General features: G+C 44.9%; 1 protein-coding gene across 3 annotated transcripts; it reads right to left on the reverse strand.

The window, feature by feature from the left end:
- Nucleotides 1-92,696: 92,696 nt before the first annotated feature.
- On the reverse strand, nt 92,697-228,929 carry WNT10B (Wnt family member 10B). Of its 3 annotated transcripts, none has more exons than XM_085600407.1 (5): nt 228,773-228,929; nt 215,507-215,695; nt 169,425-169,687; nt 114,790-115,166; nt 92,697-94,690 (listed from the first exon to the last, which is right to left on the reverse strand). In XM_085600407.1, exons 2-5 carry the CDS (start codon nt 215,572-215,574, stop codon nt 94,229-94,231), a joined length of 1,170 nt encoding a protein of 389 aa, XP_085456533.1. In that variant the 5' UTR covers nt 215,575-215,695; nt 228,773-228,929; the 3' UTR covers nt 92,697-94,228. The 3 variants fall into 3 exon arrangements, with proteins under 3 accessions (XP_085456533.1, XP_085456531.1, XP_085456532.1); XM_085600405.1 differs by having other exon boundaries at nt 227,982-228,811; XM_085600406.1 differs by lacking the exon at nt 228,773-228,929 and adding an exon at nt 227,838-228,668.
- Between the last annotated feature and the right edge of the window lie 59,429 nt (nt 228,930-288,358).

Genomic DNA, 288,358 nt, shown 5'->3' on the forward strand with positions numbered 1-288,358 from the left:
ACCACATTATACCTGCGCCAGGTATAATGTATGCAGGGTGGGCGTACCCCCGCAAGAAAGGGTCGTAGGAGTGGCGCAGCAAAATCTATGAGATTTCACTGTGCCACTACTAGGACACCAATGCGTCAAAACCTTACGCCTGCCTCATGGCAGGCGTAAGGGTGACGCAGGCCCTTTCACATGGGCAGGCCCCATGTGAAAGGAACATTGTTGGAGTTGGTTCAGGCTCCGACACAACTCCAGCAATGTGCCACTTTTTGCGCCGACAGATACGTCAGTTATACTGACATATCTGTCCTTCCTTGTGACATGATGCGTCATATTATAAATATGACGCATCATTGGTGTCGCAAGGAGGGCGCACTGAGAAGTGACGCATCGCTGCTTCCACGCAGCGATGCGTCTCTTCTCATAAATGAGGCCCCTGGACTGTAGGGGGTACAGAGTTTTGAAAACGAATTCCTGGAGTTCCGCAAACATAGACGTAGGACTACAATTATGCATCGATTAATTCACAGCGGTCACCAACGTAGAAATCAGACAACGAGACACTAAGGAGAATTAAAAACGATTACACACACAGGGTCGGACCGGGACAGAAAATAGGCCTGGACACTGTTATGCCCTGCTGGACACAGTCTAGTGTTTTCAGGGCCCACAACACCACATATGCCAAAATAAAAGTAGCCCACATTAGTGAATTAGATAGCCCAAAAAGTGGCCTAGGCTTGCAGATTGGTGCAGTTCTGAACTTGTAAAGAAACACTGTTTAAGTTTTTGCAAGGTGTGGAAGACTCCATGCATTTGAGCTTGCTGCAGGCAATGTTTGTTTTAATATCAGGAAAATCAACAGGAAAAAACGATCCAGCAGACCATAAAACAGGGCCACAAACAGCCAAAACACTGGCCCACACTGGGATGTCAGACCAACCCTTCGTGCACTGTGATTGCCCTGTAGGCCAATCAGATCCTGCACACAAAGTCATATGTTAACTAAATTGTTTTCCTTTCTGGGCTGCTAACTAATTCTACAGTGAACACATTAAACCCCCCTCCCCCCTCTGTCTTCTGATGATGATGTCTGAAAACCAGAGCAGGTGGTACTTTTACTGACACTTGCTAGGACAGATATTTAAAAACTGCAAATGTCACAGCAAATCTTGGACGCTCGCCCTACAGCAAGGGTCTTCAAACTGGGGGGCCCTAAGTGATGGGGGGGGGGAGGCTCTAGCCAAAAGAAGCATTATGCTGATAACAGTGCTTTGTTTCCAGCGGTAAAACATGAGCAGCAGTAAGCCCCTCTGTAATGGTCCATCCCTATCATCTTTTGTTATTATCCTGGCAGAGAGAAGGTGTCAAAAGGGAGGGGACTCAAATTATTATTCAAAACCCCCACCCGCATTTCTAATAATCTCGCTGTGGATACTTTTACATGTTAGTAAGGCCTGCCTGACCAGAATAGTATGTTTGGCAATCATGTATTTGATTGCATTTTTCAGAAGATAACATAACTTAACTGCAATTTTGAAATACGTCTAGACATATTTAAACATTGCCAGTTTAATAGAATAATTGTCAACATTTTTGAGATGGGTGCCCAATGGGTTTTTTTTTCACGGGAGGGGGTGCAGCAGTAAAAAGTTTGAAGTCCACTGGACTACAGTCATTTTCTGGCAGTTTGCATACATTTCTGTGGTCATTGTGAGGCACCTCTGTGGTCTGCAAGATGCCCCCTTTATCATATATTTTTCAACAGTCATTTGGACGTCCTTTTCTTGTTGTCAAAGTATATATTTCTAAAGCAATGATCCCCGCTTGCTGTCATTGTGTGTTTCTGATTATATAGTGCCGCGTTCTTTATGGATGAAATTGCTAAGCTCCCAGAGACATCTTTTTCATGATCACGCATGGTTACGAGCACCACCTGTGTTACAGGATGTCGCACTGACTCTGCACGGTACTGATTGTAGACTACATATTGTAGGCTACACATGATACCACTGGACCTATGTCCCTCACTTCCCCTTCCCATGTCAAAGGTGAATGGACTGTGGAAAGCCCAATGAGTCATACTCACTTGGAGTGTTTGTATTTACTGTGTGTAGCTCTGACAGTGAGGGAAAGGCCCAGGACTTTAAGTACCATGACCATACAAGAAAGTAGTGTCTACAACGTACCAAGTCCTCACATTCTGAGATACAGCACTCCTACCGCCTTGTGTTGCTTGTGGGAACCATGTATCTCATCACTGAAGTAATCCTAATGGTAGTAGGAAGAGAGTTCCACAGCTTGGGGACTAAATAACTGAATGATCAATAACCACAGATGAATGCATGGAATGAGCATGAGGCCGAGCATGAGGCCGGCAGCTGAAGATCAAGGAGCTGTGAGATGGTAAATCCTTTCTTACACGATCACAGAGTAACGCAGTTCCAGTATGTAGCATGGCTTTATGGCAAAACACAGAAGATGTTGACTATGACAAGCTTATGGACTGAAGCCAGAGAGGACTTTAGATGAGGGACTCTGAGCTTCACTGGCAAGACGTGCGGAGTTGCGCCGTGAAATTGTGGTGGTTTAGGACATAAATGAAGGTGTCTGAGATGGAGGCGTACTGGCCGAATTATTGACATCAGCAGGAGACATGAGGATATGTTATGAGTAAGGGATCAAACTTAAATTAGGTGATGAGTATACCTGACAGATGCACAACTTTCATTACCCTGACAAAGTTCACATGTGGTGAACAATACGCTTTGGCTGTTTGTTTCATATCACCAAAGAAAATTGAAAATAAAGACATATTGGACTATATGCTACAGTGATTGGACTTATATATGAATGGACTCTACTCTAGCGGTGCATCACCGTTTGTGTCTTTGGATCCTTCTAATGGAAGTAGGAAGAGAGTTCCACAACTTGGGGACCGAATAAGTAAATGATCTATCCGCACAGATGAATGCATGAAATGAGCATGAGGCTGGCAGCTGAGGAGATGTGACAAAGTAAATCATTTTTTACATGCAGTGGTGGCCAACACTAGAAAATACCGATAATGCGGGTTGAGGGGGTGCGGGAGGAGGGGAGCAGCGGGAAGCACGCGGGGGAGTGCGTGGCGGGGGGCTGATGCCATAAAAATAAATAAATAAACCACTTACCTGGTGCTCACGGCTACCTCACGCTCCTCTGCTGCAGTTCCCATCCCAGGAGTCCCTGGGAAAGCATCACGACTCCCATCCAATCACGGTGCTGCTCTAAAGCACCAGAGCAGCACAGGGATTGGCCTGAGCGGGCTGAAAAGACGCTCCGCTCAGACTAGGGAGTCTGTGGGATTTCTCCAGCCTGGCTGTATAATGCTGCGGGCTGGAGAACCCTAAATGCCCATGTGTGATTGGCCGGCCTGAGACAGTTGGCCAAACACACATGCCTACTTAGACAGTGCACATAGCACTCCTTCTCCTTCCCTCCCATGTCCCGCCCCCGCCCTGCACACGCTGGCTCAGAGCCAGCAGCTAAAAAATAAAACGGTGGTAAGATATTGTTTTCTTTTTTAGCTGGTGGCTATGAGCGCGAGGGGCGACGCTCCTCCGCCAATGCGGAGGAGCAGCCGCTGCTTACACGACACCAGAGTAATGCAGTTCCAGTATGTAACATGGCTTTATGGCAAAACACAAGGTGTTGAATATGACAGGCTTATAGACTGAAGCCTGTCAAGGAACTTTAGATGATGAGTGATAATCTCAGTGCGTGGCAGACACGCGGCCATGTTCTGGATGTGCTGTAGCTGAGCAATCAAATATCATAGAAGACCAGACTAGATTGCGCTACCATAGTCTATTCCTGATGAGATTAGAGCCAAAACCGCATAGAGCAGCATGTAATGGGAGGGCAATGAATGATCTTCCAAAGAGTTTGCAGAGGAAGAAAACATGAAAATGTACTTTTAGAGATGTTTTTCTGGAAGCACAGAAAATGACTTGCATATTACAGACATGGGAAGTAGGAGACAGATGTTAAAAGAGAATGGCTTCCGTTTTGTCGGCATTCATTTCTAGTTGAGAGTGGGCCACCCAACTTTGGATGCAAGATAAGTATCTTCTCTGGTTTTGACTGTCAGGGTGTAGCAAGGTAGAATGCTCAAGACTAACATAGAGGGTGATGTGGAGCAGAACGACAATGTCAGTCACCACATGTATCACCCACTACAATTGTATTGTCTTGGAAGTGTTATTGTTTCCAATAAAAGGGATAAGCTTTATGCAAGTCAAGTAAATGCTTAGATTTTTTCAAGGAACCCAAATAAATGTTCAGAGTAAATATTAGCTGACACCCGGTATCTTAATCTATGTACTCGAGGGTCCTGCTTGCGTTCATTTCATTGCCTTGTCAGTTCTGTTTAATTCTTACCCTGCCTGTAGTCTGTTGTCACAGTGCCTAGATGTCCCTATTTAGGTAACTGATGTGCTTTACAAAACCTCCATTCATTCATGAGTGGGATACAATTCCAACATTTAGGAGCTGACTCCAATGTCGGACGGACCTGAGTCCGTCCGACATCGGTCAGGAACCGTGACCGACCGACCTACTGTTGTCAGTTATGGCCCTGCAAGTACGATGCGACCGAACACTGTTCGGTCCCACTCATATGTTTCACAATGGGTGCATGCATTCCGAGCGGAATGCATGCCCGTATTGTGAAATGGAGGGGTGCAGTTCATTGCTGCACCCTGTGGCCGGCACCCCAAGGTGCCTGCCACCGGTTGCAGGGATCAACAGAGGGGCACCATAGGTTCCCCCAGGCAGCCATTTGGTGGCCTCACACTCATGGGGGCCCCCCAAAGACAGTTTCCGACTGCCTTTTCATGCCGGAAAGACCGGCATGAAAAGGCAGTGGAAAACTGCCATCATACTCCCCCAGTCGTAAAGAGGCGGCCGGGGGAGTACAAAGGGATTTCCGGATGGTAGACGGGCTCGTCCGGAAATCTGAGGCGGATTCCTTTCCGACCGAGCCCATCGGAATGGCTCGGTCGGAAAGGAATCCGAACGGCACCTTCCGATGTGAACGGAAGGGCTCCGTCCGTCGGTCGGAGCCCTTCTGTCGGAGATCGGAATCGGCCCCTAAGTGTTAACTTAATAGGTAAAGAGCAGTGTGTGGTCTAAGTGGCATATGCTTGCAGTTTGCATGTTACTCAGCTCTTGGAGGCAAGTGAGGCATAGACAGATCTTATGTTAAGTTGCACTGTGCCAGAACTGGCCTTGAAAGGCAACAATTTTGTTTTGCTCAGTGTCTTGTGAGCTCCGATTGCAGCACTAGCCAGAGCGGGTTACAGGCCTTCACAGTTTCAGTGTGGATATCAGCGAGAATCTGCTTGTGGGACCCCAGTGCCACCGTGGACTCTACCAGGCAACCAGGGTCTAGGCTCAGAGGCTCAAAGGACCTCCTGCAGTCAGCACCAGCAGAGTGTTGCAGCGGTGGAGGGAGGCACAGGGGCCTTTATGCACAAGTCAGTGGAGCTACTCATGGGGACATATGAAGCAGAGGAGGATGCGGCTCTCGCTTCGGGTCCTCACCCGCCTCTTGGTACCAACACAGGGGAAATAAAGATGTGGCAGCAGTCCTGAAGGCTAATGGAACACCACAAGCTTGTTGGGGCTTCCTTGAATATAGCCCTTAGTCAGACGGCGCCCTAGTCAGGCAGCGCCCTGGGGAAAAGGAGGCCACACACATTATGCACTTTAATGGCCATCTGCCATGACGGTATCTTCTCTCTGTCTTCTCCCCAAGGACCACTCCTGGTCCACTTGGTCAAGCTGGGCAGCGGACACAATCACCACACCTCCCCATGTGAATGCACTAGTTTCTTAGCCTCTGGTCTGAATTTATGCAGATTCTGTGCACTTTAAGCAGCCTATTTTCTGTTCATCTTTATGCTGCAGCAGCAAAAGCCAGTCTTGCAGTATACTCCACAGCCTTCTAGGGGACACAGTAGAAGTTTTGTGGCTCTGGTAGCTGACTTTCTCTGAACAGATCACAATGACACGGCCACACCAGCAGCAACCACACTGATCATACCACCTTCTTTTGCTCGCCGTGAAATAAATGAAAGGAAGTGGGTGTGGGGATTCTGCTAAGCAAAACAGTAATGGCCACACCTCATTCGAATACTATTCAACTCCTGTCATTGTCCCTTCCACAGCTAACATACTGACCGTCTTCCACACCCCGTGTACGATTTGCCATTTCTTTGATGGACTTGATGCTGTATTACACTCACTCACATCCACCACTCTAATCTTCCTGCTTAAAGATTTCAACTTGAGATCAACAAAAAACAGTGATGCAACTTCCTGTTAAAACTTCTCTCCAACCACTCATTAAATAGAACATTGGAATGCTGAGAGCTCAGTTGGAGATAATGGGGTGGCCCAGTGATGATATTGACTAGAATATTCCCTGTACTCCAAAATTCCAATGTTTCTCTTTCTGCTTCTCCCTTTGTAGTTATAATGTTCTAATAGCATTATTGCTCTGTTGCATACCTATGTTTTTCCCATGTCCATTTCTCGTGCTTTTCCTTGGGTAGCGCTGTTGTACACGCTCGAGACATGGCAAGGTAATGTATGGGTTTATAGTAGCACGTGCAGTGGCATGGAATTGTTTGTGTTTAAAGTTAGGTATGTAGTGTAAGAATGTGTTATGACTTGTAGTGGAATTGTTTGTTATTAAATTTGTGAGAGCTTCGCTGGGTGGCTGGCGCAATGGTTGAGTCCGTTGTCTCCGTCCCTCCGATGCGGTAGCTGTGCTTGCTGTGGGCTCCGTATTGAACTATACAAGAAATAAAGATTTTTCCTGGAATCATCCTTTGGCTTTATCTTTATTAAAGTGCAAATGCATTTTCTACATTTGGCGACAAAGATGGGATTTGGAGCCAAGCATTTTTCTCTTCTTCATTATAATCTGCTTATCACCAGATTCCCTTAGATGAGCAATCACAGGACCTAACTACATTTGTTACACAGTTTGGCGCCTATAAATTTGCAAGGCTTCCATTTGGATTGGCATCGGCAGCCAGCGTGTTTCAGAGGTTGATGGACACTATTCTTGATGATATTACGGGGGTTCAAGCATTTCAGGATGATGTCCTATTTTTTGCAGAAACTCAGGATGAGCATGATAGAGTGTTGCAATAAGTGTTTAGAAGATTTAAGAATTTTGGAATCACTCTCAGAGACAATAAGTGTAAATTAAATGTTACAAATTTTGATTATTTGGGTCATAACATCAGCCCAAAAGGTATTTCTCCTAAATTCTCTTTAATCAAGGCCATTCAGGAAGCTGAGCCCCCGCGTGATAAGGATAGCCTTATATCGTTCCTGGGTCTCATTGAGTATTACTCACGTTTTGTAAAAGGTTATTCTTATCCTGTTCAACCCATGAGGAATTTGTTAAAGAAAGGTTCGAAGTTTATTTGGACTGATGATGTGCAAATGGCCTTTCAGAATGTGAAAGATCTTATAATTTCGGCTCCAGCCCTTGAAGCGTTCATGCCTGGCCGCAGAACTGTGATCACGGTGGATTCCAGTCAAGTTGGATTGGGTGCTGTTGTGGCACAATTTGAGAAAGGACAAGAATATAGCATTGCTTTTGCGTCATGTACTCTCAGTTCTGCGGAGTCCAGCTATAGTACTATTGAACGTGAAGCGCTTACCTTATCTTGGGCTGTTGAGAGAATCAAAATTTGTATTTGGGGATCTCACTTTGATATGTGTTCAGATCATAAGCCCTTATTGCATCTTCTCAATGGTAATGGCACTGGAAGAGCATCTGCTCGTCTGGTTAGGTTGCTTCCCAAGTTGCAGGAGTATAATTTTTCTCTTAAATATAATCCTGGGGGGGGGGGGGGGCGGAGAATGTACAAGCAGATTGGCTGTCCAGAATTCCTGTTCAGGAGGATGTTGTGTCTGATGCTGGTGGACAAGAATGTGTTGTAGCACTTGTGGAGGACATTGTGGAAGGTAACAGGTGTTTTTCTCGCAAAGTATGAAGTGAAGCTGCACAACAGGATCCTGTTTTGGGCAAGTTTAACTCATTTTTGGTTAATGGTTGGCCAAAAGAAAGGTATGTGGAGGTGGCTTTGAGACCGTTTGTGCAAATTTCGGATGAGTTGAATGTTGTGGATGGTGTGGTGTTACGAGCCGATTGGTGTATGCCTCCTGTATCTTTAAGAGAGTTTTTAATTAAAGTGGCTCATCATGGTCATTTAGGTGTCAACAGTACGTGTAAAGAGTTGAAACAATTTTATTGGTGGGCTGGTATAGAGGCTCAGGTGTCTAAATGTGTTGAAGCTTATGCTGTTTGTTTGATGTCAGGTAAGCATTGGAAGTTACATGAAGCACTTCTTCAACCTGTGCCTCTTTTGGCTGAGGCGTGGCAGAAGGTTGCGTTCAATTTTGCTGGGCTTTTTCAATTACTCCTATCTGATCAGAGGTACTTGAGAGTTTTGGGAAACTATTTTTCGAAATGGGTTTACATGGAGTTCACAGCTCATCCTAACACTGATTCTGTTTTAACCTTTTTAAGACGCATTTTTTAGGTCTCGCCTGAACCAGCGCATGCGCTGGTCTGGCGAGACTTATTGAGAGGGCTCCAAAAAGTGCTACCAGGCCAGCCTAGAGCTACAGTGCATGTGCACCGGCGCGTGCGCCGCACTTTACCGCGATTACTTTCACTTTCGCGGTCGCTTTGATATTTGATTGCGATCACTTTCGCATAGCCAGTAGGTCTCGCTTTTGGGACCTTATAAGTATTTAGTTATGCAACTGTTGCATGGCTAAATACTTATAAGGTCCCAAAGGCGAGACCTAGTGGCTATGCCAATGCTTGTTTAAATTGAAGGGGCGCCCATGGAACTGGTGACAGACAATGGGACACATTTTGCATCACAGAAAATGAAGTCATTTATTTCAGAACATCAAATCTCTCATATTAAGGTTGCCTTATATTCTCCAACATCGGACTGTCTGGTGGAACGCATGAACAGATTCCTTAAAGAGGGTGTTCAAGCAGCATTAGCGATAGGTGTTAATATGAGATTGTTCCTGGAGAGGAAGATTTTGTCGTATTTAATAACACCACATTCCACCACAGATGTTTGTCATTTTGTGCTGTTGCAGAAGAGATTTCCAAGATGTAAGTTCTGTCAGAACTGGATTAGAAGCTTATGCAAGGACAAAGTGGATAATTTTGAGTCGGTGGCTTCCAGGGTTAGTTCTAAACAGGAAAAAATTAAAGCTTTGTTTGACAGGAACAACAGAGTGAAGGATGTGGAGATCAAAGTTGGTGACTGGGTGCTAGTGAGGGTGCCTACCAGAGTGAAGAAGGGTGAATCCAAGTGTTCTAGACCTGTACAGGTGCTTGAAGTTTCTAAAGGTTCAATGCGATTACAGAAAAAAGGGTGGTGGAAAAAAAGAGGTGTGATTAAAATTTCAAGAGAGCAAGCTATGAAGATTTTGAAGGTGAAAAATGTAAATGTGTGTCAATGGTATGATTCTGTGGGAAATTGTATTGAAGGTATTGGTGTTGGGTCAAGTCCGTTGACTTGGAGGATTGATGATGGTGCTGCACAAGGTGTTGTGGTGCATGAGAATGTGGAGAATGAGTCGGATCGTTTGGAAAGGAGTACAAATAATGCTCCTGATACCCAGCAGTGTCAATTAAATAGAAATGTGGGTATGCCTATCAAGTTCAGGAATTATAATGTATCTTAAGTGTTTTGTCGTTGTATTTATTTTTTGTCTTTAAAGGGGGGAAGGAGTTGCATATATATATGTTTTTCTATGTCCAGGTCTTGTGTTTTTCCTTGGGTAGCGGTGTTGTACACGCTCGAGACATGGCAAGGTATTGTATGGGTTTAAAGTAGCACGTGCAGTGGCATGGAATAGTTTGTGTTTAAAGTTACGCACGCAGTGTAAGAATGTGTTATGACTTGTAGTGGAATTGTTTGTTATTGAATTCGTGAGAGCTTTGCTCGAATGGCTGGCGCATCGGTTGAGTCAGTTGTCTCCGACTCTCCGATGCGGTGGCTGTGCTTGCTGTGGGCTCCGTATTGAACTTTACAAGAAATAAAGATTTTTCCTGGAATCATCCTTTGGCTTTATCTTCATTAAAGTGCATATGCACTTTCCACACCTCCTTGTAGGCCCTTGCCTGCATCTTAGGCCTACAATCCGTGTTCGGGGACTTTAACAACCACTATAGCCCTCAGAGGTGGGCTATTATGCTATATTCACACACAGCATACATCAGCCCATTGCCCAGAGAAAGCATAGACCTTATATTGATAACAAATATACTGTTCGCATGACAGTTAACAACCCCCCAACAGTTTCTCCTCAAAATAATAATCCTATCTCTAAGAGGAATAACTCCTCTGACTCCCTCCCTTCATTCATAAACCAAATACACACCACCCTTACCCCACTACAATATAAACCTTGTTTGAGCTACTCAGTACCACCCTAGAGCAAACCTTTAATTCACACCAATCAGTGTGCACTTTCCCCATGACTTGCCCAAAAGCTCAACCCTGGATACTACACAACATTCACAATCTGAAAAACAAAATAAGTTTACTTTTACACAACTGGAGCAAGACAGGACCACTCCAAACCACAAGGAGTGCAAACATGCATTGAACACACTATACCATGCCCTTAAAAATACAAAATACTCATTCTACCAAAATATCATCACTCCACTCCAGCTTCAACCTTCTCTCGCCACCAGTAACAGATACTTCCCTTTCAGCCTATGATTTGCCACATATTTTACATCAATAATCACAATTAAAAAGACCATAGCTACATTGCTTTCTGGCTCACCCTCCTGTAACCTCAAAACCTCACTCACATACAACTTATCTCTTTGTGACTTCTCATGAACCAAGTCCAACTATAAAAATCCACTTTGCACACCATATTCAGCCCTCACATTATCAAACTTCAAAACTCTTGCCGCCATGCCTCGTCCAGCTTCTCTTTCCAAGCCAGCAATGACCTAACTTTTAAAAAGCAGCTATTGTCCGAATCTCATAAAAAACACAGGCACAAACCATTCCGTCCCTCCAACGATCGGCCAGTGTCTCTACCCCCTTTTCTTCTTCAAAGGACTGGAAAATCTTGTAGTGAACCACCTAGCTATCTAACGTCCACCAGCTTACTCAGTCCACTGTAATCTAGCTTCCTCACATACTCTCCACTAAACCCGGGAAACAACCATTACAACGCAGTCATTACAACGCATACCTTTACAAGGCAGCGGTTACAACGCAACTGCCTTTATATCACATGCCATTACAACGCATGTCACTACAACACATGCCATTACAACGCATACCATTACAACACATGCCATTACAACGCATGCCATTACAATGCATTATAAGGTAAGTAATGGAGATTTTTTATTTTTAGGGTGGGTATGGATTTTGGTGTACATGGCAATAGTAATTTTAACCCTTACACTAGCCAACACTTTCCCTAATGTTGCACTCACTAGAGTAGTAACAGTAATTTTTACCCCTACACTATCCAACACTTACCCTACTGTTGTACTCACTGGAGTGGGGATAGTAATTTTTACTACTACACTATCCAACACTTACCTCACTGTTACCCTAAAAGTAGTATGCGTTGTAATGGTATGCATTGTAATGGCATGCGTTGTAATGGTAGTTTAAAAATGCGTTGTAATGGCATGCGTTGTAAAATCATGCGATGTAATGGTAGTTGCGATGTAAAAACTGTGTTGTAAAGGCATGCGTTGTAATTGTTTGCATTGTAACGTCATATATTCCTAAACCCAAGCTGCACTCAAGCCATATTTACGCATGTATGCAATTTCATCACCACTGGCCACCATAGTCACCCTTCCTTTATCCTCATACCTTTAGACCTATCTGCACCGTTACAATGTTGACCGTCATGCACTAATATTCTTTTTTTTTTAACTCTACAGGCATCTTAGACCTAATCCTTAAATGGCTTCCTTCAAATATGCCTAGGACTCCAAGACAGCCACACCCACCCCATTTTCACTGTATGTACCATAACTTTCTGCCGTAGGCTCTCTCCTTTTCGTGCTGTACACCACTGACCTCAGTAATATCTGATTTGGATTTTGGTTCCCTCTAAATGCGGATAACACTGAAAACTTGTTCTCCTTTTCTACTTTCCCATGCCAACTTCAGTCACTTATCTCAGACTGCTTCACTTTCATTCGTCATTGGTTGGTTTATACTCACTCATTCTCAACTCCTTGAAAACCGATATCTTATTCTTTGTCTCAACTGTACTCACCTCTCTAGCTGACCCCATCTGCTTCCCTCCTGGCTCAGTGAGAAGTCTGAAATGTAGCCTTGATAATAAACCTTGAGTTCTCTTCAGCCCTTCCCTGAGAACAGAATTTTACATAAACTACATGTCAACTGTTGCTCAATAACGGGGGCGTGGCTTGGCTGCCGAGCGGAATGGCTGCCTGAAACCGCAGCTCCGCCGATCGAGCACAGAAATCCTTCAATTATTAGCTGAACTGGGGTGCGAGCTCGGTCCTCCCCGCCCGAGACGGTAGTCCTGGGTGTCCGCCCTGTGCTCTGGCTTTTCTGACCCCGTCGGCGGCTTGTGGACGGAGAGCGGCCCGCGGGCGGCGCGGAGTCGTGGCGGCCTACACCATTCGCTAGAGCCGGGGCCTTGCGTGTGGAGTGCCCGAAACCTATCCGAGGGGTGAGGCAGAGGCTATTCGCTCGCCCAAAGAAAAGCGCACCCCGGCGAAGGTCTCACCCCCTACGGCTGTCGGAGTGAAGCTGAGGAGGCGGCGGCTGGTGTGGAAGACCGCCGAACGTCCGCCCCTGGATTGCACGACGGCGCACGGCGACGGGCCCGGGCGGCTGATCGCAGTGGCGGCCATTTTGCCTGAAGCAGAAGTCCCATGGTCGAAGGTTCCAGGGAGACGATCGGAGAGACGAGGCCGGCTGCCGTACATGCCCCGACAATACTGTGGTGAGGTTGGAGCGTTGACCTGTTATGTGGAAAGTGCACGGCTGTACTAGGGTTGTCCTGCTCCGGCGGCCTGCGCTGTGACTCTCCCCGCCTGCTCTGCTTAGGGTGCGCGCCCCGCTATTGGAGGCCCAGCCATTCAGCCTACCTACTGGGACTAACCGACCTGCTGCCCTCGGTGAGACGCTGAGGGTCGGCGACTGGCGGCGACTGGTAGCGGCCGCCGGGGCATACTCGCGGCGCCGGGTGGCGGCTGGTGAGTGGCCATGGGCAAACCGGACACGCGGCAGCCGAAAATCACTTTCGACAAGTCCAAGCAGAAGCCGCCGGACTCAGACCCAGACCTCCGTGAGGCCGAATCTACTCGAGCGGACCAGAGGGGTGCTCAGGAGGCGGACATTAAGGCCATGTTTCAGGAACTGAAAACAAGCTTACATGGCATCGATGGCAAAATGGATGCGCTGGCTGCCCGCATGGACGGTATCACGTCCCGCATGGACAAACAAGAGGGGAGAGTGGAATCGCTCGAAACACGTGTGGCCGACACGGAGGAAAATCAGACCGGCCTTGCCGGCCAACTTCGGGGCATGGAGAAGATTCTAACACTCATTCAGCAGAAAAATGAGGATTTGGAGGCGCGCTCGCGGCGCAACAACGTCCGCATCACGGGTGTGGCGGAAACGACGGACATAACCAGCATGGAGCTCTTTGTCGAACAAATGTGTAAGGATCTGTTTGGGTCGGGATTGTCTCCGATGTTCCTGGTCGAGAGGGCTCACAGATCACTGGGGCCCAGGCCTAAACCCGGTGCACCGCCCCGGCCTATTATTGCACGAATCTTGAATTATAGGGACCGGGACGTGATCTTACGAATGGCAAGGGACATATCGGACTTGCAATACAGGGGCAACCACATTGCACTATACCCGGACTATACGATGCAGGTTCAAGCCGCTCGAAGGGAATTTTTGCCGGCGAAGAAACTTTTTCAACAGGCGGGCACCAAATACTCCCTCATCTACCCTGCTAAACTCCGGGTCCAAGGTCCCGGTAAGCCATCCTTTTTTGTTGACGCTAAGGCGGCTATGAAATATGCCAAACAACTGTTAAAGGACCAAAAGGCTCAGACACCGGCAGTTGACCCGGACCAGCGGGGCAGGCTAAGTGACGTTGAATGACTACTCCTGTTTGCTTCTTGTTAAATCGCTGGGTGTCGCCTGGCTACGCTGTGCTGGGCCATATTGAGAATGTTTAATTCCCTGGAGTTCCAATTTCAGATGCTATGAGGGAGCTGAGCAGGGCTGCGGGATTGGGCGGGGATGGTCCTTGAGCTGGTACACTAGTCTCGCGCTCGATCGCCCTGTCACAAGTACAGGGCCTGTAGGTGGCCAACCTGCGTACCTCAAGGGATGATTCCCATTCACTGTTCACATTTAGAGACTGTAGTTTCAGTTGTTGTAGTTGGGAGGGGGTCCAGGGAGTTCATTGCACAACCTGATTGGGGGGTTGGAGCGGGAGGGTTAGGGGTTTGGCTGGGGCTGGGGGTTTTTGTTGTGTTTTATTTAAGTTTCAGAGCCGGGTCGGAGGTGGCGAAAACTGCTATTGAATTACACGTTGTGCGCAGCGCGCTGTCATGTCGACAGTCACCTAGCAAGAGGTGTACTGGCATTTACCGGGCAGACTGCCCAGCTGGCCGGGTGGGATATGTGTTGTCTGACAGGGACGGGCTGCAGGAATCGATGCAACGAGGAACGGGTCCGTGGCCTGCTCGAGTTCTATTTCCCTGCTTGGTGCCTGGTGGAGGTTCCCTGCCCTGTTGGCGGGCGTGCGGATTGCTGTGGCATTGCCGCCCTCATATATTGGGACCCGCTGGATTGGAAATGCGTGCTTCGAGAGTTGGTGTGACTTGGCCGGGTGACTGGGGGGTAGGTGTATGCTTGAGGCTTGCCCGAACTCTGTTAACACGTATGGTGCGGTGAATAGCATAAAGTGTATTACCTGGAATGTACGGGGCATGAATGATAGGCGGAAAGTGAGACTGATACAGGCCTTTCTGATTAGGAAGGGTGCGGACATTTGCCTTCTGCAGGAGACGCACCTGACGGACAATGCTGCGCAGCTGCTCAGACACAACCGATGGGGTGAGGTAGTTCACGCTCACTACTCTAACTACTCTAGAGGGGTGGCGATACTTATCAGAAAAGGGCTTCACTGGAGGACGCATGAGGAAATCAGGGACGTGGGGGGCAGGTTTGTTCTGTTGGTAGGTTCGCTGTGCGGCGCGAGAGTGATTCTGGTGAATGTTTATGGCCCGAATGACGATAATCCAGATTTCTACGAGGGATTGTGGCATAAGGTGCGGAACTGTGGACCTGCTGCGATACTGTGGGGAGGAGACTATAATGTGGTACTGTCAGATACTGCAGATAGGCAGGGCACCACTCGGGAACATCACCCTAGGGCGTCGGAGGCGCTTGGCCATATTATGCAAGAGGCAGGGCTGGTGGACTCCTGGAGGACACTGCACCCTGAGACCCGCGCCGGTACGTGTATCACAGCTCATCATGCGGCCTGGTCCAGATTGGATTTCTGGCTGCTGTCCAGAGATCTGCACTCATCGGTGTTAGAGGTGACTCACTTGTCGCGGTCACTTTCTGATCATGCCCCGGTTTGCTTAACGATATCCACCCCGCCGCAGTACATTCAGCCGTTTAGTTGGAGATTCCCGTCCCGGGCTCTGCGCGACCAGGTCTTCCAGCACTCTTTGCGGGAAAAACTGGAGGAATACTTCGCACTAAACGAGGGCTCAGTAGATTCACTCTGTAAAGCTGTGACAAGAGGCCACTGCATGGCGCTAAAAACTGGGGTTCTACGCTCCATTAGAGCTACTCTCGGCAGGTTGGAGTCTGAACTGGCTCGGCTTGAAGCTGCGATGGTGGCAACCCCGTCTGGTGGTGCGAGTGCAGACTTCAGGACGAAACTGACCGAGTATCAAGAGGAGGCTGAGAGGGAGGTCAGGTTCTTGTCCAAAGATTCTCAGGCCAGGCGTTACGGAGAGGGTGATAGAGCTGGCCGAACACTAGCAAATCTGCTGCGCCCGCCACGCGGGTCGGAGCATATTCTTGAGATACAGGAGTCGGGAGGTGCAGTAATTCGAGATCCTCCGGCTATACTGGCGGTGATGACAGACTACTATAAGGACTTGTACACCTCTAAGGTGTCCCCTGACGACACCATTATTAGTGATTACCTGGACACCATAGCTCTTGCGTGGTTCAGTAATAGTGCCCGACAATATATGGACCTCCCCTTCACGCAGGAGGACATTCGAGCGGTTATAGCCGCTATGCCGCTCAGCAAGGCACCAGGCCCAGACGGGCTGACGGCAGCCTTCTACAAGGAATACGCAGACCTACTGGTCCCTCGCTTGCATAATGTTTTTGAGGAAGCGATGGAGGTTGGCATCCTCCCTGCCTCGATGCGAGAGGCCCTCATCATTACGCTGCTTAAACCTGGCAAGAATCCTGTTACCCCGGACTCATATCGCCCACTCTCGCTAATTAATCTTGACGCCAAAATCTACGCGAAACTACTCGCTGACCGCCTGAAACTTATGCTGCCTCAGATAGCGTTGTCCGATCAGTCGGGCTTTGTGATGGGGCGGTCCACTTCCCACAATCTTAGAGTGCTGTTTGGGCTCCTGCATTATTTGGATCCCAAGGTACAAGCCGCGGCCGCATTGCTTGACGCCACTAAGGCGTTCGACTCACTAGAGTGGAAATTCCTACGGGCGTTATTCACTCGCATGGGTTTCAGCCCCTCCTTTGCCAGGCGTATTGGAATAATCTATAATCACCCGACGGCTAGGGTACGGGTTAATGGTCAGACGTCTTCCCCGATCCCCATAACAAGAGGCACTCGGCAGGGCTGCCCCTTGTCGCCACTGCTGTTCGCTATTGCGACGGAGCCGCTGGCGGCTCGTTTGCGCCAACACCACACTCATCGCAGTATCGGCTTCACGTCGCGTGGCCTGCTGGTCTCTATGTACGCCGACGACATAACCATATATTTGATGAATCCATCGGAAAACTTCGACCCACTGATGCGTGAGGTGACGAGGTACAGCGGCCTCACGGGCATCGATATCAACTGGTCAAAGTCGGCGATGTTCCCGCTGACGGACGGTACGAGTCAATGCCACACGGAATTCCCGATCGACTGGGTCACTGATGAGATTAAATACCTGGGCATACGGTTTAGCCGATCGATACAGGACATATGGCTGGCCAATTTTGGGGTGGCCGTGGAATGGCTGGAGTGCAAAGTGAAGCGCTGGAAAGCGCTGCCACTATCTCTGATGGGCCGCATAGCAATTGCTAAAATGGTGGCCGTTCCTAAGTTTCTTTACTTATTCGTAAACATCCCCGTGCCACTCACTAAGTCGTTCTTTCGCCGGCTCCGCTCCGCCTTGATTGAACTGGTCTGGGCGGGTAAGCAGCCCAGAGTGGCCTGGAACCTCCTCACACTTCCCTTCCGTCAGGGGGGACTCGCGGCCCCGGACATGGAACTATATGCGTACAGTGCTCAGGCCCAATATCTGCACTACTGGCAGCACCCGATCCCTTACCAGCCGCACGTGGCCATCGAGATGGATGTTGCGGCCCCCTGCCCCCTTCGTGCAGCGGCATATCAGAGATACAGACGCTCCAGGGACGACATTGACACTGTTGAGATGGTACGCTGGGCCTGGTCAAGCATTGCCAAACGTGCAGGCGTAGATGACTTATATGCGCCGAGTATGCCCCTCGCGGATAATCCACTATTGGGGCCATTGACGGACGCGGCAGTGGCGCGGCGGGCGCGGGCCTGCGGACTGAAGGTGGCGGGGGACTTGTACCCGGACGATACCTTCCTCACAGTGCGGGACATGGCGGCAGCGCCGGAACCGACGGCCTCGGAGCTCCTTCTCTACTATCAACTGCGGTCCGCCTGCAAGGGCAGGTACCCTATGTTTCCAGAGGCTCCGCCGACGATTGCGGCCTTGGAGGACGTACTCTCGAACTCCTCCGCGCGCAAACTGATCACACGGATCTATAGAGCTACTCAAAGCACGGCTCCGGTTGCGCACACTGACTCCAGATCCGCGTGGGAACTCGAAGCGGGTATATCTATTACCGAGAAGCAGTGGGAGTACTGTTGCTCCCAACTTGAAAACCTATCCCCTAATTATAGGCTGCGGTTGGTACACTTCAACTATCTGCACCGGACCTACCGGACGCCCATTCAATTGTGTAGGATGGGTCTGCGGTCTGATGCGTGCTGTTGGAGATGCGGTGCGCAGGATGCCGCGTTCTATCACCTTGTCTGGGTGTGTGGCCCCATACGCGACTTCTGGATAGCAGTCTTCAATGCCGTGGGGCAGATCGTGGGGATGGTGCTGGGGCCGGACCCACTTGTGGCCCTATTGGGATTCGTTAGAAATGTGCCCAAGACCTCACGTAGGCTTGTGGCCATTTTATTATTACTTGCTAAGCGTCAGGTAGCGCTACACTGGAAGAAAACAACGCCGCCAAGCGTGAAGGCCTGGATAAGATCGGCGGTGTACTGTAGGGAGCAGCTGACCTCATACTGGGACCAGCTGCCGCAGCGCTCGCGGCCTGTAGATATCTGGCAGCCACTGGTAGACTGGTTGGCTAGTACGACAGCGTTGGAAGATGACCAAGCGGGCTGATCGTGGCTTAAATGACGTGGAGAGGTTGGAGTTCGACTGTGGGGTGCTGTAAGTGGTGATCCGCCTGGCATAAGTGATCTGGGATATGGGGTTCGTTCTCTGAGAGGGGTTGTCTGTCGCTTGCTCTGTCTGGGCGGGCTGTGGGCGCAGCGTGAAGATGATTATGTCATATCGATCATTTACTGTTTGCTTTCCTTCGACTCGGGCTCTTTATTAGTTCTGTTTTGTTTGTTCCATTGTAGGATGCTGTATTGCCGTTTGAAAGTACGATCTCAAATGCTTGGGCGGAGTTCCGCCTCGTATACTAGCTGCCTGCCTCCGGGTTGTTGGCTGAATAGCGGTGTACTCTTCGATGGAACAATAAAGGTTTTTGGAAAAAAAAAAAAAAAAAAAAAAAAAAAAACTGTTGCTCAATAACAACTATTGAAATGTATGCAAGATCCACCCTCACATCCCTTTCAATATATTACAACTCTCAGTATTTCATCTGTTCCCAGCAAATTTGGCTTCTGCAACATTGTCTGGTTCCCAGACCAAAACAAGACTTTATACAAGCTACTAATGGCCTGATTTTGAGTTTGGCAGACGGAGGTATGTTTTTAGGGATGGCAGAGGACTTCTATACATTCACAGGAACTGACGCCATGGTGGGTCATGTCAATTTAGGAAAAGTTTGATGGCTTGCATTGTCAGACATGACGTCCGGCTGTCAAACATTTACTAAACGTATTATTTTTCAAAAGCAGTCTCCAGGAGCTGAGAAAGGAGTAGGAGCAGGGGGGAGTTTGTTCTTGAAAAATATAAAACTAATGGTGTCAACTCCTTGGAAGATTTCTCCCTTGATGTGGGGGGAATATTTTGTTTTTACTGTACCTTACTGCCAGGATATTCCTGGCAGTCATCGATAGTAGAAAAATGCCATCTGACTTCCCACTCTATGTAGGGCGAACAGCGGGAAGGCTTACCTTGGATGGCGCCTACTCCCTCGGGTCGTTGGAAGAAGGTTTATGCCAATAGAGAACATTTTACTCTGTCGGCGTCAACCTTGTGGTCTTCCCACCTCTAAATTGGGCGGGCGGCCCCAGGGTTTGGCTGTTTAAAACGGGACATGACACAAGTTAGGGAACTCGTGACACAGGTCTCCAGAACAAGAAAACCTACTGTCATTCGGAATGCTTGTATGGGTTGATGCTTATCCCCAAGAGCAACAAGGCAAAGAGCAAGTCCATTGATATGGCCCAATGAGCTATAGCTATGAGCTGGAGGGCAGCCTCTGCCCGCCTGGAAACTTGAACCCTGTCCTTGGGCAGGAGCCAGAGGTAATGTGATCAGAGGCAGTTCTTGAAATGGAAAATAGAAGTGCAGGTACTCTGTAGCAGAGTACCTGCTTGTTGCTGAGAAGGGCCGGTACTCTCCAATTAAAAGTATAGCATTTCTCTTGAGAAGTGCCTGTACTCTCTCTCTCTCAAAATAAAAGAGTGCTGGTACTCCGTACCGGACAGTACCAGCCCATTTAAAGCACTGATCAGAGGAGCACAACATAGGGCACACAAATCACAGGTTGGGGCACAATACTACTTGCCCTGGAACCGAGCTCAGATTTAGAGCACCCTAGTCTGGGATCGCCCCCTCACTCCCTTGCACTTCTAAATGGGGCCTCAAAACGGGTCTCTATCGGGCTCTGTTTTGTGCACTGGCACAGGCGGTTGTTTTTTCCGGACTGCAGTGACAGCAGGTACATCAATGTGCGCTGCTCACACTGCTCACTTCTCACTGGTGAAGTTAAGGCATGACGTCATGGCAGGTGAGCATTATAGGGGAAGGGAAATCCTTTAAAGAGTCATTTTCTCGCTGGATTCCCCTTCTCTTTTTGAAACTCAGGAGCAGCAACATTGTCGTGGTGTCACCAGGGCTTTAAGTGGAAGCTTTTTCAATATTATATGCAAGCCATAGTTGCTGCTTATTTATCTTATGCAACTAACAACCATTGACAAAGCCAATAGTCCTGACTTGTTGTAGGTGTGATGTTACTTGTTGTATCGTATATCTGGATGCAATGACAGAAACAGCAAAATGCCAGTCGGGCGGCACACTGTGCTAAACACAGATTTTTAGCTTAGGTATTTTCCAGCCACGCCCTCAATTACATTGGCCACGCCCCCCAGAGACCCCCCCCTAGTTTTTTCATCCCACTTAAAGCCCTGACCAACCCCACTGCAAACTTTGCTGCGCGACTGCCCCCATCCGGCTGGTGGGCTTCCCCCCCCTTTATGTTTCTGCACCCCCACCCCCCCCAGCCCCCCCCCCCCTCAGCATGTACATTGTGGTTTATAATGTGCCATTCAACCGCGCTCGCCCTGATTGCAATCTTGTTTGTCCTGATTGCTTTGCCAAAGGTTGATACTTTCATGCATTGCGGTTCGCCGTGGCCAGATTTGCGTGCGTTTGAGTATGGAGAGACTTTCAGTAAAAAGCAATTAAAGAAAACTAATGCCACACTTGGCAAATACTGCCATGCTGCTGTACTTATTGTGCCCAATAATGCCTGCTCACATACCGTGGGTCTCACACCTGCCCCTCGGTGGATCAATGTTGCTGATAGCTCCGAAAATACGTTAAAAGTTATTTGTAAACCAAGCATAGATGTTATTTACATTTATGCTATAAAACATCGACATACTGCAGCCTTCTCTTCTCACACTATCCTGCACCCCGTCAGGCATGTCATTAGCTTCAAGTTGCTAAATGAGTTCACTTTTTAGTTAGAGAAAGAAAAATGAAATACTATGTTCAAAGATTTGTCAGCAGGTGGGCAGAAGAACCGTCTGACGTTTGACAGTTTGTCTTTGAAAAAACACACCCAGTTCTGCAAGACAAACATGCAAAGCCCTCTTCATTCCTAAATTTTCGAAATGATCATCTTCGTGTTTACCTGGGGGTGCTGCAGCCCCCCCAACCCCCCCCCCCCCCCCCACCACCAACCACTGTTTCCAGTGCTACTGCTGAAAGATATGAATGTTCTGAAATCTATCTAGGGTGCTCATCCCAAATGGATTTATAACCATTAATTTATAATTCTTTTAGGACCCACCTTCCACAGATACTCCGGATAGTCTTTCAGAAGGTAATCACAGATGGGAAGGCAACTCCGACAATGTCAGAATCCAACATTTCAATCATGCGTAAGCCAGATAAACCTCCCATCAGTTGTGGCTCATACAGGTCTTTCTCAATACTGAAAATTGATTCCAACATTACTACCAAATCAACATCACTCTACTTACATTCTGTCAGAAGGGAGTTTGTGCATCTAGATCAAGCAGGTTGCATTGCTGGCAGATAAATGAGGAATAACACAAAAGGTCTGCACCTCATACACATTTGGGATAAAGGTGACAGTAGAGTGGTCCTGCTCTCCCTCAAAGCTGAAAAAGTGCTTTAGAGAGCAGACCCTTGTCTACTGTGAGATACTCTGTGTGGAATAGGGTTTGGAAGACATGTCTTTAGATGGGTAATGCCTGGATATCACTCACCTAAGGCAACAGTCAGTTGAACAACTCGCTATCTCGACAAATCTACATAAAGAGAGGAATGAGATACGGGTAATCACTTTCCCTCCGCCTGTTTGAGCTCCGCTTAGAACCATTAGTGCAAATGATCCGGGCCAACAAAAGGATTAAGGGGGCTCGATAGGTGAAATTCCTTAAAACTTACCATTTTCACAGGTTATTTCTTACTTTCCTTAACCGACCCCAAAAGCTCCCTGCCTCCTCAAAGAGTACCAGCGAGTGTCAGATGTGAGATCAATCTAAACAAGTTGGAGGGGTTGAGTGCTCAGTCTCAAAAGTGGCAATCCAGATGATGAGGGGACTGGCCTCCCTTTGGTGGACGGAAACATCAATCAAATACTTGGGTGTTGACCTCGTTGGAACATTGGCCAAGACTAAAGATATAACCTGTGAAAGATTCAGAGGGCAGTAAAACTAGAAAAATGAGAATTTCGCCTTCAAATTTGTGCATTTTCCAAACAGTAGCACTTTATATAAATATGGACTATATTGCAGATCTACAAAATAGTTGTGCAGGCTGTGAGAAGTTGGCCTGGCATATGCTGGTCACTAGCTATAGTGGCCACCTTGCACCAGTCCAATTCGACTCTTAAGGTGATAGGTTAAAGACAACCTTTAAAAAAAGCTATCCTAGTGGTAGCTGTGGAGAGCAGCCTTCAGGCTAAGTCTTGAAGGAGTGTTAAGCTTATTGTTTTACCATAGATAACCTCTTGAATAACCAAATGAAAGAGTAGTCCACACAGGTATATATATAACATATATGTATTTATTCTAGGAATAACTCCACTAGTCTCTTTATGAGGCTAGAGGTGAAGATACAATTCAAACAAGCATTGATACTTACAATAAATAGCACTGGAATCACAAGGCCCCAGGGGGGGACCAAACCATATATCAAAAAAGTGGTATAAGAACCCCGACAATTCTACAGACAATGCCTAGGGAATTTAGGGTCGCTGGCCCCTTGTGAAACCACCCAAGGTAGTGAGGAAGGGGACCCACGGGAGACACGTGCAGTGACTGAAGTTACTGTCGGGATCTCTATTATGGCCTATGGAGAATGTCGCGGTTTGATTTTACAAATTTAAAAACACTTCTAGCAGGAGTTCAAGTTCAACACTTTAGAGTTAAGCTTTTGAAGGGCCCACACTCACAAGAGTACCGAGGTACCACTGTTACCTGCCCCAGGGAAGCCGGGTGCATAGGTCGTTTTCGATGTCGGGTCGTGGGCTGATTTTCAATGGCAAAACATGAAGAACTGCTGCTGGCGTGAAGCGTCGTCGATGTCGTGAAGATTGAAGATGTAGATCTTGTAGAGAGGAACCTGAAAGCAGAGGGCACAGAGTCTGGGTCACGACACAGTGACCAGGGGGCTCAAGAGAAGGAGCCCTTCAATGTCGGGTGCTTCCAGGTTCAAGAGGTGTAGCTTGGATCATCAGCCACGGGGTCCAGGAGGATTCAAGGAAGGCCAGCTTCTGGAGGGCGACTGTCCCACAAAGGATGAGGGTCGCTGCGGTGTTAGTGTCCGGATTGGATCCACTAAGCCTTAGCAACCGCAACCCACGCAAGAAACACAAAGCAGCTACTGGTGCAGACCCATGAGATCTGAGCGAGGTCTCCAGCAAGGAGACTGAAGAGCAGGCCTGGAGCAACTAGGGGAACTCTTAGAATCGAAGATTGTCCCCCGCTAGGGCCCACAAGTCGAGAGACAAGGGAGTGCAGAAGGCAGCAATTTGGAGTGCGTAAAGGTGCGCCCATGGGTCGCCGGAGTGGGCTAGGGTGTCGATCTTTGGCACAGTTGCTTCAAAGAGGTTGGCTCACTAATGGACCAAAGCACAACTTCCCCACTTGTCGGGGTCGGGTGCTATGCATGAGGTGGCTGGTGTCCTGGGGTATTGGGGATCTCGGCACCCACGGGGTCCACAGTGCAGAGCTTTGCTGTGCACACTCACTGGCCTCTGGGATGCTTGGAAACCCACCTCAAGGTAGGAAAGGTTCGTCAATGTCCGAAAGAGCAGCGAGGTTCCAACCGGGTCACTTGCAGTGTTTCAGGTGCCTGCCAAGCAGGGGGGTAACTCCTTTACCCCAAGGGAGATTTCTTTAGGTAGCTGTGCGGCAGCAAGTCGAAGGTCAAGACTGTGAAGTTCAAGAATAATCTGAGGCTTTGGGGACCCAGTATTCACCTTTATCCAAAGATTAGGGGAGTGTCCAAATCAGGGTCCACCAATGAGAGGTCAGGCGGGAAAGGGTGGCTACACCCTCTCCCCTTTGTGTGTTTCCCACCAGGGCAGGGGACAGGATGCCCCTAAACCAGTTCCAGGCGGTGTATGCAGAATGTAGGCACTGGAGAAGCCTACGTGCAACTCTGAAAGGGATCCTATGGTGCACCCACCCAGTTCCAATCCACATAGTCTGTCTGGGGAGGTGGGAACACCTCCCTGCAACAGGATCCCCATTGTCCAGCTGCCGTGGCTGGAGTTCTGCCCAGCAACAGGCAGCCAGAGTCGTGAGGGTGGCGGGTAGCATCCATTTTGTACTTCGCGTGCACTTTTAAATTGGTGTCTAAATTCTGCCGCTTTTCCCATATCGCCCCTCTAGCAGGGGGGAATCATGCCCTCAGTCCCATGGCTAGATTGGGGGTATGATTCCTACATGTTTGACACCAAACACGATATGGTTCTGTGTAGCCATTCCCAAGTTATCACCCTATCGCGATATACTTATAATGCGGTTAAGAGTATATGGTATGGCTACACTACAAACAACCCAGTAATGATTTTACGAAGGTTGCAGAGGGGCCCTACTCAGGTAGGGGTCCCCCCTCACACATATCTCAGCACCCTGCCTTGTAGGATTAGCAAGGCCGGCTCTAGGGGTGACCTATGAGGATATATGTGTTGTATTAAGTGGGATACAGGATACCTATATCCCTGTAAGGGGTGCAAGCACCACCTTTCCCAGACTACAGGAGTGGTCTGGTGGTGTCATTCGGTATGGCTGTCCCAGGGGTGGCACAATAAGTGCTGCAGCCCCTGGTAGGCCTCTGAGGGACCCATGCCCTGGGTACCTAGGGTAGCATCTACAAGGGGCTGGTAGGGTGTCCTCAGTATCCAATTGGAATGTACCTAGGGTATTCACATCAGTTTTAGGGGGGAAGCAGATAGGCTGGGGTCCTGGATAGCAGGATCCCAGCCAGACTAGTCAAAAACCATCCAAATACCAGGCAAAAAGTTGGGGGCAACCATATAGTCAGATTCCACCTTCCTACACAGACTTTATATGGCAAGGGATTAAAGTAAGATTCAGTGATTGACAGTTAATTTTGGCGACTAAGCAGGGTGGTCTGGGAGTGCCCAACCTGCTTAATTTTGTCAGGGACAAAGAGAAAGACAGAGAATGGCTGATATATGATCAATGATACACTGAGTGCTGGGCCGCTGTGGTAGGCTTCCTTGGATTCCCAAAGCTCATAGGATCCTCAAACAATACATATCTTCAGTATGGTGGCACCCTGAGAATTTTGGATAGCATTGGGCTTCGAGCTGGCCTAACATCATATCCTTCCCTTTTCACAGTCACACCACTGTTGGGAAACAGAAATTTTACATCTGGCGTCAACAAACATATATTTACAGAATGGAGAGAGGGAGGCTGTAAAACCTTACGAGATGTGGTTAGCGAGGGGGTGAGTTAATTTCTGCACTCTGTCTACCCCATTTACCGATTACTAAATACTGAGAAACAGGGAAATAAATTGCCATTCCTGAGGCCATAGGAGCAACATTTTTACAAGAGCCGGCAACTTCATAAGACAAACTGGGGGACGGGTGGGAGGATCGGTTGTGAGGGTGTTAGAGAATTTTGTGCATTTTGGATGGCACCAAACTGGACCACTATTGCAACATGAGACAAGATGTAACATCTCTTTAATCTGATGTCAGGTGCAATTACATTGAGCTCACCTGAACATAGCAGCAAAACAAAAGGACTAATAGGGGTGTGAGGGACTCTTTTGTGAAGTCAAGTCATAAGTGGCATGCTGGGGGTACGGGGTAGTCGAAGGCGGGTTGGGGCAAAATGGGGGTACTGTAGGATGTTTGCCCTTAAGTTCAAAACTTTAATAAAAAAACATTTAAACTTAAAGTTACTCAGTAAAAGATTTCTCTCTTTGCATTATCTGGCAATCTCTTTTCACATCTTCCTGCAAGTACTGCTTTTTTTCCATACATCCCTTCCCTAACTGCACCCAATACCCTTTCCCAGACACACTCCCCACTGTCCCCTGCCTTCTGCAACCTCTTGCTGAATAGCAGAGGAACAGGGCCACCCACCTTCCTTCCTTCTTCAAACTTGAATGTGCTCTTCAGCATTCTTGGGAGATAAATTATAGCTGCCTCAAGCTACCAGATAGCTCAATATTACTTTAAAACATCTCTGCTGTAGTGAGCTCATGATTTGTGTGAAAGTTAAATTCATTAAAGCAGATTGATACATTTAACATGTGACTCTTTCACTAATTTATAATCATTGAAGGGGTGGCTGACATAAACTAAGTTTCCATAGTCATGCTTTCATCCACCTTCTTATTGTAGTAACTGCCATGTACTCAGTGTACGCCAAGATCCCTGTTTCTTTTGACTATTTCAGCTGTTGCAAGTGAGTTTGTGTTTAACTTAGCTCACTGCAGAGTTGAGACAACCGTATCACTATAAGTACTCCCTTGGTTAACTAGTCTGCCCTTAGGAGATTTAGGCTAACTAGAACAGCTTACAGATGGTGGATAGATGGTATGCCCTATTTGAAGTTATTAACACCACTTAAGCGTGGGGAAGGAAGCACATCCTTTTGTTATTTTATTCCCTCACACACCCTAGTGGTGTTATTCTTCATCATAGGGACACCCCGACGCCTAGAAGTCAGGGTGGGCTCAACCATTTTTTCAGGGAGAACTTACTGAGATAGTTTTTTGGCCAGGGGGATAAAGATTAAAAATCACTGTCAGACCCCAGTTTCCCTTTACTCTTGGATCTGACAATGATAATAAAAACAAAGAGTTAAGGGTTTCTAGGGATATTATGGTCCTAGGACCCTATTGCCAACATGTTTCTGTCCCTTGCTGCCCCATAAAGGGTGCTTGGACTTTCTTCAGGGCGTGGACCCCCTGGAAAATTAGGATAGTCAGAGAATATCCCTATACTACTTTGCGATAAGAGCAGATAGCTGCTCCTTATATGAACGAGACACTTGTCGTCACAAATCACTCCATCTGTTGGGGGAAAGAAGAAACAAGACAAAACAAAATACAACATTGTTGTATCCTGATGCATGATTGCGTGAAATGAATATGCATTTGTGCTCATACCACCGTGTTCCAAAAAGCATTGTAAGTGAAACCAAAGAGAATATGCACATGATTATAGCATATTCACACAAGCACACACCACATACTCTGTAGCGCATGAATTCAATGGTGGCGGTCGTATACCGCATCCTAATATCATACACTCATAGCCGTGCAGAAAGCCAGATTAGATCCAGGCAGTTTTGGGACCCATTCCTTTAGGATAGGGGCCGCCATCGAAGCGGTGGCCAGGGGATTTTCTGGGAATGAGGTGCAAAGGATTGGTAGATGGTCCTCAAATTGTTATAAACGCTATGTGCACCTACACATGCTCTAGAAGTGTCAAAAATAATGCGCTGACGGTTGGTTTTCTTTCATGGTTTGATTTGCAATTTCTACATCCTGTCACGCAGGGGGGAAGCCTGCATCGGTCCACGGTACACCAAAGGCTGCAACACCCTGTCAGGCAGGAGGACAACAGTCAACAATTCATCAACGCGCAGCGCACGTTACGGACCAGGTTCATGCCTGGGAACACGCGGAACAGGATGTGTGGATAATCGGCCACTCGTATGTGAGGAGGTTACAAAAGTTCTTTTTTACAGGTTCCTATGAGGTTAGGTCACGGCAGGCAGGTGCAAAAATCTCTTTTTACGGGCATGGTGGTCTGAGACTTAGTCAATTCAGGGACCTGGTGACACGCATGCTGGGAAAATGTCAGGAACCTCCTGCGGTTTGTATTTTGCATTTAGGGGGTAACGACCTGGTGCACCTGGGGCGGAGGGGCATAGTAGAGACCCTGCTTACTGAAGTAGGGTGGTTGGAAAAGAGATGCCCCTAGGCAATGATAGTGTGGTCACACATGATTCCTAGATTCGAGTGGAAAGGGGGTGAGTCTGTGTGGGTCTTCAATTATTCGGTTAAGTGGATTAACAACAAAATGGAAAAGTTATTCAGGACCCCGAAGCTTAGATCAATAGGTCATGGGTGCATCCGAGGGGAGCTGTTTTTCTGCAAGATGGTGTTCATCTCTCAAGTCGTGGTAATCAGGTATTCATGGAGAACATACTGGCATGGTTAGAGGGCGCAAGGCGCAGGGTATGACCTTCTAGTAGGCAGAGGGGGGAGGCCAGATAGTCGGTTAACTATACTGGCCTGTGGCGGTAAGGTCATGATTGGTGAGCATGGTTTTCGGTCCTTAGCGTGCATCACCATTGTCAAATGGGGACGCCCGAGGGGGAAACAGAGGGTCTCTCATGGAACTCCAGGGGTAGTTACAGCCGATAGGCTCGAGGGGTAACGGGGGGAAGGGAAGTCTCACTTCCAGTTTGCTGGTTGTCCAATTCCCGCACGCGCATGCGCTCAAGGGTGCAAGGATGCATAACTGCAGCGCTCCGTTATGGAGTTTAACGTTGAGGGCGCAGGGGGGGGCCCGGGGGAGGTATCCATCCGGTAAGCAAGGTTACTCCGGTAGGAGGTTGGGACCTAGCTTGATCGGGATCTGGGGCCGCCAGTCATTGACCTTGCCATAGGCTCTAACAGGGATACACAGAAAGTGAATATCTTCATCGCTTAGATTACAATAGGAATGGCTATGTACTAGAAGCATGTTAAGGTTAGCCAATTGACATCTTGTACCTATCAATGTATTGGACTTTCTGTGTATTGTACATAATGGGAATAATAAGAATGTTTTGATTATTTTATGTAATAAAACACGGCCGGGGTTACTACGACCCCTAATCCAAACAGTTGTGGTGTTTGCATTGTTTGCCTTGGGGGAAAGAGGGGAGGCGAGCTTCCACAGGAGCTGGGAGGGTCCCCATCTCCAAGGGTCCTTGGTTTATTAAGGGGAGGGGGTTTTAGGCAGTACCAGACCATATTGACAGAGTGTATGCACAGCATATACTGTCCCGCATGTGACACTGGAAGATCAATCCAATTGTACAAGAAATATGCATGATATTGTTGCAAAAAATATTTATGTCATGCCACGTCACACTACAACAAAGAGGAAGACACTGTGGAACCAAAACAAGAGGAGGCAAACATGGGAGACACCAGCATGCCAACATCCCAACCAAACTGGGCAGCCAACTATGGCCCTGTATTCAGCTGTGTAGCGCAGACCCAGAACCAGTCCACAGAAGCTGTATCCACCCTTTGTGCACAGACATGCCTGTATGCGTGTCTCTGTCATCAGAAACAATGTAGGAGTCCCTATTATGGTAAAGGCCCTAAGAGTAGAGGTGGATGAGGGAGGAGCCTCAACCACCAGGGCATTGCCAACTCTGAAGTCAACCTATGATGGTCCGGGGACAACAACGTAATCCCTTGTACCTGCAAGGTGAGCAGAGTGGACCTGATTAAAACACTCAAGGGTGAATTTAAGGCTGTAACTGTGGGTCATAAATCCTTGGTGACAGCATGGATGTCAATTCACCGAAATGCCAGGGGTAGAGGAAGTGACATCACACACCCTTTGACCTCCACTTTCAGTCACACACACATACACACAAATTCACACATCTACACTCTCTCACATATAATCACACTCTCACCAGCAAGCACACACTCAGCATACATTTAAAAGCATTCTTTACTTACCTCATCTGCCATGGAAGGGCATGTTACAGCTTATTGTACTCCATTTGTATTACATTATTGTTAGTGAATAATATATTTTATATATTCACTATTAGTGTAATAAAATATTGACAGAAAATAAAGAGAGTGGAGCTCCAGATGCCCCTGTGTTCCTGGCACTGAATTTGCCAACTCTGAGGCCAGGGGTCACAACACAAAGGCAGTGCTAGTGGTAGCAAAGGCCAAGCCAAGGGCCACAGCTGCGACCCCTGGTGACCCCTAAATGATCCATGAGTGACAGATGTAGAGGTGGTGGCAGAGCACTTTGTGAAGTGTTCATGAGGGATCCCTCCTCTAGATGTACAGTTAAGGTCACCTGCGATCAAGGATTGGGTATACAGTAAATTGACAGAAGGGCTAACAAGTGCGACAGTTCTGCTGCCCTGTCTTGCAGTTAGTCTTCAAGCAGAGATGGGGAACAACAGTGGTGCCATGTTTAAGGGTCTGGCACAGTTGACATTCCCAATGGAAGTGACGCAGACAGCTCATGTGGCTACTGGGCAGCAGGCGGCTGCTCCTGTAACTGAAGAGGTCACTGGACCTCTGCTGACGAGTGTTGACGTCCCACCAGGAGTCTCAGGAATGAGGGAGATGGAGATGGTGAAGGTATGAATGGTAGGAGGGCTGGAGTGGGCGGAAAAGCCAAAAATAAGATGTTTCGATTTTTGTTTCCTGCTTACACTTAAGCTCTCAATTGACAAATCACCAAAGTATGAGTCAGAATTGTCAGATGTTTGTGTTCCATTCACTATTAAATTGTTCATACATTTGGAAGATGGTTACAGGCACTTGTACCTTGTACATGGATATTCATGACAAATGCATTAAGTGCTGAACATTTGCTTTAGATATGGTTGTTGCTGACATCTCTCTGGCATGGATACCCTCACAAGTGATAAATAGCGCTCTGAAAATCTACTGATTGATTGATTGATTGATTGATTGGCATTGCATTTCTTCCGCTGCTCTAAGGCTCCCAAACCTACAGGGACATGGAGAGAGGGTGGAGGATTATGATCGTCAGTCCTGGGTCTAAATGGAGGCCTCTCTCTATTGTAGTGTTGTGTGGTACGACGTGACGTGCTATTCACTCACAGGAAGTTTCTGGTGAATAATTCAGCTCTCCCCCACTTTTGTGGATCAGATGAAATCTGCCTTTCAGTAGGCCAAAGTTATGCTCCACAAGTTTCAGATTTGAATAATTTTTAATTCTAGTTTTTCACAACAACCAAAGCAAACAGACATTTGGAAACCCAAAAGGTAAAGCTTGTTTTAGGTGCATGTTTTTACGTTATGTGTATTTGTAAAACGCACTATCACCCACGAGGCTATCTTGGCGGTGAGAAGTGGTGTTGGTGTCTAGCTCTGCCTATGGTAGGTAGGTTCATTGAAAAGCCAGGTCTGCAGCTTCTTGCAGAATTCAAGAAGAGAGGAGGAAATTCTTATGAGGAACGGTAGGCTGTTCCACACTTTAGGAGCGATGTAAGAGAATGTTGGTCCTCCTGGTCTGGTTCTGTGTAAGCATGGAAAGTGTGCGAGCAGGAGTCCTGCTGAGCAGGGGTGCCTAGGTGCTTGGTGGAAGGAGATGCAGCTATTCAGGTAGGTGGGACCTTAGTGGTGTAGTGCACTGAATGTGTGTGTGAGGAGTTTGAATTGAATGTGTTTGTGGATCGGGAGCCAGTGGAGCTCCTTGAGGTGTGGTGTGATGTGAGTTCTGCGTGGGAGGTTGAAAATGAGTCTGGATGCCAAGTTCTGGATGGTTATAGTCTTCTAGTGAATTGGTTGGTGATCCCAGAGTAGAGGGTGTTCCCATAGCCCAACTTGGTGGTGATTACAGCATGAGTGACAGTTTTCCTAGTGTTGCTTGGGAGCCATTTGAAGATATTCCTCAGCATCTTCAGGGTGTGGAAGCAGAATGATGTGACGGTTTTGACTTGTGCAGTCATGTCCAGTTTGCTGTCGATGATTATTACGAGGTACCTGGCATTGGTTCTGGGTGTATCTGTGGGCCAGAGTTTGGCTGCCCACCAGTTGCATTCCCATGGTGAGGTGTTCTTGCCGAAGATCTCTACTTCTCTCTTGTTGGTGTTGAATTTGTGATAGTTGGCTTTCATCCAGTTAGTGACTTCGGTCAAGCAGGCAGTGAACTTGTGTCTTGTGTTGGGCGGGGGTCTTGTCTGACAGGGAGAATATGAGTTGGGTGTCATCAGTGTAGGAGAGGATGTTGATGTACTCTGCGCGGATGATATTGGCCAGAGAGATCATGTATGCATTGAAGAGTTTGGGGCTGAGCGAAGAACCTTAAGGCACTCTGCAGATGAGTGTGCAGGCTTCAAGGGAGCAGCTTGTGTTCTTTCCGTTAAGAAGGTGCAGATATAGTGGAGAGTGGGTCCTTGGATTCCAATCTCGTTTAGGCGCCGGTTGAGGAAGTCCATTATTGTGTGATATGTCTCAAGGTGCTAACAGAAAGCTCACAGAGAGGCACTCAAATACTCACAAGGTGGCGTAATGTGTCAATCACAGGATTTTAGTTTACACGTTTTAAGCCAGGGCCTTAATAACAAAGCATACACTGCTTGAAAAGGATTCATAGTTATGCTTATTTTGCCACGCCCCTTTTAGAAATGCCCAACCTTTTTCATCCCGCTTAAAGCCCTGGGCAGCACTCTCCAGAATGTAATTAGTCAGAGATGAAGGCATGACCATCTGCTTTTCAATCCATGTAATCTCTTTAGAAATGGGTCTCAAAGTTCAGTGGAATTGATCGAAGCTGAGGCCAGCGGAGTGGTCTCACTAGATACGCGTGCCACATGTCATGTGCTCTTCTTCCTACCTCCTCTATACCAGTAAGCTATGCGACAGTGCTGGAAACCCGAAGAATGGTTTCTTGCACTTACTGATGGTGAAAATGTCACCCTTCGTCTTGGTAGGTTTTCCTTAACAGCTACTACCTGCACCAAGTTGAAGTGGCACTCAATTGCTAGAGAGGAATAGGCATCTGGCTGTGGACTGAAGTGGAAGGCACGCACAGAAGGAGGCTGTTTCTATACCTTGGTGCAACCTCCTGAGTCAAGGGTACAGAATGAGGTCTGGTCCAGAGAACCTGTCCAGGGAAAGAGAAGTGTTTTATCTCTCAATGTAGCTTATCTGTGTTCAATTGGAAAAGCAAGCTAAATCCCGGTCAATCACTACAATGCGACCCGAGCGTACAACACCAGCTTCAGGGCTACGGAAACGTTGACAACTGAAGAGACATCAGCTCCTGGCTGTTGAACGAACTCTCCCTGGACCTCCAGAACCATATGTGTGTAGAAAATGTCGCCAGCTTAAAGGGAAAATATGACTATCTAACTCTGTGCTGGCACCATCCTAGGGTTTATATTTGTCTGTTGAGGGGGATCTGAGCATCAGAGTCCTTAAGCCTCTATTTCTTACTGACTGAAGTGGAAACATGTACACTGCCCCATGACCAAGCTCCATGCGTACCTCTTGGCTTCTTGATATAACAACAAAATTGTTAATCTCTAGTGCTATGTGATCTCCCTTGCACTGCATGCATACTAAATGGGTCTTTAGAGACCATATCCTGTAGGCCTTACACAGAGCACATGCATGCATGAAATGGCCGTTCCCCAGCCAGGAAACACAGCACTTTGCATGTGTGTTAAAACCTAATGGGCATATTTACAAAAAAATGTCTGAGCGAGGTGCTACGCCAATTTTTGTAACGCCACGCTCTGACATTTTTAAAATGCAGTAATGGACTGTATTCACAAGAATACAGCGCATCCCTTTGTTTCCCCTAGCGCTGGCGCCAAAAAATCTGCCTAGCACCAGCACAGGCACCCTGCTGCCATGTTGCAAGGGTGCCTGCGCTGCAGAGGCAATTGTTTATGTGCAGGAAGGGACATCTTTGCTGGTTGCAACGTGCAACCAGCGTTGGTTGCACATTGAACGTTGTGTCACCTCCCAGCCATTCAGAAAAATACAAGGACATGACTGAGTATGGCCTGTAAATTTGGCCTGCCTAGTTCATGGTCTGAGTAAATTATCGTTCAATTTTTTCAAATGGGTAACAGAGGGGATCCAAGCTGCTATAGAGCCATCTCACTTATAGATTCGCCAGTGAAGGTGCTAGGAAGAGTGGTACTCAGTAAACTTACCGATTGGTTAAACAAAACCAACACACTCTCAAATTTGCAATATGGTTTTAGGAAAGAGAGGGGGACCACGGATTTGATTAAAGGGATTTTGTACCCAGGGAATACGCATTACAAATGGAGTAAGGCGGGGAGGCATTTTACCTTGTGCATCAACAGCCTGGACTCAGTCTTAGGGGAAGCCAGTAAAGACATTCCGCGTGTGGGGGAACGGCTGATCCCAGCTCTCCTCTATGCGGATGATGCCGCCTTATTAGCTAGAACTGCGGTTGGCTTACAGTGTCTTTTAACTTCCTTTGCTGTTTTTATGAGATCTTTGGATTTAAGAGTAATCTTTTCAAAATCCCATACAATGATAATCGCCCGTAAGCCTAGAAGGCCTAAAACACTGCATTGTGAAGGAAGCGTGATTACCAGGGTTACTACATTTACTTATTTAGGTGTCCTATTTGATGATAGAGGTTCATGGGCCCCGCAAATTAATGCAAAAAGAAATGTAAGGGCCAGATCCACATCAGCGGTCCTTGGCTTTGCACATAGGCAAGGGGCAAAACCAATACAAGCACTGTTAAATATATACAGAGCCAAATGCATTGCCATTTCGAATGATGGCTCTGATAGATGGGGATATAAAGAAGTTAAGGATATCCATATAGTTATAAATACATTTTTAAGAAATCTGCTATCGGTGCCACAATCTACACCATCATACATAGTTCATCAGGAGACTGGTGTAGGTTTTGTGGCAGACCTAATTGGAATGGCACCTCTACTTAAATGGATAACAATTTCGATAAATCCTGAACTTGAAATGAATCGCGAAATCATGTGCGACTGTTTAGCTCTAGACCGAGCAACTCCCCTGGTTGAGTTATGTGAAAAGCCTTGCAGTACAATTAGGACGGCCTGAATTATTTAACTCCCCAGATAATCTAATGAAGGGAGATCTGTTGTGGGTTAAGAAATCTTATCAATATATGGCACTCATAGAAAGAGAGGCCAGGGAGTGCCCATCAATTATTAAAAACCTCCTGTGCAATTGAACCCTATTTAAATGTAGTGACCAACCCGAATCATCGTTTCCTTCTAGTAAGATTTAGGCTGAATCTGTTTCATTTTTTACTTGCTGAACCTCAGGGATGAAGAAGGGAGGAGGACCTGGGTGTCTGTACATGTGACAATTTCTCCACCCAGGACACATTGCACTTTGTCTTGTTTTGCGAGCATTTTTTGCACAGTCGGAAACATTTTATTTTCCCAATTTTAAAGGGCAAAGGATTTTTACAGGCGAAACCAGCGCTCATATATTTACAGATGCTGACCAATGTCTGGGAAACTTTTAACATTGCGAGTTTTTTTACAGCTGTAGTTAGAATAAGGAAAAAAAAGAGAGAGCGACTCCCATGATATAGAATATAGTAATTGTTTTTTATATCAATTTTAAAATTGTACCGATAAATTGTTTGTTTACCTTGATTAGGAAATTTGTGTCATATTACTGTTTTTAATTTTTTTATTCTGTAGTATGCTTTTGTGGTTTTAATTAACCAAATAAAGTTACTTTGACTGACTGAGTATGAAAAAAAAGGTTTCCATCACCTGTATTAGGGGAAAAGGCTAAACTGGTATGGTGTGTACTCACGTGAGGGGAGAGGGTTGGCCGCACGTGCATCCTTAGGCATGCGTGGTACAAGCAGCACTAAGCTCTGAATTAATTAGTTTGAGAACATTTTTCAGAACTTCTACAGGTTGGGAATCTAACCAGAAGTTGAGAACAAGAAAGACTCGGGAGCTACAGGAACAGCATTCATCAACCAGTAGGTTTCTCCGAAAGGCAATCCAATGCTACTGAAATCATGGCTAGCCATGGCTTGCACTTGTGATATGACGTTTGTTTGATCTGTGTGCATCCTTGCGGCTGGCCTTCCTTGTTGCCTTAACATGTCCAAGAGGAGCATACGTTTGTGCTCACTCTTAGCAAAAAGGCAGCCGAGCAGAATCTAATGATGTCCTCAGAGCTCAACTGCATCACCGCACCGTCCATGAACACCAGTCCCCCATGATGTTCCAGGACATGTTGATCAGGACAAGGTACAAGATGACCAACACAATTTAATGACATTCCACGGTGAATGAGGTAGCCCAGCAGTACAATGCAGACACGGTCTCTGCTAAATGACTTAGTTCCACTCGAGTGGTACTGAACAGACACCAAACTTTCTTTCAGTTGACTTAAGTTTACAGCTTTGAAACCTAGGGATACTTTCCATAAAAGCCATTAATCACTGCTCACTTCTCTGCCTCATCGCCACAGTCCAAGAGATGGCATTTGAGATGGAAGACCAATGCTGTCACCTGGGCTTCAGCCGAGTAGATAAAATTCACATCAATTGCCAGAGACCCTGGCATCCTCAGCTCGCCCTCCTCAGAAGATGTATGGCCGTGTAGTGGGAGTGGGAGGACTGTGTTCCTCCACTACCTTCACTCAGATTATGCTGGACTCAAGCGTGCTCTTGGTGGTCTGCCATGGCTATGCCAGGCTAATGCCCAACCTCTGCCTGGCAGTTTGGACTGGATTGTTCCAATGAGGAACAGGGTCAAGACTGATTTGCATATGGCTGGGTCCAAACTGGGGTGGCATAGTGAGCAAAAGAACAATGAATTAAATCCAGATCTCTTGACTGGGGGCGAGTGGTTGAAAGGTTTCAGCGCTCTGTCCATCACCTTGCTGTGTCTGCCATGGCTGTGCCAGGCTAATGCCCAACCTCTGCCTTAGTTACCATCTCCAGAATGTTTGGTGGAGGTCTGGTTGCTCTTTGGCTTTGCATCCTTAGACCATGTCCCACCTCTTGAATGTGGGCTATGATACTACTCACACTTATTCTGAGTGAAAAGGAAAGAGTCTGTTTCCACATTGTTCTGATTCTGTACTGCCTGAATTAGTTCCTCGCCCTACATAAATTCAAGATGCTTACCCTGGCAGGAGTTCTGGCAGCCATTCCTTTGGTGCATCTTGTACTAACTATAGCTCTCAAGTCAGAGGGATGCTCCCAGCATGTTCACAAACGGCTGGCCCTGTGGCAGCCTTCTTGTGCTGTAGAGGCCCATTGCTGCCCTTACTTGGATGAGAGCTAGATGCATTCAGCGGGTCTTCCTAATTCCTTTCAATGGCAGAGCGTCTGTGGTCTTCCTGAAATCCTCTCTTGTGCAAAGAGGCACATCCCATTTATAGGCGCCGTCCTGGGCACAAACTACAGACCGCTCTCCTTGCTCCCAAGCCCTCTGAGAGAGTAGAACCTGGTGGCCTCTTCTTCCATCACAGCCTTGTCCTTCTATGTGGTTTTCGCACCCTGCGGGTGTCATGCATGGCGGAGGTGCCGCAGGCGCACTTGCATCTGTGCTCCACATAGCAGAGCACTGAATTAAGCTACTGAGCAGGCAGCCTAGGCTATCCTGGATTGTGCTCCTCTTGTGCCAACACTGAGGGGTTTGGCTCCTATTTACTACTTCCTAGGAGTATGCCCCTTCTGCCTGTCATGGATGACGTTCTCAGCCACAATAGGCTCATCCAAGTTTGAAAAGAGGACTCACTGCAAGGAGGTTTATGGGGCAGCTTGATTCATCCCACCAGATGAACACACCGGAAGACAGTCTTCCAGGCCTTAAAGACCTTCCTATCGTGGCCGCTTCATCTTCAAGGCCTGGACCACACACATACATCTCCCAACTGTACTGAAACCACAGGTGTGCCTTTTGGATGGGCAAGAGGGCCCCATCAGTGGCCTTTCTCCAGATTTCATTGGTTCTAGACATCCATCTTTTTGTTTTTCTCAGTGTGTTACCCTCATCCTGGCAGGCATGTCCAGAAGTATGCCTCAATGCTTGCTGTGCTATTGACTGAATTCTAGCATTTGCTTACTCATTAGGACCGAAAAAGCATGGGATCTGCCACATCAGTTCTGGGTGGATTGTTCTTTAAGGGAGGGAGTGGACTTGCACGAATGATATGGTTGGTCCTGCTAGTAGTAGCAAAGTGTGCCACAAACAATGAACTGATATATGGTCTAGAGCAGTTTCGCGTGGCAATTCCATCCATTGCTATTTTGTTTTTCAGGCTACCCTTTCAGGCCTATGTTCAGACATATTGTACCTCCTTTAGGAGATAGTTATTCCACTTCATCTGAGGCAAGATCTCCTGATGTAAGACACTTAAATGATCCCTACAATCGTTCAGCAACAGCACATGGTTCCTGAGAATCAATGTTAGTTCCTTTTCCAGTTAGGATCATGGTGGCCATATGAGCTTGAACAAGTAAGATTTGGGTTTGTTTTGCCTGCCATTAAGGCCATCAAATGCCGCCTGAATGGCCTGTTGCCTTTATTATATCTGGTCATTAGGTCACCATTTGAACTTCTGGCCTCATGCGCTGAGTCTGCTCTCTTGGAAGACATCTGTCCAGTTTGCCATCACTGCTGTGGAACACATTAGAGGGACTTGGAAACCATGTGCCCCTAGAATAGTGCTGTTTCTTGCTTTATGATGAATGCACTTCTTCAAACACCTCTATCATTTGTTACATTTTCTAAAAGATCTACTATTCACAATCGCATGTTTCGTCAGCTTAGAGGCTCTGCTTAGTATCAATGTAACGCATGTTCTTCATTTTTATTTGGAAAGGATCAAAGAACTAGATCCCACTGACCATCTGTTTGAAACAGAGGCTGTTATTGATCCCCAGCACCATCTGGATGTAATGAAGGCTGAGAGTCATCTTCTGCTGATGGAATGAACACAAGGGGTTTGGTTTGGTGAGAAGGCAACATTAAAAATCCATTTCCATGCAATGACATTCTTCCTGGACGTCATATGAACCCCCCAAAGCGGAACCTGCCTAAGAGCACCCGCTACTGTACGCTGAAGCTCTAGACGTCAAGGTGGATCTCGACAGTGAATTACATATTGCCTTTGACTGAAACGTTAGCGAGCGCCCCGACATCAAGAGTCTCAATATCATATTCCTGAAAGTGGAGCGCCTGGATGTTGACCAAGAACAAGAGTGACAGTGACAGGAGGGATGGCCAGGTCGGTCCTGAGAGTTGTGGGGTCAGACCTATCAGTATAGGTTTACTATATTTAACCCCACTCATGTGGACCCTGATCGTATAAACATATATTTTCAGTGTACGTAGATGTGGAGCTAAGAATAGTACATCTATACTTGCCTATATATATACTTACCTGCAAAATATTTTGGCAGTCGATATCCGGGGCACAATATTTTTATACCCTATATTCTGACATACAACCCCTTCTGGAGCTGATGGACGGTAAATGTACTTACTTTAATTCCCAATATTTTGCTCTTTGCCACATGATCTCACTGTGCTTCAGCCTCATTTGAGGCACTGTGAGACACATCCAGCGGCGGTTCCTCCATGGGAGTGGAAGAGCATCGCCCCCCACACACTGCTGGGCAGAAAGAGTTGAAAATAAAATGGTAATAATATGATTTTATTACCTTTTTATTTTTTATGCTTTCTGCTAGCAAATGGAGTACGAGGGCAGGTCGGGGCCAGTGCGTCGCTGCTGCCAATGATTGGCAGCAGTGCGGAGTGGCCACTTAAGTTTGAAGTGCGCCCGTTGGTTTGTCTGGCTTCTTTGCTACGGCTAAACCAACATGCGCAATTCAAACATCTCGAACCCTTGAGATTGATGGGAACCATAACAGAGGCTCGAGGCTGGGGAACCTTGAGACCTGCCCCTGGAGCGGTTGTGGGGAATGTACACCCTCTCCATCAAGAAATTCTTATCAAGAAGTTCTTGAGGTGGACATTGCACTGTCCTGTGCAGATTCCAGATTGAGGAGCATTGACACCAACCACTGCCCAGGCGGCTGCAACGACCCCCTACTCCTTAACAAGCCATGAAATTAATTATGTTACTTGCGGACTGCATGCTAAGGTATCCAATCCGGCAAAATGGTGAAAGACAATCTGCGCCAGAGCCCTCAAAAAAGCTTGCATCAAAAGTTACTCTAAAACCCTCACAGTGGAAGAGTAACCCTCTATATACAAGGCTTACGGAAGTGCCTTATAAAATTCTGACACTGTGGCCATCTTGCATCCCATTGAAAACAATTCACAGGTGCTGGAGACACACATTAGGCAGGTTGGCGAAGGTATGATTCTGCTGAGGAAAGACTTAAGCAGTACTGTAAACAGGGTCACAGTGGTGCAGGGCCATATCTCCGAACTTGAAGCCACAGTCCAAGATCAGCCTTGAAATCGTCTGCAAAAACTCTCCTGGAGAGAGTAGAAGATGAGGAAGCTCACTCATGCTGAAACAATGTCAGACTGGTAGGTTTTCCCGAGGTAATGGAGAGGGCAAGATTGGAACACTTCTTGGCTGAATGGCTTTGAACATGGGTCCCTGCACCTGAAAATGTCCTCTAGCTTTGTAGTGGAGTGGGCTCATCGAACGCTGATGTGAAGATCCCTGTCTGGAGCCCCGTTGTGTCCACTCTTCTTCAGGATCCTGAATTACAAGGACCTGGGTGTTATCCCACAGGCACACAAACAGGGTCACATTGTCTTCAAAGCCAAAAAGGATCCTTCTGTTCTCCAATTACAACAAGCAGGTGCAGAAACAAAGGAAATCCTTCGAAGACATACAACACAAAATGATGGCCATGTTCCTGGACTATTTACTCTTCTACCTGGGAAAACATGAAGTGATATGGCAGTGTAATTCCAATATTTTCACCACCCCAGTGGTGGCATGAGCTGGTGTGCAGAATGAAGACAATGAAGGACATTCTTCTACCAGCCTAACAAGATGAAACCAAAGAGGCCAGCAGTGCCAAAATGGTGGCAAAGGAGAAGAGGAAGAGATATAGGGCATGAGGGAGGTCAGATGGCAGTGAAAGAACAAAGAGATCAGAGACAAATTCTTACTTGGCTGAAGAGAATATAACTGCAGCGAGCGACGACACCAAACCCAGCTAGCGTCAACAATTGATAAATGGGTGCAATGGAGATGGTGGCTGTGTGTGACGTGAGATTCCTCCCTCTGATATAGGGGCATCGGCCTGGCTAATCTGGCATCCGGGCTGGCACAATGACGGTCTAATGCCCAGAGTGAGTGATCTGACCCTTGCTGGCAGGGATGATTAGTTTAGCTGGTGGTGAGGAGATTGGCACTCGCAGGATCATGGGCCGCCAGAGAGTTTGATGGTGTGAACTTTCCACGTGTGGAAAATAACTTCATATCTGCAAATGAAGTAGGAGTTTGAAACCTTGGCTCCTGGGGTGGAGGACCATAAAGTATGGAACCCAATATCCAGCCGAAAGTGCTGGCAGGGCCGCCTGTGCTTCAATCAACAGATGTTTTGAGTTTTAGAAGTGGAGGGTGAGGAGGAAGGTAAAGTTAGAAATTAGTTCTGGGTCTTGCTGCTTAAAGTCAGATTATTTTCATCCTGGTACTCCAGCATACGTGTGTACTCTAGTCAGGCCAGCAGAACATGATGGCCACCAACATAGGAAGACCCGAACTTGGGCCTCTAGGTATAGTGTTGTGGAATCTAAACAGGTCTATTAATCAAAATTAAAAGTTTGCTGTACTCAAGATGGCTAAGCAATATCAAGCTGACATTGTATTAGTGCAGAAAACACATTTAAAGGGCACAATATGCCCGTTGGAACACAGTAGGGCTTCTCCACTGTACTCCGTGTGGGTTTTTCACAGGTGCTTTTAATATTGCTTTAAAAGTAATCCCATTCACACAGGCCCACCTAATTAGGGACCTTCGGTGCTTTTACGATGCTGTAAGTTTACAGGGGGCACCTACATCCCCATAGATGCGTATATGACCCCCCCTTAACAGCCACGTTCCTCGAATGGTCACACCAGTTCATCACCCAACTTCCAACAGGGAAAATGATAATCAGGGGTGACTTCAACAGATGACTTGACCCACAGATTGAAAGGATTAGACAAACAGGTACCCCTAAGGGGCCAACGGCGCTAGCCACGGCATTGACTGACGTCTGGCATCGCCTGCACCCGACTCACAGGGATTATACCTTTTTTTCTAACACCCACAAGACATTTTTAAGGCTGGATCCATTCCTTATGCCAGATGCAGACTTGACAGATGTTAAACAGGTGCACATTCTCATCCTGCCCTCTTTGACCACTCAACTGTGGATCTTGTACTGGGCAATGGATGCCACAGTCGGTGACGCAACGCTTGATGGATGACTGATCTCAAATTCTGAGATCTCATCTGGGAGGAGGATGACCCTTACTTTGCACTCAAACATAATTTAGTTATCTCCTAGATCACACTATGGGAAGCTTTCAAAGCATTCATCCAGAGCAGGATTATAAGTCACACTGCTAATGTTCACAGCTAGAAAAGAGAGGACGTGGCAGCTCTGGAGGCGGTCCTTCTACAGCTAGAAGCCAGGTTCATGGGTCTCCTGAATCCTAAAAGACTCAGAAATATTGAGCATCACAAGAAAAGATTAACACAAATTCTATTCAGTGAGGCGATCATTGCCTGGATCGCATCTCAAAACCACTTTTATTTTATGTTATGTTAAAACAAATGTTATAAAGTGCTGAATTGCCCCAAGGGGCTTCTTGGTGCAAGCTGACTGATGAGACCAGGTGAGGAATGGAGAACTAACCCTTAGGAATGGAGAACACACCCTTTTACACATGGGGCAATAAAGCAAGCAAATTCCTGCATTTATCACCACCAGGTTGCACAGGCTTTTTGTGGAAGACTACCAACAGCTGTATTTTAGAAGTGCAAACCCCGAAACGACCGAACTGCAGGAGTTCCTTCGAAATTTACAAACAAGACGGCTCTCACCATCTGAAAGGGATCTCCTAGAGACCGAGATAGGTGAAGAGGAACTGACCGCTGCACTGACAGACATTCAGGGCCTGATTTACAAACTTAACTTACACTTTTGAGTAAGTTTACACTGTGAAGTATGTTTACTACTTTTCAGTACCCACAAACTCTGGGCCTGACTCTCAAAGGTAACATACTTTTGCTTAGTTTACACTTTTAGATAAGTTTACTACTTTTTGGCTATTTACTGAATCTTGGCTGTTCACAAAATCAAAGTGTAAATTTACTCCAAAAGTTTGACTTACAGTTGGATTTTGCAAATAGCAAAAAAGAGTAAACTTACTCAAAAGTGTAAATTACTCAAAAGTGTAAGTTATCTTTGTGAATCGGGCCCTCAGACTGTTTAAACACCTGGACCCAGTGGTTTCCCAGTAGAATTTGTTTTAACATTTTGCCTCAGTCACTGCACCACTCATTGTGGTACCGTTGCCAGAGGTTATGGGTGCCGGAGCACTGCCCCCTAATTTACGAATGGCAGATATAGTAGTCATGCACAAATAATGCTGACCACAGACCTTGTTCTCATATCACTCAGTTTCCCAGATCAGTATTGAAGCTAAAATCATTGCAAAGCTGCAGGCCATGAGCAACTTCATACCAGGTTGCACCACACATCACAATATCTGGCATCTACACAACACCGATCCTTCTTGAATGTAGGAATTGCTCCACTCCACACATTGCCCTGCCCAAATCTACAAGTACCTCTATGATGGTGAAATAGGTACCGTGGAGTCATGACATAATGTATGCAGGGGTGAAGCTTGGTCAACAAGTTTGGGGGTGTGTGAACTTCAGATTTTCTGACAATCAGGCTGCCATGTAATGTTTAAATATATTTTATGACAAGCAAAGTCCATGAGAAGGATTTAAGGGGCAGTGCAAAGGGAGAGGAATGCTGATTTGTAGGAGTACTGAGTGATGGCAAGCACAATATAAAATAACCAACATTTTTGAGAACTTTCAAAATAGAGAGAGGGAGAGATTGTGTGTGCATTTTTCACCATACCCAACTGGATGCACCTGTACCCAATTACTTATCAGATAATACATTTATTAGGGAGGGTGTAACGCACCAAAAACCGCTCCTGAAGCAACGTCGTAGATCGCGTGGCCCATCTGATCATTGTAAACGATTGGCTGTGCGATCTTCAGTAGGATCCTGTGTTTAGCACCAAAAAATGGAGCATGGGAGATACACGCTGCTTACACCATGTATGCAGCAAGGGAAAGACATCACACTTACCATCCGCGAGAACCACTGTTATCGCACCTTCAATCCACATACGACATGCACAAACACCAATTCTATAAGTACCTTCAACATACATGCCAGCACACCCGATTTAGCTAGGTTTGAGAATTCCTTTATGTTAGCTTTCTCCCACCTGAAATTACCCTCATTTCAAAGCAAGTCAAAAGAGGAAATTAATTCCCACGATTTTTGATAACTTCCCCCTTTCCCACTATAAAATGTTGGCATGTATGCTGCAATTTAGACATGCTTCTAACACCCTGAAGCCTAGAATGGCCAGTATGGCACCATGCAAGGTAGCAACTGCCAATGGCAGATCAACCAGCCGAATATACATTCAGGGCAGATAGCAACAAGACGACCATTGATTATATGCGGATTCATGTATCTAACTTCCATTTATGCACTGACTCCCGAATCATCAGCAGACTGGAGAATGACCATGACCCACAGAGTATCTGTTTAAATATGGAGGTTAGTACATTTGCAGCAGTCATGTATAATGACGAGTATAGTGAGAGTATAAGGCAAAGAATATGATGGAACAATGCCCTTGCAAATTGCGTAACCAAGATCTGGGCTGCTAACCAAATATTGGATACAATGAGAGGAACAGGACTAGCAGCTATGCAAAAAGAAAGTTGGTGTGCTGACTAGGAAGCCTTTTGTGATAATATCTGGAATTTATTATCAACAGCAGTTACCTTCACAAATAGAGGAGCCCAGAAAGCCAGTCGCGCGGACAAATTGATATGCATGAAAAAACCTAAGAGCACTAATTAAAAATAAGAATCTATCAGAGAGCATAAGAACATTCAAGAAGGAATATGAAATCAAAATTCAAATAAAAATGAAGGGACGTCAGATTCTTAGTTGGCCCTTAAATCAGCAATAAAAATGGGCAATAATCATAAATGTTGGACCTTATCGACAGGCGTACAGCATCTTAAGCACGGAGCAAAGTATCACATCTCATGCAGTAAATAGAGTTTATAGCAGTGTTATAAGGAAAAGGTCCAGCCCCTACAACAGCGTGCTCGAGTGAGATGGAGTTTGAGTTCCGCATTTGTTTGACGAAAGCGGTACAGCTCCTTATAAGAAGCAGCCGCGAATCCCAGGCTGCTGGCCCAAATGGTAGACCGATAGCGGTCATCAAAATAGACATAAATATCCTGGAGTAACGTTTTGTCATTATTAATGAACCAACCAGTCAAGTGTTACCATCTTGGAAAGGCTCCTATCTACAGCCAATTTAGAACAAACATTTGCAATGTAGTATGTCTCATATTTACGAGAGTTTGAGATATTGGCATTGTAAATGACAATGCCTTTTATTTATGTGTTGTTTTTAAAACAAAAAAAGTCATTGTAATTTACAATGCCAATAGCTTCAACTCTTGCAAATGCGAGACCTATTGCTATTTGAAAAAATAGTGCTCGGAGGCTGTAATTGAAGCCTACCAAGTTACAACTCTTGTAACAGCGGGTGTTGCCATGGGAGGTTACAAAATGAGACAAGACGGTACTAAGGAGGGACTACTAAGGCTATTGACCAATGAACAGCTGCAGGTTACAGAGGACAATGACAAGCCAATTAAAAATATGGGCGGATAGTGGGCATAGCTTCAAGTCCCTACCCGAATACAGCATGTCTTGCAGAGCAGCGCATGCGCTGCCCAGGCTCGGCCTAAAATAGGGCCTAAATCTGATTTGAGTAGTTACCGCCTTATCGCATTGTTAGATAAAAATGGTAAATTATTCGCAATGCATCTTAATACCTTTAGATCTGCTTGGGCAAAGGAGGGTGGTCATTTCTAGATAAAAAAAACTGATTTTAGACCAAACTGCACCACCATTGAACAAATATTGGTTTTAACTACTATAGTTCACCAAACATTATCCTTAAAGCACTCTAATCTCTTTTTTTGTTTTGTGGATTATTTTCGCAGCATTTGATAAGGTTCTAAGACATGGGCTCTTGATAAATCTATTAAAGTGGGGTATAGATGTCACCCTTTGCATTTACGAATAGATCTTTATTCTGACACTAGGGTGCAAGTTAAAATAACACAGGGGCAAGGACTAACACCTAAAATCAAAACCGATAATGGTCACAAACAAGGTTGTACCTTGGTACCTATATTATTTTAAATATATTGTGGATTTCACCCCAATCCTCAATAAAAGATGACTGCAATCCACCAAAATTTGGTAAAAAGAAAATCTCACATTTCGTATATGCCTATGACTTGGTCTTAATATCAAAACTCAGAATGGTTTACACAGGCAACTAAAAAGACTAGGAGATTTTTGCTCGGAGAATGGCCTCTTTATAAATTATGGCAAAAAAATGATGTAATTTGGAAACCCAAAGTCCAGATATAAGTGATATGTGGAGGAAGTAATTGAGCAAGTAACAGACGACACTTATATAGGGGTTTTCTTAAAAATAAAATTGCCCTGCTCGTAACACTTAGACTGGATTAAAAATAGAGTGTAGGCAACAGCTAGAGCCATTGTAGTTTTTTGCACATTTGTATGGGGGGTATGGACCCAATGCTTACGGTCGTAACTATGAAAATATGTTCGGTCCTGTTTTACGGAGCCCTCGCTTTAAAAAAACAAAAGATGGAGATGTTAAAATCCTTGTTTATTAATATTATATGGCAACTTTTTAAATTGCAATCTGGTATGCCGCATGCTTGGATAATATTAGAATTTGGATGAAACCAGATAGCTACCATAACCTATAACAATCTGGTTACTTATTTATGGGATTGTGAGAATGCACCATCGTCTAGTTTAAAGGGCCTTATTACAAAAGATCTGGAAGAAAACCTGAGTACAAGTGTGGTGGCCACAGGAACCGAGTTGGAAATGATATTAGGAAATTTTCAATTACCTACAATAAAAAAACGAGTGGCAATCCCAAACTTGACTAGGAAGATGCTAAGCAGCGTGGTTTGTTTAGATTCAGTTATTTCCCTAACTCTGTTAGGTTTTATTGCACACAGAGTGTGCTGGCCCATTATTTAAATAAAAAAATGACTTGTGCTACAGTGTTACAAACATTTCATTAAAGGTCTTTTGCACTGCACTGCACTGCATTAAAATTATGGGTTATTTTACACTTGTTTCTTACTTTGGAAACAGGGCGTACTTGCACATTATTTTGATCACAATTGCAATAATAAAACAGTCTCTGCTTTGGAGATCGCGTTAGTGCGTTCACTTAATTTAGTAGGTTCGGTTGCTTTAACCTTGTGTTAGTTCTGTACTTTTCACAGTGCTCAAAGTATAGCCACATTTTTTGGAATTATAAAATTACTTCACATGCACCACAAAAACATACCGGCAATTTCTATTTAGGATACACTCTGCCCGTTATGAGATACCCTGGTGTGTAACGGAGGTTAGCGCATACACTCGGCTCTGCTGCTAATCAGACTACTGTGGTCATCCTGGCACCAGAGAAGCAGATCCTGATGACCTACGAAGAAGAAGGACACGAAGAGCCACAAAAGCAGTGGAGAGCACCTGACCTGGCCCCAGCCCAGCTGTCCTGTCTCCCATTCTCCACATACTCTGCGCCAAAGTTGACTCCTCCTGCAGCTGAGTGCCTCCAGAACCTGGGAGGACTGCCATCGTTCAATAAAGACCAAGACCTCCCGTGAACTGCAGACCTGTTCGAAGCAAGAAGACTCTAAGGCCTCCGGAACCACCAAAGAGCCGACATCTGAAGTCACCTCTGATGACTCTTTCGGTCTCCTATTCTGTCCCCAATGCTATTCCTCAATGTGTCCTTATGGTTTACTTGCGTGACTTTATAACCACTTAATGCTGTATTGTTCAACTACGACTCTGAGGAATCCCCTCATGCACCTCTTGTAAACCTTATCTCAGAACATGTAAAGCGCTCTGATACCTTTGAGTCTAGCTAGAGTTATATAAAACTCAAACCCAGGACAGGATGATGCAGCTAAAGGTCATGCGCAAGGCTTATTTCATCCATCAAAAAATGTGGCAGTTTCAGGAAAATAGATTCCCCTGATTGTGTCAGTTGTGGGAACTCGGTTGGTTCCCTGGTACATACCACAGTGAGATGCCCCCGGGTACGGCCATTCTGGCACAGGGCATTGGATGCACTGATGGAAATAACCAAATATCAGAGGGCACATAATGAACCCCTGTGTGTCCCCTAGCGCAGGTGCTAAAATTAGCTGCTGAGCGCCAACGCAGGCCCGCTGCACCACAGTGCAAGGGTGCCTCCATTGCAGGGAAGGATTGTTTATGTGCAAGAAGGAGTCCTTCCTGCACTTAAATCAGCGTGCAAGGCGATTTGCTACTTCTATGTGTGCTGCCACATTGAAAAAGCAAAAACAAGGAGAAATATGAGTATTTCTCCTTGTTGTGCCATTCTAACGCCTGCTCTTGCATGGCATTAGTTTTTGGCGCTGCCTAAGTTTTACTGATCCTTGTAAATCTGGGTGTGAGTGTTTGATTGGTTTGATGCTCCGTCCGTCACCACCCCCTTTTGTACCGCCTTGTAAATCTGGGGCAGCATCAAAAAGCAATCATTGGTGCGGTGGAATGCCGACAGCAACACCCATTGCACGCCCCTTTCATGCAGATACCTGCGTGAAATGGTAACATATTTACAAATCGGCATTAAACAGCAAAAAGTGGCTTAACGCCACTTTGTACATATGGAGCAGGGCACCGCGCCACAGGAATGTCATTTAAAGTGACGTTCCTGTGGCGCAATGCCGTTGTAAATATGCCCCTTGGTCTGTTAATCGCAGGACGTAACTTGTGCAAATGTGATGGAAGAAAGACTCCCTTACCCTCGAGACCTGGGCGGAAGCAATGGATCCCTGCATCAGGCTCGAGATTCCACTCAACCAATCGTGTGGCTGAACGCAGAAGCATGAAAGTTGTTGGGGGCTTTGAATGGACCACCGGAGTGTCGTGTGGACCCTGGATACGAAAGGCAGCACCTTTATTCCAGCAGTAGGATGTGTCTGGGGATTATGCAGGGAGGTGTGAACTTCAAGTGTAACTTTTACATGATGTACACCAGTGGTTCCAAAACTGGGGTCCGGGGACCCCTGGGGGTCCCCGAAGCCTCCTCAGGGGGTCCGCGACTACTTTGAAAATCAAATAATATTAACAGATCAATAAAGTGTAGATATATAAAGAGGCTAAATGTACAATTGAACATTTTAAAACATACTGTAAATGTGAAGGAATTTGAAACTGGAGGCTAAAATGTAATTAGTATCCTCAGATTGATTTGCGGGAGCAGAGCAAGTGCATCAAACTGAATATAGTATGGATGATGAGCGGCCACAATTGAATTTAGAAAAGCTCCAACCATTCTATTAAAATTACATTTTGATTTCTTCTTTATTTATATGTTTTCCAATTAAATAAAATGCGTTTTCGTGTATTTGTTTGATGAATGCTTTTTTGTATTTTTGTGTATTGTTTTGTGGTTCAAATCATCAACATTGCTTAGGCCGGGGTCCCCGACTTCCAGTACTGAATCGTGGGGGGGCCCTGGATTCGAATAATGTTTCAGTTGGGGTCCCCGGGTTCCAGTACTGATTAAGTGGGGGTCCCCAGAAGTCAACAGTTTGGGAACCACTGATGTACACAATTCATGGAACTTACATGTACTGCACATGACGCATGGTGTATTTGTGGACCATGTTAAAATCAATAAAATTGTTTTGTATAAAAAAATATAGCTTAGCTTATATAATAAAAGCAATGACTCTTTGACGACAAGGCTGAAAAAGCTTTACAAAACAAAAATGATCACTGTCAAAGTTGGAGATAAGTGGTTCATATTTACGATTCATGTTTACAACAGCTACAAGTCTAAATTAAAGATTTTACCCTGACCCAGAAGTCTACAGCCCTGTCATCATTCACCATCAACATCCCACATATGCAGAGACACAGCCAGAGAGGGCAGTAGTTACCTCCCCCTACACAGGTACCTAGGCAAGGGACTTCACCGTCACATGATGTCCCAGCAACAACAACAAGAGGCACCTCTCTCTTCTCTCTCCTACTGGCAGTAAGAATAAAGTACCAGACAAACAAGTTTTCAGATTTCCCACATTCAGAACATCTTGAGAAGTGTCCAATAATACCAGGCAGTCTCCCTTCTCCTCGACCAATAGCCAGCATCCAACCGACCCCTCTTTTCCAGGAAGTGACATCACACTGGTCGGCAACGCCATCAACCAGTCCTTGAAGACGAGAAAATAATGTGTTTATTCACAATACCTAAAACTAGCAAGACAACAGACCTTTCATGGACCTGAGGATCTTGAACAGGGATGGCTTTAGCGCTGGTGGCGCCCAGTGCGACGATGCTTGTTGGCGCTTCCCAAAGACCACCTCTGCCACGGATTCCCTCACTACCACCCTCTAACAGTGCCACTCAAGTCTCCATAACCACTTACTCTCAGATGCATTTAATACGTTTTATAGCGCCACTCGTTCCAGTGTAGGGTGTCAGAGCACTTTACATCACTCACACTATACAGAGACAATCAATCATAGGTGTGTAAATCAGTGTATAGGAAATGTTACGGTAAGACAGAGGACTACGAGGTGTAGGAGTCGCATGTCATCCATACTGGTAGGCAGGATAGTTTACGAGTGCTTGGTCTGAAGAGGCACCAACTCAGAATTTTAAAACGTAACACCATAGTTTTGGTTCTCTTTAATAATCAGAGTTGATTTCTATCCAAATTAACCCTTTTTCAACACAGGATAAGGAAAAACCCATAACGCTCTAATCTGTACTTTGCTGTTTGCATGCAGTTCTTTGATGACAGTTAATAGCTGTTAGGGTTTTAAACTGCAAGTAGCAAAAGGATCTCTCTGACAAAAGTAGCAGCCCATTGACCTATTTACTTTATGTGCACTTTGTGATCTGCATGTTACAGATTCTTTGCAGCAGGCACATTAACCCTCTGCGATACCTTACCATGAGCCAAAACTCCCACTAGACAAACCTCCGCTCTCTCTCTAGGAAGAACATTAATCACCTGAGTTATCTTGACATTTTTATTGTTGCCTGGAAATTGCTGGAGGCCAGAAACGCGGCAGCAGGTGCTTTTCAAACCATAATACATTTCCAAATACGACGCTCCCACCGGAAGTCAGTGCCGGGTGCGGTCACATCGCCCTAGAGCCCGCCCTGATCGTGAATAAATATATCACAAAGTGATCCCTTAAACATTTCAAAAACGATTCTGTAAAACACGCAGAAGGAAGGAACAAGTTGTGACCAGCAACTACTGGCAATTCAGGAGACAAAATTCTGGCATTTTCAATTAAAGCATGCCACAAATCTGTCTTTTATGGTTGACTTCAGGCCTCGATCCCCACAGCATGGTAGCATCCGCAGCACACAAAAGCTTGACAAGGAAAACTATAGTGTGCCATGGAACAAATTCCAGGGCTAGGAGCGGAGTGCATGACAAGTATGTCACACAATTATGGGCGAGAATCTAGCGTCCTTGCACAGAACGAGTGTTCCTGGAATGTACGAAAATTTGTAGTAACATAATCTATCCAAATCATACATGCCAACATTTCAGAAGAGCAAAGTGGGAGATTAAAAAAAAAAAATAGGGAGAATGGGCCTTGAATCGGGTTACTGTCATGTATGGGCAGGCGCACAACACCCATTGGACTCACAGGGCTTCAGCCCCCCCCCCCGTCGTGTGTGGCAGCCCGGGATGAGACACCTTCCCGGGCAAAAAAGCAGCCGCACCCGAGCACTTCACAGGTCTTTAAAAGACCATTTGCATGTTAATGAGGCCTTGCTGTTGTTTCACCCCTTCTAAGAGCCCCTGCAGCTCCACTCTGCCTATTGCTTAAAGTTCAGCCCCCCCCGAAATTTTTGCTCAGCCCCCCCGAAATTTGGCTCTAGTTGCGCCTCTGTGTATGGGTTTTGGAAGTGTGCTGCTGCAGGATCGGACATTTGAAATGCAAATGCACGTTTTTTTCTTACCTTTCAGAAGCATAGAGCGCATTGGCAGGCAGAGAGATTGTGATGCACACTTTTGTGCACTGGCCTGGCAGGTTGCTGGCAGTGCATACACCCCTCGTGTGTGGCAGCCCGGGCTGAAACAGCTTCCCGGGCACGCACACAGCAGCCCCCGAGTACTTCACAGGTCTTTAAAAGACCATTCGCTTGTTAATGGGGCTTTGTTGGTTTTTCACCCCTTCTAGAGACCCTGCGTCGCCACTCTGACTATTGCTGGAAGAATTAGCACATCACACAATACCAAGCCCTGTCAGCTGAAACCTCCCAGGAATCGGGTTTTTGCTTGCGGGAGACTAGCCTTGAAATCGGTAGTATCCCGCCTGAATCGGGAGGGTTGGCATGTCTGCCAAAGTGATTGAAACTGACACGATTCTTTTGACTGGAGAGCCTTTTGTATACTGATTATTTATTTGGTGGTCAGCTTCATCCTCTGAGAGTCCAGAGAGATCAGAGACATCCTCCCTAGCCCCAGCCTTGATGGATGAAGGAGCAGTCAACGGGCAGCACAGCCCAGAAGAGGTTTAGTGGCGGCTTGCCACGGGTACTGATGGCGCGTTGGACTACTGCTCCCAGAAGGTAGCAGGATGGTCCAGTGAGATCACTTCCAAGATCTGCTGAGGTCTAGAGGAAGGCTGGGGTGCATACACCTCAGTCTGAGTTAATGGATAAGAAGCAGGAACTATTGACCTGCAGGACCAATGGAGGCGGTAATCGCTGTCAGGAGAGGCGGCCAGGGGCAAACACCCGAGCACAGGCAGGGCCCTCTGCTAGATCCCTAGGCACAGTGTCAATCATATGAGACAGAGGTCTAACAAAAAATACAAACAGGTGCCTCACCGGGGAACGAGAATTAGAAGATTGCCTTCGCGAGTAATAAAAACATGAACAGTTTTGGGGTTTTGAAAGATAATTCAGTGCCTCCTATCTCGAGTATCAAAACGCAGCACACGTCAACATCAGAGACAGGCACATCATTGGACAATATTTGGATGAGCAAGAAAAATGGCCGAAGCATGTTATAGTTGCGCTAACACAGGCCAATGAATTTCAAAAGTTTGCAATCAGATTGTCAGTAGATGAGATTGGCAGGGTGGGGATAGTAGCTAAGAGTTTTGGATTTCATCATTGTGTTCTTGTGGTGCCACCCTTAATTCAGGCTCGCTGACCCTCAGTTCCTGCCTTTCCCAAGCATGGCTGGAACTCAACTGTAAGGGAGGAAGCTGTCTGAATGGAACTGAGGTGTGAGGTGCCCTCGGAAGAACAGTGCCTCGATTCCTAGGAGCAACATCTCAGAGTCACCAGAGCTGAACAACACGTGGTACCTAGAAACCCTGGAAAGGGCAAATGCTCGTTCTTTCTGGGCTATAAGATGGTGTTATCATTTCTGGAAGGAGAAATAAGCTTGATTAAACTGTTCAGTGACTGACATCAGGCCCAGACAATGAGCCAGACTTGCCCTCACTCTGAAATGGGGTCTCTGGGGCGTGTGAATGTTTGGTCACAGATGCAACTTCAGTTCCTGGTCATTAAATGCCTCGTGACTGAACCTTCAAGACTGAGCATGTATGAAATAATTTGGTTACTCAGTTCAAAGGGGTTCTGCAATCTGGTGCGTTTACCATTTGGGGGTTGCTAAAAATCATTGCGATTTGCACGTGCGTTTGATCGCCACGTAGGAACGCTCTTCCCTAGGGTCTCTTGTTTCTTCACAATCGGTTAAGAGGCTTGGCACAGTTCCAGGTTTCTGACCACAGCTTGAGTTCATCACTTGAATCTTCTTCTAATTATGTTTGTTTTCAAGCAGTTTTCAGCCCACAACTAGGTTACATGGAACCCACTGGTTGCAAATAGGGGATTCCAGTACGTAACGTTACTTACCTGAAATCCTGGTTCAAGCTTTACTGAATGTATGATTAGAGTATGTCAACAGTGTGTGCAATCCCAGAACATTTTTAAAGAGAAATATGCATTTCCAACATTGATTAAAAAAAATTGCCAGTAAAATAGGGTGAAAAGCCATGTACTGATTCCTGAGGAAAACAAAAAAAGAAATTGAGCAGACAGGCATCATCGTCATTTAGGAGGAGTTGTAATAGTTTATGGCAGGCAAGGTGCTTAACTATCCCAGAATAGGAAAGTGCTAGAAAGCCCGGCTGCAAGATGGCTGCCACTCTGTGAGACTCTGTAGGCTGGATGGACTATCCGGCATAAATCCGTTAAGTCAGACAGGCATCGGGCCCCTAAAACGAGGGTGACAGATGCACAGCTGATGAGGAGCAGCCTGATCGATTCCAGAGCAAGCCAGGACCCGTACAACAACAAGAAGTCGAGCGGAGTTGTGTGAGGAGTGCAAAATGGCAGCCACGTGCCACTCCAAAGGAACACCGCTGCGATATAGCGGAGTGAAACGCCTGCACCCCAAGATGTGTCCAAATTGGGCCCCTGACTCCCCCCACCCGGCCCATGATCGGCGACGGGGGGGGGGAACAAGTGAACCCATGTGGTAGCCAGGCAGCAGTGGGAGCCACGACGGCCAGCCCCGAGGGTTACAGGGAGGTGTGCTGAGCGACGCATGGGTCTACGAGGCCTGCAGAGACTGTAACTGCCTCCCCAGCATGGGCTGTCTACATCCGAGTGGTCGGGTGGTCTGGACGGGACCCATGTGCCCGACCCAGAGCCCGCGAGCAAGTCGACGGAAGGGGAGCTTTTAGCCCCATACCAGCCAGGCCTGAACCACAACGGCGCAGGAGAATACTTTGCAGCGTATGTAACCACCGCCGGGGGCCCCTTGAGAACAGCCAGAGGAAGGGGATCCTGTAGCAGCTGCCTAGCCCAGAAATTGGTGAGGCCCTGTGCCGATCACATAACTAGCTCCTGCCTGGGGGCCGCAGGTCCAGTGTGACGGCGGCCTGGCTGGGGCTGATGCAGTAACTGAGGTGAGTTGGCCCGGGGGATCCTTGGGTGGCCTTGATTGGCCCAGAAGGTGAGAAGCGCATGGGGGAAGGGGAGTCGGCGGGTGGGAGCGCTCGGCCCCCTCTGCGAGGACATGGTGTAGCGGAGCCCCTGTGTGACCCGAGATAAAACACTGAGCGTACCCCCTGCGCATTGGCTAAAGCAAAGGCGAGCGAGCCACCCAGCTGATCAGCCGCGGTTGGATCCCCGGGTAGGCCCATTGGAGGATAACGGGTCAGTGCAGAAGCAAAAGCGGCCCGCAATGAACACCTGGGTGAGGGAGGATTCTGGTAGCCTGGTGCCATCTGGGGCGGGCCGCAGGACCTATGTGGCACCACCAAGGCAGCAGGCCTTTGACCTGTAGGGCCTCCAGCTGAAAGTACCTTGCGAAGGAGGAGGCCAGCTACCCCTCTCATCACTGAAGGTGGTGCTGAGCCCGGCCGGGGCGAACGCAGGCACCGAGGAGAGGTGTCTCTGGAAGATCCCTGATTGGCCTTGATCATCCAAGAAGGCGAGAAGCGCAGTGAGGTGAAGCCGGCGGGTAGGAGCGCTCAGCCCCCTCCCGCAGAGACTCAGCGTCGACCATGTGGCCTGGTGCAAAGCGGCTCTGTGTGTCTGAGATGAAATATTAAGAGGGGCCCCCTGCGCACTGACATAGTGACTGAGGTAAAGGCGAACAGGCTACCCGGCTGATCGACTGCAATCGGTCCCCCTGGGTAGGCCCATTGGAGGATAAACGGGTCAGAATAGCTGCGAGAGCAACCTGCAATGAACACCTGCGTGAGGGGGGAGTCTGGCAAGCACAGTGCAGTCTTGAGCAGGATTTACGTGGCACCACCCTGGAGGCAGGCCTTGACCTGTAGGGCCTTGAGTTGAGAGTACCTTGAGGGGGAAGGAGACTACCCCCTCGCCTGACACAGTTGAAGTTTGAGGTGCCATACAGGCCCTGACACTTAGCGGGGTAATGCAACGTGAACATCTATAGCCACCCTAGCCGGGGTGCCTCCCTTGGGGCACTTAGGCGCGACACGCCAATATGGGGAAAACAGACACCCGGCAATCAAAGCTGTCCTTTGAGCAGCACAGACTCCCCTGCGGTTGCCCCCTCTCGGAGGAAGAACATATGGAAGTGCATCTCACATCTGCAGACCTAAAAATTTACTCCATGTCTGACAGGCTAGACAGACTGAAGGACAAGGTAGCCGGTCATGTTGTAAGGATCCCGGAGGTCGAACAATGCACATCAGCGCTGGAAGATGCAGGGGCAAATACGAAGGAAAAGCTACTCAGCATGTAGAAAGTCCTGGAAGTGATCAGGGGTAAGAACAAAGGCCTGGAAGCTAGTTCTAGACGCAACAACCTCCACATCATGGGGATCCCGGAGTCCACTGCCATGACGTGCGTAGAAGACTTCTTAGAGGAAATGCTGCGTTCCTTGTTCGGGACTCCCTGTCAGCAGTTTGCATAGTTGAAAGAGCCCATAGAACTCACGGCCCAGGACCCTCCCTGGGACCTCCGCGAGACCAATATTAGCTGCCTATTTAATTATAGAGACCGAGACACTGTTCTGCGGTGAGCGAGGGACCAGCAAGGAATGATGTACCAGGGCAACATTGTTCCGTTCTATCTGGATTTCATCTTGTCTGTACAGGCCGCCAGAAGAGAGTTTGTGCCAGTGAAAAGGATGCTTCAGAAACAGGACATTAAATATTCCCTGCTCTACCCCGCAAAACTTGGCATTTTTCATTCTGTCGAAACCACATACTTTACAGACCCCAAACTAGCTTCCAAATTTGCTAGTAATCTCCGATCTTCCACACCGTCTCCATGTGCGGAGCGACATGAAAAAGTGGGTAACACTTCAGCTAGAATGACTAGACCCTTGCTTTAACTGACCTGCTATAATGATCACTGATTTTTGCGGATGGGGTGGGTGGGGACCCTCACTCATCTTCTTGTTATGATGTTCTCACCCTCTCAGGATGGCCCTTCATTGATTTGCTCTGTCTGCCCGGTGGAGAGGAGGGCTTCCCTCTCTTCCCTCCTCACATCCAGCCACCCAGTTTACACCAGCTTGAAGACTCCAGGCTCTTAGTGGCTTCCCCTATGGGATGCGTCCTACTTAGTTCTTGTTTCTTGGTCACTTGTGGCCACAGGGGGGTAGGGGTACTGCTTTTAAGCCAAGTTGGGAGGCTGTTGTGGGAGATGGGTGGTGTTACTGGGAGTTGGGTAGTCTATGTTTGCTTTGTTGTCCTTCTCTTTCCCCCCTCATGAGTCTTCTCTCCACTCTCTGGCCTCCCTCTGCTTCACACTGGTGGGTACTGAAGTTCCAAACATGCAGGATACTTGGAGAGTGATTGTATAGGCGAGCGCACTGACACTGTGACTGCTTTGAAAGCTGTGATGTGGAATGTTCATGGTCTGAATGATTGCAGGAAAGTACGATTGGTTGCGGCATATCTTCACCGGCACGGGGTGGACTTGTGCCTCCTACAAGAATTACATTTGACAGGGCCTAATTGCGTGTGCCTGCGGGCAGGATGGATGGGTGAGAAATTTGTAGCAGGCTACTCCAATTACGCAAGAGGAACCACTTTATACTTAGAAAAGGGCTACCCTGGCTCACGCGTTCGGAGCTATGTGACCCACAATGGAGATATGTAATAGTAGCGGCAGTGCTAGGGGGCCTCCCAGTTCGGCTGGTATCAGTGTATGGGCCCAATGTAGACGACCCAGAATTTTTCGGAGAGGTGTGGCGACTAGTTGAGACGGTCGGTCTGGGAGCGGTTCTGTGGGGAGGGGACTTCAATGTAATATTGGACCTGGACAAGGACAGATTCTGCGATTCTCGCTGCCCCCACCCACGAGCGGTGGAGCAGCTGCAGACTATTATGTCAGATTACGGCTTGGTGGACATATGACTCTACCACAATATGCATCAAGAGGAAGTCACTTGTGTGTCTTCCGCGGGCCCTACCTGGTCAAGAATAGAATTCTGGCTGACCTCGAAGGAAGCAGCCACATGGGTTTACAGAGTATCCCACCTCGCTCGAACGCTATTTAACCATGCTCCGGTATTGTCCGTGTTCTCACTATCGGGTGACCCGAGTAGAGCCTTTAACGGCATACTCCCTTTGGGAGCTCTGCGAGACCAAGTATTTCGAGATGCGACCTGTTCCATCATAGTGGAATATTTTGCACTGAATGATGGCACGGTGGAATCCCCCTCCACATTGTGGGACGCTTTCAAATCTGTGATCCAAGGTGAGTGTATAGCCAAACACGCAGGAGTGTTGCGTTCACAACGTGGAGATCTCAAACGTCTTGAGGGAGAGATATGGGTGCTTGAAACAGAATATTTCACCACTAATCAGATGGCGGTCCTGGGGAACATAAAAGGGATAATCGCTGTGTTTGAAGAGGCAGCCCAAATGGAGACACATTACTTAGGGAGAGAGAGGCTCGTGCCAGAATGTATGGTGAGGGGGACCGCGCTGGGAAAACACTGGCTGGTCTTCTCAGGAATGCAAAAACAACAGTTGATGAACAGAATGCAGAGCAATGTCATACATTCACCCCAGTACAGAGATCTGGGCCTAAATCCATCGTTTTTTTGCTCACCATGCCGTTCCAGTTTGAACCCAGCCATATGCAAATCAGTCTTGACCCTGTGCCTCATGGGAACAGTCCAGCCCGAACTGCCAAGCCAGGTCCTCCCTGTACTGGAAACAAGCATCCTAGGACCGATTTCGGGGTTTCACCCCTCTTCAGCCAGTATAGCTTGATTCTAGTGGCATGGAGAGCACGGGACCCACGTCTGGGCATACCCTTCCCACTCGGGGAGACAAATGCAAAAACACCAGTTGATGGACAGAATGCAGACCAATGTCATACAGTCACCCCAGTACAGAGATCTGGGCCTAAATCCATCGTTTTGTTGCTCAACATGCCGTTCCAGTTTGAACCCAGCCATATGCAAATCAGTCTTGACCCTGTGCCTCATGGGAACAGTCCAGCCCGAACTGTCAAGCTAGGTCCTCCCTGGACTGGAAACAAGCATCCTAGGACCGGTTTCAGGGTTTCACCACTCTTCAGCCAGGATAGCTTGATTCCAGTGGCATGGCGAGCATGGGACTCACGTCTGGGCATACCCTTCCCACTCGGGGTGACAAATGCAAAAACAACAGTTGATGGACAGAATTCAGAACAATGTCACACATTCACCCCAGTACAGAGATCTGGGCCTAAATCCATCGTTTTTTTGCTCACCATGCCGTTCCAGTTTGAACCCAGCCATAGGCAAATCAGTCTTGACCCTGTGCCTCATGAGAAACCATGGGCCAATGATTACATTTGCGAGCTGCGTACTGCAGGCGAGTTGGCGATTCGGCAGGAAGTGGTTCAGGCCAAAATGTTAACCTTCTACTCTACACTCTATGCAGCGAGACAATTTGACATCCACCCGGATCTAACCTCCTTTCTTGACTCTATCCAGCTACTATGGCTGGAAGACGGCCACCGCAGATACCTGAACAAGCCATTTTCAGAGGAGGAGGTAATAAGAGTGATCCGTGCCTTGCCCGGGGATAAGGTCTCGGGCTGGACGGCCTTACTGCCGCTTGGTTCGCAGCTGGCACCACATCTCTGCAATATGTACAAGGAGTCGCTGGAGCGGGGAGTGCTCCCACCATCCCTCCAGGAAGCACTTATTATCATTATTCTTAAACCGGACAAGGATCCGTTGCTTTGTGATTCATACAGACCACTGTCGATGATTAATCGGGATAATAAAATCCTTGCTAAATTAATCGCAAAACGGCACCTACCACTGCTGACCATGGTGCTCCTGCGTGATCAGTGCGGTTTCATCCATGGCAGAGGTACATCCCACAATTTATGCACTTTTCTCGTGACCATGCAAGAAATAGATCCCTCCCTCCCAGCTGCCATGATTTTTTTGGATGCTACCAAGGCCTTTGATACCTTGGAGTGGCCATACCTCTTCGCGCTACTTTCCCGCCTTGGCGATAGCTGCAAATTTTTTAAATTAGTCACCCTACTATACTCCTCACCGACGGCAAGACTTTGGATAAATAGAATAATCTCCTCCCCCATCCTGGTGGCCCGCGGAACGAGATAAGGCTGTCCGCTGTTCCCCCTCCTTTTTAGGTCTCAACTGAGCCAGCGCTTTAGCGCTGCTCTGGCGAGACTTATAGTAAGCGAGTTTTGGAAGTGCAAACAGTGGCTTTTCAGGCCTCCAAATACAGTGCATGTGCGCCGGGCGCGCGCACCATTTGGCAGCCTGAAAAGCACTGCCTGATCACTTTCACGGCCGCTTTGATGTCCTCAGTGAGCCGCGTGGCCACTGAGGACATCAAAGTGCACACCATTTGCCACCCCCTTCTTGCTTGTTATTGTCTAGCTAGGTGTTGTCCTTGTTTCCTTTGATCCCTATCTTTCCCTTTCTCAATCTCACCCTCTCCCTGCCTTTTACAACTGCGGCCCGCACCACTGTGCCCGCCCCCACTCCCCCCTCCTACTCCCTCCTCGTTAGCTTCAATATACAAAATAAAATTACCGATAGCAACTGTGAATAATGGGGGTGTTATTCAGCTCGTGGTTCTAAGTGACGTCATAGACAGCGCAAGCTTTACTCTCGGCCATTTGATGTCACTCACAGCCTGTCCATGAATAACCTCCTGATATTCACAGTTCTCCAAGTGACGTAACCAGACCTCCTGCCACCCGCGGCGCCCCCGAGTTTGCAGTCTGGTGCAGGTAAGAGCAGGTGGGGGCGACTTGTTCCAGGGCAGGGGGCTACGGGCGACTTGTTCTGGGGGTACGGTGGTAGTTCACAGAAACGACTTGCTCACCTCCTCTGCCCCCAAAAAGAGTGCCCCCCCTCCCAGCTGCTGCTACGCCACTGAGTTCTCCTGCTATAATCCTATATGTGACCGTCCTCCCTGGCGCCTAGTGTATTCCGCCACCATCTTGCACATTATCTTTTCCATTCCCTCTTCATAGCTTTTCATGCCTTTGCCGTTAGTCCCTCCTTCTCCCCAACATTCCCTCCGCTTCCTTCCCACCTTTCTTCTTTTCACCCTTGTTCTTTACCATCTTCATTTTCTACTTTCACTTTCGTCTTTCTTGTTCCTCCTCACGCCTGTCCTTCCCTTCTCCTCACTTCTTTTCTTTCCCACTCACAAAGTCCGTAGAGCCTTTCCTTCTTACGCCCCTGCTGCTTCCTTTCCTCTCCCTCGTGTCTCCTCCTGTCTTTCCTCTCTGTGCAGCGTTCACCCCTTCCTCGCCTTTCATTTATTCCTTCCTGTTCCTCCAGTTCCCCCTCCCATTTCTCATCCTTCTGCCATTTTCTTTATCTCCCCTTTCTCTCTTCCCCCTCCATTCCTCCTCTTCCCAATCGTCTGTTCTCCACCTCTTCTCCTTTTCTTTGTCCCCGTGTCTATTTTCCTTTATTACTCCCTCCCCTCTCTTCTCTTGCTCCTTGTCCCGCCTTCGCTCCCCGTTATATCCCCCTCCTTCCTTATCTCTCTCCTTCCTTTTCTCCCCTTCAATATTCATCCTTCCCTCTATTTCCTTCATTCCTCTCGCCTTTCCTCCTTTATTCTCCCCGTGTTCTTCCTTCTTTACTTTTCCTCCACCCCATGTTATCCACATTTCCATGCGGTTGTTTGGGGGGGGGGGGGGACACACTGTTAGACATATGCCTTTCGATCCTTGGCGCGTCATCCTTGCCTCCCTCCCCCCTCCCCCCTCCCCCTCCTCTCTGGTTACCTCTTCCGGTTTCACATCCTAGTGTGACTCTTTTGAAAGTCCGGCCCTGATAAGGGAGGCGCCCAAGTCCCCAGTTCCTTCCAGCCCTTGGAAGGGCCGCTTATAGTAACCCCAATAAACACGTGGGTGCTCTAAAGATTTGTGTGTGAGATTTGTCACATCTGAGGAGGCCCAGGCTTTTAGTGTGGGCCTCTAAGTCAGTCATTTAATAGCAAGCATTAGCAGAGCCAAGGGTTCTGGCTTCAATGTGCTAAAGTATGTAAACATCCTTTCCATACGACTGTGTTGGCACCTTAAAGTCAGGCTTATTGGATTTGCCAATGCACGTTTATAAGTGTATGGCGCTCTCCTGCTGGAAAAGAGCTAATCCAAACTCAAATATTACAAAAGTGAGAAATCAAATTAAAAAATTATACAATGCATGCATGGCAAAGAATTTAATGTGTGTCGATTTAGTGCACTTCTGAGATGTGCAATATTCCAACGTGCATTGAATGCAAGCACTCCATAGGAGGCTGGAAAATACCAAACAACCACTCACAGAGGAGAGAGACATCCTTGGTCCTCTGGGCGGAGCCATAGTGCACTGTTTGTATGTTTGAAAGAAGTGGCACTAATAGGACTGGCAGACAGCTGTGCTGACAAGCCAAACCAACAAGCATTTGCAATGCATTAGGTCTCGCTTTTACGCGAGTTTGAGCTATTGACATTGCAAATAACAATGCCTATTGGCATTGTCATTTACAATGCCAATAGCTCAAACTCGCGTAAATGCGAGACCTAATGCATTGCAAATGCTTGTTGCTATGGCCATGGAACCTCTCGCTGCTCGCCTAATACAGCATCACATGCATCGCGGCCTACCATTCGTCTCAAGAGTGATCATGGTGCCGCTGTATATTTTGAAAAACAACAGGTCCTTCAAGAACAATGCAACATGCGATAAATATAGACCAGAGTCGGCTCTATATCATTTATACAATGCCCAGCCGGGCATTGAAGTTTTAATGATCAATTAGAATTAATTTCTGACATAAAATTAGAATGTAGAGTGGGACACAGTCCTGTGTCCTTACAAACTAAACAGAAAGTGCAGACAATCAAACACAAAAAACATACATCAGGCTGAAGAATGAAGCTTATAGCCAGTACAAATACAAGGGCAAGCTTTCTTAAAGGTACAACAACATGCACAATTTTTAACAAGTGCGTTTAAGATGCATGTTTGTACATTGGGTCGACGACGTTTCGATCTATTCAACCAATACATAGATCATCATCAGGACTAGAAGGAGTAAAAAGCCTGAATTTACAATTCCTGTACAATTAGAAGGGGAAAAAATAAGAGAGAAAGGAAAGGTAAGTTAAAACCTAATAATACTGTGAGAAAAACTGTCAGTAACCATGCACTGCATGCCATACGTGAGAGACACATCTGGCGGCTGGTTGTTGAGGCGAAGTTAAGGTATGGCTGGTGAAGTGAACCGAATGAACGAATCTTGCACATACGCTCAAGGCTGAATTGGACAAGTGCAATGGACTGGGATGGTGCGTGGTGGAGTGTAGGTGAATCGCCAGAAGGTTAACGGTGAAGTGGTACATGAACACAATAGCGAAAAGGTCAAGAGGACGTGAAGACTAACGGTGAGCCGGTCGCGTCGTGACTGGGAACGAAGGAAGGCGGAAAACTAACCCAAAAGGAACCGAATCGCTCCTAGAGTAGGTTGCACTGGAGTCCAAGTGAGGAGTTGCTTGCATGGGTCAGCCAGGATAATACCAGTGGTTCAGCTAACCCTAGGACGGAAAACAATTAGAACCCGAAAGGGTAACCAGGGAAGGGAAGGGCGGAGTGAAGGAATGTACGCTCACCAGTAGTACGATGCAACAGGTTGCGGGAATTTCAAAGAACGACCAACTTCCCAGCAAAACGGCCTGCGAATCCAAGGTCCGCCTGTGGAAAACCATACCGCGGGAGTTAAGGGTGAGGGGAGCAAGGTCGTCGAGAACGAGCACAGTAGCGCGCCAGTATGACACTTACCAGCATCCAGGGGAACGCACAACCGCCAGTTGGTAGTGACCGACTTGGCTGGAGGGTAAAAGAAGGATTCAGGAATCACGTGATAACGGACCCGGGTCATGTGACAGGAAGTGCCGGCCGTGCTGGGACGTGATTGCGTGAGTGAATAGATGGCGGCCATGTTGGGTCAGTGTAACTTGAAGAAGGTGAATACGGAAACAGAGCGTGGATCAGTTAAAACAATACGACGATCAGTTAAACCAGTATCGTAATTTCAACAATTGTCAAAGGCATAAAACAAGGGGTTATACAGAATTCCCATAATTTGCAGAGGGGTCTAAATTAGAGAGAGCCAATCTTCATTTCTGTTTAAACCATTGCGAATTGTGTCAAGTTGAATGATAAGCTTCAGTTCTTCTTTGTTCAGCATTTGTGCCAGATCGCCACCTCTTGGTGGTAGCTTGATGATTCGCAGAACAGTCCATTTGATCTCATTGTCCTGGTGATTAGCCTGATTAAAATGTTCTACCAGTGGTGCATTAGGGACATTACAGCGAATCCTGCTGCGGTGTTGACCAATCCTTGTTTTAATCTTCTGGGTAGTCTGCCCAATATAGTTTTTCTTGCATGGGCACTGGATCAAATAAATCACATTACATGTGTTGCAATTCGAGAAACCATTAGAATTAATGACAATGTCACCGAACGAAAAGGATTTGCCTTCTAACGTCAGATCACACAAATTACAGTTGCCACATTTTGCATGCCCCACCAGTGGTGTGAGACCCCAATATGAATTAAGTGTTGTGGGAGGTGTTTTTTTGGGAATTGCTGCTCGCACAAGGTGGTCTTTTAAATTGCGATTTTTGCGGAAGGCAAATAATGGTTTCTCCAGATTAAGGCTGCCTGCATTCAGTATAGGCCAGTGTTTAAGGACAGATTTTCGCACCTGGTTTGAGATGACAGAGAAGGTGGTGACACATACAATTCTTTTGGTTTCTTTTTTGGGGTTGGGTGTGAGCAATGTTTCCCTAGGGCAATACCAAGCCCGTTTCTGGGCGTTGCGAACAAGACGTTTGGGGTAACCTCTAGTTTTAAGTTTTTCAGAGAGGACTGAGGCCTCGGTGAAATAATTCTCTTTAGAAAAGCAATTACGCCGAATGCGCAAAAATTGTGAGTATGGTAGAGAGTCCCTCAAGGCTCTGGGGTGATTACTCTCATAACGGAGCAGAGTATTTCGTTCGGTAGGCTTCCTGTAGAGTTTGGTTAGGAGCTCACCTTCAGAGTGGTATATGGTCAAATCAAGGAAGGGAATGGATGTGGAGTCACTGGAGAGTGTGAACTTGAGGCCTAGACAGTTGTTGTTAAGCCAATGCTGGAAATTAGACAGTGAGTCAGTATTATTGTGCCAGATGAGAAAGACATCGTCTATATATCGACGCCATACTTTGACGCCTGATATAAAGGGATTAGTGGGTGACAGAATAGTGGTAGTTTCAATACAGTCCATGCATAAAATGGCCAAGTTTGGGGCAAAAATAGCGCCCATCGACGTGCCCTTAACCTGTTGGAAAAATATGTCATCAAAACAGAAGAAATTCCTAGTGAGGCAAATTTCAAGTAATTTCATGATGAATAACGTGGGGACTCCATGCGGTCTCGGTCTAGAGTCAAGAGTTTGTTGAATAACTCTGAGGGCAAAGGGCTGTGGAATATTGGTATAAAGTGATTCCACGTCAAGGGTACAGAGGAGGTGCTCAGAAGGATCAAATGGAAGGTGTTCTATTAAATTGATCATATCCATACTGTCTCGAATATAGCATTGAGTCTGGGGTACGAAGTCTTTTATAAAATAGTTGACATACTGGCCTAGCGGTTCTAAAATAGAGCCGCAACCCGAGACTATAGGGCGGCCAGGGGGAGAGGTGAGGTGTTTATGTATTTTAGGAAGAGTGTAGATTACCGGTGTTCTGGGTGATTTGGCATTGAGAAATTGGAATTCTTTTGAGCTAAGAAAACCTTCATCTCTTCCTTCAGTAGTAATTTGAACTATAAGAGCCTGTAATTCATTTGTGGGGTCTCTAGGCAGTCTACAGTAGTGCTCAGTGTTGTGTAGTTGGCGGAATACCTCTGCTTTATAATCAGTGAGTTCTTGTAAAACAATGCCACCACCCTTATCTGCGGATTTAATGATAAGGGAGTTGTTACTTTTTAAGGATTCAATAGCTTTCTTTTCTTGAAGGGTTATGTTAAATGGAATAAACTTTTTGGTGTCTCTCAAAGCGTTGAGGTCTTTGAGTACCATTTTTTCAAAGGTGACAATTTCCACCGGTACCATGTTGGATGTTGGAAAAAAGGTTGAGGGGGGGCGGAATGGTGTAAATGCAGTAGGTTGAGGTGTGGCATTATTCAAAAAATAGGCATACAGACGAAGGCGTCTGAAAAATCTAAGTAACTCAGCATGAAGGTCAAGGTAGTTGGGATGCGTAGTGGGGACAAAGGAAAGCCCTTTACTAAGCAGAGATAATTCAGTGTCTAGTAGGTTGTGTGTCGAAAGATTGAAAATGGGGATAGTTGCCAATTGAGGGGTTGCAGTTGTAGCGGAATTTACCATTGGTAAAACTTCTGTCTGGTTTGACGTTCGCCAGGTTGGTTGTACCATCTCTGAGCCCGTTTTACTCGCCCTCGTCTCGATGGTTCTGTCTGGCCTCTGCCTAAAAAATTCTGGTTACGGGAGGAAGTGCTAGGTCCCTCACCTGGGTCAGAGTTATCGGAGGATTCTGCTGAGGTATCTGAGAAGCCCACAAGGGTATTCCGTTTGTTAAAACGTCCCCAGGGTCTGTTGTTCTGCGGGTTTGAGTAGGACCTGTTGGTGTAAAAGTCTTTTTGAAGGTAGGGGTATGTACGTTCAATTGAGTATGCTTTGATATCCTTCTTGACTTTGAGAGACTTCTTGTTTTGTTCAATTCTGTGGAATTCATCAACAGATTTTTGAACGGATTCAATTAATTTCTTGGCCTCAGTAACTGAACTAGAGTCTTTTATCTGTTTCTCAATTTCAGTCAATTCCTCATTGAGTGTTGTTAGTGTTTCAGTTGCAATATCAATACCCAAGACTAACCAATGTCTAGAACACGTTGTGCCAATATAACTGAAGTTGTTAATGTATTTAGGGTTATCCGTAAATATACCAGGAATATTTCTCACTTGGAGCCCCACAGGAATGATATCGGCTTTAAGGTATTCAGTTAGCATACGAACCATAAGCTGGAGACGGATCTGCTTCTTCTTACATTTTTCTAGTTGCTCTGATAGGGAAATATTTGGACAAGCAGTATTATCAGTTGTATCAGTAAATAGGGAGGGACCTTCGCAAATCTTCTTTATATATTCATCTGAATATAGGGGTGCATGGTCTGACATAGTAAGTGTAAAGTCAGGTTTAAGTTAGAAAAGAATTAAGGAAAACAGGGACAGGCCACTCAGTTAGAGGGAAATAGGGGAAGCATCCCTTACAATCCAGCGATTGTGCTAACTATATTAAAGCTTGACAAGGGGAAACCCGTAAGGTACGAAGGACCCAGGGTGCTAACTATTTTGAAAAACAACAGGTCCTTCAAGAACAATGCAACATGCGATAAATATAGACCAGAGTCGGCTCTATATCATTTATACAATGCCCAGCCGGGCATTGAAGTTTTAATGATCAATTAGAATTAATTTCTGACATAAAATTAGAATGTAGAGTGGGACACAGTCCTGTGTCCTTACAAACTAAACAGAAAGTGCAGACAATCAAACACAAAAAACATACATCAGGCTGAAGAATGAAACACTAACAACACTCAATGAGGAATTGACTGAAATTGAGAAACAGATAAAAGACTCTAGTTCAGTTACTGAGGCCAAGAAATTAATTGAATCCGTTCAAAAATCTGTTGATGAATTCCACAGAATTGAACAAAACAAGAAGTCTCTCAAAGTCAAGAAGGATATCAAAGCATACTCAATTGAACGTACATACCCCTACCTTCAAAAAGACTTTTACACCAACAGGTCCTACTCAAACCCGCAGAACAACAGACCCTGGGGACGTTTTAACAAACGGAATACCCTTGTGGGCTTCTCAGATACCTCAGCAGAATCCTCCGATAACTCTGACCCAGGTGAGGGACCTAGCACTTCCTCCCGTAACCAGAATTTTTTAGGCAGAGGCCAGACAGAACCATCGAGACGAGGGCGAGTAAAACGGGCTCAGAGATGGTACAACCAACCTGGCGAACGTCAAACCAGACAGAAGTTTTACCAATGGTAAATTCCGCTACAACTGCAACCCCTCAATTGGCAACTATCCCCATTTTCAATCTTTCGACACACAACCTACTAGACACTGAATTATCTCTGCTTAGTAAAGGGCTTTCCTTTGTCCCCACTACGCATCCCAACTACCTTGACCTTCATGCTGAGTTACTTAGATTTTTCAGACGCCTTCGTCTGTATGCCTATTTTTTGAATAATGCCACACCTCAACCTACTGCATTTACACCATTCCGCCCCCCCTCAACCTTTTTTCCAACATCCAACATGGTACCGGTGGAAATTGTCACCTTTGAAAAAATGGTACTCAAAGACCTCAACGCTTTGAGAGACACCAAAAAGTTTATTCCATTTAACATAACCCTTCAAGAAAAGAAAGCTATTGAATCCTTAAAAAGTAACAACTCCCTTATCATTAAATCCGCAGATAAGGGTGGTGGCATTGTTTTACAAGAACTCACTGATTATAAAGCAGAGGTATTCCGCCAACTACACAACACTGAGCACTACTGTAGACTGCCTAGAGACCCCACAAATGAATTACAGGCTCTTATAGTTCAAATTACTACTGAAGGAAGAGATGAAGGTTTTCTTAGCTCAAAAGAATTCCAATTTCTCAATGCCAAATCACCCAGAACACCGGTAATCTACACTCTTCCTAAAATACATAAACACCTCACCTCTCCCCCTGGCCGCCCTATAGTCTCGGGTTGCGGCTCTATTTTAGAACCGCTAGGCCAGTATGTCAACTATTTTATAAAAGACTTCGTACCCCAGACTCAATGCTATATTCGAGACAGCATGGATATGATCAATTTAATAGAACACCTTCCATTTGATCCTTCTGAGCACCTCCTCTGTACCCTTGACGTGGAATCACTTTATACCAATATTCCACAGCCCTTTGCCCTCAGAGTTATTCAACAAACTCTTGACTCTAGACCGAGACCGCATGGAGTCCCCACGTTATTCATCATGAAATTACTTGAAATTTGCCTCACTAGGAATTTCTTCTGTTTTGATGACATATTTTTCCAACAGGTTAAGGGCACGTCGATGGGCGCTATTTTTGCCCCAAACTTGGCCATTTTATGCATGGACTGTATTGAAACTACCACTATTCTGTCACCCACTAATCCCTTTATATCAGGCGTCAAAGTATGGCGTCGATATATAGACGATGTCTTTCTCATCTGGCACAATAATACTGACTCACTGTCTAATTTCCAGCATTGGCTTAACAACAACTGTCTAGGCCTCAAGTTCACACTCTCCAGTGACTCCACATCCATTCCCTTCCTTGATTTGACCATATACCACTCTGAAGGTGAGCTCCTAACCAAACTCTACAGGAAGCCTACCGAACGAAATACTCTGCTCCGTTATGAGAGTAATCACCCCAGAGCCTTGAGGGACTCTCTACCATACTCACAATTTTTGCGCATTCGGCGTAATTGCTTTTCTAAAGAGAATTATTTCACCGAGGCCTCAGTCCTCTCTGAAAAACTTAAAACTAGAGGTTACCCCAAACGTCTTGTTCGCAACGCCCAGAAACGGGCTTGGTATTGCCCTAGGGAAACATTGCTCACACCCAACCCCAAAAAAGAAACCAAAAGAATTGTATGTGTCACCACCTTCTCTGTCATCTCAAACCAGGTGCGAAAATCTGTCCTTAAACACTGGCCTATACTGAATGCAGGCAGCCTTAATCTGGAGAAACCATTATTTGCCTTCCGCAAAAATCGCAATTTAAAAGACCACCTTGTGCGAGCAGCAATTCCCAAAAAAACACCTCCCACAACACTTAATTCATATTGGGGTCTCACACCACTGGTGGGGCATGCAAAATGTGGCAACTGTAATTTGTGTGATCTGACGTTAGAAGGCAAATCCTTTTCGTTCGGTGACATTGTCATTAATTCTAATGGTTTCTCGAATTGCAACACATGTAATGTGATTTATTTGATCCAGTGCCCATGCAAGAAAAACTATATTGGGCAGACTACCCAGAAGATTAAAACAAGGATTGGTCAACACCGCAGCAGGATTCGCTGTAATGTCCCTAATGCACCACTGGTAGAACATTTTAATCAGGCTAATCACCAGGACAATGAGATCAAATGGACTGTTCTGCGAATCATCAAGCTACCACCAAGAGGTGGCGATCTGGCACAAATGCTGAACAAAGAAGAACTGAAGCTTATCATTCAACTTGACACAATTCGCAATGGTTTAAACAGAAATGAAGATTGGCTCTCTCTAATTTAGACCCCTCTGCAAATTATGGGAATTCTGTATAACCCCTTGTTTTATGCCTTTGACAATTGTTGAAATTACGATACTGGTTTAACTGATCGTCGTATTGTTTTAACTGATCCACGCTCTGTTTCCGTATTCACCTTCTTCAAGTTACACTGACCCAACATGGCCGCCATCTATTCACTCACGCAATCACGTCCCAGCACGGCCGGCACTTCCTGTCACATGACCCGGGTCCGTTATCACGTGATTCCTGAATCCTTCTTTTACCCTCCAGCCAAGTCGGTCACTACCAACTGGCGGTTGTGCGTTCCCCTGGATGCTGGTAAGTGTCATACTGGCGCGCTACTGTGCTCGTTCTCGACGACCTTGCTCCCCTCACCCTTAACTCCCGCGGTATGGTTTTCCACAGGCGGACCTTGGATTCGCAGGCCGTTTTGCTGGGAAGTTGGTCGTTCTTTGAAATTCCCGCAACCTGTTGCATCGTACTACTGGTGAGCGTACATTCCTTCACTCCGCCCTTCCCTTCCCTGGTTACCCTTTCGGGTTCTAATTGTTTTCCGTCCTAGGGTTAGCTGAACCACTGGTATTATCCTGGCTGACCCATGCAAGCAACTCCTCACTTGGACTCCAGTGCAACCTACTCTAGGAGCGATTCGGTTCCTTTTGGGTTAGTTTTCCGCCTTCCTTCGTTCCCAGTCACGACGCGACCGGCTCACCGTTAGTCTTCACGTCCTCTTGACCTTTTCGCTATTGTGTTCATGTACCACTTCACCGTTAACCTTCTGGCGATTCACCTACACTCCACCACGCACCATCCCAGTCCATTGCACTTGTCCAATTCAGCCTTGAGCGTATGTGCAAGATTCGTTCATTCGGTTCACTTCACCAGCCATACCTTAACTTCGCCTCAACAACCAGCCGCCAGATGTGTCTCTCACGTATGGCATGCAGTGCATGGTTACTGACAGTTTTTCTCACAGTATTATTAGGTTTTAACTTACCTTTCCTTTCTCTCTTATTTTTTCCCCTTCTAATTGTACAGGAATTGTAAATTCAGGCTTTTTACTCCTTCTAGTCCTGATGATGATCTATGTATTGGTTGAATAGATCGAAACGTCGTCGACCCAATGTACAAACATGCATCTTAAACGCACTTGTTAAAAATTGTGCATGTTGTTGTACCTTTAAGAAAGCTTGCCCTTGTATTTGTACTGGCTATAAGCTTCATTCTTCAGCCTGATGTATGTTTTTTGTGTTTGATTGTCTGCACTTTCTGTTTAGTTTGTAAGGACACAGGACTGTGTCCCACTCTACATTCTAATTTTATGTCAGAAATTAATTCTAATTGATCATTAAAACTTCAATGCCCGGCTGGGCATTGTATAAATGATATAGAGCCGACTCTGGTCTATATTTATCGCATGTTGGATTGTTCTTGAAGGACCTGTTGTTTTTCAAAATAGTTAGCACCCTGGGTCCTTCGTACCTTACGGGTTTCCCCTTGTCAAGCTTTAACATGGTGCCGCTGTATGCGGATGGCGTGACTTTATATGTCAAGCACCCAGCTCAGAATCGTGACCCCCTGATCAGGGAAATTATAAGATTTGGCGGTCTATCCGGTATCACCATTGACAGGGGGAAGTTGGTTATTTTCCCGCTGACCATGGCCACAGACCGGTTCCAGTCGGAATATCCTCTCAACAGGGAGGAGGCCCCGGTGAAATATCTGGGAATCTGGCTCAGCCACAATATTGAGGAGCCCTGGCGATTTAATTACAGGAAACTCATGGATTGGGTTGAAAGCCGCTTAGGCCACTGGAAGGCGTTGCCACTGGACGGTGTTACCACTGTCCCTCATGGGTGATTAGCCATAGCAAAGACAGTAGTGCTCCCTAAGTTTCTGTATGTATTAGTCATTCTCCCATTAGCCCTTAGCACCAATTTCAGATGCAGATTACGTTGGAACATGATTGTCCTTGCCTGGGCCGGTAAACAACACAGGGTCTCCTAGTAGACTCTGACTTTCAAACAGTGGGGCATGGGGGCCCCAGACATGGTGTTGTATTATAACTGTGTGCAAGCCCAGTTTGGGTTTTACTGGATCTTCCCGACCCGATTCATGGCACACACGGCGCCTGAACATGACTAAGCCACTCCAACACCGTTACTCATGGTCCTCTTTAGGCCACAGACTAGGCCGCGCTCGGAGATAAACACAGTGGGATGCACTGTCTAGGCATGGCGCGAGCTGCGACGCAGGGTAAAACTAGAGACACTGTATGCCCCTTTGGTGCCGCTGTTGAGACACCCGGTGCTACCTTTCTTGGAGGACATGGGAGTATGCCAGATACTGAAGAAGCTCCAACTACACACTATGGGGAACGTTTTCCCTGAAGGGTCCTTTATATCGCTGGACAGCGCGCTGTCTGGGGAGAACATGGGCTTACTTGACAGAATGATATACTTCGCTACGCTTTGAGGATAGGGGGGGAAAGAAATTTGAAAAAATCTGGGGGACTTTTTTTGATTAATTTCTATAAATAATCTCTGTGCCTGCTGAGTAGGGAAAATTGTAAATTAACTATCAGTGTATATTCATTGTTGAAAGCGGGGAATGCTCTACGAGGAAGTCTTGTGCTTTATTTGTTCATTGTCTATATAGTATATTTTACATTTTACATTCTGTATATGTATGACACCATTCAACTTCAATAAAAAAAATAAAAAAAAAATAAAAAAAGAATGACATACTTCCAGCTCCGAGCGGCGTTGTGGGGCCACTTCACCTCGTTCCTGATAGCGCCCACAACGTTTCAGGTTCTGGACGACTTTCTGGGTAACCCGTCACTGCGTAAACTCATTGCCAGGCTATACACTCAGGCATGCAGCACACGTCAACCATCAGTGTCCCTTCGTCATGATGCGAGTTGGAGGAAATTTTGGGGATCCCCATTGAGGAAGATAAATGGGCTTACTGCTGCACGCAGGGCAGGGAATTGTCCCCCAACTACAGGCTGAGGCTGATCCACTTTAAGTTCCTACATAGACTTTACTGGACACCTGAATGGCTGCATAAAATCGGAAGATGCGAGATGTGTGAGGTGCCAGACTCCAGAGGTGACATTCTTATACCTGGCCTGGGCTTGCCCGGATATTTCGAGATACTGGGACACTACATTTGAAGTGCTGGAGGCAATGTTAGAACACACTCTTGAGCGCTTCCCCCTGACGGCGTTGCTGGGGTATGTACGCAAGATGCCGGCAACAAGCAGAATGTTAGCAGCTTTGCTTCTCCTGTTGGCCAAGAGGAGAACAGCGATTTGCTGAGGCCGTCACAGGAGTCCGCGCATCACTGACAGGCTTAAAGACGCAGCGTTCTGCCATGACGAGCTGTCCGAATACTGGGATCTGATGCCTGCACAGGCGCGCCCCCGGTACATTTGGGAACCGCTACAGAGCTACCTCCGCTCCTACTCCGCACTTAGGGCCTCATGTAGGTAGCCAAATACCGGTCGGTAACGGCCGATTTTCGGTAATTATACCGTTACCGACCGGTATTTTGGCTATTGGTATGTAGGGGGACAAGTTTTGGCTTCGGAATTTACCGAATCGGTAAAATTACCGATTCGGTAATAATACCGAATCGGTAATGTTACCGAATCGGTAACTTTTCCGAATCGGTAATTTTACCGATTCGGTAAATTCCGAAGCCAAATTCGAGATGTAGGGGGAGTGTGTGGGTGTGTTTAAGAGTCGGTATTTACCACCAACTTATAGTTGGTGGTAAATAATTAATGTATGTGTTTAAGCATTTTTACGCGCGTAGCAGTGTGCAATGTGGCATACATACATGCCCTTAGGGCATGTATGTGTGCCACATGTGCACACATGGCCGAATCAGGGGTGCAACAGGGTGTCAATGTGACACCCTGCCACCCTTTCATGTGTTCCCCCCATTACCGAATCGGTATTTACCGATTCGGTAATGAGGCATACCTTCCCATCAATGGGAAGGTATGCCTCATTACCGAATCGGTAAATACCGATTCGGTAATTACCGAATTGTAACGAATCGGTAAAAATTACCGACTCATTACCTACATACGAGTTACCACTTCTAAAATACCGATTCGGTATCGTTCGGTATTTTAGAAGTGGTAACTGGTATGCTACCTACAAGAGGCCCTTACTCACTGGACCAAAATGAGACCGCCACAGCAAGCGAGTAAGAACAAGCGGAGAAGACGGTACCCACTGGTGCACATATTTCGCAGATTATGCAGCCTGCACACATATCATCTCTGGAGGCCAGAGTGATCCCCCTCCTTCTGATCCCCCATTTCTTTTCTCTCTTGCTCTTCCTGTCTTTCTCCCCTCTCAGATGAAGGGAGCAAATTAACATGCAAGGTAATGGGACATAGGTATAGATCTTGCAGATACTGTCAGGAATGCAGAACTAAATGCCACCATATACCTTGATTGGGTTAAATGTACTCACTAACCGTCCTTATGCAATTGTAATGCTAATGATGCACTGTGTTACTGTTGGTACTTAATAAAAAGAAAAAAGAAAACAACTATTCCAGAATATAGTTCATGACCAGTCAAGTGGGTTTAGCTTGATTAGATAAGCAGAAAAAGGATTTCCATTCCTGACCCTGCAGCTATTCCCCTGGTGTTTCAGGGAGGAGGGCAGATTATTTCCAAATTCCATGAAGATAACCGTGATCGAAAAAAGGATTCCAAAACTGCATTTTTCTTATACATTAACTGCATTTTGCTTATACATTAACTGCATTTTGCTTATACATTACTGGATCTTTGTTGATAATCATCAGCATAAAATGGAGTTGCAAGCTCACCCCAACATATGATGTGGGTACACCAGAAGAAGAACGAAACAGTCTGCATAACTGTCCAAATAAACATTACAGAGTGGTGACTTACCAGTGTGTGAAATCTAGAGACCGAATAAAAGCACCAGTGACTACTAAAGGTATGGAATAGCCTCCAGAAATAAGTAGCATACACATTTCTCACAGGAGCAGTAGTATCAGCTGCATTGTTTCTAACACAATGAGCCATACACCTACACAGTAAGGGTCTGTTGTTTTTTTTTTGGTAGAAATTGGAACTATACACCTACCAACCTAGTCGCAGGTGGCTCAACCTTTATGAATAAATCTCCATTAAATTGTTTCATTGTTCCAATATCTTTGACTTTGCTCAGATAGGGGCAAATCAACAACAACCGGCGATAATTATCGCTGAGCACACTTAGCGCTCGGATAATTATCGCCGGCTAGCGCCGATTTTTATCGCTGAGATAGCGTGCTATTAGCAACGCTTATCTCATCAGCGATAAAAATCCTAGCGCTAACTGGCTAACATGAGATTATCGCTAGAAACCCAGCGATAATCTCACGTTAGCTTGTTGATAGGTACTCACAAACTTAGCCATGATATCCTCCTTCCATAGGATATCATGGCTAAGTCAGTCCTGAAGCAGGTGTTAGGAAAGTAGCGATAACAGGGGTTATCGCTACTTTTCCTGACGCTATGCTTCATAGCGTGGGGCTTGATGATAGGAGAAATTTTGCTTAGCGACATTTCTCCTATCATGTCAGGTCAGGAACGCCCACTTTGCATCTCATTAGAGATGCAAAGCTGGGCGTTAGAAATCCCCACGCTAAAGCAAGGTTTCACGCGTTAGCTAATATAGCGAAAAAATTATCGCTGCATTTCGGCCGAAAACGGCTGCTAAAGCGGCGATAATTTTTTATCGCCTCGTTGTAAATATGCCCCATTGTATCTAAGAATGATTTTTACATCATGAAAGGCGAAGAGATCAGTTGGTTGAGTATGAAGGGATTTGGAAAACAGCTTCAGCAGAGGAATCAAATGATTTATATGAAAGTCCGAAAACAATTTGGGGAGGAAAAGATAGGTGTATGATGCAAGGTCCCTGATAGCATTGTGCCTGCAGGTCACTCCCCTTTGTGTCTGATGCATTAGCCCCTAGAAAATTTATCTTTCGTGTCTATTGCAGACGGGTGGATGTGATCATTGGGCCCAATGTATGGCCAATTAACCTAAACAGGACAATATTAAGCTCTAAAAGAGATATGTAATTCTAATTGGAGGAATCACTTTATGTCTTCTAAAATGCTTAATTACTGGAACCATGCTAAAATTCTTAAATAATTAGTGGAAGGCTAGTCTAGAAGGATATATTTTCAAAGCACTAATGTGTGCCAATTAATGAAGAAACATAGTAAGACTGTGTTTGCCTTTTTAAGGAGGTTTTAGCAGTACATTTTATTCTATACTGTTTCTTGGGTTCACCCCTCTTTGAAGCACCAAATATAGACCCTCTTCCATTTCCACATGCACAGAGATCTCTCTGCCATGCATTTAGATTCCTGAAGGATGTTGATACTTCTGGGATGGAGTTTCTATTGACTGGGCCTAAGTGGTTAAGTCCTGAGATAGTAAGCTGTGGTGGAGGATCTTGTTAGACATTCTGGAGCGGATATCCAGTTTGGTCTGCCTGACCAGAGAAGATAAGGATAACACTACCACTAAAACCATTCCAGTGTAATAAGGGTCAACTTTAGGATCGTAAAGGGGGAAAAAGGGGGAAAATTCGATGATGGTGTCTTTGTATCTGAGGCGGCTTTTAGTGCGGATAGAAGTCCTGACTTTGCTGATAATGCACTCGTCAAAGGTGTTGTGGTTGACAGTACAGACACAACGTTCGGCATCTGGGATGTCACTGATGACTCTGCTTTAGTAACAGACTTCTATTTTGTAGGCAAACTGGACCCAGGCATAGCTGAGGGCGACCTCATCCTGGCCAGAAGTCTGTTCCTTCAAAACAGGCACAGATGGTCTTTTAGTGGGAGTTTCACAAGACTCAGTGACAGTGCTTGTGACTAGACCTTTTGGTGTGGTCATCGTCATCAATGCTTGGCGTCCCTTTACAGCTCTGTTCTGGGAACATGGAGGCACAGTTTAGACATTTGGCATTTTCTCATATGGTGAAGATGTCCTGTTGGGGAGTTCCCCAGTGGCTAAATATACCTACAGTCATACCCATTTGTCTGCCTTTAACAGGGTTCTGTTGAGCGTGCCTGCTTCTGCACGCCGTTGTCTGAGGGGTTAAAGGCTGCTATGATCTGCAGATTTCTTGCATTCACCAAATACCAGATACCTTTATCTCAATCCCCCTTATTTTTCAGATAATATATTTGTGTCATGTGTTTTGATGATAGACAAAGAAGAAATAACTCACAGGCTATATTGATGGCCCTCAGTTCCAGCTTGCTGATGTGATAGGCTGTCTTTCAGTCTGACTACCACTTTTGAACTGTTAGGAGGTTCTTGTGATCACATCATCCCACTATCATCAACGCGCCCGTTGCGATGGAGTGAACTGGAGAAGGATTCTGAATCATGGTCTTTCGTTGGAGTCACCAGGTGAGAGCATGTTATGGCATTACAGGCAAGTGGATTGATCTTCCTGCTTCCACAATTTCTGAGAACACTGGCCATATAAGTATTGCTTGAGTGGTCTCATGTGCAGTTGCGCACAAGTTAACATTAAGACCACTAAACCATAATGAGGATATTCTACTGAAATAGGATAAGCATTTGGTTAAATGGCAAGGAACTTCTGATGCAAGGATGATTATCCGTTGAATAAGTATTTGCTTGTCCTATGTGTAGGTTGGTTTCCAAGGGAAACATAAGAGGCCCCCTGATTACGAGGAGAAGAGAGAGGCAGAATCTGTGGAAATGAACAATAAACAGCAAAAGGACCTGTTCATTCACAATGGTATAACTCATATATAGTTTTTATGTGCTAACATAGTCACATATGGGCCCTACAATTCAATAACCCATTCGACTACATGGATATCTTTTGAAAAACATGAATTTATTAAATGATACATTTCTTCTTCTATTAGTCTTTTGTATATATTTTAGCATATGTTAACGTTGAATGTCACATGTACATATATTTTACACAAATACTTTAAATAATATACATACAGAACAGATAGTACTTAACAGTAAAATCTCTCAAGGTAACTTCAAATGCCCCCCCACATACTAGAATCTGAACATACACACAATCATATCTCATTCAGCCTTCATTTTTTCAAAGCAATACATCATACAAACAGAACAAGTTTTTTAAACAACATTGTTTATCCTAAAGATGTCATTACACAAATAAATATGTCTATATGACCAAATTTTCACTGTTTTTTTCAAACATCCAGTTAGCAAACTTAATAGAAAAATGCAAATAGAGAATGGCACTATATTAAACCCTTTACTAAAACAAACACTAAAGGCGAAATATTGCCTTTCATAAGTTATGGTCTAAAAGTGCCAAATGGCACTACAACTTTAAGAACTCCAGCAGCTGCCAGCATTCACACTATGTGAAGTAGGGTCTGGAGGCAGTTCATTTACAGGAATGACAGTGGAAGGTAATGTCGAAGCAAAAAGTTGGTGCAGGAGGCTTGAACCACTAGGAAGTTGGAATCAATAGAATAATGCTTACCAAATGTATGTATTGAGCTAAAGGTCGCTGATCTACAGATTTTTAGAATATGAGCTTCCCTCATTAGAGCAGCAGTACCAGCTTTCATTTGAGTGAAATATGCCCTGGGTATGCCCGATAATGATGTTAGCTATCAGATAACTAGATGAGACTACCCATCTACAGATGGTTTGCTCAGAGGGTGCTGGCCAGTGTTACCAGGCCATTAAATACTGGCTAGCCACTTGAATTGTCCGATGCTTTTTGTCTCATCTAGAAAGTACCTTAAGGTCCCTTTCTTGTGTAATGTATGCAGCACTCTTTTTGGCATAGAAGAATGGTCAAGAAAGAAAGTTGAAAGTGAGATAGACTGATTAATGTGGAACACAGAAATGACTTTGGGGAGAAAGGAAAGGTTAAACTTTATGGAGGGCTTTTTGTGATGACAAACCAGTGGGAATCTTTTCAACAGAGAGCTTGAGCTTATTCACTCTTCCAATACATGCAATTGCACCAGGGAAAGTTACTTTCTGTGAAAGATGTTGAGGATTTGCTTTGTGTAATGGTTCAAACAGAGGTCCCATCATTTGGAAAATACTTTTTTCAGGTTCCATTGTGTGGAGGGTCTCATAACTGAGGGAAATCCCTTGTCAAGCATTCCAGGAAATCCTTTAATCACTAAGACAGTGAGAAAGAAGTCTGGGAATTACTCTTTCTGTACGTAGTGATGGCAGTCAAAGGAACTTTAATAGAAGAGAACGGAAGTCCAGATTTTGCCAAATAAAGAAAATAAGATAGTCCTGGGTCTTCCTGATACGCTCTCATGTCCATCTGTGTTTTTAGACACCATGCACAGAACATCTTCCTCTTGAAAGCACATGAAGAATGCGTGGAAGGTTGTTTTCCTCCTTTGCAGTTGTATGGTATATGGAGATGATCAAATGGGAGAAGCTCAGGAGACATATAATCAAGTTCAATGAGTACAGAAGGTATGCAGGTTTTTATATAAGATCCTGGAGAGCAGATCTAGCTTGCACTGACGTCTCTTGAAGCAATAGCGGACACGGTTCCAGATAGCCTTGGTGATTCCAGAGCAATGAAAATCATTGTCATTTCATGTTGCATCATTTAGGCAAACACTATCATAATCAAGAGACCTGGAGGAAAAAGCATAAGTAAATGTCCCCAACCACCCCATTAAAAGAACCATCCCATTCGATCTGTGTTCTGCAAATCTGTATGGTACAGTGTAGCAGTTGGAATTTTTCTTGTGATGAACAGATCTACCTGAGACTTCCCCGGGTGAAAAAGATGTGTTGTTGGATGCTGTCATTCAGTAGCTATTCATCATCTTCTAAGAGTTATCTGCTGACTTTGCCTGCTTACCAAGTCTGGAGACCTGGGAGATGGATAGCTGCCTAGAGATGTTTCTTTTCAGAGCTCAGTGCTAGATTACTTTAGATTATCTTTATAGAACTTTCTATCTTGACACATCTTCTTTTTCAATTAGTGCATTGATATTGAAATGTCCCTGAGGAGGAAGATTAAAGAGACATCTAGGGAAGAAAAGATTTCAGGGACAGATGTATTACGCTCAATCCCAGCATATTGATGTGATATAGATTTTGTTGCCAACCTTTTGGCCTGTGCGTAGAGCTTTCCCAAGTAAGCTCCCAACCCTTCACTGGGGCATCCATCCCAAGAGAGACTGTTGCTACAGGTCTCTCGAGAAGGACCCTTTGCAACATGTTTGCTCTCTTGGTACCACTATGAGGTTGAATGAGTGGTGCACTGGACAGTTGTATCTTCACTTCTAAGTTTCCCATCTTCTGGCATCACTGATCTTCTAAGCGCTTCTGTAATGGATGGAAGTGCACCCTTGTATTGGAAACCAGAAAAACGAGTAGAGAAATGGTACCCAGAAAAAACAAGACTTGGCGGATAGTTGGAAATCTATCTGCTTTCAGAGAGAGACATTTCAAAATGATAGACAACAGTCTGACTTCAGCAGAAGAGGTTTTTGCCAGAATTGTGTCTATTTTGACTTCCAGGTACTCTAATCTTGGCATTGGAGGAAGACATTTGCTAAATTGATCAGTAAGTTGAAAGTAATTTTCCTGCCTTGCTGAAGTTGCAAAGCAGAAATGATATTCTCAATCAGTTGTCATAGTATGGTCGCACAAATACACTTTTCTTTCGGGATGCTGCTGCAGCTACATGCATGCACTTGCACTTGAAAAAAACCCGGGCATCTCTAATGAGCTTTGAACTTGGGGATGGAATGTGAAACCAGGATACTAATATTGTGCTTGCCCCTCCAGCACTTCTGTTTTCCAGACACAGTATACCGATGAGAAAGAGCTAACATGGTATGTAGTAATTATGGTTCAAAAAGTCTTCTAGCAGTGAATGGAACGCTAGGAACTAATCTTGACCCAGAGCCACAATCAGTTTTGCTTGCAACTCAGTTGCAGTTACAAATGAAATAATTGAATGTGCCCATGGTACTGATGGAGAGGCTTATAGCTTTGCACTAGATGGGACATGCTACCCTTAACTGTTGCTGGTGGCTGAGACCTCAATGTGTATCGACATCGATGAACGCTGGATTACTTTTAGAAGCTATGTGGCAGCTAAGATGGTTGATTCAGACAGCACAGCGAGGAGGAGCCCTGAACTTGATCAAGTCCTTGTGACTGACATCACTGGTGTCCATCTTGGGTCATTGGGAGGGATCACATCCTTGTGCTGGGTTGTGATTGGGAAGACCAATGTGCCTATTTTGTCTGACCTGTGTAAGGATCAACTAACAATTCTAACTTCAATTGATATGGAACATGCCTGTGCATCTAATGTTAGGACCATTGTTTATTATTGTTTCTTTCACTCTTGCAACTTTTAATAAATCTGTAAAAAATAAAATTCATATCTCTGTTAAAGCCAAAATATGTGATACAGCACTCCATTATAATCTCCAAAAGGTATTTTTCAATTCTATAAATCCATATCAGGCCCGACAAAAGTATTGGGTAGGGACGCTTGGTTATGCAGTGTGCTGTCTTGCCCATAATCACAACCATTAGAAACAGAACATAGAATGGGACAAGCACAAGAAGGAGCACACTGCAAGCCATTGTCACATTTATCGCTGAGGGAAGTCGGGCTGACCTGATAGTCAGCCTAGGGATCTAAGGAGTAAATATGCTTATTGTACGCAAGAAGTTTTTTTTATGTGTCGCCTCTCCAGAATTCAAACAGGGTCTCTTTTCCCTTTGAGTCATGTCTTTGCAGCATCAACCTTCATACAAAGAGCATATGTAAATTCCAAGTAGAGACCTGTCTACCTACATATTTTATGCAAGGCTCAAACATACACCAAAAGTCCAAACAATCAGGTGGAGGGGTCCAGAGTTCACATCCTCCTCAGAGACTCCAACTGCCAGATTTTCAAAGCTTGTATCATAAAGTTTACTGTAGCCTCCTGCATGGGGAAGCAGGTTGAAGCATGTGAATCTTTGAAAGTTACTAATGCTCAAAAACTGTAGCTACAGGTAAGTAACCCTTTCTTCTCCAGCATTGGATTATGAATTGATTCCCAAAGCAGTACATTCCATACAAAACAGACGGAAATAGGGTTTACCTTAGTGGAAAAGGTTGCGTAGCACTGCCTATCTCACTGCTGTCTCTACTTTCGACTTGCCAGTTAGACTATCATGCTTTGCAAAAGTGCTGGTTGAAGACCAAGACGCTGCCTTGCATGTCCAGTGGCCACCTCAACGAAGAGTGGTGTTGTGGGAGTTAGGCCTTTTGTAGAATGCGCCTGTACTCTGTGTCACATAGAATACCCATCTCTGGCCTGGCAGAAAGAGATACATGGCATAATCTAACGTGGTGTGCCCTGTTTTGACAGAGGCAAAAAGAACTAGTGATGGACAGAATGCAGAACAATGTCATACATTCACCCCAGTAGAGATCTGGGCCTAAATCCACTGTTGTTTTGCTCACCATGCCATTCCAGTTTGGACCCAGCCATATGCAAATCAGTCTTGACCCTGTGTCCAATCGGAACGGTCCAGCCCGAACTGTCAGGCCAGGTCCTCCCTGGACTGGAAACAAGCATCCTAGGACCAGTTTTGGGGTTTCACCCCTCTTCAGCCAGGATAGCTTGATTCCAGTGGCATGGAGAGCACGGGACCCACATCTGGGCATACCCTTCCCACTCGGGGCGACAAATGCAAAAAGAACTAGTGATGGACAGAATGCAGAACAATGTCATACATTCGCCCCAGTACAGAGATCTGGGCCTAAATCCATCGTTTTTTTGCTCACCATGCCATTCTAGTTTGGACCCAGCCATATGCAAATCAGTCTTGACCCTGTGCCCAATGGGAACATTCCAGCCCGAACTGCCAGGCCAGGTCCTTCCTGGACTGGAAACAAGCATCCTAGGACCGATTTCGGGGTTTCACCCCTCTTCAGCCAGGATAGCTTGATTCCAGTGGCATGGAGAGCAAGGGACCCACGTCTGGGCATACCCTTCCCACTCGGGGTGACAAATGAAAAAAAACAGTTGATGGACAGAATGCAGAACAATGTCATACATTCACCCCAGTACTGAGATCTGGGCCTAAATCCATCGTTTTTTTGCTCACCATGCCGTTCCAGTTTAAACCCAGCCATATGCAAATCAGTCTTGACCCTGTGCCTCATGGGAACAGTCCAGCCCGAACTGCCAAGCCAGGTCCTCCCTGGACTGGAAACAAGCATCCTAGGACCGGTTTCGGTGTTTCACCCCTCTTCAGCCAGGATAGCTTGATTCCAGTGGCATGGAGAGCACGGGACTCACATCTGAGCATACCCGTCCCACTCGGGGTGTGCCACTGGAATCAAGCTATCCTGGCTGAAGATTGGTGAAACCCTGAAACCGGTCCTAGGATGCTTGTTTCCGGTCCAGGGAGGACCTGGCTTGGCAGTTCGGGCTGGACTGTTCCCATGAGGCACAGGGTCAAGACTGATTTGCATATGGCCAGGTCTAAACTGGGGTGGCATGGTGAGCGAAAAAAACGATGGATTTAGGCCCAGATCTCTGTACTGGGGTGAATGTATGACATTGTTCTGCATTCCGTCCATCAATAGTGTGTCTTTTGCTTTCTCGCCCTAATTGCACCAGGTATGCCCAGACGTGGGTCCTGGGCTCACTGTGCCACTGGAATCAAGCTATCCTGGCTGAAGAGGGGTGAAACCCTGAAACCGGTCCTAGGATGCTTGTTTCCGGTCCAGGAAGGACCTGGCTTGGCAGTTCGGGCTGGACTGTTCCCATGAGGCACAGGGTCAAGACTGATTTGCATATGGCCAGGTCTAAACTGGGGTGGCATGGTGAGCAAAAGAATGATGGATTTAACCCAGATCTCTTGACTGGGGGTGAATGTTTTGATTTGTTCTGCATTCCGTCCATCAATTGTGTGTCTTTTGCTGTTTTGACAGAGGGCATCCTTTATTCAATTTTCCATATAAAATAAATAATTGGTCCGTCTTGCAAAATTCCTTGGTTGCATTGATGGGAAACTTTAGGCACCTCATAAAACGTAAAGACTGAAGAGATCTTTCTGCAGCCATTGGAAAAATGTTGGTAAGTGAATCTTTTAAATTTGGTGAAATGTAGTTGGTACCGTGGGCATACACTTTGGATTTATAGACATCGTGACTCTGTTTTTATAGAATTTTCATGCAAGGGGTTTTTAATGGAGATTACCTGTATGTCTTAGTGCTTTAAATGGGCTGGTACTCTCCGGTACTGAGTACCGGCACTTTTTTATTTTGAGAGGGAGAGTACCGGCACTTCTCAAGAGTGACGTAATACTTTTAATTGGAGAGTACCGGCACTTCTCAGAAACAAGCAGGTACTCTGGCACAGAGTACCTGCACTTCTATTTTTCCATTTCAAGCACTGGTATGTCTTGTGTTGTTATAGTCAGTAAAAAGTCAGTTTTCCATGAAATCATGTGCATAACTGCTTTATGAATTAGCTCAAAGGGTTCCTTGCTTAGTGCTCTTGGTACTGTGGTCAGCACGCACACGGGAGGATTTTTTTGACAGAGGGGAACAAGTACAGAGTACACCTCTCAATAATTCTTTAACCGCCCTTGTCAACAACAAGGATGGTGCAGCGGGAGTCCTTAGAATATGACCGCTAAATGTACCTTGATTGAGGAATACCCCATGGGGGATTCTACCAAGTGAAGGAGGATGCACTGAAGGAGGATCAATATTATTCACTGAAACCCAAATTCTAAATCTCTAAAAGAATATGTTTTAACATTGTAAGTAACTCTAGATGCCTGCAGAATTTTCTTGTGGTTTGGTAACATGTTCAGAAAAACGTATTTCTAGGTCTGTAGCCACCAGGCAGAAACTGAAGGGGTGCTCGGCTCTTGAAGGTCTCTGGAGCACATGGACACAGTCGGTTTCCGTGCACCGGGGCTGGGGGGTTCGGGTGCAGAGGTGTTTTGGTCGGCGGGTCGCTGTGGTTAGAGATTCTCACTTGGCTTGAGTGACCTGGAGAGGCAGAGAAAACAGGACAGCAGGGACACTCTTGATGCTGGCCTTGGTGATCCTGAAGTCCCTTGTTGGCAGGTGACATTTGGTGTCGGTGGTGCCTGGACTGGACAAACAACAAGCCTAGATTGAGGCAAATGCTCTGGTAACCAGGTTATTGGTGCTGGGTGACTCCTGAGGGCCTAGCATCTTCAAACTCGGCAGAGAGATGATCTGACCTCCTGGAGCAGCAAAGACTTCTTCCTGGTAAGACTCTCCCTCTGTGGACCCGATGGTCGGCAAGTCAAGGTACAGGGCAAGTGCGGTCGGTGCCTGAAGTTGCTGGGGGGTGGCTGGTCCACCCCAAGGGAGATGCTGCTTGGTTTTTGAAGTGCTGGACAGTCCTCCACAGGCTTGGGAGGATGCACAGCTTTTAGTTTAGCTTGGTCGGTCCAATTATCGAGGTACCAGCAGCAAGGCAGGGTTTGGCACTAAGTTCAGAGTTAGGCCTCAGTTCTCACGGTGACTGCTCTGTTCTGTCATTCTTCGGTTCCCAGGTAAATTCATCTGAGTTCCTGGTGTCAGGGGGACCTCGAAATACCGAATTTAGGAGCATTTATGAGTGTAGCATAGTAGATAATGGACTACTTACCCCTGGGGTGACTACACCTCCTTTATGACCACTTCCTGTGGAGAGTGGACATAATCTTGACCCAGAGTTCCTAGTTTCACCAGAAACAATATGGTGAAACCCTTCTTCAACTGTCCACTTAAGGTGGCCTACCTTAGGTCTTCTGAATAGCTAATTGTCTCATCTGCACTGGTGCCAAATGGGCCTCAAGGAAGTGGATGGCTTTCCCCAGGACTAGGGGAAGCCGGGGTCGCATATCAAAGGTGGTAGAGACTTTGAAGCATCTGGCCTTGATAGGGTAAATCACCAGCCATCCGGCTTGAGGAGGTGTGAACATCTCCCTCTGAAGCAGGCATTGTTTCTGGCCTCTGAGCGCGTGGTCTCACATCTTTAGGGGTCAGAAACTTGTCTGTTGTGGCAGGCAGGACGATACCAGTCAGTCAGCACAGTAGAGGACTAGTAGGTTTCAGGATGTACCTCTAAGGTGTCCTCTGCATGCACGTCTTCATAAATTCAATGCTGATATCAGTACGAATTTATCAAGACAAGCTGCTTGATGCCAAAACCATAGGTTTCAGTGTCGCCATCATGCAGCTGGGTAACTTGCAATGACCAGTGCCCAGTACATTCCTTTAAGATGGCTTCCCTGATCATTTGCAATATGTAGTAGTTGAACTAGACACCACAGGGGCATATATGCTCATGTAGTTATGTTCTCACATGTAATATAGTGCACCCTGCTTAGGGCTCTTGAGGCCTGCTGTAGGGGTGACTTAGATATAGTACATGCAGTGCATGGGCATTGCACACAGGGAGTGTGCAATGTTATGTTTTCAAAAGGGCTTGCGCTCTTTCACGCATCCTACAGTGGCAGTCTGCTGCTGTTCTTGTGTGGGTCTCTTTGGATGGTATAATACATGCTGCAGCCCATATGGACCCTCTTTAGTACCCATGCTATGGTACCATGGGTACCATTTATCAGGACCTTACAAGGGTGCTAAAGTCCTTGCCAATTGGGTTACAATAGAACATGTGTTTTGTTTTTGGGAAAGAACACTGGCACTAGGGCCTGGTTAGCAGGCTTCAGTGCACTGTCAGAGTTGATAAACCAGCATCTAGTAGTTCAAATGGGATCAAACAGTGGGGAGGTATCTGCAAAGAAGTCCAACTTTCTACAGTCATCATTCTTTCAATAGAGAAAAATCAGGAATAAATTATTGATTTTTGTGATCTGGCACTGGTTCTCTGGTAGCCTTCTGCAATTGATTGATTATTGCTCATTCTAGGGCCTCCAAGTGATGCTTTTGATGAAAATTATTTTCTATGACCAAGCTCAATTATATACAGCATCCAGCAAGTTATTGTTGTCCTCCGCCAGGCTGAGGCTGACCAGGCTGTGGGACCTATCCACACACAGGGCATGGATATCGAGGGAGGCAAGCCACCTAGGAAGTCATGTGCGGTAGCTTCTCTTTTGGTTCTTATTGGTCGTTAAGCTCCTCTGATATTGCTGCTCCCTTCCGCTGACTGACGTCTCCCATATTAAGAAGCAAGCTGACCCAGGGAATAAAAATCCTGTCTAAAGGGACACAAAGTTATAGAGGTTCCTAGCTGGAATGCTTTTGTCTGAACTGTGGTCTTCTGCAATAAGAACAGGTCTGTCAATGTTGAGGTCCTAATCACCTTGGCATGTCCGTGTCATTTTTGTAGCCCAGGAAGCATCACTGTCATGTTAGACAAACAAATGCTGCCCATTGAATGTCATGTTCAGTACCCTAGACTGGACCCCTGGTCAAAATATTGTGCTGCAGAGCCATCCGCACCTTCTTAAAAACGCTCCTGCTGGGATCTGGTCGTTGAAGTATCCAGTGACAAGTCTGAATGCTGAAGAAGTTGCCTCTTCTTTGTGCAAGATATTTTTGTTACATCTCGGCAGTCATCCGGGAGTTTCTCGATGTTCCATATTGACCCTATTTGTATACCACAAAACAATTACACTTAAAAAATTTATATAAGAATATATTAGTTTTCATTTATTAAAAAACAAAACCAATGTTACACTCATAAAATAATCCATAAAAACTGTAATATTCACAATATTGCACATTCCATTCCTTATTTCATGTTACACAGTTGATCACAAAAGGACTTCAAATATCATCCAAAACTGATTATAAAAGTGAAATTCATTTTTTTTTGTGGTATACAAAAAGAATGAAGCCGCTAATTATTACATGTATTGGTACATGGTGATAGCGTGTCACAGAGGGAAGATTTTAAGTTCACCGTCATGAGTGACTATGTCAACGATGGCTTTTTTGTCAATGCTAACTTCGCAAATGATGAATGATAGCGTTGTAAATGATGATGGGTTAGCTGTTGGTATTGATTTTGTCGATGCTGGACGCTTGCTCGTCAACATTGGTGTCTTACTTGCCGACAACGAAGACATACTCGTTGATGGTGTCTTTGTTTCTGATGAGGCTTTTAGTGTGGATAGCAGTCCTGACTTTGCTGATAGTCCACTCGTCAAAGGTGTTGTGGTTGACAGTGCAGACACAACGTTCTGTATCGGAGATGTCGCTGATGACTCTGCTTTAGTAACAGACTTCTATTTTGAAGGAGAACTGGACCCAGGCATAGCTGAGGGTGAACTCATCCTGGCCAGAAGTCTGTTCCTTCAAAACAGACACAGATGGTCTTTTAGTGGGAGTTTCACAAGACTCAGTGACAGTGCTTGTGACTAGACCTTTTGGTGTGGTCATCACCATTTCATGCTTTTTGGTTTTTCAAATGCTGTTTTCAGATGTTGACCCAGGAAATTCAACCTTGAAGAATCAGAGCAGCTGACCCTCTATGGGGCATATTTACAAGGGCATTGCGCCACCGAAATGTCTGGCACAATGCCCTGTTCCATATTTGCGAAGCGGCGTTAAGCCACACCAAGCTTTGTAACTACTGTCCCCTATCACCCAGGTATCTGCGTGAAAGGGGCGTGCAATGGGTGTTGCTGGGGACGTTCCACCGCAACACCAATTGCTTTTTGATGCTGCCCCAGATTTACAAGAGTCTGTACATCTGAGGCAGTGCCAAAAACTAATGCCATTGAATAAATAGCAGGCGTTAGATTGGCGCAACGAGGAGAAATACTTTTATTTCTCATCGTTTTTGCTCCTTCTATGTTTGCGGAATTCTGCAGCACACATAAAAAGAGCAAATCACCTTTACAGATTGCGTATGTATAGGAAGGTCTCCCTTCCTGCACATAAACAATCATCCCTGTAACAAAGACACCCTTGCACGATGGCGCAGCTTTTTTTAGCACCAACGCAAGGCAAGACAGAGGGGTGCACCGTATTCTTGTAAATACGGCACATCCCTGCATTTCTTAAATGACGGAGCGCGGCGCTGCTAATTTGCTCACAGCCCTGCGCCATTTCCTAGTAAATATACCCCTATATTTTTTATGGTTTTGCTGCACGTAGCCGATCAGCTGTCACAACTGCTGGGTTTGTGGTCCGACATGTGAAGACAAATAAAGAACTTTGCATGTGGGTCGCCCATAAAAAACTTACTAGCTCGGCACACCTCACTTGATTTAAGGAGTGTTTCTCAGTGGGAAGTTTCAGCCATGATGCCCGGTAAGGCAGTCAAAATATTTTACGTCAAATCTTTAGCACAGGAAGGAGAAAACAGTGTCTAATTTCTATAGCAGAAAAGAAATAGAAGTTTTCCTATGAAAAGGAGGTTCAAAAAGTGAATCTGAAGGAAAAGAAATTGAGTAGACCTCAGAAGATTATCTACAGTCAGATACCATGCAGTAGAAGATCTGATAGTTAGAACCAGCGTGGAATGATAGAACCCAGGTTCCAGCCCTGGTTGTATGGATGTTGACTCATAAAATGAAGAGGATGAACTACTTTTGGATTATGGAGGTCTCCCATTTTGTTTACAGTCTCAAATGCAGTACTGAAATACTGCTACTGATGGAGCAGAGGAAAATACAAAGAGTTTTGCACCCCCTTCGAAGTTAATGACCTCATAAACTTAATTTTACTAATTGTTTGAATAAATGTACTAATCAATCAATGCACCTTTAATTAGACACTACACGCGGGAAAACTAACTGGCATATGCAAAATCTTATTTACTTACAGACGTGAAATTAAACTAACATCACTTTCTTCAATGGAGCGCTCAACATTACAATGTTCTAATCAACCATATAAATCTATGAAAGATCCAATACTGACGGATCTGGTATTCTAGGTATCAGTATTTGGCATCCATGATATGCAGGGATGGCCACCCTTAAGAGGAACACTTGGTTCAGAGACTGGTATCTTTATAAAATGCATTCTACTTCTCTTTCACTGAGGAAGTCTATGCCTTCGAGGTCCATGTACTGTGGAATGTTGTGCGGCAAATAACGGAATTTGCACCAGGGTGACGTGCCACAATAACCCAAGAGAGATGTACTAACAACAAAAGGTTTCTGAAAACAGTGAGATCAAAGAGAAGGGAAGATGATTAAGGCTTCAAAGTCTTGTAATGGGGAGGGGGTGTGGCTGTAAATAATTCCAATCTGAGTTTGAAGTGTCCCCATCTGAAGTTAAGCATGGCTGTCTGAACCTCACTGGAGTCTGAACCTCCTGCAGCAAAATCTGTTTCAAGGAACAAAGTCAAGTTTCTCTGAGTATTCCCAGAAGCAGATAATTACAAGCACCTGCATTCCCTTCCGCGTGGCACACGAAAGGCTACTTCTGAGGAGGTCCAAGCAGATGTAACTGTCAGAGGTAAAAACAAAAACATTTTAAAATAATGGCGACTTTGGCATTGAATGATGCTTTGGAACTGAGCATTGTCTCAACAACATGCTATTTCAATGTTTCATCTCACATTTAGAAGACGCCAATGATTAAAAAGGCATCTCAATGTTGTGTGCCCTGGCCTATGGGCAGTCTGACCAGTGCGTCGACGGTTGCCTCAACTTCTATATACTATACCCACTGCGGATAGACATTTATTAATGTCAGATGGAAAGTCATTAGAAGTGCCTTTTAAATGGAGGATGAATCGAATCCCTCTTAGCAAAGGATCAACTCAGCTTCTAGAAGTCTCTGTTGAGGGGACTTCAAGGAGGCAAGGGTCCCTGACAGTGCCCTCAATGGGTGCTTCCGTATCCCATGGTGTATGCTGAAACAGAAGAGGGACTCTGAGTGGCTTTCTCCCAATCCCATATTCACATCAACTCTCAGCTCTTTTCAAACAGTTGGGCCATGCTGTCCTAAGAGGAATAAAGGTGCTAAATTTCAACAGGAAATAAATAATGAAAGAAGAAAAGGCCCAAAAGTAAAATCTAGAAACAGTATCAACGTACAAAAAAAGGTGTACATTTAGGAAAGGAAAATTGATGTGTGTGCGTGTATGTGAGTGTAATGGCAGACAGACATGTTAAGGATGTCCAGGAGTCTTCTCACCCAAAACAGAACTAAGATTGATACTGTGTTGCAGTGCATTGTGGGAGCTAAAATGTATCAATTTAATCCACGAACAGAGTTTATGCCAGTTTATGCCTTAGTAAAACAAGAAAGAAAAGTTAGATGCATTTTAGAAAGTTAGATAGTGTTCATAGAGTGTGTTTCATTGGATGTTAGAAACACAGGGAACCATTTTAAATGCCGCTATTAACATGAGGAAGGTCCCATCACGGAGAATGGACATCTCCATCAGTAGTGTAGAGACTGCATTACAGGTGGCCTGGTACACATTCATAGCATTTGCTGCAAATCTGGTTACTCGCTGAATTAAAAGAACTGGAATGTCTGCTAAAGACAAACGAAAAGGAACAAATAAATTAGCAAAAGACAAGGTAATAAAGTACAACGTTGCGGTTTAATTTATTTGTTAGAAAGACATAATACATTTTTGAATAAATAACCTCCTTTGATCTCCCCTAATTGACCAGCCCCCTTCTCTCCTCCACCTTTGCACTTCCATGATTTTAAAACGGTGTGAATGGCATCGCCAGGGCACTGCCGCCACCCAGACTCCTCTGGTCCAGTAAAGAAGCTGGTGGTGGCAACCCCTGCTTACTAGACTGGTTCCATGCACAAGGGAGGCTCACACTGCTCGAACTACCAGAACATGCCAAGACTCTTCCCAAACTTCCATGAGCAGCTAGACTACAAGCTGCCACCACTTAGATGTAGTCACAAAAGTGTCCTAGCGTCTAGCGATGTCATAAGCAGGTGGGCGAGGGGTCCACTGCGCATATGTACAAGGTAGGACAGGGGGTCCAGCTCCCAGCGTCATAGGACCAGACATCAAACCATATGCCTTCAAGTCTTCAAACTTTTTTTTTACTTTGACTCTCACAAAGGAAAATAGGTTGGTTCATTGTGTTTCATGTGTCGGCTTCCCTACCTTGCACACCTGTGACACCCAGGAAGTGCTTTCCGAACCCTACAGAAGCAGAGGCGCGCCAAGCACTTAACGTTTGTTTTTCAAATTCTCATGGGTTTTCTCCATTGCTGAGAGGGCAATACACGAGTGTCAGGCCGTCACATACATTTTTTTGTAGCTGCTGGTGGTATTGGTTGGAACGGCAGAATCTAGCTCTTCGTGTCATCGGGACATTGTTTGGATGTGGGCTGCAGGAGCGCGGATAGTGGCCAAGGGGATTCCCACTATCTGTGCTTCTCCCATAAACATGCCTATTTTTAGCCTCGTTTGTTTGGCACCGAAGGCAGCCGCGACTTGTTCTCACAAGCTGTGACCCTACCTAAAATAGCTCTTCAAATTAGGCTTTGGGACAGCTTTGGCGACCATAACGGGATCCACAACAAGTTACCCATGGAAAACATTATTCTGCTTCGAAAGGCTATCCTGGCACTCTTATTGCTGCTTCGCCCTAAAACCATGTCTTTGACGCCAATTTGAGAAGGGCTGTTGGTTTAGGTCACTGAACAACTCACCCTTCGAGTAGCAGGAGCTTTGGAAGACAGGCCGACACCTAGTGTTTTTGAGGAATTCTGCAAGTTGTAGCGTTGTGGCACATAGAACTTTGTCTCTGCTTCTTGGCGCGGTTCACTCTTACTAGACTAAATCCGCTCGGTGGGAAACCGGACTTTTAATAGCTCATACAGGGTGAACAATTCAGACGCTTGACATATGGTGTTTTCATCCCTCATACTGCTGCATGGAACATTGACACGTTGTGGCCAGCCCCAAGCTGCACTATAGGTACATTTTCTATGCCTTTTCACCAGTGTACTCCACGAATATGTGAAATATTCGAAGACGCAGAGCGTTCTAAGACAATGCCTGATCCATGGGCCTACAGGAGCTTTCATAGACTTATGTGCTCAGAAACAATGTAGGACATGGCAGCCCCTGTAGCACTCTGCAGTGCCTTCACTTACACACGTTCACCCACTCAGTGACCCTGCACTCCTCACAGAGCACATAGCAGCACCAGTGGAAGCGGCAGTTGCAGCGCTCACTGCGCGTCTGCATGAGGATGTTGTGGCCCCTCCCGCAGCACAGGTTGCCGCAGCTGTCCATCTGATGACTGGTTTTGTTGCAGATACGCCCCTTAGTGCCGGGGGAGTCCACCTTGGAGTCTTTCTCACAGAAATCGGGAGACTTTTCAAAGTACACAAGCTCCTTAGCTAAGCGCTTCTTCTTGAGTCGGCGTGGATGGAAGACCCCCGTGTTCTTGTTATGGGAGTTGATGAAGGTGGCTCGCTGGAACTTCTCCTTCAGCAGGGCACCGACAGATCGAAACTCTGGGGTGACGTGCCAGCAGGTCTTGAACTGGCAGCTACCGGACGTGCCATGGCATTTGCATCGACGCTTCATATTTTCCATCACCGTCTGGAGAAGAAAAGAAAAGGTTTTAGTCAAGACTATACATGCAAGTAGAGGTCCTTTTCACATTCAACCACTTAGGGTTCCATGGACCATCTTTACCATAATCTCTAGTTCTAACTAATCCTCACCCCCTTTCCATCCCCCCACCCCCACCACCACCCCTAAGGAGAAGTTGGAAGCAGTAATCTGATTCCTCAAAACCTACTAACTCCCTAAAACCTACCTCCATTTATAGGTTGAGCCTGGGCAGCACATACGCTGCTCTGCGAGGCATGCTGTATTTGAGTATGGATTTGAAGCTCCACCCACTCTCCGCCCATATTTTTCGTTGGCTTGTGTCATTGTCCTTTGTAAATGCTGGCTTCTGATTTGTTAATAGGCTTGTTACTCCCTACATAATACCGCCTTGTCTTCATTTGTAACCTCCCATGAGGACTGGTCCGTTTACTTCTGTTCCTACATGGTACGGTCTTCTTTAGTCTGTAAGCACTATTTTCTTTAATGAGTTTCTCCTATTGCAGGCACAACATGCTTTCCTGCACCATTCAGCGCATCATGTGCACTTTCACTTTCCAAGCAGCCCTGGACAATGGGCGCTTCTTTGAAATGAAATAGGTCTCTCATTTACAAGAGTTTGAGCTATTGACGTTGTAAATGACAATGCCTTTCATTTCTGTGTTAATTGTCAAAACAGATAAATAAAAGGCACTGTCATTTGCAATGCCAATAGCTTAAACTCTCACAAATGCGAGATCTATTGCATTGCAAATGCTTGTCAGTAGCTGCCTCTGGTGCTGCTAGTAAGTATCTCACAATGGCCCTTACCCTTCTGGTCATTCCCTTCCCCTTATCTTCCTCCATTACTGCTGTACACACCTGCTGTCAGCCCTCAACAATCTGCTTCTCAGCTCTGACTGCATAAGATGAAACCCAACTGTCATAAACAGGGACACTAAAGGTCAAAGGACAATAGAGGAGGAGTTAGTAGAAAAAGGCAAGTCTATAAAGGAGAAACTGCAGTCTAGGAAAGAGTTCTGATTTACAGGGTAGATGGATGGTCTACAAAAAGACGTGTTCTAGTGTGTGGTCTACACAGATGTGAGCTTGACGGAGGTGTTGTTTAGAGAAGGAAGGCATGAGTGTAAGCAGAGGAATGGAGGCTTACGTTGAAAATCTAACAGTAAGGCCCACAGCCAATCGGGATCGAGTATGTTCAACTAGTCTGGGAGAAAGCCTGGTTTCTTTGGAGGAAGTGTGATCTAAAATGGGCTCCTTAACGGTCAATGGCTACCCTAAAACTCTTGCATGGATCAAATCCCCTGACTCCAAGCCTACACCGGGCACTCCAGGTAAAATTTTGTAAAATGTAATCGTTTTTATTATATTTTAGTTGCTGGCTGCTAGGTTTGAAGGGGTCTAGGCTAGAAAGTTAATTAATTATTAATGAAGTACAATTAATTCATAATTGTTCATTAATTATTTAACTGATTTCAAATATGAAAATCAATCAATCATTCAAAGAAACTTTATTTCAGCCGGTGGCCATAAAAGTGCATATGCATTAAAGTAACAATTCATTAAGATGGTCCACATTGGTCGGTGCCCAGACCCCCTAGCCTTGAATTAAAAATTGCCATCACAACGGCCAGCAGACCATAAAATAGACCTAGATGTATACAGATATAAGACATTAATAAAAGCAATTGTCAGTCATAATACAACCACTAAAAACACACATAAAAAACATAAATATTAAAAATTAAGAAAAAGGATTCAAATCCAGTTAAAACATTGTGGGGTTGTCAGCATGAACCTGAGAGTTGGTAATCAAAAGCGTTCTGCGTACACCCCACATAGAGAATTAAAAGCGTTACACTGCAAATACAATGGGCATATACGTGTTATATTTCAATAACCAACATGCCTCTGCACAGTGCTGGGATCCCAGGTTTATGCATAACTGGATACACCATATCCATAGCCCAGACAGAAAAAGGAATACATGGAGTGCTGTCTCCTCTTCATTGCTGCAGGCCAGACAGCCCAATGGGGCCAAACCAGCCTATTTATTTGTGAAGGGGGAGAACCCCATACCTCAATTGTAAGCATAGCTTCCTGGCTAGGGCGGGATGAATGTCGTCCAATATGGGCTCAAAGCTATACTGGTCTTTGATTGCCAGGAATACTACTGTAAGCAGAGGCGCAACTAGAGCCAAATTTCGGGTGGGGCTGAGAAAAAATTTCGGGGGGGGGGGGCTGAATCTTTAAGCAATAGGCATAGAACTGCAGGGGCTCTTAGAAGGGGTGAAACAACAGCGAGGCCTCATTAACATGCAAATGGTCTTTTAAAGACCTGTGAAGTGCTCGGGTGCGGCTGTGTACATGCAAATGGTCTTTTAAAGACCTGTGAAGTGCTCGGGTGCGGCTGTGTGTGTGCCCAGGAAGCTGTCTCATCCCGGGCTGCCACATACTACGAGGGGGGGCTGAAGCCCTTTGAGTCCAATGGGTGTTGCGCGCCTGACTGTAAGTGAGCCAGTTGTAGGGCGCCTCTGCAGGTGTGCAAGTTTACTCTACCTATAACTCCGGGCCTATTCCTTCCTGATATTGTGGGGCAAGCTGTCTCAGCATTGTACCATAGATGGGGTCTACCAATAGCCAAACGTGTGGTCCTGACATGAACTAACCAAGGTAATTTGCCTACACCATGAAGGCTCAAGACGTCCCTCAGCTCTCCCCTATATTCAACCAGTTTCGTCTTCATTTGGCCTCACTCCAAGATCCAGGCGAAGTGGCGTGAGGGGGAAGCTGAGGGGAAGACCAAATAGCTGCCTAAAAAAAGTGTTCTCGATCTTAGTTATGGTGCAGGGAGAACAGTGCCCCCAGATTTCAGCCCCGTACATAGCGGCACCCCTAGCTTGAACTTTATAAATTTCAACTACCGGGCCAATGGGTTTATAGGTGGGATTCCTAAATAACTTAGACAAAACCTTGTGGTCTGAGCTAACATTAAGCTGTTTTTTTTATTTGAGCACTCCAGTACATCTTTTCTGTTAGGGTGATCCCAAGATACTCAAATACGGAAACCTCCAGAGGGATGCCTTGTAAGCACAGGTTTGGCCAGGTACTGCTAACTTCTGGGTTTTGATCTCAAGCCCCCTACATTTACAGAAGGCATTGAAGTTGTCGAGGATCCTCTGTAAGCCCATAGGTGATTTAGAGAGCAAAAGTGTATCATCGGCAAACATCATTACCGGTACTTTGCGATTTACTAACCTGGGAGCATCAATGTCCTTCCTTGCCATCAATGAGTCTACCGATGCATTTATAAATAGACAGAAAAGGGTAGGGGCAAGGACACAACCTTGTCGGACTCCTCTGTACATGAATATAGGGGTGGTAAGTTCTCCATGTTTGCCAAACCTAATTTAGGCATAGTTGCCTTCATGGATCTGCTTTAACAGATGACATAGATAGACTGGGGCCCCCAGATCACTTAAGATCAAACGCAGATTTTAGGTCCATGAAGATTAGGTAGGGGCTGCCACCCTATATAGACAATGTCTTCCAATACAGGAGTTGGAGCCTGAAGATTTGGTCTAATGTGGACGCCTTTTCTCTAAAGCCAGCTTGTAGAGGGCTCAGGACTTTGTGCTCTTCCATCCAAATCTGGAGACGGCCCAGCAGTACACGAGCAAAGATTTTTTGGCTGACATCAATTAGATTTATAGGTCTACAATTTATGGGAAGAAGTGGTGAACCCTTTTTATAGATTGGCAAGATTTCTGCACCAGCCCAAGTTGTGGGAATCGCCATTACCTGCAAAATAGTGTTGAACAGGGTCCAGAGATAAGGGGCCCAGATGGTAGGTTCACTACGAAAGAGGTCTCCTGGAATCTTGTCTTGCCTCGTGGCTTTAGACGGGGCTACTTTGCTTATAGCACTGGTGATTTCTTTTAAAGTTATCCCGGGGGCCTCAATGCAGGGATTCTGTGGAGGAGGGAACTCATTGGCTAGTATACCGCTCTCATCCTCCATCCTTTAATAGAGGGCCTCTAAATGTATCTTCCAGACATCTGCAATGGTGTTTTGGAATATCGCCAGTTTTTCTCTGATTAAGGACCTATCCTTGTATTTAATAGCCTCTATGTGAGCTAACCTGGCCTTTCGGCAGCTATCATCAAACCAAGAGTGTACTATCTTCTCATGCTTTATTGTTCTACTAATTGGGAAGAAAATGTTGGCCAGTGTAGATGTCAGTGCTTTGTTTATCTCAGCAACTTGCCTAAGGGAGATGGATATGCCAACATTAGAAATTGAGTGTTCCGCGGCAATTAGGAACGGGATAGTGGTTTCATATAAGGTGGACAGCTTTTCAGAAGATTTATATATATCTGTCCACTGAACCCTCCTCCTGCAGTTGGTAAGTATTAATCTATCATCAGGTGTGGATTGTGGGCCGAGTGCAATCGCAGAAGTCGACATTGCCGCCTTTAGAATCAGCAAAAGTAACAATTGAAGGACGGAATGCTGGACAATGCAAACATTCACCCCCAGTCACAAGGATCTGGGTTAAGTCCATCATTCCTTTGCTCACCACACACCCAGTTTGGACCCAGCCATATGCAAATCAGTCTTGACCCTGTTCCTTGTGAGAACAGTCCAGCCCGAACTGACAAGCCAGGTCCTCCCTGGACCGGAAACAAGCATCCTGGGACCGGTTTCAGGGCATCCCCCTTCATCAGCCAGGCTAGCTCGAATCCAGTGGTGTCCTGAGCACGAGACCCACGTCTGGGCATACCCTTCCCACTTAGGGTGACATATGCAAAAGAAACAATTGATGGATGGAATGCTGGACAATGCAAACATTCACCCCCAGTCACAAGGATCTGGGTTAAACCCATCATCCTTTTGCTCACCACGTCACCCCAGTTTGGACCCAGCCAAACTTTCTCTACTGTTGCACTGTTTAAAGTGGGAAAAGTAAATCGTATTCCTCCGAGATCCAGCTCTTTCCCTGCTGTTGCAAAGACTGGAGTGGGAAAAGTAGATTTTACCAACCCCAAAGTCCCACACTTTCCCTATCGTTGCATAAACTAGAGTGGGAATAGTATACTTAATATTCTCAGACTCCACTGGTTTGAATGATGTTGGTTAAAAAGAGTTTAGAACATTCATAGGTTTATTTTTTACATTGTTTCTATTTTAAAATTTAACTTTTATGTATTATTTTATGTAAATATGTTTCTGGGATTTTCATTTTTTTTATTTATTGTGTACATTATGTGTTATGGTTTTATTACGTATTATATATATATAATGTAACATAATTAATTCAAATATCTATTGTATATTATATTAATTCTAATCATATGTTACATGTATTGATATGAAAATATATATTTTATATATTATATATATATATATATTCATATTAATGAAGAAAAATTACTATAATGTAAAATAAATATTTGTAGTATATTACACTATTTGTGTGTTTGTGTCTATATATATATATATATATATATATATATATATATATTTATAAATTCACTGAAAAAACCATAGGTTTTACACATGTTATAGTTAGCTGGACATTTCACTCGTACAAAACCATTGAAATTCCCCCGTTATAGTTAGTTCAGCTAACTATAACTCGCGCAACCGCAATCCACTGCTGATGACGTCACATATTACATCACTCATGACATGGTCAGTGACATCACTCATGACATCACTGATGACATCTCAAATGACATCACTGATGACATCATCCAGTGAATATGTGTCTTTCTGAAAAATAAATATTTTTTATATATGTATATCTAAAGGTTAATGGAAGAATAAATGGGTAAATAAGTGTCTAAATGGATGTTTTTATTTGTAAAATTAATTGTATAACTGACTTATTAACAGTATCTTAGTGAATACAGTGATGTAATATGTGACGTCATCAGCGGTGGATTGCGGTTGCGCGAGTTATAGTTAGCTGAACTAACTATAACGGGGGAATTTCAATGGTTTTGTACGAGTGAAATGTCCAGCTAACTATAACATGTGTGAAACCTATGTTTTTTTCAGTGAATTTGCAAGGTTTTTTAAATGCTAATTCCTAACTATAACCTGTGTGAAACCTATGGTTTTTTCAGTGAATTTGCAAGGTTTTTTAAATGCTAATGCCTAACTATAACGTGTGTGAAACCTATGGTTTTTTCAGTGAATTTGCAAGGTTTTTTAAATGCTAATTCCTAACTATAACGTGTGTGAAACCTATGGTTTTTTTAGTGAATTTGTAAGGTTTTTTAAATGCTAATTTATGTATGTATTATTATATTTTTTATATATTTATTTTACAATAAACTACCTATGTATATAGTTATAGATTGACTGTATCCTGTAAAATGGAATGGCTCAGCTCTTTTTTTTTATTTGGATAAAGTTGAACAGCATAGTTAATATCTTCTATAAACTTATAAACAGTTTAAAATGTTTTTTTTTTTTTAAGGGTTTTTCACGGTGCGCGCACCCCGCGATTTTTTGAAAAAAAAAAAATGTTTTTTTCACCCTTCGGGGTCCTTCAGGGACCCCCTGACAAAGGCTAGGGGGTCAGGAACTCTCTACCCTGCCCCCTTTTCACGTTCTCCACCTTTCTTTTTCACTGTCACACACAAAATGGCGTCCGACACTTCCTGATTTCGACCGATTGGAATGTTGACTGACATCTAACCACCAATCAGAATTACGCTCGCGGACATTTGGTGCGCGCCCCGTGCGCGCACGGTGCGCGCATATAGATATTTATGTACTTTTAACTGCAATTTTCTCAGGAACTACTGAACAGATTGACACCATATATGCAAAAGGCACATGCCTGACCTGAGGACTACCTCTTTGCCAAATTTCAAGTAATTCTGTTCAGCCGTTCGGGCTGTACCTTCGACTAAATGTCCTATGGGAAAATGCATGGGGAAAACGTGTTTTGGGACCCCCCTTTTTTCTCAGCCCCCACTTGACGAATCACCCCGAAACTTTCAGGCTAGGAGCTGAGCGGAGCGCCCCATTAGTTCAGAAAATTTTGCGAGGATTCGTCAACCGGCGCCAAAGTTATTCAAAATAGAATTTTCAGATTTCCTATGGGAACTCGGTCCTAACTATAACTATCTACTGGCGACCGCCAGTAGATAATATGTATATATAAACACATATATATGTGCCTGTGCGTTTATATAAGTACACATTTTTATATATAGTTTTAAATACTAGCTTAATATATTTAATTTACATTATGTTAAACTAGATATTAGTGTTACCTATATTTTCCCCCCGATATTTTTGTACTTACTATTATAAGTATAAGATAACGATATTATGATGAACAATATTTTTGACACAGTATTTTTGTCAACGATATTGTTTACGACGATATTGTGTCCACAAACTAACAGAGTGGTCCCCATTGAAATGCATTATAGTGAATTGCAGGTTTTGAGGGTCACAAAAAGACACACATCTGAGCCCACAACTAAGGCGGAACCGGTCCTGGGTTGATTGTGTTCCAGTCCTAGGAGGAAGTGGCCTGGCTGTATGGCCTTGATTGTTCAAATGGGGAGCAAAGTCAAGACTGATTTGCATATGTCTGGGCCTAAACTGAGGTGTCATGGTGAGCAAAAGAATGATCTGTTGTGTTGCTTCCTGAGTGATTGCTAGTGGTTAGACACATTGCAAACATTCCTCACATCATTTTAAGTGTATTTCATGTACCACCATAAGTGTCATCGGTATACCCAAACGTGGGTCCCGTGCACACTGTTTCACTGGACCCAAGCTGTATCTGGCTGATGAGCCCATACCTAGGGCAAACTATATCCTGGGTTGCTTGATATCTCTGATTCACCTAATTTGTTTTTTGTCATTTTGCTGTTATTTTGTTTATTACATTTTACTCTGTTTTTCAAATTTGTTTGGATTTATTTTATTGTTTTTCACTTTGCCTTAATTACTGTTTTATTACTGCATAAATAATTTACACATTGCCTCTAAGTTAAGCCTGGCTGCTCTGTCCCAAACTACAAGGGGGTTGAACTCAGGTTTGTTTAGTTACTTTAATGGTTTATCCTGACAAGGGTTGTGATTTTCAATTGAGGTGGACACTTAACCCCTGAACTAATAACCTCATTTCTTACAATAATGAATCGTAAGGATAAGCTTTAGTTTTTCTCATATATTTTTTAAACAAAATTTTGATTTAAACCACAACCTAAAATATGTTTGCAACTCAAATTATTTGTGCTCAGTCTCGACCTTGTTTACATGAAGCACTGTTTTCACTTAAAAGTTTACTGGTAGTTAAACTGTGTTTCAAATAACTTTTACCGTAGTGAATCAGACTTGTCTCAAGCACTACACTATTTCTATTTCGAACATGAACACGTAGATAGTCAATTTATGCTGTACATGTCTATGGCATCTTTACTACCTATTTCGTTTTCTAAACTAATGTAGATATAGAGTGATTTGAGGAGCAGCATCTTGAATGATGTCATCAGTGATGTCATGAGTGATGTCAATGACATCAATTAACATGTCATGAGTGATGTAATATGTGAGGTCACTAGCATTGCATGAGGTTGCAATTTTTAGTTAGTTCACTGAACTATAACTGGCGAAGTTCAGTGTTTTTTGGTTTATAAACATTTGTTTATAATCCTTGTTTTTTCAGAGAATATATATATATATATATATATATATATATATATATATATATATATATATATATATATATATATATATATATATATATATAAATATTATATATATATATATATATATCTATATAAAATATATATATATAAAGCCAGCGCCCCCACCACGCACAGTGTTGTCATCAATGATGTAATTTCAGATGTTGCCATGATCAATGATAGTCATAGGGCATGTAATGAGTGTTGTATTATGTGAGGTAATTAGCTGTGCATGGCGAGGGTGCGAGTTATAACTGGTGAATTTCCATGGGTTTGTTAGTTCAAAATGGTATGTTTGAACCGCCATTTTCTTCTAACTAAACGTTCCTTTAACCATTTTTGTCAGTGAATCTCTGAGACTTTTTTTAATGTAGAGTAAGATATTATTTCAATTCCTCTCTATGTCACTTTATCCTTTGTTTCTTTTCAGTGAATTTCTATGTTTTTTTAACATTAAGTAAGATGTTCATCTCTGTGCGTGCCGTTGGGTTTGGTGCAAGGCCTGGCTGCTGTGCCCAGCCCCGGCGGGCACCCAAACCCCTACAGGTGCCCAAACCTCGCAGGTACCCAACCCCCTCCCTGAATTTTGTTTTTTTAGCCTACAGATCTGCAAATCCACTGCAATCCCGCAGAGGGCCAAGCAGGGCGTCAAGGTGAATGGCGGATAAACAAAATCTAATTTTGATGCTAGGAGGTCAGGGTACTCCTACCCTGCCCCCTTATACCCTTTTTTACTTTTATTTTCTACAACGAAGCGACTGAGTACCTGAGTCATAAGTTGGCGGGCGCAACATTGTCTTCAGGTTGTGGCCAGCCAATGGGATCCTGTGGTCAGTCTTGAGGATCCACTGCAAATAGCTGCAGTGCACCAATCACAGTACGAAAGGATCCATGGATCCACCACGAAGGATCCAGAGTGTATCCGCAGAGTTAAATATACATCCATTTTGAAGCTTAATTTTTCAAAATCTACTAAACGGATTTACACCAAATCACCAAATTCACGCTTTCTGGATTAAAAACTAGCTTTCTGTGAAATCTGTTGTATTTCCGTTCAGCTGCTTCCTATGGAAAACTGCACAGGGAAAACATGTTCTGGGACATGAATATATAATGTTCCAGGAGCCCTCTTCCTAGGTAGAACAATTCCGTGCTCATGACTATACTAAAGATCCCTCTGGAGGAAAACTGGGATTGCAGGTAATTAATTATTCCTTCATTAGCAATATTCACATCTATTCATCTAGCATTGGTCAACCTTGCATCTCAACGGTAACCAATGAGATGAAGAGACTTTGAACTCCAACTTCCTCAATGTCTTTCATAGCTCACATTTTCTGTTGTATATCAAATGCAAAGTGGGACTCCTCAGAGCTCTACTTTTCTATATTTTCATTTCTCTTTATCACCTTATTTTTTTTCTTTTGGATTTCTGATTGTAGACTGCAATCTCATCCTCAGTTTCCGGAGGTTTCAGAGACTCTTTTTTATGTAATTGACCTTAAAATGAAAACTAAATGAAATCTGCCCATGTTTGCCTTCCTTTAGTATATATGTAAAGTACTCTTGTAAAGTCTTTATATGCATATATGTATAATTTGTAAAAGTGCTCCAGGATCCTTGTGCGTGGGTGCGGCTATTCAGTGCTTATGACTGTTGATGAGAATCCCCTGGAAGTGAACACCATTTTCTACCACAGCTGACAATACAACTGAGGTCATAAAGTCCTTTGTGACACTTTTCATTCCACTTCCTCCAAACCCTCTGTTTCTGTCATGCATGACCAGATTTCTGGTTTGTGAATGGCCTATTCCTACAAGGCTAAAAAGTAGTCGAATAGTAGCTTTATGAAAAGACCTTGTTATGTTATGATTTGTACATGCTTGTCATGCTTCCTCGTGCAGGTTCCACGTTCCATAGAATATGGAACGTGGATCAGGCAAGTGGAAGTTCACAGTTATTCCTAGATGTGAGGCTGTCCGGTTGTACTACGAACTGCTTCTTCCTTCAATTAAAGAATACTTACTCAACTAAATCCTCGTTGTCATCTTAACAGACCTAAACAGGGGACACATTAATTTAGACAAAACAGATTTAGTTTTCAGGGAAGGGAAGGTTTCCTTAAGGGAAGATAAACCTTCTTAAGACCTCCTAGAAAGTCTTAACCATCAGGGTACTTCAAAAAGAGGGTTGCTAAGGGTTTTTTCTCTAAGCAGTAATGGATGCTAAGTATATATTTATAGAGGAAAATTGCAGCCAGGACTTCAGCAAATGAAGAAGGTATGGGCATACTCCTGACACCTGAATAGATCGGAATTCTTTTGTAGACACCAGATAAAAAAAACTTCAATTTAAGAAGGAATAGGATGTTCTTTTGGAGGGGGCTTCATGCTTCCCATAAAATATTTAAACAATCTTCTGGAGAGCTAAATTACCATATTGCTGATGTTCAGGAGCAAGGCTGCCAAGCTCAATGACAGAAGGTTGGGTGGCAGGATCAGGCTCCTAAATTTGTAATAGAAGATCCTGATTGTATGGCAGCCTCCTATGTGGCTATTACAATAGGTGTAAAAGGTCGGCGTACTAGCACTGCCATGGCCATTTTGGAGTGATGCAGTTCATTTTCTCCTTGCCTTTCAGTAGTTTGATGAGTACCAAAAGAAGGAGTGGGTTTAGAGGCAATGCACAGGCAAACGTTTTTGACCAACTGATCAAAAGAATATCCCATAGCATTCTTGGTTTGTAGAACGAGCTGTGTAATTTGGGCATTGTTTGTGCCTACATTTGCAAATAAGTTAATATCTGAAAAGCCCCACTCGCAAATTATTTTGTACAGAATGTGTATTTTAGCACCCAATCACGATTCTCGATTATTCTTCGGCTGACAGAATGAGCTTCTGTATTCTGAATACCAGACATGTGAACTGCTGTGATAGGCAGGTTCTTTGCAATCAGTCACTTCCACGTTGTTTGGGCATCTAGAGATTGAGCTCTGGATTTTATGCCTCCATGTTTGTTGATGTAATGCAATGTTTTTGTATCGTCTGTTTGAACAAGCAGGGAAGATGAAACATGGTAGAAAAGACTGGAGGGCCAGTTGTACACCCTTCAGCTCTAGGAGGTTGATACGGTAAGTCTTCTCTTTTACTGGCCATGCACCTTGAACCTGAAATTTTTCTATGTGGGCTTCCCAATCCAACAATGAGGCATCTGCCATGATTTTCTAAGACAGAGCCTCAGGTTGGAAACGAACACCCACGAGGAGGTTTGGAAGTTTTCATTTATAGAAGTTTCTGACACCTCAGAAAGATAGAGCACCATCTCTCCTGAGAAGGTTACTATTTTGCTGGTAACGCGTCTATGATTGTTGCCAGGTAATGGATGGATTGCACAGGAGTCGCCATAGACTTGAAGTGACTGACTCTGAGTCCTAGCCGCTAAAGTGCCAAAGGTGCCATGGTATTATGGTAGTGTTGCTGCTTTTATGAGCAACAGTCCACAAAGGGCTAGATGAAGATTTTCATTTTTCTGAGATGGACTGCGACCATTGCCATGCACTTTGAAAACGTTTGTGGTGCTGACTTAAAGCTGAAAGGTAGTACTTAGTAATGGATATTTCCCACCAGAAACTTGAGAAATGTGTGATTCTACAAAATGATGGAGATGTAGAAATAAGCAACTTGCGAATCTATGGTACACATCCAATTCCCTTGATAGAGCTATAGGTAAATCTGGTGAAGCGCCAAATTTAAAACTGCTTTTGGTATATGAACTGGTTCATTGTTCTAAGATTTAGATTAGGGACTATGCATTTTCGGTCCTTTCTTTTGAACCAGAAAGTAACAGGGGTATATGCCCTTTCAGTTTTGGGATGGAGGGATCAGTTCCACTGCTTCTTTGATTTGGAGAGTACTCATTTTCAACTGCAGCATTTCTAGACAGTATTGAGATCCTTTCCTGAGAGAAATAGAAGGAGGTCATGATTTGTGACCCAAAGAATGGCCATTTTGCACCAATTTGTCTGATGTCATTTTCTTCCACTCATCTGGATGATTACTGATGCCTTCCTCTACTGGAATGGGGAATGGAAGTGTGGAAAGAAGGAAGTCACTGCTTGGTTGGCTTTCCTGGTGCAGCTGGAGTTGCTTTCCACAGATCCCTCTTGCTGTTTATGTAGGTGGAGAAATATCTGGTGTTGAGGTTGCTGTAGGAACTGCTGGACTTGAACCCTTTGGTGTTGATAGTGTCTGCCATAAAGTATGTACCGGTGTGTTTTTGTACTCCTTACACTCTACAAGCTCACAGCCTTCAGTGCCTCCTGTTCTGTCTTCATATACTGCATCTCATCATCTACATTGGCTGCAGAGGGCTTCCAGAGAATGGAAGATCAATGATTCTCCTCTAGCAGGCCTCAGGGTTTAGGCACTTAAGACGCTGCCATGAAGAATGGCAAAGAGATAAACCTCAACAATAGCCATGTGCAGTCGAGTCCACTAAATCAGTACCAGCACTAATAATCTTGCAGAAGGCCATTTTTGCTTTTTCACCTCTAGAAAATCCTGCCTGTCTTCATGAGGCAGCTTTTCTGGGAAGCATTGAAGGGTATCCCATAACGACCTCTCACAGCGACCAACTAAAGCAGTGGCATTCACAATCCTTTTTGTCATTGTCATTTCTCAAGTTCCAATTCAAGTTCAAGTTCAAGTGATACTTTATTTTTGCCTAATAATAAGGCCATAAAAGCACAAATAAGACATTTAAAAAAATACAGTGCAATCAATGCAGCATCTCCGACATTACAAATAAGCATACATGTTAAAATATTTGATCGATAAAAAATTGTAAAATGTAATAGATATCCTAAAGGGTACAAGTATCTCAATCGAAATATACAAAGTCATATGTTAAAAAGGCGGAGCCTCGGGTCATATTAAGGAAGTAAGATGAGTTGGTTGGGCTTGCTCTTTCTTTAAAATTGCTCGACGTACACTCCACATTGAAAACAGATAGCAGGACACTGAATATGCAATAGGCATACTGCTATCAAATTTTAGAATACTAAAAACCTGTCAACAGTGGGAGGTTCCAAGATTCCTACATAGCTGTCGTAGCCAGCAATGTCTTACTTCCTTGTATGCTGGACAAAAAAACAGTACATGTAGGTCAGTCTCCGTACAGTTATTACAGGTCGGACAATCTTTTGTCGAAATGCCCCCCCCCCACTTATGAGTAACGGCACGTAAGGGAAGTGTACCATGCCTAAACTGCAAATATAGTTTTTAGCTAGAGATGGCTGTATATCATCTATAATAAGTTCTAGACTGTATTGCAGTTTAACTTCTAGGAAAGATGTTGTGAGTGTGCCTGTACTGGAGCCCCTCAGTAGTCGTATGAGATTGTGATCCTTGAAATTCGTTATCAAAACCTTCCTAGGAGTTAGCGGACATCTGGCTTCAGCGCTATCCCATAAATCTACCACTTCAATGGATATCAGGGGACTCTTAATATGAGCCAGCCAAGGTACTTTGCTTGCTCCACTCAGAGTTGCCACTTCCCTCAGTTCCTCTCTGTATATAGATAACTCTGGGGTGCTCCATAGACGGTGCCTGTATAGCAAGGGTCTGAGGGCTACCTCCAGTGCAATTGGGCTAACTCCAAGGTCCATTCAGAGCGGGGTGAGTGGTGTGCTTTTGGGAAGTCACAAATGTTGTCTAAGAAACGAGTTCTCGATCTTGGTAAGTTGTTCAGAGGGCCGATGACCCCATATTTACGCCCCATATAAGGCAGCTCCTCTGGCTTGTGCCTTATATATTTCCAGAACCGGCCCCATCATCTTGTGCACACACTTCCTTTGCTGTTTCGCTAACCCCCCTGATGTTTGAGCCAGTTTACAGCAAACCTTCTTAATTTGAGCATCCCACTCCATTTTCTCATTTAGTGACAGACCCAAGTATTCGCATACAGGGACTTTCCCTAAAAGTTCCCCATCTAACTGGGGATAAGGTCGTTTAGAATGTCCTGCATTGAAAACCATATATTTGGTTTTCTGGATATTGATTTCCAAGCCCCTGTTCTTGCAAAATTGGTGGAATATGTCCAAAGACCTTTGTATGCCCATCGGTGACAGCAGGAGGGTATCATCTGCGAACATCAAGGCAGGTACCTTGCGGCCTGCTAACTTGGGAGCATCTATGTCCCCTCCTGCTGTCAGGGCCCCCACAAGGCCATTGATAAAAATACAAAAGAGGGTCGGGGCCAAATCACACCCTTGCCGTACACCTCTCTCTATGGGTTTACAATCGGTGAGCTCTCCATTCTTCGAGTATCTGATTTGGGCAAAGTTGTGTTCATGTAACCTTTTTAGAATGTGGCATAGGTACGGGGGCGCTCCCAGGTCTACTAGAATAACCCAAAGTTTCTCCCTGGGAACTAAATCGAAAGCCGATTTTAAGTCCACAAAGATCATATAGAGGCTGCCACCCTCCAAGATCACTGTTTTCCAGTGCAATAATTGCAACCTGAAAACTTGGTCAATTGTGGACATTTTTGCTCTAAAACTGGCCTGATAGGGACTGGGAATGGAAAATTCCTCCATCCAGTTTTGTAATCGATCCAAGAGCACTCGAGCAAAAAGGCTGATGGGCCGATAATTTGCGGGATTGAGGGGTGATCCCTTTTTAAAAAATCGGGATAATTTCCGCCCCTAACCATGTTGTGGGGATCTCCATTCCCTGTATGATAGCATTGAATACAGTCCAAAAGTATGCAGCCCAATTCAGGTTCAGTACGATAGAGATCTCCAGGGATCTTATCTAAGCCCAGAGCCTTTGCGGGAATTACTCGGTCTATTGTGGCCGTTATCTCTTTAAGGGAAATTTCGGGGGTGTCCAGGCGAGCCAGCTGTAGCTGGGGACAATAAATTGCTGCTTGCCCTAGGTCGCACTCCACCCTGTAATAGAGGGACTGAAAGTGGGCCTTCCATATCTCAGCCCCTAGATTCTCCTCCTTGGAGTCTGTGTTTATTAATTTTCAGAAGGTCCTCAAGTCCCTGCTGTTTAGAGCAAGTCTCAAACTCTCCCATTTTTCTTCTTCCCAATTTGTTTTGGCTATCTTAATTGTATTTTTATGGGATAACCTTTTGGCCTTTTATGCCAACTTATCATTTGATTTAATGGCTGAGACAAGGGTTTTCTTGGCCTTGCGGCAGTTGACATCATACCAGGGGTGCCTAGGTGCACTGCCTTCCATTGGTCTTGATACATAAGAAAAGCTATCAGCTAAAGCCGCCACTAAGCCTTGGTGGTTTTCTGCAATTTCACAAAATGAACGAGCGGGATCTACACGCTCGCTCAGTTGATTTGCAACCTCCAGATATGGCATGATGGTTCGATAGAGTGAAGATAGTCTATCTTGAGATTGGCATAGAGCTCCCCATCTTATTCTCCTCCTGTAGTTAGTGAGAATGGACCCTGGGGTTTTTGAATATTGGCCATTTGGGGGCATCCCCGGTATATGGTGAGCCCAGTTCTAAGATCAGAGCGTTATGGTCGCTGTCATGTCTGGGCACAATCTTAAAGTCAATTATTCAGTGCCACGATTTAGTGTTCACCAGAATATAGTCTATAATGGAAGAACAGCCCGGTCTATTGAAGGTAGAGTTAGCTGGAGAATCAGATTTAAAGCGCCCGTTACATGCCCTAAGCGACTGATTCAAAGTAAGGGTGTTCATCTGTATAACCAGTGGTGTCCAAGCCCCAGTAGTCGGGGCATTGGCCATTGGAATAGTCCAGTACAGGTTCTCTTCATTAGGGTCAGCTGCATCCAGGTCCTTCAGTGGTTCATACTGGCAATTTAAGTCGCCAGCCAGGATCACCAAATCATAATCGAAGATAGTAGGCAGAAATGACGATAATAAATCAAGGGTAGCAGACTCCTGGCCATACCCTACTGGCCTGGAATAAACATTGATACGTGTGATCCTAGTCCTAGCTGAAAAACTCAGGATAGCGCAAAGGATGTCGCTAGAGGATGTCTCTACCAGTTTCACTGTACAACCTAAGTGTGTAGCAATCCAGATCCTAAGAACCCCGATGGTTTACCCTTTCCCCCAGATGTGGCTGGTATATTAAACGTTGCATAGCCAAGTCTATGTATGTCCTCCCTGGCCCAAGTTTTCTGAAACATACAAATGTCATAATCTTGAATAAAGGTCCCCCACTCCGGATTATCTACTTTGGAGCGGATGCCTGCTACATTCCAGGATAATATTTGGAGCATTGGTGGGTCATTTAACGGCTTGGTAAGACTTCCAGTCTCCTTAATTATGGGCCTTGGGCCATTCTTGGCTAGGGGCTGGTTAACTTCTAGTGATGACAATAATGGGTTCGCTAACTGTTGGTCTTTATATGTCTGCGGCAATGACCCTAAGTTGTTGAAGAAAAAAGATGCTTCCTGGAGATCCTCCCTTTCACCACTTTCTACTCCCCCAGCCTCTGCTAATCCTTGGTCTTGGGGCGTATGGTTGCCATCAGGGGGAAATACCTCGGCCATAATCGAAGAGTTAATTAAACCTCGTCGGTTAGCCGAGTTCCAATTCAAGATATCTGTAAAGCAGCCACATGGAGAATAATAAATACCTTTATAAGACACTACTGTCTAAACTCAGACACTCAAGCTGAAGCAAAGGTTAGTCACAAAACACTTAGGAACCTCTTTAAATGGATGAGTGACCTTTCTCTTGAAAGAGACCATATTCCCAGATTTTCTCCTACATTGGAGTATGGTCTAATTATCTTTTTATAGCATAAGAAGGACAGCCACATAATTGGTTCATCTGAAGCTTGCTACTTTATTCAATGTTTATGACTCTCTATGAAGATGCTATGATGCAGAAGAAAGGCTACATACCTGTGAGCCTAGTTCTGCATCATAGGTATCTTACTTCAAGTCATAAATGACCTACCCCTCCTTGGCTGTCTAGACATATGAGATATAGTACGCATAAAAAAGAACTGACTCTCACTGGCAAACTGCCAGAATAAGGCATTATGGGTAGGGGTGTCTCTCAGGTCCTTAAAGGAACAGGCTACTTTTTTTCTACTCTCGCAGTGTAAGCCTATCAGGCTGCATTTTCTCTGCATGCTATTTATGCTAAAACTAGCTTTATCCATGAGAGATGAAGTACACTCAAAGAGCTAATCAGTGTCATCAACATTTTTCCAGCATTCAGACAGAAAGTGACATTTATGACAGCCTAACACTGAAGGTGCAAAGGAAATTGACATGAATTTGGAACATCTTAAAAGGCTAATTTCTCCAAGGACCATATATATTTTAAAGTTGTTCCAGGGTTCGCGCAAGCAGCGGGGATTTAATCAACGTTTATGACTATCAATGAAGATCCCAGGATGCAGAAAATTGATTACCTACGATTCCTAGCCTGATGATGGAGAATAATTGAAGCATATGAATCTATGAGAAATCCAGTGCTGAAAAGGGAGAGGATTTTTCGTAAGACCCTGAAAAAAGAGTGTTTTTTAAAACCAAGATAGCCACCATGCCTAGACACCTTAGATACAATCATTATGGGTGTTACTTCTTGTGCTAAAATTGTAAAGGGACTAGTCCATGGCAGCGGAAGACTATCAAGCTTGGGAAATGACAATCAAGCTACTAATCAGATGAGAATGGCTTATCTTTGGTGCTTCAGAAAGAATATACACCTCAGACTAATAGATGCCAAAACAAGTTACCACTTTGAAAATGAAAATATGTGCAGGCGAAGGGGATAAAATTCCTGATTATATTCTGTGTAACCTTTTGTTTGAAAATAAGTGAGAATGAGAGTTTTCTAGTGTGTGAGTGAAAGATTGGTGGGGATGAATTTGCAGAACTGAAGACAAGTACTCAGCTAAGAAACACTTTTGTCACCAAAGATTATATATTTTGTACATATGATGTGTTCATCTCCCAATCCGGCTTCCGAAGCAACCACAGCACCGAGACCACACTTCTCGTCGCCACCGACAACATCCGCAACATCCTCGACCAGGGCAAAACCGCAGCCCTCATCCTTCTGAACCTCTCAGCCGCCTTCAACATTGTCTCCCACTTCACCCTAATCAAGAGACTTCACGAAGGCCAGCATCTGGACTGGATCCACTCCTTGCTCATCGGTCGAACACAGCGAGTCAGACAACCTCCGTTCCTCTCCGAACCCACAAAGATCAGCTGTGGAGTTCCCCAGGGCTCTTCCATGAGCCCCCACCCTCTTCAACGACTACATGGCTCCACTCGCAGCCATTGTTAGGAACTATGGACTCAACATTGTCTCATATGCTGATGACACCCAACGGATCCTCTCCCTCACCAACAAACCCACAACCGCCAGAAACAACTTTTACAGCGGGATGAAGGCCATTGCCACCTGGATGAAAAACAGTAGCCTCAAACTCAACTTGGACAAGACCGAAGTCCTCATCCTGGGACCCAGCCCCTTAGCTTGGGACGACTCCTGTTGGCCCGCTGCATTGGGAACCCCCCTAACCCCCATGGACCATGCACAAAACCTCGGCATCCCACTGGACTCCTCGCTCACAATGAACCGTCAGATCAACGCCATCTCCTCATCATGCTTCCACACATTTTGCCTGCTTCGAATAACATTGAGATGGATCCCCAAGGAATCCAGAAAAAATGGTAATCCATGCATTCATCAGCAGCAGCCTCGACTACGACAATGCTCTCTACGCCGGCGGCACCCAGAAACTTCTCAGGCCACTACAGAACATTCAAAATGCCACAGCCAGACTGGTCATTGACATCCCCCGCCACAGCCACATCACAGACACTTTCTAGAACTCCACCGGATCCCAGTCAACAAAAGAATCACTCTCAAGCTCCTCATGCACGCCTTCAAAGCCCTTCTTGATGCAGGACTAGCATACCTGAACCACTGCCTCTCATTCCACATATCCACCAGACACCTTCGCTCCACCCAGCTGGCCCTGGCCACCATCCCTCTGATCCACAAGTCTAGAACCAGAGGGAGATCCTTCTCCTACCTCGCCGTCAGGCCCTGGAACACCCTGCCTCTCCACCTCAGACAATCCTCGTCGCTGACCCAATTCAGGATGGATCTCAAGACCTGGCTCTTTGGCTGAACACCAGCATACAGATGGATCAGTTGACCCCCACCCCCCAGCGCCTTGAGACCCTCACCGGTGAGTAGTTGTGCTTTACAAACCCTGATTAATTGATTGATTGATACATAGTGCAGAATCACATACTTTCCACATGGCCATACTTTTTCAGGCTCTGTGAGATCAAGACCCAGAACACATCAGCTTAAAGCCCACAAGTTACCTTTCGACCCACACGGTTGTTGTGGATCCTCATTCGGGCGTGGATGTCCCGAGGGGATTCTTTGGAATCTAGGAAGTCCCTGGAGAACTTTTCCCCAAATTCCAGTTCATGGCTGCAGCCTCCCCACTCCCAGGTGTCCTGTGGGTTAGGTTCTGCAGGCTGACTGAGTAATGGCGACAGGTCTGGGTGGTAGCCTTTCACCTTAGCCAGAGCCTGTAACTGCAGCTGGTTTAACTTGTGTCGGATCTTCTCCTCATTGCTACGCCGCTTTCCCTCACAGCCACAGCCATGCAGCTTCCCGAGGCTGCATGCTGTGGCCACTGAGTGCATGACACCAGCTGCCAGCAGGGAGAAGGTGAAGGCACTCTCACGGAAACCTGGGGACAAAGGAGAGTTAAACATTAATGATGTTCAAAGGAAGGCAAAGGACAATCCTCTACAATTTTTCTTTGGGGGTTTAATTCAACACACAATGCTGTAACTCTTTCTCCTTCTTCAATTAACTATGTGCCATTTACCCAGCCGTATTTGCTATGCCTATTGCTGGACAATATGACCTCAGAGCCCCCTATTAATGCTACTTCCAACTCCAAGTGCCGAGCCGTTACTTCCCCTTCCTTCTGGTGACCTGATGAAGGTTGTTTCAACAGGAGATCCTGGTCCACTCATCCTTTTTTGAGTAACTTGCTGCTACTTTGTCCAAGAGTAGGTGCCCTAACATATGCTAATCTTTTTAGTGACTTTCTGATCTTCCATTCTCCATCAAGAGCAGCCCCACACCCTCTAACCATTCCTCGCTGTACTCCCTAACCACTCTGACTTTCATTACATGCTTATGGTCTTCTCCCTTCTTTCCAGTGATCTGCTTTCTAACCAGAACAGTCCACATGCCCATCCATTTTAACCTTCTTTCTAGTGATCCACCAGTTCTCCACCCAAACCCAAGTATTTGGCCTTCGCTTCCACTGAAATGCTAACTGTCTGTCCATTCTAAAGTAAATCAAATTGGTCTTCAACCATTCCAGTTACCTGCTGGGTGCAACTCTGAGTGCCTGGCCTTTCTTCTTTTTGTTCCAATGGCCTGCTGAGCCTCCACCCTATGTTACGTGTCTTGTCCTTCCTTACCACCTTCCATGATCTTATGATCCTTTAACTAACCACAAGGTGTCCACTGTTTATCACCATTCCTTCTGGTGGTCTGATGACTCTCCATCCAAACCCAAGTGCTAACCTTCTCCTTCCTTCCTTCAAGTGACCTGCTGATTATTTATCCATTTTCAAGTGCTCTCACCTCCTGCACCCTAACGTTGATTGACTCAACAGTAAATGCCCTGTAACTCATTTCTTTTTTTACATTGGGCCTCTGACCTGAACACATATATGAGTTGTCTGTTCCTCTACACTTATCTTCAGGCGGTCCACAACTTTGGAACTGCTGTACCTTTTTCTTTCCTCTCTCACTGTCCTCCACACAATAAGGCGTGCTCTGCTCCCTCTTCAAATACTTGTGTCTCTTGACTTCTACACACGTGTGTTGTGCTTTTCTATACACCATTCTACTGTATCCACACTCTAAATCAACCCCCTTCCAATGGCTCTTATGCCTTACACACTAAGAGGTTTGCTGTACCTTCCTCTAGCCATGCACTGCCCCATGGGCTTAACACACCATGAGATGTGTCTTGCTTTCCTTTCTAGATTTCTTTTGGCCTGTGGGCCCTCATTACACTGAGGTCTTCTGTCTCCATTTTCTCTGGTGGTCTGGCCCACTAATATTGAGGTATCCTACAACTTAATTTTTCTCTATCCCTAAGCATACTAATGCCTGTTCTCTCTCTCTTTCTCCCTTCCCAGCACCACAACATGAAGATAATCCCTGCCTAAGTTTTCATTGCTCTCTCCCTCCTTGTCTTAGGACATACAATTTGTTCTCTCTCTGGAAATAAACCCTGCTCATGCTGAGCTGAGTTGTACCTTTCTTTCAGTTTTACCACTGGCCATCAAGCCCTGCACATTTTATCTGCTGGCGACAAGCGTTTCCAGCTGTAAGCCACAGCTATCTTAGCCTGTATTTTGTCATTGTTTAGCACTCTATGTACCCCTGTTTTTACTGTGTTCAGAGACCCCTAATCCCTAATGACCACAGGTATAAGCAACTATAGAGCTCCGCCAACTCTAGCCCTGGTCTGCATCTGGCAGAAGGGTGTCTCCCTACAAGTTCTCAAGTGAGACATTCCCTCCATCAATTGCAGGCAGACTGGCCACTTTGTGGTAGTGTAATCTACATTTGAAAGTGAAACCTTTATACTGACCCCCAGGGGTGATTTCTGTTGAGCTGTGTACATTAAATAAAATCCATTCATGTCCCCGTATTTGGGCTTATCTCTCCCCTCCTTGATTGCCTGGTAAAAATGAAATAATGAGTGTCTGTGTCCTTAATTAAAGGGCTTGATGCCTGCAGTACGGAGATTGTTCCCTTTAGGTCCTGAGCTGGTGACATGACCCTCTACCACCAGCATTCACTATCTCTCCCATTTATAAGCTTATTTACACAATGTCTATAAATGGGCGGGTAACTGCACTATACCCAAGCCCAGTCAGCCAAAATCAGCTTTTGCGTGAGAAAACCCATACAGAAAGGCTCCTCCTTGTATTGTCAGGCCACTGCAGGAAAGTCGAATAATATGTGGTATGGCTGGGTGGCCTTACCATGAAATATTTTCACAATACCCCAAAGATGGTCCTTGAATTCAGACTAATAAATCCTTAGCTCAGTCCTGGTTGAGTGGCAAAGAGCAGTCAGGCTTTAATAGAGAAACATGTGTCAAGCATTTCAGAGTACCAACATAGGGGATACGTATTTGACATGACTCATGAGAAATCAACACCTATTTATATACAGTGTATTTTTATCTTAATTTAGACACCAAAAGGAACAGAATAGCATACATATAACCAGAATTATTGATGTCTGAAACAATATTAAATCAATGCAGTAAAATATATAGATAAAATAACATTAAGGTCAATAGCAAAATCCACTAGTGGCAATCGCTCACTTGCAGGTTGGGTTACTTGGAACTCTTATAGGGATAAAGTAATGTGGGCCCCAGGAAAAGGCCACAACAGTCACAATAGTCACATCACGGTGCTGCAAAAAACAAAATGCAAAAGCACAACAGGCACACAGCTGCGGACGTCGGATGATGATTGCACGGTGTTCTCTGTAGTTGCAGTATTGAGTGTGGGGGTCGGTTACCGGATTAGCGACTAACAAGCCTTGGCAGTGGTAAGCTTAACAAAAAGGTTCTGGAACTTCACTGGGTCCAGGGGAGTAACAAAGCAACCTGAAACTTCAGGGCAGGCAAGAATACAACTTCCAAGATATACTGGACCACCTGGATTTGGGCAATCCCTCGGAGGGTCCGATGGCCAGTGATTCTTTGGATCCAGTGAGTGTTTTAATCTGCAGTTTGCAGGGGACTAGTGCCAATAGTCCAAGGGAGATTGAGGGTGCTTCCTCCCTTCAGGAGTATCAAGTTTTAGCCAAGGACAAGGGTCATTAACTCATTTCCAAGTCTGTTGCCTCAGAGACAAAGTATCCCTCTTTTGCTTTGTGTTGGTGGGAAAAGTCCTGTTGTCAGCAATACGGGTCTCCTCTTGGTCCTTCTTTGAAGAAAGTTATTCAAATCTTAGGTTCTGGTGTCAGGGGGTCCATTTAATCCTACATTTAGGGGAGTTAAGAGTGTGGTAGCTAGTAGACAATGAGAAGCTAACCCCTGCAGCTAGTCCACCCCTGAGTGGACCACATCCATACATTAAAGCTGTGTAGGTGACTGTGCCACACATGTGAGGGAACAGTCGAGTTCAAGCAGTTTGCGCTGCTCCTGCTGTCTGCAATGACAGGCCTGCTGTCAGTAGGTTCCATGGGTCACCCAAACCATGCTGCAGCCCTGAGGACCACTTTACCACCAATGCCCTGGATACCATACACTAGAGACTTATAAGGGGGGTAAAGCGTTTGCCAATTTGGGACTAGCAAGTCTAACATAACAGTTTTAGGAGAGAGCACAGACACTGGGATCTGGGCAGCAGACTCCGGTACACTATCAGAGTCATAACCATGAGCATTTAGAACAAAAAGGCAGGAATGAACTTCAAAAAGGGGCACTTTCCTACATCCACTAAACATTTCTTTGATAGGGAGCTGAACCCCTGCCTGTTCAGTTATCCCTAACTTTAAATCAGTACTTCGAAGACTCACCCTGACAAAAACTGTGTGGTTTTGTGGAAGCACCCCACCTATTTGGCGCTATGTGTTGGAGGTCCACCTTATGGGGAGAGCAAGTCAGAAGAGATATATCATGAACCCCGCTGGAGTACTTGCCCATATAGGAGAGTTTATCTGTGGGTGGTGGTAGCCTTCAAACCAGAAAATGATGGAGGGATACAAGGGACCTATCCTATCCTCTCCACCAGTCACCAAAAACGATACCACATAATTTTCGGAACCAGAAAGGACTAAGACAACCAGAGAATTATTATTTCAAAGATAACCCTGGGGCCAATGAGACAAAGGGATTTCTCGACCACAACGGTTCAGTAAGATACTTTGAATTGTGATGTTTTAAAGAGGCATAGTTCCATATGAGCACCCGAAAACCTTGATCAATTGGTACAGACACACATGCCCATTTTAGTCCCCAGTGGTCTCTTATCACAAATCAACTCACTTCTCCATGGACGTGTACATTTATGCGCTTACTGGCTGTCCAGAGATTGCATTGATAAAAAACATGCAGCATCAAGGAAAGTATCAGAGGTATCCTCGCAGCTTAAATTTCATAGCATAACATTGACCTACTATATTATAAAGAACTCAGAACAGCGTAAAGGATTGAGACACTGCTATGTTTGTGTGTAAGTATATAGTTATGTATATATATATATATATATATATATATATATATATATATATATATATATATATATATATATATATATATATATGTATGTATATTATCTACTGGCGGTCGCCAGTAGATAGTTATAGTTAGGACCGTGTTTCCATAGGAAATCCGCAACATTCTATTTGGAATAACTTTGGCGCCGGTCGACGAATACTCGCGAAATTTTCAAAACTAATGGGGCGCTACGCTCCGCTCCTACCCTGAAAGTCTCGGGGGGATTCGTCAAGCGGGGGCTGAGAAAAAAGGGGGGTCCCAAAACGCATTTTCCCCATGCATTTTCCCATAGGACCTTTAGTCCGAGCTACAGCCCGAACGGCTGAACAGAATTACTTGAAATTTGGCAGAGAGGTAGTCCTCAGGTCAAGGATGTGCCTTTTGTAGGTCTGGTGTAAATCTGTTCAGTAGGTCCTGAGAAAATAGCATTTAAATCAATATATATATCTGTAAGCGCGCTCCGTGCGCTTACCGTAAGCTTACTGTACGCGTATGGTGCCGTGCGCGAGCTCAATTCTGATTGGTGGTTACATGACTGTAAACATTCGAATCGGTCGAAATCAGGAAGTGTCGGCCGCCATTTTCTGTCTCTCGCACTGAGAAACAAAGGTGGGGAACGTGAAAAGGGGGCAACGAAGAGAGTTGCAGACCCCCTAGTGTTTGTCAGGGGGTCCAAGAAGGACCCAAAAGTACGAAAACACATTTAATAATTTTAAAAAAAAATCGCGGAGTGCGCGTACGGTAAGCTTACCGTACGCGCACGGGAAAAAAATAAATAAATAAAAAAATAAAGAAGTAACAATCACATTTATTAAATAAATTAAAGGACCCACAAGGGAGAAAAAAACAAATGTTACTGTGTAAAAAAAGGCGAGGCGAGCACGGCATGGACTGCGCAACGTGGGCGCTCGGTGCGCGAAGCGCACCGTGCGCGCAGGGTGTGCGCACAGTGAAAAACCAGAAAAATAAAAATAAAAAATAAATACATAACTTAGCATTTAAAAAACCGTACAAATTCACCGAAAAAACCATAGGTTTCACACACGTTATAGTTAGGAATTATCATTTACAAAACCTTGCAAATTCACTTAAAAAACCATAGGTTTCACACATGTTATAGTTAGCTGTACATTTCACTCATAAAAAAACAATGAAATTCCACGTTATAGTTAGATCAGGTAACTATAACTTGCGCGACCGCAATCCACAATGTGTAATTTCAGATGTCATCATTGATGTCATGAGTGATGTCACTGACCATGTCATGAGTGATGTAATATGTGACGTCATCAGCAGTTTATTGTGGGCGCGCAAGTTATAGTTACCTGATCTAACTATAACGTGGAATTTCATTGGTTTTTTACGAGTGAAATGTACAGCTAACTATAACATGTGTGAAACCTATGGTTTTTTAAGTGAATATATATATAGATATAGATATATATATATGGTATTTCTATAATTTCTATAAATGAACCTAGCCAAAGGGCAGCAGAGCTGTACAGCTGTACATTATCAAAGACAAGCATAAAATGAACGAGCAATAGGAAAGGAAGCTGGGTTGTGAACGGTTAATGTGTTGTGAAGTAGTGTTTTTTAAAGGAGTCTTTAACTCGTTCCTAAATTGTAGCAGAGCTGGTGTGGTCCTCATGGATACGGGAATGTTTTCCAAATACTGTTCTATAAAGGTGTGCTTTCAGCTCTTTGCCAAATTGAACAATGGCAGGCCTAGTCCTTATGGATGCAAGATCTCATTCCAAAGCTTGGCTGTGTAAATGAAAAAGGCCTTTTGCATATTTTTTATTTGCTTGCACTTCTTTGTATCCAGTCAGTCAAATGGTTCCTGGCTGAGGGTGTGCTGAGAGCCACAGGATTGGGTGAGCATGTCAGTCAGTTAGGCAGGGGTGCTGGTCCTTAAGGGATTATTGATGATGAAGGTGGCCTTGAAGGTAGTGTGGGCTGACAAGGAGAACCAGTTGAGTTCCATTAGAGTGGGGGTGATATAGTCATATTTCCCCAGGGCCATTATATGGTGGGTTGCATCTGTGGGATCCCATTAAAGTAACCAGCTTGGAGTCTGGGAGGCTGCACAGCAAGCCATTGCCGCCATCCACATGCAAGAATGCAGTAGCCTAAATGTCAGTTCTGACATTGCTTTCAGATAGGATTAATTTCCATTTCTTTAGTAGAGCGAGGTAGTACCAAGCCGTCTTTGTTTTCTCAGTCATGTGTTCCTTGAAGGTGAGGTTGGTGTCAAGGTGAATCCTAGTGATTTGGCATGAATTGAAATCTGGACATTGAATTGTTCAAGAATCATGCCATTGAGCTCGATCTGTACTAGTTGTTGATTGCTGTTGCTAGCAAGTAGAAGGAATTGGTTTTTGAGGGTTTACATTTTAGTTAGATGTTAATGATCATGGTCTGGGTGAAATTCAGGCAGTATGGTGTGGATTAAAAAAGTGGAAGAGACTTTCATGGTGTGTTGCTTGCTGTTGGCATGTTGATGGATGGTAATGCTCTTTTCTGCAAGAAGAGCTTCAAGGGGCTCAGTGAAAATGATGAGGGACAAATTGGATCTTGGGGGACTTCGTTGCTGATTAGAAGCTTCTGGGATCTGGTAAAGCCCACAGGAATGAATATGATTTGGTTGAAGAGTTAGGAGGAGACCCAGTGGAGGAGGCTACTAGTGAATTTCTTTGAAGACTTTAGGGCGTGGTTGAAGGTGGGATGGTCGATAGTGTGGAAGGTGGCTGGTAGGTACAACAGTGACAGGAGTCAGATGTCATCTTTATTTGTCGTCAGGAGGAAGCCATCCATGATTTGTACGTTTAATGTTTCTATGTTGCATTGTGAACTGAAGCTGGACGGGCGGTCATGTAGAATATGATGTTGGAGTAGTGCATTTATTGCTCTTTTGATGGTCTTGCAATCTGTAAGTTAGTAATGTGAGAGAAGTTAGTGAAGTCATCATAATAAGAAGGAGGATCTGACCTGGCTTGAGAGCTTCAGGGAAGATGCATTGTGTGAGGAAAGACATTGATGATATTGAGCAGGATTGAGATCGATTTTCCTCTGAGGCGTTTGATTTGGCATAAGAGCAAGCTATCATCTTCAGAGGAGTTTTTTATGAAGTTGAAAATGTTGCGGAGACAGGGATCTGAAGGATGACCACTGTAGGATGCAGCACGGAGGAGGAGTTGTAGGATGAGAAGCAGAAATGGTGCTTGTAATGTGATGTTGGATCTTGTGTATTTTATTTAATGAAGAAGAGTATGCTGTCATGATGCTAGTCTATGAAGAGTGGGGTTAGAGGGTCAGGCAGTAGGTTGATGCAATGCTTGTTAGTGTCAAGAAGTGTTCCGTGTCTGTTGGCAACTGCACTGAATGTGTGGGACTTGTAAATAGTCCAATAACCGGGATAGAGAAAATGACTGTTATACCACCCAGCAATCCCATAACTAGTGACTCAAGCCCTAAAATTATTTGCTCGAACAATTCTGGCTTAAGGTGACCAGATTCAGTGTTCTTCAAGTAGCGGTGCTTCTTTTTTAAGGAGCGGACACATTTTAAAGTAGCACGGCTGACTGGACCTTGAACTTTATTGAGTGATAATTGTGTAATATTGTGACTCTTCTCAATGTTCCCACCCTCCTGCATTGGGTTTGAACTTGACTGCTCAACCAAGTTATACAGGAGAGTCAAGGTGTCCCAGAGACCAAACAACACAGACTGAGTACTTAGCATCCAGCATCCGCAATGTTATTTTGTCTAAGTATTTTACTGCATTGATTTAATATTGCTTCACAAATCTATAACTCTGGCTATAAGTATGCAATTCTATTCCTATTGGTGTCTAAATTAAGATAAAAATCCACTCTATTTATATAAATTGGTGTCGGATTTCTCCGAGTCGTGTCAAATACTTATCGCCCAAGTTGGTACTCTGAAATACTTAACACATGCTCCTCTATTAAAGCCTGGGTGCTCTTTGCCACTCTACTAGGACTGAGGTAAGGATTTATTAGTGTGAATCTAATTATTTGCCTGAACACAGTGAACAATTAGTTTTTTTCCTAAAAACAGATTTTATTGATGTTTTCAGATATAAGCTGGATATACAATTACAACTCACGTATATTGTGAGCCTCAATAAGCATTAATAAACTGAGCAGCACTGCCCATCCTCATTAACATATCATTCCCTCCCCCCTCCCCGTGAGTCGGTGCACCACCTCCTATGTAACATTTAGCTTTGTTAGCAGTGAGTAAGTTAGTAACATAGGCCTTGGGTTCCGGGGGACGCTCACCTACGTGCCCAGCGTCAGCCCTGGTCTGGTATCATCAATTGTCGGATTCTGGTGGGGGGCTCTAATCACCCAGATCATCATGGGGATCTCGCAGGAGAGCACGCCGGTGTTTCTGGCTTTGGGTTAGTCAGGCAGTCCACTAGTGAGCCCCAAGCTCGGGCACCCTTATTTTGCCCATGCCCTGCTGTGCTTCCTGTAGAAGGATTCTCCTTTCGCACTCCGCCCACTTGATCAGCTTCCTCCTCCACACCACCAGTCCCGGACCTCTTGCTGCCTTCCAGTCTCAAGCTATCTAATGTTTGGTGAGAATATATGCAAAGTCCTGATACCTCCCTGTTACCTTAGTCTTGGCCGGGTTGGGAGAACCAGCCCAGTACACCTCGAAGAATAACAGAAGGTGACCAGATTCACGGTTCTTCAAGTAGCTGTGCTTCTAATTTAAGGAGCGGACACATTTTAAAGTAGCACAGGTGACTGGACCTTGAACTTTATTGAGTGATAATTGTGAAATATTGTGACTCTTCTCAACATTTCCACTCACCTCCATTGGGTTTGCACTTGACTGCTCAAACACGTTATACAGGAGTGTCAAGGTGTCCCAGAGACCAAATAACACAGGCTGAGTACTCAGCATCCAGTAGGGAAAACAAGCAGTTTCACTTTACTACTACTAGGAAATCCCTAGAAAGAGTAGGACCTTGTGAAAAGCCAGACATGCTGTCTTCGTCACCCTAATTTACCATTTATTGCACAGTGCTGTGCCCTCAATACAATTCTGGTAGTACAGGTTGTTGTGTCCCTCTCTAACTCTCAGGCCCGTCACCCACCGATGTTTGCTGAACTTATCTTTCTCTCCATGTCTCCACACACTGAGATGTGCTCAACGCTCCTTTCTCTAGTTCTAGGATCCTCCAAATACTGCATATGGAGGCGTGCCATATTTTCCAATCTTCTCCACTAATGGACCTAAGGCCAGCGACACACAATATTGTACCCTACCTTCTTTCTTTCCAGCACTAACTGTGGTCAGGTGGACCTTCATTTCTCATAAGAGTGCCTTCTGTCAGCTCTCTGGTTCTCAGGTCCTTTATGAATTGAAGTGTGTCTTGTGTTCATCACACAACCCTTCAGCCCTTCAAATATTGATCTTTACTGTACATGTTCTCACTGGCCCCTAAGCCCCCCATACATGATGTGCTATTCATTCGTTTGTCTCCTGTTTCAGACTCTGCTATTATTAACCCCATCAGTGAGTGGCTGCCCTTTTTCACTCCTGACCAGGCATGCCAACACCTGGCGGTAATCTTGCTTTCTATGTCAAGACAACCAATCTTGCCAGTGATAACCCTCTCCTTGCCAATGCCATTCACTTAACAGTCTCCTCGTACCTCTCTCTTGACAATGTTTACAATAGATTTATATCTCTCTCCTGCCCCAACTTCCGCCACCCAAGATTTTGCGCCTCCCTCATGGCCCTCTTCCTCAGATTTCCACCGCCCCAACCTCTACACACAGAGTTTTGTGCCCCCCTCCTCGCCTTGTTCCTAGGATTTGTGTCTCTCTTCTACCCTGCACCTCACAATCTTGTGCCTTCATCATTTCCCTCTGCTTCGGACTTGTATATCCCTTCTGCCCTCGGCTTCACAGTCATTTGGTGCCTCTCTGCCCTCGGCCTATCTTCTGCTTTTCATCTCCTCATGGCTTTTGACTCAGACATATGTGCACCTCCTTCTACCCAGACATCTCCGTCTCATGCCTCCTGGATGTCCAGTGTCTCATATTGTCTTATACCTTCCACCTTTTCCTGTCCTCTGCTCTCTATCAAAGATTTAGTGGTGATCCAGCCAATGAAAGCCTGAGCTAGAATCAAGCCGGGCTCTCTTGGATCCTTGAGCCCGAAACGAGCTGAGCTTTCACAGGAGGAGATGAGAACTAGTGTTTGAAGTTGCTGACCATGCAATGTGGAGCAAGAACCAGGTTTGAATCATAGCATCGGGTCTGTGAATCCCAGCAAATCTCATTCTGCCTGAAAATAAAGGTGTAACTAGTGTGTGTCTGTTGTGAGGCACTCGTATGCTCTTGTGCAAGGTATGTGGTGTGTAAAACTACCAAAAATAAAATGTGAATTCTGCTTGTCGTCCACACTCTTATCTCATCTTCCAAGAATTAAGGACAAATCACCAATCTTTGATGTCAAAAGAGATACCTATTTCTAGTGGTTGAATTGCATAGTGTGAAACAGGGAAATATGAGACCAATCCCAGCTTCCCTGTGTGACCAAATTTTGTGATCTTAGGCAAGTACTTATTTCACTGTGCATCCTTTTTGTTAATTGTCACATTTGTGAGATCAGGATGTGCTCTGTGCAAAAACATCTCATGTTTAACAGACTATAACTTGGTGACGTGCACATTATGAATACAGGCCACATGAAGACTGCGTATGACAACTGGCTTGCCTTTTAGTTCACTAATAGCATTGTCATCAGGACAGGGGCTGGGCATAATCAGTTTTCAGTGGTATTAAGAAAATTATTACTTTTAGTAAATACTTCTCAGTGTAGAGATAGAATCTGATATAGTAAGGTTAAATGCTTCAGTGTATCAAAGAAACAACCTTTTTTGAATTTTTAAAACACCTTATCATATTTTAACATGATGTTTGTTGCACAATTTTCATGCCCAATATTTACTTGGCTTGGCTCGTGCACGGGCTCTTAGAGCCAGAGCCTACCCTTCTCTCGGCTCTGCCGCAGCTCTCCTTGTTAATTTGTTGGCTTGCCCATCTCTTAAAAAAACTCAGGTCTAAACCATGTAAAAAACGTATAATTAGAATATTTAAATTGAGGACAACCAAGCAGTCTGAAAAAAACAAATGGAAGCAGAATTAAAACCATATGCATCCCTCAAATACGTTTTTCTGCGTGCAGGTATAAGAGAGAAATGTTTAGTTATTGACGACTGTGGCACACTAACGGGGTGGCAAGCGTTCACTGTACACAAACCGTCTTTTCTTTTCCAGCTGTCTGCCCCAGGTTGTCTTGTTTTGTTTTGTTACCTGACTTCTATTGGCTTTAGGACTGAAGATGTTCGTACTTGTTTCAGGGAAAGTCCCTTCCAGGGAAAGGCTCATTTGAAACACTGTTTCATTGCTGCCCAACAAATAAGATGCTTCGTTTCCCTTCTTCTTTTCCTAGCCAATTCTGTTAGGTTGTTCTCATTTTGGGACACCTCAAATTCAGTGGTGTAGCTTGGTCTGTAAGTTTGGAGGGGTGTAAGCTTCAGATTTTCCCACAATCAGGCTGCCATGTAATATTTAGACACATTATATGACAAGCAGGGTGCACGAGAGGCAGTGGAAAGGGAGAGGATAGCGGATTGGTAGGAGTACTGAGAGAGAAAACACAATATTTTTTGTAAAATAACCAATATTTTTGAGGACTTTCAAAACATGGAGATGTGTGTGTGAGTTTTTGTCTGTGTATGCTGCTGAAATCCTACTGACATCTCACAAATCCGACTGATATCTCACAATACCCGACTGAAAGCACCTGTACTCAACTATTTATCAGAAAATACATTTGTTAGGGGAATGTAACACCCCAAACAACCCCCTGAAGCTTCAACCCCGCTCAAATTGAATCTGCACATTCAAACCGGCATCCACACCAATGCCTAAATCCTCATAATTCACCAATGCCCAAATCACCACAATTGAAACTAACGCCACATGATTCAGTTGTTCTCATCAACTCACCCTGAGAACAAAACATACACAATAGCTGGACTTTTAGCTTGGAACAAACTCGTATGTTTAATGAGTTATGATAAAAAGATAGCTATGTTTTCAAACATGGATCCAACTGTGCAGGTAGACCCAAAAACATTTACATTCATTGTCCATTGTAAAGGAAGGACTTGCTTCATCTCTTTAAGAAAAGACACCTGCACCCCCGGGTACCAATGGGCAAGAGAGATGCTGACTGTGTTCTATCCAATTCCACCCACCTCAGCTGAGTCTGCATGCTTGGAAAATGGACTCCACAAGCCTCGCACTGAGTCATCAGGCCTTAGCCTGATCCAATACACCTCAAAAGGAGTTCCTGCCCCTCGGCCTTGCTTTGCAGTGAGAATGTTCAAATGGGCTATGAAAAGGACTACCATGAAAACGTTACTTACCTGTATTCCTAGATCTTTTTCAAGGGAATCTCCAATTAATTCATAAGGACTTAACAGTCTTGCCCATAGGCAGGATTCTGGAGCAGACTTTACAGAACATGCATGTTCACACTTTTATTTTAGGAAAGAAATTTGTAAACAATAAAATAAAATGTTATGCCAGCCTTGCGCAGGCTATAGTAGCCAACTTTTTCATATTTACTTTAAGAAAGAAGCCAATTGCAAAGCAAAACAGTGAGCACCTTTATAAAACAAACTGACAAGAACAACTCTTTCACAAACCTTTTCTAAAAGAAAATACCGATAAGCAGGGCCATGTAGCTAATTAGGCTGCAGCCTAGAAAGGCTGGAAAACTGACACTACTCCTTAAGGTCTCACACTCCACCAGTGTCCAATCATCCTGGAAAACTGACACTACTCCTTAAGGTCTCACACTCCACCAGTATCCAATCATCTGGAAAACTGACACTACTCCTTAAGGTCTCACACTCCACCAGTATCCAATCATCTGGAAAACTGACACTACTCCTTAAGGTCTAACACTCCACCAGTATCCAATCATCTGGAAAACTGACACTACTCCTTAAGGTGTCACACTCCACCAGTATCCAATCATCTGGAAAACTGACACTACTCCTTAAGGTCTCACACTCCACCAGTATCCAATCATCTGGAAAACTGACACTACTCCTTAAGGTCTCACACTCCACCAGTATCCAATCATTCCCTGTGAGTGGCAGTGGCTCCAGATATTGTGTACGGAGAGTAAGGATTCTCCAACAGAGGCAATCAGTGTCTCTACTCGTGAGCCTGGGGTAGTCAGAGTTGCTTATGATTTCAATGGGGATCACCCTGAAGGAGTGTACAGACACCTTTTCCTTTCCCTTCTGGGGATCTCCATTTATAACCATAATCACCGAACGGACAAGAAAGCTTATTCCCAAAAACACAGCAGAAGAGGCAAAGAAAAGGGCCTTAATTTCTTTATCCAACCATATTTCTCAGAGAGGCATGGCCCACTTGATGATCAGCTCTAGGTTAGAATTCGAGACAGTAATGTCTTGTGAGAGCATGGACAGACTGCTTTGCAAATGTCTGCTAAAAGGATGTTCCTTAGCAATGCAGTAGTAGCATATTTCACTAGTGCAATCCATCTTGAAATTTATTTTTGGGAAGTATATCATCCACAACTAGCTGTTTAGAATTATGATTGTCTTTTGTTTTGTCTAGATAAAACTTAAGAATCTCTTCTAACATCTAATATACTCAGAAATATTTCTGTTTGAGTGGAAGGTGTTGAGACAGAAAAGTCTCTTGCATGGGAATGGCAGTGCACCCCTACCCAGAGTGCCCCATTTGCATGGATTTCTGGATCTCTGGCTTAATTGTGGTCAAGGTAGGCTGGTACGTACCATTCCATTAACACAGATGAAAAAGGCTGTTCACTCTGCTGATTACTACAAAACGCAAAAAGGGTATGCAGCCAATACTGCGCTTGTGTCACTTAACTCCTGGCATGGGCAGTAGCCCTGTACCACTATCATGGTATCACTTGGTTCACCCCTCCCTGGCTAACAAGACCACATGACCATGAGACAGACATAGGTAATGGTGAACACTTTTTTCTTACAGAATATCATGTAAGGGTCATGAGACCTTAGGGCCTTCTTTCTTTACCTTAGGGATCTTTGCATATGTGACAGCAACCAGAAAAGTGGCTTTCTACAATGTATGTTGAAGGGAAGCTTTGTGAATTTTTTTGAAAGAACTACCCATGATTTTTGAGAGGATTACATTACCTTTTCAGGTAGGGTAAGGTTTTCTAATCGGGGGAAAAACTGACATTTTGTGGCACAATGGTTCTCTGAATTAACCAAATGCAGAACCTCTTCCATTTAAAGGAAAAAATAGTGCGTGGCCCCTCTTAGAATATCCAAGCAATCTTGCTGAGGGCTCGAGTGACCATGTTCAGGAGTCAAGCTGTCAAGCTCAGTAATGGTAGGACTGGGAACCGAAACCGGCCCTGGCAAACAGCTCGGCCTGCCCCGGGTGGGAGTGATAGAGGAAACCACCACTTCCATCTTACCGCTGCCGCTTTTGTTACAGGGGGCCGCTATTGCAGCTATGCTGCAAAACCAGCCCCCGGTAACAAAAATGGCCCCCCAGGGGTCCAAAACTGGCCCTCACCATGGCAGGCCACTGGGGAAAGGCCAGGTGCTCGCTGTGGCTAGTCCGGCTCTGCCTCCAAGAAAAGAACCCCAAGTCTAGTTCCTCTCTGCTTGTTCAAATAATACATCATTGCATTGTTGTGTTGTTGTTTTCAACAAGTATGAAGCTGGTCTTGAAACTTCAGAAAAACACTACTATGATTTGGGTAGGAACATCCTGGTGGAAGTAAACTCCCCTTTAGGAGACGGATTGGATTCCACTCCATAGGAATGTGCCTGAAAATTCAGACCACTGGTCTTTGAGACATCATTGGAGGGGTTTCATGTGAAGGTGGGCAGTGGGAACCAGGAAGATTCATAACACCATTGAATCCAGAGGAGAGGAGGCATGTCTTGCTGTCGGATCATTTAGACTCTGAATATTCTGATGTTTCAGATAGATAGAAGAGAGTCCTTCCTGCCAAGGAAATACTTTTATGCTTTAATTATTCAGCACAGCCCCAGATGATGACTGGATTTACCTGGATTACGTATTGACTTGGCGTGATGGACTTGTAAATCTAAGCTCTGAAGCATGTCCACAGTCAAGCTGAAATAAAGACAACTGATTGAGGAGAAGCTTTGATCAGTCTATCATACATATATGGGTAGATGGAAATTCCCATTCTTCTTACATTTACAGCCACCGCTGGCATGCACTTTGAGCAGGTACTTTGAGGCAGACGTTAGCCCAAATGGAGGGGTCTTGTATTGAAAATGGTTTTTGCCCACCATAAACCTCAGAAACATTCGATGTTGTGCAGCAATTGAAATATGAAAATATGCATCCAGAAGGTCTACAACAAACATCCAGTCTCCTTGATGTATAGTGGGTAGATCTGGTACAGAACTATTATCATGGATTTCTCGTTGTTATCCATTTGTTGGCTAAATTAAGGCCAAGAATGGGTCTGAATTTGGGTTCGAGTCCCTTTTGTTCAAAACAGAAAGTAAGAGGAATAAACTTATTTTCCTTTTTTTGTGAATGGGGACCTTCAACACTGCTTGGCTTTGAAAACAAGATATTACCCTTATGCTATAGCTGTTCCTGGAGGAAATGATTTCAGCTCCTCTAAGTAATTGCAGGTGGTAGGGCTTTGAACCTGAGATTGTAGCCATTTTGTATAATATTCAGAACCCATCTGTCTGATGAAATCTTTCTACATTCTTGCAGATGTTTCATGATACTTCTGCCTGCTTGAGTGACAGGCGAAGGAGTGTGAAAAAGGAAGTCACTCTTTTCCTGCTGGAGGTTTCCCTGCAGCCGTAGAAGATTGGTGATCTCTTTTTCCTCTTGGTTTAGCTGCCTCTGGTGGTGTTGTTGCAGAGTTTGAACCCTCTGTTAAGTATACTGATGATCTTGTTGTCTTAAGAATTGATGCTTTCTGTAATTGTTCCTCCTTTCTAACCTAACAGTTTCAACTTCCCTATGTCTGATTTGATCTTGTTAATGTCTTGATCTGCCTGGGATCCTAAGGCAGTGTTGCCTGAGAAAGGAAGATTTGAAATGTGCTGTTGTGCATCAGGTTTCAACTTGGTCAGAGAGAGCCAAGTAGAATCCCTCATTGCCAAACCTGGACAATAACTCTGTGGCGCCATGTCCCATGAGTCTGTAGCTGCACTGATTATTTTGTTTGATGTCCTCATTTCCTCAGCAATGAATTAAATAAAATACTCTCTGGAAAGGTCGTCAGTGATTCCATGGAAGTAATTTAAGAGGGATCACTACTTCCAAGTAGAGCAGTTGCAGATGCCCCTTTTAGTGAGGTAAGCAAAGACCTGGGAAGAGATTTAGCTCCTTAGCTTTTGCAAGGTCCTAGGTCATGAAGGGCTCTGGTGCCATAAATGACTCTGGGAGAGATTATGCCAAACACGGTTTCCCTTTCTATGCCAAATATGGGTGTTTTCAGCCCAAGGAATATAGTCTTGGCAGTAGGCAATGGATTCAGGAAGCTCCCAGCAGGGCCAACTAAATGGACCAACAAAAGGGTGTTCACGGACTCATCCAAAAACATTTGAACGACGCATCCAGTGTTGAACGGGCAACCCTCTTCTGGACAGTCTAATTCTAATCATGTTTATTACCTTGATTCGTCTCCTCTTCCAGATATGCACTTTTTTTCTTAATAAATATATCGTTCTGAACTAAGTCGAACGTTCTGGACTAAGTCGAACATACGGTCAGCAAGTGTGACAACAAGACTCAGTTTGGGCATGTCTGTGATAGGCAGTACAGGCCACCTGTTATTTTTATAACTCTGTACATGAAAAACAATGTAATCCTGACAATCTTTTGATTTGTAGGTCAATTGTCCTGAAAGAAGACTGAGGAACAGCACATTTCCACATTCTACCATCAAAAATGCTCGATCAATACACAACAGTCACAAGCATGTTGATAAAAACTAGTTCATAAAACTAGGATATGTCTTGAGGAACTCAACAGTGAGCTTTACTCCTTAAAAATACCAGCTCCAAGTGAAGAACACTGATCTGTTTAGATGTAGATCACATAATTCTTTACTTGTACATCAGAAATGCATCCTGGAAAGCTTCTCTACGTTAGTGTCAGGGTTCTCTGAAATGTACTCCACACACAGTGAAGTTTAGTTTTTCAGGAGAGACTAGTGAGTGTATTAAAAGTGTGTTCTCTCCCATCATTGTTGCCGTCAGCAACTTCCAGAATCTGTAGGCACTTTAAATTCTGAAATGGGTTTAAAAAAGAAAGGCCTAAACTTCTTTCGGGCCAAAATTATAGTTAAGCATTCTAATTGTATGGCTCCCTATTTCCGTGCCCTAAAATGAGGTCAATGAAAGTTTCGGGTTGTGTGTTGCCCTGTTCATTTAACTGAGCAAAGGCAGCCATTGTTCAAGTTATGTATGTGGATAATGACATAGAGACATTTTTCAGTCTCTTTAAGGGTACTGGACTGTACAGTGTCCAATTCACAAACATGAGCTGTTTCTTGGACAATAATACAAAGGGAGGCGGTAGCAATGGTCCTAATCTGGTCCATTACTTTCCAGTTTTGCTCACTAAGGCCTAGAATAACTGTCTCTGGTTTGCATTAGGTCGCTCTCAGTCAAAAATCATATAGATTTGACTTGGAGATACTATTGTCTCTACTCCTTTAGTGACCCAGATATCCAATTGAGTTGTGATGCTTCAAGCTCTTGAAGGTCATGTTGTCCTTGCAAGGTCTGTAACATCCTTCTACGGGGATCAGAGGCCCCTCCCCAGGGCCAGACTGGGAACACAAAGCAGCCCTGGCAAATGTTGTCAGACCAGTCCCCGTACGGTGCGTATGAGCGAGCCTGACCACTACAAGGAGGGCTTGGGGGGGTTGTCACCCCATGAAATCTAAGAAAAATTGGTGCATTCTACAACACATTTTTCATTATATATTCAATTGTATTTGTTTTTTACAGCATAGTAAATGATGACCTTACAGTGCACAAGGATACGGCAATCTTTATTGGGGTTCTTCAAGGATTCCCGCACTATCACTCTCCAGCAGTGCCTCTTCTCTCTCCATAGTCCCTCTCTCACATGTATTTCATTTGTTTTATTGTGCCTCTCATACCATTGTAGGGTGTCCAAGCATTTTACATCAAACACAAATATAGAGACCATGATTCATACATTCGCAAATCAGTGTATAGAAAATGTTACATAAGACAAAGGTGACTACAAGGTGTAGGATTCACCTGTCATGGGTCTTGGTCTGGTGGAAGCACAGGATTCAGAACGTAACACAGTGGATAGAGTTGACTTTACTAATAAGAAGTTATTTCTACCCAAACAACCCCTTTTTAGCAAAATTAGGATAACTAAAAAGACTGGTAAAAAAAACCTAACTATCTAACCTAGATTACGATTGTAACTTAAGAACTGGACAGTAACAAATGGATCATTGTGACACAAGCAGTAACTCACTGTGCTAAGCACATAATATCCTGTTTTGTGATCTGCACAGTACACGCTCTTTGCAGCAGGCATATTAACCCTCTGCTCTACCTTAGATTAATCCAACAGCCACTAGACAATACTCCGACCTTCCTCCAAGCAGGTAAGTTAATCACCTGAGTTACCTTGGCACTTTTAGTGTTGCCTGAAAACTGTTGCGGGCTCCCATCAGGATTCCGAACAACGTTGGTGCCCGTTAGCGAAGACACCTTACTTTCCATGTAAAATTGCTCTCACTTATAAAAGTACATGTCACACTCTCGGGTATAGCTTTCCAAAAAGCACTTAATTTGCAGAAGAAAATCTATGTATTTCTGCCTATCTCTGCCTTATTCACAGTAAGAGGCCATATTTGCTAGTGCAATATAAACATAGTGTCATGTAATTTTCTCACGAGCATAGAGCTAGAAGACAACATGCCATCACCAAGTATAATTATTTTCACATGCATGTTTTTCAGTCATTATAATGTCTTGATTTTAATTTAATCAATCGTCAATATAGTAACTGATTCAGTGTATTTGATCCACATAGAAACAGTGAACATAGAATAATAGAAATACTACCACTATTTCTTAGTTTGCATCCATTGTATGACTTCTTTTTCCAACAATGCATTAATGATATCCATCTCATTACTATTCATGTATTAAAAACTATGCTATAATAGTATTTTTTAACAGCGCATTCATTCTACCCGAGGTGATTGTGCATCAAAGGGTCATGGTATTGTCTCCAAATTCCCATCCTTAAATCAATGATGATTCTTCAAAGTCTTTAGTCAATAATCAAGCACTGCCTCAGTGGGCTAAATAAAAAAATGTTTTCACCCCCCACCACCAGCTATGCCAATCTTCATATGGGTTGGTGGGAGTTACAGGTGCTCCATACTAAATAACATGAAATTATGGATAGCATGTCAAACTTTGGTTCTTGTGTATGGATGACTTCTTTGTTACATGGCGCAGTAGAGAACGTAAGATTAAGGCTTTTACTGGGAAAATCAGTATGAATTATTTAAACTGTACTGCACCGACACCACAAGTAAAAGAGAAATTGTGCTCCTGGATTTTAAGGTTATGATTATAAAGGGCAAAAATAGAAACATCAATTTATAGATAGGAAACATCAAATAACAGCATTCTACATGCAAACAGCTTCCATCCTGAGCTTCTTAATCAGAAGACCACGTATTGTGAACTCTTAAGGTAAGTGCTTGTGTAGCAGTTCAGTGTCATATTTATAAAAGTGCACATATGTTTTGTGAATAACGTTGGCACCCTTAGACAAATCTGTACAAAACTTTAAAAAAAACATATTAGATATGGGTTTGTGTGGCAAGTTTCAAGCAGATACTTCAAGTGGGAGGGGGTGACTGTGTTAAATTCCATAGGAAGAAGTTGAAAAGCAGCTGAATGGAAAACCACCAAACTTTACATGAAAGAAGAACTTTATTAAAGGAAGGTCCTTGACTTGGTTTGGTGTAAATCAGTTTCAGAGTTTGAGAAATTAGTGCTAGAGAAGTTTTTTTTATAAATCACAAGTTGAGCAGACCTGTCCTCATCATCATCAACAACTTCCTTTATTCATTTTTTTGATTAAACCATAAAATATAAAGCAATTTGATAACAACAACATACAGCATCAATAAAATCACTAATAAACTAGTATTTTTTTCATAAAATATCAAATTATAACAAACGTAAATTCTACAGTCCATCATAGCAGATCCTCCGAGTTCCTCAACTTAACAGAGCTTGCTAAAAAACATCCGCATGGCAGCAAGTACACTGATCTAAAATTATTTGTAAGTGATTCAAGGCGGGTAAAGTGTAAAGTGCTTCACATAATAAGGACACAACATCAAAATTACAAGGTTCTGGAGAACGATCCTTGTACCAACCCTTAGGGACCGTTAACAAGTGATGTATCATATTAAGTCTAAATCTAGTCAGTAAAAAACAATGATTAAAAAGGCAGTCTTATGTTTAAGTAAGGTTTGCGAGTGGGCGAGGTTAACAATATAACTTGAGATCTAAAAGATGGTTTAGCCAACACCGAACTTTTCCTTGTGGAATTGGATAAATCCATAAAAGCTTTTTTTGTCCAAAGCAAGTTTGCCTGAACAAGCTTATCTGTTTTTTTTTTTGTTTTAAAAAAAAAAATGTTTTAGATTTTGTTTTATTTAGTTGAAAGAGCAATATATATACATGCCAGGTATAGATTTGCATTTGTTAGTTTAAACGAGAACCATTAAAATGTAATTAGACCGACATGTGCCCCAATCATACTTATCTAAATAAATAAATACTCACCCCTGTCTCCTCCTCCGCCCTCCTTCTTCTCCCCACCAGAGCTCTCATGATAAGTACATTGAATCTCATTCCTCATTACCCATGATAATTGACTCTTTCAGGTCACAGTAGTCCATAATATCAATGCGACCGATACCTAATAAAACCCATCTTTACCACCTTTGTGTTTCACTCACTCTCCCCCTGCCTTCCAATTGTGTATGCGTTTATACAAGCAGGGCTCATGTCATTTCTGCCCCTGCCTGTCATGACATCATGTGCTTTTACATCTTGTTTTGTCCTCCTCATATGAACTTCGTCCGCCCCAGCCCACTCCACCTTGTCTGTCTCCCAAGCTCCCCTTGCTGGGTAACGGGGACTTATCCAGTGAATTGCGATGCCTCTTTTTGCTACAATGAACCCTAAAAGGGTTTGTGCAAGATCGGCTACTTACATGGATATATTGTTGTTTAAATGTTAGTTAGATGGAAATTCATACACTATTGTAACAGCATTTATGTGATTCTTAACTTTACAGATACAAACCCCTGACGAAGGGCAGAAGGTGCCCGAAATGCATTGGGTTAAACATCCTGTATTTCTTATAAGAAACTGGGATCCTAACATGCTGTATCAAAGGCGATTGAGCATAATACACGCATTTGAATATTGGAGATCACCGGTTTCACAATTTGCACAAATGAACAATAAAATGACGATTGTACAATTTAAACGAGTTGAAGTTTTGAATGAAATCGATTTAGGATGATTTTCATAATCTTTACATGGTGTGAGCATCTCGGGACTGATATTACCCATATCAGCAACTTCATGGACATTTTTTCGGCGCTACCAGGATGAAGCGCACTCCAAGATAGCTCCCCTTAATGGAACACTTTACGACAAACTTGATCTAAAATGGTGTGCGGGACATACAAACTTAAAATCATTTCTTCGTCATCCTACTTTGAACCAGCACCCAACCAACGATGAACTTAAATGGATTAAAAATGGACTCTATTTTGCGATCAAATCATGTTGATTATCATACATTGTTATTACTCTTGGTGTATTGAAAATGTCAATACTGAGGTTTACCGTATCATTTATATTTTTATTCATGTTTTGGGCAAATGGCACCTTCAACTTAAATCGCATTTAATTGACCATTCAGGGTAGGGCGGGGTATTCAAATTTAAATCATGAGCACCTATGTGAACAGTAGAAACCTGAGCATATCGACCAATAGACAGTTTGGGGGAATTATGGGAGTTGTATGCTAAGTAACATCGAGGAGTTCAGTTAGAGCAGCCACTCAGGTGAGGGTGATTATAACGAGGGTTACAAAACGATCGCATCACATGATTAGGTGAAATGGACGTAATCTCCACAGGATAGACGGAAGGAGCGGCATTTGCAACTGTTTTAAGTAAGATCAGCGGCACGTTAGTGTTTTCGTTCTAACTAAAGGCCAGAAGCAGCATTGAACATCTAGATGAATGCTTTGTGTTTAGACGGTTGGTAACTCCTTTGGAGTAACGTGATAGATTAGCATATTAGGGGTAAAATCGTGATAATGTGTTGAATATCTTTTTAGCGGGAAAGCGGTATAGTTAGGAGCGTTAAGATCGGCTACTTACAAGGATATATTGTTGTTTAAATGTTAGTTAGATGGAAATTCATACACTATTGTAACAGCATTTATGTGATTCTTAACTTTACAGATACAAACCCCTGACGAAGGGCAGAAGGTGCCCGAAATGCATTGGGTTAAACATCTTGTATTTCTTATAAGAAACTGGGATCCTAACATGCTGTATCAAAGGCGATTGAGCATAATACACGCATTTGAATATTGGAGATCACCGGTTTCACAATTTGCACAAATGAACAATAAAATGACGATTGTACAATTTAAACGAGTTGAAGTTTTGAATGAAATCGATTTAGGATGATTTTCATCATCTTTACATGGTGTGAGCATCTCGGGACTGATATTACCCATATCAGCAACTTCATGGACATTTTTTCGGCGCTACCAGGATGAAGCGCACTCCAAGATAGCTCCCCTTAATGGAACACTTTACGACAAACTTGATCTAAAATGGTGTGCGGGACATACAAACTTATAATCATTTCTTCGTCATCCTACTTTGAACCAGCACCCAACCAACGATGAACTTAAATGGATTAAAAATGGACTCTATTTTGCGATCAAATCATGTTGATTATCATACATTGTTATTACTCTTGGTGTATTGAAAATGTCAATACTGAGGTTTACCGTATCATTTATATTTTTATTCATGTTTTGGGCAAATGGCACCTTCAACTTAAATCGCATTTAATTGACCATTCAGGGTAGGGCGGGGTATTCAAATTTAAATCATGAGCACCTATGTGAACAGTAGAAACCTGAGCATATCGACCAATAGACAGTTTGGGGGAATTATGGGAGTTGTATGCTAAGTAACATCGAGGAGTTCAGTTAGAGCAGCCACTCAGGTGAGGGTGATTATAACGAGGGTTACAAAACGATCGCATCACATGATTAGGTGAAAGGGACGTAATCTCCACAGGATAGACGGAAGGAGCGGCATTTGCAACTGTTTTAAGTAAGATCAGCGGCACGTTACTGTTTTCGTTCTAACTAAAGGCCAGAAGCAGCATTGAACATCTAGATGAATGCTTTGTGTTTAGACGGTTGGTAACTCCTTTGGAGTAACGTGATAGATTAGCATATTAGGGGTAAAATCGTGATAATGTGTTGAATATCTTTTTAGCGGGAAAGCGGTATAGTTAGGAGCGTTAAGATCGGCTACTTACATGGATATATTGTTGTTTAAATGTTAGTTAGATGGAAATTCATACACTATTGTAACAGCATTTATGTGATTCTTAACTTTACAGATACAAACCCCTGACGAAGGGCAGAAGGTGCCCGAAATGCATTGGGTTAAACATCTTGTATTTCTTATAAGAAACTGGGATCCTAACATGCTGTATCAAAGGCGATTGAGCATAATACACGCATTTGAATATTGGAGATCACCGGTTTCACAATTTGCACAAATGAACAATAAAATGACGATTGTACAATTTAAACGAGTTGAAGTTTTGAATGAAATCGATTTAGGATGATTTTCATCATCTTTACATGGTGTGAGCATCTCGGGACTGATATTACCCATATCAGCAACTTCATGGAAATTTTTTCGGCGCTACCAGGATGAAGCGCACTCCAAGATAGCTCCCCTTAATGGAACACTTTACGACAAACTTGATCTAAAATGGTGTGCGGGACATACAAACTTATAATCATTTCTTCGTCATCCTACTTTGAACCAGCACCCAACCAACGATGAACTTAAATGGATTAAAAATGGACTCTATTTTGCGATCAAATCATGTTGATTATCATACATTGTTATTACTCTTGGTGTATTGAAAATGTCATTACTGAGGTTTACCGTATCATTTATATTTTTATTCATGTTTTGGGCAAATGGCACCTTCAACTTAAATCGCATTTAATTGACCATTCAGGGTAGGGCGGGGTATTCAAATTTAAATCATGAGCACCTATGTGAACAGTAGAAACCTGAGCATATCGACCAATAGACAGTTTGGGGGAATTATGGGAGTTGTATGCTAAGTAACATCGAGGAGTTCAGTTAGAGCAGCCACTCAGGTGAGGGTGATTATAACGAGGGTTACAAAACGATCGCATCACATGATTAGGTGAAAGGGACGTAATCTCCACAGGATAGACGGAAGGAGCGGCATTTGCAACTGTTTTAAGTAAGATCAGCGGCACGTTAGTGTTTTCGTTCTAACTAAAGGCCAGAAGCAGCATTGAACATCTAGATGAATGCTTTGTGTTTAGACGGTTGGTAACTCCTTTGGAGTAACGTGATAGATTAGCATATTAGGGGTAAAATCGTGATAATGTGTTGAATATCTTTTTAGCGGGAAAGCGGTATAGTTAGGAGCGTTAAGATCGGCTACTTACATGGATATATTGTTGTTTAAATGTTAGTTAGATGGAAATTCATACACTATTGTAACAGCATTTATGTGATTCTTAACTTTACAGATACAAACCCCTGACGAAGGGCAGAAGGTGCCCGAAATGCATTGGGTTAAACATCTTGTATTTCTTATAAGAAACTGGGATCCTAACATGCTGTATCAAAGGTGATTGAGCATAATACACGCATTTGAATATTGGAGATCACCGGTTTCACAATTTGCACAAATGAACAATAAAATGACGATTGTACAATTTAAACGAGTTGAAGTTTTGAATGAGATCGATTTAGGATGATTTTCATCATCTTTACATGGTGTGAGCATCTCGGGACTGATATTACCCATATCAGCAACTTCATGGACATTTTTTCGGCGCTACCAGGATGAAGCGCACTCCAAGATAGCTCCCCTTAATGGAACACTTTACGACAAACTTGATCTAAAATGGTGTGCGGGACATACAAACTTATAATCATTTCTTCGTCATCCTACTTTGAACCAGCACCCAACCAACGATGAACTTAAATGGATTAAAAATGGACTCTATTTTGCGATCAAATCATGTTGATTATCATACATTGTTATTACTCTTGGTGTATTGAAAATGTCAATACTGAGGTTTACCGTATCATTTATATTTTTATTCATGTTTTGGGCAAATGGCACCTTCAACTTAAATCGCATTTAATTGACCATTCAGGGTAGGGCGGGGTATTCAAATTTAAATCATGAGCACCTATGTGAACAGTAGAAACCTGAGCATATCGACCAATAGACAGTTTGGGGGAATTATGGGAGTTGTATGCTAAGTAACATCGAGGAGTTCAGTTAGAGCAGCCACTCAGGTGAGGGTGATTATAACGAGGGTTACAAAACGATCGCATCACATGATTAGGTGAAAGGGACGTAATCTCCACAGGATAGACGGAAGGAGCGGCATTTGCAACTGTTTTAAGTAAGATCAGCGGCACGTTACTGTTTTCGTTCTAACTAAAGGCCAGAAGCAGCATTGAACATCTAGATGAATGCTTTGTGTTTAGACGGTTGGTAACTCCTTTGGAGTAACGTGATAGATTAGCATATTAGGGGTAAAATCGTGATAATGTGTTGAATATCTTTTTAGCGGGAAAGCGGTATAGTTAGGAGCGTTAAGATCGGCTACTTACATGGATATATTGTTGTTTAAATGTTAGTTAGATGGAAATTCATACACTATTGTAACAGCATTTATGTGATTCTTAACTTTACAGATACAAACCCCTGACGAAGGGCAGAAGGTGCCCGAAATGCATTGGGTTAAACATCTTGTATTTCTTATAAGAAACTGGGATCCTAACATGCTGTATCAAAGGCGATTGAGCATAATACACGCATTTGAATATTGGAGATCACCGGTTTCACAATTTGCACAAATGAACAATAAAATGACGATTGTACAATTTAAACGAGTTGAAGTTTTGAATGAAATCGATTTAGGATGATTTTCATCATCTTTACATGGTGTGAGCATCTCGGGACTGATATTACCCATATCAGCAACTTCATGGCCTACCAGGATTCCCCATCCCCTGTGGGTCTGTCGGAGTCTACATGCAATCGCTATGACAAAAATGAAGGGGGGATAGATAACATCACTTTCTGGTGCTGTGATGTAGAACAATCTCCTCCGAGACTCTTGCCTATGGGTGCAAATAAAGCCGCTTGACCCCGTTTATGTAGGGGGAGCCATGTCAGTCTCTCTCAAGTACTCCCCACCTGTACTCCCAACTAAGGGAGTCAAAAGCCTGTTCAATATCTAAGAAGGCTAAAGCAAATCTCCCCTCCTGCATGTTCGATGCATGCATCACCGTAGGTTACGCAGGGTGTTCCTATGTGGAATGCACCCCGAATGATCCTCATGGATCAGACGAGGAAGATACGGGAGGAGGCGGGTCGCCAGTACATGACTGAGGACCTTAAGATCCACGTTCAGCATCGATATGAGGTGGTATGACCTTATCTCTAGATGGTCCTTGTCTTCTGGCTTCGTTATCAGTGAGACTAGGGTTTCACTCACCTACTGGGGGAGTTCCAGCTGTTCGTAGGCCTTGGCATACAACTTAACCAAGTTATCTAACAAGCTAGTCAGAAAATTCTTATAAAATTCTGATGGTAGGCCATCTCCTCTGGCCTTTTCGCCATTCCCATAGACTTAAATGCCTCCCTGAGTTCCTGCTTACTGATCTAGGCTCTCAGTATCTTCTCCCTGGGGCAGTAACGGCAATGGGAACCGTACCCTTTTCCTGGTATATTTTTCTAATTGGTCCCATAATTTGCACAGTTTATGTTTTTGCCTATTTCAAAAAGCTTACTTTCCAGTTTCACTAGCTCTGTATCCTGTTCAGAGAGATCTTGCTCTAGCGTGCGTTTCACTCCGACTGAGGTCGCCATACTTATTCCCCAGATAACCACTTTCATGGCATCCCATTCTATGACTCTATTTCCTGCTGTTTCCCAGTTTTCCTCGAAATACCGATTTAATGATGTTGCTAACGTTTCTCAGAATACTTTATCGGACAGGGTGACAACATTTAAATGCAACAACATCCATTGCCTAACTATGGAGTATGTTAGTAATAGTGGTCGGATATGTAACGAGCCAAGTATTGTACATCACAGACTCGGTGAGCTGCCGTCGTCTGTACAAAAAGTAATCTAGGTGACTGTGGGTGGCTGTGGCTGGAGTGTAGCCGGAATATGTATGTGAGTAAGGGTAATGCCGGCACCATACGTCGATTATCCCAAGGCTGTGCTGTGCCTGTTGTAAGGCTGCAATTACACTGGGTTTAATACCCAGCCAAGGGGGCATTCTACCCATGTCCCCATTTAATGCACAGTTAAAGTTTCCTGCCAAGATAATCTCAGTGGTTGGTGAGTTCTGTGCGGCTCGGAGTACTGACTGTTCCCAGAAAGTCCCCATCATTGGTGTTGGGTGCACAAACATCGATAAGGCAGAGGGCGTGGGCATTAAATGTCCCTTCCAGGATAATGTATCACCCCATTGCATCTTTAATAACCTTAGTGGATTATAAGGGGATCCCCAGGACTATCCAGACTAAGATCTTCTTTGCACAACCAGAGTACGACGTGACAACTTCCTTGCCATGCCACCTCTTCTGTAGGGATTTAAGACAGTCTCCCCACAAGTGTGTTTTCTGAAGAAATGCTATTGCTATCCCGTAGCGTCTAAGGTAAAAAAATACTCTTTTGCATTTTATTGGGTTATTTAGGCATCTCACAATCCACGTTATGATCTTATATGTGGTTCCCAGGCTCATCTCAGGCACACGGTGCATCTATATCCCCTCCCCATGACCCATTGAGCCGGTCTATGCTGCCTATTGCTCTGTCTGTATGCAGCTCCCTGGCAGTTTCTTCTATTGTCCTAAATATTCTCCATTTGCAGTGTGGTATAGGCTCTGCAATATTATTTTCCTTCGCTGTGAACGCATTGTGACTCCAAGTGTTACCTGTCAACCCGGATCCCTGTCCTGGTAGATAGCCCATTTGGGCCCTCAGCCCATCAATGCTTCTTGTTCCAAGGATTCTGGCAGCTGGCTCAGCTGGGTAAAAGTGTTTTGTGTTACTGTCGGAACCCTTTCTGACCGTAATGTCCCATCTTCCAAAACTAGGATCTGTTCCGCACTGCGTTTCTGGGGTATATCTTGTGGCTGCGAGAACCTCTTAAGCTGGCGGTTAGGGTGCAGAGCGTCTCTGCATTTTGGATTGCAACATTCTCAGAATTGATGCCCTCTATCCTGACCAAGGGAGTCAATTCAGTCAGCTGCCTCCTGTGGGGTCTCGGAGAATTGAACCTTGTCTTCATATTGGCCGTGCAGTCGCTCTGGAAAAATCAGAATATACTTGTTCTGCTCTCGCATTCTCCATTTGACCGAAAGAAAACTCGTGCGGCGGTCCTTCACCCTCCAGGTGTAGTCTTGAAATATCTGTATTGTGGTACTCTCATATTGCCTGGTTCATGCGTCCACACATACTGAAGGATGATGTTCCTGTCTCAATGGTTAAACAACTGAGCTATTATTGCCCTTGTGGTGCTCCAGGCCGCGACTCCGGTCCTAAAGTTCTGTTTGTCCACTCTATTGTGAAAAACTTGGAACGGCTAATTGCATGCATCATGTAGGTTATCCAATCTTCTAGGAAAAGTTCTGCTCAGGGGCTCTCTGCAAGTTCAGGAAATCCTAGGAATCGTAGATTGTTCCTTCTAGAATGACCTTCTGAATCTTCCAGGCGTTCATCCATTTGGGTGTTGCTGCATTTCAGGCCTGTCACAGTTGCCCGTGGTTACTGTACCATAGTCCAGAGAATGGTCACCTCTTCCTCTGTAGTTGTAACTGTCTACCACTTTTCGCAGATCCAAGCACAGGTGGTTCATATCCATGATCATTGTATCTATTTTCCTTTCGAGTGCTTCTCAGGATCCTCTTATAGCTTCCAGTATTCCAGCTGTGCCTTGCATTGGTTCCCTCCTCTCCAGAGGTGGAGGAGCATATTGGGTTGTGTGCTGCAGTCCTAATTCAGTGAAAGATCTCTTGACAAAAGAGAGCTAGGAAATTCTGTTAGATCTTTTCAAAGCAAGACAGTCCCTTATTATTAAGCTGTTTAACTTTGCTTCTGGCTTAAGCCAAACCAAGATTGACTGTAATAAGGGATTCCTTTTCACAATAGCAGTAAGGGAACCAACACCCAACTCTTCTCGATCTACGAAAGAGGCAGAACTGTTCGGGAGGAATAAAAAAAAATAAAAAATAGATTTTCCACAGCTTGAAGGGGAGAAACATCAGCGTACTCCCGGATATCGCTTTCACAATTAGCAGTAGATACATTTTGCCTTATAAATCTTAAAAATAGCTGCTAAGAGTTTATTGCTGAGTCAGGTAGCTACATCGAAAATAGAAGAAATCGATCTCATAAAAATCATTGAGCTAGAAGATGAAAGAGAAGTCCAGGTTGCAGCAGAATCAAATAACAATCCTAGATATGGATTCAAGTTACATTACTAATAATATTATCATTCACCTTAGAAACTCCAGATTTGGTGAATCTAGTTCCAAACACCACTACACATGCCTTTTTATCAAATTTGTGTTTAAATCCAAAGAACCCATAAAAGCCACAAATTAATTTAATATTCGACCCAATGCCGTTCTGGCTATTAAGACAGTATCATCTGTATACAATAGTGCAGCAATCGGACGCAGTCCGACATAGGGCACATCATGACCATCCTCCAGAAGAATACTTTCTAGATGATTGATACATAGGGTAAAAAGAAAGGAGCAAGAATGTACACCTGCAGTACACCTTTTTTTTAAATTTAAACAAATCAGAGCACTCACATCCCTTCCCTTCATCAGAAATTCTGATGAAGATCTCGCAAAAAATATTCACCTCAACACCTAGTGAGAATCATGATGCTCCACAACTTCTTTTTATTGACCCTGTTGAACGCAGAAGTATGGTCCATAAAGGTTACATGTAAGGATCTCTTCTTAACCGCAGTGAATTTGTTAATGATTAAGTTAAAATGTAAGCATTGATTGACTGTCCCTAGGCCTGATCTAAAACCATACTTAATATTGGAAAGTGCCTGATTCTTCGAAGCCCACATGGTCAATCTATTCAAAACTACGTGATCCATGATCTCTTAACAACTGAATCAATCAGGAAGATTGGCCTATACCAACAGGGGTAAGCCTTATCACCCTTTTTAAAAACAGATACTATCAGAGATTGAGACCGGGAGTTAGGGAGACCATGTCACACTGCAGAGTTAATGATATTCGTAAAGGAATGGGGCCCATAGCAGAGCTTCTGGATGAAACATATCAACTGGCACACTGTCAAGACAAGGGGCTCAATTTATTTATTTATTTTTAGAGTAGGCTCGGGCATAGTTCACAGAGTTCCGCTATGCGCAGAGTTCCGCAAGTAGCGGAGTGCGTTAGGTCGCACCATTTGCGCTGATTTACAGCACCAGGTGTTTGTCCCACACTGAAAATTCAGCGTGAATGGCACCATGCGAATGACAGGAGGGTGCAGCTTCTTTCTGCCGCTTGGCTAGATTTTCTACTCAAGCGGCAACTTCCTAAACGCAAACTGATGATTTATCTTACTTAACGTTGGTGAATGAGGAACAAACTTCAACTCTGCAAACTCCACGAACGGAGTGGAGTTCCCCCCCCCCCCCCAGGCCTATTTAAGAGGCATCATTTATCGCCTCTGCTAACTCCTATGTTTTCCTGAAGGAATGAAAAAAGGAAGTGGGTGACAATTTTGTTTAGGCACTAGCATACAAGAACTGGTCCCAAGCAGGCCTATCAATCAAACTTAGGAAGGTGAAGATATCTGGAACATTCCCTCTGCAGAACTAATAGAATGCAATTGTATGAGGCAGCCGCGTTAAAAAATAAGTAATTTTCCCTCTGCATCATCCCTCGAAATCCCCCTTACACAGTCCCACTGCTGTTACCTGCACGGACCACGGCTGGTATGAGGGAGCTTTTTTTCCCAGTGTCCATTCTGGGCCCATAATCCCAAAGGTGGCATCATGGACCCAAAGCTCTCAGACTGCCTGGCAACAATTTGAACAAAAATGTTGCAGCTCCCATTAATGGATGTCTCTCCCATTAATGGATGTCTTTCAGTCTCTGTAGACTGAAAAAATTGAAGGTGCCATAGTGGGCAGGTGGAGCTTCATTTGACCTCCTGGATCAGGCAGAGGACCAAAATGTCGATTGTGTTGCAGCGAGGCACGGTTCACAGTTCTCACCACAACCAGAGGTAAACCAACCTAGGTCAGTGGTCCAAATCCCACTCCTCCCATGAAGGATCTTGGAACCTTTTTAGACCTGCTGCAGAGTTCAAAGACCCTAAAAAAAGAGTCTGCCCACAGTGCAGGCTCTGCAGCCAATCCCTGCTCGACACGGCAGGCTGTGTGTGGGTTCGTAATCCACAGCAGATTTGGCACCGGGCCAGGCTTAAGGACGCTGCAAACTGCCCAACGAATTCCATTACTGTTGTTGAGTGTGGGGAAGAGCCATAATTCATGAGAGGGGAAACCATGAGTGGATCAGTGTTCCACTACCCTCCCTCAAAAATGGTAAACAATATAATTTTATTCTCAGCTGCTCTGCATATATGGTTGATGCCATTCTGTATTTCCATGTGCAAAGGTTTTAAAGAAAGGTATTTAATTGTAACCAATGCACAAGCGCTTAACCTCAAGCAGTGAGTTAGAATCACAATGAGTGATAACCGTGCAAATGGCCCAGTGGTTCTTCTGTAAACCTATTCGAGAACGAAATCTGTGAGACAATAATCTTTGGTTTCTCAAGTAAGTTACACTATCTATGTTAATAAAAATAGACTTTGATCTTTGCATAGTAGTAATAAGTGTGTGAATTTGGGTTCAATAGTACCTTTGTTCCAAATAACATGTTATGGAGCCACAATTTTTTGGACGGGCTTTAACTCTACTGCAGTAAAAATGAAGGTGGCCCAAAAACATGTCGTTTAGAGCAAATGTGCCATTAAACGCACATTTTCACACTTATCACTACAATGCAATGGTCAAATTATAGTTTAGTATCACAGTACAGCAAAAGTGACAAGTGAAAAGCACTGTTTACTGCTTCTCACATTGCATGTCTCATTACAATTAATTTTCACAGGAAAACAACTCTCCTAAGGGTCAGAGTGCCCCTTCAATGTGATGGTACATTATGGCACACATTTAACCCCTTGCATCCTGGTTTGTTTAAATACCTTTCTTTCACAGCAAAGGCAGAGGAAAAAAGGACCAGGCATAAGTCATATATGCAGATATGCAGAGTGCAACATGCTGTTTATAAGCACTATTGCGGGAGAGAATGAACACCATGGGCCACTGGAGGCTTCGCCGCTTGTGAGTCAGGGCCCCTTCTTGCACTGAACAATGGTAATAAATACCTTTGTACCCTCTGCACATCTACATACATACCACACATGAAAAAGTTACTTACCTGCAGTAATGACCTTTCGGTTGGATACTTTATCTACCTGCAGATTCCTCATCTGCAGAGCAGTCCCAGGTGTCACCAGTAATGGGCACCAGACTAGGTTGATGCCAGAAGTGACATCAGACCATAAGGCGTCCGCTCTGGAGCAACAGTATCCGTTTCCATCTGTTTTTTCCCAGTCTTCGAGGCAAGAGGACAGACTGACATTGATCTAGAAGTGCAATACCAAAAGATATGATTTGGGATTCTATTAACTTTCACTATAACTGATCCATCAAACGGGGAGGTGGGCAATTCGGTGAGGAATCTGCAGGTAGACAGAGTATCCACCAGAAAGATCATTACCGCAAGTGCGTAACCTTTTCTTCTGATGGATACTTTTACCTGCAGATTCCTCACCTGTAGAACAGATTTCATAGCAATACCCTACCCAGGAAGAGAGTTCATGGATGGTTAGATGAGGAAGTCTTTGCAAAATGTACCTCGCAAAGTGTCCGTCCCTGCACACCTCTGAATCCAGGCAGTAGTGCTTTGTGAATGTGTGCAAGAATGCCCCTGTTGCTGCTTAACAGATTTCTGCAATTGGTACCACTCTGGCAAGAGCAGAAGTGGCTGACTTCGCCCTGATGGAATGGACTCTGATCCCTTCTGGAGGTTCTTTCTTGTCTAAGGCGAGGCAGAACTTGATGCAGAGGATGATCCATCGTGACAGAGTCCTTTTAAGCACTGCCTTACCTTTATTGGCACTGCAGTACCCGACAAAGAGCTAGTTGTCCGAATGAAAATACTTGGTGCGATCCAGGTAGTAATGAACCGCCCACCTAGGATCCAACCGATGAAACCGTTCCTCCTCTTTCGGAGGATGGGGGGAAGAGTAGAACTTTGCAAGGGTGATGGACTGACTGAGATGGAAAGGGGTCACCACCTTAGGAAGGAAAGCACCCCTGGTTTGAAACACCAACTTATATGGAGAGAAAGAAGTGAAGGGAGGGTGACAGCTAAGGGTTTGCAGCCCACTCGCCTAGCACAAGTGATAACAACCAAAAACACAGTTTTGAAAGTTAACATTCTTAGAGTACAGCTAACAAGAGGCTCAAACTGAGTCTCCATCAAAAGGATAAGAACCTAATTTATGTCCCACTTGGGACCCCTTCAGAGAGCCAACTGAACAATCCTTCTGTGCAAGGTAAAGTGCACATCTCAAATCTTGTGTGACCTTGGCCTGCAAGGGATCCACATCATTGTCTGCAAACTGTGCCACAAAGTTGTTCTATCTGACGGAGAAAGCAGACTTAGTGGAGAGGTAACATGCTGACAAGATTACATCGACCACCTCTAGTGGCAGCTGAAAGGAGTTCAGTTGTCCCAACTCAATCTCCAAGCAGGTAAGTGGAGGTTTCAGATTGTGGTGCTGATCCATTCCCCCAGATTGGGACAGAAGGTCTGGTCTGAGTGGGAGTTGGAGTGGGGGACATGTGGAGCAGCACAGAAGGTTCATATTCCACACCCTTCTCTGCCAATCTGAGGCAATGAGAATGACTTAGGCCCGGTCTTGGGGAATCTTTTTGAGAACTTGGGGAATCAAGGGAATGGAGGGAAATGCATAACACAGCTGAAAGTTCCACCTCAACTGAAAAGCATCCCCCAAGGCTCCCCTGAACAGATGCTGGAGGGTGCAGAACTGCTGGCATTGAGCATTTTCAAAGGAGGCAAACAAGTCCACCTGAGAAGTATCCCATTGGGTGAAGATGTCCTAGATTACCTCTGGTAGAATACGGCACTCGTGATCGGCAAAATAATGCGGGCTCAGACTGTTGACTAACATTCAGAGAGCCTGCTACATGATTGGAGGTGGCCAGATCCTTTGGCCATGTGCCCAAAACCACAATCTCAGCACTTCTAGGCAAAAGAGGTGAGACTAAACTCCCTCTTGCTTGTTTATGTACCACATCGTTATTGTGTTGTCCATCAAGATCAGGACAGACGGACATTGAATGGAGAGGAAAAAGGCCTTGAGCGCCAGCAGAATCACCCACAGTTCCACCAGGTTGATGTGAAGAACCAGCTCTTCTGGGGACCAGAGGCCTCTGATCACCAGATCCTCCAGATGGGCTGACCAACCTATGGTGGGAGCATCCATCACCACTGTAGTCACGGTTGAAGTGAAGTGAAGGCTATCCCGGAGCTCAAGCTCACCTCGTTCCCCCACCAAGCCACTTCCACTGCAGCCCTTGGGAACATTACAATGGAATCCAATGGGTTTCCCTTGTACTGGAGCCACTGCTTGCGGAGACACCACTTCATGGCCCTCATGTACCAACGTTAATGCATGAATAGAAGAATGCAGGAATCGAGCAAACCTAGGAATGTGAGGACTCTCAGGGCTGGGACTTGTGTGTGTTGGTGAATCCTCTGAGGCAGAGAAAAGGCACAGAGAAAGGTGGTGCTACTACTGACCCTTCGAACTGGAGTCATTGAGTGTGCCAAAGGTGGGATTTGGACTCGTAATCATTATTCATATATGCAATGACTATCCCAAATCTGGTGTCCTTCTTTATGTTTCAGTACATAGTTGTTCATGGATCTTGGACAAAATTGATCTTCACATCTTTGCCTATTAAGAGCTGATTTGTACTTTACGCCCCTGATTGTATTTCTCCCAGTTTCCTAAGGTAAGATTTCTAAGGCCACAATAATAAGGGGCCCAATTTTAACCTCCCAATACTACATTAATTGCCAGACTCAAACACCTACATTTGAGGTCACGTCTCACCATAATTACAGGTGAGCTGTCCATGTAATTTGTGGCACCTACCTTTTTTTAATTCGTTCCTGTCATTGACACCAACACATATATATATTTTTAATACACAGGCTGTTTTCTGTGCTCAGTCCTGATAAAGACCCGGGTGATGTTTTTGAATTCAACACATAAAGGGTCGAAACATCAACGATAATAATTGGTGATCCCTATTCCTGCCAAGCCAATCTTATTTCCAAGTTAAAAAGGACAATTGCCTAAGCAGTCATCTGTTTCCTTGGGACACCTTAATGATTTCTTTATGTAACTTTCGTATCATTGTATGTTTACTGTGTCTTGGTCCTTATTCTTTGTTCATTTTTGTATTTTTCCGTATAGTATTGTTTCATAACAGTCATGTGTGTTTTCTGTGACATTCAGGGTATATCATTGATAATATATCTTACTGACAAAGTCTCTTTTTGTTGTCTTATTTTATTATTCTGTCCCCATTGGGGTGCAATTGATTTGCTGCACTACGAGAAATGTTTGATATTAATTAATGTTTTTGTTTGAGGAATGTTTAATACTAATTAATGTTTTGTAAAAGAAATATTCTCCCCCACAGAACCGATTGTTGTTGCATACCACTAGATCTCCCAGGTTCTAAGAGATACTGGGTTACCCCATTACTTCTTAATGCCTTTCAGTAGAAGAACTGCAACCTCTTGATGAAGTATGGTTAAATGGTCTCAAGGTGGAGAAAAGGGAGAAGGTGGTATGGAGGCAGAGCCTGAAGAAAGGGCCCTTTTCTATTATCTGAAGGACCTAATGGTCTGAAGTAATGGCCTTCCAGGCCGGTAGAAGTTGAGACACCAGCCCTCCCACAGGCTCTGTCTGAGCTTGAGGAAGCAAACTAGACCTGCTTTCCTTGTGGTGCAGGAGAGGAGGAGGAATAGGAGGAGGCTTGCAAGGTGGATCGGCGTCCCTTTCCCCAGATTCTCGCTCTGTATTGCCTGTCAAGGGGATTAGGCTGTTGTTGGAGTTGCTGAAGCACTTGTTGTGGGCTTGAGGCTTTGAAGATCCAATTTTAGAGATATATCAACAGATTAAAATCTTTTGCCATCTCGAATATGTTTGTGGCGCACATTTGAAGCCGAACGGTAATACCATGCATTGGTAATAGTTGTTCCCCACAAGGAGCATCAAGTACCTCTGAGGCTTCTCCTTAATTGGGATATATAACTAGGCATCTTGCAGCTCTTTGGTTCTCATACAAGCTCCTCAATGATCTGATGAGGAGCTAGCTGCCTTAATTTCTTTTCTTGTAGCCATTTTCTAACAGCCTAGAGATCTTGAATGGGTCTGAATTTGTGCTTAGGCCCATTTTCTCACACCGAAAACTAATAGGTGTAAATTATTTTTTCTTTTTGGGAAGGATGGGCCTTCATTTTGGCTTGCTTCTGAAGAAGTATGTTAACCTCCTGATGCAGTCTGCCCTAATGGTGTTGTTCCCAATTCTTTGGAATTATTTCCTTCTTGATATACAAGACCTCTTGGAGTGTCTGGAGTGATGAAAAGGTGTTGATGTCAGAGAGATTCTCACTGGTGAAGTTGACTGTGTTAGCGCTTAGCACCCTTAAGAAGTCAAATCCAGTATTTCTACCGCCAGTGATACTTTGATGGTGGGAGAGCATACCCCTGAGTATTCAGAATAGGAGGTAACTGATCGCCTTCTACATGTGATTGAGCGGATCCACTCAGCTGAAAGGTGAAGTGAGACACATGATATAAACCTTCTTGAAGCTGAATATTGGTGTCTTTTGGACTTCAAATGGATTCTTAACAGCAAACCATCCCTCAACAGCAAGCATTTTGCCACTATACTTGGTCCTAACATCATAGACCTTGAAAATGAGCTCTCAAGCTGTGCTGTTTTTTAAGATCTTCAAGCTCTCGCACTAGAGGCGCCCTCCAAGATGAACACTGAAGTACTGAAAACAGGAACCCCTACCTCTCACTCTTCAGACCTTTATAGGAATGATTAATGCTATCTGGGTTCCTCCTCATTTAGTCCATCTAACCAGATAGTCTCTATGTCTTTCAAAGTAAGCCTTGAACTGCCATTTCTCAGCAAGATGTATACTTGTAAGTCACACAATGCAGAGATCGTAAAGATCTGATTGAATCTTTTTTCTGCCCCATCAAGGTACCTCACAAAAAGGGGTGGCATTTTTGGGAGAAAGAGCGCTTTTCTGTCACACTTTTCAGAAATACACTCCAAGCCTCACAAGATGTCAGATGAATACCTTTATTGAAAGTTTGGAAAAATTCCCGAAGTAAAAAAAAGCTACAAAAAGGCTACTCAGAAAAAAATAGTGCTACTGTTACTAACAGGACATGATAAATATATATTTATTTATACATTGTTTTTTCTTAAAGAAAAAAAGTTACAATTATGTATATCTTACAGCAAGTGCTCTAGGATTCCACGCTTGGAGGAGCCACTAATTGCCTATGATTAAGGCTTACAGTTATCTGTTTTTACTGATTTTTACATATAAATGCAGACTGAAAACAATCCATTTCCTTTCTGTATTTATTTTTAAAAACAGAAAAGTGCAGCAATTAGGTTTTCATTTGAGAATCTCTCCATGAACTTACCCAGGACTACCAGACAGATATGGACATTAAAGGGAGTTACAAAAAGGGTGAGATTTCCTAATGAAGCTAAATAGCTGCATATTAAAACATGTACCAGCCCTACAATGCTGTTTTAGGTTTTCTTCATTTTTAATATATACTACTATTTATCACTCTTAAATCCAACACGAATAAAAGTGTGATTCTTACTTTTCTCCATTGCTATAAATATTGGAATACAGCAGCTGCAACAAAATGTTTGTACCCACAAAGAAATAGAAATACGGAGAAACACCAATAAGATAATAAAGACAATAACTAAATTAATTTGAATAAATACCAATGGAAACGTCAAAAAATAAATGCCATAAAACCAGGAGATCTACTTATGATTATCAGTGTCGATCCCCTGGAAGAGAACCTAAAATCCTATTTGGGTCTCCTCTTGTGTTCTGATTTCTTCTTGCTGACCAGGAAGTACCTGAGGTACATTCCTTGTCTCAGTTCTCATTAGGAGCTTTCTAAACCAAACCATTTGCAAATAGAAGTACCACGTCCTCTTGATGATGTAACAGAAGCTTTTGCGAAAAGTGCCTCAACCGAGGCAGCATTTTGGAAATGTAAGAAATTGGAGAATGTGGCCAGAGGCCATGGTCTCCAGAAAATACAAATTTGTTTTGATGTTTTCCTAGCCCAGAAGAAATAATGGCAACCTTTCTCCTCCAATGGTCCATTGGGAAAGGTGGATACGGGATCCAATGTTTGCTTAGTTTCAGCAAGTTTTGCGACTGGGAGAGGAGTAGCTAGGCGTGTCCTCTTCCACTGTCACATTGTCCTTTTTGAAAAGTGGATTCTATAAAAAGCCTCCAATCTGTCCTACCTTCTGCGGTTTAGCCTCCTAAAAATAAAGGTGTGTGTCATTTGCCACTTGAACCAGCACCACACCCATTATACAGTCTTTCTTGCTGGTGCAGTGCCATGTCCTACTTTCCCTGTCAGGAGGTGTTGCCATAACCTGAACATTGGGAAATCACTTGTGAATCAGCGAGAGGACATGCTTGAAGTGAATTTCAGTCAGAACTTGAAGTGTTATACTTTCTAACCAACAAGAAGGAAACTAGTATTGTAGAAGCCAGTGAGAGAAATACTGACAGCCTTATTTAGATGTGGTGGACTGGGCACTCCATCACAAATGTGGGGGATGCCCCACCCGCTCTATCACAAGTGCTTTATAGTTGATGGCACTTGTAATGTAGTAGATGGGTCATCCCCCACCAGTCCGAAAGTGTCTGTATCTGCCAAACTCTAAATTAGGCCATGGGTTTGCTTTATCCAAATACCTTTAAATGTTAGTGAAAGGGACCTTTGGGCATTCTAGGATCTTCCAGGTTTTCAAAAGGGAGGAAACGCTGAAGGCTGGCTTGCTGTACAAGGGTATTAAATTCCTTTTTGCTGCATTTAATAAGCCAACAAAGGATCAGCCAAAGGGACTTTTTGGACACAAAATGTACTCCAATGGAGTACACCAAAAGTATCCCACTTGTCCTTCTTATCTAAAGGATCCAGAGGAGTGAGGATAGTACAGACGAAGAAATCATTTGGTGTAGTGTCTTGATTCTGATTGATGTGACAATGTACTTCCTCAAACGCTGGCTGCACGTCTCTTTTTCATGAAAGTGGTTCCTTCAGAATGAACACACCATAAAACCTAGTATTGAAGGAAAACATTCTGATTTCTGAGGCAATAGATCCCTTGGCTCGAAACATTTTAATGGAACAAAAGAGGACAGTACAGAGGTCAAACATTGAAGACTTGGTCAGTGCAGAAAGGGTCTTTAGCTAGATGAGTGGAAAGCACTGCAGGCACATTTGTAAGAGGCATGAAGGCCACACCCAAGGTAACAGGGCAGGGACAGGGTACCACACTTTTCTAGGAGGGGATTTAAATGTCATTGTAGGTTGTCCATTTTCCTTGAAAGGGTTCTTGATCTCTTACTCCTGTTCAGATATTACATAGTTCTATAGTTTCTTTGAATCAACACAATATTGCTGGATATATGTGATCTGATTCCTCCTTCCGTGATCAGGTGACCTGCAAAGTGTGCTACCCATACTAGGAAACACGTCTCTGTAACACAAATATGTTATAAAGAGGCATCTTTCATTAAGTGTTGCTGCTTTATCTACCACAGGATGGATTACAATCCTGTCTCCAGCAATTCCAACATGTGGTTCCAGTTTTCTGGTCTTCCAGACATTCTTGCACAGGTCTTCTATGCAATGTGGCACTGCAGATGCTGATGATGCAGGATACCACTGACCCCAGAAGAGGTGATAACTGTTATCCCTACCAAGGGGTGACCTTCATGCAGGAGGACACAAGCCTACAGTGCACAACGTGGGACCCAGTTTCCACGCTGTTCATGTAATTAATATGCATTATAAAAACTCTTGAATGCCTAAGAGAGTCAAACTTCTAACCCTCTTTATCCTTCACTCAAACCAGAGGTTGAACATACGGCAGTACCACCTGTGCAGTTTGCAATCACCTACGAGGTGGCATCTATTGATTCAAAACCGAACACCGATACAGTACGTTTTCGATACAGGGCAACTACTGGCCATTAAACACCATGGCACACACTTTGGTAAAATAAACCTCACTCCCCCTCTTTTTTATGCTCCATATATAAAGCCTAATTCACAAATGGCCTCTGCAGTGGCTGCGGAGGCCTTTCATTCGCAGTGTAGGTCGTGCACTCGTGGCGGGACCTCCGCAATGGAAAACGAATGTACGGATGTCCCACCACAAGTGCGGGACCCCTGCCGTGACTGCGAGGCCTGCACAGCGACTGCGGAGGCCATTTGTGAATTAGGTCCATGGTGTTCCCAACAACACAAAGCCCTGAGGAAGAACTTCATTAAAGTGTCAGGACCACCCAGAAGGTCGAAAATCATCAGCGTAACTACGGATCGGAGGGTACATAGCATCTACACGAGGTTAATAACAACCATGTAACAAATTGAGAGGATTTATACTTCCCAATCATATGGAAATATAAAGCATTGTGTGGCTCAATCGTATAGGGCGACTTGGTACCTGAAGGACTATACATTGGAGGGTAATAATATATACCCCCTGTGAGATTAATCCAATAGTGGGACAATAAACTCCACTTCAAATGGGAGACTTTCATTAGTTGTTCTTTCCTTTGTTATTAAGTAAAGAGCATTATATATGTTGGATACATATGTATGTTGTTTTTGGCAAATAACCTAAGACAAAGTGTCAAAATATGTACAGACAAGTCATGTCATTTAGGTAAGGTTTTCATTTATGTGAGGTTTTATGTTTACTTTTGTAGTCTCAAGTTATTAGTTATGTGATTTTCTGTCTTGTATTTGTTTATTAATACACTTCTGTGGATGAATAAGTCCACAAGAAAAAGCTTTTCTGTGTTCTACAATGTACAGTTTACATTTTTTCCCCTTCCTTCTGTATTTTGAGCATTCAATATCATTTGGAATTTTGGTATCTAAATGTTATGTTAGCATGTGTGGTATACTTGTGAGAGGATATATATAAAGTGAAATAAGATTTCTGACAAAGGTTGGTATTGAGAGGCACAAAATAATCATGCAGCCTTAGAAAACAGTTGATGAAACCATGGTGTAGAGGGGTCCCTTGTGCATTCTTTATATTGATTCATCCTGCCGCTTACTACCTCAACTGGATCTCTCGCCTTCACGATATACTTTAATTACTGTGATGACATACTGATATTCGGGGCAACGCGAAAGGATCATGACAAGGCTCTTACGTAAGTGTGCCAGTTACTTGCTGATGCAGGTCTCACTCTGAATGCAGCAAAGTGTGAGTTTCACCAGACCAAACTCAAATTCTTTGGGCACATATTCTCTCATGGGGCAATGACTTCTGACCCAGGTAAAGTGCAAGCACTATCAGCTGCATGTTTCCCACAAGATGTCACCATGTTGCGAATATGATCCTTCTAAGGCATGGTCAGTTATTGCTCAAGGTATATTTGTGACTTTGCCACTGTGAGTTCCCCATTGAAAGACTTGACAAAACGAGATGTCCCTTTCCAGTGGTCTGCTGAACGTAATCAAAGCTTCAAAAGAATAAAACATGTGATTGAAAATGCAACCAAGATGGCCTATTTTGACCCCAAGTTACATACTGAGTTCACAGTCGATGCGAGCCCGTTGGGCAATCTTTGCTCAATGTAATGATCATCCGAATGCTCAGCGACACATTGTGGGTTATGCCAGTCAAGCCTGTCTGACACAGAACATGCCTATTCTCAGTCAGAGAAGGACAGTCTGGCTGTAATGTGTGCCTGCAAACATTTTCATATGTTTCTATATGGAAAACATTTCACTTATTACAAACCACCAAACGCTGCTCACTATGTTTTTGGAAATTGCAAAGCCAAGATGCCCCCTCACATTGAGAGGTGGGGGTTGCACTGCAAGAATATCACTATGCAATTGTACACAAGTCGGGTAAAGGTTAGAACCCTGCTGATTACTTTTCACAAGTACCATTACAGGAGCACAGTTTGACATCCAAAACGGCTGATGAGTACATTAACTTCTTTGTGAGGTCTAGCAGGCCAGCAGCCCTATCCATTGAAAAGATCATTGCTGAAACTAATGCTGATAAGAACATGCTTATTGTCAAATACATCATTTTTGAATTGCAGAAGAAGCATGCTCTACCTTTAGCTGACGAAGCTGAATTTCAAAAATTCAGAAATGTACAGGATGAACTGTCGGTTACCAAGGAAGGTGCTGTATTAAAAGGCTCAAGAATTGTCATGCCTGAGAGTCTAAGAGAGAAAGTCATTGATCTAGCCCATGAAGGACATTGTGGCTTTGTAGCCACCAAAACGGCCCTAAGAGACCCAATGTGGTACGCCGCCTAGATGAGCGAGCGGAGAGGGAACTAAAAGAGTGTCATCTTTGCAACTGCCTGTCCCCCCAAAGTGACACAGCACCCACTGACAATGTCTGAACTTCCTGCACATGCGTGGGAAAGAGTTGCAGTTGATTTCTTTGGGCCTTTAGAAAACAGACATCATCTCATGGTAGTCGTCAATGAGTATTGACGTTTTCCTTTAGTAGAGGAGTTAACATCAATTACTAATGGCAAGGTCATCCAACGGCAGGATGATATCTTGGCAGCATGGGGTATCAAGTCTGACAATGATCTGCTGTTCAATAGCAAATAATTCAAGGAATTTCTGGGTAGACTAAATGTCCGGCATCAAAAGAGCACACCTTTGCTGCCCCAAGCTAATGGTGTTGTATATTGATTCAGGGGTACCCTCAAACAGGTGATTCAATGAGCATTGATTGACGAAATCAAGGTAAACCAGGCCCTGTGTCAATCCCTCCGTGCCTATCGTTCAACTCCTCACTTCACAACTGGTGAGAGTTCTGCTACCTTGCTATTTGGGAGAGAAATCGGAACTAAACTGTTCCACTGGACAGTAGACCGATCCTTGAATGTGAATAAGGTTTATGTCACAGACACACTTCTAGGTAGTACCAAATAAAAACATAAGCCGGTTGTCGTTGACGGGTTCAGGAAACATTCTTCGATGAAGGTGACTGGGTCCTGGTCAAGCAGAAATGATAGAGAAAAACAGATACTACCTCAGTTTGCTGTCGATCCTTTGAGGGTTGTGACATGCAAAGGACATATGGTGACGGCGTATCATCTCGGAAAGTATATCACATGGGACTCGTCATACTTTGCATCTCAACCATCTAGTTCCACTCAATCTGGCCAACTTGTGTGAGTGCATCAACGCCTTATTGAAGACATATGATTCAACTGTTGTTTGTACTATTTATTTAACAAGGGGGGAGATGTAGTGTTGGAAGACTATGTGCGCTTGGGCCCTTGTGGATCCGGGTGGACTCAACAAGAAATTATGTAAATTGCTGGGAGGTGTTAAGGAGTGGATATTAACAGTTATGATGTAATAAACGTACAGTATGTGATCATATGCTGAGGAATAAGACGTACAAACCAGAACTCTGTGTGTGGCGTAATCATTGTGCATGCTCCCAGGGTGGGGAGAACGCTACAGATTCACTTACTACGGCTTTCTCACATTTAGGGTAATAGTAACTTTAGAAGTGTAGTTTGTAAATAGCAGTTGTCTTACTCTTTTGTGGGTAGGTCTTTGTATTAGCATGCCACTCGCTAAACTCCTCCTTCTCACCTGCAAGAAATTGGGAGTATTAGATGAGGGGGTGATAACCCACCTCGAATAATAATTACAATCCTTGCCAAGATGAAGCATGAAAGTCAATAATTCTGTGCTTAACCATCTGGTAGCATGGCATAATTCAGTCAGGCTTAACTTAGAGGAAATGTGTGAAGTATTTACGCAATAGTAAAACAGTAATAAAGTCGAAATGCAAAACAAGAAAAATCTAGTAAACTTTTATGAACAAAATGACAAAAATTCAATAAGAGGAACTGGAGTTATGTATGTGTAAAGCTTTTAGTAAAAATAGTGGCGAGAAATTCAAAGATACAATAATAGTCAATGGTCATGGTAGAGCAAGATCTAGATGCAATTTGACTCCGAGCACAAGGTAGCGCCATTCAGATACACCAAACAGGTTTGTTCTGGTCAAAGATTTTACATTCTGACTTTAGTCCTTTAAGTTCCAATCCACCACAGGAGTACACTTCTAAAGCTCCCAGACCCTCAGGGGAGGCACTTAGAGACTCACAGGGTGACAAGTAGAGGCCACAGCAGGGCACAGTCCTGGTCGGAGGGCAGCTGTAGGAAAAGGTATCTTGCAACCTTGCTGTGTGTCTGTAATATTAACAGGAGGTCTGCCTTATTACCCTTGGTGTCCAATTCTTTACCCTGGGTACAAGAGGGAGAGCAGATCCAGTCTTCAGGGTTCATCTCAGGTTACAGACAGCAGGGAAGTCCTTCTTCTGTTCTTCTCAGGGCCAGAGAGTGTTTGTAAAAGAGGTCCTGGGGTTGCCACTTTTATACCAAGTGCCAGATTGTGGTGGAGAGCAGTGACTTAATCCAACCCTCTAAACTAGTTCTGGTCAGTTCTTCCCCTCCCTCTGGGTTTGGTGACAGCCCGTCTAGTGTCCTATTTGTGAGCTGTATCTGCCAGTTACATGGTAGGCACTCTTTGAAGTCAGGAAGGGAATGGGTACAGTCCCATGATACCCTTTGAAGCTTTGAAGGTACAGTCCCCAGGCCATTTTGCTCAGCAGAGGACACCCCTCCCAACACCCAAAGCCCTTTGTGCACTGTCTGGGAGCAATACACTCTCACCCCAGAGAAGTCATTCATTGTCAGGGGACACTGGCCACTGGCAGAAAAGCCTTTTCTTTTGGTTGAGGCAGAGAAGTACCAACTTTCTAAAAATTCCATTTGTAAAATAGTAATATGAAATCTGACTTGGCATTTACGTTAGAGTTTAAAGTACTATTAAAATGAGTACTTGAATTATGGTTCTAGTTGGTGCCAAACTGAAGTTATTCATTAAAGGATGTTATAATGTAACCTAGTGTTTTTTCCATGGGAGAGCTAGCCTTGCTACTGTGAAAACCAACTTTAAAGTTTTTTCACTGTCAGGGCATGTAAAACATTACATATACAGGCTTTACTTTTAAAAATACCATGCATCCAGGCCTATGGGCATTCAGGGGCTACCTCATGGGTGACTTATGGTATTAAAAAGGAAGGGTTTAGGCCTGGCAAAAGGTTTATTTCTCCAAAATTGCAGTTTAAAATTGCACACACTGGGCCAGATGTACGACCATTTCATTTTGTGACTCGCAAATTGCAATTTTTAGTGACTCGCAATGAGCAAGTCTGAAAATGAAATGTACTAATGAGTCTCAGACATATTTAGAGATCCCCAATGGGGTCGCAAATGACCTACCTCATTAATATTCATGAGGTAGATCGCAATTTGCAACCCATAGGAAATTGCCTGTAATCACAGGGATGGTGGCCTGCTGGGGTCAGCAGACCACCATGTCTGTGATTGTTTTTTAAATAAAGCTATTTTTTTCTGAAATGCAGCCTGTTTTCCGTTGGGGAAAACGGGATGCATTAAAAAAGAAAAATGAAAAGTTTCATTTTTTAAGAGTAGGCAGTGCTCCGTGGGACCACTGCCTGCTCTTAAAACATGTTGGCACCCCCATTCACAAAGGGGAAGGGATCTCTTGGGAACCCCTACCCATTCATGAATATATTACCACCTCCTTCATGGAGTCGGTAAAACATAAATATTTTGCAACCGCATTCCAGTCGTAAAACATTCATACATGCCATTGCGACTCACTATTAGGAAAGGACACCCTTAAAACGCCCATTCCTAATAGCGACTCGCAAACCCTATTTTGCGAGTCAGTAATAGGTTACCGACTCACAAAATAGGGTTGGTACATTCTGATAGCCGTTTTAAAGTTCCTTTGTGAGTGTGCTGGAGGCAGCCCTTTGAAATGTAATTAGAGCAGGGAACAGGGTCCTGTTGGTCACTGTCTGGGCCCAAAACGCATTCTTGATGGGGGAGCATTTAATAGGCCCAAGCAGCTGGAAACTCCTAGAAGGCTTAAGAAAGTTTAGGGCAGGAAAATGACAACTTTCAAGTGGCATTTTTTAAATTGAAATCTAAAATCCGACTTTGCCTTTAAAGAGGATTTTAAATTGCAATTCATTTGAGTCCACATATTAATCTATCAATCAATAAAACTTTATTCGGATGCATTCTAACATCCATAAAAGTATACACAATAAAACAGCACAAAAGCACCGTAACATTTTAAAAGACAATGCAAATAGTTTTAAAACAGGAGGGAACTGCGTACATGAAGAGCATGTTTTAAAAATGAACCTACATACAAAACAGCTTCCTCATTTAAAAGGAACAATAACAATCTTAAAGCAGGTCTACATTGATTAGTATTAAAACATTTTTTTTTAAGTGGGATCAGAATCAATCTGGTATACTTAGTATAAAATTTACAAAAAAAAACATAAAATGAAGGGAAGATTGGCCAGATGATTCATCGCAGGGACAAGGCTTGGATTCCATATTAAATATATAACCTAAAGGGAAGCAAAGCAGGTATCTCACAGATTCCCATCTAAAAGGAAACAGCAAAGACCGTTCCAAGTGTGTGAAGGCCAAACAGATGTAAACAGTGGGAAAATCTGATTCACACAAATAAAGATATTAGAGCACACTGGTCTTGTCCTCCATATCCCTCAAATGCCTTGCTTCTTCCTGATCATAAATTGCATAGCCAACAGACTTCTTATTGACACCACACACATTAGTGGATAGATGAGGATTGACTGCATGCCGATTTTACTCAATACAGTCTTTACGAATGCGAGCCAAGGGATTAATAACCCTCTGTCTAAGAAGAGGCAATCCCTTATTATCTCCTTAGTTAGGGCTGCCTCAGAATTTCACCAAATAAAAAAACCATAACAGAACTGGCCGAGCCCTGATTAAATCTGCTATGTAAGGGATACCCAGTTCCTTATGACAGATGAAGTGTGAGGCTGAAATGGGGACAGTTAAACGTAATCTGCAAAACCTGTTTTCTGCATGCTGAATGGCCATGCAATTCGAAGTCCCTCATACCTCTGCCCCACGTTTGGCCATCATGCATTGAAAGTTATATATTTTCAGCATAGGAATGAGAGAGTCCCCACTTCCTTTAGGTTGTGAGAGACTGAGTAATGACCCATTAGCCATAGAGAACTTGAAGAAGAATGTTGGAAGACCAAGATCCTTGGGCAGAAAAGGTAATTCCCATATATGGAAAGTTGTTCACACTGCTCAGGAAGTAGTTACCAAATGACATATTCGATAAGGTACCACACTTAGGGCCACAGGACATAATATGAGATTTAGAGAAGTTAGTCTGCAGATCAAGGCAGACAAGCAAGCGCAGTGTTCTGGGGGTACGAGCAATAAGCACTGTGTCATCCGCATAAAAGATCGAAGGAAGTGAGCTTCCTTTTATAATTCATATGTCAGGAGTGGCACAAATTAAATGGATGTGTAGCTCAATAATATAAAAAATAAATAAGAGAGGACCCAGCATATAACCCTGTTTCACTTCCCAATGAATACCCATATCCCCAGAGACCTCACCCTGTGTACTGATGTGGACCCTGGCCCTCATCTCCTTGTGCAAATAATCAAGAAAGTGCACCAAAACTATATCGAATCTTCTAGCAGCAAGCAAATGCCACAATTTGTCCCAGTTCACACAGTCGAATTCTGATGAAAGGTCCATAAAGGCCAAATATAACGGGGACTTTTTTGCAACCGTATATTTTCCTAAAGCCAAGTTTAGGTTAAGTCTTTGCTCAATGGTCCCCACTTTAAGCCTATACCAATATTGACAGGGATGTATAACAGGCTCCTCTATCACCCATGACATGGTCCTGTTATAAATGAGTCTTCCTAAACTCTTAACAGTGTTATCGATAAGAGAAATTGGTCAATAGCAACCCAGGGATGAACGATCCCCTTTTTTAAAAATGGGAGCTATTATCGAAGTACCCCAGGTGTCAGGGAAGGAGAAGTGTGGGAGATTATTAAACACATTTGTGATCAACGGTGCCCATATGCCAGTTACTTTTGATGAGATCAATGGCAACCCCATCGGGCATGGTGCTTTCCCGCCCACACTTTCATTAAAAGCACCCTCAACTTCCTCTAAGGTTGTCCAAAAGCATGACACTAAGGAGTTTTCTATGATGAATGGGGTAGATGATGAGGGTGGGGCATAGATTGTATTGAAGTGTTCTTCCCAGGTGCTGGTGACAATGTAACAGGAAATAGTCCTAGATGGTCTGTTGTTGCACTGTAGAGTGGTCACAGATGCCCAAAATGACTTGCTATTGCCCAGCTTTGCGGCCTGAACTAGCGTTTCCTACTGACCGGTAACAACCTCTTGGTAACGTTTAGTGGTAATTTGTTTGTGTTGTTTGTGCAGAAGAGCCACTAAGGTAACATCCCTAGGACTGGGAACCAAAGCTATTCGAAGTGCCCTGTTTGCTGCAGAGCATTCTTTGTCAGACCATCTAGGGGTGTTGAGCATGGGCCTAATCAGTTTCAAGAGAGCCCTTCTGTTCACTGAACAGAGGTTAGTAAAAGCTTTAACAACCCCATGACCAGATACATCCCCTGTCAAACACAAATTAAACAACTTCAGGTTAGCTGTGATTATTTCCTTTGAAAATTGAATGGGGTTATCCATCTCCAGGCCAGTCTCAAATTATCAGTGCTGGGTTGCAAATTACATGCCCCAATGTCCTGCCTGAACTTCCCCTTAGGGTGTAATGTGAAATTGCCCTTGATGGGCTTGTGGTTGCAATAACACGATGGAATATCTGTACCATGTAGAAACAGATCTTCTAGATTGCAGGTGACAAATATGTAATTTATTGTAGATGAGCTGCTGTGATCCTTAAAAGTGGGAACCTCGCAACTAGGCAAACCAGAAATAGCCATTATGTTTGTTAAATCTAATGAGGGAAGAAAAGAAACTCATTCTTTGATCCGAGGGTCATTACTGCCAATGGGGTGAGGTTAAGAATAAATGTCCTTATAGGTAATAGGCAATTGCACATTAAAATCAACAACCAAGCACAGATGAAGTGTTTGCCCTGCACAAACCACATAATCAGCTATTTCAGAATGAATTTGAATAGAGGAGGGAATTTAGTATTGGGGATTCCTCTAAAATCATTATTATGAAAAAAATCACTATGTGCAAAGTCAGAGGTAATTTACTTACTATAATATGAAAGCTTCAATCATTGTGCTCTATGGTTTTAGCGTGCCCGCCTAATGCAATGCTCACCCAAATCCCAAGCCCCTCTGTTGCTTGACCACTACATGAGGGATAGCAGAGGTACCAAAACAGTGAAAGCCAAACACAGATGTAGGCAGTGTGTCCCATGTTTCTTGGAATAAGACAATATCATATTGCCTAATGAAATGGAGCCAGTCTGGGAGTGCAACCTTCGATTTAAGGCCGGCCACATTCCAGCTTAATATTTAAAGGGCCAAAGTACCCCTATCCTATTTATGCGGCTAATCCTGTCAGTAACCCCTAAGTTGGTCTCGGGTAAAGAGCTTATATCGTCAGCAATACAAGCATCTGGCATGAGGTGTTTCAGCCCCCTATTATCAGCCACTAAGGCTGCTCAGGGTATACTAGTGTTACAAAGACACTCCCTAGGCTCAGCTGTCCTGGCTGGTGGCTGCTCAGTTAACGAGTCACTCTTATTTAGTCCAAATATGATATTTCTAATTGCTCCCATTCAGAAGTTAGTACGTATTACATGTAACAAGGTAACCCAATTTTATCCTACAGGAGAGGTAGGCCTTACATAAGTGAAAAACATATTACATGTTTTTCACTACAAGGACATGTAAAACTTAAAAACATAAAAACACATGTCCTACTTTTAAAGTATAGTGCACTTTGCCTATGGACTGTTTAGGGCCTACTTTGGGGATGGCTTATATGTATTAAAAAGGAAAGTTTAGACCTGCCAAAATGTTTATTTTACCAGGTCGCATTGAAAGTTTAAAACTGCACAACAGACTGCAACGGTAGGCCTGAGACATGTTTTAAAAGGCAACTTTACTGGGTGGCAAAATGAATGTTTATGCTCACTAGTAACATTCAATTTACCGTACTGTGTACCCGTGGTACCATGTACAAGAGGCTTACATTTATATTAAATGTACCAATCACGTTTAAGCCTATTGTTCCATGTTTTAGAGGGAGAGCACAATGCATAGAGTCCTAAAAGCCAACAAACCGAGTTCAGAAAACAAGAGGGTTGAAGGCAAAAAGTTTGGAGGTGACTCTGTAGTGAGGACCAAGTCTAAAGTCCCTATTAAATACCTATTACGCCATTGCCTTAAGCAACAAAAGTCACAGGAAATGTCTTTACAATCTCTACACAAAATCAACACAAAGCATAAAAATAGATTTGGCACTAGCATACACAAATACCATATGAATAAAGAGTGAAAACGCAATTTAAAAATACAGGCCTTGTTTTAATAGGGGCTGCACAGCACGCTGTTTTTTACTGTATTTTCAAAAATTATTTCGAATAAGTGCAAGGTAGAAAAACAATTTTTTATTTTAAAAATTACATAAGCACAAATGTTACCTGTTTCCGAGGACCAGCCTGTCTGTCGGGCATTATTCTAAGACTATGATTCTGCTACAGAATTCATATAATGACTTTGGCAAGACTGACAATAAAATATTTTGTATTGCACTGTGTTGTATCCTAATTCTAGGCTTTCCTACTGTTTTGCTATTATCTGGCTATCCATAATACACAGGTCTTGTAATCCTATCTTCCTGCCTCATGCCATTTGTCCCAGAAATCCTAGAACAAAGCAGGTAGAGTTCAGTGCTTTGCATCCTCCCCGTGTCCCGAATACGAGGCTCAGCCCAGGCTGAGCTTAAAGCACCAACCACTTTGTATAACCGTAAATGCACTTTTTACACACCTCTATAAATCTCCAAATTTTCTTTCTTTCTCATGAAACTTTCTTCAATACTCCTCGAGGGAAACGTCCTTTAGGATGAAGCCGGAATCACACTGTGCCTTCACAGCACCGGCAACATAACAAATGTGTCTTTAGCACGCAATCGTTCTGCACGCAAGTCGTTACAACGACTTGTTTTAGGGAGCGCAATGCTGGAGTGGTGTTGGAATTAAAGTCCAACACCTTCCCTACTCTTGCGCAGACTGGAGTTGGAATAGTAAATTAAACTATTCCAATATCCAGCGCCCCCCTGAGGGAACAACTTCATGCTAAAGACGCATTTATTCAAATGACGGAGTTCCTAAGGCATGTGTGAAAAACGCATGCGGAATTCCGTCATACATTCACTCCTCGAACATAAATACGCACCTCGATGTTCTTCAACACTAACTTGTACCATTAAATGTCTGTGTGTGCATGTTTACCTCAGCGTTCATTAGTATCTCATTGTACATCAGCATGAACCAGATTACCTCCATCAGCATCAATACTGATCACTGCCACCTACCACAGCTTGTATTAGTACACCAAGGTGTTCTTTAAATTCCCCTAAGAAAGCTCAGCATGTGTCAACAAATATCAACCTTCCATATCCTGCAAACACATCCCAACCGCCTGCCCCATTTTTCTTTGGGCACCTGAATAGTGTCCATGGGATGAGCCTAGACCTCTTTGTTGGATATTTGACACACGGCTGCCTGCTTAACGTGAAGCATGGCATCTTCAGTGGCACTATGACAAATATGTCTTCCTCCCTTAGAAATACCATGTGCTTTCCCATAATTCTCTTGCGGAAAGGTGCTATCCTATGGCGGCAAAGCAGCCGTACATACACCTCTGTCACATATATGGCATAGCGGCCTTATGCACCCCCCCCTCACAGGGACACAGGAGCTTGCGCTCTGCTATACCGATTCAGTATGCCACTATTCTTAGAACAGTCTCCCTTACTTCTTCAGAATAACTTTACTTTTGAGTACAGCTTAGCAGTCCAATGTAGCCTCTTTGCTCGTAGCTTCCCACATTTCTTCAGAATGACCCTGTCCGCTGGACGGCAAAGCTGCCCTCACAGGGACCAATTGCTCCACTCTGACATTCCTATTCAGTAAGATCTTTCCCTGAGGATGGCAGTGCTGCCTACGCACATGCACCACATTGGAAGGGATTGCTTTTTCTCTGTCATATCTCTGGTGTAGGAAGCTATCCTGAAGACAGCAGAGCTACTTAATGCCCCTTGTTGCTTTTATCTGAAATATCCCCTTAAGAGTGGCTCTGTCCTGAGGTGCGCATGGAGGCGTGGAGGCCCTGTGACGTCTGTACCCCTTCTCCCTTGGAAGGATGGCTTGCGTTCTCCCACGTCTCTTTTCAGTATGACACAACCCTAAGCACACAGAGCTCGCGCATGCACCCCTACTCATGGAGCACAATTGCTTGCGCTGTAGCAGACCTCTTTAGTGTGCAGTTATCTGGGGGACGGCAGAGCGGCCCCTTGTCCTCCTCGCTCTCACATGCCAATATTACCTGCGCTCCCCCACACACTATCCTAAGAGCTTTCCCTAAACCCCTTCCCAGCCGCTTCACAATGAAGGATTGCTTGTGCTCTTCTCTGTCCATACCTCTTTTCAAAATGGCGCTGTCCTGGGGCACTTTACCCCCATTCTCCAGTGTGGAGCAGTTCCACCGCTGAGATCGCAGCTGATGTTGACATTCGTGGATGGCGATCTGAATCCCTTGGAGTGCAGAGGCAGTGACATCAGGACTCCGCACACACAACCCCATTTGACGCTTGCTGAGGCCTGGAAGGGTGAGACACACTGTGTTTGGGGTCAGGATGGGGTCACCAGGGAGGCGGAGGCCCAAGATGTCGCTGCAGAGTACTCTGAACAAAAAAAGAAAAAAAAAGAAAAATGGCATACTAAGAGAAGATCTTATTGAGGGGTTTGTGTTGAGAAGAGGACCCACTCCCACCCATGAAGCCCCCACTTACACTTTCCATGAAATTTTTAACAACCTCACATGCACACAACAGCTTTCAGCAAATAACTACATAAACGTGACAAAGATGCTACTACTTTTTATTGGCTTTACAAAAGGTTCGGAACCAGCGTTACATTGAAATGGTGGAAGGTCGTGAGGTGGAAGAGCATCCACTGAGAGTATACATGATTATTCCTACGGAAGCTGATATCAGAGCACATAGAAGTGCTTATATTGCTCCCTGCAGTCACATCTGTTGACCCATTCTAGGGCCTATTACGATGTCGGTCTCAGAAATGGGACCTACCGACCTTTGGTCGGCAGTCCCGACCACCTGATTAGGATCCGACAGAACACTGTGTTTGGTCGCATTCTGTCATTTCCCAATGGGAGCATGTGTTACGGCAGTAAACAGCCTATAGAGAAATGGGGGGTGGTGTTAATTACCCCACAGCAGGCATCTCAAGGTGCCTGCAACAGGGTGCAGAGATTAACATGGGGGCACAGTAGGTGCCCCCTCGGTTACCAACCAGAGTCTGCCAAGGCCACCATACTTGCTCTCTGACAGGCTTTCCGTGTTGGAAAGCCCAGCATGGAAAGCCTGCTGGAGACAGAATATTGTAATCCCAAGGGTGGAAAAGCCGCCCTTTGGGATTATGATCCGGAACTCTAACTGGCCGACGGGCTCCTTGAGCCCGTCAGAAGCTAGTCACAATGACCGGCCGGTTTCCATTCCGACCGGCTGATTTATAACGATGGCTGTCAGAATCGTAATAAGGCCCTCTGTCTCTTTGACATTTTCTGTCGGGAAGGACTAATAGACTTCGCAGACTCAAATTCGTCCTCTTCCACATTACCCAATTGCTTGTTTGTTCTATATTACTGTATCCTTACTGCAGTCTACTTCTCTATTGTCCTATATGTCTGTTTGTTAATCCCACTTGAATTTCGTGATATACTTGTAAGATTATTCTCAAATCATGGAAAGCGCTCTGATACATTCGGGTCTAGCCAGCACTATATAAAACTCAAATAAATAAAATACATTCCTCTTGCAAGGTGTGGCGGTTCAAAAAGTATGACCTGATGGTTACAATACATGTATCTCATCCTAACTTTTTTACTGTGTTTGGTATTTTAAGCTCCGCATATTCTAAGGAAACTATGCAATCTGCTACCAGTCTCGCAACACACACGGGCTGGGATGATCCATGTACTTTCACCTCTCAACTCTACTCTTCTGGGATTCAGGCCAGTTCAGCTGGTGCAACCATGCGACTATGCTGGTACAGCTTGAACAACACATCACGGGGAGTAGTTCCTGGTAAGTGGAAAAACACGGTCAGGTGGAACACCACACACGACCCAGCACTGGGGTCTCAAGGGATTCACAGGATCAGGTCTTCATGGCCTCACACACCTGGTAGGGTATCATGCTTCATCATTGGGTGTTCCTCTTCAAGCCAGCCCTACAATGCCTGTCCAGCCTGGGGGCTCTTTATCGGAGATCTTTTGATCTGTTGTCGCCGTTAGATGAGTGCATGTAAGGGACTCGTGTGAAAGACAGGGTGGTGATAGGGGTGTGTATAAATTAGTCTACGGTGACCACAGGGACGTTTTATGGGGTACAGGTACCTTGACTAAATAAAAACAGAAGAGCTATCTTTTAGTAGCAATGTTACGTGATAGCTACCAACAAAAGCAATTTATTCTAAATTAAACACAGGAATTAAGCACAAACTATTGAGATCCTGCTCATGGCTCCCAAGTACTGTTTTTTACCTTTTTTTTTAAGGGACAGGCCTAGGGAGTGACCGAGGTTCATATAGATAAGCACGTCTCTTTGTATGTTTTATTGTACTTTTGCACATACGACCCTAGCACTTTATTTACTTCCAAAGGCCCCTTCTCTCCTGAGGTTTCTATTTAGAGGTCGCTTGGCTCTAGTAAAAGGATTATTTAATATGAAATGCTGTTTTAGATTGAGAACCTGCAGAACTTTCTCAAGGTAAAAGACTCTCATACAATCCTGTCCATAAAGCTTTCTACAAAATTGAGCTTTGTGTCCATAAAAGACCGGTTAAGAATGCTAGAGCTAAGTAATATCACAAGCGCATTTCATCTTCTGAAGAGGTATTTTGGGTCTACAATGCCCTGGCTCATCTTTGCTCTGTTAATAACCTTTTTACTCCCAGTCAGTAGCTCTACACTGAACTTTCTGATTTGTTCCCCGGATAAAACCAGGAAGCTATTAAGTCCTCTTCCTTCTGACAGGACTTTTACCCAACTGGAATCTTCACCTCCTATCATTTCATCCTCGGATGTCTCAGCCCCTCTCTGGTCGACCTTTGCACCAGTAAATCTTGATCAACTTATTTCCTTCCAGTATATCTTCTCAGGCTTCCATTTGGACCCTTGTTCTGCGAGGGTTGCTAATGTAGCTGTTTCTTCCATTGCACATTTTGTGACCTCGCAACACACACTTCCTTCAAGTAAATCTCAGCCTCTGAATCACATGAGTTAGTCAAGGCTACTGGGCATGCAAGCTCACCTCCAGAACTATGCCCACCATCAACCATAAAGAACATCCTTATCTCAACAGTGGATGGAAAAGCAGCTATGATCATCATCAACCACTCCCTATCACAAGGTACCTTCCACTCAGACCTCAAGATATCTGACAAATGACTCATCAAGCCGAACAATCTAGACCCAACAGACTCAGCCATTTACAGACCTCTCTCATTTTGACTGCTCCTGGGAAACATTATCGAAAGAGAAGCATTTACTCAAATCTTTGATTTATCTGTAAAAAACAACTTACATTCTGACCAAAAAACAGGGCACTGCCTGGGGAGAGGTAACCATCCACTCTTACCTTTATGTGAAATGATCTGATGACCACCATAGGGAGGAAAGAAAAATTACACTTCTACTACTATCTCTGACTGCAGCACTCAATAAAGTTTATCACCACTCCCTCCTAGAGACTAAAGAAACTAGGTATAAAGGGACACACCCTTGACTAGATCTTTGTTTTTTTCGAAACAATTATGTTTATTTAGACCAATGGCCTTTAAACAACAAACCATTAAAATATAGTCCAACTACACATATAAAAATACATCTGATAAGACCATATACAATTGTCATATAAAATATACATTCCACTAAAATCTACATGTGTTCCAATAAAATCTGTGAATTCTAAAGAGTGCTACCTCAGCCCTCCTCCTGGTTCTCCATAAGCATTACCCTTACTGCCCTCATGAATCTTCCAATAGCCCATGCTACATCTAAAAAGCGCATATCGATAAAAAATTCTGCAGTGTGCCCTTGTGTCTTTATTCCATATTTTAGGAATATTGGACATAACCACTGTCTCCGCTGTTGTTTAATTGTTAGCAAAAGACACACAATTGATGGACGGAATGCAGAACAAATCAAAACATTCACCCCCAGTCAAGAGATCTGGGTTAAATCCATCATTCTTTTGCTCACCATGCCACCCCAGTTTAGACCTGGCCATATGCAACTCAGTCTTGACCCTGTGCCTCATGGGAACAGTCCAGCCCGAACTGGCAAGCCAGGTCCTCCCTGGACCGGAAACAAGCATCCTAGGACCGGTTTCGGGGTTTCACCCCTCTTCAGCCAGGATAGCTTGATTCCAGTGGCACAGTGAGCCCAGGACCCACGTCTGGGTATACCTGGAGCACTTAGGGCGAGAAAGCAATAGACACACAATTGATGGACGGAATGGACTGGAATGGCATGGTGAGCAAAAAAACGATGGATTTAGGCCCAGATCTCTGTACTGGGGTGAATGTATGACATCGTTCTGCATTCTGTCCATCAACTGTTGTTTTGCATTTGTCACCCCGAGTGGGACGGGTATGCCCTGACGTGGGTCCCGTGCTCTCCATGCCACTGGAATCAAGCTATCCTGGCTGAAGAGGGGTGAAACCCCGAAACCGGTCCTAGGATGTTTGTTTACAGTCCAGGGAGGACCTGGCTTGGCAGTTCGGGCTGGACTGTTACCATGAGGCACAGGGTCAAGACTGGTTTGCATATCGCTGGGTTCAAACTGGAATGGCATGGTGAGCAAAACAACGATGGATTTAGGCCCAGATCTCTGTACTGGGGTGAATGTATGACATTGTTCTGCATTCTGTCCATCAACTGTTGATTTTGCATTTGTCACCCCGAGTGGGACGGGTATGCCCTGACGTGGGCCCCGTGCTCTCCATGCCACTGGAATCAAGCTATCCTGGCTGAAGAGGGGTGAAACCCCGAAACCGGTCCTATGATGCTTTTTTCCAGTCCAGGGAGGCCCTGGCTTGGCAGTTCGGGCTGGACTGTTCCCATGAGGCACAGGGTCAAGATTGATTTGCATATGGCTGGGTTCAAACTGGAATGGCATGGTGAGCAAAAAAACGATGGATTTAGGCCCAGATCTCTGTACTGGGGTGAATGTATGACATTGTTCTGCATTCTGTCCATCAACTGTTGTTTTTGGAGTTGTTTAATTGTTAGGCAGTCCAACAGAATATGCAACATGTCCCATTTAGGAATCAACCCACAAGAACAATTCCCTCTTATACTGACCATGTTAGCTTTTATCATATTGTTTGTCTTACAAGGATTAGGACCAATTCTTACTCTTAATACTTAATTTCATAGTAACTGGTAAGGTGGGGAAACAACCATTACAATGCAGTCATTACAACGCACTACCTTTACATTGCATGCCATTACAAAGCAGCCATTACAACGCATGTCACTACAATGCAGGCCCTTACAATGCATGCCACTACAACGCATGCCATTACAAATCATTATAAGGTAAATAATGGGAAAGAGTAATTTTTATCCCCACACTATCCACTCTTAGCCTACTGTTGCACTCACTGGAGTGGGAATAGTAATTTTTACCACTGCATTATCCAACACTTACCCTACTGTTGCACTCACTGGAGTGGGAATACTAATTTTACCCTTACACTATCCAACACTTACATTACTGTTGCCCTAAAAGTATTATGCGTTGTAATGGTATGCATTGTGAGTGCAATTTCTAAAAATGCATTGTGATGGCATGTGTTGTAAAATTAATCATTGTAATGGACGTTGCGATGTAAAAACTACGCTGTAAAGGTATGCGTTGTACAAGTTTGCGTTGTAACGTGTCTTATTTGGTTAGGTAGGGTGTCCACATGCGGGTAACTCACATTATTCCGCCATGCGTTAAGTATAAATTGAACTGATTTTTTCTCTTTTAGATAATTGTAGTCACTTTCGTAGGACAGTTGTTTGCCTAACGCTTTCAGCTCACTTTTTGAAATTTCAATCTGTAAGGACTACAGAGGCAGCATTACTTTCATATCTTTACACACGGCAACCATGTTAGACCTAGCCCTTCTAGCCCCTAGCCCTTCTAGCCTGACTAGATCTACTCCTACCTTTTTGATGTATCCAGCAGGATCATGCAGCTTACGTTCACAGCAGTGCCTTTCAGCATCAACACAGGCATACCTCAAGATTCAATCATTTACTCTTTAATGCTGACCTCAGCCCACAATTTGATCTCGCTAAATCTGCAACCTAACTACACCAGTGACACTGAGATCATACAAACACTGAATAACACATAGCTTGACATAGCTTGACACCAAAGGACAACAAAACTGCATCCATGCTGCCATCACGGGATACTGAGAAGTCTTCTTGAACCTAACTCATTCAAAAGAGAGACTGGACAAACCATCAACCTATGAAAGTTTGGCCCAAGGACCTTGGTGTGCTACCAGCAATCTTGAAAGTGTTGAGAAACATAGGTGTTATAATGTGAGTCCAGCATATCCCTAGTCCCTCAGATGCACCAAGTCACAAAAACCACATTCTATCTGCACCACATGGACTCTACTGCGAATTTTGCTGCATCTAGAAGCACTTTGTCTGTCACATTTTGGTTGTGCAAATGAAATCTAGGCTAGGTGCCTTCTCCTTCTGCCCTGAATGCATACAACCCAGAATGTAATGGAAAGACCATATGACCACATCTCACCAGCCTTCCAAGGGCTTCACTGACATCCCACGGCCAGATGCTTATCTTTCAAGAATCTGCACCATTATGTGGCCATACATGGGCAAAGGCTCAGCCTACATCCAAGTAAAGCTGCAAAAATATTCACTGAAGAAATGTATCGATGGAACCTGCTTTTCCATACAAGCAGTAAAAATGTCAAACTCTCATCCAACACAGACTAGAAACATCAAAGACAACCTGGAATTCAGAAACGAATTGAAGACCTCACTTTGCCCAAGATGATCCGACAATGGGCAGACAGAAGCACTTGTCATTACATGGTGGGAATGGACTATACAAAACTAAGTCACACAGGACAGCAGACACAACCACACCGGGCCGGCTTTAGCGCTGGTGGCACCTGGTGCAACAATCCTTTTCGATGCTCTTCCATTTCCATGACCTCCTCCTCGGATTCCCTCACTACCACCCGGCAAAAGTGCCCCTCATCCATCCATAGCCCCTCTCTCAAATACATTTAATTTGTTTTAAGGCACTGGTAAAGGCCGGCTTTACTAATCCACTCAGCTATCCCCATAAAATACAGATCTGTTCTTTGCAGCAGGCATATTAACCCTCTGTACTACTTTATGGCGAGTCTAAACTGCCACTAGACAAAACCGGATCTCTTTCTCTCTAGTAGGAACATTAATCAGAAGAGTTGTCTTGACATTTGTATTGCTGCCTGAAAGCTGGACGCCCAAGGAACTTTGCAGCAGGCGCTTTTAAATCGTCAGTTATTACTAAAAACGGGTAAACCCCTGAGGTAAGTGCCCCCTCAAGGTAAGCGCCCAGTGCAGCCGCACCGGTAGCAGTGCGCTAAAGCCGACCCTGAAACCACATGCAAGATCACCCCTCACTCCTTTGCTCCACTTCATGCATATGGCTAGCAGCGCATCTGCAGAAACACCATATGAGCAGCCTGCAATGCATGCATGAGGCCAACACTCTTCCCACATAGACAACATCTACAAACACATGTTCCTCCGTCCATGCACTAGCGATTTATAAATGTACCATGGAATTTGAAAAATGTGGCTCCAAGTAGAGGTAGGGTTGGAGATTAATTGATCCACCCCACCCTAGCCTGCCAAGGACCAACTGCCAAGAGGAGCAGGCAACAGAATAGAACCATCATGTGTATCACTAAGATGCCAAAAATCTTCCTTTACTTACGTATTTGGGAACTATACTAAATAACAAAACAGGATGACAAACAAAACCACAGGAACAGCATAGTATAAAGATAACAGGCAATGCTAAGTGGAAGAATACACATTAGAGGACTTAAAGGGCTGGAGAAATGTTCTTGCACAAACTTTGGATATTTAAGTACTTTGATTCCATATATAAACAATTTAATCGAGAAACAGAACTTGCACCTATTCTCTTATAAAGTCAAGGCTGAAATATAAACTTAAGAACATAGGGGTCTATCAGGATGGCGGTCATCCGCCCGTGATCGCAACCCAGAAAAGCGTCGGTCCCATTAGCATAGCGGTGACGACCGTGGCGGTGAGATTTTCCGCCTGCCACTTTTCCGCCGGTAGCAGTCCGTACGCTTGCCTGGCGGGCAGAGCTGGACCGCTAAAATGGGGCGGGTGCAGGGTCAGGCTCCGCCGGCATGATTATGATGCTGGTGGTAGCCAGCCTTTCCGAGGCGGTGGAACCGCCATGGAAAGGCATGCAGAGAATGTCTCTGGGGGCCCATTGCGGGCCCCCAATGTGTTTGGGGGGTGTGGGTGCACTGGGGGGGTATGTCCCTATACCAGGTAGCAGGCACTGTGCAGTGCCTGCCATGCAGTGCAGGGATATGCTGGACATGCTTTTTTGGACATCGCGGCTGTTGGCAGCAGCAACCGCCGCAATGTTGAATGTCGCGATCGTACCGCCGCGGTCGGATTTCGACTGCGAAACATTCTAATTGGACCAGCGGTTATGCCACGGTCCTACTAGCGGGTGGTGTTTTCCCGCTATCATGGCGGTCAGAGTGATTTTTCGACCGCCATCCTAATAGACCCCCTAGTATTTAAAATAATAATGACCACTATCTAGATTGTCAAGGTAAATGTACGTGTGTAAATGTACTCATATGTAAATCTTCTCCAGCGTCTCTGTGTAAATCTACACTTTTGTGCTATTTGCCATCTTGGGGACTGATTAACCAAGGTAAATTTTACTTTTGTGTACGTTTACACTTGCTGTACTAACTTTACTTTTTGGTATTCACAAACTATGAGTGTAGTTTTACTCTCAGAAAAATAACTTGTAGTAAAATTACACTCATAATTTGTGAATAGTAGTAAAGTTACTACAGAAAGTGTAAACTTGCCCTAAAGTGTTAGTTAACTTAGTGAATCAGGCTCTCAGAGTGTAGATTTACACATAAATGCAGACTTATATATCTCCAACCCCTGAATACAGGGGGGTGGAGCCCACTAAGAATGAATGTACAAATGTAAAGTTACAACTAGTAACTTTTCTCATGAAGCTGAAAAAATCTATCACCATGGTAGAGATCTTCCTATGGGAAAGTAAAGGGAACATTATTAAACATTTGTTTTTAAAGATTTAAAATATTTTATTACAAAATATAAATGTAAAATAATTTAAAATGCGTATTCTTAACATTAACCTTAAAAATAGTTAGAGGATATTAGCTCATTTAATTAAAGTGTGTTAAATAATAAAAACAATTTTGCCCACTGTACCAGTTTTATTTAATATGTATATTACATTTTGTTCAAAGTTATATGTTGAAATAATTTTTAAAATGGTATTTGTTTAGAGAAAAGTTTAGAAATGTAACTTAATTATTTCATTTTATCTGTAAATTTAATTTATTGTTACATTTCAACATAATACAATAGGTGTTTAATATTTATATATTTCACATTAGAAAAAGTATGTGATTGTATATATAAATACATTATTTATACATATAAATATATATATAATTTTTTTTCACTAAAAAAAGGTTACTGGGACGGTATACTTAGGTTCATATTTTACACACAAAATCATAGAAATTCAGCAGCTATAGTCACCTGATCAGTGACATCACTGATGACATCACTCAGTGAATGTAAGTGTTTTGTAAAGGTTTCTGACACTGAAAAATATATTCTGAGCTACTGCATAAGTTAAATTGCTATTATTTCTGTACTACTGAGTTTTAGTATTTCTAACATATGTCATCTTAACTAAAATATCCTTTTTTAATCAGTGTACTATTTATGAGTGATCTAGCTCAACTACTTTACTCCCTGACCATTTTTCAAAATTGTTCAGCTCCTTTGAGGTTTTACTCGATACAAAGCTAGATCTACTTTTTCAACCCCTGGTAAGGAAACTCGATATGGTCGCTGACGAGGTAAAAAGGTTGGGAGGATTATTAACAAAACATCTTGATTGGGTTGACTGTAACAAAAAGAAGGGGCAGTGTGTAGCTGGGCACGTCAATCTGGGTAGAGTAGAAAACCCACAAACTTCTTCTCAGCCCGTTAGCTTTAATGCTAGTGTCACGCCATCATCACCTATGATTACTATAGCCTCAAACACAGCTTGCCCAATAGAAAAGGAGCGGGTTTCAGTGTCTAAAGGTGAGGCGGTAACGAAAGTTAGATCTATTAACCTCCCCCCGGCATGCTCTCCATACGTTGTGATCTTAGCCAATGTCCCTCCCCAGGATAGGTTGGCAGTTCCCTTGCAAGAGGAATCGCACGACTCACTTAAGCAAAAGACAGTGTCGTGGTTACATAGGAAGTGTGGGTTCCCTTTTAACATGGCGAACGATATCTTAAGTACTCGCAGGGTAAACTGGATTGGGCCTTCCAAAAAAACATCAAATGGAGATTGTGTTATAGTCAATTTTAAACACACACAACATGTGGCTACTGTTTTACTGAGAGCAGCTTCACTGCCATTAGATATTAATAGTATTCAAGTACGCCCCCTTGGATTCTTCTACTCTCAATTTCCACGGAGAGATAGTTTCCATCTGATTAGACAGAGAAACTTCATCCCAGCATCAAATTCGCTGCCTCTTTTTCACCAGGGGGCAGGTGCTCCCCACCAGGTTATGGGTGGGCTAAATATACCCACATCTAATCGCTTTGAGGTACTCTCCCTGTTAGATACGTGCGACTGACAGGAGGTTGGTATACGGGGGGGGGACGAGTCATCCTCGGTTAAGGCTCTTCACATAGAGGATCAGCCCCCCGCATTACTTACAGAGAGTCATCTGCCTGCCGATGACCGCAAGGGGGGTTCACCCAAAAACTTGATCAAACTATTAACATGGAACATTGCCGGTTTACGTGCTAAGAGTGATAATTTATTTTGGTTAAGCTTCTTGAAGGACTTTGATATCTTGGCATTTCAAGAGACTTGGGAAACAGAAAGTAATTTTTGGCTAGATGGTTTTACTTCTCACTTTGTTCCAGCTTCTAAATCAGTTTCCGGAAGGGCCTCAGGAGGCTTAGTGGTTTTGCTCTCGGTGAAATTAAAAGGAACCGTTAGCAGGATAACTTGTACATGTAACAACTTTCTTATTCTGGAATTTAAACTCCCCAATGATAGGAAGTTGTTACTGATAAATTGTTATAATTCTCAACAAGAGGTCGTGCCGAATGAACACTTGCTATGGTTGGCGAATTTTTTAAAAATGTATTCTTTGAAGCAAACCACTTTTTGTTATTATATTTTGCTTGGTGATTTTAACGTACATTTATGTAGTCATAACTGTTGTTTAACTGATATTGATGGACCTGATCTGACATCACCCCAACATTTTGAGCACTCAAGTAAGGGCGAAGCTCTGGAAAATCTTCTTATTGAAAACCAGCTGTATCAACCAGGCTTCCACGAACAAACCGTACGGGTGCCCACCTTTATTGGAAGGGACAGTAACACCATTATTGACTACATATTTCTTTCATCTGGACTTTTACAATTTGTATGTTTTTATAACGCGATTCCATCTATTTTTAGTGACCACAATCCGGTGGTAATCGAAATGTTAGATGGCCTCTCTCTCTTAAATTCCCTTGCCTCACCCATGTTGGACAATAATCTTAGGGCAAAGGATCAGGGTAGAAGGTTAAATTGGTCTAAGGTAGTTCCAGAGGATTTTTTTAACTCAATAAAGCTAGAGGCGGCCCTAGACTTGGAAATCTGTGGGGACCAACTTTCTACAGGGAAGGAAGTAATCTCCTCGTTTGAAGCCGTATGTTTCCTAGTGTCAAAGGACCTAACTAGTAAAAGTAGACCAGTACAAACTAAAGTAGTCTCCGGCTGGTTTGACCATAACTGCACTAAAGCTCATAACAATCTTAAAATTGCACTTCAGGCCAGCCCGAGGAATAAAATTTTAGTGTCGCAGTTAAGGAGCGACTATAAAGAAGCACTGTTGGTCCGGAAAAAAGAAATTAAACTTAACGCCTGGGCCGATCTTATGGACAAGGCAACTCTAAAAGACAGTGCGAAATTTTGGTCTATTATCAACACTCCTTTATTCTCTGATGTTAAAAATGGAGTGTTGGATACTAATATAACAGAGAAGGACTGGTTAAGCCACTTTAAAATTATATATGGTAGCGACTTAGATTTAGAACCCATAAACAGGCAAGATTCGGCTTCTACTTTAATTCCAGTTAATTTTTATTTAACTGAAGTTTTAAAAGCAATTGAAGACTCTGCGGGTAAGAAGGCTCCCGGACCGGATGGGGTCCCCACCGACCTGTATAAGGCAAATCCGGTTTTTTGGGCCAATATATTAACCAATGTATTTAACTCCTCGGTTATCGCAGGTTTTCCTAAATCCTGGTCCCATTCTACCATAATACCGGTGTTCAAGAAAGGCCAAAGGGCAGACCCTAAGTGCTATAGGCCCATATCCTTGATAGACTCCTCTATAAAAATCCTGGGGAAAGTCATACTTGCTAGGATAACCAATTGGGCCTCGGACAATAACATCTTGTCCGATGCTCAATATGGCTTCAGAGCTGGCCGGAGCACGGAGGATCAATGTCTGAACCTCCTATTAGTAATAGATAAATATACTAGGGTGGCCGGGGGCTCTTTTTACTTGGGCTTTATGGATTTGTCCACGGCCTTTGATCTTGTTAATAGGTCAAAGCTGTGGACAATGCTTTTGGATTTGGGACTCGACCCCCCACTTGTGTATTTCCTTTCAGAGCTCCACCAAGATTTGAATGCATCGATAAGGATGACGACGGATGGGAAGTGTACGGCCAGCTTTAAGTCTAGTAGAGGGGTACGACAGGGATGCATTCTTGCGCCCATGCTGTTCACCCTATACATTAACTCCCTGGAACAAAATCTGCTGGCCGCAACGCAGGACATCCCGCGCATGGGAGGTACCCCGATACCGGTCCTCCTATACGCGGACGATGCTGTCCTGCTGGCTAGGACTCCCCTGGCGCTGCAAAGATTGCTGGACTCGTTCGGGGACTTTATGCATAGCCTGGACTTGGTGGTTAATAACGGCAAATCTCACGCTATGTCGTTAGGCCTTGCGAAAAATAAGGTAAAGCCTTTTTATTGTAGGGGAGCCGTAATATCAAGAGTAAAGACTTTCACCTATTTGGGAGTAGTCTTTGACGACAAGGGCTCATGGTCCCCCCAGCTCTCTATAAAGATAAACTCAATAAAAATCTCAACTGCGGCTGTACTTGGCTTTGCAAAAAGGCTGGGGGGTAAACCGACAGAGGCAATACTAACAATTTACAAAGCCAAAACAGTTTCCATTGTAAGGTACGGGGCGCCAATCTGGGGTTACATTAAACACGATGCGATCCAAACGGAAGAAAATAAATTTCTTCGCACCCTCCTCGGCCTCCCACAATCTACTGCTTCTTTCTCAGTCCATTTGGAACTCGGGTTAGGATACATAGCAGACATGATTAAATTAGCCCCATTATTGCTATGGATTAAAATTTGGCTAAACCCGAAACTTACTCTAAACCATAAAATACTAAAGGACTGTACTCGACTTGACAACATGAATAAAATTCCATGGCTGTCAAATATCGAGAGGTTATCTGCCTACATTGGGAGACCGGAAATTTTTTCTAGCCCTGAAACTCTCTGTAAGGCAGATCTTGACTGGGTAAAATCCAATTTCACGAAGTTAAGGGAGGCCGAGCGGGAAGAAGTTGAACTACGTAAACCTTCCGTCAGGGGACACGTCCTGGTATCTCAATCCTCAGGGTTGTCTTTATATCTTACAGTGGTAACCCATCCCTTTCACAAATGGTTGTTGTCCAAATTCCGGTTCAACCAATTACACCTTGTACTTTGGGATGTGGCTGGCTGGCATAAGCCTGAAAATGTTGCACCTTGCAAGTGCGATGATATTTCTCCACAAGACACTACGCACTTTATGTTATTCTGCCCCTTTTTCAAACATGCCAGGAAGAGGTTTATTATTCCCTTGCTAAAGAGTAGGAATTTTACTCAGTATAAACCAGCTTTATTGTTCCTAAGCATGCTTGATTGTCCATTAATTATGTTCTGTGTCGCTAGTTTTCTGGTGGCAGCTGTTAGAGAAAGGAGGGTGAGACTAAAACCTATACAGGATGTGGAGCCTATCTGATATATGGAATTTGATTCTGTATTATTGATTGCACGTTGTTTATGGTCTTTTATGAATTTTTATTAGGACTTGTTTTTAACTGTAGATTTGTGAATCGCATGATTTTATGTATTTATTTGTGTAGTATACTTTTATGATTTTAAGTAATCGAATAAAGTGGTTTTGACTTGACTTGACTTGAGTGATCTAGCCTCCACGCTGACACGTGTCTCCTGCTGATGTCTGCATAAGCTGTTCATTGAGACTTCACTCCACAGCGATGGCTGAGTATAGTTGTGTTTTACAACATACTGACCACTTTGCTTAGACCTCTCTCCTTTGTGATGAATGAGTATAGAAGTAGTTTGCAATAAATTCATCTGTTCACTAAGACCTCTCTCTAGGGTGATGGATCCGTGTAGTAGTAGTTTGCAATAGATTGACCTGTCTGCTGCCGCATTTCTCCAGGATGAAGAATAATTTTACTAGTGGTTTGTGACACAGTGGCCTGTCTGCTAAGACATCTCTACTGGGTGTGTGTTGCAGTGGTTTGTTTAAAACTGACGTCTGCACTAAAACCTCTTTCCAGGTTGACTAATGGTATTGATGTGGTTAGCTGTAGATTAGTCTATACAGTAAGACGTATTATTTTGGTCATTACTGTTTAGAGTAGTGGTTTAGAAGAGCCAAGACTATCTGCTGAGAACTCTCTCTTGGGTGATGAATGAGTGTAGTAGTTGCTAAGGTTACAGTGAGCTCTCTAAAGCATGTCTCTCACCTGTTACATTTTCTTACTTAAAAAAAATATTTTCTGAAGTATATTGAAGTTTACTTTGCTAGATGATGTCATGAGTGGTGTCGTCATTTCAGATGTCATCAGTGATGTCATGACCATGTAATGAGTGATCTAATATGTGAGGTCATAAGCAGTGCATTGCGGGGGATGTAAGCTATAGTTAGCACATGTAACTATAACTGCTGAATTTTATGGTGTTGGGTGTGCATAATCTGAACCTAGCTATAGCGTCCTTGTAACCTTTGCTTGTTTCAGGGACTTTCTAAGGTTTAAAAAAAATTCTATTTCCTAACAATAACATCCCTGTAACCTTTGGAGTTTTTGTGATTTTCACAGTTTTTTAAATTGTAGCACAATTTAATCCATAAGTTTAACTTACTTGTATACACTTTCAAGTTTATAAATGCATTTTATTCACACATTCATTCTTACTATATATTTTAAAACTAAAAACAATTCTAATAAATAAGGTAACTTATGTAGTCTTTCTATAAAAGCAATGCACCAAGTCTTTCTTCTTTTTAAATTCATTTTATGGATCCGCTGACCAGTTCCCAACCCAAACCACAGATTGAATACTAAAACAACAACACATTTAATACAAACATATGCTTTTGCAATTTCAATAATTGTATCACAGCCTGTGTTAGGGTGTGTGAGTGGCTATTTCAGTGACAAGGTGGGGGGTGTGAGTGGTTTTATGGGTGTGTGAGTGGCTGTGTGGGTGTCTGTGGGAAAGTAGGACCTGCTTCTTATGGTTACCCCCACTTTTTGCTAAATGTGATACTGTTTTTGACTAGTCTGACTGGGATCCTGCTAATCAGGACCCCAGTCTATCTGCTTTCTCCCTAAACTGTTATGCTATGCACTTAGGTACACTCCAGATTGGATACTGGGGTACCCTTGTCAGTCCCTAGTATGTGGTACCCATGTACCCAGGGCATAGGTACCCTAGAGGCCTCCCATGGACTGAAGCATGTATTATGCCATCCATGAGGTCTGCCATTGCAACCAGTGTAAGTTGGTGCATGCACCACTTACTTAAGATATAGGTTTACTATATCTAAGGGTCACTATACCTCAAACCAATAAGTCACCCCTGTAGCAGGCCTTAACAATCCTGAAGGCAGGGTGCTTGGTTCTAAGTGAGAGGGCGCCACTGCATGAGCAGGACACCCCTGCAGCCTACCGAGTCCATTCTCCTGGATTGCAAGTGAAGCCGCCATTTACGACATATAGAGTGGCATTATGCAACCGCGTGATGACCAACTCTAAAACGGCTGAAACAAACCCTATTGTGTTTGGTGTCAAACATGTTGGAATCATACGCCCACACAGGCCGGTGTTGGAGGTATGATTCCACCCCTCAGAAGCGAGCTTCGTGGCCCCCTGGTGTTCCCGGTACCAGCCTTCTAGTACTGGGCAGCACAAAATGGTTGCTGCTGAACAGAGACACATTTCTGCCCTCCTGCTGCTGAGCCAAGCTCGAGCAGGGAAAGGCAGAACAATAGGCACCCTGTCACACAGTGGTGTGACCACCTCCCAGACAGGATTTAGTGTATTAGGGCTGGGTGGGTGCGCTTGCCAGTGACCGAATGTCTGCATGAGAGGCACATTTATGTCCCTGTCCATAGTCCAGTTCAAACCAGTAACCTCCTCACTGTCCAAACCCTCCCCTGGGAGGGTCCCCTGAATCTGTCCAACCCTCTGCCATGGGTACAAAAGGGCTCACCTGGCTGTACGACCCTAGATTCGACGTGGACAAGATTCTAAACCAGAAACCACTGAACTTCGACCGTCTGGACACTCTGGACTTCTTTTAGGCCTGACTTCGTCTCCCTCTCAGTCTGAAGCATCGTCTGTGCCCGTGCACCATACAGGATCCGTGCAGGACCTGTTGAGCATCAAGCACAACCAAAGACATCTCCCTTGGAGTGAAGGAGTCACTCCCCTTCATTCACAGGCACCGCAACACTGCTGTCCGGTCTCTGACCCTGAGCTCCTACAGACTTTAAAGGCTTCAGCAACACAGGAGGTGGGTTTCTACATCCCATGAGGTCCGAGCTGCCCTCTCACCAAGTTAGAGGTCAGAATCCCTCGTGGGGACTGCAATACCTGAAACCCTGTGCACCGCGTACATTGGCAAGTGCATATGCTTGTTGGCATTTCCCGAACAAGTGCATTGGGCTCCGAGTAGCCCCAACCTCTGGCACCATTTCCTACCAAGAACTCTGGCCTCCTCGCACCGAGTGCTCCATGGGCGACTGTTTTGTGAAATCGCTTGAGGTCCTCTCGCAACTCCTTTGCCTCCAGCCTGTGGGTCCATTTGAGGGTCAACTTTGCTTTTCTTGGGCTCCCCTGGTTGCTCCAGGCCTGCCCTGACTCCCCTTGCTGTGGTGAGTCTCCTGGACCTTGCTGGTCCAAACCCTACACATCCTTGACCTTCTGCATGGGTTGCCGTTGCCAAGGTTTGTTGGTGCTTCAGCCGGACATCGACCCCCTCAGTACTCAACATCCTTTGTGGGACAGCTCACATTTGGCTCCTGGTTGTCCTCAACATCTCCTGGTCCCTGTGGCTGCAGAGTCAAGAACTCCATCAACGCACCTGAAGCACCCGACATCGGTGGGAATTCGTCTACCGAGCCTCTGGTCACTCCTGAGTGACCCGGGCTCTGTCCCCTCTGCTTTCAGGTACTCTTCGACAAGAATCCACCTTTGGATTCCAATGGACACTTTTCTTCTTTCCAGCAGCGACTCTTCTTCGAAGTTTTCCATTGGGTTCGACTGCGGTTTCCGATGCCGATTCAGAACTATGCCCCCGGCTTCCCTGGGATAGGTAACTCGGGTACCTTAATATTCACTGGTGGGGTGGCTCTCCAACCTCCTAAGTTCCACAGGGTTTTTTCGAAGTCCACTGGGAAGGGTGCTTAAACTTTAAAACTTCAACCGCGACTTTCCCATAGAGTTGTACGGAGCATGCGGTCATGTTCCCACACTGCATCCGTCCTCTGTGGGGTTCCTACTTACCCACCTTGGGTGGCTCCTTGGGGTTCCAGTGATTCTACATCCACTAGACACTGTCTTGACTCGAGTCGTGGTTCTTATACCACTATTTTAGTATCTGGTTTGGTCCCCCCTGGGTCCCACTGTGTATTAGTGTTATTTACTGTCAATCCTGTTCTTAAGTATTGTGTGCTTTGTGATTATCTCCCTGTATGAGATACTGTGTCATACTAGAGAGTGTTATATTAATAAATAAATATTTTTATAACTACTGTGTGGTTCTCCTTTCATTTAACCAATACTACAAGGTTGCATTCTGGTAAAACAAGCTGCTTAACATTCCTTCAAGACTAAGCCTGGAGGCTGCTCTCCACAGCTACCACTTGGATAGCTTTCTAAGGTTATCTTTGACCTCTTAAATCACCATAAGGGTTGTTTGGACTGGTGCAAGGTGCCCACTTTAATTAGTGTTAAACTAGAGAATGTTAGGGTGTGTGAACTCAAAAAATAATTTTTAAAATACACTTTGGAAAATGAAGTGATTTTGGCGTATTTATTCCACCAATCTTAATCAGATAATTTTTGACAAAAACACGATCAACATTTATGTCATGTCAAACATGAAAAAACACTCAATTAGAAAATTAAAAAAAAATAAGAAACAGAAAAACATTCGAGAATTAACAAATACAGAACCAATAAAATGATCATACATGTATAACAAACCAGTGCAAGTTTGTAAAATGGTGGCGGCAAAAAACTATTTACAACATTTCAAAAATGCAGCCTGCCACAATGAGCTAGCATAATTAATTAGTGGACAGCATATACCAGGCCAACTTCTCACAGTGTCTGAGTAGGTATGTGAGTGGCTGTGTGGATGTTTGTGTGGGTCTGTGAGTGGGTGTGTGAGTAGCTGTATGGGTCTGTGAGTGGTTGTGTGGGTGTGTAAGTGTGTGTTTGTGAATGGGTGTGTGAGTGGGTGTGTGAATGGGTTTGTGAGTGGCTGTGTAGGTCTGTGAGTGGGTGTGTGAGTGGCTGTATGGGTGTGTGAGTGGTTGTGTGGGTTTGTAAGTGGGTGTGTGAGTGTGTGAGTGACTGGGTAAGTATGTGTGTGGGTCTGTAACTGGGTGTATGTGTTTTTTTAATTGGTGATCTGGATCGGGATGGGGGCCACGCATCTCTCCTCCCTGGGCTGATTTCAGCCCCGGTACACCATTCCCCGGGGCCCGGCCTTTTTTAAAATTGATATTTTATTATTAAGGCGAGGAAGGACGATTTTGGCCTTGGGGACTGCATCACCAGGGGCCTGGCCTATTTGGAATAAGGGGGGGGGCGCACGGCCCTCCTCCCTGGGCTGATTTGCTCCCCGGGGACCCCATCCTGCGGGAGCCGGCATTGCTTTGAGACCCAGGGAGCTGCTAAACATGCAGCTCCCTGGATCTCAAACAATTTGCCTTTTTCACTGCTCGCTTGCCCTCGGCAGGGAAACAGGCAAATGCTCTGCTTTCAGCAAGGACGAGCATTTGAGAGCTCTCGCTTGCCGAAAATGGAGCATTTGCTGCGGATTGGTGGGAAGCCTCCGGGACATAGCATGAGCCGGCCCTGGAGTTGGGGGTCCCCAGGGCCATGTATAGCTCCATGAGGGGGGACACATGGCCCCTTCCTTTATTTTGTTTTGGGCCTGCCCGGGGAGGTGGTGATCCCTGGGGCCTGGGGGTTCTCTGAGGACCCCCCAACACATATTAATTTTGGCCCTGGTGAAGTGGTGGTACCCGGGGCACGGGGGGTCAAGAGGCACCCTCATTTGTATTTTGCATATGGCCTTGGGGAGGTGGTGGTCCCCAGGGCCTGTTGGGGTCTGAGAGGCCCCCTGCTTTAAAATGAGTAAACCCAGGGGAGGTGGTGGTCTCCGGGGCACAGTAAGCTCCAGAAAGGGGTACCCTGTGCCCCCCTCCTTTATTTGAGAAATGCCTCGGGACCTGGCCGACCAGGGGGCCTATAAATAACGACCTTTTTTGTAAATGCTTTTTTGGCCCTACAAGGTCCCTGTGGGACCCCCCAAGGAGGCTTAGGGAGTCAGGGTGCTTCTACCCTGCCCCCTTTTTTTTTTTTTTTTCTGTGACTTGGTTCAATCGAGTCACAATATGGCTGCCCACACTTTCTTGTTTTAAGTGTTGGCAGCCAATTAGATATCTAGAGGGGTCGCGTATGTACCACATCCTTAGAAATACAACATGACATTTCTTTAAATAACTCCACAGCTACTAAATGAATTTACACCATTTAACAAAAAGGTTGCTTTCTGGACTAACAGCTACCTTTCTGGCAAATTTGGTGTAATTCCGTTCAGCAGTTCAGGCTGTGCCTTGTCCAAAGTTCCTATGGAAATTAATACGGGGAATACATGTTTTGGGACCTCCCCTTTTTTTCAGGCCACTGCTTAACGGATCACCCTGAAATTTTCAAGACAGTAGCTGAGGTTAGTGTCAAATTAGTTTTGAAAATTTCGCGAAGATTCATCAAACAATGTCAAAGTTATTGGCAAATGAAAATACGCTCTTCCTATGGGAACTACATCTTAATTACCGACCGCAAGTAGGTAATGTATCTATCTATCTATCTATCTATCTATCTATCTATCTATCTATCTATCTATCTATCTATCTATCTATCTATCTATCTATCTATCTATCTAAATCACCACCTGTAGTATAAAATCCACCAAGGACCAGGCACAGATTCTTGATATCGCCAAAACTATTTATTGCAGTTTAATCCGCCATAATGCGTTTCGGTAACTAAGTGACCTTGTTCACACACGTGCGGTGCCACTTTCCACTTGCTAATCTAGTTCAGTTGCAGCAACACTAGACTGCAGGCTGAGTCCCTATATTGTATGGAACTAACGTAAAGCTTAATGCACTGTATAGTATGATCTATTTTCGAGAATGCGTGTCCTGTAATGTGAATGCCCGCACTGTGCAAAGCTCTCTGTTTAGTATTCACTACATATTGTGGCTGCACCTCTTCTGTAGGAGTCTCTGTACAGTATATGCCCCTGGGCCACTGTGCAGTATGTGCTTAATGTAGAGCATGCACAGTGCACAGCCCATTGTGCAGTGTCAGACAGCATATTCAGTACTCTTAAATAGTCATCTCTAGCTACTCACCGCCCACACGTCAAACAAGGGGTGACGTGCAAATCACTCAGCCTTCTCTCCTTTCACCCGCGTCTGGCCAATAATCTGAGGAGCTTCATTCCAGGTCGGCCATGCGGCTGGTTGTCCACAAAGCCTGCCAAATTCCAACAACGCCTGGGCGCACCTACAACGGGACAAATATAGGCAGCTCGAGCACCCAGGACACGTGTCTGCTCCTGATCCAGACTTCCCGTGGGAACTACCTTCACGAGTCATCGACTCCAAAAATAAAGTATCAGCAATCACAGCCATAAATTAAGGACAACCTTAATGTTGCATAATGACTGGTGCCTACTTCATTAACTCTAAATATTCATCACAACGTTAAGAGTGTATAATTTCTTAATCAGTACCTATGTTCATTATTTTTATTTGTATGTCAAGCATTTACAGTAGCCTATTATTCCATACTAAGCATATGATTAATTTTTTAGAAAAGCATGGATTATGATTTAAGCATAGACTCATTGTTTAAAAGATTCACAGCTTTGCGTTCAGACATCAAATTAATGTATGTGTTTGGACTAGATCTGAATATACACATTGTATATATTTATTTACAGTCTTATAAGTACAGTATTTCAGCTTTGTCTGTAAAGTAGGCTCATTTTTCCCATAAGGGATTAAGGGATATTATATGGGGTGTAGCATTACTTCTTGTGATATTGTTTTCTGTGGCATCACTGCATGTGGTGTAATTACACCTGCTAATTAGTCCCCCCACAATTTACATCGAAGTCTACCAGATAGTGCAGCTGTCTGGTTTACAAAGACTTCTTGGGACATTCAGAAAGCTTCCCTGGGAATGCATTCCGCCCATTCCTTACCATTTGCTTTGTGACTCACAGTTCATTGCTTTCTATTTGTAGGCTGTCAAGTTTGTCTTTGTCCCTCCCATGGAGCATAGCCTGTTTACTATATTCTTCCATTAGTGCTTGCTTACTATAAAGAGGCCTTTAAATGTTCTTATCTTGTCACAATTGATATGCATTCAAAGGCAAACGTCAAATGTTGGGGTCTGTCTTCAGAGGGGGCTTGGTGTTTACTTTTCTTTCTCTGACTTCAAAGTGAAAAGATTTATGTGACAATCATGCTTGGTTTTGGGGGTTTTGTGGGGAAAGGCTGTAGAATGTTATTTTTTCTCTAGCACACAACAAAATGTAAGTGTTTGTGAATGAACTGTGCAAATATTTCGAAATATATCAGAATTAGGAAAGCACTAATGAGGCACATTTTCTGTAATGCCGGAGTATGGTGGAAACAAATATTTTACTATGATCAAAACAAATTGATACACTAGGTGATACCATTTCCATACATTATCATTTGTGTGCATTATAGTTTTATCAGTAAAACTGTATGCCTGTGCAAATGTAATGGTCATTTCAATAGAACATGTGCTGTCTGTAATGTCAGTACGCTACCACACCCTCTACTCCACAACACTCTACTCCCCTCTATACTACGTCACTCCACACCACTTCACTCTACACTACGTTACTTCACTTCACTCTACAACACTCTACTCCAATCTAGGCCACTCTACTCTACTTCACTGTACACCAGTCTACACCACTCCACTCTACTCTACGCCACTCCACTCTATGCCACTCCACCCCACTATATCCCACTCCACTCTACGACATTCTACTCCACTCTATGTCACTCCACTCTACGCTACTTCACTCTTGGCCACTCTACTCCGCTTTATGACACTTCACTCTACAACACTCCACTCTACGCCACTTTACTCCACCCCTCAGCACGCCATGCTGCGCCATGCTACCCCACTCCACTCTATGACACTTTACCCGACTCTATGCTACGCCACTCCACTCTGCAACATTTTACTCCACTCTATGCTATGCTACTCTGCTCTTTGCCCCGCCACTTTATGACACTCAACTCAACTGTATGCCACTCCATTCTACGACACTCTGTGACTCTCTACTCCACTCTACAGCACTCCACTCTACGACACACCACTCTATGACACTCCACTCTACACCCGTCCACTCTACACTCCTCTACTCTAGTCAACTCTACTGAACTCGATTCCACTCCACTCTACAACACTCTACTCCACTCAACTCCACTCCACTCTATGCCACTCTGCTCCACTGTACTCCACTCTATGACACTCTACTCCACTCTACTCTACGGCCCACCTTGACACTCCACTCCACTATACTTTACTCTATGTCATTCCACTCTACACCACACCTCTATGCCACTCCACTCTACTTCACTGCAATCTACACCACTCTACTCCACTGTATGCCACTCTGCTTTACGACCATTCATTCTATAACACTACAACACATTACTCTATGAAACTGGACTCAATGCCATGCCAGTACTCAGTCAAAATATCGAGTTACAAATGTCGACTTACACTAATATTGAGTTTTAAATATCATGACACAGAAATATCGACAGCAAGAATATCATGGTCAAGAATATCAACTTTAAGGTAAGATATGGCGAATTTAAAAATAAGTCATTAATATCGTTTGCAAAAATATAGCTATTTAAAACTTCGATTTTTTTAATTAGTATTATGTATTTTAGTATATATTTTAAATGATAAAATACAAAAAAGAAATAGCAAAACCAAACATATACACCAAGTGTATTTTAAATGTATGTGATGTATTTTTTTGTATAAGTATTGTTTACGTTTTTTAATGTATGTGTTACATTTTTAGTAGTTATTAATTTTATGTTAATTAAATTTTGCGTTTTTTAGTTCCATTGTGGGTTTATAGGGGAATAGAGTGGGAAGCAATTTAGTTATAATAAATTAATGAATGTTTTTATTTATTTATACTTTTTTCATTGAGATTTTATAATGTTATATGGCGTTTTTCATTTCAGGGGGTACATTTTAGGTGTGGGTTGTGGGGTTTACAGGGGTAAAGGGTGGGAAGTAATTTAATTTGAATTAATTAATAATTAGTTGTTAATTGATATTAATAAATTAATTGACAATTAATTATGGTAATTGTGTTTAATTAATTTGAGGTGTGGGTTGTGGGGTTTATAGGGATAAAGGGTGGGAAGTAATTTATTTTAATTAAGTAATAATTAGTTGTTAATTATTAATTAATTAATTGCCAATTAATGATGGTAATTGTGTAATTCAATTTAGGTCCGGGTTGTGGGGTTTATATGGGTAAAGGGTTGAAAGTAATTTATTTTTAATTAATTAATAATTAGTTGTTAATTAATGGATAATTAATTTGTGTAATTGTTTAATTTTTTTGTGTGTGGGTTTTGGGTTTATAGGGGTGAAGGATGGAGAGTAAATTAATTTTACTTACTTTATAATTAGTTGTTAAATACTATTAGTTATTTAATTGAAATGTTTTATTAATTGTGTAATTAACTTTTTTACAGTTTAACTTTAGGTGTGGGTTGTTGGAATTATAGGTGTAAAGAGTGGTAAGTTCATTACATTTTAAGTGTTTTAACTTGTTTTTTAATTAATAATATTTGTTTAATTAAAAATTAAGTAAGTTAGTTATTCAAATACATTTTTTTTCTTGATGTGGGTTGTGAGTTGTGTGGTGTTATAGGGTAGGAAGTAAATCGACTAAATGTATGTAATAATTAATGTTTTTGTTAATAAATAATTTCTAAATAAAAATATTTATTTGTTTGAAAATTATTTTTTATTTTATTTAATATAATATTTGTAGGTATTTGTGATATGTATCTAACATTATATGTTTTTTATTTACTTTAAAAAATATATATATTTTGTTGATGATATTTTGTTTGTTTTTAATTTTGAACTGACTGGAGTGAGAATAGTAAATGTCACCCCTCCACAATCCAACACTTTCCCTATTGATGCACTGACTGGAGTGGGAATAGTAAATTTTATCCCTCCTCTATCCAACACTTTCCCTACTGTTACACTGACTGGAGTGGGAATAGTACATTTTATCCCCCCGGTATCCAATACTTTCCCTGCTGTTGCACACACTGGAGTGGGAATAGTAATTTTTTACCCCTCCGCTATCCAACACTTTCCCTACTGTTGCACTCATTGGAGTGGGAATAGTAATTGTTACCCCTCCGCTATCCAACACTTTCCCTACTGTTGCACTGACTGGAGTGGGAATAGTAAATGTTATCCCTCCGCCATCCAACACTTTCCCTACTGTTGCACTCACTGGAGTGGGAATAGTAATTTTTGCCCCTCCGCTATCCAACACTTTCCCTACTGTTGCACTCATTGGAGTGGGAATAGTAATCTTTACCCGTCCACTATCCAACACTTTCCCTACTCTTGCTCTCAATGGAGTGGGAAATTTAAGTTTAAAGATTTTTAAATAGTTTAATGTTTGAATTTATAATAGAATATTTTTTTCATGGATTTTATGATATTGATATATGTATATATATATACTTATTTGTTAAATACTTATAAAATACATTAAAATTATTAGTAAGTATATATACTTATTATTATATATGTGTGTTTAACTTTTTTAATTAATTTCATTTGTTATATTTGTTAAAATGTATATTAGGTCTAAGTTATTCTTTTTGATTAATTCTATCATTTAATATATTTAATATTTATTAACTATATATATATATATAATATATATATATATATATATATATATATATATATATATATATATATATATATATATATATATATAACGTTCATAGAAAAAGAAAAACACACTCTCAGAGGTTGATCTATTTTACTAAATCATCGTTACGGGTTTCGACACAGCAGTGTCTTGGTCACACGATGTCTGCAATGTTTTCAAACAAACCTATATGCACATAAACATAAAAGAAGTACTAACGTATTCCTGGATCTACAATGTTGCAAGTAGTCACCATTTTGGAACGGGTTACAAACATAAACTCATAGATAAGTATCTGCGTGTTTTCTTGGCGATAGAGCGCTGAATTTGCAAAACAAAATGAATTTAAGTACTTGTAAAATTCTTACAGGTTTGCATACTTCATTACCATCAGATTAACCGAAAAGTCCAAGTTTATCCTGACGGTAACTGGATGATATATATATATATATATATATATATATATATATATATAACAGAAAAGCTCCTTCCGGATCTGCTGGGACCCTTGAGAGGTGGCGCACACGCCAGCGGAGCACGCCGGCAAAATTAATGTCCACACCAAACGAAAAAGTTCTTCGTGCGCTCTCAGTAATAAACAGGTGAAACAACGATATCAATATCCGAAAGTTTAATTCACACTACGCGTTTCGGCGACAAGCCTTGATCACGTGTGAACATGTGTTACCCAACAGTCCTAATAAAGCATTGAAATTGCGATGTCATCACGTTAGACAGAACCAGGGCAGCGGCCATCTTAGAGTGGTACAAGCATTATTGGTACACAGGAAAACATTGCATATTCAAATAAAAATAAAAATTAAATTGATAAATCAATGTTGCAATGTGACGTGTCTACACAGGTGCGGATAAAGCATTGAAATTACGCTGTCAAAACACCGGAATGAGTTGGAGCCAAGGCAGCGGCCATCTTGGAGTGGTAAAAACAGTATTGGTACTTAAAAAAACATTGCATACTCAGAATCGGAGTTCAAAGTTGAGAGAATTGATACATGATGCAATGTGAGTTGTCTCCACAAGTGCGGAACATCCCTATGGCTGCACTGCTGGACCGAAGGAATAGTAGGGTAATACTAATATTAACGGAAACGGTGGTTGCCATGGCAATGGTGCCCCCAACAATTGACACGAAAAATGCGTGAGCTAAAGACAGGGGTCAGGTGAATGGCAGTCTACGGGCAAGTGCCCAGGCAACTACCTAGTAATGTTATGACTAGCGCTAAATAACGGGGACAAAAACATAATAACAACCAGTAGAAGATACCATCAAAAAACTGGAGAAACTTAAAAGAAATGAGGTGTCCAAATGGTGGGAGGCGATCTCTCTACAGAATTATGTAGACCAAAATATGGCGCCAAGAGGACTAAGAATTTTTATTACTCCCACGTATGAAGCCCCCAACCCCAAAATGCTGGAGGAATGGTCGGAACACTCAGCTGCAAGCTCCAAAGGCATGATGGGCATATTGATCAAGTATGCTTGGCAGGACAGGGATGAGCTTCTAAAACAGATCAAAACCCTTACTGCAGACTTGCAACAGATGGTGGACAATGATACCTTAAAGAAAATCCTAGAGTCCATGAAGGAACGTCTTACCAAATATGAGGAAGAGATTAAAGCTAGAAAGCAAAGGAAGATGAATAGAGATTACTCGGATTATGAAAAGGGAAGGATCCTAACGTTCAGTAGAAAATATGACCATTTGTATACCACACAGGACACCCTCAGACAAACCATTCCCACTGCAACTAACATCCCGGTACCTGACACCCCCACTGTAAGTGATGTCGAATCAGATGTATCGGAAGGCAACACATCTGGCGAGGACTGTAACATCAGACAGGTCAATTTTTTAGAGGAGTTTCGGGTCCTGCAGAGGGACCGACAAACAACACGGGACAACCAACAACCGAGAACCCGGGGACGAGGAAGAGGACGTGGCAGGGGAAGCGCCGCCACAGAAAAAAGAGATTACAACAACGCTGGGAACGCAGACAAAGGAAGGGGAGCCATGGGAAGCAGAAAAACACGCTCCAACAGAAATTACTAATGGATATGAACATGGTAAACTTAACGGTTGTAAATCTATCCAAAAGACCATTATCCGACATAGAAAAGAGAACCCTATGTTTGGGCCTTTCTTTCTGTCCGTCCTCTCCCTTTAACTACACTGAAACACGCATTGACTTATTCAAATATGCGAGGAAACTCAAACTTAAAAAGTGGTTTAAACTGAAAGGACAAGAACATATACCTGGTAGTGGTAATACGAACAATGACGCCATGGGTAATCTTATGATCAATGATATTGATAATCTTTTGGTTTTAGCTGATTTAGCGCATGATATAACATCTAATGATGGTGAGATCCGCACCACTCAAATCTTAGGGGATATGGATCTCACTCAAGGGGCAGCAGCATGCACCAATTTCAAAATCAAATCTACTTTTGTGCCCCCTCTTCCCCACGACAACATTGACACATTCCAGGATTGCATTGCTAAATCTCTGGTTGATCTCAGATTCAGTAAAAAATACTCAGGTAGCCGCACGAACAACTTATCTTACACTCAAAGACAGGCACTCAAAACTCTAGCCAGTGACACCACTCTAGTTATACGCCCAGCTGACAAGGGGGGCAATGTGGTTATCCTAGACAGAGACTACTACATTAGTGAAGCATTAAGACAACTGCAAGACACTAATTTCTACATAACCATATCCTGGGACATCTATAACTTGAGCATCACAGAAATCTGGGACAAACTTACTGATTGGAAGGACAAGGGCCTCTTAGTATGGGAAGAATTTTGCTATTTAAAAAGGGACCATCCCAAACTTCCCATATTGTACTTACTACCGAAACTCCACAAAGATAAAGTCAGACCTCCTGGTCGCCCCATTGTCTCTTCCATAGGGAGTGTCAGTGAACACATCTCTAAGTATGTGGACCATTTCCTGAGGGAATATGTCATATCCCTTCCCAGTTATTTGAGGGATACAAAAGACTTTCTTGGCAAAATTGAGGAATTGACCTGGGAACCCACCTACCTCTTTGTCGTGCTGGATGTCCAGTCCCTGTACACAATAATCAATCACCAACAGGGGATGGAAGCCTGCGAGTACTTTTTGAGGCAAAGACCGATCAGATACAGGGAACACAGCCATATGATTATGGAAATGATCGAATTTTGTCTCAAAAACAACATTTTCTCTTTCAATGGCGCCCTCTACAGGCAGGTTAACAGTACTGCCATGGGTTCCTGCTTTGCTCCCAGTTTCGCCAATCTATTCATGGGCTTCTGGGAGCAAGAAATAACAGCCAGCAGGACCCTGGAAACCGATTTCAGTAAAGTTGTCATGTGGCGTCGCTACATTGATGACTTGTTCATCGTCTGGAATGGCACCAGAGGTGAAGCTGAGGAATTTATCTCGAAACTGAACACCAATAGTTACAACATTGTTCTGTCTGGGAGTATCAATGACACCAAAACGGACTTTCTTGACGTAGGACTGGAGGTAGTGGAGAACAAAATATGCACTACTCTTTTTCGGAAAGCTACAGCGGGCAATAGCATCTTGCATGCCCTCAGCAGCCACCCCGATACTCTCAAATGGAGTATTCCCTACGGGGAGCTGCTGAGGGCAAAGAGAAATTGCAACAATCCCGATTCATACAGTACAGAGAGGGATAACATTGTCAGCCGGTTCCAAGCTAGAGGCTATCCCAATTGGGTTCTCAGAAAAGCGAAAGAACGCGCGGAAGGGATTGATAGGGTAGACACCCTGAAAGACAGAGTAGAAAGTACCACCGATGATACCTCAGATGTGGTCCGGGTGATCCTCACATACAATTCTGATGCACATAAAATCCAACGCATTTTCGCGAAACATTGGGACATTCTTAAATCAGATGGGGTGGTTGGCAATCTGGTTCCTGACAGGCCCAGTATCACCTACAGGAGGAATAAGAACATCAGAGACATAGTAGTCAGAAATGATATCACTGACCGTACCACCAATACTGGCCATGGCCTCATGGGATTTTTTCCATGTGGCCATTGTAAAGCTTGCAGAAACAGTACATTTAAAGACAATCTGACATATGGTGGGGTGTCCAAGAAAATCACGCAATTTCTCACATGTAGTACCTGTTTCGTGATTTATGCCATTGAGTGCACGTGCGGACTTTGGTACATAGGGAGTACCACCTGTCCTGCTAAAAAGAGAGTGATGGAGCATCTAAGGGCCATTACCAATAATGACCCCAAATACCCGGTTGCTCGTCACTTTTTCTCCAAACATGGTTCCAACATTAACGACATGAGTTACTGCATTTTGGAACATATACCTAGGAATCCCAGAGGTGGTGATAGAACTCTTCACCTCAGACAACGTGAATCTAGATATATTATTGACTTTCAAACAAAGAGCCCAGGGGGATTGAACATGGATGAGGAAATGTCAATCCACCTTAAATAATGAGGAACCATATAAGCATATTTTATGTCTTAATTGCTCCCTTACCCGTCCAGCATACCATGTGTTTTTATGCTCACCCTTGTACAACCAAATCTAGCTGTTTTGTCTTTTAATAGTCTCCTTTTCGATGTGTATGCTATGCTACTTAATACTTCTGTATTGTGTTAACCCTATGAGCTATGTTATTCGTTGCACTGACATGTTCATTTTTTGTATTATTTACAGGAGAGAAGGAAGGAGCCCTTCACTTTGACTCACCGGCACGGGCATCCTACCCTTTCACTCCACGAGTTCACTCTTCACTTGCTCATCACCTCAAACCTTTCCACTATGGGCACGCTCATTGGCTAAGATAAGTCCTATGGTTATAGTCATCACGTACACATTTTATGTCTGTAGAGCTACTACTATTGCAGTATTATGTTTTTGTCCCCGTTATTTAGCGCTAGTCATAACATTACTAGGTAGTTGCCTGGGCACTTGCCCGTAGACTGCCATTCACCTGACCCCTGTCTTTAGCTCACGCATTTTTCGTGTCAATTGTTGGGGGCACCATTGCCATGGCAACCACCGTTTCCGTTAATATTAGTATTACCCTACTATTCCTTCGGTCCAGCAGTGCAGCCATAGGGATGTTCCGCACTTGTGGAGACAACTCACATTGCATCATGTATCAATTCTCTCAACTTTGAACTCCGATTCTGAGTATGCAATGTTTTTTTAAGTACCAATACTGTTTTTACCACTCCAAGATGGCCGCTGCCTTGGCTCCAACTCATTCCGGTGTTTTGACAGCGTAATTTCAATGCTTTATCCGCACCTGTGTAGACACGTCACATTGCAACATTGATTTATCAATTTAATTTTTATTTTTATTTGAATATGCAATGTTTTCCTGTGTACCAATAATGCTTGTACCACTCTAAGATGGCCGCTGCCCTGGTTCTGTCTAACGTGATGACATCGCAATTTCAATGCTTTATTAGGACTGTTGGGTAACACATGTTCACACGTGATCAAGGCTTGTCGCCGAAACGCGTAGTGTGAATTAAACTTTCGGATATTGATATCGTTGTTTCACCTGTTTATTACTGAGGGCGCACGAAGAACTTTTTCGTTTGGTGTGGACATATATATATATATATATATATAAATATATATATATACCACTCTACTCTACTCTACCTCACTCTACTCAACTTTACAGCACTCCACTCCACTTGATGCCACTCAACTCTACTATATGCCACTCCCCAACATTCTACTTCACTCTCCGTCCTTCAACTTTACGCCACTCTACATCACTCCACTCTACATCACTCCACACTACTCCATTTAACAACACTCTACTCCATTTCACGGCACTCCACAACTCTCTATGACAATCTACTCTACAATACTCCATGGCACTCTATTTTTCACTCTACGACACTCCACAATACTCCTCTCTACACCATTCCACTCCACAACACTATGGGGCATTTTTACAATGGAAGTGACGGAGCATGGCGTTAGCATTCTTGGCTTAACGCCATGATCCGCCACTTCTGAAATGCAGCGCTGCACCATATTTACAACAATATAGTGCAGCCCTGCATTTCCCCCTGCGCTGGTGCAAAATGTAGTTGCCTAGCGCCAACGCAGGCACCCTTGCACCAAAGTATAATAGTGTCTGCATTGCAGGAGAAGATTTTTTATGTGCAAGAATTTTCCCTTCCTGCCCATAAACAATCTTTAAATGCTGTTTTGTGACTTTTATGTGTGCTGATTAATGCAGCACACACAGAAGTTGCAAAACGTCCTTTTTTTAAATTATTGTTTATATGCAGGAAGGGACACCTTCCTGCACATAAACAATCATGCATGGTGTTTTGCTGTTTCCATGCATGCTGCACAACGCAGCACACATGGAAACAGCAAAACGAGGAGAAATTAAACATTTCTCCCCGTTTCGCCAGGGTAACACCAGGTTTTCCCTGGTCTTAATTTTGGCACTGCCCCATATTTACGCCACCCTTGTAAATATGGGGCAGCGTCAAAATCAATGGGTGTTGCGGTGGAATGCCCACTGCAACCCCCATTGCCCACCCCTTTCATGCTAAGTACAGCGTGAAAGGGTGCCTTATTTACAAGGCAGCGTTAAGCCACGTTAAGTGGCTTAATGCTGCCTTGTAAATAAGGCGAGGCCCCTATCGCCACCACAACGTCGTGAAATGTGACGTTGTGATGGCGATAGGGGCTTGTAAACATGCCCCCAAATGTCACTCCACTCCATGCCACTCTCATCTACGCTGAAACACATTGGCAAAGCCAATATCTCTTGCATAGGCGAGCGCTATTGGCTTTGCCAGTGCTTGTTTTTTTGGGGGGACTTGTGCCCTTTACAAAGGGGATGTTCTGAAGGTCAGTGTTGGCCGCTCTCACTGGAGATGATACTAATGAAAGCCAGAGTGCTGCACCGCCTTAGTATGGGAGAGCTCTGAAAGTCACTGAGCGCCGACCCACTTGAGTGAGGGAGGAGGCTCTGAAAAGCCCAGACTAGTGAGGGTCTGTCTGATTGAGCCCTACCTACCGTAGGAGATCCCGGGCTCTGCAGCCCAGATTGGCAGCACGCGCGCTGGCAGGCCGCAGGGGACATTCCGAGCAGGGTGTGGGCCCCCCACTGCTGCTACCTGAGGTCTCTGGCTCGGTGTTTTCATAGCATCGCAGGGAAGGGCCGGGAGAACATCCCCTGCGGCCGGCCTATCAACGAGCGAGAGGCGCCTGCAGATCACAACACGTCGATGTTACGGGAGGATAGGATTCAGCTTTATATTACCCCACTAACAAGGTGACATAATTGGAAACAGGAAATAGAAAGGTACGAACTAATGCGGACGTCAGAGGAGCTGCAGCACGTGCGCTCAGCGCGCGCTCTCCGTCAACGGATGAACCCACAGATGCCAATTTCAAGGGGGCACGGTGCTCGTTCCGCTTCACCGAATCACCCTAAATCGCAACAAAAATGCGTCGAATTAATTACTGATAAAATTATTCCATGCCAGTTATTCGTAAATTAATGTGTTTCCTTCGAGTAGAGAGAGCTGCGAGAGGGCGCAGTGGAAGGGGGGTGCGGGCGCAACGAAAGATATTTAAGGGATGGGAGCATCCCCCCTGTTTGCTACGTTTTGATGAATGAGGATTTCGTTCTTAGGGAACAGACAGCTTTAGAGTCGAGGGGCAGTAGTTTAACCTTCTCATGGGGAGTTCTCTGCCTCTGACCAGATCTGCTGCGTCAAAAATTAAGACTCGATGAGACAGGAACCGAGGATGCTAAGTCAAGGGGTTAACACTGTGAATTTGCATAAAATATTTATCTAACCGTGAACACCGAATTTGTTTCTATTTAGTATCACGTTTATTCGCTTTTAAAACCTTGATAGCTGCAGCGTTGTTTTCATCTGGCCCATCCTGCCATCTTTTTTTGGCTTAGTGTGTTTGTGTTGCCCTAATTCCAGGGGCCACCCGAACACCAGTTTAGGTTCGCGTCCCAGTGACAGACATGGTGTCAGCTGGGTAGTATTAGAAGCTGAAAGAAAAAGGGACGCTCTGCTACGTCCGTTGTTTACTTTGAACACCGTCTGATGTTTGTTGAATGCACTAAATGACCTAAACAGGACATCATCGCTAAGGGCACTGATCCATGCCTAGTCAATCAGCAGTTTTATTCTTATGGTATATACTGGGTATATGATATGAATAAGCTCTGCCTTTCCCGAGGAAATTCTGTCTCCCCAAAGGCCACAATCAGAAGAAAAGAAAAGCAGAAAATGGTAGCAAAGTAATATAACCACATAGAGGAAAACAAGCAGTCAAAGAAATAAGCGATAAAAAAACAAGCATTGGCATAGCCAATAGGTCTCGCCTTTGGGACCTTATAAGTGTTTAGCCATGCAAGAGTTGCATAACTAAACACTTATAAGGTCCCAAAAGCGAGACCTACTGGCAATGCCAATGCTTGTTTTAACTGCTGCAATCTATTGAAGCCTCACGGAGAACATCAAAGCGGCCAATGCTTGTTTTAACTGCTGCAATCTATTGAAGCCTCACGGAGAACATCAAAGCGGCCAATGCTTGTTTTAACTGCTGCAATCTATTGAAGCCTCACGGAGAACATCAAAGCGGCCGTGCGGCCGCTAAAGTGATCGCGGTCGCGATCAATCATCAAAGCGGCAGCGAGGCCGCGAAAGTGAAAGTAATCGCTTAAAGCGCGATGCGCGCGCCCGTGCACATGCACTGTAGCTCTAGGCTGGCCTGGTAGCACTTTTTGGAGCCCTCACAAAATGTCTCGCCAGATCAGCGCATGCGCTGGGTCAGGCGAGACCTAAAAATCTCAGCAGCTTTCTTGGCAAACAACGGGAGGCAAAAATCGTCAAGGCTCAGAAGCAGCGTTAACAGCAAAGTAAACGCAACAAGGAACAAGCACTGGCAACGCTAAAAGATCGGGCCATTGCGTAATAGTGTAATTGTTACTTTTTAAAACTTTTTTCTTATTACAAACATAATAAAAATAATAAAATAAAAACAGACCACCACATAAATATGCCCAACACATGCTTACAATAAAATGGAAAATAAAAAACATTCACTGATGTGGCTGTATGATTAGGGATGCTTTTTTAAAACAAAAAAAAAGAAAGACAAGCCTTTCAGTTGTGCAATGCATTTTACTATTACTTTTTATGAGAGCAGGAAAAAATCATCACCCAACGTAGCACTCAATGTCATAGCAACTTTAATAAGCAGTGGTAACGCCGATGACGCTTGACTTTGTGACCTACTGACTTTGCCAATGGTTTTTGACAATGCCATACAGCATTGCCAATTGTACAGCACAAATATGGAAAAGAAAGAAAAGGCGCAATGACGCTGCAGTGTCATATTTTAGGTGAGCACATGACTATTTACAAAATAACACAGGTGCCTTTTTAGGTCAAAGCCTATCAGACGGCACAGCTGTCTGGTTTGCTAATGACATCTTGGGGACATTCAGGAGGCTTCCCTGGGAATGCATTCCTCCAGTTGCTTATCACTGGCTTTGTGGTTTGTAACTCACATTTTCTGGCTTTCTATTTGCTGACTTTATTTGTTTTAGTCTGTCCAGCTTGAGTTCGTCCCTCCCAAGGAGCAAAGCCTTCTCACACTACATCTCCGTGTATTCTCCCACAAGTGCTTCTTTCTGTGAACAGGCCTGTAAATCATGTTCTTATCTTGTCACATTTGCTGTGCATTTAACGACAGAGGTTAAATGTCAGGCTCTGCCTTCTGAGGGAGCTTGGTGTTTACTTTCTTTCTCCGACTTCGAAGTGAGAGGATTTATCTGTCAATCTTACTCAATACTGGGGTAGGACACTTTTTTTTCTAGCGCACACAATATTTAAATGAACTGTGCAAGTATTTCAGAATATATCAGAATTAGGAATGCACAAATGAAGCAATTTTTATGAATTCTGAAGTGTGTTGGAAACAATAACTTTAATATGATCAAAACAAATCAATACACTAGGTGATGCCATTTCAGCACATCATCGTTTGTACGCTGTATAGTTTTATTAGTAAAACTTTATGTCTCTGGAAATGTAATGGTCATTTCAATTGAAAATATGTTGTCGGTAATGGCAGTGTGCTACTACACCATGCATAGTCCATTCTTTCCACTCCACTCTTCTCTACACCACTTCACTTTACACCACTCCACACCACTGTACTGTACTCCACTCTGCACCACTCCACTCTATGCCACTGCACTTCACGCCACTCCACTCTACGGCTCTCTACTCTACTCTGCACCACTCTACTCTATGCCAATGTATTCTAAGCCACTCTACTCTACACCACTGCAATCTTCGCCACTGCACTCTACACCACTCCAGTCAATCCAGCCTAGGCCACTCTACTCTGCACAACTCCACTCTACGCCACTTTGCAACACTGCAGTCTATGCCAATGCACTCTACACCAATGCACTCTTCTCTGTACCACTCCACTCTACGCCAATCCTCTGTATGCCACTCTAATCTACTCTGCACCACTGCACTCTATGCCACTGCACTCAACACTACTTTAAACCATGACACTCTATTCTTTGCCAATGCACTCTATCCTGCTCCACTCCACTCTACTCTGAAACAATTTACTCTACACCCCTGCACTCTACACCTATCTGTGCCACTCCACTCTATGCCACTGTACTCTATGCCACTCTACTTTAAACCACTGAACTCTGCGCCACTGCATTCTATGCTAATGCACTTTACGTCACTGCACTCTACTTTGCACCACTGTACTCTACACCACTGCTCCCTATTCCACTCTACTCTATGCTTCTGCACTCTACATGAGTGCACTCGACCCCAATGCACTCTATGCCACTGTACACCACTGCATTCTATAGCACCCTACACTGCAACGCTGCACTCGCTGAACTCTACGCCACTCTACTCCACACTCTATGCCAATGCACTCTACGCCACTCTAATCTGTATCATTGCACTCACTCTGCAGCATTCCACTCTACACTACTGCACTCTATGCCACTCCACTCTGCACCACTCTATGCCACTGCACTCTATGACACTCTACTTTACACCACTCTACTCTACACCACTGTACTCTGCACCACTGTACTCTATGTCACTGCACTCTACTATGCGCTACTTTAATCTACGCCACTACATTCTACGGTGCTGATTTGTATACCGCTAAATTCTATGACGCTACACTATACGCAACTATACTCTTCAACAGTCTATGCCTATGCACTCTACTCTACGCCACTCCAGGCCACTGCACACTGCTCTGCACCACTCTACTCTACACCAATGCACTCTACTGTGCACCACTGTACTCAATGCTACTGTACTCTGCAAAACCCCACCCTACACCATTGCACTATACTCTAATTGTCACACTCTGCACCACTCTCCTCTGCAGAACTCTATGCCACTACATTCTATGCCACTCTACTCTGCACCACTGTACTGTACACCACTGTACTCTACAACATTCTACTCTGCACCACTCAATGCTATGCCACTGCACTCTGCTATGCAACACTCTAATGTATGCCATTGCATTCTACACCGCTGAATTCTATGCCGCTGCACTCTGTGTCACTACACTCTGCAACACTCTATACCAATTCGCTCTATATTAGTCCACTCTACTCTACTCACTCCACTGTATGCCACTGTACGCAACTCCACTCTATGCTACTCAGTCCACAAAACTCTATGCCACTCCAATCGATGACACTCTTCCACTCTGCATCATTTCACTCTGTCACAGTCTGCGCCACTCTCCTTAACGCCAATAACTTATAGCTATGCTGTACAGCACCTTTGCTTGTGTACAACATGCCTAAAACACATTGGAAAAGCCAATAGCTCTTGCATAGGTGAAACCAATTGGCTTTGCAAATGCTTGATTTTATTTACCGATCCGAGATGGATATGCATATAAATTTTAAATTTTTCATCAGAAGAGCAGCTCAGGGAAGTTGTTGGGGGGTGAAGCACACTACGGAGAGCAACACAGGGGCAAAGGGAGATGGGCACAGTCGAGAGAGCAACACAGAGAGCCGGGACAGAGAAGCACACAGGCGAGTAAGAAGATAAATGCAGATGGGGAGAGAAGCAGTCGGGAGAGAGAGTGCAATGAGAAGCACATGGGGGAGAGAAACATGCAGGTGAGAGATAGCTACCTAAGTGCGGGTATGGGAACGGAAGCACACAAGCGAGAGACAGCAAAACGGAATTCCGGGATACACAAGCAACCTGATGAACAAAGACCCCTCCATGTATTCATATTATGTATGACATTTTTGGGGAACAATAGTCAAGTGAGAGAAAGCTGTCTCAAAGGCCAGGCATAAGAAGTCAAAAGGCAAAAAACATGAAGGCTTCAAAAACTAAACATGGAAGTATTGTGATGCACTTTTCTGTCCAATTACTCTTTCAGGAAATCAAATGAAGACCAAGAAGTGAATACTAGGACTTTCATCTTTATTGCTCTGCCTTTGTACCCAGCGAATACTCACAGACCTCAAGATATGCGCAATGTCACATCTTCTCCATATTCTTGACTGTGCAATCTAGGTTGCACGTTGACTAGCAAATTCCAAGACAGCATTGCCTTAAATAGTTGGTCTTGTCCAGTCCAAAGTGTAAAACTCTTTACATTCTGGCGGAGCGGGGTTCTATTTACCTCTGAAGCTAGTGTAGGAATAAAGGTTAGAAAACAAATTTCTTGTTTAGATATTAGCCGCTCCAGGATACTGCCTAATCATACAGGCAGAAGTACGGTTGGGGTAGGTGCACAAGAGCCAGCACCCGAGCAAAACTCCCGGTAAGGTGCGAGCGCTCGACTGCTACTAGCCTATGGAGCAACTCTCCCTTCATGTTTAGGCAGTATCCTGGAGCGGGTAATATCTAACTAGCTGTAGCAGTTAGATTGCAGGGTACATTGAGACCGTGCACGCCCGGTTACACATTGAGGGCAGTATCCCTCAACTCACTTTCACTTAAACTTCACTTATTTAAACGATTTTCTTGGTCCTGAGGAAGCGCCACGGATCAGGTTGGACCATAGAGGCACGAAACATGTCGACCTCGTTTTAGTTAACTAGGGCCCATCTAGCCTATATAGGTAACGCCTGACCTACGGGTTTTTTAACCTGCCAAGGGTGCCCCTCCTCATTAAAAGTGTTCTTTGGGCAACCCGTAGACAGTTTTAGACTCACTCTGCATGCACCACTGCACAATTTTTTTAGGACCCACACCACACACCCGCATGCACCATACGGTGTTTTGTCTCAAAAGATCTCCGCTAAAGTGACCCTTCGGGGGACCCATAGGGCATTGCAGCGCCGGCCATACGAGGAGCAAAACGCCCGATGATGAAGCATGGCATCCTTCGGGGTGTGTGAGGGTATCAAGAGACTAGACTTGCTCTTCCCTTCCACATTTGGGCCACATTAAGCCTAGGATCACTTGTGCTTTCCTCTTTCTCTTTAGTAAGTGGGTGACCACTTGCACCCCTTATATGGAACAGTGCCCCCTGTTTTGATTAATACCTGTAACCACCTATACATCAGATATGCCTTACTGGAAGCAATTGTAATGCTCCATTTCAGAAAAGAGAAGAATACCGTCACACATGGTTTAAAGGAACAAGTAAATAAATTGACAATTGCTCTCCAGTTGAACTCCTATGACTTTGATGATAAGGACATGCCTCTATCTAGAATTTTTGAGTGGCATTTCTTTGAAAATGTTCCCCTTCAGGGCCTGCATCATCTTCTGCTTGAAGTTTAACAGGATCAGAATCGAGGCCAACTGGCGGCATATTTTAACTCCGCTGAAAGAGGTCAGGTGCCTTAATGTTCTCTCATATTTATTTTTGACATAAGCACAACCAACGCTTGATGCCAGTAATCTGTTCCAGAGTTGCAAAGACTTTGTATTGAATTAGAGCAGATTTTAAGTTAAGGTCATCATAGTCATAGAGGTCAACTGCAGAAAATGTTTACAAGATCTGGTTGAAATGCCTCATAGATGTGGTTGTCATTGAACTTTCCAGCCAGACTTCAAGGTGAAATCACAGATTTGTTTCAACAAATGGTCAACTCTCGCTGACGTGACTTTGATGCCCTCAGTGCCAAATTGAGACAAAAGAGTAGGGTCCTCAGAAGATCGTCACCTTGAAGTGGTTGAGGGGCTTCATGTACCACTGACCTGGGGAGGTATGCTGGTGAGAGCTTAGTGTCCTGGCAGGGTCGCCCAAGCCAGACAGGTCAAAAGGTTGAGACCAGATGAAGCGTGATTCACTGGTCTTCCAGGTTGGGGGTTGGACACAAGACTAGCAACCATGTCCCATAAAAATAATTTGTTACGGAAACAGCAGCAAGAACCACTAAATCATCTGTGCATGAGGGACTTCCAGAGTCTCTACATAAGACATGCATGATTAACAGTAGTCAAAACGGCAAGGAAACTACTGACAGGATGACGGACGTTCTAAGTGCCAAGTGCAAGACCAGAATTGGATTTTGGAGCGAAATACTATATATGACACAGGAAAGCTGACTCAAGTATCATCTGAGATGAGGCACTATAGCAAACACATACTGGGGTCCAGCAAAAGTAGGAGGACCGGATCTGGTAGAATGAAAACCACCACAAGAGAGTTAGTACTGTACCCTGGAAGGAACAATTACCAACATCTTAAAGAAGTATTCATCATCCTGAGGAAGGGGACGGTGAGGATGTGGACTAATGGCTAGAGCGGTCGACCTTGAAGCTGTGTTACCAGGTTCAAATCTCAGCAGGGACGCTCAACATCCTGTGATTCTGGACAAAACACCAAATCTCCCTGTGCCTAACATAATGAATGTGTCTGTCTGTAACCCAACTGGTACACATGTAAAGCCCTCTGATACCTTCAGGTCATGTTTATGCTATATAAAAATAAAAAAAAAAGCCTAATTGAGTGGAAGCCAGTCAACAGCAGACTCATGCCAGCGAAGTTAAAAGGCAGATACATCAACACCACCATTATTCAGTGCTATGCTCCAACAAATGATGCAGAGGAAACAATCAAAGACATAGTCTTTCAACAGGTGCAAGTTGAACTTGAAGCCGTGACAAACTAAGACCTGAAGATTGGGATGGGAGTCTTGAGTGCTTAAGTGTGAAATGGCAACACGAAACACAACAATCAAGTTATAGCCAATCCTAGATACTTCGAGTGAGAAGGCCATATTGGAATACTAGGTGCAGAAGATTCCTAACAAGGACTTCTCATCTTCTGGCTGTTAGTCGCTGTACCGTCTGATCTTGAGAGAATTAAGGAAGCCTGCATTAGGATCCCCATTCAGAAAAAGTTTATTTTTGATAAACATGAGGCAAAACGCAAATCTAAAATTTGCCTCTGGTTGCAGATGGATCTTTTGTGTGTACAAGATAATACTTGGAGTACAAGCATTAATTTTCCTGGTGCCTTGGTACTCTTTTCAAGGCATCTTTGTCAAGGAGGTTGGCAAAAGGATGACAGCATCACACGTCAGGGGAATGAGTTAAGAAACAAGAAGGGAAACATTGCTGGGGAGATTTGAGGTGAAAATCTAAAGGCTTTAACCCCAGTATACAGCTTTGTCAATCCATACATCTGTGGTGACGTCTTTCCATGCTTGGAGAAAATGAGACATCGCTCAAGGAAATGAGATAGTTTCAGAAATAGGCTCAGTCATGCCTGGTGTGTGCTTGTCCCCCTTACCACTGGGGCCCTGAAGTACTACATTCTGCATCTTGAGGAATGACCCCACCCCAAAGACAGGCCCTTTCTTCATCACATTCCCTAGAGCAGTGGTCTTCAAACGTTTTAATACCACGCCCCGTGTAAAATAAAAAAATCACTGCCCCCCCCCCCTGAATTTTTCACAATTAGTCTCTTAAATTGGCAGTGTTTAAATATGTCTAAACATATTAAAACATTGCAGTTAAGTTCTGATGTCCCTTCAAAAAATTCAATCAAATACACCTACTTCCAGCCAATAAATAAATGACAAAAAATGTTAGTGATGGCCCATTACAGAGTGGCTGACTGCCCCCCATGTGTCCACTTAAAACAAAGCATTGTTATCAGCATGATGCTTCTCATGGCCAGAGCTGGGGACCTCCCCCCCCCGGATCAATTAACCAGAGCAGCCCCCCCCAACAACAGCCACCCCACCACTCCCCCCCCCCCCCAGTTTGAAGAGCTCTGCCCTAGAGAGATGAAGTCTGTAAACGTGGTCTCACTCCTGGTTGCTGGGATCTCAGTGAGTCAGGCTAGTGGTGCACTGCATACAGAACCAGCAGAAAACAAGTGAAAGATCTGGGAACAATTACTCAACGCATACGAAGGACCAGAGGCACATGATCGGAGAAACCTCAGAAGACATTGAGCTGATCAGAGCCAAAAGACTGTTGCCCTCTAACATTAATGCACTCCTCACAGTTTTCAGGATCAAAATTGAAAAGACTGAGAGTGCGGCGGAGGCTTGGAGGAGAAAATGAAGGGCCCAGCCAAAGGAGTGGGAAGCATCGAGGAGGAGCTGTAGGAAAATGCTGCTAACAGGGTGAGAGCTCTAGAAACCTGTGAGGCTCCTTAGAATATTGTAAGAAAGATGTGAGAGGTGTGCTGCAGGAGATGTAACCTTTAAAAATGTGCAGTAAAAAACGCCACAATTTAGCATATGTAGCTGATTTACCGCAAGTTCTAAGGATGCCCAGAGTAGGCTGGTTGGGTCCTATCTCATGTTCCTGCTGAAACATTGGTAAATGAAAAAAGAAAGATGTAACTGCTCTATTGAGAGAGACAGCTAATAATGAGAAAAGCCTTCAGGATTTCGATAAATCATCAAGGGTCGTAGTTCTGACTCCAGGCCTTTGGCCAGATGAGGCCCTATGAGCAGTAATTGAAAATAAAAGTGTGAACCTGGGTGAGGACTGAATGTGTGCCCAACCAAGTCAACAAGAGTGGGTGATTAAAACAATATCTCAGCCAACCCTGGGGGTATAAAAGGAACATAAGCTGAACCTGAACGAAGATGGCAGAACCCTGTAGGGTCTATTAGTCAGACCTCGCCAGGATATTGCTGCATAAATTAGTACATTTTGCAGCCTTAAAACGGTAATTTAGCCGCACAAAATTTGACCTTTTGTGGTAGTTAAAAAAAAAATTGATCCCAGCAGGTCCACCTGCATGCCCACAGGCGGCCGGCCCAATATTACCCCTAGCAGGTCCTGCCGCATGCCAATGGGCGACAGGCCCGAATTCTGTCTTTTTTTTTTTTTTTAAATAGTGCCCAAGTGGGTCCTACCACATGCTCACAGGCGGCGGGCCCAAAAGTTCTTTTTTTAATACTGCCCAAGCGGGTCCCACCGCATCCCGACCTGCAGCAGGTCTGAATTCTTATGCTTAAAAAAACAAGGCCCGAGCGGGTCTTTCGCATGCCAACAGGCGGGCGGCCCAAATTCTGTCTTTTTAAAAAAAAACAGTGCCAAAGCAAGTCCCGTCGTAAGCCCACAGGTGGCAGGCCCGATTCTTACTTTAAAAAAAAGTACCACAGCGGGTCCTGCCACATGCCCACAGGTGATGGGTTAGAATTCTTACTCTGTTTTCAAATCGTGCCCCTGCAATCACACCATCCACTTTCAGCCTACGGATGGTGGGAGTGCTGAGGGCGGGGAAGGAGGAGCAGAGAAAATGTATATTCTGCCGGGGGTGGCAAAACTTACTTGCTATTTGGTGTCCTGGTCCAAGCAGCATCAGTGTTCTCCGGGCACCTCCAGGCAAGGGGATGCGGCGAAGCAGGTGAGTAAACAAACACCTCACCTGCTCACTGATCTCGTCCTTTTATTTGGCTCAGTAGTCTACACTGGGCCAATAAAGGGAATTTCGCGGGCACTTTTGTAAAAAGTGCAGCCTTTTTACAAAACTGCTGATTTTTGTTGCAAATCCAGAAATCCAGGAGGGTCTAGTGAGTGGCAGCTGTTGCTCCTCTTATCTGTAACTGGCTCTTGACAGTCTCAACTGGGAAGCAGTGAGAAGTCCTGTCTCCAGAAAGTCCGTTTCTTGAATTACCTATCTGTGTGCCAAGAATGAGTTGGAACAATCTTGCTTCAAGATTCCTAGTGAATCACACGCCAGTCATTGTATTCAGCCATGTAGTGACTTTTAGGAAAGACATAGGCCTCATTATGATGGCGGACGGAAAGCCATCCAACAGCTCGTCAGAGTCTTTCTGCCGAACATCAGAGGTTTCCATCGACTGCCGTATTACGATACTGGCGGTTGGAGGGAAACCCATGGAATACGGTTCCGCTTCTGATGAGGTCACAGAGCCCATCGGGGTGGCAGTCAGAAATGTAATCCACAAATGTCATCGGAGCAAGCATTGGCTCCGCCGTCGGGATTACAATTTCACTTTCCACCTGCCCTTTCATGGCGGTCCGCCCAGCATGAAGAGGCAGGTTGAAAGTGACTTTGGTGGCACCTAGCAGGGTCCCTATCCCCCCTGGCCCTCTGCTATGGGTCCTGGGGAGCACCTGTATAATATTCCTGTACCATGCCTCAGTCAACATGTAGGGGTGTTTAATCTCTGCATTTTTTCCATTAAGGATTGTGCTGCGAGCAACAGCACAAGCTGCAATGGAAAAATACAGGATCCGACCACCAACAAGGTGGTCAGATCGTAGAATCTGGGAAGCGGGACCTCCCGAATCCTTGTTGGGCGGTCCTGCTTCCACTACGATGCCGTTCGGACTCGTGTCCAAGTGGCATCGTAATCGACCCCAAAGCCATCACTAAAGAGTGTTATCCTGTTCTATTATCACCATATTGAAACAAGTAAATAAAGAGCTGAGCCACAGGACAGAAAAGAAAAAGAAGATGGAAGCTTCTAGAATCTTGACAGAATTGCCAGAATAGTTACTTGAGGAAACACTCATTGGCAAAGCCAATAGGTGTCACCTGTTAAAGACATTGGCTGCCCTTTTGGCTTTGCCAATGCTTTTTGCCAATGTGGAACAGCATTGACAAAAACAAAAACAGGAAGGTGAGATGATATCTACATGTGCATGCGTTATGATGTAGGCACAAGTATGTGTCATGACACATACAAGTATGTGTCGTGACACCGTTTTTTAAAACTTTTAATTTACTGTTCCAAAGTGGCGAACGCCAATTTTGGAGTGGTAAATTAAAAATAATATGACCAAAAGCGCATCAAAGAGAAAGGAACATTCCGGTAGCGAAATGAAGCTGTTGGGCCCTCCAAAAAAGATAAAATGTTTTCTTTTTTAGAAACGAATAAGAAGGGGAGGGTGTGTAAAGCAAGGGAGGAGGGTGTGGGTGGTGGCAGGAACAAGTCAAGCTGCTAAGTGGCAGGAGCAGCAGGAGACGCAGGGAAGCACTGTAAAAGCAGGAGGGGTTGAAATTTGTTTTAAAAAGCAGGAACAAAGGATCGGGGAAATGACAGAGGAGTTTGGGACAGGAAGGGGAACAACACTGAGAATGCAGAGGGTGGAATGGGGGTTTGAGGGGAGAAGCAGCACAAAAAGGACAAGCATTGGCATAGCCAATAGGTCTCGCATTTGGGACCTTATAAGTGTTTAGCCATGCAACAGTTGCATAACTAAATACTTCTAAGGTCCCAAAAGCGAGACCTATTGGCTATGCTATCGCGATCAAACATCAAAGCGGCCATGCGGCCGCAAAAGGGAAAGTAATCGCGGTAAAGCGCGGCGCGTGCGCCCGCGCACATGCACTGTAGCTCTAGGCTGTCCTGGTAGCACTTTTTGGAGCCCTCTCAATAAGTCTCGCCAGACCAGCGCATGCGCTGGGTCAGGCGAGACCTAAAAAAGCAACAATACACATACATACCCATGGACTGCGGAAAGAAAAATGTTTCCCTGAATGTAAGCAGTGGAAGGATACAAGTCATCCGATGAACATGATGGAAGTAGCTATTGGTCCATGGGAGGGACAATCACAAGAAGAAAGAAAGCCATTGAAAAGGAAGCAAGCAAATGAGATTGACAAGAAAGCCAAGCAATAGTAAGCAAGGGGCTGGCCCAAACCCACTGTAAGTAATCGTGTAGTACACAATAGGTCTTCAACAACAGAAAGCTTGTAGCGGCTGTAGTCAAGTCATAAAAAGGATGGGAAAATATTAACCTGGTGCTGTAACACTTCTTAAAATCCAGTAATTGTGAGAAAAAAAAACCCCCAGAACTGACAGAAAGCTAAAACAAGACAGATTCTGAGAAAAAGTGTCTTAAAAAGGGAAAAGGTTCTGGCATTCTCTCATGACACCCGAGTCTTATTATGTCACTTACCGACTGCAGAGCCAGAGGGAAAGGGTGAGGATCCAAGGGCAGGTGTCGGACGGGGTGCCGTGGGCCATGCTCCGGCCGCACTCTCCGGCCGGGCCTAGTCTGCTGTGGAAGCACCCTAGGGTAGAACCGAGTCTTCATCTCCTGGCCCTGGGGGGGCTTCTTCCCTCACACCCCCTGGTTGCCAGGTCGCTGCAAGAGGGGTAATCACAGGGTTAACAGGCATAGCAGCAAAGCCAAACAGCAAAAAACATAAGAACGGCTAGGGGGTCTTACTCTGTGAATGTCATGTTCATTAAAGGAAATAATGCAACGCGCTAAGGGCTGTCAACCTGGCGGATACACACGGGGCACCTCACCAATCACAGAGACTCTCACTTACAGCGGATAACCTCACCTTCTTACAAAGGCCTTCATGGAGAGAGAGAAGACCTCACAAGTTCAGAGAGCCTCACACATGCAAAGGTGGTCTCACAAACTCAGAGACCCTGAGAGACTCACACACTCGTAGAGACCCTCACAGATGCAAGGTGGACTCCAAACTCAGAGACTCACACACTCATAGAGACCCTCACAAATGCAAAGGTGGTCTCCAAACTCAGAGACCCTCAGAGACTCACACACTCGTAGAGACCCTCACAGATGCAAAGGTGGTCTCCAAACTCAGAGACCCTCAGAGACTCACACACTCGTAGAGACCCTCACAGATGCAAAGGTGGTCTCCAAACTCAGCACCCTCAGAGACTCACACACTCGTAGAGACCCTCACACATGCAAAGGTGGTCTCACAAACTCAGAGACCCTGAGAGACTCACACACTCATAGAGACCCTCACAGATGCAAAGGTGGTCTCCAAACTCAGAGACCCAGAGACTCACACACTCGTAGAGACGCTCGCAGATGCAAAGGTGGTCTCCAAACTCAGAGACCCTCAGAGACTCACACACTCGTAGAGACGCTCGCAGATGCAAAGGTGGTCTCCAAACTCAGAGACTCACACACTCGTAGAGACCCTCACAGATGCAAAGGTGGTCTCCATACTCAGAGACCCTCAGAGAGTCACACCCTCGTAGAGACGCTCACAGATGCAAAGGTTGTCTCCAAACTCAGAGACCCAGAGACTCACACACTCGTAGAGACGCTCACAGATGCAAAGGTGGTCTCCAAACTCAGAGACCCTGAGAGACTCACACACTCATAGAGACCCTCACAGATGCAAAGGTGGTCTCCAAACTCAGAGACCCAGAGACTCACACACTCGTAGAGACGCTCGCAGTTGCAAAGTTGGTCTCCAAACTCAGAGACTCACACACTCGTAGAGACCCTCACAGATGCAAAGGTGGTCTCCATAGTCAGAGACCCATAGACTCACACACTCGTAGAGACCCTCACACATGCAAAGGTGGTCTCACAAACTCAGAGACCCTGAGAGACTCACACACTCATAGAGACCCTCACAGATGCAAAGGTGGTCTCCAAACTCAGAGACCCAGAGACTCACACACTCGTAGAGACGCTCGCAGATGCAAAGGTGGTCTCCAAACTCAGAGACCCTCAGAGACTCACACACTCGTAGAGACGCTCGCAGATGCAAAGGTGGTCTCCAAACTCAGAGACTCACACACTCGTAGAGACCCTCACAGATGCAAAGGTGGTCTCCATACTCAGAGATCCTCAGAGACTCACACACTCGTAGAGACGCTCACAGATGCAAAGGTGGTCTCCAAACTCAGAGACCCAGAGACTCACACACTCGTAGAGACGCTCACAGATGCAAAGGTGGTCTCCAAACTCAGAGACCCTCAGAGACTCACACACTCATAGAGACCCTCACAAATGCAAAGGTGGTCTCCAAACTCAGAGACCCTCAGAGACTCACACACTCGTAGAGACCCTCACAGATGCAAAGGTGGTCTCCAAACTCAGAGACCTTCAGAGACTCACACACTCGTAGAGACCCACACAGATGCAAAGGTGGTCTCCAACCTCAGAGACTCACACACTCGTAGAGACCCTCACAGATGCAAAGGTGGTCTCCATACTCAGAGACCCTCAGAGAGTCACACACTCGTAGAGACGCTCACAGATGCAAAGGTGGTCTCCAAACTCAGAGACCCAGAGACTCACACACTCGTAGAGACGCTCACAGATGCAAAGGTGGTCTCCAAACTCAAAGACCCTCAGAGACTCACACACTCGTAGAGACTCTCACAGATGCAAAGGTGGTCTCCAAACTCAGAGACCCAGAGACTCACACACTCGTAGAGACGCTCGCAGATGCAAAGTTGGTCTCCAAACTCAGAGACTCACACACTCGTAGAGACCCTCACAGATGCAAAGGTGGTCTCCATAGTCAGAGACCCATAGACTCACACACTCGTGGAGACCCTCACACATGCAAAGGTGGTCTCACAAACTCAGAGACCCTGAGAGACTCACACACTCATAGAGACCCTCACAGATGCAAAGGTGGTCTCCAAACTCAGAGACCCAGAGACTCACACACTCGTAGAGACGCTCGCAGATGCAAAGGTGGTCTCCAAACTCAGAGACCCTCAGAGACTCACACACTCGTAGAGACGCTCGCAGATGCAAAGGTGGTCTCCAAACTCAGAGACTCACACACTCGTAGAGACCCTCACAGATGCAAAGGTGGTCTCCATACTCAGAGACCCTCAGAGACTCACACACTCGTAGAGACGCTCACAGATGCAAAGGTGGTCTCCAAACTCAGAGACCCAGAGACTCACACACTCGTAGAGACGCTCACAGATGCAAAGGTGGTCTCCAAACTCAGAGACCCTCAGAGACTCACACACTCATAGAGACCCTCACAAATGCAAAGGTGGTCTCCAAACTCAGAGACCCTCAGAGACTCACACACTCGTAGAGACCCTCACAGATGCAAAGGTGGTCTCCAAACTCAGAGACCTTCAGAGACTCACACACTCGTAGAGACCCACACAGATGCAAAGGTGGTCTCCAACCTCAGAGACTCACACACTCGTAGAGACCCTCACAGATGCAAAGGTGGTCTCCATACTCAGAGACCCTCAGAGAGTCACACACTCGTAGAGACGCTCACAGATGCAAAGGTGGTCTCCAAACTCAGAGACCCAGAGACTCACACACTCGTAGAGACGCTCCCAGATGCAAAGGTGGTCTCCAAACTCAGAGACCCTCAGAGACTCACACACTCGTAGAGACTCTCACAGATGCAAAGGTGGTCTCCAAACTCAGAGACCCTCAGAAACTCACACACTCGTAGAGACCCTCACACATGCAAATGTGGTCTCACAAACTCAGAGACCCTGAGAGACTCACACACTCATAGAGACCCTCACAGATGCAAAGGTGGTCTCCAAACTCAGAGACCCAGAGACTCACACACTCGTAGAGACGCTCGCAGATGCAAAGGTGGTCTCCAACCTCAGAGACCCTCAGAGACTCACACACTCGTAGAGACGCTCGCAGATGCAAAGGTGGTCTCCAACCTCAGAGACCCTCAGAGACTCACACACTCGTAGAGACGCTCGCAGATGCAAAGGTGGTCTCCAAACTCAGAGACCCAGAGACTCACACACTCGTAGAGACCCTCACACATGCAAAGGAGGACTCCAAACTCAGAGACCCTCAGAGACTCACACACTCATAGAGACCCTCACAAATGAAAAGGTGGTCTCCAAACTCAGAGACACTCAGAGACCCTCAGAGACTCACACACTCGTAGAGACCCTCACAGATGCAAAGGTGGTCTCCAAACTCAGAGACCCTCAGAGACTCACACACTCGTAGAGACCCACACAGATGCAAAGGTGGTCTCCAACCTCAGAGACTCACACACTCGTAGAGACTCTCACAGATGCAAAGGTGGTCTCCATACTCAGAGACCCTCAGAGAGTCACACACTCGTAGAGACGCTCACAGATGCAAAGGTGGTCTCCAAACTCAGAGACCCAGAGACTCACACACTCGTAGAGAGGCTCACAGATGCAAAGGTGGTCTCCAAACTCAGAGACCCTCAGAGACTCACACACTCGTAGAGACTCTCACAGATGCAAAGGTGGTCTCCAAACTCAGAGACCCTCAGAGACTCACACACTCGTAGAGACCCTCACACATGCAAATGTGGTCTCACAAACTCAGAGACCCTGAGAGACTCACACACTCATAGAGACCCTCACAGATGCAAAGGTGGTCTCCAAACTCAGAGACCCAGAGACTCACACACTCGTAGAGACGCTCGCAGATGCAAAGGTGGTCTCCAACCTCAGAGACCCTCAGAGACTCACACACTCGTAGAGACGCTCGCAGATGCAAAGGTGGTCTCCAACCTCAGAGACCCTCAGAGACTCACACACTCGTAGAGACTCTCACAGATGCAAAGTTGGTCTCCAAACTCAGAGACCCAGGGACTCACACACTCGTAGAGACGCTCACACATGAAAAGGTGGTCTCCAAACTCAGAGACCCTGAGAGACTCACACACTCATAGAGACCCTCACAGATGCAAAGGTGGACTCCAAACTCAGAGACCCTGAGAGACTCACACACTCGTAGAGACGCTCACAGATGCAAAGGTGGTCTCCAAACTCAGAGACTCACACACTCGCAGAGACGCTCACAGATGCAAAGGCCTCTACAGATGCAGAAGGCATCAGACAGTCAGAGACTCTCACAAGAACGGTGGCCTATTGATCCTAGAGACGCTCACTAATACTCATAGAGACACATAGAGAGCTTCACCCACATGGAGATATGCACACATACACAAGGACTCACACACTAGTAGAACCCTTAGAAATATAAAGAGGGCCTGGTGACTTTTGGGGCCTTCACAGAGACAGAAGTCCTCACAAACTCCATGATCCTGAGAGTTACAAAGATGGTCTTATAAACTGAGCGTCCTTTACAGATAAGGACGGTACTGTACACACATGCATAGAGACCCTCAGAGGTGCAAAGGGGGGTCTTATGAATTCAGACATTTACATATACTCTCAGAGACACAAAGAAGGCTCTGTGTGCTTAATTATTATTACTAATAAAGAAGGCATGAAGCACTCAGAGACTTAAAGGGATGCCAACAGGGGCCTGTGAGCTCATTCACAGACTCACAAAGTGTCTCAGAGAAACAGATAAGGCATTTTCTACTCAAAGACCTTTCCGGGTATAGAAAACCTCACAGATTCTGAGACCTAAGGGTAGCAAAGAAGGTATCACAAATTTCAATATCTTCACAAATAGAGAATGTCTCACACACTAACAGAGACTGTCTGAGATACAAAGAGCATGTTGTGAACTCAGAGACCATCACAACCGTAGAAGGCCTCACGTAGTTACAAAGACCACCAGAAACACAACTTCTTCATGAACGTAGAGGTCTTCACAAAAAAGAAGGCTTCACGCACTCAGAAAACACATTAGAGGTATAAAGAGGAACCTGTTTAGTTAAAGGCTGCCGCAGAAGGCACTGACAGGCTGCCAGACAACTTCAGAGATATAAAGAAGGCCTTGTTAATATTGAAGACCTTCACAGAAACAGAAGACTGTGCATGCCCACTACAGATGCTCTAAAAGAGATAGCGCATTTTGAATTTACAGAAAGAGGTTTTGGGGTTGCGTTTCCTCAGGGCTTTCTGGCTTTCCCTAAAATGTAGTGTAACTTCCAAGCAGTTGTTGAGACAGTCTTGCGCTTGCACCTTTTTAGCTTTCTGGAACTGGCATTTATGTAACTTCCAGTTTCATGTTTACACACTCTATTACTCTCCAGAAAGAGAGAACACCAACCTCATCTAACCTACAAAAGAATTCCTAACCTTCTGGTCACCCCGACATTCAGCTCTATTGCATCCTACTAGCTAAACAATCCATAAGCAAGACTAGAAGTCTCATCTGCAATCTAATATCGAACCCTAACCCACAACTCCTTTTTAGGTCAAGCCTGGGCAGTGCATGCGCTGCTCTGCGACATGCTGTATTGGAGAATGGAATAGAAGCCCCGCCCACTCTCCACCCATATTTGTCATTGCCTTGTGTCATTGTCCGTCATAAATGCTGGCTACTGATTCGATAATAGGCTTGTTAGTCCCTCCTTAGAACCGCCTTGTCTTCATTTGTAACCTCTCATGAGGACTGGCCCTTTTACTTCTGTAGTTACACAGTAGGCCTTATTTAGTCTGTAAGCCCTATTTTCTTTAATAAGTTTCTCCTTCTGCAGGCAGGACATGCTTTCCTGCAACATTCAGCGCGTCATACCCGCTCTCACATTCTGAGCAACCCGGGACAATGGCGGACGCTTCTTTGAATAGGTCTCGCATTTACAAGTTTGAGCTATTGGCCTTGTAAATGACACTGCCTTTTATTTATGTGTTAATTAGCAAAACAGATAAATAAAAGGCGTTGTCATTTACAATGCCAATAGCTTAAACTCTCGCAAATGTGCGACCCATTGCATTGCAAATGCTTGTTAGGAGAGCGCTTTAGACAGAATAAGGCACTTCACATTTACTGCAGGAGGCCGTCCCCAAGGGTTGTCTAACACTGTTAAAAATAACAAATAAATAGGAAGTGTGGCGGGAGACTAGTGGCGTATAAAACCCATTGCTTCGAAGATTATTCAACATGGGAGCCTCTGTCCTCATTTGTCCCTGCTCAACCCTCTTGAATTTCTCCTCTTCCTATCACCCCCACAAAGTGAGATTTTTTCAGAGGCTGTCCTGGCATGGTACCTGAATATCAAAGTATGAATATCACCTCACACAAAATATTTTGTCCTAAATATACTTTTCAGTCAGTCAGTCAGTCAATAGGCTTTATTTCGATAAAATCTTATCTTAAAAAGCAGTACATACAATATGGTGAAAAAACAAACAAAAAAAAACAAAGCCATAACAATACAGTACAGTCGATAAAATATACCATAAACAAATGACATTAATAAGTTACCTTGAACACACAGATTTAAAAACGTCCAATTAAACAATTAATTTAAGCCTTCTTGATCTGATCACCCACGCCCAACTTAAAAACTTTGCCATGGCACACACAATTAGGGGCCGTGAATCTGACTTCAATATTCTCAAGGCTACCATATAGTGCCTAGTACCCAACTCCTTACATAATGGTTTTAACCACCTAGATCTAGGCGCTTTGTAGGCAGGGCACTCAAACAATAGATGGGCAAAAATATCGCCCAGTTTGAGTTAATAATAGAAGATCTACACCCAATATGACACATTGCGAAACGGCCAGATCTCTGGTTAGTTCAGCGTCGATGTAAAATTACAGAAAAATGAACTAGAAGCCTAGAAAGGCATAGGAAGAAAATAAAGAACCAGAATGTGGAAAACTGACTCTAACATCAGTACTGAATCTATAAAGCAGTCCTCAAAAAAGCCAGGAGATCCCGTTCTATGCAATGCATCTAACAGGCTACATGCGTGACCAATGAACTCCTCAAAATCATCTCTACATTCCAAAAAGCAGACTCCCCTGGAATCTGCACCAACCACTCTCAGGATCTCTGTAACTCTCTGGAAGAACATTTAATGGAGAAAGCTAACAAAATTGAGGCACACTTTCCATGCATTCTCTTGCTAATCATGATAAACATGGCCCCAGACACCACACACAAAAAAACTACGCTCTTTCAATTTGGTTCCATAAAAGAAAAGAAACCAATGAACTAGTCAAGTCTAGCAGTATCAGTGGCTAACCAGTAAGAGTGTGTGAAATTCACATAAATTGCTTTTGGCATAAGCCTTTTTTTTATAGAATTTTACTCATACTCAAAATCTTGTTTTTTGTCCCTCTGTGAGCTTGAAAATCACTGTAAACAAATGTTTCTGAACTTAATTACGCAAAGTGACATAAAGGTGTAATTTCAGGAATTTTGCACAGCACGATCTTTCGGAAATTCTGCAAATATATGCCAGTATAATGTACATTTCCCCACGACCTACTAACCAGCTGACTTTTGTCATATTAATAAAATCTGAAAGAGGTCGATGGTGGTTCTCTGCTTCAACTAAACTGATTTTCCAATGTGTCTGCGCTGTCCCCATGGGTGATTCTGAAGGGTTCAGCTAGGGAGGTATTTATCATTTTGATGTGACTCGTAGAGTAAATGCTTAGAGGCCTATGACATGCAGGGAGCACAATGTCCGAAGATAGCACCTCACTATGGAAGCCGCTAAGGGTGCCCTGTAAAAGCATGCTCTTTGATATGGACGTGCCACGGGACTACTAGATCCTCTGTTTGGGTGCATCTACCTCTCTGTGTCAGGACACCTGAGGAGGAGAAACCTGGTATTGGGGCGTGTAGCGACTCCAACTTTACTCTTATATGGGAGGAACCCCTTAGAGGTAGGACTTTATCTCGCTGAGCTGACCTAAAGATTCCCCGAACCCTAAGGATTACCTTCACGCACAAATGTGTTATTTAAAATTGAGCCTAACGCATCACCAGCTTGTAATAGTTTCTCCTGGATATGTGCATTTAATGGCCTTGCCCTACAGTTGAATGGGGTGACCCACTTAACTACTGGAAGGAAATGCAAGCTGGACATCCAGAGGGCCACATTTGGTGCGCTCCTCCACGACCATAAACCAAGAGGAAAGGTCAGCAAAGCATTGGCATTAAAATCCAAAACTGGGAGCCAACTTGCCGGCTGTGCCAGCATCAAGGAGACGAGCTGAGGCAACTAGAGCCAGATTTACGTTTTGGTCCTGAGAAGGAGAGTTTAGTGAACCAAGAAGGAGGAGCTCTTAGCCTCCAATCAGGGACTACAAGAGTTATTTATCTTCGAGGTACGGAGTCCACCTCTTGGTGGAAGACTGTCTCCCTGTCCCTGCTGGGGCTGATGAATCTGGATTAAGGAAGGGACCTGGTAAAGGAGATTACCTTTGGAAAAAGTCTTTGCAAGCACTGGTGTGTGTGTGTGAGCTACATTTGTGAAAAATCTAGGTCACTGGAAAAAAACTTCAAAAGTCTGACAAACTTATGTGGTGAAAATCATGGCAAGATCCAAAGGCAAGTCATGATGTCTCCTGCAGGGAATGGGCCTTTTTTCAAGTGAAGCAGTTTGACCTAGTGTTTCCGAGCCCAGTCGCCAGACATTGTGCTCCTCTGTCTAAGCCTGACTGTGGATTCTTCACTTAGGGCTCCAGTCCATGAATCCATCTAAAGATGTGCGCCTTGCTAAAGTGACAGAAATGGCGGTCTTTCTGCATCCTATATTTGAACTTCCGCAGAATACTGAAACCTGCACATGCTTGTTCAATACCTGCCTGCATCACTTACATGAACACATACAGTTCAGCTACAATGACATCGTGAGTTACGGTCCAGTCAAGCGTCCCTTGAAACCAGCAGTAACCTTTGCAATGTCCCTCTGGATTGCGAGGAAACAACAAATGCCCCGCATGGGGCTTGACTGCTACGATGAACATCTTCACTCTTAAAGGAAGCTCACATTTCACTGTCTTCGCTTTGATAGTTCATGCTTCCTGAATTCAGAGACCTCTTTATAAAGTCAATCCTGCCTAATTAAAAAAGTCTTGTCAAGTTCTTCTCAACATACAAATGAATGCGGGTTTGACGTATTCGGAGGGTGTGTTGATTAGTGGCTAAAAAGATTTTGTCTAAATGCACGACCTTTTACAATGGTTGACCCAGGGTTAACTCACGGTGGGCGTGGTGTTGCTACTTGTCCTGTGGGATAGAAAAACAAGCATTGCCTCCAAAACACTCAGAGAGCAACCCCTAGATCAGAAACTCAAAGGCGACAGGACTTTCAAGGACATAACCCCGACTAACAAATGGATCCAGTAACAATACACAGGAGTATAGCCCGTTAACCCAGAAGAGACAGGGCGTAATATGCAACAAAAAACAATGTCTCAACTGGAGGGTATTTTGGAGGAGGAGCTAAATTGTTTCCTCCTAACAAATGGATCCAGCAGCATTTCATAGGAAGTCTCAGCCGAACCATGTCGGTAAACACAGATTGAACGCGATGAGATTTCGGAACCATCAGAGATTCTTATGGCGTGTTGTTTCAAGAGGTTCGAGGATGCCATGGTAGGATAAACCCTTCTGAATAGTTTTAAAACTTGAAATCCCTATCAATTAAAAGTTTGGGTTTCCCCTATGAATGAGAAACTACCTGTAACCATTTTGACATTTCATGTCCCCCTGAAGGTTAAGGCCAGTTGTGCTTGCATGATCTCCCAGTACCGGATCCCAGGAAGGCTGGGATAGTCTGCCTTCACGGCAGACATACGGACACTTTGTTTTGAGATCAGTTGCAAAGAAGACCTTTGGAAGAAGAGTTTATTGGCCATGAGCCCATGCTCATCTAAAGCATAGGGGAATTAAGAAATCAATTGCTCAACCCAGAGGGTCTCTTGATGGGACCAGCAAAAGAACTAAAAGTGAATCAACGCTCTTGCCTCTAAGCGCTGCACAAAGTACACAGCAGAATCTGTACGTTGACAGTGAGAATTTTAGTGTAAGGACAAATGAAATTCAGTCATTCATGTGGCCGCCGAGTCTGAGAAACACCCCAAAATAAAGACCCTCGCACTTTATACCAAAACTGGGGTTCTTTAATATTTTACCCTCAAAGCGAGCTGATAGTTTTCTAGAATGATGCTGAATTGCAGTCATTGAAATATCTGCTTGGGACAACAGAGAGTGCATGTAGGCTTGTCTGTAGTGTTCATTCATGCCACTTCTCAATGTGAGGAGGAAAACCCAAACAGGGATTCAGCCTCAACCAAATTAGAGAAAGATGACTTGCCAGACCAGAGGCGGGTGGGTGTACCCTGGAACGGATCCTGACACAAGTCTCCTAGAGGCCTGCAGCCAGAAAAAAAAGGCACTGCAGGGTGGTCCAAGATGCTTGACTTTGCTTTCTGAGAAGTGCAACAGGGGTTTTTTTTCACTTCAAGCCTCGCCCCCTTTGGTAACACCAAGAGGCCCAATTGCACACACGAAGTTCAATTGTTTTTAATCGGCTACAAGGCTTGGGGGAGGTAGAAATCCCTCACTCGTGACCTGAGTGCAGCCCATGGCAAACGTCTTTAACTGCCACCAGCCTCGTGGGTCAGCAGGCTTCCTCCCGGCCCTTACAGGTGCTTGGGGATCTTGGGGTCCTGGTGCTTTAAGGTAGACAATTAGAGCTTCCAAGAACGAGTCAAGCCTTTGGATTCCCTATTCCCCTGAACTTCGTTTCTGATCGTAGAGCGTTGGTGTACTGGGGAACATATACACTTACTTAGCAATAATGTTCGTTCCCAGGGATGCCCGGTTTCTTTGCCACATGTCCTCACCCTCTGCCGCATACCTTTTCTCCCACTCATTCCCGCACCCAATAAATCTCCTTCAGCTTTTTCCCCACATTTCCTTTCTCCGCCCCTCGTCTATCCCCGTTCCCTGTCACCTCTTCCATGTGTGCTTATAACACATCCTCTGCCCCCCTCCCCCCGCATTATTCTTTCCAATTGCAGACAATACCTCCCCGAAGTGCACCTCGAAGTCTCGAGCCCTCGCGCGCCAGCATTTAACGAGCCCTCTCTCCCTACCACCTACGAACTCCTTCTTTCCTACATCGAATCCACTGCCCTGGCCGTCTGCCTGGGTGATGCGGTCGCTCTGCTCTCTTTATTAGAGCAACTTCTTCTCTCTCTGCACCTCTGCACCTCCCCCTTCTTTTCTCTTGCTCTGTCTCTCTGTTCCATCAGTATGCCATTCATCCTCCATCCTCCTGTTTCTCTCCATATTTTTGGTAATGTTCCATCTAAATCCCACGCCCGTCTCTCCCGTCTCTCATTTCTATCATCGTGTTTTCCCTGTCTGCCTGACCTTGTCTCAGTCTAATTCTCGCTCCCTCTGTCATTTTTCTATCGCTCTGCTCCCTGCCCTAATCACGTTGACTTCCCTCGTCTCGCTTTCTTTTCATTCTGCGCCCCTTCGGCTTTTGTAGTAGTTGTTGAATCTCAGCTCATCCCCTGTCTGTCTGTCTGGGTCCCTCTTCAGTATGTCTCCTCCCTTTATATCAGTGTGTCCTTCTCTCTCCTCCTGCCCGCTCGTTCCCGGCCCTCTCTCTTCACCTGCCTCCCAGTCCTGCCTCTCTCAAACCTCTCCCCGGTGTCTTAGCCTCTGTCTTCGGCGCTCCTGCTTCAGGGCCGGTCCTTTTTTATGTTCTCTGTAACTTTCCTTTCTCCGTCTGTGCGCCCCCGGCCCCCGACTCTCTTGCCCACCCGTGTGCTCTGGGTCTCCTCCCCCCCTCACGGACCGCTCGGTGCGCAGCTTCTGCTGTCTTCTTACCTTCACTCCGGGACCCAACAACAGCTATTATTGCCCCGCTCTCTCCGGTCTTCTGCCCGCTTCCCATCACATTCTCTCTCCAAACTCCGGTCTCCCCTGATTTCCCCGCCCGTCCCCATCCCCCCGGCCGCAGGCGCAGCTCACCTGTCTCGGCGGCTCGCGCTCGGCCCCGCGCGCAGGGCTCTGGCTATTGGCTCCCTCCTCGCCTGGCCCATGCCGCCCGCGGGATGCCGGGCATTGGGGGGTCCGCTCCCGACGGCCTGTGCGGTGGGCGCTGCAGGCAGGTGCCTCGAGACTGGTGGGTTCTGAAGTGACAGCGCGCGCACCGCGGTGGTATATCCTGGAGACAAGTGCCCTGAGCAGGTCCTGGGGGCGAATACTGGTGGGTACTGAAGGTCGATGCCCTAATAGAGATGGGCTGTTGATGGTAGTTGGGTCCTCAAAAAGGTGACCTGCTCTTGTCTTGAAGGCAGGTGTCCTGAGCCGACCCGTCCTTGATCTTGGTGCTCTGGGCTGCTGAATCCTGGAGGCTGGTGCCCCAAGCTGCAGGTCCTGGAGGAGGGAGGTCTGGTTGGTGCAGGAGGCGGGTTCCTTCTTACGCGTGTGAGCGCTGCAGGAAGGGTTCCTGCACCGGTCCTGCCCTTCTGCTGCACAGTCTCCCTTTCTCTGTTCAAGTCCTGGCGGGCTGCTCCCGTCCTGCCTGAGCTCCGCGGGCCGCTCTCCTCTGCCGCTCCACGGGCTGCTCTCCTCTGCCTCTGCCCGGTGCAGCCCCTTCTTCCCGGCCGGTACTGGCAGGCTGCTCCCGTCCCCCCAGAGCCTCAGCCTGCTCTCCTCTTCCCTCTGAAGTTGCCGAGCGCTCTGCTGTCGCGGCCACTCCCTGCAGCCCCAGAGCACTCCCCTCCGCGGCACGCACCTCTCCCCCCAGCAGCACCCACCTCTTTTCCTGCGAGCTGTCGGCCGCTCCTTTCATCTCCGACACATTCTGCAGCCCCCGGTCTATTTACAGCCAAAACCATCAACTGTCTGGCTGTCCTTTCATCCTCCTCTCCAGCTCTGATCCCTCTGCTCCCGATGCCGCTCTCCCCTGACCTCTCTGCGCTCTCCCTCTGGTGGCTCTCTCCTCTTCCTCCGATCGCTCGCCTCCATTTGCCCATAGTATTTCTTTTACCTCTTCCACCCTCCTTTCTTCTTCCTCCTCCACCCTTCTCTCTTCTTCCACCATCTCCCTTGTCTATTCTTCCTCCTCCTCCACCTGTCTCTCTTTTTCCACCTTTTCTCTTCTTCCACCTCCATCTTCTCTCTTCTTCCACCTTCACCCTTTTCTATTCTTCCACCTCCTCCACCGTTCTCTCTTCTTCCTCCTCCACCCTTCTATCTTCTTCCATCTCCACCCTTCTCTCTTCTTCCACCTCCACCCTTCTCTCTTCTTCCACCTCCACCATTCTCTCTTCTCCCACCTTCACCTGTCTCTCTTCTTCCACCTCGACCTTATCTCTTCTGCCACATTCACCCTTCTCTCTTCTCCCACCTTCACCTGTCTCTCTTCTTCCACCTCCACCCTTCTCTCTTCTTCCACCTCCACCATTCTCTCTTCTGCTACCTCCACCTTCTCTCTTCTTCCACCTCCACCTTATCTCTTCTGCCACCTTCACCCTTCTCTCTTCTCCCACCTTCACCTGTCTCTCTTCTTCCACCTCCGCCCTTCTCTCTTCTTCCACCTCCACCATTCTCTCTTCTGCTACCTCCACCTTCTCTCTTCTTCCACCTCCACCTTATCTCTTCTGCCACCTTCACCCTTCTCTCTTCTCCCACCTTCACCTGTCTCTCTTCTTCCACCTCCGCCCTTCTCTCTTCTTCCACCTCCACCCTGCCCTCTTTTTCTCAGCTCTCCCTGTATGCTCTTATTGTTGTCGCTCGCCGCCTCCTTCTGACAGCCCTTAACCCTTCCTCCACTCTCATTTCCACGTCTCCTCTCTTTCTGATCTATGTATCTGATCGCTCTACTCCTGTCGCCTAACCCCTTCCTTTCTGACTCTTCTCTCCTACTCTTTATCTTATCGGGCCCTCTACTTCTGAGCCGTACTGCTCCCTTGCTGAGCCCAAGCCCAGACTCCCTTCCCTCTAAGGTAAATGTAGCTACCGGTATATTTACGACCATTCTCCGACTTCCCCTTCTGGCTCGTCTTCCCCTCTTCTGCTGTCCACTGTCCCCCCCCCCCCTTCTCTGTCCCTATTTCTATTCACTCCATCACTCACCCTACTTTCTATGCCACCATTCAACTTTCTTTCTTTCTCATCCCTTTCTGACACTTTTTCTCTACTTCAGTTCTATTTTATTCGTCCCCTATTTTGACAATTTTTTCTCTGACACAACTCCCCTCCACGTAACCCTTTCTTCTCCGCCGCCCGTCTTATTCTCATTTGTCACTTCTCCCTTTCTGACTGCCTCTACCCAGCCACCCTTTCCTTCACTGCCTGATGCCCATTGGTGCCCTGTCTTGCCGTGACGTACTTAGTGGCCAAGCCAGGCCAAGGCCGGATTGCCTGCACTGCCCCCCCAAACCTGACCGGAAGAAGGGGGTCACGTGAGTGGCACGTTCAAGACGATAATCACTGCACGTGCGAAGTTCCAGGTCTGGCTTTAGCGCTGGTGGCGCCTGCGCCACGATCTTTGACGGAGCCGCCTCCTTCCCCCGAGTAGGGTGACCAGATTTTGAGAAGCAAAAATCGGAATAGGCCGGACATGAAAGTAGGACTAAAGCATTGAGTGTTGCTTCTGTGCCTGGCCTGTTCCGGTTTATGCATGGCTTTGTAAATATGACATGTTCCTTTATGTGTATACGCTAGGCTTGTAAATGTGTGCCTAAATATATATGTATATATGCAAAAGAAACAATTGATGGACGGAATGCTAGACAATGCAAACATTCACCCCAGTCATAAGGATCTGGGTTTAATCCATCATTCTTTTGCTCACCACACCACCCCAGTTTGGACCCAGCCATATGCAAATAAGTACAAATTGGTACAATGGTAGTGGTGGTTTTGATAGTCGCACATCAGAATCTAAACATTTCTCAAGTAATGAATTAATCTATATATTGACGGTGCCCATCGGGGTTAGAAAAACATCCCACTACCAAAGATGTAAAATAAACAGGACCTTCGGGGGGGGGGGGGGGGGAAGCCTGTTACTAAATACGTTTTAATTACTTAGAGCCACCCCGGCACTCTAACGTTAAAGTTGCAATGTCAACCAGTATTCTAAAACAATGAATAAACCCAACCATAAATGACTTCACAAATAATTGGTACTGTCCCCCCAATAAGAGACCATATGTGTCATAGGAAGCTTCCTTGAATAAACCGAAAAGAACATCAATGAGCAGACATAAATTGAGTAATTAATATCCCCACAGTTTAATCTGAATGGTTATGAAGCACAGAAAGTGCAGACAATAAAGTAATAATACAAGCATACTATAAGTTACAATAAAGTTTCCTATAAGTACAGCACACTCTGTGTGGTTTCTAATTGATTCTTCAAACACTTAATTGACGCCCGAATTTCTGTCCACACGCATGGCTCATGAGGACCTATCATAGTCCTCACAGCACTTTTGACTTCTATTACTTGTTGCTTAAAGACCGTGTACAGCGCCAGACCTGACAAGCATATATTGGGGAGGGACTCCGCAATTGATTGCTGTTCGCTTCCTCATAGGGACCTATCACAGTCCTCCCAGCGCTTCGACTTTTATAACTTATTGCATACATTCTGTTGAAGATTTTATACGCTGGAATACAATCTCACAAGTCACCTTTCGAGAAATAGCTAAGGATTGTTCTAGTACATGGTGCCGTCCCATGGACGAGGGCCCACATATTGGACTTTGGGATATTCGCAATTGGTGCCTTTAGAATTTAAGCCTTGATAAAGTTACGTACTGTAACGAAACACGTGTCGGCTGTCCTGGATCATTTCCCCGGCGGGGAGGCAACGTTGGACTGTTTTCCCCCACGGGGCTTTGTGTTCTCTGGTCTTCTCCTAAAAAAATCTTATTCGAGAAAATTTCAGACCAGATTTTTACATTGGGTCATTACTATGTATATGGTGCATTACTAATGAGACAACGGAATATTGTAACTGTATCTCTGAATTTTGAACAGTGTTTGAAGAATCAATTAGAAACCACACAGAGTGTGCTGTACTTATAGGAAACTTTATTGTAACTTATAGTATGCTTGTATTATTACTTTATTGTCTGCACTTTCTGTGCTTCATAACCATTCAGATTAAACTGTGCGGATATTAATTACTCAATTTATGTCTGCTCATTGATGTTCTTTTCGGTTCCTTCAAGCAAGCTTCCTATGACACATATGGTCTCTAATTGGGGAGCCAGTACCAATCATTTGTGAAGTCATTTATGGTTGGGTTTATTCATTGTTTTAGAATACTGGTTGACATTGCAACCTTAACGTTAGAGTGCCGGGGTGGCTCTAAGTAATTAAAACATATGCAAATCAGTCTTGACCTTGTTCCTTGTGGGAACAATCCAGCCCAAACTGCCAAGCCAGGTCCTCTCTGGACCGGAGACAGGCATCCTGGGACTGGTTTCAGGGCATCACCCTTCATCAGCCAGGCTAGCTTGAATCCAGTGGTGTAGTGAGCACGGGACCCACGTCTGGGCATACCCTTCCCACCTAAGGCGACATACGCAAAAGAAACAATTGATGGACGGAATGCTTAAGACTGATTTGCATATGGCTGGGTCCAAACTGGGGTGGTGTGGTGAGCAAAAGAACGATGGATTAACCCCAGATCCTTGTGACTGGGGGTGAATGTTTGCATTGTCCAGCATTCCGTAAACTTGACCTTTCTCCACCTAGTTGCGTTGTATAGCTGAGTGTAGAAACCAACACAGGCTCCCAGTCTATGTATGAGCGCCTCAGTTCGGTGCCCAGACCAATCCAAGCGCTTCTCGCATGCTGGGAATAGTATTCCCAGCATATGAGCAGCGCAGGAATTGGGAGCTGGGAGCCTGCGCAGTGTGCAGCAGTTCCTGGACGTCCAGGCGGCGAGGATCGGGAGGAAGGGAGTGACTGTCGGAGCAGGTAAGTGCATTTTTCTTTCTTTCTTTATAATTCTTTTTTTTTGTGTGTTTCCCCCTCCCCCACCACTTCGCAATATGAGTGGCCGCGACTGCTGTGAATGGTATAAAAATGAATTTTCTTCAAGGTAGCTGATTTCAGAGGAATGAAGAAGGTTCAAAGATACTTAGTATCCTTCCTATGGATGTTGTGGAATTTTCAGGATTTATCCCTTGAGTTTGTTAGCTCAGAGGTAAAGACTAATATCTCCTTTTTTCTGTGTCTGTGGATGTTGATTGTACTACAGAATATCAAAGAACACAAATATCTCCACATACAAATATCAACATCACAGTATCAAGACCCAAAATATTGAAAATCATAAGTCTATGTAAAATGGCAAAATCTCAAAATGCAAAATATCGTTAACAACATCAATAACTTAAAATACAGAGAATACAAATATTTTAGAGCACAAATTCGGCAATCCTATACTTTTATAATTATATGCCACATAAATAATGACGGCCTACAATATCGACATAAAAACCCACACTAGTACAATAAAAATACAATTTTGAAACTACACTAAATACATAGAGAATACACAAGCAAACCCAAACTAATTTTCAACAACTGAGGTAAAAACAAAAAAAGTTTTTTAAAAAACAATGAGCACGCTGAAAAACGAATGCAACCAACCACATTCCACAAACAATTAACTAATCACTGTAAAAGAAGGAGGCCTTCTCAGTAAATTTGTGCCAGTACCCAAAGAAGAAGAAAGAAGCCAGCCACGCTACTGAAAAAACACTATACAACAAAGTAAGGAATTAAAAATATAACAAAATAACCGGTACACTTCTCAACTCCCATATCCCCTTTACAAATCCCTTTCAACTATTTAAAAATGTAACAATATATATAAATCTCTCTTCTTTTAAAAACAGTACAAACCTGTCCACCAAGATCTAAGCATAAGACAAGACAAACCTAACCAAAGAAGAAAAGCACAACAGCAAATCAACCAACAAGAAAAAAGAAAACTGTCACTTAATATAATTACTAAATAGACACAATCAGCTGTAAATAAAAAGTGTAAATAATAAAATCATACACAAAACACAATAATTAACACAGTTTTTATTCTTTAAATCTAATACAGGCTACACAATTGTTGCGTCGTGAACACTGACCGAAAAAATTAAGGTATGGACATGTGCTGAGGTGCTAGTGGCCGAAACTACAGCCATGTCCAAAGAAGCAACATATACTGATTCCCAGAAAGGAAACCGCTGCTCTCATACATAGGGTACACCTACAAAAAGAACGTAGTAGCAAAGAACGTGACCACTGGAAAGCCACAAAATACTATTCTAATAGTTGCTATGGGAGGGAATTGTTGTAAATGATTGAGCAGAAAACACCACTGAGCATTCCCATCCACCAAAAATGGCTGAAACAGAGGTCAGACACATTGTGCAAGAACTCAAAGCAGATTCCATAAGCTCTAGTGCTCAGAGTGGAGCAGTACTTAAGGAATATGCCCACAAAATCCCAACCCACCGCATAACACAACTACAAACTGTGCATAGCTTGACAAAAACACATCTAGAAGGAGGCATGCTGACAAAGTTGTGCAAACCCAGAGGGTGTGGCTAGCCGCCAAGTAAGATGGCTGCTTCTTAAAGCGGCTCCCGGCACTCACCAATTCCTTCCATCACCATCCGTACAGTTTGCCACAAGTGAAAGTTGCCTACTCTGTGTCACCTCATTTTGGCGAGGCCTGCTTGCTCTGTGATGTGGTTCGAAACTGATTTTTGCTGGCATATGAGGTGGGGCCTGTGACGGGGGTGCGACCGCACCCTTGCGTGCCTGTGTGGGAATGGAGGCAGCCGCGCTCACGAGGTGACGCACCTGGAGGCTGGCTGTTCCAGGGGGCTGCACGATTGACAGGGCGCTCCGCCTGGGCCCCTGTACTGCTCTGGAGGTGGCTGGAGGATGGCGCAGCTTCCCCTGACTTCTGTGGCCCCGCAGGACCTGCCGCAACACCATTCAGGGACGGGACCAGATGCCTTTCTATCTGGCGGTGGGCATCTTTGCCCCGGAGGTGACCCCCGACCGCTCCTGCTTGCGCGATATGGGGCTCCACGCTGAGTGGCCTTGCTGCACTGACATCCGAAGGGCCCGGTGCTGTGTGCTGAAGTAGGGACCTCCGAGGAGGTGAGGCCTAGAGGGACACATCATCGCTGACAGAAGGTGGGCAGCACTGCGGGCAGAGACAGGACCGATTGGGGGTGAAGATCTGCGGCGGCATGTGCCTGGTTGAGCCCTGACTCCAGGCCCATGGAATGAGGCTGGCCCCTTCTGAGTGTCCCGGCCATTATTAACTCCTGCATCACCAACAGAGTTTGTCATCTCACTGGGCGCTGAGTAAAGGGTTGTGGACTGTGCATTATCATCACAGAGTGCCCCGGAGATTGACTCAAGCACCACGGTTGAGGTTGGTGCCCCCCCTCCCCCAGCTCCACACAGAAGATTCTGGCATACCTGATCCGGACCTTGACTTGTTGGGCGCTTTACAACATGGATCGCTGTTGCAGGGGATTCTCCCATCTTCAGTTACATCAGGCCTGAGCGGGGACCAGTCCTGTGCCTCCCTCTACCCCCCCACCGGCTGTGCCTGCGGTGGTGGAGATTTCCTGAACAGAGACCCATAGAAAGTGCATGGATGATCGCTGGACCCCCGGAACCCTACGGATGGGTGCAGAGGTATGCTGGAGGAAAAGCGACAGCCCATAGGGTGGTACTTGCTAGCCCCCTAGCAGGCAGTGATTACTATTCAGGTGCCCCCTGCCCTACTCAAGATCGGAGCTCTGCGTCTGGGAGCCTTGGTGAATGACTTGCCAAGATGACCAGTGGACAAGAAGCCTGCGGTGGCCACCTGACCAAACTCGACATATTCACCATGCTCAAAGACTCTGCAACATTACTAACGCCAGGTGACCAGCGGCCGCCTGTCGGCCAGGCTTTCCCCGGCAATGAGCCTCTCACCCTTGTTGACGTGATGGCAGCAAATCAGGGAGCACGGAGTGCCCTGGAGGATAAAATAGACAATAGAAGTTACATTAATGAGAGCTGACCTCTGAAATCTGGGGGCTCCAGTGAAAGAAATGGAGGACTCGATAGTCACCCTTTCAGGGCTAAAACGGTGACACTTAAAGATCAAGTTAAAGACATGAAAGCTACTACCACTCTCCTGGAGGCCAGACTGGAGGACTTCGAAGGAGGGTCACAACGGGAACAATGTCCGCATAATAGGGGTCACTGAGAGAAAGGAGGCCATGCTGTAGACCTCTTCCTAGAAGTCCTCATACTCAAGCAGATATAGCCTCGGGCCTCTCCAATTAATGTTCAGTTGAGCGGGCCCACCAGGCCCAGGGGTCCCTGTCAAAGCCAGGTGCACCTCCTCGCCCTATCATAGCTCGAATTTTTCAACTGCGAAAATGCCACTATCACCTTATTCCCAGATTTCACTCTTCGAGTTCAAATACCACAGAACAAATTTGAGAGGGCCTTAACAGAGCAATATATTAAATATTCAATGATTTTTCTGTCAAAGCTGTGGGTGGCTGCGGAGGGCAAGACCTAGAACTTCACATCTCCTGATGAGGTTTTGGAGTGGCTGCAGGGCTGGAGAATCACTGGGTAAACTGAAACCCAATCCAGATCTGGAAGATGGAGGCATATATACAGTACACTGGACAGGACACAGGAATCGAACGACCATAAAGACATGCACCATTCGTCCATGATGTATTTCACATACGGTAATGTCACTGCACCTCTGCACACCTTAGCGTGTGTGCTCACCCTTTTTTCTGCACTTTGATTCGGTCCTGAAGAAAGTCTCAGTACCTCTTGTCAAGGCTGAAACATGTAGACCATACAAATTGGCATAAGGAAGGCCAATTTTATCTCCACATATATCCCGACTCTGTTTTTAAACGTGCCCTAGAGACCCAGGAATAAAAATTAACTATTGGACACTCCAGAGGTACTTTTAATCTGCACCTCCAGCACGTTTTTCTTTTTCACATCTTTTTCACGTACACACCCCAAGAAAAACCGGCTCTGCTGTAATTCAGGCGTCGCAGCACAGCTGGGTTGCATTCGGCAGCCTAGCTGGGAACTCAATGATGAAGCATGCCACCAACTAGGTTGGTGGGTGAGGGTTCTTTTAACCCCTTCGCCGCGGCACGAATTCTGCCGCGGTGCTTGGGGGGTTCGGGGTCAGCGCGGCGCCGCCATGCTCGTGACGGAACCACTCCGTCATGAGCCACGGGTGCGCTGTGCTCATGACGGAGTGGTTCCGTCACGACTCCGCCCACTCGCATTATTCGCCCGCACAGGCGGGGAATCAGCGACGCGTGGGTGAAGCGGCCGCAGCATGACGGAACCACTCCATCATGAGCACACGGCGCCCGTGGCTCATGACGGAGTGGTACCGTCATGAGCACGCAAGGGGTTAAAAAAACATTTTTTTTTCTTCATGTAAATGACAGTGTATTATCCCTCCCTCTCTGTTTTTGGATCCCCCATTGGGTTTGTCCTTTTTGTTGTATACTGATCTACTATAGGGAGACAGACGTTCCCCTTGCTCGTTACTCTCTCTTTGTTACCATTTTTACTTTTAAAACCTGACCACCTCCTTTCTACCAATGGTATACCATCCATGGTCAACTACATGACAATACCATGCTATTAATAGTTGCCTTACTACCAAACAATCCATGAAACACCTACTCTGAAATTTGTAATATAATAAAAGAAAAAATGATCAGACTATGCATTAAAAAAAAAAACAATAATAGGCTTTGAATTCGCTATGCTACACAGAATATTCCTACCATGACACACATATACAAGGGTGCTACTACCATACTCACAGTGCCATATGGTACCACTTCAAACAATTGACTTTAAGCATAGAACACTCCACAAACAGCACATTCCAATTTGAACTAAAGAAACTGCTTTTATTAGCATTTGTCCCCCCCAAACAAGTTACAAAATACCACGACCTGTTAATAGAATTCACATTTTACAAAGAATACAAAAGTAAACTAACTGCACTTTCACATTACTTTGAGGACACCTGAGATGATCACCTCCACCTCTCTGGAAAAAAGACACCAATCCAGGTTCCACATTAACTGGTGGAACGTATATGAAAGCAGAAAGAATTGGAAACAAAAGGAGCAAAAGGGTGGCACAACCAATTTCAAGGCACAATTACATTGGCAGACACCATCCAACCATATATCAATTCATTGAACTACTCCAAAAAGAACACATTTATCAAATCTTATGAATCCAAAAATCCCTATCAGAAACAAAAAAGCCAAAACTAAGCAAGCAAATCTTACACATGCATGAAATTCTGTGTATAATTAAAACCTATGAATAAAACTATCAAGCCTAGAGCAGTTTGCCTTAATAGCATACACAGTACATTAAAAAAATGTAAAACACTCCAAAAATCCTTTTTTAGTGCAGTAAATACATTCTAACACACTAAACTAGAAAATATAACTACTAATTTAACACCATACACTTAACAAGCATTAATTAATTGAAATACATTATATAGAAAATACATTTAAACATAACATTTCAAAACAAACAGATACAGATGTAAGCATTCCCACCAACCAAATAAAATAGTTGTAAACAATATGCATTAGGGTGACTTGATAATCCCATTACTCAAAAATTAATTCACAAAAGAGTACCCAAAACTAAAATAAACAAAAAAAACCTATAGAAAATGGCATAAAAAATAATACCATAATGTAGTAATCAGAATAGCACATAATCCCAAATAAGGTATTACAAAACACACCTAGCAATAATAATAAACATAGTATAAAAATAGATATTATAACATATCTCAAACCGTAAAATTAAAAAGCAGCATCCCCAAATTAAACCTTGTAAACTAAATCGTCTTCTTTTCTATTAGAAAAAGAAACCTAACCATCCTATGTACCATATACAACATTAAATAAAAAATTTCCATAACATACACACACTAATCATTTACAACACTCAGAATACATATTAAAAATTAAAGCACATATATTCAATACAAAATAAACAGTAACTCTTCACAAAAAAGCCTTGATACATTACAAAGCTAATGTATTTATTTATTTCTATTCATTAGGTCTTGCTGGCCTTGCAGCGTGAAGCTCTGCCGCCAACGAGACTATTGTTGCCGTGTTTACTCCCAAGGGAGACAGACCTGGGCACGAGCCGATTCTGGTCTGGGCACGAGCCGATTCTGGTCTGTGAACGCGCTTCACAGTGGAACAGCTTGTGCGCGTTAATTCCAGTTGAGTGCTCGTCTCCGGAAGACGTGCTGCGCATTAATTATAGTTGAGTGCTCCAGCAGCCTGGGGCGCCTGTCGACATGGTGTGCTAATGATTACTGTGGGGTCTCATGCTGTGATAATTCTCACTTTCTGTGTTGTGATCGGGAGTAGGCGTATTACTGGCGCCACCGCCACGCCTTCATTAGTCAGAAAAGCTGCATGGCAAGCGATAATTAGGGCAGCATGTTTTAGGACATTTTTAGCAATTACTTTGTTTACTTAGTGCTATTAGTGATATCTTTCGTGCATCCAATGATCTATTTAAACGTGCAGCACTGAACATTTTCAAAGAAGGCGAATCAGCGACATTCATTGGAGACACGACCTATTTGAAGACGCTTGTTTTACTGGGGTAAGTTCTGTGAACTGTTTAGTTTGTTTACTTTATTATAGTATAACTGGCAGGGTTGGCTAAATTATGCGAGAAAAGGAAAAATATGCAGGAGATGATGGTATGAGGCAAGTGTGGCAAATGTATAATTATGCGTACACCATATAAAAGCAAGTTGCAAAATGTCCGGTGTTGGGCGGATGGGTTCACTGTGCTGTTGCGTCGCCTGTAGGTGTGTTTATGAGTGCATGTGACTAGCTGGCGACATGTCCTTGTACTGTTACTTGCCTTTGCACTTGTTTGTTTTTGCATATATATATATAGCACGAACTCGACACAAAGTTTATTGGAGCGCTTTACACGAGCACCGTATTTACATTACACATTCAGGCACGGGGAGATTAAGTGATTTGCCCAGAATCACAGGATGTTGATGCGACCTCGGGGCTCAAACTCTCGTTTCCAGCACCAAAGTCGGCAGTTTAGCCGACGGACCACATCCTCGCCCTTGCCCTGCTGATTTTCAGGGACGGCTGCTCTGTCTTCACAAGGGTCGGGCGAACTATGACTCCGCTGCCTGACCTGGAACAGATTTGTTTGGTGTTTGTATTTTTTTTTTTTTATTTAGCGCAAACTCAATCCGTAGGTATTGGTGCACTTTACATGTATACCACATCCATTATAGAAGGACACATTCATGTTTGGTAGGTACGTGGATATTAAGTCATTCATAACCGGCGGAGCCAAGGCTGGTCTCTCCTCCTCTGTGACTCCGGTTGCTGCTCGCGCCTCGTGTATAGCTGGTTTTCCTAGTTATCTGGCGAATACAAAAACGGGCTTTGCTGTGTTTCTGTTTAAAGGCTACACATAAGGGGCTCAACTGATCGAATTGTAACCAGCTGTCCAACACAATACCGGCAGAAGGGCTCAGTGAGACGTACACTTGTAAGGGGCAGAGGTTACACTCCCGGCAAGTCTGCCTCAGCCTTCATTCTTCCGAGGTGGATCAATTGAATACCATTGATTGGGTAGTAGTTATATCTGTTAACCGAGCGTAGAAATGGAGCAAATTTAATACTGAGGGCTATTTGAAAAGTATAATTTTTTTCCAATGTGCCAGATGAATTTGTCTTTATGTTCTTGGGACTTATAAGAATCTTGTAGTGTGTACATCAGGCGGGTCATGTGTCTTTGGAAAACTAGCACCTTTTTGTGATATTGTAGTTGCATGATAGTTTCACATTATAATAGTGGGGGCTCGGATGTCAAACCTCCTTTCCGGGTGTTGGTCCTTGCCAGCAGTCATCACCTACTGCCAAAGACCTGCTTTTGAAAATGTATATCTCCTGTCCACCTCCTTCCCCTTCCGGTACCCCCCTCATTAGTGCCCTCTCTCCCTTTCGTTTTCATCCTTCCAGCCCCTCTTCCCCCGTTCTCTCTCGGTCCGCCATTTCTCTCCATGCCCCCATTTCTCTCTCCCTGTGCCCCCTTTCTCTCTCTCCCTGTACCCCCCTTACTCTCCATCCCATTTTCCCGTGACCCATAGCTTTGGCTGCAGGTGAGTTGGCACAACTCCTGTGAGAGAAGTGTCTCTAGATTAGGTGGCACGTGCCCCTGCTGTGACCATGGTCAGGCTTTTGTCTGTTACACAGAAAACCACGTCTCCGTTAAACTGCAGTTTGAGAGTATTTTTGGTTATTGTGTTTATTTACTGTACCAAATGAATCATGGTGGAACCGGGAATCTTATGCCAGAGCATCCCAGGAATCCAAAAAGTAAAACTGAAAAAACACATTTTGGAGAAAAATCATGTGATGTTGCAGAAATCGCTTCATCTCTTAGTGGTGTTTAATGTAGGTTCATGTACAAACCCCAGCCATCATATAAGGTCTCAGGAATGCCTCAGACCTGGCAGAGTCTCTTGATGCCCATGAGCAACAGTAAAGAGCATGTTCACCGCAAAAGAGAGTGACCACTTCACCATTCATCCCTTTGTGCCTGCAAACAGAGCTGAATACTTCACCTTTCACCACTTTGCATCTGCAAACAGAGCTGACCACTTCACTAGCTGAACAAGATTTGCACAAGCGTCGCTGACACCCCGTACTACCAATTTTTTTTATTGCATATGATGTCCCAATCACTTCAAGTACATTTGTTGTGATCGGTAGTCCCTGTCCCCTGCTATACATTCCATCGTAAATTTTTAGATCCTGTTTTTTGTATTTTTATTCATCCATTCACACTCCTTTACGTTAAAATAGCCATAGCTTTACTGTACAGTTGCTAGAATAGCTTATAATATGGTATAGTGTGTAATTTTTAAATATTCACTCCACTGCAAACAAAAACATTGATAAAAAACACTGCCATTTACAATGCCAGTAGCTCCAACTGCAACAAATGCGAGACCTATTGCATTGCAAATGCTTGTTTATAAGTACATTGAAGTGGAACCACAGATGCACTACTTTACCAAAAACAGACAGTTAATAATCAAACAGTACAATAGTGCTTAAAAACGTTATATAGCTTTACAATGTATTACATTGTTTGTATGTTTTGCAATTGGAGCTTTGCTTCTGTATGTTGTCATAACGTTGGTACTCGCAGTGTGTATAATTCCTCACAATACTTCCTCACCGATTCTCTCCCGCCAATTATGTAAACCCATATGTATGATTTAATTTTTTTCTTTGTGTACTTTTGTTTTCACCTGAAGGCTCATGCATGCATATTTTCTTTGTGTTATCCTTTGTTTGGTTTTTGTCTGGTTCCTGGACAAATTTCAATAAAATTCCTTTGAAGTAAAAAATAAATAGATGTGCTCATATGAAAGAAAACAAAAGCATTATCTAGCCATCCTCCAAAAAAAAACGGCAGGATCAAATCTAATATTACTCACTGACAGGTTTGCAATACAACAAATCTATAAAGGTTATACATTAAAACACAGAAAAATAGCACTAAGCATATAAAAATCACCCATAAAATTACAGAAAAGGACATGCACCCTAAAAAATGCAATCTTTAATAACGGAATAAAAAAATACCAACATTGGTCTAGGAGAACCTATGAGAGAGGCCCTCACATAACCCTCACTGTAATAGTATAAATGCAGTGAATGCATTTTTCAACATATAACAAATATTTATAGAAGGAGGATATATCATGAGGTTTAGAGTCTCCTCGTAAGAGGTACAAAAATACCTAAACCATATGGGGGCAATACATTTATTTAAAATATCTTTCAATGCAGTACCAAAAAAACAAGACATGAACTTACCCTGAAACCTAGCATTGCAAAGCTGTCAACTTTGGGGCCCTCGTGTTCCTACTACCTATATCAATGGATTATCACCTAATGGGAGCAAACCTAATTTAAACTTCATGAAAACGATCATACAAAAAGGTCAAGATTTGCTTCAAGTTAAAACTGCATTACACCAAAACTAGAAAAAGTACAGTTCATATGAAGTCTTGAAATCTGCAATCAGTGTTCCAGATCAATTTGAAAATGGAAGCACCTTGAGAGTTTTTTTAATTTCAATTCTAATCATTTAACCTAGTTGCTTGCAAATTTTCAGCACGTGACATATTTAGTCGGTCTGCGGAGTATTAAAATAGTTATGCAAAACATAAGTGCCTTCAAAACGACATGCGAAAAGTCATTCCAAATACATTTTTGATTGAATTTTCAGGATTTTAGAACAACCTATTGGCATATTGTACAATCTGTGCATGCCCTTTAAAATGAATGCCTGTTAAGACCAGCTCTAATCTAATCATCTCTATGGATGATGACTGCCCCAAGCCTTGGTATGATTTCTATAATTTAGATTCAATATGCATATTTCATCAAGGCAGCAGCTGAATGAGACTCTGCAGCATTTAAAGCCAAAGGTGGATAAGGAGTGAATACCCCTAGCCTCTACACTATTAACATTCTTTAAGCACAAAGCCAGAAGCAGTTGTTCTGGAAATTTGCCACTTTACATGATTCTCCCTGGATAAGTTTTTCAAGATGTGCATCTCTATATAATTATGGGCCTCATTACGATGCTGATCGGACGAGCATCCGGCTGGCAACGTGTCGGAAACTGGACTGCCCGACAAGGAGTCGACAGTCTCTCTTCCCAAATTACAATATGACCGCCTTACAAGTGGTTTGAAAGTGCTAAAAATCACTATTAAGGACTCGCAAAACTCTTTTTTGATACATATGCCTCAAAGTCCCTACCTAACCAAGTTTCCTGTAAGCAGCTAGCAAAAAAGGGTCAAAAATAGAGGTAAAATGTGGGCAGGAAAACAAATACTTTCAACCTGCAATGTTCTAGCCACATAGAGACCAAGAGTCTAATTTAACATCAGGCTGAGTTCATCTCCCTGGTAAGCCAAGCCCATGGAGCCCTGTCATCTTGCTGCACACCAGACAGAACCAGGGGTATCTCAAAAACCTGTCAGACCCCATTGTGCTGACACACCATCACATTTTCTGCTTGCAACTTTAAAGGCAGAGAGGGTGGTGAAACATTGGTCTTTGGACAGAACCTTTCACTAGTTTCCCTGCTACGTAGGGTGTCAAGAATATGTCAATTACCATCTTATAAAAAGCTTCCCTCAATTTTAAAATTTGAGACACGAGCGAACTTTGTAAAAAATTAGACAATCGAGATTTGAAACAATTAACCATTTATCCTTGTGGAGGAAATTCTAAACAAGTCAATGTCATTTGACACTACCAGTCTCAACTCAAACATTCTGCAAGAGATTTAAAATATTATCACAGTTTAAAAAAGATCTGTGAATGTTATGGAACTTTGCAGCTGATGAACAGCCTGTTCTTTCAAATCAGAATACAATACATACAATATAACCAATGACTCCTGCCTTGAAGACTCCTAGGTGAACAAGGAGAGACCGAAGGGTTCAGAGGTCGAATATCACTTTTATGGTTGGAAGCATTGTTCACAGTTGGTCTAAACTCAGTGGGTACTGCCTGAGAAATCTTGGGGAGACTAAACATGCCTATCAGGGGATATCTGGATCAATAATACTGTGTGACAAAGGCCTTAAATTTACTTGCATTGGCAGTGAATCTACAAGTTTTGCCACTTCCTTCCAGGCATTTCGAAATTTGATTTTCCTTGCAGCTTTCTTTTTTGTCCGATGTACTTTTGCTTGTTTCTTCTTGTTTTATTCTGGTCTTTAATATTTCAACTGCGGTAACCTCCATTCTTTTACTTACTTCCGTTAATTGATAACGTGGACAAATTTGAGTCGGAAATTTCAATAATTTGTGAAGTAAGGACTCAGACTGGGCAGAGAAATTCACTCCAATCGCGAAGTTTGCAGAATATGGGAACTCCCCGCTTCACGTGCAACGCAGAGTTCCTGCTTAATTTCTCCATCTGGGGCGGAGCAAATTTTCTTTTCTGTTGGTGCATGCCAGACTTTTTTTGTCACGCACTGGCGAGAGCTACAAGACTTGGCAGCTGCTAACGAGCACAAGCAAGATTTTGGCGGCTGCTAATGCTGCTTTCGGCCGGGACAACCTCTTTTTCATGACTTTGGCAAACACGAGTGACCGCAGCTGCACCTCGAGCAGAATCTCTACTCGAGAAGCAGCTAAATCTACTCAAAAAGCAGTTTTCGAGTTAATTTCCTACTCCAACAGACTGTTTAAGATGTTTTTTGGTGAGAAAAGCCTTTTTTTTCCTTCTTTTTTCTCAATAAGAAGGAAGTGCCCCAGAGACTCCAATTTATTGTTCCTGTTCAGCACGTTCCCCCCAGTGCTTTATCCATCTCCTTGTCACTTTTCATTTGGGTTTGGAGCTGAAAGGATCCCTCCCTTTGTCTGTTGCATATATACCATTGGATTTAAGGAATTTGTTTTTGAGATATCACAAGTAAGTTCAAAAACTCTTGTATAAAGGTGTTGTTTGTTTCATATAGGGCATGCACCAGTATTTATTGGAAGATGTGTCAAGTGTGCGTACGGGAGATGGCTCAGACAATGGGAGGGCAGGAGGCAACATCCCCAAGGCAGGAATGCAGACTGGAGGTGGTAGTCAAGCCACACACCCGGAACCACTACTGGGTATTGCACTGTGGACTGCGGATGCAACTGTCACCTCAGGCAGTGTGGGAGACCTGGGACGTTGATGAGGAAGTTGATGCAGGTGTAACACCCCACTGCATCTGCATCAGAACTAACCCGAAGGGACACAATGCTAGCAATTCCTTCACATGAGCGCGCTCATCTCTAGTGCCCCTACCTCAGTGCACTGCAACTCACGGAACCTCCTGACTGAATATTGGGGGACCTCTGTCCTTGCTCCGGCTCCCACTATGTTGCTGTGCAGTTGACTCTGTTATGCATGTGTTTTCTGTTTCCGTTGCACTGGTGTCCAATGTTCAAGTTGTTGCCAGCACCAAGCATTCTGTGCGGACTGGCTTACACTCACCCCACACGCATCCAGCACAGGCGTCACTGTACATGTGGCCCTGCCAATAAAGGGGCCGGGCGCACGTGCCCGTAGCCAGTTTGACATGATATCTACGTGTGAACCTGTGGTCTTGTTATATGCATGAGGGCCGTGGGCCCTAGGACATTACAGTGTGCTGTGTACATCGGATGCAGACATGTCACCACAGGCAGCGGATTGGAGATTGGACATGTAGCTATGTCGTCACCCACTCGATTCATAAGGGGAGTGGCCAGGGCAGTCGTACGCAGCGCCAACGTGGGTGTGTGACTGATATGTGTGTGCCCCTGGGTGTGGTTGTGTACTGTGAATGTGCATCTGCATGTGTCTCTATGGCAATGTGGGTCCTTTGTGGGGTGTAGGTGGTCCCTGAAGGGTAATAGACACCAACGTATGTGATCTAGTTCGCCTTCCATGGGTTGGGACCCCACCCACACCTGTTCGGCCACCTCCTTTTGGCATGCTGACACATGGCATTGGGGTGCCATGTGTGAGTGGGTGAAGTGTTGTGGGTCAGCTGTGCTGGCGTGGGCTTCCTGTTGTGTGGTCTGTTGCAGGGGCTGTGTTCTCCTCTGAGTAGCTTGTCTGCCCTGGTCCTGGTGGTAGTTTGTGTGGGATATCCATGGGCTGTTGTAGGGTGTCGGTGTCGAAGGTGTGGTGGTCCTCTCCGGCATCACAGATGTGTTGTCTTTTGTGCTCTGCTGGAGGAGTTGTGTGTCCCTCTGCAATGTGAAGGGGAGATGCATGTTGACATTGTGTTAACATGTATGTTGGTGCATTGTTCTGGTTTACATGCAGACTGTTTGGCAATGTACATTGCGACTGTGATGTGCTGGATTCTTCTGCGGGACAGTGTACATTTGGACTACATGACGGATGTGAGGTCGTATGTGTACATTTCCATTTCACAGTTTCCTGCTCTGTCAGATGTGGTAGGCATGTTTCTGTGAATGTGCGGAGCCAGTTGTGTCCTCTGTTCTGCAGTGTCGGGTATGCGCATTGTACCACGTTGTTGTCGATGTGGGTGTGCTGTTATTGCTATGTGTGTGTGCTGCAGTGTGCCAAGGGGATGTGGGACATGATCCTGGGTAATTGTGGGTGTGCAGTGTGCTATGCCTCGTTGTGCATGTGTGTCATTGTGCCCATCTCCACCCGCCCACCCAGTCCCTGTCCGTTACTTTCCCTGTTGATGTTGTCAGCTCCTCTCGAGCTGTGTCCGTACTCCCTACTCCTTGCACTGTCTCCACACTGATGACTGTGGCCTGGGTTTGCTCCAGCTCCTCCGGTGGCGCTGGACTGCCACCTCCTGTCGCCGTTGCTGCCTTCCTGTTGGCAGCGGGTTTGTACCTGGTTTAGGTTGTCACGTCCTGCCGGCGCCTCATGGCCTCCTCAGTTGGCCTCCTCGACACTACGGCTGCATTCATGGTAGTCTGCTTGTGGGTCAGTTGCTGGTAGTTTTCTGTCACCTCCGTGACGCTGGTTTTGTTTTCCTGCGGTCTGCACCCCGTCTTCCTCTCCCTTTTCTCCCTGGCCTTCCCCGTGCCCGTTGTTTCTTGTTGGTGGTTTGTGGGGGTTGTGAGGTTCATGTTGTCCTCTGCGCTGGGTCAGGATGCATCCATGTTGCTCCGTACTTAGGCTTGTTTCTGGTGTGTTGTTTCTGTGGTTTTTATGATGCATCTTCCCGCAAGACGCGTGGGATTTGCAGGTCTGTGACTGGCTTTCGCTACTTTTTGTGCCGCGATTTGCCTCATCGCATGAATTGCCGCATTTGCGTTTTGCATTTTTGCGGCGTGGTGTTGATTTTGACGCTGTCATTTGACGTGTTATCTGGTGTCTATCGCATGGTACCGCCTTGTTGTGAATTCCACTTTGAAACTGGGGTATTTTTCCGCGATGGGCTGCGATATTGAAAGTTGCGTTACGCTACTCTTGCGGTATACCCCTCAGTTGGGTTAGCATTTCCCTGTAATACTGACATCAGGAGAGAGGAAAGCTGATACCCAGCGGTGTAAGAAACTGTAGCAAGCTGGCTGCCAGGTCCCCTCCTCTATTCTGGTGCCTGTTTTTTGAAGGAAAGAAGCAATACTTGTCACCTGGAGAAGTGCTCGGACACACAGAGACATACTACCATTGGTAAGATATTGCATCATGGGGCAAATTAGTACCCACACCACACTAATAGAAACAAAAAGTGGAATAACAATATAGCTGGTGTATATGAACACCAGTTAATAGCTCAGTTCCTTATGCAGCTGTAGGAGCTCATGATTCAGAGTCTGACCCTTGTTGCGATTGGAAGGATCTGAGTGGGTCCAGAAGTTGTTTGGGCGACCATTAGGATACACAACTTTAATGCAGTTGCCCATTCACTCACTGCAATACGTCTAGTCTTGAAGCCATGCTGAGCGATTGGTCGATCTTTGGGTCATCCAGTGTATTGCCACCCAGCTCTTTGCCAGAAGAAGTGCCATGGATACAAATCTGTAATTTGTTTGAGGCATGGACCCTGTGAAGACCAGAATGCAAGCACCTATATTCTGTAAATTGTTATACATTCATCAATGTCCACCGTAGAAAACGTAGCCATGCAGTCAGGAGTAAAATCTAACCAATAAATACATTTAAAATTAATCAACTTATCTCTATAATTAAACTGAATTTCTTTAACCTGAGCTCAGTAATACTTCCAGCGAGTATCAGACAGTGAACGTTCCTGATCCGCGTCGCTGCATATTCTGGAATTGTCCTAGTGCCACCAACTCCATATTCATGAAGGAGCTCGCCTTGGCCATGTCAACCTTCTGAGTTATCTTGGTGAGTATAGTGAGCTTTGGAGGAAGCCAAAGGAAGTCTGGGGAGATGGCCTTCACTACCAACTACAACCTATAGTACAGTAAAACCACAAGCGTGGTGGTGCCCCCTTTTGCCTTATATTATTGAAGGTCCTTGAAGTTACCATTTGGAAAAAGGTGAACCATTAATTCTGTGTCCACCTTTTCAGTATATTTTCCAAATTATTTTTCATTGTGGGTGGAAGAAGAGCATTGCCTGTAATAGTCAATAAAGGTGAGTATGGTATACTTCTCCCAGCCTGTCTCACTATTTCTCAGCAATCCCAGAAAGTGATCCCAATCCCATTCAAGTTGTCTCTCCAAACATTTGACTGTTTACAAAAGACTGAAAAACTGATAGCACCAAATGAGGTTCTGTCAATTTATATTCTACTTTTACATGGGACAGGGAGGTCTTAACCCCCAGCCACTATTAAACATAATGTGCTTGCTCAATCACGTAATATGTTAATGGATGAGACACCAACATGCCTCCCATTTGATATGCATCTCCTTGCCACCTCATATAAATCTTAACAGCAGCTTTTGGAAGTTGGTGAAAGAACTTTTATAGTCTGCAAACTGGTGTTATTGTTAAATAAATTCAAGAATGTAGGCATGGCTACCATCTTGATAAGTGACATTTGCCCCAACAGCGTCAGGGGCAGCAACAAACACCTCTCAATGCACTCCCTATAATTCTCCAGAGCCACCCCAAACTTATGACACATCAGCTCCACCGTGTCTCTTGTCACGTACAGCCCAAATATTTCACCCCATCAGCTTTCCATCTCAGTGGATGATCACCAGTCAAGAGATCTGTGAAATCCGTGAGTGGGAATATTTCTGAGCAATTAACTTGGAAGCAGGAGTACATACCAAACTTAATGACATCCCTAATGATAGGGGCCACATTAGTCTATGGGTTTTGGACACATATTACAACATTATAAAGAGCCTGGATACCCTATTGGGTGATTAGCAGCACTTTATAAATGCGGATTGATTGATTGTTTATCAGCATATAAGGAAATCAAAATAGGCCTACCCCAAATATATATACCACGCTGTTAGACCTGGCATCCTTGGTGTGGTTTTCCCCTGTCTGTTGGCCTCTGCCTCCTGTATTTTTTGCTGTGTGCTGGAGTTTGTTTTTGCTGCTCTAGATGCTTTGGCCCCTTTGCCACTGTTGATCAGTGCCAAAGTGCAAGTGCTCCCTCTATAAATTGTGCATATGGATTGGTGTTTTCATGATAGGCTTGTTTGACTTACTCCTAAGACCCTAGTACAGTGCACTGCGTGAGCCCGGGGCCTGTAAGTCATATGCTGCTAGTGGGCCTGCAGCATTGGTTGTGACACCCACAAAAGCAGCCTTTCAAAGGGATCTCAGACCTGCCACTGCAGTGTCAGAGTGCAGTCTCTACTGCCTTGTCGACCTGGCAAGTGCACCCACTTGTCAGGCCCTAACCTTCCCTTTTATGAAATGTGAGTCACCCCTAACCAAGGCCCAAGATACCCCTATGAGCAGGGTGCAGTGTATGTGAAAGGGAGGACATGTACTGGTGTGTGTGACATGTCCTGATAGTGAAATACAGTGCATTTAGTTTTTCACTATGGAAAGGCTGTCTGTCCCATAGGATAGAATGAGAGTTTATTTATAGCATCTTATAAGTATAACTTTGCATTGGGACAAGATAGAAAGATGGGGTTTAGTATGCCTGAACTCAGAATATAAAAATGCATCTTTTAGTAAAGATGATTTTTATATTGTGTGTTTCAAAATACCACTTTTAGAAAGTGAGTATTTTCTCGCTTAGCCATCCTGTGTGCCTCAGCTGGTTTGTGGATTGACTGTCTGGCTTTGGAGTGACAGGAGTAGGGGATGTGTATTCTCTTCACACAGCCACTGGGGGGTTGAGGTGTGTCCTGCCTTTCCTGGATAGGTCAAGGCTGGGCTGAATAGACGTGGGCTGCACTTAGAGTGGTGGGAGGAAACTTCCCTGCACCTGAATAGGCCTGGTCTGCCTTGGACAATGCTGGCTCCATCTCCTGCCAGGAAGCTGGGCCAGAGAGGGCATAACTGGTGTGAACCGAGCACAGAGCCTCTCTGCCACAAGAGAACAAAGATAAATTGAGTATAAATGTTAGGGCCCAGATCCCAAGATTTCTCATTACTTCTGGACTCAAGAGGAACCTCTGCCAAGGAGGAGAGCTGGGAAAACTGAAAGAGGAGTACTGAACCTTTGCAGTGTGCTGTGTGGGGTTGGGCTGCAGTGCCATGGCCTGCAACGGAGCCGTGGGCACCGCTTGTGAAGTGAACAATGCACCACCCCGACTTGCACCACGGCCCCACCGCCAGCCGATGCTGCACCATACCGACTCTGGCGCCGTTGCGACGTCACCTCCCCGGCAACAGTAAGGAACAAATGCCTCACCTTCCCTACATCGCAGTAAGAAACCGAAGTCTCACCACCCCTGTGGTAGTAAGGAATTAACGCCGCCCGGCGCCAATGAAGCATCACCTCCCCAATGCCGTACACCCTCTTTGTTTTCATCGTTTGCCAAGGTACTGTTCTTTGGAGTCCGTGTGACTCCGGGCCCGGCGCCACACACCTTGGGGTCGGTGCTGTACTTTGGGATTTTCAGCCATCACAATGTTGTAATAGTCACAAGTGGAGCTATTTGTTGCTACAAGCTTTATTTTTGTGAATAACCTATTTTTGGTGATATCTTGACATATGCATGGTGGATTTTTGTCGTTTTTTTCTTGTTTTGCTTAGAGAAAGCTTTCCTATTTCTCTAAACTGGTGTGTTGTCAATTTGTAGTGTGTCACTGTATTACTGGATGTGTGCACAAATGCTTAACTCACTGCCTCTGAGATAAGCCTGTTTGCTTGTGCCAAGCTACCAAGGGGGTGAGCAGGGGTTGTCTAAGGGCGTAACTCCCTTACCCTGACTGAAAGCAAGGATCCATTGCCATTGCCAACTAGAGACCCCATTTCTAATACACTCCAAGAGTGAAATTCACAGAGCATACATGCAAGAGATTTGATAGCTAGGGCAAAAATCAGAGGGGACGGTGGACACCCCAGACAATGAGTACAGGATCCGAATAACGATTATGAACCCTCACATGAGCCGATGGGCCAGCATACAACAAGAATATTAGGCTAAAGAAATACATTTCTAGTCCCATACGCCTGAGCCCTTCCTGCATATATGCCCATTCTAACGCACTGAACGCCTTTCCAACATTAAGGCGCCGATCACGATCCTGTAAAAACCGGGTACGAACCGCGGGGAAGGGAGGCAGGAGAGGCCTGCAACACTGTGGGTAACAGGATCTGCACAGCACCATAAACCCTGGAAGTGTATCCATGGAACAGTGCACTTACAAATGCTGGTGAAACACAACAAACACACACATGTACCTACCCCCTTCCGGCTGCTGCATCTCCTGTAGGCGCCTGTCCAAGTCAGGAAAGACCACCGCCAGCACACGTTTCTGGATGTGGGAGAGACGGCGGCGCCCGCGGTTCTTATGGCTCTCAGGTGAGTCCCCCAGCAGGACCCGTGCGATCCTCCGCGTCCAGCACCGGATATCCTGCCAGCGTTTCCTCACCTGGGACAGGCGCCGCTTCCGACCATCCGCACTCCTCACGGCGCTGACGGCGTCCAGCCATATCTTCTCCTTGGCAGAGGCGTCTACCTGTGAGGATGGACAAGTGACACTACATCAATACACCTGGCACATGTCACAGGGACACAGATTACAACACATTTGCTGTTTACAACAAGGCATAGTATGCATCCAACGCATTGCACCTTTGTCATAGGGACATGATCCTCTGGGGGAAGGCCAAAAGCAGTACGTGCCATTGAAAGGACACAGGTGGAATGAGGGCAACTACACAATCAATGATCCAGGCTCACACTGTGCATCACACCCACCCCTCCTGTCTCAGGGCACTGCTGGGAGTGATAGGCCCCCACCCCTCCTGTCTCAGGGCACTGCTGGGAGTGATAGGCCCCCACCCCTCCTGTCTCAGGGCACTGCTGGGAGTGATAGGCCCCCACCCCTCCTGTCTCTGGGCACTGCTGGGAGTGTTAGGCCCCCACCCCTCCTGTCTCAGGGCACTGCTGGGAGTGATAGGCACCTACCCCTCCTGTCTCAGGGCACTGCTGGGAGTGATAGGCCCCCACCCCTCCTGTCTCTGGGCACTGCTGGGAGTGTTAGGCCCCCACCCCTCCTGTCTCAGGGCACTGCTGGGAGTGATAGGCCCCCACCCCTCCTGTCTCTGGGCACTGCTGGGAGTGTTAGGCCCCCACCCCTCCTGTCTCAGGGCACTGCTGGGAGTGATAGGCACCCACCCCTCCTGTCTCAGGGCACTGCTGGGAGTGATAGTCCCCCACCCCTCCTGTCTCAGGGCACTGCTGGGAGGACTCTGCACCCACCCCTCCTGTCTCAGGGCACTGCTGGGAGGACTCTGCACACACCCCTCCTGTCTCAGGGCACTGCTGGGAGTGATAGGCCCCCACCCCTCCTGTCTCAGGGCACTGCTGGGAGTGATAGGCCCCCACCCCTCCTGTCTCAGGGCACTGCTGGGAGACATCAGGCATTCTTCCCCCCTGGGACCCCCCTACAGTACATAGCATGTGTGTCACACCTGGACACAATGGCAGAAGTCACAGTCACTAAAAAGGGACACAGTCTGTGCCAGTGGACACTGCACTCACCTGATAACCTGGTCGCCCATACAGCATGGGGTACCGTGGGAGGATCACATCCACCAAAGCCATGTTCTCCTCCAGGGTGAATGGCTGTGACCTCTCCACAGCCCTTGACATGGTTCCAGGGAATCAGTAGCAGCAGCTGGGTCGTGGAATACAAAGATGTGCAGGCAAGTGCTCCCTCATGGGACCTGGCTGCCTTATATCTGCCTTGCTGGCCCATCTCATGCACAGGAGTACAGAGTGATTGGTCACTCACATTTTCATCCTATGTTTCCTCCAATCCCTTCAAACCTAGCAGTCTGTGGGTTCTCAATCAGTTTTTTTCTCCTGCATGATGTCAGCCCCACAAACACATTGCAACAAAGTAGATTCATTCCAACTGACTTCTGCCATGCAGCTTCCTGAACAAATTCAAAATTTGAACTTGGTCTCCATGACAACCAGCATGCATGTAGGCCTTAATACTTGTCCCTCATGTGTCCCCTATGTAATTTGGAGCTTCACACACAGGTACGGCGCGTTCCGGGGCCCTAGGGCACCCCAACTCCATAGCAACGGCCCGTACACGCGTGCCTACGTTCACTATCACTCTGGGTGTCCTCGCGTATGCGTACTCGTAGTGGTACGGGCCGTACACGCGCCTGTACGCTCCCTATCACTACGTGTACGCATACGCGAGGACACCCAGAGTGATATGAAGCGTACAGGCGTGTGTACGGAACGTACCACTACGAGTACGCATACGCGAGGACACCCAGAGTGATATGGAGCGTACAGGCGTGTGTACGGTCCGTACCACTACGAGTACGCATACACGAGGACACCCAGAGTGATATGGAGCGTACAGGCGTGTGTACGGTCCGTACCACTACGAGTACGCATACGCAAGAACACCCATAGTGGTAGGGCCGTACACGCGCCTGTACGCTCCATATCACTATGGGTGTTCTTGCGTATGCGTACTCGTAGTGGTACGGACCGTAAACATGCCTGTACGCTCACCATCACGATGGGTACACATACGGCAGCACTCCCATAGTGATATTGGCACGTACACAGGCCCTCTTAGCAGCAGTACGGCGGTTTTCACACATCACACTGGTGACAGGCAGCACACAGGAAGGAATAGGGCGGACATACTTGTCCATGGATGGACATCAAGGCATTGTCTGTGCATTACTACATGTGTGGGGCACAGGTGTGACAGGCTGTGATGTGGAACATTACTCCTGAGTCGAGAAGGCACCAGATGTATGATGAGATGTGTACAGATGTAATGTGTGACGGTGCAATGTGTGCCAGGCATGCCCTTGACTCCTTTGACATGTGTGCATGTCGTACTGCACACTTGGGATGAGCGTCACTGGCATGGCACGGACACCAACACACGGAAGTGTCCCCTGATGCCCGGTACAGGGGTTACCACACCTGACTTGTCACTACCCACGGTGCACGATGTGACTATGTCATGTATGTGTGGGGGCTTCCCATTAGGTTGATGTTGGAGCACCCTCAAAAGCTGCAGCTGTTGCAGCAACCAACATGTGTATGTGTGTAGATTGACATTGGACACTGTTCCGCACACCATGCCACATGTGGTATCGGATGTGAGGTGCGTATGTATGCATGGGACACGGAGTAGCGTGACAAGGAGATGTGTGCATCCTCTCAATGAAGGTGTGGTGAGTCATGACATGTGCACCTTCATGGCAAGGTGTGTGGGCTGTCCTAGTGTAATGTCATGTGACCTGTGGCTCTAGTGTTCCGCTACCAGTCTCTGCAATCGGCATTCTACTGCTGATGTGTGGGTGTATGTCACTCCTGTGTTGCGTCTGGCTGTTCACTTGTACTGGGACACAGCTAATCCCATGGCATGGCATGTGGAGGTTCTCAATCTCCGTGTGTAGCTGGGTCTTGGTAGGAGTGTCACCTGGCAGCCATACGTGTCCAGGGCATGTGGCACATACCTGACTCCGTATGTAGCATATGTGTATAGACAGATTAACATGTGCTCAGTACAAATTATTTGTTGTTGTGGGGCACTCACTCTTCCGTGTCACTACCAAATTCCTGCAGAGCGCCGCCTCTTCCCCGAGCAATTCCGGACTTGGCTGCCACGCGGGAGAAGGATCGTATCCGGTGCTACCGCTTCCCCCAACGGTTGATTCTGGAGTTGACGGCGAGACTGGCACCACACCTGCAACCGCTGCACATGTATCCTACGGCACTGACACCCAAGCTGAAGGTAATGGCAGCCCTACATTTTCTAGCCACGGGTACCTTTCAAAATACCATAGCTCATGTTGGTGGCATGTCCCAGAGCATGTTCTGCCGTGTGCTGCATGATTTCTTAGAGGCCATGTTGATTCACCTGGATGACTTCATCAAGTTCCCAACCCCTGAACAGTTGACTGGGGTCAAGCGTGGATTCTATGCCCTGGGAGGGATGCCCCATGTCATTGGGTCCATAGATGGGACACATGTAGCTTTGGTACCACCACACGCACGGGAGGTAGCGTACCGCAATCGGAAGCACTACCACTCCATCAATGCCCTTGTGGTGTGTCTGTCCAACATGGTGATTTCACATGTCTGTGCTCGTTTTCCAGGATCAGCACACGATGCCTACATCATGAGGCGTAGCAGGGTGCCTGAAATGATGATGCAGCTGCGCAACGAACGAGCATGTGTTGTTGGTGGGTACAGTCTGTCTGTCCTGTATTTTGCATAGCCTACCAGCACGACCGCTTCACCAGTTCTAACGATGTCCATGTGCTTCCCATGTAGGGGACGCTTGCTATCCCAACATGCCATGGCTGCTCACACCTCTCCGCAACCCCATCACGCCGGCCCAGCTCCGCTACAACACCGCCCATGGCCGGACAAGGCGAGTGATAGAGAGGACGTTTGGCCTGCTGAAGAGCCGATTTCGGTGCCTCCACAAGACCGGCGGCGCGCTCCCATATGCCCCTGCGAAGGTCTGCAAAATCTTCATGGTCTGCTGCATGCTGCACAACATCGCAGTTGAGAAAGCTGTGCCACTCATCCTGGATCAACATGACGAGGACCATCCACCCGTGGAGGACGAAGGGCTTGGCAATGGGGCTAGTGATGTGGAGGATGTGGAGCCGCAAGAGGACATCCGGACTCGGCTCATACGCGACTTCTTTGCTTAGTGGTGAGTACCAGTGTCTGAGTGTGCACACATTGCTCCACGTGTGGCATGTGTTGTGATGTGTGTCTCCACCTGCATGTATGGCACGTGAGTCAGAGGTGTGTGTGGGTGTGTCACTGGAGTGATGGTGGCAGTGATGGTTGTATTTCCCCAGTCATAATTGTGACCTAGCATGTTGTCATCCATACATGTGTCGAGTACATGCACATGCAAGTGGCTGTGCTTTTTGTGGCTGACTTCTTGTGTGTCTCTCATCCCCAGGTACTTGCGCATGCCGTCTGCTGGTTGCATTGTTGTGGCACTGCTATTCCTCATGGACACGTCATCGTGTGCTGACTCAGCGTTACACACACGGACAAGTTTGGAAGTCTCCTTAGGGTAAGGGATGCATCAGGGGTGTATTGGGTGTGGCAGTTGTTCACGGTGTATGCACACTGCCCCTGTCGATGTTTGGTTCCTCTGCAGCCATGTAGCATCACCATGGGACACGACATGCAGCTGTGTACACCTGAATAGATGGTCTGACTGGTTGACAGTCATCAGTGATGGGATAGTGGATTGTGATGATGGCATCAATGTGTGTAACACTGCCCTCGGACACATACGGTTTGCATTGGCTTGACATGGTGTGGGACTTCTACATCAGCGGATCAATGGTGTATGGCAGTCTCTCCGTGAGCAGCTGTGGGTGTTTAGCTGTTGGCCGACAATTGTGTGCCAGTTCCATGGCTATCACGCATTTGTGCTGCAGAAGGGGGGTGCCAGTGTTGGACCCACATGTTACTCCACATGAAGTGTTCATGTGTACTTCAAGTTGCCTCTGCAATCCCGAAAACATGACTAATAAAGGTGTCCCTATGCCTCCAAGGTGCCTCTTCTCAGTCAATGCTGGTGTGTTGCCACGCTGCATCCAGCATGTCTGGCATGGTTTCCCCTGATAGTGGCTATGTGTCTATGTGTCGAGTAGCAAGATGCAAGCTGTGTGTGTGGGATGAGAGTGTGTATTATGCATGATGTCCATGACTGTGTGGGTATTGTGACATGTGCCATCCCCATGCATCCAACGTTGGCCAGGCCCCCATTCTCTGCATCCACCGGACTCAAGCTTGCAGGACATGGTTCTGCCACCTGTCTACACATACCTGGGTGCCCCCCAGGACACTGGACTGGATCCCTGATCTCTGCGCATGACTGTTGCTGTACTCAATGTGTCTGTCAGCACGGATGTGCGGCCACCCCCTCAGCTGGTTGGGCCCATCACGGGTGTGTATGGTGCTCCATGTCTGTCTTGCCTAATACACTGTGGCCCGTGTGTCCTGTGCCAGACTCAGGCCCCAGGGTGTGGATGGCTGAAGTCAAAAGAGAACTCAGGCATGTTTAGACTTTACAAGACACATGTAAGGTAATAATGCAACCAGCAGGCATCTTCTCTTCATGGTGTGAATTTTTATTTTTGTGGGGGGGTGGGGGGGTGGTATGACGTGAGGGGCTTTCCGGGAGTTTGGAATCCAAAGTTCAGTAGGGGAGTTGGTGTCCTTGCCATTGGAAATCCTCAGAGTCCATGCCACAGTCTTTGTCCACATTGGTCAGACAGTGACCAGCAAGGCCATGTGGCAGAGAATGTCTCTTGATGCTGTGATGCTGTTGCTCCAGTGGGCCAGGTGCCAGGCCAGGTGTCCTGGGAGATGGTGATGTAGCGCCGACCCTCACGGTCCTTTCCGTGGACGACCCGGCCTCCTGCGGGGACCCTCAGAAGCAGGCCGTGACGATGTTTGGGATGCTCCATCGGATGTTTCCTCCTCCTCCTGATCCCTCCCTGTGGGTGGTGATGTTCTACGCCTTCTGGCACAGGGAGGGTTGCCCATGTTGTCGGCCATCCGACGGAGTGTATTGTGAATCCCCTGGAACACCGTCACTTGCTCAGCCTGTCTGTCCTCCATCCTCCGTTGGTGTTGCAGTACACAGGCATGTTGCTGGGCCTGCTGGGTCTTTATCTCATCGAGGGTCCCCTTGATCTCATTGAGGGTGGACACAACCTGGGTCATGCCCGTGGTGTCCTGCCGGTATGTGTCCAGGATGTTACGGACATGGGAATATACCGGTTCCCCAGCCAACTGGTCAGGCTGGCGCCTCCGCCGTCCTCCACTCCCACCACCCCTGCCCACTTGCACCTTGCCTGCCCTTGTGGGCACATCGGGTCTCCGGGACCCCTGAGGGGTGGCATTGGCGTTGTCGCCTGCCTCCTCCTGGGTGCCCGGGACACCGTGTCCCTCCTGGCCAGCCTGGCTGCTTTGTGGTGGTGGGGCAGGGATCCTGGGTGTCTCCTGGGATGTGGCAGGAGTGGGGGTGGTGGTTGGCCCCGTTGTACCTGACGCAGGTGCTGCAGGTGGTTGGACACCAGAGGTGCCAGGTTGGTCGGGGTCGTCCACAGAGTGGTGAGAGTCGTCGCTGCCGGTGGGATCGGGCTCCCGCAGATCCGGGTCCTGTGAGTCTTCCCCCCCAGTGTTGGGGGGTGAACCACGACGTTGACCTGTGTGTGAGAGAGACAATGTTAATTTAGGTCCATGCAACATCCATGTTTCATCAGTTTCAACGTTGGCACATTTCCTCTTGGAATTAGGATCTGTCTTGCATTCCACTCACAGTGCACTTGTGCATGGGTGTGTCCCTTGGGCACCACTTTGGCCCCTTTAACTATGTGTGGCACAGTCTTACTTGCTGCGTCAAGTGTGACTGCAGTCAGCAGTGGAGTGGGCAGGTGTGGCGAGCCATGCATTGGCGCCTTCCGTGTAGCACTGTACATGTGCACATGGAGTGGATCCACACAGTTATATAATGCAGGTAGCTGTCGTTGTGCTCGTGAACAGGTTGTGACATGGCCCTGTGTTTTGCCATGGGGAAGAGGGGGGGTTCTGGCACTGGCCACCCTTGGCTACATGCACGCAGTCTACCTGCTGACGAGCAGACATTCCCACACACCACACGGCTGATTTGCTCTCCCTGTGTCTCCCTCCCTCTCTGTCCCCCTCTCCCTCACTCTGTGTGTCAGCCTCCTCCCTCTGTCCGTGTCCCTGTGTCTCCCTCCCTCTCTGTCCCCCTCTCCCTCCCTCTCTGTCCCCCTCTCCCTCCCTCCGTGTGTCAGCCTCCTCCCTCTGTCCGTGTCCCTGTGTCTCCCTCCCTCTCTGTCCCCCTCTCCCTCCCTCTGTGTGTCAGCCTCCTCCCTCTGTCCGTGTCCCTGTGTCTCCCTCCCTCTCTGTCCCCCTCTCCCTCCCTCCGTGTATCAGCCTCCTCCCTCTGTCCGTCTCCCTGTGTCTCCCTCCCTCTCTGTCCCCCTCTCCCTCCCTCCGTGTGTCAGCCTCCTCCCTCTGTCCGTCTCCCTGTGTCTCCCTCCCTCTCTGTCCCCCTCTCCCTCCCTCTGTGTCCCCCTCTCCCTCCCTCTGTGTGTCACCCTCTGTCACCTCAGCCCAGCTTCCTGGGCACACACTGTTAGCAGATCTTTGAATGGCCCTTGGCTTGTTGATGTGAGTTTTTTCTGATCTCCAGGCACCCATTGGGTGTAGTGTGTGTCTCTGCGCTGCTGCTGTGGTGGTGTGTGCTGCCACTCTTTCACAATGTTGGCTGTTCATTGGCTGCTGTCATGTGCAAAACAGTGCCTTCACCCCCATGTGTTGATGCAAGGCGTCCGCCATTTGCTGGCGAGTCTTTCCTGTGTGGGGACACAGTGTTTGTATGGCTGTGACCTAGGCCATATGGGCAGAGGGCATTGTTGTCTGCTTCTGAGTTGCACTATGTGAATTTTGGGGCCCACCCTCCCGCCATCCGGGTTACCGTGTCATGTGTTGGTGTCTTCTGTGGCCTGTGACTTGACATTGTCCAGCTGGGTGCATGGGGCATGGTGGCGGCAGTGGCATGTGCGTGTTCATGGAGTGTGGTTGAGTCATGCGATAGCTTGGGGTGGTTGCGTGCCTGTTAGTGATTTTGGTTGTGGATGACGTTCCCCCCATGTGAGGTGCGTTGTTTGTGTACTCACCCGGGTCTCGGAGTCCTCCTAATCCTTCGACTGCCTCCACCGGCTGTATGGCCATCACCCTCTCTTCCCAGGGCTGGTAGTATACGGGTCTGCGGGAGGGCCCTCCTCCAGTGGCGTTGGCCTGGTTGTGTTCCTCCAGCATCTTGGCTCGGACCCTCCTCCGCAGATCGTACCACCTGGCTTGGCATTCATGCCTGGTCCTTCTGGTGTCCGCAACAGCATTCACAGTATCGACGATGGTCTGCCACATGGCTGTTTTTGCTGCAATGCTGGTCTGTCTGACCAATGTTCCAAAGAGCTGTGGCTCGACTCTGAGGATTTCATCGACAAGGACCTCCAACTCTCGGTTACTGAATTTTGGATTCTTGTTAGTGAGCATGGTGAGGGGTGTGGGTGTGGATGGTGGGGGGTGTGTGTGGATGGTTGTGGGTGTGTGGGTGTGGTTGTGCAGGTGTGTGTGTGTGTGAATGTGATGAGGGGGTGTTTGTGAAGGTGGTTGTGTGAAGGTGTGCAAGTGTAAGGTGTGGTGAAGCTTGTAGTATGGTGCTGTAGGTTGTCTGTGGTGTCTGGCAGCAGTGAGTCTGTTGCAAAGGCTCATGGTTTGTGTGTGTGGGCCCTTTTTATTGGTCCATTGGTGGGTGTGGCTGTGTTTGAAGTTTGGGTGGGTGTGTTATAAGGAGTGGTGGTGTTTTGGGCCTCTGTTTGTTTTTGGCAGTTGCAGGTCAGTGAATGTGTTTTTTTAGTGTTTGTTGGACATGTTTTGTGGCTTTGTGCCATTCGAATGGTGTATTCTTGTGTTGTTTTGGTTTGTCCTGGTTGTGTACGTGCGTTTTTAGCGTGTGTACGGTGTGTACATGGGCCATTTGGTTGTACGGTGCAGTCCTTGTGTGTGGCTTGGTACGACTCGTACATGCGGTTGTGATGTTGGGGCCTGGGGTGCGCTCCGTACTTAGGAGGTTGTGGTGGGGGTGCGACTCTGACGTACACGGTTGTACATACAGGGGGGTACGACACGTACAGGGGTGGGGGTACGACTCGAACGTACAGGGGTGTACATACACGGGGGTAGGACACGTACAGGGGTGGGGGTACGACTCGAACGTACAGGGGTGTACATACACAGGGGTACGACACGTACAGGGGTGTACATACACGGGGGTACGACACGTACAGGGGTGGGGGTACGACTCGAACGTACAGGGGTGTACATACACGGGGGTGGGACACGTACACGGGTGGGGGTAGGACTCGAACGTACAGGGGTGTACATATACGGGGGTACGACACGTACAGGGGTGGGGGTACGACTCGAACGTACAGGGGTGTACATACACGGGGTAGGACACGTACAGGGGTGGGGGTACGACTCGAACGTACAGGGGTGTACATACAGGGGGGTACGACACGTACAGGGGTGTACGTACACGGGGGTACGACACGTACAGGGGTGGGGGTACGACTCGAACGTACAGGGGTGTACATACACGGGGGTAGGACACGTACAGGGGTGGGGGTACGACTCGAACGTACAGGGGTGTACATACACGGGGGTACGACACGTACAGGGGTGTACATACACGGGGGTAGGACACGTACAGGGGTGGGGGTACGACTCGAACGTACAGGGGTGTACATACACGGGGGTACGACACGTACAGGGGTATACATACACGGGGGTAGGACACGTACAGGGGTGGGGGTACGACTCGAAGGTACAGGGGTGTACATACACGGGGGTAGGACACGTACAGGGGTGTACATACACGGGGGTACGACACATACAGGGGTGTACATACACGGGGTAGGACACGTACAGGGGTGGGGGTACGACTCGAACGTACAGGGGTGTACATACACGGGGGTAGGACACGTACAGGGATGGGGGTACGACTCGAACGTACAGGGGTGTACATACACGGGGGTACGACACGTACAGGGGTGTACATACACGGGGTAGGACACGTACAGGGGTGGGGGTACGACTCGAATGTACAGGGGTGTACATACACGGGGGTATGACACGTACAGGGGTGTACATACACGGGGGTAGGACACGTACAGGGGTGGGGGTATGACTCGAACGTACAGGGGTGTACATACACGGGGGCACGACACGTACAGGGGTGTACATACACGGGGGTAGGACACGTACAGGGGTGGGGGTACGACTCGAACGTACAGGGGTGTACATACACGGGGGTACGACACGTACAGGGGTGTACATACACGGGGGTAGGACACGTACAGGGGTGGGGGTACGACTCGAACGTACAGGGGTGTACATACACGGGGGTAGGACACGTACAGGGGTGTACATACACGGGGGTACGACACGTACAGGGGTGTACATACACGGGGTAGGACACGTACAGGGGTGGGGGTACGACTCGAACGTACAGGGGTGTACATACACGGGGGTAGGACACGTACAGGGGTGGGGGTACGACTCGAACGTACAGGGGTGTACATACACGGGGGTACGACACGTACAGGGGTGTACATACACGGGGGTAGGACACGTACAGGGGTGGGGGTACGACTCGAACGTACAGGGGTGTACATACACGGGTGGGGGTTCGACACGTACACGGGTGTACATACGGGGGGGTGTGTACATTAACGGGGTGTACGACTCGAACGTATGGGTGCTGGGGGGAGTGTTGGGCGCGTATGCGGGCACATGTCTCCATGGTTGCAATGGGAGTTCGGTGCGGACGGTGTTTTTACCATACGGTTGTGAGATCGGACGCACGGGTTGGATCGTGATTCCTCGGTCGGACTTCACTTTTCACATTTGTACGGTAAATCGTCCGAGGACGTATCGGACACATTTTCCGACCCGAGGACGTGTGGGGAAATATTCCGAATGCGGTTCGTCTGGACTTTTTACCATGCGAATCGTGATTGCCAGTTTGTACGGCACTTGTACGATTCGTACGGTAAAAAGACCGGATACGAGTCGTACGGGGAATTTTTTTACTGGATCGTAATTGGCACCTAAGTAGGATAGCTGCTACTGGCAAACTTGGGTCGACTCGATGTAGGATGGCCATCAGAGTTTGCAGATTAAAATCTGATGACCTCTGGGGAAGTGAACCCAGATTTCCCCAGTAAGACTAACTTCAGCATCAAAGGCTGTAGTCTTTGTACTAAGATTCTAGCCATAATCTTGTTGGCTACAATTAATAAGGAAAGTGGCCTATACGATGAAACTAGTATGGGTCACGACCCGGCTTTGGGAGTATTATAATTATAGTTTCCAGCACTGACAGGAGAAGGCTAGCCTTATTAACAGCTGTAGTAAAGGTCAAAGGGATAGGGCATCACAAAATTCCTTAGAGAACTACATTGGGAGACCACCGCCTCTAGGCGCCTTCCCATTTACATTTAGTGTGAAATATTCCAGAATACTGGATTTGACCTCAGAAAGGAAAACTGAATCCAGTAATTCGGCCCCCCACAGCTGCCAAAATGTAATGCTTTGTGCAGAAAGAGCGGCATCCAAAGAACAAACGACTGGGGAATGGTTTGATAAAGTTTTGGGTTGTATAGTTACTTTCAAACTTTCCTCATTAGGGAATACACAGCAATCCACAGGTCTTTGCTGGTCCTGGTATCATGTACTGACGAGTAGTAAATGCACTCAATATCCAATGTGCAGAGGGTCTCCCTGGTGTCAAACATACAACTAAACAGTGCAATAAAATCCCCAACAAAACCAATCCCACCCGCTCTCATGCCAACCTCAAACATTAGTGAATCACTCCCCCTTAACTAAGGAAAGACAATAAATGAATGCAGCGACCCACATCCTCACTGTAGCTGCCCTTTACACGTGTGGATGGTTTAGAGCGAGCAACGACCCACGGTGAATAATATCAACCATCAATGTAATGAAACGAAGCACGCCAACCTGCATAGCAAACAGTGAGCAATAGCGTTATAAAGAATCTCGAGATGTCTCAAGATTGGATAGACCGTTGAGCCAAAATGAAGCGACATTATCTAGCGTTAACAGTGACCAACACTCTCATTGTACCTATCACAGATCATTTATAAACAAATACAGTGCAAACATTCAAAAGGTTTCTCAAAGCACATACAAGTTATGCGATTGTTCCAGAATAACAACAATAAAATGCATACTGAGTGCTCAGTCTTTGACACTTAGGTCAGTTGTTGCATTTCCTGGTCCCCTTGAGTCATACCTGGACTACAGGATCCAGAGCTTATGCCACCTCTATGTTTCAGATGAGTTTCAGTGTACTCCAGTGCTGAATCTGGTTGACTGAAAAAGTGCACTTTTCCATTATGTTGCACTCTGAATTTGATTGGGGATAGCATTTAATATTTATTGGATTTTTACACAGTAACTTTCCCGAACAATCATCTATCCTCCAGCAACATCAGTGTAAAGTTGTGGCTAAACTTTATAGGGGAGCCAGCATATTGTAAGTTCAGATTCACCCTATTCCCTATCCCTTTCCCTATAATTGTGTAGGCACGGAATTATGGGCTTTTGAATTCTGACATGGCTGCCGTTTAGGTTTAGGAGCCAGGGACATATCTGTCCACTCAACTATAAAAACCTCTGAGAAGGCCTCATGACCCAACAGGGATTCAAACATATTCTCAAAAAATGTTTCCATGTTCCGATATTCGCTTGGCCACTGATTTGAATATTATTTCAGCGCAAGCACTCTTCAAGGTCCTTATTTTTCATCTTCACACTTTAATTTCCTACACCAGCTTGAATAGGATATCCGACAAATCTCATTGGGGAATTTGCGACTTCGACGATTCTCATTTCTGCTGCTCATAAGCATGTGTCCTGTTTATGTATTTGCTACTGTTTAGGTGTGGGCAGAATTTGCGTAGTCGCGCTACGCAAAGCTCCGTGAAACAGTAAAAAATCTCAGCGAGCATGCAGACATTCCACGAACATGCGGAATTGCTTGTTCGCGATGCTTTTTTCCTGTTCGCAAACGCTGTTTGCGTGCTCGGGGGGAAATATCTCACGAACACGCATTTTGAGAACGCGAACAGCAAAAAATTCTGCGAAGCCACAGAACGCAAAATTTTGGGCAATTCCGCGTTCTCCGCGAAAGCAAAATTACCCAAATTCCACACATTCCGCGAGCGTAACGGAATTCACCGCCCACGCCTACTATTGTTACAGATCCATTTCCCTGGTTAAATTGTCTAATTTCTCGTCTATAGACCACAGGCTTTCTTTCATGTCATTACACAAACTAGTTACTTTCTTATCATGAGACTTACTGAGCTTCTGTTGCTTTTCGTCCAATTGCATTGACCCCTGTTGTTTATCGAGCTGTAGCCTTACCTGCCTCTGCTCTGTTTTGTCCAGTGTATTCGGTGTCCACAATGCACACTATGAAAATGCTTGGACAGCCTTACTACACCAACAGCTGGGTGATAGACGAATGGGACGTAGAACTGACATAAGGCGAGTATGAAGATACCCACCCCTCTTCCCGGTGTGAAGTGAAACCGAATTAAGTCCTTTATCATTCACTATAAGAAATTGGGTTCTTCGTTTAGGAGGGTAAACACCCACCTCAAGTAATATTCACAGTCCTTGTCAGGGTGAACCACTAAAGTCTCTTAATAACCTTAGCTCAACCTCCTGGTAGTTATGGCACAGAGCAGACAAGCTTAAGTTAGAGGTAATGTGTAAAGTATTTATGCAGTACAAAAACAGCAATTAAGTTGAAATGCAAAGCAATAAAAAACCCAAAACAGTTTATAAAAATAGAGTAAATTGTAATAAACAAAATAACACCAAAATAACAACAACAAAAAAACAAACAGAGAACCAGAGGTATGAATTGTGAAAGTTTTAAGTAGAAATAGCGCCAAACAGCACAAAGGGCCAATTATAGTCAATGGTCGTGGTGGAACACTATCTAGGCACAATTGTACACTGACTCCACTGGAGTACAGGTCAGATACATTAACTAGGTTCATCCTGTTCACATATTTTACTTCCTGACTTTAGTCCTTTAAGTTGGAGTCCACCACAAGAGTACACTTTTAAAGCTGCCCAGGACCTTGGAGGGAAGCACTTAGAGACTCACAGGGTGGCAAGCTGAGGCCATCAGGAGAGTTCAGTTGCCACTGGTAAGCTGGGCAGTTGTAGGAAAAGGCCTCTTGTAGCTTGTTTTGTCCCTGTAGCTTTAACCAGAGGTTATCCTTATGACCCTTGGAATCCACTTGTTTGTCTTGGGTGCAAGAAAGAGAGCAGGCCCAGTCATCCAGGGCTCTTCTCAGGTAGGCCACTGCAGGTCCATTCCTCGTTTGATCTTCTTCAGGCTCAGAAGTGTTCTGAAGAGGGTGCCTCAATGTACCACATTAATGCCTGGCACAGACTTGTGGGTGGGAATGACCCCTGGGGACACCCTACCCAATTGGGTAAATGTTCCTAGGGCTACCCCTCCCCACTTTGTGCTATTTGAAGTTGGTCAAAGTCTTCTAAACTTGATTGATGAGGGCTGGGGCTTTGTTTAGGGAGTGTACTATGGAAATCCCAGTATCTTTCTATATCTAAACACCAAAATCCAGTCTGATTCCCACAATGTACCCCCACAATCTCAGGGACAGACGTCTGGTATAAGAGAGCTGAGCTTTCACTAACCAGACAGTGGATACACACAAATTGTTTTGGCATTCTGCTTCCCTCCTTTGAAGTGCGGCCCAAACGTGATATGCAAACATAGCAGACCTGTCAAATAGGCTGTGACTCTGTAATGTTAAAAGAGGCCCTCTGTGATCGGGGCCTGACTAGCTGGGAAGACAAAAGAAGGGCCCTGCCAAAGTGTCAGCTAACATTTGTCTATGACAGGGACCGTCTCATTGTCATGTGCCCAAAGTGTCATATGAATAACCCCAGCCGACCTGTCAAGCAGGATGTGACATTGACACTTTAATGTCAATAAGGACCCTCTCAGGCCCCCTTGCATGTTCTTTCGAGTTCAGAAGGGTCATTTCAGCCCAGTCAGCCTGTTGTTTTGCTCTCGGGAGCAAGTTCACACCTCTTTCATGCCTAGTTAAATGCTTATTACAGATGGCTGAAGTGGGAGAACAAATTGCAGATTTATCTTCCAGGAGCTTTGGACAGGGCAACACTTACCTATTTAGTATCTTCGTTCAAGGCCTATAAAGGAGCATTATTGTATGTTTTTCTGGTGGGGGCTACTTTCAGCACATGTGGATACTTCAGGACAACCACATTTCAGTTGCCTCCCATTAACAAATAGAAATGACACAGCATCATAACACCAGAAGTCTTTTCTTGCAGCCACCTGCCAAACTGCAGCATCGGACACTGACAGGTTGTGACCACACCAGTGTCACTAGCAGCACGCAACCACAATGGTCACTCAATCAAGTGCAAATTCATTAAAAGCATTAAAAGCCAGACAAGATGGTACAGTGCAATCCCGGGCCACCAACCACCCGACAGCGGATAAAGACCCTGACGGGCCGTGGTCTGCCTGTAGGATCGCAGGGCACTTGTAAGTGAGCTGAGAAATTCACTGCTTTCCACACCCTGGGGTTCCGTTGCAGCAACAGGCCACAGGAGCAGTCCTCTCACCAAGGCCCACCCAGTCACCACCAGACAAGGCAACAACAATGGCATAACCTCACTGAGTGCAATTTAACAAGGTGCACAAGTACCGATCATCCACCCACCAGCAGAAATAGACGACAATCACAAGCAGCTACCTGGGCATTTCAGCATGACAGCAGGCATGCCTACACGGTGATCTCAGCTCCTCGCACTCTACTATACCAGACCTCAGCAAGGACTTCTGTAGAAGGGCTATGCCCGGAGCACCTTCCAGGCAAACAACAGTACAGGCCCGAGCACTGATGTGCAGTCGGATGCCCCATAGACAAGTTTCAGCTGGTGTGAGGATAAAGCGGCAGGCTGAGGCTCTACTCAAAACAGCTTTTAAAATTGAGCTAGAAGTGCACACTGTTGTTTCGTGGCTCTGGGGCACCCCTCCAGCTTTTTGCAACAAAGTTGTGTCTTATTTCACCCCAATAATTGATAGCATTAGAGTGAAGATTGTGATAGGGTGTTGGGATGGAAAAGTCCTCTGTATGGTAAAAGCTGTGTACCCCTGCCCTGGGTGCCCAACTTTACTGTTGTCTGGAACCTTAATGTTGATTTTTGTTTCCAAAGGCAAATACGGATCATGAGTGTGTGCCATGACATAAGTCTGTCCCATGGATTGAGGTCTTGTTGGATTGAGAGGGGCGTCCAAAGCACTAAACTCATAGTGGTGGAATGCTACAACCTTCACCAAAATGTTAAGTAGCACGAGCGAGGTGGTGGCAGCATACCGTGTAGTAGTCAGTAGGAATGAACAGGTCCTTTTAACCCTGTATCACTGGAGTGAGGCCTAAAGGCTCGCTCACTCACCTTTTTAAAGTTCCACTGCTGTGCACTTACTCACCCTTGTCCTGCATCATGTAGATGTAGAATGCTGCGCAGTGCAGGAGTAGTGGCTCTGTGCTGGATGTATGTGTGCCTGGGAAGGGTACAGTACAGGGATAGAGAAGTGCTATGCAGTGCATGTATGGATACAGCATGTATTTAGCGTATGTATCCCAGCAAGGAATACAGTACATGAGAGATGTAGTGCTGTGCAGTGCTGGTGCAATTAAAGCATGTGCTGGGTGTGTGTGCTTAAGAGAAGTGCAATACATGAAGGGTAAAGTGTTGTACAGCACAAACATGGTGAGTGTGTGTGCTGGCAGTGTGTGTGTTTGTAAATAACACACCAAGGTACAGTATAGAGAAGGTGCAGTACTGAACAGTGCACGCCTATTGAATGTGTGTGCTGAATGTATGTGTGTCTGTGGTGGCACAATACATGGAGGTAACGGTGCTGGACAGTATTTGTGCTGTGTATGTACACTGAGTGCAAATGTGCCTGCAATGGAACATTACATAGAGGACCTGGGTTCCATTTTGGGAAGCCCAGACCTGCCTGGTGAAGACATGAGTAGTAGAGAAATTGCCCCAGACAGATTTGTGTATTGGTGCAATCCTGTGAGCTGGGTGGGACACACTGGTGGAAGGGAAAAGAGACTCCCTTCACCCATTACACTTCAAAAGGATGCTCTTTCATTCAGTGACAGATCAGAAGCAAGGAGCCTGGACACATCTCAGGAAGGGGATAGAATCATAAAGAGTAGGCCTGGGAGCCCAGGTTTAACCTTTAGATGCACATATCTCTGTAACTGACATCCAGGTGTGAACTTTAGACACTCCCATGGCCTGTGTTGTGGGACTATCGGTTTCGGAGTCTCTCCTGCTATGACAGACAGCCTTCAAGAGGAAGAAGAGAGAAAAGTGTATACTTCAAAAGAAGCAGAACCCCAACATAAACCTTCAAATACCCAGACCCTATATCAGATTTGGTGTCTAGAATGGACTATAGGAAGGGGAGGTTGAGACCACAAAATTTGTCATCTGACAAGCAGCCAGATGGGCAGAAGAGAGTTTCGGAGGGAGCAAGGTCCACTAATGAGCCCTACAGAGAGTATTCCCTGTGTGAGGACACAACAGAACAGATCAGGTCATTGCCCGTGTGCAGGATTGATTCCCTGACTCCTGTATGCAAGGAGAGGGCCAAGCCCGTACTGCCTAGTTGCATTGACCCCACATGCCAGAGGGGACCACTGTTGAAGTAATTGTGTGACCAGCACGCCAGGACTTGTGAACACCTTAATAGCGACCCTGTATGCCAGCAGGGACCGTTGTGGTGTGGACAGTTGCAGCAGAGGAGTCTGTGTTGTGTCTGTAGGTACCATGGCAACCCCGTATGCTAGGAGGGGCTGCCAGTACTAAGTTGCCAAAGAGTTTGGGCCTTTGCCCGGGACAAGAGAGAGGCTGCAACCAGTGGGTCGAGCACCATGCATCAAGGTCTGCCCATGATCGAACCCCAAGGCGCTTGGAGGATGCGAAGGAAGACATTGCACCCTCACTGGGCTCCGGTTGGGAGCTGGAAGACCAAACTCCACCGTGTGAGAAAGACTGACTTACCGTATCTACACAGACTGGGAGCATCTCCGATCATAGAAGAAAGCCAGCTGCGTCACCCGGAAGAGAGCTTGCACCTGCCGGGTGCTGTTGTGTGTACCCTGTGCAGACCGACTGACATGCTGAATGCTTCTCCACTGCAGGATCAGATAAGACTTCAATGAGGCCTGTTGGCCCTGGGGAACTCACTGCTGAAGGTGCTGGGGCACCATAGACACTTTTGACTAATTCCTAAAAGTCAAAAGGAAACTCTTGAGTATGGCCTGCAAGTGAGCATTCACTGGATGTGGCCACCAGTGGATAGGGAATAACCCACGTTACAAGTAAAAGGGTGTGACAGGTATTTGCCTGACAAACACCAGAGCCCAAAAATCAAGGGGATTGTGTTGTTTCTTATGAATGCCGTCATTCCTTGCATGTGTAGATTTAGAAATAAAATACTTGTTTTTCATATAAAAGCAAGTATTTCACTGGACAGTGATTTATTGACATTATACTGTGTGCACTTTGTTATGAGTCGTTTTCACTAATCTGTATCTACACTTCCCCATCCAAGGGAGCCTTTGACTGCTCATCCACAGCTGCCACTGAGAGTTAAGTGCAGAAGGGGTACTTGGCCCAGTTGCTCAGAATCCATAATAGGTCAGGCTTGGGACATCAGAAGCAAGAGGCATCAACCACCATGGTTGGGCCTAGTAGCCTATGCATGCCCCGTGGCCCTCTGAAAGGGGTTCTGACATGGGGTCTTACTTACCTAGTAACCTATCCAAGTCCCCATTTTCACCATCCCAGTCTCTTTGGTCATCTTTTACCTCATTTTACCTCCCCTCAGCACATAAATGTTTAACAGGCTGTGGAACAGGGTCATAACTAGATCTCTTCCTAGTTAAACTTATTTCACCACTACAAGATATTCCTGCCTAATTTTTACTGAACATTTTCAATTGTTCTCTCATTTTGGGATAATTTCCTTCTGCTTATAATGATGACATGATCAGTATCATTATTGAAAAAGCCAGACCTTATTCCTCTTTTGACTGCCAAATACTGGCCTGTCACTCTACTTTTAATGGCAGCCAAAACACGCAAAGTCCACCTGGCCAAACAACTTTGTCTTTACAACAAAATGAAACCCTAGAAAATGCCCAGTTGGTTTTCGTTACCAATACAGCCTGGAGTTGACAATGCTAGCAGTGATGGGCAATCATCAGGGCGCTGCCAAGGGTGAACCTGCCGCCCTCATGCACTGTACCTGTAAGTGACATGTAATAGTACCGACCAAGAGTTTCCTTTATGCCAGCTCCACCCCACTGCATAATTGGTAAAATTCGTGGTTCACTTCCTGTTTGAGTGGCAGATTACAAAAACGGATCCTAGATCAATACTATTCCGCCACAGCAGAATTTCCAGCTGGGGTTCCTCGGCGCTTGGCATTAACACCCCATGTTTAATCTATATATGGTACCCCGCCAGACCATTATTCATTCTTTGGCCTTGACGGGCACTCATATGCTGATGACACCTAATTACTGTTCAGGATTCTTAATGCAGCCATGATGGCTCCACTCTCAGAGGCTGCGTTTTGGCTGTGCATATATAGACGGCGCAATTGTGGTTTAAACTTAATGCTGATTAGAAAAAAGGGCTTATTATCGCAGATAAACCTGATCTCTGACAGTCCTTCTTTCAGCTTCAGCAAGCCAGGCAGTCAAAAGTGGGTTTAAATTGAACGCCTCTTTGCAGATGGACCCTCAAGGATCCTCAGTCGTCATTGGTGCACCCTGCTGCATTAAGGCTCTGTCGAGCCCATCTTGAAGCCGGTGAATTTGTTGCCCATTCGGCCACCACACATTGCCTTTAAGACGCTCTGCATTGTTCACCACATTTTTTATGGAAACTCTCCCCACTACATCATGAATGATTCTAGAAACACATGCCCGCTAGATTACTCCACTCAACCTTTTCTTTATTCCTACAGATTCATCGTTTTTACAAAGCTTGTCGGAGAGGTCGGACCTTCTCGCTTTTGGCCGCTGCCGTCAGGAACACCTTGTCAAAAGATCTACGAGATATGCCAGGTCATCTTTCATTCAGGAAGGCTCGCGGAACATGGCTCTTTCCCTAATCTTAGGCGCTTCTCAACACTGTAACTTCATCAGCTTTACCTTCCGCAGACCTACTGGTGAGAGTGCGTTATTAAATCAAAATACTAATACAAATACCCTGAAACCTTTTTGCAGAAACCCCACCCTTTGTGAATAACCTTATAGGCCCTTTTTCTGTATAGGATTTTGGAACTCCCTCCCTCCTGACATCAGTCCGAATCCTTCAATTACATCTTTAAAGAAAGAAGTCAAACTACTTTTTATGAACAAATTTCTGCCCTAGACCCTCGGAACTTCTCTCTCCGAGTATATCATGATTCTTCGATACAAACACAGGAAGGGAGGGCCAAAGGGAGAGGTTTAAAGACCAGCTCAGACTAAATCCCCAATCTAACTATACAAAACAAACAAGTCTAAGGGTCTTTAAAGGTCACCTAAACCTATGATGACCTAAATGCCTATAAGTGCACTAAGAAACTAACCCTACACAGGAAGTCCTACCTAAATGGACGGAATCCCATCACTCACTGAAGTGACATGCTTCATCATCTGGGTCCTCCTCCCGGCTGTAAATCCTAGTACAGCCGAGGGCTACAACCCCCTCACTAAGAGGCAGGAGCACAGGGATGTTTTTTAGTGTTATCACTATCCTACGGGTTCCTAAAACCCAGAATGGAGAGCTGTTGTTATAGAATGTGAGTGATGAGCGCAGTGCAAACTAAAGCAGTAAATGTGCTAATGTGAACTAAAACTGACTATCAGGAGGCATAAAACTATTTATTGGTTGTCTCATGATGACAGGATGAAAAACAGTACAAAGAGGCAGGTTTAACAAAATAACTGCAGCCGTGGTCTACATGTTTCAGCTATCATGACCCTGTTGATGTCTAGCTTTCTTCAGGACCCAAATGTAAATTGCTACTGTGTGTGCTCAAAGAAACAAAGGTGTAACCAAACAATATTTAAGATGGAAACGATACAACTTATACCACACTAGATCTCAGATAGATGGTCCATGTGTATAAGTCAACCCAACTCATGCGAGTAAGGGACAACACCTCACCTGGCAACAGCCCAGGACGTGAGGCACCGCTCTCTCCGTCGGTACCCCGGGCTGGCAGCCCTCTGTCTCTCACAGCATCCTCCCACTGCTAGAGAGTTAGCAGCCTTGGTGGTTGTAGCAGCTCAGATGGAAACTGTTTTCTGAAGCCATTTATTATTCACCCTTCCTTATCAAGAGGGAGAGTTCAGTAGGGGTAGGATTTTGAGACCAGTGCCTTACAGACTGCGTAACCACAGAATCTGGTACAGGATGTCCAGGTGAGCAGGCGAGACCATTCTCTGGGGCTCTGTATTTTTTGCCCAAACTCGAGACCCTGGCAGAAATAGAAGAGGGGTTTTGTGTGGTTGTAATGGCTTCCTGCCATATTATTATCCACCATGGTAACCATCTTGATTAAACTCCTACCGGCTCGTTTGAAGTCACATATGAAACACTACATTTCCGCTTCTGAAATAAGAAGTTGGACCAGGGCAATATCATCTGGCAGCGAGTGGCATGGACTGGCGTCCACTCTCATGTGGCCAGTGCCGTGGAATCGTCAGTGCATCTGAGTAAAGCTGAGGTTTCTCAAGAAGTTATCCTTTCTTTTACTGGTCTTCATCTGATGGCTCTGAATCTGCCAGAAGTGGTGGTCCACAGTCAGGGTCTCTCAAGGGTTGCCAACCTAGGTCTGGAGCCTGAGAGTAAGTCAGCCAAGGCCACTATTGTACAACCGGTTGAGAAGCAGGCAAACTTGTAGGATTGTGGGACCGGAAGAAGGTTACTTGTATCATCATCCGTCATCATCTGATGGGCTCATCATTCAAATCATGATTATAATGGGGATGAGCGAAACCCTAGTGAGAATCCTCTTGTGTCCGTGATCATGTCTGCCCGGCTATTCCTCCTGGGATTCCTAGTGTTTCTATTTTTCCTTTCCCTTCTCATGATACTCTAGGTGTTTCGTGTATAGCTGAGTTGGGCTGGTTGCCATTTATCTTTATCTAAAAAACAAACTGGTTCACAGTTTGTCAACAGAGTATGTGTAAACTAAGCTGGGTCTGGTGGCTCAGTGGGCTAATGAATCCACTGTAGGGGCTTGTGTTCGACCTCATGGTCACAGGTTCAAATCCTGGCAGGTCAACTCAGCCTTTCAGCTATCTGAGGTCTATACAATGAGTACCATTGAGTTAGGTAACAATAAACATCTGTTATTCAGCGCCAGGATGCCTATGGGTGAACGCGCGCTTTACAAATACGCACTTTATGCCAGCACATCAAAGAAATTTTCTTCAAATGTTGACGGGCTTCCAGGAGATGAACTTTACACTACTTTGAGTATCCAATGAAACGGGTGCTCAATGAAATTAGACAGAACTGTATTTAATACTCAAGCATGGCCTGATTTGGGTGAAGACAATGCCCTGGAACCCCCCCTCCCCACCTCAGTATCATCTGATAGTAAAGATTGCTTTTCTGGAGTATTGCACTATCTGAGGGTACCTGCAAAATTAGGGCCTTAATTAAAAATGCGCCATGTTGCGCCCTATTTACAATATGCCGCATCTAAGCAGTTGCATCACTTTGTAAAGCCCTGCACTACATTATACTTGTGTCAGGTATAATGTATGCAGGGTGGGCGTTCCCCCACAAGAAAGCCTCGCAGTGGTGCAGTGAAATCTATCAGATTTCACTGTGCCACTTCTAGGACGCCACTGCATCAAAGCCGTATGCGTGTCCCACAGCAGGCGTAAGACTGACACAGGCCCTTTCACATGGCGCAACACATTGCTGGAGACGCGTCTGTTTTCAGACACACCCAACAATGCGTCACTTTTGCGCCTAGAGATACGTCAGTAATGCTGACGTATATGTAACTCCTGTACATTAAATACGGCACATCCATCGTGTCGCAAGGAGGGCGCAGTAAAAACTGTTGCATCGCTGTTTTGTCGCAGCGATGTGACAGTTTTCATAAATGAGGCCCTTAAGATTTAATGATGAATGTTTGTCTCTGTACAGCAAGTAAAGCAGCTTGGCGGGGAAGTGTTGGTAGAGAAAGCAATCCTCTTTCTTGCATCCCATTTTGCATTTGGTGCTCTTTAAATGAAGTCTTCATTGCTCAAGCTGCACGGGCTGCACACAGAATTTTCCAACAGTTGTCAGGAAGGCCAGATGTCCAGTTTCTAAGACCTCCGGAGCCACCCAGTCTGGTCAATGATGTCAGATTGTGGCTCAGCCTCTGTCCTTTCAATCTGCTTAGAAGCAGGTGTGTCCCGGTTTTGACAGGCTCTTGAAAGGAGATGTCGAGAGGGTATGCAAGTCTAAATTGTGTGTCCCGTGTTGATATGAACAGTAGCGTGCTTTCGATCGGATGCAAGCCGATGACGCGTTTGGAAATGAAGGCGTTGGAAGAAGCATACAGAAGCGCTGCTAACCAGGGTATCAACATGGCGGCCCCAAGGGCCTCTGTTCCTGCTAGTTTACCAAACCGGAAGGAGGTAATATTTAATACGGTGGGCACGAACGCCCAAAATAGCATTTATACAAAAAAGTACACCTACCGCTTGACTGAGCCAAGGAACAGACAACTCATACGAGTACAATTCGGATGGATCCTTTTTTGATAGGTGGATGTGCAATTTCCTACAATAAGGAGCACTGTTAATGACTCATAATGAATTAATTCCAGAGACAAGATACAAAAGAAAGAAGTGTGAAAAATTCTTTAGGAACTCCCTAAATTCGTAGTCCAGGGAAAGCAGTAGACACCGGCCTTTCTTATCTCTGCGTTCTTGTGAGCCTGTTCCTGAAAAACTGGAGTATTCTGAGACATACAGGTAGATGTAAGGAAAGAAAAGAAAGACATAGTTTTTAGAAGGAGAGGTACATGTCTTGCAGGTTTATCTTACTCCTATAAGTTGATATGCCCACCATCCCATGGTGTAGTTGCTACCTCGCAATCTTGTACACACTCTATTCTTTTTTTATGGTGATGTACATCCCTCTCGAGTGAATGGCCAGCTTTTATTACCCTTGCACACCAACTTAACTTTAAAATTATGTTTGGGTGGAACTACCTAATTCCAGTGCCCTATCCACAAATTTAAAAACAAGCATTGGCAAACCCAGTATGTTTTGCCTTTGCGAGATCTATCTACTTTGTCAACGTTTTCAGATATGTTGCACAGTAGCGCACACTGCTGTGCAACAGGGCTTAAAGTAAAGGAAAAAATAGCTGTGACGTAACCAGCATTGACCGTGTCATAGCATTTTTTTTCTTTAAGCCATATGTCTTAAAAAAATGTGTAGGGAGGCAAGCAACACGAGTGAGGTGCGGGGGAGTAGGGAGGGAACAGAAACCATTGACAGTGGGTAAGGGGGAGCAACACCAGAGAGGTGCGTGGGAAAAAGGGAGGGAGGGGGAGTTGCAATAGTTATAAGGTTTGAGGTTAAAGAACCAGCCCTGTATGAGTACAGTCATTAACACTATGCACTGCTTTGCTGCTATATAAGAACAACTATTGAAAAATCCCAATAAAATCTAGTTTAAAAAAAAAAAAAGAGGTGGGAGAAGGAAAGGAGTAGGGTGGGGGGCAACGTAAGGGAGCTGCAGTAGAGGGGGAGGTAGAAGGAACAATGGACAGCGGGAGAAGGGTGGGGGGAGACCGTACAGTGCCATGCACTCTTATAGAGTGCATGGCAAATAGTAACAAGCATTGGCATAGCCAATAGGTCTCGCCTTTGGGACCTTATAAGTGTTTAGCCATGCAACAGTTGCATAGCTAAATACTTATAAGATCCCAAAGCGAGACCTATTGGCTATGCCAACCGGCCCTGCGGCCGCGAAAGTGAAAGTGATCGCTATCTCGATCAAACATCAAAGCGGCTGTGCGGCCGCGAAAGTGAAAGTAATCGCGGTAAAGCGCGGCGCGCGCGCCCGCGCACATGCACTGTAGCTCTAGGCTGGCCTGGTAGCACTTTTTGGAGCCCTCTCAATAAGTCTCGCCAGACCAGCGCATGCACTGGGTCAAGCGAGACCTAAAAACAAAAGTACCTGCAGGAGCGCACGGACAGTGGAAGGACACTGGTCACAAACAGGAAGCTGTGCTAGGTCCGTGGTCTAAGGCAGGGACAGAAGCACCGGGACAAAGAAGGAAGAGGAGAGCAGTCGGGAGGAAGCATAAAGCATGACCAATAAGAAGCAAGGAAACGAAAGTGACATGGAAGCCACCAATGGTACATATTGGTAAGAAATGGGCAGGCTCTAGGCCTTTTTAAAGTTTTTTTTAAACTAAAGATTTCAGGTATGGAGGGTGAATTGCACCATTCCTAAATTAACCAAAATGTTTCTGCATTGGAAAGCTATCTAGTTGCACTGTTGGCAGTATCCGCTGGGAAATAAATGAAGTTCCTTGGTCTGGGAGATGGAGAACAGAGATGCTCGGACCATTCCCTATATCAGGGCCACAGGAATTATGCAGCAGGGGAGGGCCAAATTATGCGGCAGGGTTGTAGAAATTATGTAGCAAAAAAGCCAAATTATGCAGTGTAATGCTGCACATTTTGTGTTAGTTCATTATTTTGTCATTTTTAAACTTGTTAACACTGCCTGGGCATTGGTTGCAACGTATTAGTATGAGTTTAACCCTCAAATGTAGTAATAAACAACAGAACGGTGACCCATCAACCTTCACAAAGGGCCTTCCACTGCACGGCTACAGGTGTTACTGAGTTTTTACTAACTTTTGAACAATTTGAGCTAGGAACCAAATAGTTTTTTTGCTAAAATCTACAGATTATGCGTCAGATGATGGACAATGTGGCAAATGTGGCAAATCTATGATAATGAGCAAATCGCTGCAGCCACATAATTGTATAATTCCAGCGGTACTGCCTATAATGCAAACATTTCCTTTAATAGTGCCTGGTGATGCTTCTTTCCTAGAACGGTCCTGGCTCCTGACTGAGAGTGACAGCCAGATTGGTAACTATGTGCATTCCTTACTAGAGTGTCCATTGCTGAAGTAACTGGACTGATTGGGGCAGGTGTGGATGTTCCGTCCCTCCCTACATCTCTGTACAGAAGATGATGGGTTGTGTTGTTGGTGAGTCATCCCAAACTGTCCCTTTAATTTAGGGAGAAGTCACTTCAGTGCTAGCTGGACTGACCGGAGATCCAGTAAGTTTATGTGGAACTGGTTTTGGGATGATTTAAACTTGATCTTAGATATGCTAGTATCCCTAGGTCTACACATAATGCCCACAGCCAATTGCCTCTTATCCAGCTGATACTGGACAAATACTGGCAATTGGCTTTACTGTTTTACGCTTCTTGGGAACTTCTTGAATCATTCAAGGTGGTATCATTGCATCTCTGCATGTGGTGTGTGTTTTGTCAGTCGGGCAACTTTGTTGCGGTCTCTCATCTGTTTCTTCAATGTCAGATTTATTCTTTATTTCTCTTTACTTGTACCCCCATAAATAGTGACCTGAGACCATTATTAGATGGTAGCTGCACTATACAAAACACACAATAAAAATGCATGCTCCTGAGTGTCTGAAATCTCACCCCCACTCTAATGTACCCATGTACATAACGCTCCGTAGGGCGGACTTCAGTGCTGGTGGTGCCCAGTGCGCTAAACATTTTTTGCCCATGCCCACGTGATCTCCTTCTCCCCAGAGTTCCTCACTGTCACTCTCCAATATTGCTGCTCATCCAGTGCTTAATTTGAGCCGTGGTTTCCAATGCTCGGCACCGGCACTTAATAGTCAACACTGGCACTTGTGAAAGTGTGCCACATGGTGGCACTGTTTGTCTAATTTAGAGATGAGCACAACAACAGTGGTTTATTAATTCAATATACATTAAAAATGACTAATATCTGCTGCCCACACCATTCATATAGCTTTGAGGTCCTGGAATAGCCTGAATTGTCACACTTTGTAATTGCAAATAGTTGTGTTGCTACTGCCATTGGCAGCGCTGGCATGGGAAATGTGTGATGCAAGCTGCTGTGACCACCTGATGAGGGCCCTGCCACTTATTTATTTTTTAAATTAAGTATTACCCTCACCGCTCCATAACCCCTCTCTCACATAATAAGAATGTATTGCTATGCAAACTAACCCTTTTTAGCAACATTACGATAATGAAAGACTGGGGTAAAACAAAGGGCCTCATTACGAAAGTCTGTCCACCATCGATACGGATTTGGGACCGGCCGCCTTTGAAGTGGCCTCCCCACAATCCTAATCACGATGCGGACCCTACCACAGCGGTCGCATCACCTATATTTTGCATTGTGGTGGGGATGCGGTCAGCAGCCCCCGCCACTGGGGGCTAGAGGGTGCAGACACATCCCTGCACTTTGTGGCAGACACCCAGCAGTGCCTGCCACATGGGGCAGGGATATGTAGGGGGCACCATGGGTGCCCCCAGGGTACATGTCCCTGCACCTGGGATTGAGGGGGGCCCGCTACAGGCCCCCAAATCTATTTCGGCCATTCGTTTTGCGGCAGGTTGTCCGCCACAAAACAAACAGAGGAAAGGGATATCATAATCTCTAACCGCCGCAATGTTAGCCAATGTTTTTTTTCCGACAGGCAGTTGGAAAAGGCCTGCCTTTCGGAATCGTGGCGGGCGGTCTTTACGACCACCACGCTTAACCAACGATTCCACCTGCCATCATAATATGGCGGGGGGAAACAGCAGTACGATAGCGGAGGGCCCGCCACCGACCGGCTGGCGGTGGCGGGCCCTCCACCATCGTAATGAGCCCCATAGTGCTCTAATCTATACAATACAGCTTGAATGTAGCTCTTTGATGATAGCTCCTAGGACAGTGTGCTTTATTAGGATTTGTAACTTTTAAAGTAAAGTAACAAAAGGAGCTCTGTGATAAAAGCAGTAACCCACTCAGCTTACACGTAAAATACAGTTCTGTGATTGGCATGGTACATGTTCTTTGCAGCAGGCATATTAACCCTCTCCACTACTTTATTATGAGTCAAAACTGCCACTAGACATAACTCCCATCTCTCTCCAGCAGGAACATTAATCACCAGCGGTCTCTTGACATGTTTATTGTTGCCTGAAAACGGTTGGACACACAAGGACCTCTGCAGCAGGTGCTTTTAAACCCATAATATATTTCTAAATACAGCCCCATCCCCAACCTCATCGGCCAGTGCAGATACATCGGTCACACCGCCGTAAGGCCGGCCATACCTCTCAGGGGCATACGGCAGGCCCCTGCAACACAGGGGGGCCCTCAGCACTTCAGGGGGACCACAACGGTTCAAGTGCCCCCATTCAGCCCAATGTCAATGAATGTTTGTGAGGTATGGGAGACTCAGGGTTCCTTTATCACATTCTGAAGGGGAGCCCCATCTTTTTGCGTTATGCCACTGATAGCTCTATTTCGTCCACAGTATACAGTATGGAACACTCAAGATGCAACAAGATCTTGCTCTCAGCAGAGATTTGTATAAACGAACAAGTTACACACAAGTTGCCTTATCTGGTAAAGACTCTATCTAGCCGCAGATTCCTTACCTTTGAATTACCCCTAGGCATCTGACTGGATTCTGAAATCTTTTCATGAGCAGTATCCCTGCATGCTGGTAGGTGGTGTCGTTCGGTTCCGCGTGGCGTCATTGGCGTCAACCGCACAGGAAGTGACATTCGCCGTGAATATATAGGTGCCACCCAGGCACTCTGATGTCAGTTACTTTTCGCAACTTTCCGCGCCAGAAGTGTGGAGCCACAAAGTTCACTGCCCACTGGTGTGGAAAACTAGGACCCTGAAATGGGAAAGCCCTGTCCCTAGACATTTGTTCGAAGAGCGGGGAGGATGGGTGGGTCAGTAAGGAATCTGCAGCAAGACTGTCTCAACCAGATGAGGCGTTACAGAAGGTAAGTAACTTGTTTATCCGATACCCATGCAATACCTCCCCGGAGGTTAGTCTGTGATCCAATTTCACATGAGGAGGTCCTGCAGGACTGAACAGGCTGAATGCCCCTCCCTAGGGATCTAACTGTCCAGACAGGCCAGATAGCCCTTCAGAGTGCCCAGAGCAGAGTCCTGCTGGGCAAGGTAAAGAATAAACAGCAGAATCTGAGAAGAGGGTGGCAGAAAGGGGATCAGTGTGCTTTTCTGTGCACCATGCCATAAACTTTCCCCAACGGCAGGCGTAAACCATCTTGGTGGAGAAACGCCTGGCTGCCAAGATAACGTCACAGACTTCTGGCGGAAACTTCTGGTTGAAAGCTGTCAACTGTCACCACTCAATCTCCATGCAATAAGGTGGAGTGTTGACAGATTCAGGGGGAGATCCCTCCCCTGCTTCTATGACAGAAGAGCCACCCGAAGGGGCAACCTGATGGGAGGATCGATTGCTGTGCTCAACAGCGCAGGATACCAGACTCTCCATGCCCAGGCAGAGCCACAAGAATGACTTGGGCCCGGTAATTCCTGATCTTCTTGAGGACCCTTGGCAGGAGTGGAATGGGTGGAAAGCGTACAGGAGGTCTGAGCACCACTTGAGACAAAAAGTTTCTCCGAGCGAGAGACACTTTGGAAACTCCAGCGCGCAGGACAGCTGACATTGCGCCTTCCCGTCAGATCTAACCAAGGCTCTCCCCACTGCTGAAAGAGACCTTGCACCACCTCCAGATGGAGACGCCATTCGTGATCCAGTAAGCATCTTAGGCTGAGTTTGTCTCCTCTGGCATTCAGAGAACCTGCCAAATGTTGAACCATCAGAGAAATGCCCAGCTGTTCCAGCCAAGTCCAGAGACGCAGGACCTCTTGACAAAGGGTCTATGGCCCCACACCGCCCTGTTTGTTGCAGTACCACATGGCAGTAGTGTTGTCCATGAACACCTGCCCCCACCTTCCCTGGATGGAGGGAAGAAAGGCTTTTAATGACAATCAGATCGCTGGGCGCTCCAACATGTTGAAATGGAGTTCAGATCCCACCGGAGACTAGAGTCACCCCATTCCAGGAGTGGCGCATTTGTCACCACTGTGAGATTTGGTTAGGAAAGGGAGAGGGGTCTGGCGCTGACCCAACTGCGGTTTGTTTACCATCACTGCAGGTCTTTTACAATTCACTCCTGTAGAAAACTGGGTTTTTGTTGCAGCACCACCTCACTTTTTGCCTGGTATACGGTGCAAATATGACTGAAAGTGTACTGGGTTCCTGCTAACCAGATCCCCAGTATCAGTGTTCTTTCCCTAAATTGTATGATTGTTCCACAATTGGCACCCCTTTAGGATCCCTGTAAGTCCCTAGTACATGGTCCCTCTGGTACCTTGGGCCTTGAAGCTAAAGAGGGTCCATAAGGGCTGCAGCATGAATTGTGCCACCCTAAGGAACTCCTCATCAAGCTAATGCAAGCTGCCATTGCAGCCTGCATGTTTTGGTGCAGAGGAAACCAAAGAGTTGGCATGGTACGCATCCCTGTGTGCATTGCCTGCCAGCACTACATGTGGCATGCTGCGCCCACTGGAACGTTAGGTCCCACTGCAGAGTCCGCATATGCTAGCAGGCATGTGTCACCAGCAGGATGCAGGAGGCCATGAGTCCCAGCAGCCTCACAGTCAGTCTCTCCAAAATTCAGGATAGAGCTGGTATTGTTGTTGTCGTTGATATGGCTGGAATTATTCCTGGTAATGTAAGCCCTCTTGCATAGGAGGGTAATATTCCTGGCCATTATATTCCTCCTCCTCCTCCTCATATTCCTGTTGATATTTGATATGTAACTCCAACGGACTGCATGCTACCCCAAAGTGACCAGAATTATCTGAGTCATCCTCGTCCAGGAGATGACTGGGTGGTAAGGGTGACACCTTGCTTGGGGATGTATGTCCTGGCATCAGAGAAATGGTTTTCCCCATTTCTTTTGGGGTTTCCTGGTATTTTCCTCTCATCGACGAAGGTGAGTCTTTTTAGTATATTTCTTGGGAGGCTCATGAGGTGAGTGACCTTCTGACTTCTCCCTGTCCCTTTTGTGAACTCTCCTGAAAAATGAGGAAGAGTCTTTACTGTCATCCCTAGAAACAGTGTCTTCCTTAGTCTTACGTTTTTGGAGCCATCAGTAATCTCCCCTCTCTGTCTTTTGGGTTTTTTAAGAAAAGGTACGACATTCCTTACAATCCTTCAGCTTGTGGAATGGGTAGAGGCAGTATATCGAGTCGTTGTTCTGATCGTCTTAATGCAGTCGCTTTTACCCACGGGTTGAACATCATCTAAAAAGACCTTTTTAGCCTGTTCTGACATTGTAGAGTCAGATTTGAAGCATAGGGTAACAAGTAGTATTAGATAGATAAATATAAATCTCTCTGAAGTTTGGAAATAGGATGAACTGAGCAGAGCTCAGGGAAACTCCATCACACGACGTGTGTTGGAAAATCTGAGAGACAGAAGCCTGAGTGGAATGTTCTAGAGGGTGCTACAACCTGATTGGTTGAAGTTTATAAGTTTAATCTCTTTTTTAAATGACAGTGATGTGTTACTAAAGTGAAGGCTTTATGGCCTTCCCAGGCTATGTTTAACATTACACCGCTTTTTAATGGTACCGTGGGACTCCCACTTCGATGGCCAAGTGTGGTGCTGGACTTACTACTGTTTCTTTTTTTGCAGACATAAATTTGACTCCATCACTGGTGGGGCCCATAACACCAACATTCACACTCTGCTTCTCACTAATCTGTACTTTTGGGAGGGATAACTGTTTCCAAGCGCTAACATGAAAGGAATACCTTATATTCTATAGAAAGAGAACTTATTTACACTTCTATACACTAATACCCTTATTACTGCACATCTTAATCCTAAACATCAAGATACTCCTTCCACGTAGTCGACAGATCAAATTAGTTGTTTTGAGTTTAGTGATTTAGTCCAGCTAAATATACTCAAAATTCCTGATCTGCTCCCCTTCAATAAACGACTAAACACATTTTCTTGTTTAATCAGTAATTTGTTTATCTAAATAATGCAAGAATTTTAGTTCCATCTAGTAAATTTATTAATCATTACGCAAATCACAGACCACCATATTTACCTATTCTGGCTATCGGTCATCCTCAAAGTCAGCAAATTTTGTCGTCAGCACGCTATAGTCCCAAAGATCAGGTCAAGGACCAGAGACGTGCAAATATCAATCAGTGCCCATAAAATGTTCGATAGTCCTTAGTTCATCAAGAAATTGGGCAGCAATTCATTCTGTCAAAGATTCAGGAGCACAGCCATCACGTAGCGTCACCGTCGTCTCCGTCAGCATGGAAATATGCCATTCAGCATCAGATCTATCTCCTCTCTATTCTGCCGTCTTTTATAATAAAAGTAATGACAAAATTTAACATTTGCTTAGTTTGGGCCCTTCCGATTAGTCGGTTGAGATCGTCCGTTTCGGTTTCACAAAGTCTATGATGTCATATTGTCAGGCATGATCCATCTGGTTTGTATAAATGTCTATTGTCAGAGCTCTTGGCAGGCGTCCCGTTGTGACCTTGCTAAGGGTCATCTTGTTTGGGGTCAGGCTGAGGCTACTGGTACGGGTGCTTCGCACATGCGCACTTGGTCTGAAACCTCGTGGAATGGTAGCCGTTGCGTCGTGTGTGTCAGGCGGCCATCTTGCCTTTTAGGCCCAAAGGGTAACTTAATCAAAACAAACACAAAAAGTAATTAAAACATAGAAATAACGAATAAAATGTTAAACCCTCACTAATTCCCCTATGTGCTTGTAATTATCTAGCATATGGCGACATTTAAAGCGTTCATATTCACCCAGTGATGTCATCTGGTGCAACATACGAAAACCGTCACTAAAGCAACATATATCATGCGATATTCTATTTTTCTAGTATTAGTATGCGCACATATGTTAATTACAAATTATTTTAGCCATGCAAAATGCAAATCCCACGTATGTTTCATACATTAGTACGGTTGATTTAGTTTTACACAAGCACATTAATAGTATTATAATGAATAGATAATTCTAATTAGTATGAACATGCAGAATGCGGGGGTATACAAAATTTTGTACTACCCGCTCCATCAATACCCCCTTTGGTGATTATATCACCACACTTTCAAAATGTTGTATTTCTTTTTATGGAATCAGAAGCGATTTCTTGCTTTTATTCATAACTCAGTTTCCCCTGTCTCTTCTCTTTTCGCTGTCTTATACATACCCTCCTTGACTTCTTCTAATTCTATTTCTTCAAATTCCCTCTCTTGTTTCTTATCTTTTCTCCTCAAGTTTTCTCTTTTTATCTTTTTCTGATTTGTATTCTTTTTAAGACAAATACACCCTAGTCATATTATTAATACTATGAAAATCACACATGTTAATGGAAATAAGATCTTACCTAAAAAGGTACTACCTAAGTTTACTAAGAAATTCTTAATAGCAAATATTTTCTTTCCAATCTTTTCCCAAACACCTTCAACCTCCAGTGGTGCAATTTTGTCATGCAGTTGAGTTATATTTTTAATATAAATTTTCAAATCTTTACTTTCGTCTGGAATGTAAGTACAACAATGTTGAGCTTTCAGCATTCCACAGACTCCACCCTCTTTTGCCAATAATATATCAAGGGCAAGTCGACTTTGCATTACCATGGCACGCATGGCAACCATTTCAGTATTTACCAATAAAAATCCTCCAGCGGTGCTTGTTGATAAGCGATCCACTACTGTTGAAAGCCTTCTAATTTTGTTTGCATTCAGAGATATTCCCACTGCTGGTATCAATGCTCCAAAGATATCACCCACAATTTCTGACCAAGATCCTCTCTTTCTATGAGCTAAATAACAACCTAAATTATGTACACCATCTTCTCCTTTTTCCATATGAAAAATCTTCGGGAAAACCAGGCCAACATAACATGTGCCATACCAATGGTCTGGCAAACGATAATATGCCTTGTTCCCGCAAATGAAGTATAACCCAGGAAAAACTGGATCATTTCCACCTTTAAATCTCCATCCACCCATGATTCGGTAGGTATCATGGCACTCACTATTACCTACAAAATAATTATCATATGCAGTTTGATTCCTTCTAATACACAATTTCCCTTTCTGGGGCCAATCTAAAGCCATAGTTAGACTAGCTTCTCCTTTCAAGTGTATTTCCATTTCTACATCCCAGACTGTCTTCTCCACTTTTCCTTCTGATGCTTTTCTTTGCATTTTCAGTCTCCTTTCTTCAACCATATCTAAAAATGTCTTTTCCTCTTTCTTTAAACTGAAAGTCAAATTGTTTTAAAATATATATTCTAATGTTAGTTCTTTAGTCTCTAAGATAAATTCCCCTAATACCTTGGCTGGTTTTACCTTGTTTAGCTTGTTAATCTACATCTGAAAAATAATACTCTAATTTCCCTGTTTGGTAAAATAAACTAGCTATTACACTACATTACACTACATGTTATTCCATAAGTTACTGGAAGGTGGTGATAAGTCACTCCCTCCGATACAGATGCAGGTAACTGCATACAAACGTAGCAGTCCCTTACGTCCATTGTCTTTACATATTCATACAACAATTTCGAAAATACATTATTAGAAAAATCAGCTAAAGACCTGTCTTTATGTAAATAGTTTTTATCTATTCTTGTCGGAACTACCTTTTGAATCTTTTCGATATTAGTTTTGTTCTCACTATGTCCTTCTATTGTATCTATAGTAACCTTAAATGAGATCAGGAGAGCAAGTATGCTCCACAGAAGCATTAGTAATCCTGTACAACAACAACACATTTTATACCATCTTTTCAAAAATTTACATCTATCTTTTCTACTATCTGTGTTTGCTATTTTTGTTAAAATGGACAGTGTCTTTTGACTTAGCCTCTTCTACTTCACAACTAGTTTTTCTAACCCAAGGCTCTAAGCACCTACTTGGTTCTACCAGTTTTTGTCTTTTTTTTACCGTATTTTATTGTCTTTCCATTAGCAGCTTTCTTGTCTCATTCAGTTTGGCATCTCATCATCTTTCACTTTTCCTTCATGATCTGAATACAGAATGTCCTGAACATCCGCTTCTTCTCCAATATCGGACAAGATAACTCTCAGGATTTCCGATTCTTCGTCCTCCTCAACCACTTCTGGTACAGTCACCTCTGGATTTCCTTGGCTATCCGCTTCTTCTTTT

Source organism: Triturus cristatus, chromosome 4_2 (genome assembly GCF_964204655.1).
Source record: "Triturus cristatus chromosome 4_2, aTriCri1.1, whole genome shotgun sequence".
Classification (NCBI taxonomy): domain Eukaryota; kingdom Metazoa; phylum Chordata; class Amphibia; order Caudata; family Salamandridae; genus Triturus; species Triturus cristatus.

Excerpts from the sequence above, each read along its gene's own strand:
- WNT10B (XM_085600407.1), bottom strand. The coding sequence starts at position 215,574 with ATGGCCCACGGCACCCCGTCCGACACCTGCCCTTGGATCCTCACCCTT. Across the intron at positions 115,167-169,424 it reads CAGCGCCATTTTGAAAAGAG|GTTTCCGTGAGAGTGCCTTC; the intron begins GTATGGACAGAG and ends CTTTGTCCCCAG. Across the intron at positions 94,691-114,789 it reads ACAACCGTGTGGGTCGAAAG|ACGGTGATGGAAAATATGAA; the intron begins GTAACTTGTGGG and ends TTTCTTCTCCAG.